This window comes from Megascapheus bottae, chromosome 38 (assembly GCF_031878675.1).
Source record: "Megascapheus bottae isolate mThoBot1 chromosome 38, mThoBot2.hap1, whole genome shotgun sequence".
NCBI classification, from domain to species: domain Eukaryota; kingdom Metazoa; phylum Chordata; class Mammalia; order Rodentia; family Geomyidae; genus Megascapheus; species Megascapheus bottae.
The window spans coordinates 3,953,644-4,202,105 of NC_143546.1; the positions used below are offsets into that span (position 1 = coordinate 3,953,644).

The 248,462-nt window shown below is 50.5% G+C and overlaps 14 protein-coding genes and 2 non-coding genes across 43 annotated transcripts in view; 7 read left to right on the forward strand and 9 right to left on the reverse strand.

Annotated features, from left to right (window-relative positions):
- Positions 1–5,911, reverse strand: part of Pcbd2 (pterin-4 alpha-carbinolamine dehydratase 2) — a 48,973-nt gene extending 43,062 nt beyond the window's left edge. Inside the window, exons 1-2 of the mRNA XM_090325451.1 lie at positions 5,796–5,911; positions 2,465–2,596 (exon numbers count right to left, since the gene is read on the reverse strand). Coding sequence (XP_090181577.1) covers positions 2,465–2,596; positions 5,796–5,888 — 225 coding nt within the window. The 5' untranslated portion in view covers positions 5,889–5,911. The remainder of the gene's footprint in view (positions 1–2,464; positions 2,597–5,795) is intronic.
- Positions 5,912–9,184: 3,273 nt separating this feature from the next.
- On the reverse strand, positions 9,185–19,155 carry Txndc15 (thioredoxin domain containing 15). Its single transcript, XM_090325429.1, has 5 exons — positions 19,024–19,155; positions 15,461–15,852; positions 13,007–13,170; positions 11,062–11,192; positions 9,185–9,518 (listed from the first exon to the last, which is right to left on the reverse strand). The coding sequence occupies exons 1-5, from the start codon at positions 19,088–19,090 to the stop codon at positions 9,322–9,324; spliced, it is 951 nt and encodes a 316-aa protein (XP_090181555.1). The 5' UTR covers positions 19,091–19,155; the 3' UTR covers positions 9,185–9,321.
- A 2,293-nt stretch (positions 19,156–21,448) lies between these two features.
- Positions 21,449–30,137, reverse strand: C38H5orf24 (chromosome 38 C5orf24 homolog). Of its 3 annotated transcripts, XM_090325376.1 has the most exons (3): positions 29,905–30,137; positions 25,466–25,895; positions 21,449–23,482 (listed from the first exon to the last, which is right to left on the reverse strand). In XM_090325376.1, the coding sequence occupies exons 2-3, from the start codon at positions 25,890–25,892 to the stop codon at positions 23,442–23,444; spliced, it is 468 nt and encodes a 155-aa protein (XP_090181502.1). In that variant the 5' UTR covers positions 25,893–25,895; positions 29,905–30,137; the 3' UTR covers positions 21,449–23,441. The 3 variants fall into 3 exon arrangements, with proteins under 3 accessions (XP_090181502.1, XP_090181500.1, XP_090181501.1); XM_090325374.1 differs by lacking the exon at positions 21,449–23,482 and having other exon boundaries at positions 23,950–25,895; XM_090325375.1 differs by lacking the exons at positions 21,449–23,482; positions 29,905–30,137 and adding an exon at positions 29,739–29,807 and having other exon boundaries at positions 23,950–25,895.
- A 6,504-nt stretch (positions 30,138–36,641) lies between these two features.
- On the reverse strand, positions 36,642–78,705 carry Ddx46 (DEAD-box helicase 46). Of its 2 annotated transcripts, none has more exons than XM_090325470.1 (23): positions 78,581–78,705; positions 72,981–73,169; positions 72,116–72,259; positions 70,588–70,684; positions 68,716–68,881; positions 64,504–64,655; positions 62,350–62,463; positions 61,355–61,520; positions 60,759–60,879; positions 58,766–58,941; positions 57,808–57,929; positions 56,117–56,195; positions 54,223–54,305; positions 51,875–52,039; positions 50,381–50,543; positions 48,313–48,506; positions 46,980–47,117; positions 45,958–46,107; positions 44,497–44,670; positions 42,455–42,673; positions 41,245–41,389; positions 37,897–37,970; positions 36,642–36,782 (listed from the first exon to the last, which is right to left on the reverse strand). In XM_090325470.1, exons 1-23 carry the CDS (start codon positions 78,595–78,597, stop codon positions 36,735–36,737), a joined length of 3,096 nt encoding a protein of 1,031 aa, XP_090181596.1. In that variant the 5' UTR covers positions 78,598–78,705; the 3' UTR covers positions 36,642–36,734. The 2 variants fall into 2 exon arrangements, with proteins under 2 accessions (XP_090181596.1, XP_090181595.1); XM_090325469.1 differs by having other exon boundaries at positions 44,494–44,670.
- Positions 78,706–80,401: 1,696 nt separating this feature from the next.
- Positions 80,402–89,074, reverse strand: Camlg (calcium modulating ligand). Its single transcript, XM_090325390.1, has 4 exons — positions 88,830–89,074; positions 87,063–87,523; positions 82,477–82,542; positions 80,402–81,047 (listed from the first exon to the last, which is right to left on the reverse strand). Exons 1-4 carry the CDS (start codon positions 89,002–89,004, stop codon positions 80,856–80,858), a joined length of 894 nt encoding a protein of 297 aa, XP_090181516.1. The 5' UTR covers positions 89,005–89,074; the 3' UTR covers positions 80,402–80,855.
- An 8,512-nt stretch (positions 89,075–97,586) lies between these two features.
- B4galt7 (beta-1,4-galactosyltransferase 7) lies at positions 97,587–107,123 on the reverse strand. 2 transcript variants are annotated; one of them, XM_090325400.1, is made up of 6 exons: positions 106,980–107,123; positions 101,441–101,803; positions 100,150–100,375; positions 99,120–99,203; positions 98,745–98,849; positions 97,587–98,274 (listed from the first exon to the last, which is right to left on the reverse strand). In XM_090325400.1, exons 1-6 carry the CDS (start codon positions 107,027–107,029, stop codon positions 98,119–98,121), a joined length of 984 nt encoding a protein of 327 aa, XP_090181526.1. In that variant the 5' UTR covers positions 107,030–107,123; the 3' UTR covers positions 97,587–98,118. The 2 variants fall into 2 exon arrangements, with proteins under 2 accessions (XP_090181526.1, XP_090181525.1); XM_090325399.1 differs by lacking the exon at positions 106,980–107,123 and adding an exon at positions 103,605–103,792.
- Positions 107,124–109,645: 2,522 nt separating this feature from the next.
- Tmed9 (transmembrane p24 trafficking protein 9) lies at positions 109,646–113,332 on the reverse strand. The gene is made up of 5 exons (XM_090325360.1): positions 113,096–113,332; positions 112,882–112,982; positions 111,879–112,004; positions 111,088–111,234; positions 109,646–110,509 (listed from the first exon to the last, which is right to left on the reverse strand). Exons 1-5 carry the CDS (start codon positions 113,277–113,279, stop codon positions 110,360–110,362), a joined length of 708 nt encoding a protein of 235 aa, XP_090181486.1. The 5' UTR covers positions 113,280–113,332; the 3' UTR covers positions 109,646–110,359.
- Positions 113,333–114,923: 1,591 nt separating this feature from the next.
- Positions 114,924–115,025, forward strand: LOC150041852 (U6 spliceosomal RNA). The gene has a single exon (XR_016533716.1). It is a non-coding gene; the product is annotated as a U6 spliceosomal RNA (small nuclear RNA).
- An 8,849-nt stretch (positions 115,026–123,874) lies between these two features.
- On the forward strand, positions 123,875–156,064 carry Fam193b (family with sequence similarity 193 member B). Of its 11 annotated transcripts, none has more exons than XM_090325512.1 (14): positions 124,090–124,174; positions 124,764–124,877; positions 125,004–125,196; positions 130,212–130,272; positions 136,933–137,041; positions 137,985–138,233; positions 139,450–139,681; positions 140,664–141,051; positions 144,826–145,027; positions 145,941–146,180; positions 152,088–153,111; positions 153,233–153,308; positions 153,984–154,081; positions 155,694–156,064. In XM_090325512.1, exons 6-13 carry the CDS (start codon positions 138,120–138,122, stop codon positions 154,078–154,080), a joined length of 2,373 nt encoding a protein of 790 aa, XP_090181638.1. In that variant the 5' UTR covers positions 124,090–124,174; positions 124,764–124,877; positions 125,004–125,196; positions 130,212–130,272; positions 136,933–137,041; positions 137,985–138,119; the 3' UTR covers position 154,081; positions 155,694–156,064. The 11 variants fall into 11 exon arrangements, with proteins under 11 accessions (XP_090181629.1, XP_090181630.1, XP_090181631.1 ...); XM_090325511.1 differs by having other exon boundaries at positions 125,013–125,196; XM_090325509.1 differs by having other exon boundaries at positions 124,764–125,196; positions 136,933–137,045.
- LOC150041854 (small nucleolar RNA SNORA23) lies at positions 151,154–151,325 on the forward strand. Its single transcript, XR_016533713.1, has one exon. It is a non-coding gene; the product is annotated as a small nucleolar RNA SNORA23 (small nucleolar RNA).
- A 1,151-nt stretch (positions 156,065–157,215) lies between the features above and the next one.
- Positions 157,216–163,241, forward strand: Ddx41 (DEAD-box helicase 41). The gene is made up of 17 exons (XM_090325398.1): positions 157,216–157,276; positions 157,358–157,468; positions 157,593–157,752; positions 157,853–157,927; positions 158,066–158,126; positions 158,248–158,384; positions 159,500–159,572; positions 159,697–159,850; positions 159,925–160,061; positions 160,966–161,128; positions 161,386–161,517; positions 161,857–161,928; positions 162,028–162,124; positions 162,261–162,410; positions 162,520–162,591; positions 162,684–162,794; positions 162,925–163,241. Exons 1-17 carry the CDS (start codon positions 157,229–157,231, stop codon positions 163,059–163,061), a joined length of 1,890 nt encoding a protein of 629 aa, XP_090181524.1. The 5' UTR covers positions 157,216–157,228; the 3' UTR covers positions 163,062–163,241.
- A 1,924-nt stretch (positions 163,242–165,165) lies between these two features.
- Dok3 (docking protein 3) lies at positions 165,166–172,511 on the forward strand. Its single transcript, XM_090325422.1, has 5 exons — positions 165,166–165,315; positions 167,422–167,727; positions 170,770–170,869; positions 170,973–171,145; positions 171,654–172,511. The coding sequence occupies exons 1-5, from the start codon at positions 165,250–165,252 to the stop codon at positions 172,344–172,346; spliced, it is 1,338 nt and encodes a 445-aa protein (XP_090181548.1). The 5' UTR covers positions 165,166–165,249; the 3' UTR covers positions 172,347–172,511.
- Positions 172,512–176,428: 3,917 nt separating this feature from the next.
- Pdlim7 (PDZ and LIM domain 7) lies at positions 176,429–191,088 on the forward strand. 7 transcript variants are annotated; one of them, XM_090325550.1, is made up of 13 exons: positions 176,452–176,535; positions 177,083–177,189; positions 182,152–182,303; positions 182,385–182,415; positions 182,726–182,844; positions 183,560–183,696; positions 183,802–183,838; positions 184,648–184,709; positions 184,839–185,061; positions 186,352–186,532; positions 190,326–190,446; positions 190,533–190,648; positions 190,748–191,088. In XM_090325550.1, exons 2-13 carry the CDS (start codon positions 177,094–177,096, stop codon positions 190,832–190,834), a joined length of 1,362 nt encoding a protein of 453 aa, XP_090181676.1. In that variant the 5' UTR covers positions 176,452–176,535; positions 177,083–177,093; the 3' UTR covers positions 190,835–191,088. The 7 variants fall into 7 exon arrangements, with proteins under 7 accessions (XP_090181671.1, XP_090181672.1, XP_090181674.1 ...); XM_090325545.1 differs by lacking the exon at positions 182,152–182,303 and having other exon boundaries at positions 176,429–176,535; XM_090325546.1 differs by lacking the exons at positions 182,152–182,303; positions 182,726–182,844 and adding an exon at positions 183,353–183,369 and having other exon boundaries at positions 176,429–176,535.
- Positions 191,089–198,492: 7,404 nt separating this feature from the next.
- Positions 198,493–210,501, forward strand: Dbn1 (drebrin 1). 7 transcript variants are annotated; one of them, XM_090325523.1, is made up of 15 exons: positions 198,493–198,748; positions 202,417–202,472; positions 202,998–203,110; positions 203,451–203,525; positions 203,632–203,778; positions 203,892–203,969; positions 204,342–204,493; positions 204,576–204,639; positions 206,772–206,831; positions 206,948–207,071; positions 207,851–207,988; positions 208,302–208,472; positions 208,821–209,491; positions 209,730–209,832; positions 209,964–210,501. In XM_090325523.1, the coding sequence occupies exons 1-15, from the start codon at positions 198,663–198,665 to the stop codon at positions 210,032–210,034; spliced, it is 2,109 nt and encodes a 702-aa protein (XP_090181649.1). In that variant the 5' UTR covers positions 198,493–198,662; the 3' UTR covers positions 210,035–210,501. The 7 variants fall into 7 exon arrangements, with proteins under 7 accessions (XP_090181649.1, XP_090181648.1, XP_090181652.1 ...); XM_090325522.1 differs by having other exon boundaries at positions 198,494–198,748; positions 209,727–209,832; XM_090325524.1 differs by lacking the exon at positions 198,493–198,748 and adding an exon at positions 199,487–199,556 and having other exon boundaries at positions 209,727–209,832.
- A 660-nt stretch (positions 210,502–211,161) lies between these two features.
- Prr7 (proline rich 7, synaptic) lies at positions 211,162–212,314 on the reverse strand. The gene is made up of 2 exons (XM_090325383.1): positions 211,724–212,314; positions 211,162–211,603 (listed from the first exon to the last, which is right to left on the reverse strand). Exons 1-2 carry the CDS (start codon positions 212,193–212,195, stop codon positions 211,203–211,205), a joined length of 873 nt encoding a protein of 290 aa, XP_090181509.1. The 5' UTR covers positions 212,196–212,314; the 3' UTR covers positions 211,162–211,202.
- A 10,482-nt stretch (positions 212,315–222,796) lies between these two features.
- On the reverse strand, positions 222,797–239,500 carry Grk6 (G protein-coupled receptor kinase 6). 2 transcript variants are annotated; one of them, XR_016533702.1, is made up of 17 exons: positions 239,311–239,500; positions 234,279–234,374; positions 233,377–233,489; positions 233,163–233,240; positions 232,902–233,002; positions 232,582–232,674; positions 231,828–231,891; positions 231,571–231,711; positions 231,108–231,298; positions 230,355–230,392; positions 230,183–230,272; positions 227,212–227,420; positions 226,970–227,107; positions 224,898–225,035; positions 224,687–224,821; positions 223,685–223,946; positions 222,797–223,581 (listed from the first exon to the last, which is right to left on the reverse strand). XR_016533702.1 is itself a non-coding variant. In XM_090325473.1 (16 exons), the coding sequence occupies exons 1-16, from the start codon at positions 239,360–239,362 to the stop codon at positions 223,891–223,893; spliced, it is 1,731 nt and encodes a 576-aa protein (XP_090181599.1). In that variant the 5' UTR covers positions 239,363–239,500; the 3' UTR covers positions 222,797–223,890. The 2 variants fall into 2 exon arrangements, 1 of the variants encoding a protein (XP_090181599.1); XM_090325473.1 differs by having other exon boundaries at positions 222,797–223,944.
- Positions 239,501–248,462: the final 8,962 nt, after the last annotated feature.

Sequence of the window (248,462 nt, forward strand, 5' to 3'; positions counted from 1 at the left end):
AGCCCTAGAACAAGCCGGGCACGGTGGATCACACCTATAATTCTAGCTACACAGGAGGCTGAGATTTGAAGAACTCAGTTCAAAGCCAGCCGAGGCACTAAAGGCCGTGAGACTCTTATCTCCAATTAACCACTAGAAAACTAGTGGGGTTGTGGCTCCAGCGGTAGGGCTGTAAACTTGAGCTGAAGAGCTCAGGGACAGGGCCTAGGCCCAGAGTTCAAGCCACAGGACCAAAAAAAAAGAAAGAAAAAAGAAAAAGCCCAAGGACAGTACTCAGGCTCTGAGTACTCAGCCCCAGGACTGGCAAAAAATAAAATACAATAATAAATAAATAAACAAACGTTACCAAGCATTGCCTAATTAATTCTTCCAGAAACGTTGGATCAAATGACACTCCCAGCTCCTTTTCACATCCTCCCCCTCCACAACCGCCTTCAGTGCACTCTCATAGGCTGCAGTTCACCCCTCCACCACACGCCCTACCTCCTCTGCTTTCTGCTTCCTCAGCAAAGCTGAGCTCTCCTTCAATCCTGTCCCAAAACTATGCCAAGCGCCGCCTGGGCAGCTGCACATGGCAGGACTACACAGACCAACATTGCAAACGTCCTAGCTGCAGGCACACTGCCTCAGTCCACTATCTCCATGTCTATCTCCCCAGACCCCCAAGGGCACGCCCTTCCACTCCCACCTGCACTCAGCTGATGACTTTACTAAAAAAAATAAACAGAAAGAAGCAGGCTGGGTGCTACCAGCTCATGTCTGTCGTCCTAACTACTCAGGAAGCTGAGATCTGAGGACTTCTGTTCAAAACCAGCCCAGACAGTTAAGTCTATGAGACTCTTATCTCCAGTGAACCACCAGAAAACTGGAAGTAGTACTGTGGTTCAAAGTAGCAAAGCGCCAGCCTTGAGCAACAGAGCTGAGACGGAGCCCAGGCCCTGAGTTCAAGCCCCAGGACCCATCCAAAAATAAAAGGAAAAGAAAATGGACTCAGTGTTGTCTCTCTGAGTTCTCCCCACTGCCAACTGACTTTCTTGGCAGCTGCCACTTTTTCCTAAAAGCTGGGTGCAAAAGGCAAGGGGGAAGGGTGGGAGGGTGAGAAAGACTGGGTCATGACATGTCCCAGGGAAGAAAGAACAGTACAAGCTCACCAAGGAAGCTCTCTCCAGCTTCCCCTGCTCCCATTTGCAAAGGTGCCCTGAGCACCGGGCTAGCTTGGTGCTGCAGGACTGACTCATGGGCAGAGCCTGAGGCAACACCACTCAAGTACTTTAAGCCACATGTTCAAGCCCAATAAATTAGCCCAGGCTTAAAGAAGTCAAGCTGTACACATGTAAGAATTTTAATAAGCTTGGAAAATGCTACCTAGAGCTATGCAAAAGCTTACTGTACCAAGGGGATCCCCTGCCACCGGCGGCAGAGTGCTAAGCCTCTGACAAGAGCTGTCGAGCAGTGTGGGGCAATGGGGATGGGGAGTCTGCGAGGTCCGGGTTTCCTTCGCAGTTGAGGAATGGCAGCAGATGGCTGGTAGCCAGATGGATGGAGAACAGAATGGGGCAGGCAGCACGGTGGAGCCAATGGCATTTGCTAGGAAAACAGGCCAAGGGATTCTGTAGTGGAAATCTGGTCCGCACACACCCTGTGGAAACTAGCAAACACTGTAATCAATGTCCGCATTTATCAAAAGCCTGTTTGGACCCAGAACTGTGCCAGGCACAATGGACAGTCATTTGAACAAACACGGTCTCCTTTCTGAAGGCTGACACCTACCATAAATAAAAACAATAAATCTGTCCAAAGGATTACTGAACTCACTGAACAAACATGAAATAGCCCAAAGCATTTACCTTACGTAAATGCCTGGAGTAATCATGGAAGGCTAAGTCATGGGAGATGACTCTGTAAGCGGGGCAGGGCCCAAATGCAAGTTGCTTAGTAAAGGCTGAGTCTCCAAAGGGAAGGTCAGGTTTTAAGAAAAGCTGCAAGGGCTGGCTACCAGGCTTCAGGAAAAGGAAGGGCACCAGGAAGAAGATAAAACTGAGGAGATGATTTATAAGCAAATATACAACTATAGGAAGACAATACTTAATAAAATGCCCAGGAGGAAAAAAACATAAGAGGAAATCAAATGTTTCTCAAATGGTTTCATTTATGTCCCCTTCTGATAGATTTAAAAAAAAAAAAAAAGCTCACACCTTTTTTCAGTGTTAGTTAAATATTCTAACCAACACCACATCAAAGCAGCAGCAGATGCAGAATCTGACAAGTAACCCAAACTTCCCCTCACCCAGAGCTGAGACTTGCCCAGTGGACAGGGGCAGCTCTCAGCAAGCCATGCTGGACACTTAAGAAGACGGGACATGTGAACCCTGCTCCAAATATAACCAGCCAACCATGAGAATCAGAAAGTTACAGCTTCCAGGGACAAAAACAGACCTAGGCACTAGCAGGGATCCAGAATTACCTGATTGAAATTTTTGAAGGAGAACTCCTTATAGATGGCATCTCTTTCACTTAACTCTGACCATCCTGCTGCTTTCAGATCCAGCATGACCTGGCTCCTCTCCTCAGCTGTCAGCCACTGGGCATCTGCAGACTATGAGAAGAACACAGTTCAGATCTGAAAATGGAGACGTTTAAACTCTTTTGAGGAATTTTTTGGGGGAGGGGAGTGCTCTCATTTTTTTGCTCAAGGCTGGTGCTTTACTACTTGAGCCATATCTTCACTCCTGATTTTTTTTTCTTTTTTTTTTGCCAGTCCTGGGCTTGAACTCAGGGCCTGGGCACTGTCCTTGAGCTTTCTCAAGGCTAGCACTCTACCATTTGAGCCACAGCACCACTTGCAGCTTTTTCTGTATATATGGTACCAAGGAATCAAACCCAGGGCTTCATGCATGCTTGGCAAGCACTCTACCTCTAGGCTACGCTCCTGGCCCACTCATGGTTTTTTTTGTTTTTGTTTTTGTGTTTTTTTGGTTATTGGGGTTTTTTTTTTTGGGGGGGAGAGGTCATGGGGCTTGAACTCTGCCTGGGCACTGTCTCTGAGCTCTTCAGCTTAAGGCTACCACCTTCCACGGGGCCTCAGTGTTGTCCCTGAGCTCTTTCAGCTCAAGGCTACCATCCTACCCTTGAGCCAAGCCCCACTACTCTGCTTCCCGTTTTTTAGAGGTTAACTGGAGATAAGAGTCTCAGGTCCTTTTTGTGCCCAGGCTGGCTTTGAACCTTGATCCTTAGATCTCAGCCTTCTGAGTAGCTAGGATAATAGGCATGAGCCACTGCACCCAGCCACTCCTGCTTTTTTTAACTGAAAAATTTTGGGAGACTTTTATGCCCAGACTGGCTTCAAACTTTGATCTTCAGATCCTCTGAGTAGCTAGGATTAAAGTTGTGAACCACTAGTGTCCAGCTACGGCTTAAACTCTATAAACAAATATATAGTTTTCATTTTAAGAGAAGATATAGACCCAGATGTGGACAGCTCACACTTTTAATCCTAACTATTCAGAAGGCCGAGATCTGAAGACTGAGGTTCAAAGCCAGCTTTGGTAGAAAAGTCCTTGAGGCCATTATCTCCAAGTGAATTCACAAAAGGACAATAGTAGAGATATGGCTCAAGTGGAAGAGGTAGGGCATCTGCTTTGAGCTTTAGGAAAAGGAAGCAAAAACATAAATTCAAACCCCAATATCAGCACCAAAAAAAAAAAAGAAAGAAAAACTGCTGTCAAGAACTAGTCATTAGAAAAATGTCACACAAAAGCTTGCTTCAGGAAATAATCTAAAATGTCTGCTAAAACTTCATGATTTATATAGATTTATATAAACATTATTGTATTTAGACATTTTATACTTAGATATACTTAAACACTTAATATTTTAGGTCAACTCAGGGGTTAGAGGCATGGCTCAGTTGATTGAGCAATCAATGAGTGAAAGCATCAGGTATTAAGTTCAAGTCCAGTCTCCGGACCAAAAACAAACAACAAGAAAAAGCCAACTGGAAACATTGTAGAAACAGAAAACTGTCTTTGTCCATACTATGTACCTACAAAGGCAAGCACTGAAGGCTCAGGATTTTCTGCAGCAGTCTCCTGAAGGCCAATGCAAGGCCTTTGGACCAATCTGTCTCCTGCTGGGCAACAAACATTCCCACTGAGATCAAGAACAGACAGGACTCCTCACATGTGCCAGCAGCAAGACCCATGTCCAAGAAGGAAACTGAGCCACACTGTCTACTTGGAAGTAATGGCCTACTTGAGGGCCCACCCTCAGCGGGAGCCTCCAGAGTCATCTGCTTGTAAAGGAACACACAGGATCTGCAGTGCAGGAACTTGTTTCAAGGACTAGCTTTGTGTCTGTCACTGTGGGATGAACGTAGCCTCTCGGAACCCCAGCCTTCATGTCTAGAGTGGGAAATATCACTGTGCCTATCTGCCAAGATTTTTCTAAAAGGTTTAAAGCTCTAAACTATAAAGACTCCCAGAGAGCCTAGCACATGGCAGCTCGCAAACCAAGTCTGTTTATTCATTCCTTCCCTGAGAGAATAATTTTACTTGTTCTCCAGCTCCTTGGGTCTTGAGACATGTCAAATGCGTGCCCACTTTCATGGACATCAAGCAAAAAGGCTTATCTCCTATCATTATCTTTTAATTTTTTTAAAGGAAATATAAGTGAGCTCCAGCCAGCACCATGTACGTGCCAGTCCTCCTGTTGCTTACACTCAGGGCCTGGGCACTGCCCTTGATATTTTGCCCTTAAGGGTGGAGCTCTACCACTTGACTCACAGCCTCAGCTTCTAGCTTTTTGGTAGGTAATTGGAGGTGAGAGTCTCATAGACTTTCCTATCCGGGGTTGGCTTTTGAACTGTGCCCTCAGATCTGTCTCCAGGGGGTAGCCAGGGTTACAGGTGTGACCAGCCAGCACCCCATACCACAGACATATTTTAAATTTCTTCTTGGAAATTCCAAAGGGATTCTATATAACCATCACCTTTGAGCGGACTGGCGAGTTCAACGCCGCATTTTCCCACTAGGTGGCTCTGCGCGCTAAAGCTTTTACATGACCAACTCCAAAAGGACCAAATTCATAAAACAGGAAAGCGGAGCACAGGGGAAGAGAGAAAAAAATGGAGGGGGGGGGGTTCTGTGTGTGTGTGTCACCCACCCAAAAGGGAGGTGATTTTCTCACTAGAGCCTGCAAGAGTTCAACAGCAGGACAAGCCGGTGAAGAGGAAAGAAAAGATGGTGTGTGTGTGTGTGTGTGTGTGTGTGTCACCCACCCAAAAGGGAGGTGATTTTCTCACTAGTGCCTGTGAAGAGTTCAACAGCAGGACAAGCCGGTGAAGAGGAAAGAAAAGATGGTGTAGATGGTGTGTATGTGTGTGTCACCCACCCAAAAGGGAGGTGATTTTCTCACTAGAGCCTGCAAGAGTTCAGCAGCAGGACAAGCCGGTCGAGTGACCACCGGGTCACAAGCAGTCTTCGTCCTCTTCGTTGGTTGTGGCGGTCCGGGGGCTTGAACTCGGGGCCTGAGCGCTGTGGCTGAGCTTTGTGTGCTCCGGGCTTGGCGCTCCACCACCTGAGCCACAGCTCCGCTTCCGTTTTGTTTTCTCTTTTACGCAGTACTTGGAGCTCGACGGTCCCGCAGACCTCCACGGCCCGGGACTGGTGCAGGGCCACCTCCTTGAGTGCCTTTTCTTTTCCCTTTCAAGCAAAACCCCGCCCAGTCCGCTCGCGTTAGCCAGTGCGCGTGCCGCGACCCCCCCCCCCGGCTCCGCCTCCGCGGGCGCTCGCACTCACCGCGGCCGCCCGGCGCGGGCTCCGTCCCCACAGCGCCGTCAGCCCCCGCCGTGTCAGCCCCCGTGCCCCGAGCGCCGCCGCCACCGCCGCCATGACCCCTCCACAGCCGCCCGCCCGCGAGGTCACCGCGGGGCACCACGCGCGCCGGAAGCGCTCCGCCGGGCACAGGCCCCGCCCCTCCCCAGGCCCCGCCCCCTCGGCTGCGGCTCCCCCCCCCCACCGGAGGCGGGTAAATGAGCACTGAGGAGCGGCGGGCCAGTGACCGCGGCCACGCCAAGCTGCGCTTCCGGGAGGAGTGCGTCATCAGCGTGCGCGGGCCGCGCGCATGCGCAGACGCCAGCGCGCCGCCCCGCAGGCCTTCCGCGTGGACTACACGTGCGCGCCTTTGCCCTCGACGGCGCCGACAGCCGTGGTCGCAGCCTGGCAGCAGGCGGTGCCCGCTGGTGCCGTGACCGTCAGGAGCTTCTGCACCGGCCGTGTCCCGATTGGTGGCCCCCGAACCCGAGACCGTCCCTGCTGGCTGGCCGCAGACCCTGGAGCTTCCCAAGCAGGTTTGTTCCCAGAGCCTCCACCTCCCGAGGAGACCGAGGCAGAATGGTGAATTCAGGGCCAACCTAGGCTACAGACACCTTATTTCCAAAAAAAAAAAAAAAAATGTTTTACGTTTTAAGATACATTTTGAAGCCGGACGCCCTGGCTCACGCCTGTCATCCTGGCTACTCAGGAGGCTGAGATCTGAGGATCCAGGTTCAATGCCAGCCCAGGCACAAAAGGACCTGAGACTCTTATCGCCAGTGAACCTCTAGAAGATGAGAAGTGGGGCTATGGCTCAAGGGGTGGGGTGGTAGCCTTGAGCTGAAGAGCTCAGGGACAGCATCCAGGCCTAGCTCAAGCCCCAAGACACACACACACACACACACAACTCAAGGTACTAAATCAGAAAAACTATGGGACTAGAGATAAATAAACTGGCACAGTCTGACGATATTACAAAGCAGTTCACACTGCGATTCCTCTGGGAAGTTCTGGAATAAAAATGCTTAGGTTAGCATGCTCACGCCTGTCATCCTACCTACTAAGGAGGCTGAGACCTGAGGACCTGGGTTCAGAGCCAGCCAGGGCAGAAAAAGTCCATGAGATTCACATCTCCAATTAACCATCAGAAAACCAGAAGTGGCTCTGTGCCTTGAGTGAAAGAGCCCACGGACAGCACCCAGTTGCTGAGTTCAAGCCCCACAACTGACAAAAATAGAAGTAAAAAATTGCATAGGTTTGCAGCTTGAGCCCACCACTCAAAGTTGCATGACCAAGAACACGTTATCTGGGCCTCAGTTCACCCATGAGGATATTTAATAGTATTGATCTCTCAGGGCTATGGTTTGGACAGGAGAAACAGTATAGGTAAAGCACTGAAAACAGTAGCTGGAACGCACAGGTAGATACTGAGAGATGGCATCACTGAGGTTTTTGTTCTTTCCTTTTCTTAAGACTTGCTGACCATGGTGGCTCATGCGTGTAATCCTAGCAACTCAGGAGGCTGAGATCTGAGAATCTCGATTCAAAGCTAGCCCAGGCATAAAAGACCCTGAGAGTCTTATCTCCAATTAATCACTAGAAAATGGGAAGTGAGGCTGTGGCTCCAGGGATAGGGTGGTACCCTTGAGCTAAAGAGATCAGGGACAGCACCCAGGCCCAGGGTTCAAGTCCCATGACCCCCCCACACACACACACAAAAAAAAGACTTGTTCTTGCAGATATGCATAATTGTGAAGGTTCCCAGCATCACCAGCTAACTAATGTGCCTGCGCAAGTCACTTAGATCCAGCTTACTCACCTGTAAAGTGGACATGGTGCCATTCTGAGCCACAGTCCCCTCCTGCCACACTATGCACAATCTGAGATAGAAAGCTGTAAACTCTCCCTCATGTAATACTGAGAGGAATCATCAGTAATATTCTATTTCTGTAAAACTTAGAGCATTGGGGGCCGGGAGTTTGGCCTAGTGGTAGCGTGCTTGCCTAGCATGCATGAAGACCCGGGTTCAATTCTTCGGTACCACATACATAGAAAAAAAAAAAAGCCAGAAATGGTGCCTTGAGAAAGTCCAAGGACAGTGCTCAGGCCCTGAGCTCAAGCCCAGGACTGGCAAAAAAAAAAAAAACTTAGAGCATCGGGCTGGGAGTGTGATCTAGTGGTAGGGTGCTTACCTAGTATGGATGAAGCCCTAGGTTCCATTTCTCGGTACCACATACACATTAAAAAAAAAAAAAAAAAAAAAATCCAGGGGCCAGGAGTTTGGCCTAGTGGCCTAACATGCACAAAGACCTGGGGTTCGATTCCTCGGTACCACGTACACAGAAAAGAAGCTGATAGTGGTGCTCTGGCTCAAGTGGTAAAGCCCTAGCCTCAACAAAAAGTCCAAGGATAGTGCTCAGACCCTGAGTTCATGCCCCACAACTGGAAAAAAAAATCCAGACATGGTACTGTGGCTTAAGTAGTAGAGCACTAGCCTTGAGAAAGCCCAAGGACAGTACCTAGACCCCAAGTTCAAGCCCCAGGACTGGCAAACAACAAAAACAAAAAAAATCATGTCACATGAAATAGAAAACAAAGTTTAGCCAGGTGCCAGTGGCTCACACCTGTAATCCTAGCTACTTAGGAAGCTGATATCTGAGGATGGAGGTTCAAAGCCAGACTAGGCAGGTAAGTCCGTGAGACTCTTATCTCCAATTAAACACCAGAAAACCAGAAGTAATGCTGTGGCTCAAGTGGCAGAGCACTAGCTTGAGCTGAAGAGCTCCAGAACAGCACCCAGGCCCAGAGTTCAAGCCCCATGACTAACAACAACAACAAAAATTGTATGGATTACATGTTGTCTTTACTAAATGTACTACATGAAGTACATTAGGCAGGAGCCAGGTTCTGACTTCTTAATCTAGCACAGGGCTATGAGTTTTAAGGTTCAACAAATTCCTACTTACCAGCTCTAAAAGAGAAACAGAAACCCGCCTTCTTAGATGTATAAGAGAAGGTAAGTCTTTCATAAAACTCTAATCTGGCCAGGCACTGGTGGCTCATACCTATAATCCTAGCTACTCACAAGGCTGAGATCTGAGGACTGTGAGTGATTCCACACCAGCCTAGGCAGGAAAATCCGTGAGATTCTTACCTCCACTTAACCACCGAAAAGCTGGAAGGGTGCCAGCCCTGAGCACAAAAGCTAAGGGTCAGATTTGTATCTAGAACCAGAGTGTCACCCTCCTCACTGTTCTACTTGTTCAAACTATCAAATCATGTTCAAGCGATATAAACAGGAACAGTAAATACTAATAGATATCTTCCTATTTCTTCTTGAAATACTAGTTAAAACACCAGTTGTCCATTCAGTATTAAGCGAATACATGATTCTTTTAATGTGACTCAAGTTGTGGAGTCAGCCGTTCACTGGAAAAAACCATAGCCGTAGTTTCTGAGACAAAGGATGGAAATCCCTCGAGGCTCCAGTTTCTCCCGTAGGTCCATCTCACTATTCCACGTGCTCCTGCTCTTGTCCTGGAATCAGCCATCGAATGCTCTCAGTTCGGATGGTAGCATACATAATAAAACTAATTAAAAAGAATAGGGAAAACACAAGCAACCAGTCCACAGTTTTTATCAACGTGCTGGGAAGAGGGCCTATTTGGTCAGCTTGAGTTACCACCACATTTTTCTTGGCTTCTATACCTGAAAGAAAAAAATCACTTTGTTTCCATTTAGAGAGAAAACACACCCACCTCAGATTTGTCAGAAGTTTGATGTGTGGTATGCAAAATGACATGCAATTTTAAAATAAATACCACGCTCATCTAACTAGGTTGGATCTCACCTGCTTGTCAGCATAATTGGTGACTTGCTTTCCCCCCACCACATCAAAGAATCAGGAATCCATTCGGCTGTTCAAAGCCACAACTAGAGAATCTCTGGGAGCTCATCGGAGCTTTCTTTCATGAATTTTTGTCTTTTGTTCTCTTGAGACCAGTGTTCAGCAAGATAACTCATACAGCCACTCTCAGGAGTAGTGGAGTAAATGGTGCTAAATTCTACAGTGCTCTTATAGTTGAGACAAGCAGCCACCCTTAGGAATGGTCGCCAAAGGTGCTGGGAGCTCCAAGATCCCATTCATGCTCTGGGTTTTTCTAGACCACTAAACTACAAGGGCTCTTCTTCTCCCCAAGGCCAATCAGGAATCCAAGTTCGGTAATCCCACCCACTTCAGGGGAGCCCTCTCGCCCCTGTGGTCTGACTTGGCTCTGTGACTGCACAGGGCTCAGTCTACAGGGGAAGCGTGTTCTGATAGGCCCAGCTTCCTGTGAGCACGCTTCAAGAAGAGCTGAGTTGTCACAGTGGAAGAAAGAAAGACTCCTCAGGAGAGGAGTGGAGGGCTCCAGACCCTCCAATTTTTATAAAGTCCTAGTGCTAACAAGCATGAAGGAATTAAAGTAGCATCTTCAAATGGGCTGACAGCGAAACGGAACAAAACAAGGCAGATGCATCCCGCCAGCACAGCAGATGAAATAAGCCAGGCCAATGCATACGTATTACATGCCTCTAGCTCAGGCAGCCCAGCTTGGGCAGTGCTAGGCCAAGAGTCAAGACGGGTCATCTTGAAGTTAGACTAGTCCTGCTGTATTGCTTGCTGAGTACTGGCTGTACAGTGTTCACCTTGAAGATTCACTGTATGATTTCATAACTCTCCACCAGTACATGAAAAGGTATCCACAGCTAGGTATCAGTGGCTCTGGCCAGTCATTCTAGCTACTCAAGGCTGAGGTCTGAGAAAAGGGAGCCAGCCTTGGAAGGAATGTACATGAGATTCTTACCAATAAACCACCAAAGCAGAAAATAAAGTATGGCTCAAATAGAGGCAGCCCCCAGGCCCTCAGTTCAAGTCCTAGGTCTGGTCAAAAAAAAAAAAAGGTAGCTATGAGCAAAGTGCATAATATGTGGCTTTTTTTTTTTTTTTTTGGCCAGTCCTAGGGCTTGAACAGTGGACCGGGGCATTGTCCCCAAGCTCTTCAGCTCAAGACTACCAGCCGGAAGTGATGCTGTGGCTTAAGTGGTAGAGCTCTAGCCTTGAGAAAGCGCTCAGGCCCTGAGTTCAAGCCCCGGAACTGGCAAAAAAAAAGGAGGGGGGGATGGGAGTATGACTCCAGGGTAGAGCTTCCCCAGTACTTTTTAAAAAGTCGCTCTGTAACGTCTTCTCGGCATATTATTTATTTATACATACCTGTCTGATTAAAGATGAATATTTTCAGTGTTTCCAGTGTGCGATCTGTATGATTAAATCTGGCCATTGGTTTAGCTCCTTGAAATAACAAAATGTTAGGGACGGCTACAGTGCCAAATCTGGTAGAAAGGCTGTAAAAGAAAGAAGTCAGTAAAAAATCCAAGTTGACCACAGATATCAGAGATACAATATACAGAAGATACAATTACCATGTCAGAATGGTCAAAAATGAGGAGAAAGGATCAGTTTCATGTGACCAAAGGAGGTTTCCGATAGTCAGACTTTTCAGCCTTTAGTTTTCCTGACCTTCGGTGTGAGTCAGGGTGAGAGGCATTCCTGTTCTGCAATGACTTGCTTTATTTTCTTACAGCTCCACTATTTTAAGTTCCTAACTGTCAGAACAGCTCAGACCAGAACATTCTAACTCATGAGCAAAGCACACTGTGTCTATTTTCATAACAGAAAAAACGTCAAAATTCAGAATGGCCATCCCTCAAAACGATCGACATATGGTAGCAATTCATTGGGTAAATGGAGGCAAGGGAGTATATGGCCTGACACGAGTTCATGGTTTGTGCAGGAGGATGTGGAACAGTCTTAGATCATAATTAGGGAAATACAAAACATATGAACTGGGCCTGGAGCGTGGAGCCCTGGATTCGATTCCTCTGTACCACATGCACAGAAAAAGTCGGAAGTGGTGCTGTGGCTCAAGAGGTAGAGCTGTAGCCTTGAGAAAGCTCAAGTACAGTGCTCAAGCCCCAGGACTGGCCAAAAAAAAAAATCTGAACCAAGTTTCCCATGACTTATGCCTTTTGACCCTGAACGAGCTAAGCCACAGCCAGGCACGGTGGCTCATCCTAGCTCCTCAGGAGGCTGAGATCTGAGGATCTTGGTTCAAAGCTAGCCCGGCACTAGAGACTCTTATCTCCAACTAACCACTAGAAAACCGGAAGTGGGGCTGTGGCTCATGTGGTAGAGCACTAGCCTTGAGATGAAGAGCTCAGGGACAATGCCCAGGCCCAGAGTTCAAGCCCCATGACAACAACAAAAGAAAAGAAAAGAAGAAAGGAAGGAAAGAAGAACTAAGTCAGGCCTGGTGTCATGGATGATGAGGTCCTGGAAACTTGGGGTGCTGAGGCAGGAGAAACACTTGAGCCTTAGGTCTGAACGCCAACCTGAGCAGCACAGCAAGACTTCCCATCTTACCCACCATCCAAAAGAGGAAGAGGAGGGATAAGATCCAGTGAACAATGCAAAACAACAAAACAACAGCGTATGTCACTTTTAGGGCCAAATCCTCTGCTAACTTACTAAATGTCTACATGAGACATGCAGACAAAAATAAATGTAAGTAGGAAGAAGGAAATGAATAGAAGAAAGAACTCCCACGAAAATACAGAACAATGGGCCAGGAGTGTGGCCTAGTGGTAGAGTGCTTGCCTAGCATGCACAAAACCCTGAGTTCTATTCCTCAGTACCACACATACAAAAAAGCTGAAAGCGGTGCTGTGGCTCAAGTGGTAGAGCTCTCGCCTTGAGCAAAAAGTACCCAAGGACAGTGCTCAGGCCCTGATGGAAGCCCCAGGACTGGCAAGAAAAAAAACAAAACAAGCAGAACAAGGGTGCTCAGAGGCTGACGGTGATAGGATAGGGGACTCAAACCACATGTTGAAGCCACAGCTGGGCTCAGTCAGGTTACAACCCTCCCCTGCCATCAGGTGCCATCAGCATCTGCTGCTTTCAAGAGCCCCACACAGAGAACAGGCCTACTTCACGAGGGGCTTCCGGGAGGTGATGCCACGGGCTCCTGAGGAGTCTCACAGTCGGCACGGCTCACATGTGCCTTTTCCACCCCCCTGCCCCGCTGCCAAGCTCCTGCCCACCACCTCCCTGGCTTCTAACTTCCCACCTCACGGCAGCCCTCGGACAAGAGAGAAGATACCTGCTGTGCCGAGATGCATCCAGTGCCAAAAAGTGAAGGGTGGGGAAGGCCCGGGGCAGAGAATTAAAATGAGGGGCCAGACTGGCAGAGAAGCGGCACCAGGGGGTGTAGAACAGGACCAGGGTGCAGTCACTACCATTTGGGTTCAGGAAATCCATAAGGTCCTGGGGTAGAAGGAAGAAACAAGCCTTAACGTGAACGTTAAGTGTGCACAGCCATGGAAAGCCACTCCCATGGGAAGAGGAACTGCAGCGGGCAGGGAGAGGAAGGATTGTGCAGGAAGGACTGAGGCTCAGAAGCTCTGGACATCAGCAGAAAAGCAGTTTGAAACCACAAGAACTTAGCTTCTGGGCCCGCCTAATCACACTATGGGACATAATTCACGGTGCGTCTCACCTGCCAGGACTGGGGTCTGAGAGCCCCCCAGGCACCCCTGTTGGGAATCTGGCATGAGCTCAGGCTGGGGAGAAGCCGGAAGTGGGGAAGCCTGTAGGAGCCCTTAGGTCACCAGTGTGTGCTATGGAAGGATTGCCACGCCCTCCCTTGGTTCCCGGGTCCCCAGGACATGAGGGTCTCATCTGTGTGACATGCCCCCACATCAATCTGGCCTCACCCCGGGCCCCAGAGGTGATGGGCCACCTGACCTGGCCTGAAGCCTCCAACTGAGACTTTTTTAAACAAAGTTGATTACCTCAGGCATTTTGTGACAGTAGCAAAAAAAAAAATCAGCGCTCTCAAATGGTGTTTGGAGCATTATGCTTCTCCAGAGATCACCAAGCTGCCAGCAGCCAGGCACCAAGCAGCCACATGAGTGTATGTCAATTCACTTCCAGGTGTACTCTCCCTATGACCAGCTAGTCACACTGTTACTGGCTTCCCCAGCTTGTGTGTGACATGGCAAAGCAGTCCTCCATGACCAAAGCCCATAGTCCCCAGCGGGCAACAGGGGTCTAGGCTGACCCCCTGCCCCTGAAGGAGCCTGGTGCAGTCAACATACCCCACCCTCTGTGGAAATTCCAGAACGTCCTGTGAAACCACTGTCTGGCTATCTAGAAACAGATGGCTGGGTGTGGGTCAGTGGTCTCAAATCTCACTCTAGAACAAGCCCTGGCTCTTTAGAGCAAACAGAAATTTGTCACCTACACAGCTTGTTTTCCAGAGGCACAGCTACTATTAGGAATGCTGAATTATGCTTTTAGTTACTCAGATACTTTTACTGGGGGTAGGGGAGGGAGCCAGGAAGCATGGAGGTCTCACTACGTGGCTGAGTCTGGTCTTGAAGGTCCTCTAGTCACAGGGGCCCAGGCTGAGGTCAGGGCTAACGCCGTAGCTCAGCTGGGTGACAAGGAGCTGGGATGACCCATGCCCACCACAGCTCTACTCCACGACGTTTGTGCTGCCTCTGTAATAACTACTACTTCCTTCCTCTGACACAAGAACTGGTTCATGTGTCGATTTCAGGGCTGCGTTCAACCCCAGAGCCTTGGGCATGCTATGCAGGTTGTCATTGGGAGTCCTAAGGAGGATTAGCTGCTAGCTTTTTGTCACCTAAAATCATTTTTTCTTTCTTTTTGTCCAGCAGCTCCTGAGTGGCCGAGGCAGGGCGGGACCTGGTTCCTCTGCCCAGCCTCCGGAGTGCGGGGATTGCAGGCATTCATGACCACACCCGGCTTCTCCAGGGTGAGGGGGACACTACGGGTATTGCCTTTTTCCTGAACGCATCTTGGGGAGCAGAGCCAGTTCTCATTGTGCACCCTGCAGGGCACCCCTGGCTTGGGATGTGGCAGTTGGCACCCGCACTGGATGAAAGAATTACTGGATTGCTAGAGGCGGATGAGAGTAGTAGTGTGCTAGAGGAGGGTGAGAGTATTATCGGGGTGCTGGAGGTGGACGAGGTTATTACCGGGGTGCTAAAGGAGGGTGAGAGTATTATCGGGGTGCTGGAGGTGGACGAGGTTATTACCGGGGTGCTAGAGGAGGGTGAGAGTATTATCGGGGTGCTGGAGGTGGACGAGGTTATTACCGGGGTGCTGGAGGAGGGTGAGAGTATTATCGGGGTGCTGGAGGTGGACGAGGTTATTACCGGGGTGCTGGAGGAGGGTGAGAGTATTATCGGGGTGCTGGAGGTGGGCGAGGTTATTACCGGGGTGCTGGAGGAGGGTGAGAGTATTATCGGGGTGCTGGAGGTAGATGAGAGTATTACCAGGTTCTGGAGGTGGATAAGGGTATTACCGGGGTGCTGGAGGTGGATGAGGGTATTACTGGGGTGCTGGAGGAGGGTGAGAGTATTATCGGGTGCTGGAGGTGGATAAGGGTATTACTGGGGTTCTGGAGGTGGATGAGGGTGTTACCGGGTTCTGGAGGTGGATGAGGGTATTACTGGGGTGCTGCAGGGGTTGAGAGTATTATGGGGGTGCTGGAGGACAGGAGCATATTGGGGCGCACGCCCCCTACCTGGGAGGCATTGAGGATCCTCAGGGTGGCATTCTCCAGGCCCGTCCCGCTGCTCTCCTCGCAGTTCACCTTCGGGGACTTGAGGCTGTCGGTGTTGTTGGAGTCCTCGGAGGCGGCCGGCTGGGGCTCGGGCTCCGAGGGCTCGGGGTCCTCCTCGTCCTCCCGGTTGGGGAGCATCACGCCAGCTGCACTCAGCGAGAAGAGCCGCTCCTGGGCACTGCATCTCGCGTCCTCGGCACCGGCGCCACAGGTGCCCACAACATCAACAGGGATGGGGTAGTCGCCGTCTGTGGCTCCGGCGGGGTCCGGGGCTTTGGGCTCGGCATCCTGATGCCAGGCCCCTACTCGGGCTGGCTGCTCCTCTGACCCTACGTGGCCTCGTTCCCCTGCAACTACAAGGCACCAACAGGTTCAAACACGTGTAACTGGAGGCCCAAGAACCCCCAAACTCTCCCTATAGGAAGAAGTAGGGTTCCCTAAACAACGCCCTCTGTTGCCTAGGCCCAGAAGACAGCTACAGGGTACAGGTGGGTAGGTTCCCCAAAAACATACAAACGCATGGCCTCACCCTGACCCCCGTGGCAGGTGGGGGCAGACACCCATTAGGTAATGAGCTCGTGCTCTTTATGAGAATACCCCAAGACATAACTGTATGGGAGGACAGACGTCAGGACAGCTCTGTGCGGGCAAGACGAAGATCACCACGCCACGTGATGGGTAGCCAAGGCCAGGCACAGAGCTGTTCTCTGCAGCCTGTGGCTGCTTCTCCACGGCTGGGTTCCATCTGCCTGCTGTCTGTGGAGGACCAGGAGATGTCTGCAGGCCTTGCCTCCCCCAGTGAAGCCACAGGTGGACCTTGGGCAAAATGCCCATTAGAGTAACAGGCACTTGAGTATGCCAAGCTAGCCGCCACCCAGACTCACACAGTGTGATACCTGCCCACCAGCCCTCTCTAAGGCAACACTGGTCCTGACCAGGGTGAAATAAACAGGAAGCTCACAGGAAGCGCACCAGCCTTGAATGCCAACAGAATAGTGTAAATTAAGAGGACTGAAGAACTAGAAGCCAAACACTAGCCATTCATAGAACCAAAAAGCTCAACAAACCCCATGCTAAGCAAAGCACATCATACTCAACTGCTCAAAACCAGTGACAAAAAGAAAATCTTCCAAGCAGCCAGGCAAAAAAATATATACATATTTATACATTGTGAACAGAGGAACAAAGAAAAGAGATTTCTCCCTGGACACAATGCAAGCAAACGCAGAATCTTTTATAAAGTCCTCAAAGGGGAAAAAACATTGTAAGAGCTATAAAATCCCAGCACCACAAAAATAATAACAATAATAAATCATACATCCAGAAATTTTATACCCAGAACAATTATCTTTTCAGAAATAAAGATGAAGGGCTGGGAGTGTGGCCTAGTGGTAGAGCACTCACCTTGTGAAAGCTCAAGGATAGTGCCCAGGCCCTGAGTTCAAGCTCTAGGACTGGCAGAGAGAGAGAGAGAGAGAAAGAAAGAAGAAAGGAAGGAAGGAAGGAAGCAGCCAGGTGCTGGTGGCTCAAACCTGTACTCCTAGCTACTCAGGAGGCTGAGATCTAAAGATCGAGTTTGAAGCCAGCCAGGGCAGGAAAGTCCCTATAAGACACAAATGAACCACTCAAAAACCAAAGGTGATGCTGCAGCTCTAAGTGGCCTTGAGCAAAAGAGTTCAGGGACAGCACACAGGCCCTGAGTTCAAGTCTAAGACCAACCGCCCCCCAATCCCCAAAGAAAGATGAAATAAATATTACTTCTTAAGACATTCAAAAATCAGGGCTGAGGCCCTGCATTCAATTCCTTAATACCACATGAACAAAAAAAAATAAATAAAATTGAAAAAATACAGACACATAAAATTGAAAGAATTCATCACTGATAACCCCACACAACAAAAATCATAAAAAGAACTCCTTTAGGCAAAAGAAAATGACACCAGGTACATCTAGGAATGAATAGTAACAGGAACTACACAGTAAATAAATACACACAGTTCTTTCCAGAAGTCTTGTGGATACAAGCAAAGAAAGCTCCCATGAAGATCAAGTGAGAGGGGAGGGAGTGGGAGAGGGAAATGGGGACAGAAGCATGAGAAGGGGGTAACAATGTGTGTGAAGTAATGCACCTAGCTGGCGAATATAACTGTAACCCCTCTATTAATTACAATAAAGAAAATAGCAAAAAAAAAAAATCAAGGGAGAAAAGTTGTGATGGTTCCTATGTGTTCCATACATGGCTGCACTGATGGGGGGATATTTACAAGTCAGAGATGGAAAGGCACCATAACTAATTCTAGGAACTCCCCAGCTAAACCCATTCAGAATCAAAGGGTTTTCTTGGATGTATTTTACTTAACAATTTACTTGTTTCACCAGGTGCCAGTGGCTCAGGCCTGTAATCCTAACTACTCAGGAGGCTGAGATCTGAAGATCACAGTTCACAGCCAGCCTGGGCACGAAGTCTGCCAGACTCTTATCTCCGATGACCCACCAAGAAACAGGAAGCAGTGCTGGTGGCTCAAGTGGTAGAGCTCTAGCCTTGAGCTGAAGAGCTCAGGGGCAGCGCCCAGGCCGTCGTTCAAGCCCCACAACTGGGTGGGAATTTTTTTTTCACTTATTTTACTTAATAATTTGTAGTCACTGAATGCCTGCCTTCTCCATCAGACTAGAGTTAGGACTAGAGTGTGGTCGGCTTTCTCACTGCACCCACAATGCCCAGCAGAGCCCGGCACTGGTGCACAGTGAGAACCCGAGCGCTGATTTCCTACTAAGACCCATGGAGGGTGCCCAGGCCAGGAGGTTCATGTTTCTACCAGGCACCTGGGAAGTACTGCCATGTGCCGGGGCTAGTCTGCCAGTACCTTCAAGGCAGAAAGAAAAAGAAAAGGCCTCGGATCTTCAGCCACTCTGAGAAGAAAGCAGCTAGTCAGGGTTCCCCTGTGGTCAACCTCCCCCTAGCCTATCTATGGTGACCAATGAGGAGGCTGGCGTTACCTGCAGGACCCGCCAAGGATGGGATCCTGAGTGCCAGGTGGACTGTGGCTCAGACGCCAACCCGGGCAGACAAACCATGAGACACAGACGATCACCAGTGAAAAAAGCCAGAAGTAGAGCCAAGGTCAGGGGCACAACAGCGCCCGGGGCCCTGGGTTCAAGCCCCACCTGGGCTCCGTTCCTAGCGCACTCAGCCCTCTGCCTTCCCAGGGAAACGGCGAGACCTCGCTTGTGGTAGAAGACCTGGGCGCCGCGCTGGGCCTCGGGGGGCCTGGACGGCCTCGGGGGGGGGGGCCTGGACGGCCTGGGCGCCGCGCTGGGCCTCGACGGCCTCGGTGGGGGGGCCTGGACGGCCTGGGCGCCGCGCTGGGCCTCGGGGGGCTTTCCCGGGCCGTCGGTCCCGTGAGGCCGGGCGGACGCTCGCTCCGCCCCGCCCCGCCCCGCCGCAGGACGCCCTCCCCCGGCCGCCCCGGGAGCCGAGCGGGACCCCACCCACCCCGCAATCCCCCACCCCCGTCCGCACTCACCCTCCAGGCCGCGGGCGGGAAGTCCCAGCACCCACAGCAACACCTGCCACCCGCAGAAAAGCCGCATGGCGCGGGACGCCCGGCGGCCCGGGCTCCCCGGCACCACCACCACCACCTCCACCACCCAGACAGCTGACGGAACCGCGCACTGCGACCGGGCCTCGCTCGCGACGCGGAGGAAGGGGCGGGGCCGGCGCGGGCCGAGTGCGCAGGCGCAGGCGGCGGCGCCATCTTGGAACCTGGCAGTCGCCGCCAGCGCCATGTTGGAGTCGGGCAGATGCCTGGCAGGCAAGCACTCTACCCCTAAGCTACATTCCCAGCCCACGGTTTGCTTTTTTATTCAATGCAGCCTCCACACTTGGGTCTCTCTTGCCCTTCCCACCCCTCAAGGCCAGTCATGAAAAGTAGAAACATCACCTCAACTCTCAGCTGCTCTTCTGCATCCACCCTAGACATGGACACCCCCAGACCTGCCCTGTGCAATGACAGGCCATACAGTGAGACAGATCAGAGGGACCCAACGCTCCCTTGGCATATGTGGCTAGGAGCTGAGCACTGGTAAGTGCCATTAAGAGCTATTAAGAATGTTAATTCTATGATGTCTTCATTATGAGAAGCTTTTGAATGAGGGAAGCTGTCCAGCCCTCTTGCCATTTGATGCAGACAGTGGTCAGGCAACATTCCCATTACCCCATGGGTCATTCTTATTGTGCAGTAAGTGGGTCTGAGACAAGGAAGGATATGGGCGAAAGAGTCTACGATCCTAAAGTTTATCATCCAGTCACTTAGTCCTGTAGTCCGCTACATTTCCCCCACACATGATTGGAATAGGCCTGAAAGGCCAATAAGGCAGGGCTGTAAGGGATTTTTTAAAAAAAAAAATCTATGAAAAGGTCAATTTGACCCATCTGGACATTCCAATCTAGACACTATGTGGTTACTATAACCTCCCCATGTTTGAGTTTTAGCAGTGTTTTCTTGTTTTGCCAGTCCTGGGCTTGAACTCAGGGCCTGAGCACCGTCCTTGGACTTTCTCAAGGCTAGCGCTCTACCACTTCAGCTACCATTTCCGGCTTTTTCCTATGTGTGTGGTACAGAGGAATAGAACCCAGGTCCTCATGCATGCTAGGCAAGCACTCTACCAATAGGCCAAAGTCCTGGCCCCTTAGCAGTGCGTTTTGACAGATACACTTACAGATATTTCAATTCTCATCTTTAACTCACTATATAAAACACTTCTAGTGACAATTGCATAAATGCGTATTTGATTGTCTGACCACTAGATGGCACACACATTTAGCTTTCAGGGAGATTTGCAGAGTTCAGGTTTTGACCCTGTCTATGACAGGTTTTTAAGAGGCAGGAGAAACAAAGTTGACATGATTCTTTATTTCTTCTTTTGACAGCGCTAGGGCTTCAACTCAGGGCCTATGGACTGTCCCTCAGCTTATTTGCTCAAGACTATCGCTCTACCACTTGAGCCACAGCTCCACTTCCAGCTTTTTCTGTGCATGTGGTATTGAGGAATGGAACCCCTGGGTTCCATGCATGCAAGGCAACCCTCTACCACTAAGCTACATTCTCAGCCTTAACATGATTCTTTTGCTGTAATTAACCTGTCAATAAGTATGTCCTGGGATTATTCATACAGGAGACTGATCATAACTGGAATTGTCAGGCACAGCCACACCCTTTCATTTCCTGGTATTAAATTTAATCGTGATAAATTAGCCTAGATGATTTTTGTTGTCAGTTGTACTGCTTGAACTCAGGGCCTGAGAACTGTCCCTAAGCTTTTTTTGTTCAAGGTTAGTGTACAATCCCTGAACCAGGTGGCTTTTCTGCCAGTGATATATATATATACTTAATTATTTTATTATCATTTATAGAGCTGGGCACGGATGGACACCAATAATCCCAGCTACTCAGGAGGCTGAGATCTGAGGATCAAGGTTCAAATACCAGCCCTGGAGGGAAACTCTTTGAGTCTCTTATCCCCAATAAACTACTCAGAAAAGGCCAGAACTGGCTCTGTGGCTCAAGTGGTAGAGTGCTAGCCTTGACCACAGAGAGACTTAGAGACAGTGCCCAGATCCTGACTTCAAGTCCCAGGACCAGCAAACAAACATACATTATATATATATAAGTGTGTGTGTGTGCACAATAAACAGGCGACTGGTTTAAAGTAATGACTTTATTAATAAATATACATCCATATGATGATGTAGATACAAATCATGAACACTACTCCATTCCCATACACATAATTGCACACGAGTAGCTCAGGTTCATGGACATTAAAACATACACAGTATCTATTCAGACTTTTTACAGCAGAGGACAACGTGCTTATTAGCAGTTAACTGGTAATTATTTTCTTTATAATTAGCTCTGGAAAAAGGAAACTGAAAACCAAACCAAGTAATTTGATTAAATCACACATTTGTTTTACTATAAGCATTGAAGTTTCCAAAAATGTAAATACATTGTGAGAACTGACAGACATGTCTACTTGGGTAGGAGAGGGGAAAGCAAAGATTTAGATACCTCCTACAGTGGAAGAGAAAAGTCTTTATGCTATAGTGAAAATAAAAATATAATAGCATCTAAACTTTTTATGTCCAAGAAAGAAAATTGTTTGAACTGCTGAGAATTTTTGTATTGGACCATAAAGGGACTGCAAAATTTCCCTGCATATAAACAGTGACTGACAGAGTAGCATAATATCATCAGTATCCCCTGAATTGTTCATTTAAAGCTTCTTACAATATAAAGAAGTTTACTTTTTAATCTCACACACTGTGATTATTCTTACACTGGATGAATCACCCTTTACCTAATAAATGGATTCAGATGTGGATTTTTTTTTTCTTCCTTAACTCAAACTACTGTCTCGTGGAAATACATATATAAATTCACACAAACATCAGCTTGGAATGAGGACATGTTATTTTGACAGACATTTCTTTTAAAAAGTAAATAAAAATCACAAATTTTTAGTCTAATTCAAACACTGATTTAAAAAAATCCCCAATATTAAAAGTTAAACCAGATACTGTTTTTGCCAATACACTGTGCCAGTAATTTTAGTATCCAGTGCAAAACTCCAAAGATAGTATCAAAATCACCCATATTAAAGATTACTCAAGGTTATATCTGTCAAAAACTGGAAATTTATCTGTATTATCTCCGTATTGGTTATGATAACAGTAATAAATAAGGCATGTCAAAGTATTTTCAAAAGAAAAAAAAATAAAGCAAACTTACTTGAGTAGAAGATCATTTCTGACTGACAGTTCTAATATATAATAGTGAAACCTATTTCGTGAAAAACAATTACACAGTATAAAATTAGCAATTTACCTTTTAAGGAAGAATGGGGAGGCCAGTTTTTCCCCACTGATTATATGTAAAGTATAGGCAACTGTTTAACATGCTATTTCAGTGTTTATCATGACAAGACACAGTGTTACAAAAGATGCACAATGTAGTCTTTAGATTATGCAGAAGAAGTATTTTATACTTTTAAGACTTCATGTAATCACTTAGAGGTCTTTCTCTTCAGCATGGCACCAGTAAACTGTTCACAGGGGAACAAGGAAGTGAAGTCAGGAGACGCTCAGCAGCGTAAGGGTCTAATAGTTCAGGTAACCGCTCACACGAACAGTAAATCCCAACTTTTAAATGATGCTATCCTTTCCCGGCTTTAGTCATTCGTTCCTTTTTCCTGGGACAGCTTCTGATAATAAACACTATTATGAACACGCCTCCTTTAGGTGACTTCACCATTCCATAAACAAGTAGACAAAATCCATCATACAACGGTACACCTGCGGTAACTTCTGACACACAGCAGAGCACCAGAGCAGATGTGCTGGAGGACAGGGGAGTGGAATGCACATGGGAAAGGATAGGACGTGTGTTTCATAGAATCAGGAATGAAAATACACTGGACTTACTGTAAGATACAATGTGTAGCCCAAATCCTGACAATGGTGCTTGTTTCTCTATGGAGAACATTCAGTTAAACACCTGTCTCAGAAAAGAGCTTGAAGGACCGTTGCTGAACAGACAAGTGCTGCATGTCAGCTTGAGAAACAGCTCAAGGACAGACACAGAAGGAAAGGGGACAGACAAATGCATGAGGAAAGATGCGACATTTGTATGTGCCAGAAGTTCTACTGTTCTGAGGAAGTTATTACAAGTGTTATATTCTAAGCTTCTGCAAGAAGAAATTCTTGTGTAGCCATTTAGCTGCCAGAGGGTTACAACTGATCATGGAGTCATCCCACACAGCTCTATGGTTTGTGCAAAGCTGTTTTGTTGAGGTCACTGTCTTTAAGACGCCAGTGCACAGTCCCCACACACAACACAACACCTCTTACTGTAAAAGGCAGCATAATGTCCAGCTCATTGTGTCAGGCATCGCTGGAACACCTGAAGGCTTGCTGCTTTTTTCCTGATAAGAAAGGTATGAAACATGACATCCATGTTCAATCAAGAGTTTACATGAACTAAGAGCAAGCCCAACCAACACAATAGGTGCCCTTTTCTCTTTCTCATTACTTTTTAAAGCTTTTGGATGCTGCATATCTACGGCTTAATCTCAAAGGCATTTAAAATGACAACCGATACAGAGAGTCTAAAAGTTCAGTGGAATTCTTTCAGATTGGAAGTTCAGAATTTCGATTTAGAACAAACTCAGAATAAATATTAAGTGTGTATTAACAAGGACTATGTGAAAAAGGAAGGAAGAGCCGGGCTCCAGTGGCTCATACTTTTAATCCTTACTATTCAGGAGGCTGAGATCTGAGGATTGCAGTTTATGCCAGGCAGGGCAGGAAAATCGATGAGACTCTTTATCTCCAATTAATCACCCAAAAAGCTGAAAGTGGAGCTATTATGACTCAAGTGATAGAATGCTAGCCTTGAGGGGGGAAAAAAAGATAACTCAGCACCCAGGCCCTGAGTTCAAGTCCCAGGAGTAGCACGCACACACGCACGTACGTGTGTACACGTATACACACACACACACACACGAAGGAAAGAAGGGAGACTTCCCTTTATCCTTAATTCTATCTGTATGCCCTCTCTTGCTTCTAAAGCAAACATTATTGGGGAAAAGAAATTGCTTTTGGATGGGGGTGGTCTCAATGGAGCCAGAACAGGATATTGAATGACACTAACCAGCACCGTTTTTACATGATTCCTGCATAGATGGGATTCCTATCCTTCTCAGGGGTCAGGAACTGCATTCTGTTATATTAGTTTTACAGTCTACCATTCAGTTTGTGTCCTTTGGTAGATAGAAACCTGAAAACACAGTTAAGTGCTAATGCGACAGGTCAATTCTCAGAAGAAAAAAAAAATAAAACAACATTCCAAAAAAGTGAGAAACACTAATACATGTTTTAAAATATAATACTTTAAAACCCACTAATTATATATGAAAGGCAAAATAGTGACTACATCTACGTGCAGACCTTAAGAATGTCTCATTTCCTATTAAATATGCTATTCTCAGAATGCACTGCATTTCACCAAGAAAAAATGTCATGTGCTGTTTTTATAAAATAGTTTAAAGTTTCTGTAAATATGAATTATTCGAAGTGTTTGGTATATGTGCTCTTAGGCAATTAAAAAATACAACCTATTACTGCTAACAGCAAATATGAAGTGTTCTTTTAGGAATAATGGTTAAATCAACTAATACCATGTAGATCAATAAATTAGAAGCTGCTTAAAATCAGAACACACACACATAGGTACACACACAAAAAAGTTTAAATTCCAAACCATATAAACAGCAATGTCCTGTCTCAGGAAAGTAAATGTTACAAAAAGCTACACAGCCATCACCCCCAGAAATCCAAAATCACTACTTTGCCTTTTTGCTCCATCAGCTAAGAAAGCCTTAGATGCTATGTTTACTATACTGCAGGCTGACTTCAAACCAGTAGGTGTAATGGTTTCGAGTGTTTAACACACAAAGCATCTACTCAGAATGGCCCAAGAGCTGTAAGGAAACCTAAGACACAACCCTAGCTCTGAAGAAGGAACAAACGATGGAGGGTTGTATTTGTTGAACCTATGTACAAATTCAACACCACGGTGCCTGTGCCTTAGAGTGCACCTGTCGGCAGTTTGTGGCGGCTTCTGAGCCAAAGCAGAGGGGAAACCAAATGGAAAAACAAAACTGTAAAGAAAGCCCAGGCCATGAAGGTATACGCATGTCAAAACGAAACCAAGAAGCTTTGGGATTGTTCACCCTCTCCTCCTGAGCCGAGCCCTCCTCTCCTCACTCACTCATTGGGCGGTTTGACCTCGCTGCCGGTTTCCTCTACCCCGTGAACTGCCCTGCCGTGCATCATAGGGTAAGGAAAAGCAGCAGTGCCACAGCCATAACCCAGATCGGCAAGACGGGACAGAGCTTTAATGCTACCTGGAGGTCTCCCTGGGCTGACTTTGTATCCTGCAGCTTTGGTTGTACCCAGAGGTCTGCCTGGACTTGTCTTAAATCCAGCTGCTTTGGTGGTTCCCAGGGGTCTGCCTGTGCTGGTCCGGTAGCCTGCCGATTTGGTGGTTCCTGAAGGCCGGCCTCGCTTACCGGATCGATTGAGGCTTTTCTTTTTCTTTAGTTCATCTTTTATCTCTATGCTTCTGCCACTCGTAGTCTGCAAATGTGTTTCATTTAATGGGTCTTGCCTCGGACAAACCATTGGTTTGTGGCTGACTGCGTGGCTGTATTTGCTTTGCTGGGAGGCATATAAGTCAAACTGATCAGCGGCTCTCATGGCATCTTCACTGAGACAGGAAGGTTTGCCAGGCCCACAGAAGACTGGATTACTGCTGGCAACCGGATGCATCATTTTCTGCCAAAAATAGACAAATATGCATAAATATACACGAATATCTATTTGTATGACAGCATTCATTAGGAAGAAGTCTTCTAACAACTATGCAGATTACCTAAAATTAGGCCAGTAGGTATGACTCCAGATTGTTTATAAACAAAACTACAAACCAAACCCCTCTGAACATCATTTTTATAAAAACAATTTTAAAAGTATATTTAAAAAAAAATCCAGCAGATTCAGGGGTCTATATTTTCTCAACTCAATTATGGGAAGAGACAAACATCATATTACTCAACTATAATGCTAATTTAGTGACCGTAAGCTTCTGTAATTAGAAAATAGTTTTAAGAAGCTGGGCACCAGTGGCTCATGCCTGTAAATACTACCTACTCGAGAGTCTGAGATCTGAGGATTGCAATTTGAAGCCAGCCCAGGCAGAAAACTCCAGGAGACTCTCATCTCCAATAAAACGGGAAAAGCTGGAAGTGGCTCAAGTGGTAGAGTACTCACCTTGAGCAAAACCAGCTCAGGGACAGTGTCATAGCCCAGAGTTCAAGCCCCAAGTGTGTGTGTGTGAAGATAATGATGACACAACAGTTTAAGTAGAGAATGAATGTTACACATTTTATAGGCAAACCAAGAACTCTCACTGCTAGGATTCTTTTTTTCCTGCTTACCTAGATTATCCTCCACTGGCCTTCTATATTTCTCACATACACTTCTAATCACTTGCCACAAAACAGACACTCTATCATTACTGCAATGCATTATTTACACAGAACTCCGAATTAATGTTACACTTTACAAAAGCCAGAAGACAATCTCTTCCTCCAGGATGCTGGCTCCCTTCACATACCTACCCAAACAGAAGGTGGTACCAGGGCCGGGAGTTTGGCTTAGTGGTAGACTGCTTGCCTAGCATGCACAAAGACCTGGGTTTGATTCCTTGGTAGCACATACATAGAAAAAAAGCCAGAAGTACTGCTGAGGCTCAAGTGGTAGAGCTCTAGCCTTGAGAAAGTCCAAGGACAGCGCTCAGACCCTGAGCTTAAGCCCAGGACTGGAAAAAAAAAAACAGAAGGTGGTACCAACATGGACAAATGTTGGACCTCAAATAAGTAAACACATAAAACAGTGAAGACATACTACAAAGCATGATAACAACCATACTAATTAATACACCTCTTTTTTCAGAGCTGTCCTGGAAGCTGTCCCTTAGGTTTTTCCTCAAAACTGGAATTCTACCATTTGAGGCACTGCTCTACCTCCATCCATTTGTCAGTTAACTGAAGACAGGGGTCTCATAGGCTTCCCTGCTTGGGCTGCTTTAACAGCAAACCTAAGATCTTACTTAGCTCTGCTTTTTGTTGTGTGTAAATGAGTTCATTAGATTTAAAAAATGGCCATAAATGTATATAAAGGTTTAGCTCCAGGCCATAAGGAAATGACTGCCTGAATTCTTCATATTCTTAAAAACTTCAAGAAGCTGGGCGCCTGTGGCTCAAGCTTGTAATCCCAGCTACTCAGGGGGCAGAGATCTGAGGATTATGTCTCAAAGCCAACCTAGGCTTTGAGACTCTTATCTCTAATAAATCACAGAAAAAGCAAGAAGTAGCACTATGGACCAAGAGCCAGCCTTAAGCAAAAAGGAGCTCAGGGACAATGCCCATGTCCAGATTTCAAGCCCCAGGAGGAACAAGGGAAAAAGAAAAACAAAAAAACAACAGCCTTCCAGTTATGGCAAGAGCTATTTACCACAGGCGTCACAAACAGGTTCACAACAAATGTCAGGCAAAACCAATGCAGACTTACTTCACTTCATAATGGCAATGGAAATCAGAACCAAACTCTGCTGACCTACTAAACATTTGATGAGAATTAACATCTATCTATACAGAGCTATTGGCCAGCTGAAGACTGAACCTTGGGAAGAGTTTTATAGTCTTAACAAGTAAGGCCAAATTAATAATTTTAAAAGGGACAATTTCTCCCTCCCAAAAGAACTAAGTTATGAATGATCATTTCGTTAACTCTAATTTCAGACACCTGCCCCATCCCCCGAAAAGACACTCAAATAGGGAGTGTGGCCTAGTGGTAGAATGCTCACCTAGCATGCACAAAGCCCTGGGTTTGATTCCTCAGAACTACAAACACAGAAAAAGCCAGAAGTGGTGCTTTGGCTCAAGGGTAGAGTTAGCCTTGAGAAAGCCCAAGGACAGTACCCTGAGTTCAAGTCCCAGGACAGGCCCAAAAAAAAAAGGGGGGCACAGCTGAGTGTGGTGTGGCTCATGCCTGAAACCTCAGCATTTACAGGGTTAAGGTAAGAAGACCAAGAGCTGGAAGCCAGCTGGGGCTACACAGCAAGATCAAGTATCAAAAAGTAAATAAAATAAAACAAACAAAGGCACCCATTTCCAAGAGTTACATAGAGCAAGCCCAGAGTGTGGTATTCTACAGGTTTCAGGTTTCCCCTCCCAAACAAGCAGAGTGTCCTGCTTATTCAATTGCTCATTAACAAGAGGGACAAGTAATTTTCTGTGACAGTTACTATGTACACAGGTGATACAAAGAAAGTAAAACCAAGCCTTTCTTACATTTGGCCTTTTTGTTGTGTGTGTGTGTGCCAGTACAGGGACTTGCACGCTTGCTTAGCTTTTTCATTTAAAGCTAGTGTTCTAGGCCTGAGCTACATCTGCACTTCAGACTTGTCTTCCAGGCTGGCTTCAAACCTCCATACTCACATCTAAGCGTTCTGAGTAACTGGGATTACAAGCAAGAGTCACCAACACTTGGCTTTACCTTTTTAAAACGGGAACGAGCACCACTGGACCCCCTAGGCACATTATCATCATATATGTTTACACGCGTTATATTTTTTTCAGTATTTGTATAATATATATATATAAGCATTAACATTGTAGTTCATAATGCTTCCCTCTTCTTCCTCTTCAGGTCTTGCCGGCTATTTATTTATTCATTTATTCGTAGCTCGGGGTTGGCTTCTAACACATCAGTCTCCCTAGCAGCTGGGCTTATAGCCACCACACTTAGAATGCAGCCGGACCCCCGTGGCTCACACTTCTAATCCTAGCTCCTCAGGAAGCTGAGGGCGGACTGTGCTTCAAAGCCAGGCCGGGCAGAAGAGTCCATGAGACTCTTCATCTCCAATCAATCACCGAAAAGCCTGAGGAAGAGTGGGTGCTCCAGTGAAAAAGATAACGCAGAGGGGCCCTGGTACCAACAACACGTGTGCGTGCGTGCGTGCGTTTCGGCTCTGGGACTTGAACTCGGGTCTTGGGTGCTGTCCCTCCGTTTGCTGCCGGTTCCTCGGAGGCTCTTCGGCCCAGGCTGGCTTCCGCAGTGATCCTCAGACCTGCTGCGCTCCCTGCAGGGAGGTGTGTGTATGTGTATGTGTGTGTGTATGTGTGTGTGTGTAACTCCCGGCGGTTTGTTTCCCTTTCCCCTCTACCTCTTCATTTTATTCCCCCCCCCCCCGCCTTTCCTGGCGCCCCGGCCCTCCCTGCCTTTGTCCCGACTCCAGCGAGCACCGTCACCCCTGCCAACTGCCAGGAACGAGTTTTAGTCCCTGTCCAGGGCATCCGGGAAGCTTCGAGAGCCCAGGGAAAGCAGCCCACCCACCCCCACCCCCCCCCGAGAACGCCCAGCCCCGCTCCCCCGCTCCGACCCGGGCGCGGCGGCGTCCTCGGCGCGTCCCTCGCGCTGCCTCTCCAGCCCGGGCCGGCTGGCCGGGGCCCGCGGGGCGCCCCTCCCACCCCACCCCCTCCAAGTTCCGACTGCAGGACAGGCCGGCTTTGTCTCGTCCCCCCCTCCCCCGCCCCCCCAGCTTCCCTTCCTCACCTCGGGGAGACCCGCGGGGCGGCCGGGAAGCCGCCGTCGGCCCACTGGCAACCCCAAGTTTGCAGACGCCGCGCGCCCACGCGCGCCCACCCGGCGCCGAGCCCCGGACCCCGCCGGGACCGCGCCGTCCCCCCCCGCGCCCCGCCCCGCGTGCGCGCGTGCCTACCTCGGCCGCTCGTCGCCCGGCCCCTCAGCGCGTCCAGCGGCGGCCCATCGGCTGGGCACCCCCCCCCCGCGCCGCCGCCTCCGCTCGAGGGGGAAGGGGGAACAGTTCGGAGCAGAGGGGCCGCGGAGGGCGAGGCCCACGCCGGTGTCCGGCTCCGGCCGCAGCCGCGGCGCGCCCGCCGGGCCTGGACGCAGGAGGAAGAAACCGGCGCGGCCCGGAGGAGCGAGGAGCGGCCTCGCGCGCGACCTCGCGAGGACTGCGCGCGCGCACGCGCACGCAAGCCTCACCCATCGCGAGATCGCGGCTCCCGCCCACGGGACCAGCGCCCGGGCCTTCGCAGGCGACTGCGCTTGCGCGGCCCCGCCCCGCCTCCTGCAGCCCCGCCCCCCAGGCCATCCTCGGATGGCAGTCGGGGAGGATTGTATGCAGGGGCCCAGCGCCCCGCTCTGGCTCCCAGTCGGGTCACACACCAAATCGAGAGAGTCAGCAATGGTGAAGGCAGCGAAAGGTGTTCTGAAGCGCAGACAGCACAGGGAGGGAAGGGCAGACGGGCGGCCCCAGAGGTCAGTGTGGAGGGAGGTAAGATGGTGCCCATGGATCCAATGATCACTCCGATCTGGGATGTAAACCGACTCGACTTGTCATGACGATAGGATTCAGTCCTATCCTCGCGGGAACCCCAGGGGGTCACTTTCCTGCCTGTGCTGGATTCAAATCGCAGTCTTCAGATGGCAGCTTCCTGAGTGGCTAGGATGACAAACATGAGCTACCACGGGTGCCAGGCGGGAAGCAGCAGCAATTTTTTTTTAAAGCATTTGTTATAATTAAGATTTTTCCACCTGCAAACAAAAGAGGATTACTCAAACCATAGTGGGTGCTGAGGACTCACGCCTAAGTTCATGTGATAACAATAAACAAAAGCCTTTTGCGATTTAACACCCAAGTTAAAACGTTTTACAACTCATGTCTTCCTTGGAAGCTTCATTTTTCTCAATTCTGTAAAATCCAGTCACAGGCCTAATTCCATTTTATCCCCCTGACCTTATTTTGCCTCTTGTTTTTTCTTCTAAGTCACTGTTCTGCAGTTATTCCAAGTTTTTTATGGCAAGGATTGAAACTACAACAAGCAATAATAGGGAGCCTCGGGTCAGATCACCCCATGACAAACTGAAGTCCACTGGCACCCAATAAGTGGTGATTTTTCACAGCTTCACTGAGCTTCCTAGCAACAATCCCGAAATAAAGATCCTGAGACCAAGGCTAGACCAAGATCACTTGCTGGTTGGGGCTTGAACTCAGGGCCTAGGCACTGTCCTTGAGTTTTCTCAAGGCTAACACTCTATGATTTGAGCCACACCACCACTTTCGGCTTTTTCTCTACATGCAGTACTGAGGAATGTAACCCAGGACTTCATGCATGCTAGGAAAGCACTCTACCACTAGGCCACACTCCCAGCCCAGACCCCCAACTATGTTTTGAATCAATTTAGCGGGGCAGACCCTACAAGCATGTTTTTTTCTTTTTCCTATTTTTTTTTTTTTTTTGCCAGTCCTGGGCTTGAGCTCAGGGCCTGAGCACTGTCCTTGGACGTTCTCAAGGCTAGAGCTCTACCACTTGAGCCTCAGCACCACTTCTGGCTTTTATCTATGTGTGTGGTACCGAGGAATCCAACCCAGGTCTTCATGCATGCTAGGCAAGCGCTCTACCAGTAGGCCAAACTCCCAGCCCTACTTGCTGTTTTATAAGGCCCTCTCCTTCTCTATGCATAAGTCCAACCCATTCCTTTGCTCCCCCACTTTCTGTAAAATCTCAAAAGGTTCCTATCAGCTCCTGGAAGACAGATCTAGGTTTGCCGAGAGTCTTCATCTGGTCTTTCCTTTCTTGTCTAAATTACTGCTCCTTTGATTGAAATATTGGGAAGAATGGCTACCCCTAGTCGTTTAAGCCTTAAACTCCATTAACAAACAACTCCACCATTAGGGAACCAAATGTGCAGAGCACCAGTTTATTTAAACTATTCATTTTAAGTATTACTAAGATTTCTGGTTCTGACTCACCAGATATAAATCCACTTAGCAGATGGGATTCACATCTGCAGTCCTTCCTCCCATAAATGTCAACAAGTCAAAGCAGGGGGTCCACAGAAAATGACTGAAGAGACACTTGAACGTGCAAGGGATGGCTAATCCAACCCTATGCAATGAAGATTCTAAGGAGAGACAACACAGGATTAAGCTCTCCTATGAACTTGACCTTCTGCCACAGTCCTGCCCTGCCAAGGAATATGAGGAACAACACATGAAACAGGCAAACTCATTCATCCACCTTCCTGATGACCTGAAAGTCAAGGTCAGCCATATGGCCTATCAATCAGCCACATGGTCTTCAATCTCATCTACATTCTACGTCCCCCAATGCTCACATGTGCATCCCTGGTTAGGATGGCAGGATTCTTTGACAGGGAGCATTTCATAATACCATTCTACACATTGTTTTTGTTATTTCTATAAAATACAAGGAGGGAAAAACCAGATTCTGCTGGGTGACCTTGGTGGTTCATGTCCATCTTCCTACCCACTCAGGAGGCTGAGATCTGAGCATCACATTGCAAAGACATCCCCAGTGGGAAAGACTGTGAGATTCTTATCTCTGATGAACCACCAGAAAATGGGAAGTGGTGCTGTGGCTCAAAGTGGGAGAATACTAGACTACAGCAAAAGAGCTCAGGGATAGCATTCAGGCCCTGAGTTCAAGCCTTACAACCGACTCTCCCTCAAACAACAACAACAAAAAAACCACTAATTATGCTAGTACTGTTCATATCTAAAAGGGAAATATCAAAGAAATTACCAGTGTCAGAAAGTAAAACTATAAATACCAATCTGAGAGGATAGTAACTCCACCCCCAAATTTTAATTATGTTCTAAAATCTAAGTGCCAGTTATTATATACAGAGATTCTCTTCTTGAATACTTGTTTGTTAGACAAGTCATTCGAAATATGAGGTAAAAATCAATGTTAGATTCTTTAATAAAGAGAGAGGGAGAGAGAGAAAAGAACTCTGATATAGCCGAGTACGTTTTGGAGGTTTGTTTTCTACTCTTCAATTCCCAAGATGCTGATAAGCTATTTTTTTTTTTTTTTTTTTTGGCCAGTCCTGGGCTTGGGCTCAGCGCTTGAGCACTGTCCCTGCATTTTTTCTCAAGGCTAGGGCTCTACCACTTGAGCCACAGCACCACTTCTGGCTTTTTGCTACATATGTGGTACCAAGGAATTGAACCGGGGTCTCTATTACAACTGACAGAACTAACTCTTAATACACTGGTACTACTGACAAAAGATCAGAAGTCACAGATGCATTGCAAGTACCAGCAAAACACCCATGTACAATATACCCACAAAGGCAGTAAGACATGGACATCACAAGGCAAAGATATAAGGAATCGGGGAGACCCACTGTCCTTCAATCCTAAGCCTCCACGCCCCCCAGCCATGGAGTTTGAACTCTGTGCCTAGGCACTGTTCCTGATCACCTCAAGAATAGAGCTCTACCATTTGAGCCACAGCACAACTTCCATTTTTTTCTATGTATGTGGTCCCGAGGAATCAAACCTGGGTCTTTGTGCATGCTAGGCAAGCACTCTAACACCAGGCCACATTCCCGGCCCTGCCTGATTTTTATTTTTGTTTCGTTTTTTTGGACATTCCCAGTGCTGTCCCTGTACTTTTTGTGCTCAAGGCTAGCACTCACCACTTGAGCTACAACTTCACCTCCAGCTTTTTGGCAGCTAATTGGAAATAAGTCTTAGAGACAGCCAGGAATGGTGGCTCACGCCTACAATCCTAGCTACTCAGGAGGCTGAGATCTGAGGATCACGGTTCAAAGTCAGCCCAGGCACTAAAAAGTCTTTCCAATTAATCACCAGAAAACTGGAAGTGGCACTGTGGCTCAAGGGATAGGATTAATTAGCCTTGAGCTGAAGAGCTCAGGGACAGTACCCAGGCCCATAGTTCAAGTCCCACGACCGATCCCCCTTGCCCCCCAAAAAAGTATCAGAGACTTTTCTGCCTGGAATCTTTGAACAAAAATCCTTAGATCTCAGCCTCCAGAGTACCTAGGATTACAGGTATGAGCCACCAGTACTCCGTTTCATTTTTTAGGGGGTTGGTTGTGGGGCTTGGAACTCAACTGGGTCTGGGCTTTTTCATTTCAGGCTAGTGTTCTACCACTTTGAGCCAATCACTTCCAGTTCTTTAGTGGTTCACTGGAGGTAAGAGTCTCATGGACTTTTCTGCCCAGGCTGGGTTCGAACCTCAATCCTCAGATCACAGCGTCCTGAGGAATTTAAGATTACTGGGATGAGGGCCAGGAGTTATGTCTAGTGGTAGAGCACTTGCCTAGAATGTAAGAAGACCTGGGTTCAATTCCTCAGTACTATATACATAGAAAAAGTCGGGGTAGCATGCTCGCTTAGCATGCATGAAGCCCTGGGTTCGATTCCCTGGAACCACATACTTAGAAAAATCCAAAAGTGACACTGTGGTTCAAGTGGCAGAGTGCTTTGAGCAAAAAGTGTCCAAGGACAGGGCCTGGGCCCTGAGATCAAGCCCCAGGACTGGGAAAGAAAAAAAATTACTGGCATGAGACACGAGCTCCCAGCAAAATTATTTTTAAAGATAGAGTGCGAATTTTTCTCTTAAGTGTGTGTGTATAAACAAAACAAACTCTAGAAAATAGTTGAGGAAAGATAAATTTAGAAAACTGTAGGTTGAATTAACTTTATTTTATGAGGAATTTAGAAAACATGAGCAAATAATTGATACTGCATTTTTAAAAAAAGTCTATACATCATTCAAATTTTAGAAACCAGTGTGATATTTTTAAAAAAATCTACTAACAGCAATGCTTCACCTTAGGACAACATATGACATACACATGAGGGAAATGCAAGAGTAATCTGAATCTCTGGATCTGGAAGTAATCCAGGGAGCTGGAAGCAGCACCCGCATCACACCAATGTGGGACTGCCACCCATCCTATCAAAGAGAACAGACTTAACTTTTGGTGATCGAGGTAAAGTTAAACAAACCAAGGTGAAAACAAAAGAGCACACTATCCCTGGAATTTTGGAGTAAGTGGTTTATTGTTCTGCTATTATACGTTTTGCCTGCTCCTGGTTAATTGGGTACATGGATGTGTTAGGGAGCTAAGGGCATGTGCCAGTTATAGCTAACTTTTCCACTATGGATAACTTTACATCGAAGAAACAATGACTGGCAGTCCCTTGTCACTTTTACTGCAACATTAAAATGATCATTTTGACAAGAGTATGTTTTCCTTCACTTTTACAAAACTGTAACTCAAGGATATTAGAGAATTTTTTTCCTCTTAATTAAGGAACATATCTAATCTAATCCCCCCACCAAAAGAAAGTTGCCTCATATGAAAACAATAAGAATTTCTAATATACCTGGAGTCTTGAAAAGAACATTTGATAATACTAGCCATTTAAACACTCAGGGATCAGGTCTAAGGGGCTCTGAGATATATAATTTGTGATTCTTTAGTATTAAAAGTACACTGAAAGTCAGTCTGAAAATTGGGTAATGATATTTCATTATTTTTTTTATAGTACTAGAGTTTGAACACAGGACTACTCCTGAGCCATTTATCTAGACCCCCTACAAACAAAAAAAATTTTTTTTTAATTTTTAAATTTGTTTTCCAGTAAAGAATCTCACTTTGTAGCCCAGGTAGGCCTGACTTTATGATCCTCCCGCAAAAGCTTCGTCATGCTGGTATTGCAGGCTTGCAGCACTATACCTCAGTTTGTGTACACAACAGTACTAGGGCTTGAACTCAGGGCCTGTGCTCTTGACTGGCTTGCTCACAGCTGGCTTTCTACAACTTGAGCCATGACTCTAGTCTGGCATTTCTCTGGCTACTTCAATACTAGGGCTTAAATCTAGGATATCAAGCTTGCTAGGCAAGTGCATTACTTGAACCTTGCCCTCAGTCAAAACAAATTAAGAGGGAAAAAATTCACAGCACAAACAATAACCCTGAAGGAAAATCAAATTAAATGTAGTAGAGTGTTTGTATAATATCACATATACAGATACCTAAACAACCACTTCCAGTGGGAAAAGGGAATTTAATACTTACAGGCTACAGTCACTTTTCTTTCAAAGAAGATGAAAAAATAGTACCTAAAGATAGAGCCAGATGTTGTAAGAACTTGAAAGCAGTTAAATACTAATACTCGTTGCAGTGTAAAGGAATGGAGAAGGGAAAAAAAAAAAATATGCTACAAATCTTTAATTTTACCCAAAACAAAAGTAGACCAACTATTTGTAATACAAAATTCTTAAATCCAGCCCATATGTTCTAGTAAAGTAAGATTTAAGCTCAAGGTTAAATGAACAGTATAGAACAAAGAATTTTACCTTTCCTTGGGAGATGGTCACAATTTCTTTGAAAGCAGATAATGGAGTAGCCCCTTAGTGACTCAGAGACTTTATTACCTTCAACACAAAATCTAAATGTATCCATTTTTAAACCACTGGGATATTATCCAGATATTTAAAATATTATTTAAGTTTTACATTAAAGGACATGATTGTACTCTGAAAACAGGCTGATTTAAATATAGTATAACTACTGGGGGTACTTACTGTCAGAAGATTTCTTTAGCAAATACTGGTTTCTTGTATTTAAAAAATCAGCAAGACAGAATTTTAAAAGTCTTAATTTACAATATATTGTAAACTTCAGACAATGGCCACATGAATCACAGAACAGCATGGGTAAAAAGTATTTACTAGACGTTCATAAGACTTTGTATCTTCCTTTATTTGTTGGTTGGTATGAATTTTGCTGTGACAGAAAACAAAATGTACATGGTCAGAAAACAAGAAAGCATTTAGATTATTTCCTTACTTTTGGAGTGTAGATAATGTCATCAACATTACGATAGCTAGGGTACTAGGAACTTTACAGTAGCTAACGTTTCTCTATTCCGTGCTCCTGACCAACTATGATTTTTTGTTTGTTTGGTTTTTTTTGTTTTGCCAGTCCTGGGGCTTGAACTCAGGGCCTAGGCACTGTCCTTGAGTTTTCTCAAGGCTAACACTCTATCATTTGAGCCACATCACCACTTTCGGCTTTTTCTCTACATGCAGTACTGAGGAATGTAACCCAGGACTTCATGCATGCTAGGAAAGCACTCTACCACTAGGCCACACTCCCAGCCCAGACCCCCAACTATGTTTTGAATCAATTTAGCGGGTAGACCCTACAAGCATGTTTTTTTCTTTTTCCTATTTTTAAAAGAGAAAATAGGTTTTATCTCCAGAGGAACTTCATTCCAATATACCTATTGTAGAGAGAATGCATATATAAACATCCACTAGTACAATAGATTCAAGGATATTTCTGGCCCCTTGGGACTTATCTCTTCAAAATAATGCTAAGATACAAAAGGAGTACATAACATGTAATTCAACTTATATGGAGTTCAAGAACAGGCAAAATTATTCTATGATTTTGAAAGTCACAATGCAGTTGCATTTGATAGACTAATAGTGACAAGGAGAAAGGTGGTGATGGTCTCTATTTTCTTCATTTGAGTAGTAATTATGCGGATGTATGTCTACTCAATGACTTATTTATTTATTCATTTAGTCGGTCATGGGGCTTCAACTTTGGGCCTGGGTGCTATCCCTGAGGTCTTCAGCTCAAGGCTGCCACCCTACCCTTGAGCCACAGCCCCACTTCCGGTTTTCTAATGGTTAATTGGAGAAAACAGCCTTTTGTTCTTTAGTGAGAGGGCTGGCTTTAAACTGTGATCCTCAGATCTCAGCCTCCTGAGTAGCTAGGATGACAGGCGTGAGCCACCGCACCTGACTCTTCTACTCAATGATTTATGCACTTATCTACGTTTAATTAAAGTTAAAAAAAAAAAATTTCAGTCCTTGAAGTTTGTACTCACCAGTCGGATCAGTTCTTCTTTTATGAGCCTGGTGATTTCTGCCTTTGCTTTCTGCACAGCCAGTTCATTGGCACCTGTGAACGAGTAGAAAATATTCAATTACTAGAATTACACTGGCTGTTTATCGATGTCATGGAGGTTTAGGAGGGGACACTGTATGTAACTTTCAGAAAACCACTGCCTGCCCCCCCACTCCCCAAAAAAAGCTTCACTGCCTGAAAACATTGCGCATATTAACAAAGGGCTGTTGATTATTGTGATTACTTTTTGAGTTTCAAATGTAACCACTGGAGGTTATATGACATGTCTTAAGAGTTCTGGTGATATCAGGCCAGAGGTATGGAGTCCGGAGGTATGAATCCAGTTCTTGCCTACCAAACACAAGGCCCTAAGTTCATAGCCAAATAGTTTTGGTTTGTTGATTGAAAAGAGCAAAGAAAAGATTAGCAACCTGTCCAGAAGGGAGTAGGAAAGGGCTAAATGAAATACAACTTCTTGATTGCATTTTGGGAAGCCTGAAAGTGTGCGAAAAGGACACCATGTGACTATCATAAAGATGAGCGGAAGACTGTCCACGTTTTGGAGGGAAGCTGTCAAGGAGCTGTTACGAAAAGGAACTGTTTGTGCAATGGTACAAGAAGAACAACGGTACAAGAAAGCTAAGCAAAGTGAAGTGTAGTGTTTCACACCTTAGCCCCACTGGCTAAGAGATCTTAATGTGTAAAAAGCTTGTACTCTTTAAGACTACAGAGACCAGGCAAATACTGGTGGCTCCTGCCCTGTCATCCTAGCTACTCAGGAGGCTGAGATCTGAGCATCAAGGTTCAGACTCAGTCCTGGCAGGAAAGTCCTTGTCTCTAAACTACTCAGAAAAAGCCAGAAGTGGTGCTGTGGCTCAAATGGTACAGTGCTAGCTTTGAGCACAAAGAGGTTTGGGGAACAGTGTCCAGGACCTGAGGTCAGCCCAAGGACCCGGGGGGGGGGGGGGGGGGGGGTGTGTGTGGAAGTGGGGGAGAGGGGGGCGGGGAAAGATTGCATAAACCACCAGGAAAGAAAAGAAAATTTGTAAAACTGTAACAATGAAACAGTTGGCCAGGTATCTAGCTAACTAGATGGGTCTTATTTATCTATCATCTTTCTGGGCAGGAAGAAACAGCTTAGCTGGAAAAAAAAGACCTAGGGCATGGATATGTAATCAAAGCAACATATTTAAACTCTAAACACCTAACCCCAACAATCAGAAAAATTTCAAGGTGGGTAGGGAAATTTGAGTGTTTGAAGAAAAGTGGATAAAAGAAAACAGAGGGCAAATGCCAGACCAGTCAGTCTGGAAATTACAAAGCAAGAAAACACAAATGAAAATTAACACTGTTAGGAAAATACACTGCTAGACAAGAGTTAGTGTGAAACTGCCAGGTGCAATAATATAAACCATAATCCTAGCTGCTTAGGAGGTGGGGAATTGGGAATCGCTACTCTAACAAAGCTAACCTATCACATTCCATCTCATACTTGACTGGTGCCTGTTACCTCAACTACAGAAGAGGCACAATGGCTGGGATCAGTGGCTAGCTACCATTACACCCAGTTGACCAGAAGCACAGGTAGCAAGATAAAAAGCCTTAGGTCTGACTTTTGTCAGATGGAGGCATAGAGCAAGATCTTTCCTAGAAAATAACGAAGGCAGATGGGGGCTGGAGATACTGCTCAAGTGGTAGAGTACCTACCTAAAGCATGAGACTCTGAGATCTGATCCTCAGTATCCCAAAAAGAAAAAACTGTCAAGCTCGTTGAAGAAAAATCACGTTCTGGGCCAGAAGCACAGCCTAGTGGCAAGAGTGCTTGGCTAGCATGCAGGAAGACCTGGGTTCAATTCCTTGGTACCACACACATAGAAAATAGCCAGAAGTGGTGGTGAGGCTCAAGTGGTAGAGCTCTAGCTTTGAGAAAGTCCAAGGACAGTGCTCAGGCCCTGAGCTCAAGCCTAGGATAGGCCAAAATAATAATAATAATAATAATAATAATAATAATAATAATAAATAATAATAATAAATAACAGTAATAATAAAAATAAAGCTAAAAAAATGTTCAAGGACAGCCCAGGCTCAGGCCCTGAGTTCAAGCCCCAGGACTGGGGGTGGGGAGTGGGGCGGGAGGTGGGGAGAAAGAAAGAAAAATCATTTTCTCACATTACCCTTCGTTAGCTAGAGCTTGACCATTTAAATCAGCTTAGTTGTTTGACTAATGTAATTTCCTTATATAATAGGTTACACATGTTTCTAGGTAGTCATGAAAAGGGGACATTTCCCTTTGCTGATCCTCAAGAAACTCTGGCTGTTTTTGGATTCTCCACTAGTAAAAAGAGGATCACCGAACAAGCTGCATAAATCACACAGTCCGCCTTAGGCATGGCAAGTAAGTCCTTCTGATACTCCGTGCCTGGTGGGAGGCCAGAGCGCCGAGCCACACAGATCCTTCAGGGAGCCAGGAGGCTGGGGTCCCTTCAATTACAGAACTAGAAACAGCCGACACTGGGCTCCCCCCACATTGGCAAGACCTTACCTTCATCCTACTAGTGTTCGGCTGAGAAGGTTGCAGGTCTAAAAACTAAACAATCCCTTCTCATCTCCTGAAATTCTACAGGCTTTCTCTCATTTCAGAGATCATCTCTAGCTCTTACAAGTGATATGTCTTCCAAAGATTCCTCCTTAAGCTCTATGTGTACCCAAACTTCCTATGAACTTTGAAATATGACTAAGTACTGTATGATACACTGTCTCTCATTTACCTCCGTACATATATTTTTAAAATACTGATTTTGCTTACTAGAATAGTCAAGCAGAGAATTAAAGTCTGGCTCTATGTGTACCCACAGTTTTATCAGCAGATTTCTTTGGTTTTGCAGGTAGTCCAGACAAAACAGTGAGATACTTATCTCTGAACAACCAAAAAATACCAGAAGTACAGGTATGTCTCAAGACATAATCACCAGCTAAGAACAACAACAAAAAAAAGCCAAGCGAGACAGTGAATACTTCAGTTTGTTCAAGTATTAGCATCAAAAGAAAAAAAAAAAATTGCAGATCCTTTAGGTTATGACAACTTATTATATTGTCACAGTGGGGTTGGGCCTTAAAATTCATATTTTTATTGATTTTCGAATGTGAGTCCCACAAACAGGTCATACCACTTTGCATATTTACTAAACCACTAAGTAAAGCACCTGTTTTTCTCATGGCACTGTCTGTTTTGGTCCTTCCCAGGACAGCCTCCACACTCACTCAGGATCTATTATATCCACCTCAACTCTGATCTGACTCCAGCCTGAGACAGAATAAGAGTGCGTACTTTCAATTGCCAGGTAAATCTTCCGCTCTCCTTCCTTGGGTTCCTTGCCAGGAGGGAAGTATGTGCCTCGGATTGTGATTGCAGCTTCGGAATATTCACTGATTCTCTGTAGAGCTTCCTTAGAGGTGACTTTCCACCGAGCCGTCTAAAAGAGAGGGTGAGGGGAAAAGAATCACTTCATAAAACAAACGAGCCTGCTGTCAAAGAAAAGAAGCTGGCTTACTGTTTTAAGTCAATATTAACAGCATGAACTGCCACATACCTACGTTGTCAATTCATGTAGATATTAACAATACAGAATATACTCAAGAGCTCTGGCCTTGAGAAAGCCCAAGGACAGTGCTCAGGCCCTGAGCTCAGGCTCAGGTCTGACCAAAAAAAAAAAAAAGCAGCAGCTGTACAGGCACCATTGGCTCATACCTATAATATTAGCTACTCAGGAGGCTAAGATCTGAGGATCACAGTTCAAAGCCAGCTAGAGTAGGCAAGAAAGTCTGTGAGACAATTACCTCCAATTAAAGATTAGGAAACAGGAAGTAGCACTGTGGCTCAGGAGTAGAGAGCTAGCCTTGAGCTCAAGAGCTCAGAGACAACTCCCAAGCCCAGAGCTCAAGTCCCAAGACCAACCAAAAAAAAAAAAAAAAAAAAAAAAAACCCAAAAAGACAATACAGCAGCAAAGCCTCATGTAGCCTAGGGTGTGTCATCTCAAGTGGAAGAAATTTTTGCCTGGCAAGCAAGCCTAAATTGAACCTACACTATTGCAAAAAATAAAATAAAAATAACATGTTTATGTGCTGATCCTCAGCATTGAAAAAGTAAATAAATAAGCACAACTAACTGTTCGTACGTATTAAAGAAAGGATTTTTGTTCTTAAGGAAACCACAGCTTTTAGCTGGGTGCCCAAGCCCCGAGTTCAAGCCCCAGGACTGGCAAAAAAATAAATAAAAAATAACCACCAAAAAGCCATAAGTGGAGCTGAGGCTCAAGTGTGCTAACCCTGAGCAAAACAAAATGCTCAAGAGTAGCACTCATGGAAGTCTGTGAGATTCTTATCTCCAATTAACCACCAGAAAACCTGAAGTGGCATTGTGGCTCAAAGTGGTAGGGCACTTAAGCAAAAGAGCTCAGAGACACAAGCCCTGAGTTCAAGCCGAACGATCTAACCCCTCCTCCCTCCCCCCCCAAAAAACGTTAAATCTGTTCCTTGCCTGTGGGAAGTCATTGATCTCTAATTCTTCCTCATATCTCTTAAAAGATTCATTCTGTCCTCCATCCTGCCGCTCTTCTTCTTGTTTCTCTAAAGGCACATAATTGAGCTTGGCATTGATCTTCTCAGCAAGCTGCTCTGCTATGGTCTTTGCGGACACAGTGGGAGCCAGGATGGTACCTCCTCTGAGGATAGCGTTGGTGGCCTGCTGCATCACGTCCTATAACGATTGACAGTGAAATCTCAAATGAGAGCAGAGATAGGGCCAAAGACCCCAACACAGATCATTCACACACTCTATTTACTTAATGCTGTTTAAATGAAAGGCTCTTTCCAATGTAGATATCACCACCTCCTACAATGTATAATTCGGCAGTGTGTGTTTGTAAATAACAGTTCAACAGATCTCCTTATTCTAATGAGAAAACTAAAGAACATTCAACTAACCTATTACATATTCTACCACAGTGATACATGCTTGACAATTATCTACCTCTTGATACAATATATGGTTCAGTACTTCTAAAGCCATTTATCTATTTTGTGACCCCAGAAATTTTCTCTGAATTAGAATCTCTGCACTGCTGACTTCACTTCCCAGCCCAACAATCAATAAAATATAGTAAATGACTTACTCAAAATCTTCAAATGACTGTTGAAATTACTAAGCCATTCTTTAAGGATGCTATGGAAATTCACTCTTAGGTAAAAGTTAATACAAAAGCTTTGACAAAAAAGATATGCCATGTTAGACAGTTAAAGAATATAATTGCTCCAATGTTTAAACACATTAAATGCGAACTGAGTGGTCGTGCATCTAGACTGGCTATGTGGTCGATAACCCACCAATGAGAGCAGATTAACAAAACTGAGGAAAATTTCTTCTTCAGATTTTGGTAAGATATATCGACTACAGTATGAGCTGAATTATCTCTTATTCATAAGTGAGGAACAGAAGTATTTCAGATTTTACTCTGCTTTGTTTTAGAGTATTTGCATAAACTTTAACGAGTGTATATTTGTAATCAAAAAAGACCAAATCCAAAATGCTACAAACCTTCTGAGTATCACACATGAATCAAAATGTTGCAACCTTTTACAGTATTTTAGATTAAAACTATCTATGAAGCTGGGCATGGTGGCTCACACCTGTAATCCTAGCTACTCAGGAGGCTGAGGATTAGGGTTCAAAGCCAGCCTAGGCACTAAGTAAGACTCTTATCTCCAATTACCCACTAGAAAACAGAAGTGGCTCTGTGGCTCAATGGATAGGGCAGTAGCCTTGAGCTGAAGAGCCCAGGGACAGCACCCAGGCCCAGAGTTCAAGTCCCACAACAGAGAGAAAAAAACTATCTATGAGGCCAGGGATTTGGCCTAGTGGTAGAGTACTTGCCTACCATGCATGAAGCCCTGGGTTCAATTCCTCAGTACCACATATACAGAAAAAGCTGGAAGTGGTGCTATGGCTCAAATCGTAAAGTACTAGCCTTGAGAAAGCTCAAGGACAGTGCCCAGGCCCTGAGTTCAAGCTCCAGGACTGGAACAAAAAAAAAAAACTATCTATGGCTATCTCCCCTACAAAGCTTTCTAGAAAAGGTATGCAGCCCTCAGCAAGCCATACTAGTGCAAGAATCACAGAATCCCTGCTAAGAATGCTGAAGTCTTGAGCCAGGCACAGTGGCTCATGCCTAGCTACTCAAGAGGCTGAGATCTGAGGATTGCGGTTCAAAGCCTGAGGGGGCACAAAAATCCATGAGACTCTAATCTCCAATTAACCTCTACAAAAACCAGAAGTGGCGATGTGGCTCAAGGTGTAGGGTAGTAGCCTTGAGCTGAAGAGCTCAGGGACAGGACCCAGGCCCAGAGTTTAAGCCCCAGGACCTACCAAAGGAGAGAGAGAAAGAGAGAAGGAAGGGAGGGAGAGAGAGAATAGTGAAGTCTTACAGACTTGTATTATAGGAAAATTAGTTAGGCACAATATAATTCCTGGAAAATATTTAAATTAAAAGTAATGACTGAGACATGGAACAAAATACTTACTACCTGAGACTCGATGCCCAAATTCTTCTGAGCATTGATTCTAAGAGCCAGTCTCTTAGCAATTTCCAACTTCTCAGCATTTCCTGCTGTTGGAGCAGGGACACTGGATGTACCAGGGGCAGCCATATCTTTCACTCTCTTCTTTGAATTAAACATGCTCTCAATTTGTTCATCAATCTAGAAAAAGCAAGGATTATTAAAACTGAAAAATAATTAGCTTATCGTCTACAAAAACAAATACTCCACCAAAAGACTAGAAATCAGCAGATAGTTAAATGTACATAAATTAAGCCATGTGCCAGTGGCTCATGACTGCATTCTTTGCTACTTAGGAGGCTAAGATCTGAGGATCACAGTTCAAAGCCATCCCATGCAGAAAAGTGACTCTTACCTCCAATTAAACACCAGAAAACTGGAAGTATGGGTATGGCTTAAAGTGGTAGACTACTATGCTTGAGCATAAGAAGCTTAGCAACAGGGGCGAGGAGTTTAGACTGGTGGTAAAGTGCTTGCCTAGCACGCACAAAGACCCGAGTTCTATTCCCTGATACCATATACATAGAAAAGCCAGAAGTAGCCCAGGCACCAATTTCAAGACAAATGACAAATTTAAAAAAAAAAAAAAAATGGGACTCAGTTCTCCAATTAACCACCAAAAAACTAGAAGTGGAGCAGTGGCTCGAATGGTAGAGTAGCCTTTAGCTAAAAAGTTCAGAGACAAGGGGGTAGGGGAAGGGAAATGGGGATAAAAACATGAGAAGGGTATCAATGTGTGAGAAGTAATGCACCTACTATCTGGCAAATATAACTGTACCCCCTCTATACATTACAATTAAAAAAAAAAAGTTCAGAGACAGCACCCAAGCCCTAAGTTCAAGCTCTGGTAGCAACTCAAGATAGACAGGCAAATAAAATAAAGCTCCCATAAAAGGGATCTGAGTAATAGTCTTAAAACATCTCAATGTGCTATAAGAACACGGGATCTCCGGGGCCGGGAGTTTGGCCTAGTGGTTAAAGTGCTTGCCTAGCATGCATGAAGACCTGGGTTCGATTCCTCGGTACCACATATATAGAAAAAAGCCGGAGTGGTGCTGAGGCTCAAGTGGTAGAGCTCTAGCCTTGAGAAAGTCCAAGGACAGTGCTCAGGCCCTGAGCTCAAGCCCAGGACTGGCAAAAAAAAAAAAAAGAACACGGGATCTGATAATACACTGATTACAATCAAAGTATCAGTTTGATCCTTCAACTGTAAAACAACTGCATAATAAAATATGTGGCCATACAGATAGTAGGAAAATGGAAAAACTTGTTATATACTGTGTATAAAGATTACACACACCTATGTGTGCATCAACCCAGAAAAATGTTGGAAGCAGTAAACAACAAGGCTTCCCATGAATGCCTAAACAAGCCTATGGCCAGCACCTGCAGTAGAGAAGAATGGAGGAAAGTCGGAGCTACACTTACGTCAACTGCTGCATCCTCATCATCTGAATCCTGCAGACCAAGAGCTGCTTTCTGCAACTTCTTCCTCTCATTTGCCAAAGCTTGTTCTGTTTCATCAAACTTGAATCCTTTACCAGAGAACCCACTGCTCTTTTTGATTATTTTTCCTTCCTTTCAAGGAAAAACAAACCAACATTAATTTCCTAGTAAAAACATAGTATTTTAAAGGGGGCACATGACAATGTAAATCAAATACTTCCTCTCAGAGCCAGGTGTGGTGGCTCACACCTGTAATCCTGGCTACACAGGAGGCTGAGATCTGAGGATCTTGGTTCAAGCCAGCTTGGGCAATAAAGACCTTGAGACTCTTATTTCTAATTGCTCACCAGAAACCGGAAGTGGCTCTGAGTCTCAAGGGGTAGGGCAGCAGAAAAACTTCCTCTCATGGGCCAGAAGTGGAGCCCAGTCATAGGACGCTCCCCTAGCACACACATGCACCAAGCCCTTGCTTCAATTCCTTGGTACCACATACACAGCACAAGCCAGAAGTGGCACTGTGGCTCAAGAAGCAGAGTGCTAGCCTTGAGGAAAAAGTGTCCTTGGACAGTGCCCAGGCCCTGAGTTCAAGCCGCAGGACTGGCAAAAGAAAAACAAAATACAAAACTCTTCCCTTTGCATGGAACAGAAATACATCTATATAATCTCACGAAGTAGTAAGTTGAAGAAAAGATGCTGTTTTCACTTATTTTCCTCCCTAAATAAATGAAAATAGTTCTCTATCAAGATGTCCAAGTACACAGGGGGCAGCGGCTCACGCCTGTAATCCTAGCTACTCAGGAGGTATCAACCTGAGGATCAAAGCAACCCTGGGCACTAAAATCCCTGACTCTTATATCCAATTGTGGCTCAAAGGGTAGGGGGAAGAGTTCAGGGACAGCGCCTTGGCCCAGAGTTCAAGCCCCATAACCGACCAAAAAAAAAAAAGTCCAAGTAAGAGTGACATCAGTGACTTGAGTTAACGTAGCAGGTATTTAAAAACTCACAGCTTTCTGTTGATCTTTGAAATCACTCCAAAGTTTCTCTAGATCAGGAGGCACTGCAGTCCCAGAGAGTTCAAGAGCTTTAATTATATCACCTGCATAGCGAGCTTGGTCTTCTGTGATAAAAGTATATGCATAACCCTAATGAATAAGGAAAATGCGGAACTGTTACACACAAAGATAAACTCAACATACGATCACATAGAACATAAAATATAAGCTAGGTAATAAAGCCCAAGATGAGTTCAAACCCCATGACACCCTCCGCCCCCCCCAAAAAAGACAAGGCTAGAAGTAGTGCTATGGCTCAGGCAATAGAGTGCTAGCCTTGAGCAAAAAAGCAGCTCAGAGAGTGACCAGGCTCTGAGCTCAATCCCAGGACTGGCAATTTAAAAGGAAAAAAAAAAAGGGGGGGGGGGAGGAGTGCGGGAGACCAGTGGTTCATGCCTGTAATCCAAGGCTCCTGAGATCTGAGGACTGGGGTTCAAAGCCAGCCCAGGCATGAGTGTCTGTGAGATTCTTATCTCCATTTAAAGCACCAGAAAACCAGAAATAGTGTTGTCACTCAAGTGGTAGAACACTATCCTTGAGCTGAAGTGCTCAGGGATAGCACCCAGGCCGCGAGTTCAAGACTCATGACGGACCAAGAGGTGGGGAGCGTGACCTAGTAGTAGAGTGCTTGCCTAGCATGCATCAAGTCCTGGGTTAGATTCCTCAGTACCACATAAACAGGAAAAGCCAGAAATGGCACTTGGCTCAAGTGGTAGAATGCTAGCCTTGAGCACAAAGGCTCAGGGACAGAGCCTAGGCCCTGAGTTCAAGCCCTAGGACTGGAAAAAAACAAACAAACAAACAAAAAAAAAACAAATGCCAATTGCAATACAAACTCCATAATCTGTTAAAATTCTACCAACAGTTCACAGTAAAGCCAAATTCAGTAACTCGTCAGTTACAAATTGAAAGCATGGGATGGGAGAGACATGGGGGGAGCAGTGAGGGAGAGAGATGGGGAGGAGAGAGAGATAGAGAGGGAAGGTGGAGAAGAGAGGGAAGAGAGGGAAAGAGGAAAGGAGGAGGGAATAGGGAGAGGGGGAAAGGGAGGGAAGGAGAGGGAGGGAGAGAGGGAAAGGAAGACAGAAAGAGGGGAAGGGGGAGAGGGAGGGGAGGGGAGAGAGGGGGAGCAAACACCATCCATTCCCTATACCTTGTTGGTTAAGAATTTTCAAAATACATCCTTAACTGTGTTAAAGCAGATCTAAAGAAACAGCTTCATTCCTAGAGAAACATCTGTATCAATCAATATAAAAGAAAGGAATTATTTTCAAGTTTCTCTTACTTTGTTGCCTGCTCTCCCAGTCCGTCCTGCTCTGTGCACATAATCCTCATAGTGGTTGGGGCAACTGTAATTAACCACAAGAATGAGATGTTTCACGTCCAGACCTCGGGCAGCCACAGAGGTGGCCACCAGAAGCTTGCAGGTTCCATTCTTAAAGTCATTTATGATGCTATCTCTGTCATACTGGTCAATCCCTATGAGTAAATTAGAGACACAGCTGTTAGAATGTTTCCTTTCCTCTGATAGAAAAAAAAAATCTAAACATGGAATAAAAACCAATCCGCAGATTCAACAACAAAATAAAAGACTAAAATGGCTAAGGCTCAATTTCAGAATCACCAATTTAAACCTTCTTCAGTAACAAAGAGGAGCAAAAAGGGAAAGAATATTCAGTCTACACTGAAAGGACTCAGCTCCTTCTTTCTCTTGTGGGTTAGAGCACTGTATTACTCACTTAGAAATGCAAAATGTTAGGTTCTAGCCAAATACAGTGGCTCACACCTATAATCCTTGCTACTCAGGAGGAAAACAGAAGTGGGGCCTGGCTCAAGGGTAGGGATGTAGCCTTGAGCTAAAGAGTTCAAGCCCCATGACCCACAAAAGAAAAAAATCAGGGGCCAGGAGTTTGGCCTAGTGGTAGAGTGCTTGCCTAGCATGCACGAAGATCTGAATTCGATTCCTTGGTACCACATACATAGAAAAAAGCTGGAAATGGTGCTGTGGCTCAAGTGGTAGAGCACTGGACTTGAGGAAAGCCCAAGGACAGTGCTCAGGCCCTGAGTTCAAGCCCCAGAGCTAGCAAAAAAAAACAAAAACAGATCCTCCTCAGATTACTGAATCAGAATCTACATTTAATAAGATCTTTAGGGGCTGCAAGTTTGGCCTAGTTGTAGAGTGCTGGCCTCACATGCATGAAGATCAGGGTCTGATTCCTGAGTACCACATACACAGAAACCCAGAAGTAGTGTTAGGCTCAAGTGGCAGAGCACAAGCCTTGTGCAAAAACTGTCCAAGGACCTGAGTTCAAGCCAGGTAAAAATAATAATAAAATAAAACAAAATACATGCAGAAGAACCATTGGCACCTCTTTCTTATGGTGCTTGAAAACAGACCCAGGGCCTTCAGCCCAGCCTCACCATTTTTTTCAAGGAGAGGGGGTGGTCATGGGCTTGAACTCTGGCCTGGGCACTATCCCTGAGCTCTTCAGCTCAAGGCTACCACCCTACCCTTGAGCCACAGCCCACTTCCCATTTCAAGTGATTAATTGGAGATAAGTCTCTCAGGCTTTTGTATTGGCTTTTGTATTGCCTGAGCTGGCTTTGAACCTTGATCCTCAAATCTCAGCCTCCTCAGTAGCTAGGATTAAAGGCGTGAGCCACTGGGCCTGGCCTGAACATCTAAATATTTATCAATAATCATCTGCTGTACCATCCCAAATTTCAAATGTACTCTTCACAGACTGATACCTAAATAATTTGAATCTTATCCCAAAGAAACTGGGACCTAATAGCACACCAAAATTTTTCATAGGAAAAAACTGATGGAACCAATATCAAAATGAATTCATATGTGGAAGTTAAAAAGAACCAAACTTAGCTAACTGCTGATGGTTCGTCCTGTAATCCTAGCCACTCAAGAGGCTAAGATCTGAAGATCTCAGTTCTAAGTTAGCCAAGGCAGAGAAGTCCATGAGATGCTTATCCAGATAACTAGCAAAAACCTGAATGTGGACATTTGGCTCAAGTGACCAAACACTAGCCTTAAACAAAAACAAGCTAAGGGTCTAGGCCCAAGCCCTGGGTTCAAACACCACTACCAAAAAAAAAAAATTATTTTGTACACACACACACAATTTTATATAGATGAATACATATCTCAAAGAACCTATACTAGCAATGACCAAGGACAAGTATATGTGTAAGAGTGCAGGCACATGTGTGCCAGGACTGAGGGTTTTGCACTCCCATTCCACTGAATGAAACAAAGAACAAAGCAATTATTTAGAACACAGGACAGTCCAAGTCAAGTCATGAGAGGCCTTTCATGTGAGAATGAGATTAAACCTTACCTCCATGAAGAGACATGCAAGGATAAGATGCTCTCATTAAATCCTTCAGAAGGCCATCAGCATGTTCCTGCTTATCCACAAATATAATAACAGACCCCGATTCTTGATAATGCCCTAGAAGTTCAAGTAACTTCAAGAATTTCTTTTCTTCTTCAATCACAATCTGAAAGTGCCAAATTGCATCAAGTTAATGAGTAAAAAATGCAAATGTGGCCTGGGAGTTTAGCCAGGTGCTTGCCTAGGATGCACAAAGACCCGGGTTTGATTCCTCAGTACCACTTACTTAGAAAAAAGCCAGAAGTGGTAATGAGGCTCAAGTGGTAGAGCTCTAGCCTTGAGAAAGTTCAAGGACAGTGCTCAGGCCCTGAGCTCAAGCCCAGGACTGTCCAAAAAAAAAAAAAAAAAAGCAAATGTATCCATTGACCAGAAATATTTAAATTGTAAATGAATAAGAGATAATGCCTTATACTTAAAGAAAAATATTGATGTTTATTTTATTTTGCTGGTCCTAGGGCTCAAACTCAGGGCCTGCGTGCTGTCCCTGAGCCTCTTTGTGCTCAAGGTTAGCATTCTACCACTTGAGCCACAGTGCCACTTCTGACTTTTCTGAGTGGTTTATTGGGCACTAGTGACTCAGGCCTGTAATCACAGCTGCTCAGGAGACTGAGACCTAAGGATCAAGGTTCAAAACAAACTCAGGGAGGAAAGGCCATGGGACTCATCTATAGTTAACCACCAGAAACCTGCAAGTGGTGCTGTATCTCATGTCTAGAGCAAAAGAACTCCAGCCAAGAGCTTCCAGACCCTGAGTTCAAAGACCACAGCCAATAACAATAAAAAGTGTCAGAGGGGGCCTGGAGTTTGGCCTAGTGGTAGAGTGCTTACCTACCATGCACCAAGACTGTTTGATTCCTCAGTACCACATATATAGGGGTGGGAGGGAAGCTAGAAGTGGTGCTGAGGCTCAAGTGGTGGAGCTCTGGCCTTGAGAAAGTCCAAGGACAGTGCTCAGGCCCTGAGCTCAAGCCCAGGACTGGCAAAAAAACAAAAGTGTCAGAGACTTCCTGGCCTGCGCTGACCTTCAGTCATGATCTTCAGGTCTCAGCTTCCTGAGTAATTAGGGTTACAGGCACGAGCCACCCACACCTAGCTGATTTTTTTTTTTTTAATGATAAACCAACGATCAGGGAAAAACTGCAAACTTCCAGAGAATGAAACAAATGTGGGCAAACGAACTTCAAATGAACTTCACTTCAAATGAGAATAAGATCATGACAGAGGTATACATTTTATGTCAGCCTCCCACTTGTGGTGGGAGCTGAACAGAAAGAACATTTTAAACCCTGTTAGTTCTACTGACAACACATGGAGTGCATCTGGCAACATTCTGAACACTGGTTGACGCACACTTAATTTTAGGAAGTATCTACCCAGCTCACAAACACTGATACCATAAGGATCACTCCACCACGGGAACACCCGTGAAGTACTCACCACTTGCTGCTCCACATCTGAGCAAACCACACTTCGACCCCCAACCTGCACTTCAATGGGTTTACTCAGGATTCTGCGGGCCAAAGCCTCCATAGCCCTGGGAAAAGTAGCTGAAAACATAACTGTCTGTCGATCAGGACGGACATTATCCACGATGCGCATGACCTAAACAAACAATTGAGATCTATGTAGTAGTGCTGTCTCTCCCAAACTTTTACCAGGTCACAATCAAGAAGGAACTTTGGAGAACAACTACTTTACTTACTTTAATCTTGCTACTTTATAATATCGGGATTTATTTTATATTCTTAGTTCACTATCAAGAAATGACAAATTAGCTGGGCGTGGTGGCTCACGCCTGTCATCCTACCAACTCAGGAGGCTGAGATCTGAGGACCAAGGTTCAAAGCCAGCCCGGACACACAAAAGGACCTGAAACTCTTATCTCCAATTAACCTCTAGAAAACAGGAAGTGTGGCTTGGCCATGCTCAAGCCCCATAACCCACCAAAAAAAAAGAAAAAAAGGAAGGCGGGAAGGAAGAAAAGACGTAAGGGAGGGAAGGAAGGAATGAGACAAATGGCCGGGTTATGGTGGCTCACGCCTGTCATCCTACTCAAGAGGCTGAGATCTGAGAATCAAGGTTCAAAGCCAGCCTTGTCACTAAAGTCTGTGAAACTCTTATCTCTAATTAACCACTAGAAAACCTGAAGTGGGGTTGTGCCTCCAGGGATAGGGCGGTAGCCATGAGCTGCAGAGCTCAGGAACAGCGCTCAGGCCCAGACTCCAAGCCCCACAACCAGAAAAAAAAAAAAAGACAAAATTGTTGGGCACCAGTGGCTCACGCCTGGAACCAAGAAGCTGTGATCTGAGGACCATGGCTCAAAGCCAGGCCAGGCAGAAAAATCTTCATGAGACTTTTATCTCCAATAAACCACTCAAAAACTGGAAGTGGCACTGTAACTCAGCGGTAAAGCACTATCCTTGAACAAAAAGAGGCTCTGGGCCAGTGCCCAGGCCCTAAGTTCAAGGCCCAAAACCAACAAACAAGAAAGAAAAGAAATGGCAACTCCACAAGTGTAGGCCCACAGCCTACTTAGGGCCTAGGCACTGTTTCTGAGCTCCTTTTGCACAAAGGTAGCAGTCTACCAACTTGAGCCACAGTGCCACTTCTGGCTTTTTCTGTTTATGTATTACTAAGGAATCGAACACAGGGCTTCTTGCATACTAGGCAAGCACTCTATCTCTAAGCCATACATCTACTCTAAACATACATCTTGAAAGACCATGCATCTGAGGACAACTTGGGATTTACTGTAAACCAAGGTTGAATTTTGCCCTGGTCATATATATAATGAGACCCAGATTAAAAAAAAAAAAAACTTAAAAAAAAAGCATCAAACAACCTAGATGCCCTAGAGCAGTGCAGATGACTGGATACAAAAAATCTGGTACATACACATACACACACACACACAGACACACACACTGGAATTTCACGTGGCCAATAGACAAGATAAAATGATGGCATTCTCTGGGAAGTGGATGAAGCTAGAGCAAGTCATGTCGAGTGAGATAAGTCAAGCCCAAAGGAACAAAAGGTACATGGTATCCTTAATACGTGCATATTAGATCCAAACAGTACAAGAGTGAGGACTCAATATTTGGGCAACCAAGGTTATAAACATCTTGGAGATATAGATTACATAAACATAACTACATAGACATAAAAATGTATGATATAACCTATATACTCTATAGATATTTTATTATAGATTAATATGTATCAATGACATACAAACCCTCAGCTTAATTTTAATTATGTTCTAAAACCTAAGTGCCAGTGATTGTATAGAGAGTCCCTTCTTGAATACTTGTTTAACATGACATTTGAAATATGATGTAAAAATCAATGTTAATCAATTCTTTAATAATAAAAAGTTCTATAGACACCAAAAAAAAATCACAACAGAGCAATTAAGCAAGCCTATGCTGGTCATTCTCACAAGACGGAGGATTTTAAATTATCAACAAAGAATGAGTGCAATAAAATAGTATGAATACTGTTGGAAGATGTTTACACTTCCAAAACTGCCAGGTGTATTGAAAAAAAGGTATTTAGTAATTTAGTAAGCTATGCTGCCTATAACTGCAACTACACACTAGTTGAAGCTTGGATACAAGTTAATGTTTAAAAAGGTAATGTCGTATGCACAATCAGCCTGTTTATAACTCCAAATCTGGAGGTAAGAGCAGGATTATCAAAAATTTCAAAGCAGCCTGGGATAGTAGGCTCCCCCAGGCGGGGGAGAGCGGGAAGGAAGCATCTTAAGAAAATGTAATGCATACCTGTGGTTCAAAGCCCATGTCAAACATTCTATCTGCTTCATCTAAAACAACATATGTCACTCTTCGAAGATTTGTGACTCGACCTAAGATGAGAAGAAAAAAAAAAAAAGACAAAAAGAAACCTAAAAATCAGACACAATTCATCTTACTACTACCAAGAACTTTAAAATACTGTAAGGGAACTAAAATGCCTGACTTAACCACAGGGGTAGGTTAGGTATTTTTAAACAGTGAAAAGAAATTGTGGTCTACAATGTCTTAATCTAGTGGCATTACTGACAATGGGTACATGAGGCCCTTTATTGTGTCAAACTCGTCTCTTGCATACCATCATAGGGCCTGAAGAACCTGTAAAATTCAGAAAACAGCCCTCTCCAAAACACATCATAAAACTAAGACTGAGATGAAGCATCGAGCCACATCAGCCATTATCTGACAGCATCACCTAGAAAAAAACATATTAGAGATTACAGCGTATGTGTGGAAAGCAGTTCCAGCGCTAAACTACTTCCGATGCAGAAAACGTCTCTTTCATATTACTTTCTACCCTACTTCCATAAAGTTCTTAGAAGTTCGTTAAATGGCATGTCAAACCACTCAACACATTAGGTAACTAATATAGTACATAAACACTTCACAATGCCAAATGCATTATAAATAAACACATTTTCTGTGCAAACATATATATTTATTTTAAGTGCTCCCATTGATTTAAGCATTTCCAGCTTCTTAACCAGTGAAAACTAAATACATAGAAACTCTTTCTGATGGATTAATATAAGCATTGGTACAAATGTTGAATCAATCACCTGGCAAAAATTTGTACAAATTAAGTTATTAAGCCAAAAAGATAAAGGAAAAAGGTAACATTAATTACGAATTTCAGAGACTTAATCAATGAAGCATTAAGAAAAAAAAAAACAAAAAACAAGGTATTATTTAAGCAGCATTCATCCCAAACTTCCTTTGTAACATCCAAGCACAATCATTTAGCAAACAACTTGAGTATTCTTGAAGAATTAGATTTCAGTCTATACAGAAGCTCAAGCACAATGCCATTAGGAACATGCATGACTGTACTTTTAATAGTCTGTAACTTATATATTGGATACTGCAATGAAAACTTTAAAAAAAAAAAAAGCATTTTTTTCTTTAAGAAAACAAACAAACAAACAGAAATGAGTCAAAATGAATGCTTCCTAACAGCTAAATATTCCACACTAACATCTGCAGCCCCCATTAGTTTTGCAAGATTGGGAACAGCATTAAATTGACCTACCTTTGGTGGTTTAAGTCTCGGAAGCCCAGTTCTATAAATCTTGAAGGGCCTTTCTCCACAGAAGTTAAATAATGTCAACAGTTTAGTAACAGTTTTGATAGGGAATCATTTAATAAAGCATAACATATGAGCTAAAAACATGCAGTAATTACCAAAGACAAATTTTCTTGAAGCTGCAATACCTTAATTTATCTAGTATTGTAAAATATTAGCTCATGAGGAGAAAAATTCTAAAAATTTACAATAAAGAAAAGAGTAGATAAGGGATATAGCTCAGTGGTAGAATGCTTACCTGGGCCTTGAATTCTATACCTAGCACCAAGGGGGGGAAAGGAAAGACTAGAAATACCACCCTTGAAAAGACAAAACTAAGCAAAAACAAACCAAAAACATGCTAAAAGGATCAAACAACATTAACTCTGAAAAAAAATTTTAAATTGGATTGCAAAGCAATCAATGCTTTTGATAATAAACTTATTACAATACAAATTTTAAGATATTACAGCTTTAAGAAGCAATGTTTGTTGGTTTCTTATATCTGCTTTAACAACAACAACAAAAAAGTGTGTAAGAGGACAAAATTAAAACAGGACAAAACAATTACCCCTAACTTACCACTATTAGCTGCTAGCATGTCAATCATTCGACCAGGTGTGCAAACAATAATTTCAGCACCTCTTTTCAGCTCAGCAATCTAAATTTAAAAAATGACAAGTTTAAGCCGGGTGCAGTGGCTCACACCTGTAATCCTAGCTACCCAGGAGGCTGAGATCTGAAGACGGTGGTTCAAAGCTACCCAGGCACTAAAGAACCTGAGTCCCATCTCCAGTTAACCACTAAAAAAACCGCAAATGGGGCTGGTGGCTCCAGTGACAGGGCACTAGCCTTGAGCAAAAGGTGTCTAAGGACAGTGCCTGGGCCCTGAGTTCAAGCCCCAGGACTAGAAAACAAAAAGAAAAAGACTCCATCAGACAAAATGAAGTCTAATTACAAGACGTCAGCCTCCTGCTCAATTCTGTGGAATGCTACAGCAACCACTACTGGAATAAGCAACAGCACAGCAACACCACAGGGTGTCATAGAAGAAACCAAAGAAACTGGCTACCAAAGTTTAACTGGCCACCATCCCTCAGAAGCAAAAAAGGAAGGTGAGAGTAGTTAAAAAATACAATAGTGCTCTAGAGAAAAAACTGTGATCTGACCTCTATATAAATAATATGTGGGTATGTAATCTGTAGATACATAGAAGATTACTCTGTAAACATATTTTAATTTTGAAAATTAATCGCTTGCCGAGTACTGGAAGCTCATGCGTGAAATCCTAGCTATCGAGGAGGCTGAGGTCTGACTGAGGTCTGACTACTGTTGTTCAAAGACAGCCCAAGCAGGAAAGCCCATGAGGCTGCCATCTCCAATTACACACCAAAAAAGCCAGAAGCTCCCTACTGAGTTTACTGAGCTAATTACACAGTATCTTTGAGAGATCAGAGTGTTTGCCTTCATGTGCAAGGCATTCAGTTTTGTTTTATTTTTGGGAGGGTTGAACTCAGGGCCTGAGCACTGTTCTTCGGCTTTCTCAAGGGTAGAGCTCTACCACTTGAGCCACAGCATCACTTCAGGCTTTCTCTATGTATGTGGTACTGAGGAATGGAGGACCTGATTCTTCATGCATGATACTCAAGCACTCTACCACTAGCCCAAACCAAACTCCCAACCCTATTCTTTTTTTTTTTTTTTGGGGGGGGGGAGCGTGGTGTCAGTCATAGGGCTTGAACTCTGGACCTGGGAGCTGTCTCTAAGCTCTCAGCTCAAGGCTAGAACTCTACCACTTTGAGCCATGGTGCCACTTCTGGTTTTCTGGTCATTAATTAAAGAGTCTCCCGGATTTTCATGCCAGGACTGGCTTTGCAATGCAATCCTCAGTTCTCATCCTTCCAAGTAGCTATGCTAGGCAATCACTCTACCACTAGGCCAAACTCCCAGAAGTCACTCTTTTTTTGTGGGTCATGGGCCTTAAACTCTGCCTGGGTGTTATCCCTGAGCATTTCAGCTTAAGGTCCTATCCTTGAGCCAAGCCCCACTTCCCAGTTTCTAGAGGTTGATTGGAGATAAAGAGTCTCGGGTAGTATTGTGCCTGGGCTGGTTTTGAATGAACCTTGATCCTCAGATCTCAGCCTCCTGAGTATTAGGATGACAGGCGTGAGCCACCTAATAGTCACTTTTTAAAGCAGGAAAATAAAAAAATAGTTCTGTACTGAATCAATTTGAGAAAGGCTAGAAAAATAAGATTTTTTTTCTGTAATTACCTGCTCACTGATTCCTGTTCCTCCATAAACACAGACCACTCTAAGTCCTAAAGTCTTGGAGAACTTCTTACATTCCTTGGTAATCTGTAAAGCCAGTTCTCGAGTTGGAGTCATGATGACAGCTGAAAAGATAAATATGTCAAAAGCCTAACCACCAAAATTCTCAAAAATCATTTCAATAATCTTTGCAATGGATATTTTTCTTACACACAGCCGAAAAATTCTATTTCAAAAGCTGTGTAGCAGCAGAGATTTTGGTGAGAGGCATGCTCCAGGATAATAAACCAGGGTATATTCTCAGAAGGACTATTTACCAGTGCTCCACTGCAAATCTCAGAACAGAGGAACCTAAGTGACTTACTGTGCTGCATAACACAGCTTCCCGATATAGCCTTGGGCTGAAGGACACAGACACATTGTGCCTTGCATTTCCAAGAAGGGCTGAGCAAAGTTCCAAAACCCTACTCAAATTCACAGAGGATCTCTGCTAACATGAATGGAGAAATCAGAGTCTGAACACCTAATCCTGCATGAAATGCTGGCATCATAGGTTTGTAAAGCCAACAACCAAAACAGCCTAGAGAAGAACTCATTTCCCTGCTCTTCTGTGTTGAGTTTATAAATCTATCCATATTGAACTAAGAACCACCTCAACATAAAAGATAATAAGAACAAAAAAAAGCCAGATAGATGCATGAGGGGGTCTACCTGCCAGGTCAGAGTATAAAACCTGAGCTGGGTCAGGAGAAGCTGTTTTTTTGTACTTCTGAGATGTCACTCCAGAGGTCTGATGATTGTCACTCCACCTGCTGGTAAGGGGAAATCAGCCCCAAAGTGCCAAATCGATAAAGGAAATGTAGACAAAGACATCTTTAATGTCAGATTTTAGTCTCAGATCTTTCTGGTTAACTGAGCCAAGTAGATCTTGAAAAGACAATGTAGTGAGAATATTCTTTACCTATTGGCCCCTCTCCTTCTTCTAATGACCTCTGATCCATGATGTGTCTGAACATGGGCAAGAGAAAAGCAATGGTCTTTCCACTTCCTGTCTTGGCAATGCCAATCAAATCTCGTCCAGACATGATAGCAGGAATTGCCTGGGTCTGAATCGGTGTTGGTTTTTCATAGCCATGCCTTAAAAGAAACAAAACAAAGAAAAGGTAAGAACTCAAATCTCAACCTCTCAAAGTACCATTAAAAACAAACACTTCCAAAATATGATCCAGCAACACTATAAAATAATGGCAATAAAAAGGAAGGAGGGGGCTGGGAGTTTGGCCTAGTGGTAGAGTGCTTGCCTAGCATGCACGAAGACCCGGGTTCAATTCCCTGGTTCCACATACTTAGAAAAAGCCAGAAGTGGTGCTGAGGCTCAAGTGGTAGAGTTCCAGCCTTGAGAAAAATCCAAGGACAGTCCTCAGGCCCTGAGCTCAAGCCCAGGACTGGCAAAAAAAAAAAAAAAAAAAGGAAGGAGGTAGGGGTTGGGAGTTTGGCCTAGTGGTAGAGTGCTTGCCTAGCAAGCACAAAGACCTGGGTTCGATTCCTCGGTACCACATACATAGAAAAAAGCTGGAAATGGCGCTGAGGGAAAGTTCAAGGACAGTGCTCAGGCCCTGAGCTCAAGCCCAGGACTGTCCTAAAAAAAAAAAAAAAAGCTGTTCTGTGGCTCAAGCAGTAGAGCTCTAGCCTTGAAAAAACCCAAGGACAGTGCACATGCCCTGAGTTCAAGACCAGGACTGGCAAAAAAGAAAGTGGTGCTGGAAGCCCTAAGTTCCAGTCTCCATACCAGCCCATGCGCACAGGTTCATATGCATGCACACACCGACACACATGCAGAGTCACAAAAAAATCTACATTATGTTACAATTGCACTCATATGATATGTCCAGTTTAGTGAAATCTGTACAGACATGGCTAACAGACATAAAATATGGCTAACAGACAAAAAAAATTCTTTATGGAATTCTGAAAATGTTCTAAAACCATATGGCTCCACAACATATCATTAAATTGTATACTCAATATGATAAACTATCTATTTAAATTACACCTAAATAAAGCCATTTAAGGGAAAAAATGAAAGACCAGGGATGGAAACTTAGCTCAATCACAGACTGTTTCCCTATTAAGGCCCTGGATTGGATCACCAACACCGTAAGAAAAAAAATTTTTAAAAGAAGAAAGTTGAGCTGGGAGTTTGGCCTAGAGGTAAAGTGCTTGCCTAACATGTACAAAGACTGGGGTTTGATTCCTCAGTACCAGATACATAGAAAAAGCCGGGAATGCTGCTGTTGGCTCAAAGGGTAGAGCCTTGAGAAAGCCCAAAGGACAGTGCTCAGCCCTGAGTTCAAGCCCCAAGATTGGCCAAAAAAATTAAAATAAATAAATAAATAAATAAAAAGAAGAAAGTTTTGGCCTGGAGTATGGCCTAGTGGTACAATGCTTGCCTAGCATGCACAAAGACCTGGATTCGATTCCTCAGTACCACATACACAGAAAAAGCTGTAAGTGGTACTGTGGCTCAAGTGGTAGAGCACTAGCCTTGACAGTGTCCAGGCTGAGTTCAAGCACCAGGACAGAGCCCCCCTACTCCCCATCCTCTACCCCCCCCCAAAAAAAGAGAAAGTTTTGTGGGTTTTTTGGAGGGTGTTTGTTTGTTTTTTGGTAGTCCTGGGGCCTGAACTTGGGGCCTGGGAATTGTCCCAGAGCTTCTTTAGCTCAAGGCTGGCTAGCACTCTATCACTTGAGCCACCATTCTACATCTAGCTTTTTCTGTTTATGTGATACTGAAGCAAGTACCACCACTAAGCAAATACTCTACCACTAAGCCACATTTCGTGCCCCCAGTTTTGTGGGGATTTTTGAAAGCAAAAAATGGAACCCAGAGAAATATCTGTGTTAAATGTGATTCTGAATAGGAAGACATGAAAAAAATATAGACAACCACTTACTTTTTCAGGGAATTTAAGATCTTCATGGAAATCCCACACTGGACCCAGGATTTAAATGGTTTGGGGCAACCTTTTCCTTTAACGGTAATGCCTTCCATTTCCAATCGAAATACATTCACCTCTACAAAACAAAACCTAGTTTAGAAACTCTTAAATAAGGTGACCTTTACCTTCTGGGTAAGCACCACATGACAAAGAATCTTTAACTATTTCCTATGATCCTATCAGAAATAATATCACAGGAAAACTCTAGGATGCAGCACCGAGTAGCTCAGTCTCCCACTTTTTTTCTTCATTACAGTAAGAGTAAAGATAATTCACAAATCATTACGAATTACTGACAAGTAATATGAGCACTTGTTAAGAGAATGAGATCTGCAAATTACCTAATTTCAACCAACAATATCCAGGACGACAATGGTTCCTAACTCTGAAATGGCAGTAAAGGGCTGACAAATGTTCCCTTGCCACTTCACACACAGCATGTTTTCAACCCTAAAAACCCCAACTCTTTCTAAGAGCTCAATTCCTGACTCAGAGGTTTCTCCATACTTCCCCTAGGCACTATTAGCAGTGAAGGAATAAGACAACTTTACCCTCTTGGGACATTTTTGCTAGTTCTGGAACTTCAACATAAAAGTTTTTCCTGAATGGTTCATATTCAATTTTTCCATGATCAACTGGTTCTAGAAGTTTTCTCTGTTTTGTCTGATATCCTGTAAGGGCTGTCTGAAGATCAACTTCTTCTTCTTCTGAAGAATACTTGAATAAGAAAAAGTGAAAAGATTTATTTCCACTATGGGAAGCAATAGTCCCACATGTTCAAATCCCTAGAAACTATTCTTTTAGCAGTTTTTTTTGTTTTGTCTTGTTTTGTTGCCAGTCCTGGGGCTTAAACTCAAGGCCTGAGCACTGTCCTTGGGCTTTTTTTCCTCAAGGCTAGAGCTCTACCACTTTAGCCACAGCACCACTTCCGGCTTTTTTTATATGTATATGGTACCAAGGAATCGGAACTTGTTCTGGTCTTCGTGCATGCTAGGCAAGCACTAGGCTAAATTCCCGGCTCCTAGCATTTTTTAAAAAACATTCTCAAATACATCATGACTCAAATTTTATGTGCTACTCAAGGATTTAAAATCCCAGAATTTCAAAATCCCCGGAAATGTTCATGATTAGGAACAGAAGAAACACATCAGCTCATAAGAACTTAATTTCTTTTCTCTGCCTTCATTAATAGAAAGTTAAGCTAAAATAACTGATACACTGATGAAATTTTGCTACTGTTCTCATTATATAAGTCTTCATAAAGCATGCTATAGGAAAAGAATGTAGTTCATTTTGACACATTTCCCCATGGGTCTTGAGAGGAGAAGGAAGAAGATGAGGATGAGGAGATGATGAAGAAAGCATGGGCCTAAGAGGCCAGAATGGTGGACTAGCAAGATACACAGCTCTAATACACAACTGCACTGACAGATGAAGCAAAGCCCTCCCAGCAGCAGTGTGCAGAACTGAAAGACTATCTCCATCAATGCTCTGTGACCCACACTCATGGGGGAGTATCATGAACAAAGTGAAGAGTAATAATTACCTCCATGGCATCCTGGTCATTCTCCATCAGTTCACCTTTCTTCTTATCTGAATCTGCAACTGCTTTTTTGGTTGTTACAACAGTGACTACCTTTGTCACTGTTGGCCCAGACTTCTGAAATTTTAAAAAAAGAAAAAGAATATAAAATATTTTGTAAAAGTGAAGCAAAAATTAGATGAGAGTCAGAGCAAGATATTTTCTCAATTTATAATTCAACCTATAAACAAAAACAGTCTTTTTTTTCTTTTTTATGCTTTTAGACAAAATGAGTTATTTTCTGTTTAAATCTTTCAGTGTCATATCCTCTTAACTCAAGATAACCTACTTTTTTTTTTAACACATAATCCAATACGTCACACTTAAATTTAGAATACATACGTCTATGAGTAATTCTTCAGAATTTTTGGAAAAATAACCTAAATCTCATTACGTTACAGATTAAATCATCCAAAATTTACATTGCATAACACATTCATATAAAGTTCATATTGCTAAGTGATACTTTTTATTCATTAGATATGATAGCCAACTTTTAGTTAATTAGACATACCAGCTATATTCTGGGAACTTGGATAAATTAGTTAATGAAAAAAAAAAGAGGAGGCTGGGAGTTTGGCCTAGTGGTAGAATGCTTGCCTATCATGCATGAATAGACCCAGGTTCGATTCCTTGATACCACACACATAAAAAAGTTTGAAGTGGTATTGTGGATCAAGTGGTAGAGCTCTACCCTTGAGAAAGCCTAAAGACAGTGCTCAGGTCCCGAGTTCAATCCCCACAACTGGCCAAAAACAAACAAACAAAAAAAATCATCCAATAAACTTACTTAAATACACTTTAAAAAAAAAAAAAAAGAGGCCAGGAATGTGGCCTAGTGGTAGAGTACTTGCACAGCATGCATAAAGCCCTTGTGTTTGAGTTTGCTTCCTTGGTACCACATACACAGAAAAAGCTGGAAGTAGTGCTGTAACTCAAGTGGTAGAGCGTTAACCTTGAGAAAGCTCAAGGACAGTGCCCAGGCCCTGAGTTCAAGCCCCAGGACTGGCAAAAAGAAAAAAAAAAAAAAGATAATGTCACTGACTTGATGTTTCTGGAGCTTATATTCTAGAGGAAGAGCAAATAACACCACAGTACACAATTTGTTAAAAAAAAAAAAAGTAGTAAATGCTGCAAAAAAAGAAAAACTAGAAAACAGTATGGTAGGTAATGAGAGGACTAGAGACAAGTGAGAATACAACTGATATATATATAAACAGAGATACTAAACAAAGATGATGAATGCAGATTAAAAAAAACTTAAGAGCTGGGGTTGAGAATGTGGCTTACTGGTAAGAGTTGCTTGCCTAGCATGCATGAAGCTCTGCATTTGATTCCTCAGTGCCACATAAACAGAAAAGGCAGGAAGTAGTGCTGATTCAAGTGGTAAAGCGTTAGCCTTGAGCACAAAGAAACTTAAGGAAAAGGTCCAGGCCCTGAGTTCAAGCCCAGGACTGGCAAAATAAAAGAAAAAAGAATTTATAGCTAAAAGTTTCCAGTTTCTCTGATACTTAGAAAGAAAAAGTCAGCCAGGAGTCAGTGACTTATGTCTATAACTAACTACTCAGGAGGCTAGGATCTGAGGATCGCAGTTTGAAGCCAGGCCAGGCAGGAAAGTCAAAGAGACTCTTATCACCAACTAACTACCAAAAGGCCAGAAGTAGTTGTGGCCCAAGTGGAAAAGTGCCAGCTTTCGGAGCTGGGAGTGTGGCCTAGTGGTAGAGTGCTTGCCTAGCATGCACGAAGACTCGGGTTCAATTCCTCGGTACTACATACATAGAAGAAAGCCAGAAGTGGTGCTGAGGCTCAAGTGGTTGGAGCTCTAGTCTTGAGAAAGTCCAAGGACAGTGCTCAGGCCCTGAGCTCAAGCCCAGGACTGGCAAAAAAAAAAAAAAAACAAAGTGCCAGCTTTGAGCTGAAAAAGTTAAGGGAGTACTCAGGACCTGAGTTCAAACCCCAGGACCAGCACTGAAAAAATAATGTCATCACTGAGATTAAGAGAAAACTAAAAGAAAATTAGCTTCACATAAATGCAAATCAATACAAACCAATAACAAGCCAAGACATAATCAAGCTGAAATGCAGAAGAAAACTGTGAAACAAAAGAAAATGCCCTACCTTTTCATTCCCCCCGCCACCTTTCACACTTCTCATGTTGAACTTCTTTACTTCCTCTTTCACTTCTTCCATGTAAGCGTCTAACGGATCTAACTCTTCATCCTCCATTTCAGTGCCTTCCTTTTCAGCTTCAGCAGGATCATCTTCATCATCTGAAACAGCAGAATGTATTTGCTCTGTACGGATGCTTAGAAAGGAAATACCCCAACCTGCCCAGACGACTCCCTTCCAATTTCTACAGGCTGGCTGGGCTACAGCTCAAGTGTCCCTATATGAAAGCTTTTATATTTTTAAACCACTGATGTTTGACTATGGAATAACAACGAAACAAGAAATCCTTAAAAAAAGAAAAAAAAAAGGTGGAAGGAGGGAGGGAATGGACAGAGGGGCCAAGCCATAGAGGTGAGGTTGATTGGAACTCAGGATAAACAGAAATCTTTCTCCACTCACTGCTTAACTAATATAGACTTAGGAAAAAAAAAGCCAGGGGGCCGGGAGTTTGGCCTAGTGGTAGAGTGCTTGCCTAGCATGCATGAAGACCCGGGTTTGATTCCTCAGTACCTCATATATAGCAAAAAGCCAGAAATGGTGCTGTGGCTCAAGTGGTTGAGCCCTAGCCTTGAGAAAGTCCAGGGACAGTGCTCAGGCCCTGAGCTCAAGCCCAGGACTGGCCAAATAAATAAATAAACAAATAAATAAATAAATAAATAAATAAATAAGCAAGCAAGCAAGCAAGCCAGGTACGGTGGCTCAAGCCTGTAATCCTAGCTACTCAGGAGGCTAAGATCTGAGGAATGTGGTTCATAAACAGCCCAACCATGAAAGTCTGTGAGACTCTTGTCTCCAATTAACCACCACTGGTCCTCAGGCTTTCTAAAGCTCTACAAGTTGAGCCTCAACACCACTTCTGGCTTCTTCTATGTGTGTGGTACCAAGGAATCAAACCTGGGTCTTAGTGCATGCTAGGCAAGCACTCTACCAACTAGGCCAAACTCCCAGCTATCTACTTTTTCTTTAAGTACCTAATACATATGCTGCCTGCATTTGGAATTCATGGATCTATTTAAATAATTCTTTTGAACTTTCACAAAAAGTGACCCATTTTTCTATAAAATCCCACTATCTGAGCATTTACTAAAAATTCACAAATCAAAATGAAATTAAGCCAGGCATAGGGGGCTCATGCCTATTATTCCAGCTTCATATCCTAGATATGAAGATCACAATCAGCTCAAAGACAGCCGAGGCAGAAAAAGTCTCCATGAAAGTCTTATCTCCAATTAACCACTCAAAAATGGGGGGAAATGGCACATTGTGGCTCCAGTGGTAGAGCACTACGAGCCTTGAGCACAGAGACACAGGGACAGCACTCACGCCCTTAGTTCAAGCCCTACAAGAAAAAAGAAAAAAGAAAAGAACAAAACAGTGAGCTGGGTGGGATTTGGCTCAGTGACTGCTAAGATGCCAGCTCTAAGCTGGCGCAGAGTGCCCAGGCCAAGTTCAAGCCCTGCAACCAACAACAACAACAATAAAAAGCTGGCACAGTGGCTCATGCCTATAATCCTAGCTATTCAGGAGGCTGAGATCTGAGGATCAGGGTTCAAAGACAACCCGGGCACAAAAAGACCTCTAGAAAATGGGCAGTGGGGCTTGGCTCAGGGGTAGGGAGGTAGCCTTGAGCTGAAGAACTAAAAGACAGTGCCTAGACGGAGAGCAAGCCCCATGATCCACCAAAAAAAAAAAAAAAAAAAAGATGCCAGCTCTGTGCAAAGATTTTGACTTGTGCCCCAGTACCATAATAAAGACATAAAAATTTTAAATTAGGGCCGGGAGTTTGGCCTAGCTGTAGAGTGCTTGCCTAGCATGCATGAATACCCGGGTTCGATTCCTCGGTACCACACACATAGATAAAAGCCAGAAGTGGTGCTGAGGCTCAAGTGGTAGAGCTCTAGCCTTGAGAAAGTCCAAGGACAGTGCTCAGACCCTAAGCCCAAGCCCGGCAAAAAATAAATAATTAATTAATTAAAGAAGGGGACAATACTTCTACGAAATTGGAAAAAATTAGAGGAGATTTAAAATCATGCCCTTCATCACTCCCCTTACCAGCACCAACACACTGGTGATAAAATGTGCAAGCTTCATAAGCACTTAACCAAAGGCTCACAAAGTAAAATCAGTGATTTTCACAAGTTTACAACTGTCACTTTACCAACACTAAAGGACAGGCTTCCTACCTACCTACTTCACGGCTGAGATACAGATGACCATCTTGATGCCAGCCCTTGCAAATGAGTTTTTAAGACCCCTTCTCACACAATGGCTGAACATGGTGGCACGCCTGTCATCCCCACAAACAGCAAGCAAAAAAAACAAGACCCTCTTTCAAAATAACTAACATGGGGCCAGAAGTTTGGCCTGGTGGTAGAGTGCTTGCCTAGCGTGCACAAAATCACAGGTTCAATTCCTCAGCACCACATACATAGAAAAAAGAAAAAGCTGGAAATGGTGCTGTGGCTCAAGGGTAGAGCTCTAGCCTTGAGAAAAGTCCAAGGACAGTGCTCAGGCCCTGAGTTCAAGCCCCACAAATAGCCAATGTAAAAAGGAGCAGGAGGCATGGCTTAAGTGGCAGAGTGCTTGCCTTGAATGTCCAATATCCTCAATTCAACAAAAACAAAACAAAACAAAATAGTGTGAAAAGGAAAACAAGCAAACAAACTAGAGGCATGGCTCAGTGCCAGAGGGTCTCATGGGCAAGTGTGAGACCGTGAGTTCAAAATCTACTATTACCCCCCCCAAAAAAACAAAAAAAACCATGAAATTCCATACAAGTCATGAGCCATAAATATTGACTCATACTTGTAGTCCCAGCTATTTAGGTGACTGAAATGAGAAAGTAACTAGAGCCCCCAAGTTTCTAGGCAAGCAACATAGAGGGATCCCATGACTATAAACCAAATATCTCAGTATGAATCCAGCAATTCTAATTCTACCCACAGAAGTATCCAAAAGAACTGAAATCAGGGGCTCATAGCTGTCTATCCCCATACTCAAATCAGCATTATCATCACAGGGCAGAAACAACCCAAATGTCTAATAACAGAGATAAAATGTGGCATGAGCTGGGCATGGTGGCAGAGCCTGTAATCCCAGCACTCATAGGTTGATGCAGGAGGACCTTAAATTTGATGGAAGACTGTCCTACATAATGATTCTCCGTTTCAGAAACAAGAACTGCAGCATGTACACACAATGGAAGATGTTCATACAAAGGAAACCAACACATGCTACACAATGTACACAAACTTTCAATACATCATGTAATCAAAATAAACCAGAATCCAAAGGACAAATGATGAGAGATTCCATTAACATGAAGATAACAGAGTAAAGATTATAGGGATCTGGAGGAAGCAGGGAGCTGGAGGAGGCATACTGGTAAGACTAGTTGGCCAGTTTCTGTCAAGAGACAATAAAGTCATTCCAGAAACACAGTGGTGTTGGATATATAACACTGTGAATACACCTGAACTTAAAGTAGTTAAAATGGAGCCGGGCGCAGGGGCTCATACCTGTAATCCTAGCTACTCAAGAGGCTGAGATCAGAGGATCATGGTTCAAAGCCAGCCTAGGCACTAAAGAACCTAAGACTCTTATTTCCAATTAAACGGGAAGAGGTGTAGCGGCTCAAGGAGTAGGGCGATAGCCTTGAACTAAAGAGCTCAAGGACAACACCCAATACCAGAGGTTCAAGCCCCATGACTGACAAAAAAAAAAAAAATTAAAATAAGGAAGTTAAAAAGGAGCTTAGGTAAATGCACCTCAGTGGGAGAGACAGTGTTTCTCCCTTGTAAGCTTAGGTACTCAGGAAGCTGAGATCTGAGAATCATGGTTCAAAGTCAGCCCAGGGAGAAAAGTCGAATAAAACTAAAAATAAAATACAAAATACCCTGGAACCATTTAATAGAGGGAAAAAAAAGCTTCGGGATAAAGACATTTCAGGATTTTCCTCTTATCAAATCTAATCATAGTCAGTCTCACCCAGGTCCAGTTCAAGCCGCATGACCCACCCCTCCCCCCCCCGCCAAAAAAAAAGGAAAAAAAGCTAACATAGGAAGTACTAAAAGTCCTCACCAAATCCTCATATGAAATAGTCCTAATAATTTCAGAATATTCTACATGAATGGTTATATATTGTCAGGCTAACAAAGATACCATCATCATCTTCTAAACTCCACTTTTTCCCTTGTTTCATCTCTTCAATCTCCTTTTTCAGTTCCCCTATGTTTTCCATGGCCTTTTTCCGCTGTTCTTCTCTCCATTTTTCAACTCTTTCCTTTCTCTTTCGCATTTCTTCTTCCAGCTTATTCTGGTCAAAGTTCTGAAGGAAGGAAGAGAAAGACATGAAAAAATAAATCTTGCCAATTTTGCTTCTAACATCCCAAATAAGTTCTCCAACACATAAAAAAGAATAAAAGAGGCCAGGTGCGGTAGCTTACTCCTGTAATCCTAGCTACTCAGAAGGCTGAGATCTGAGGATCAAGGTTCAAAGCCAACCTGGCACAAAAAGACCTGAGACTCATCTCCAATTAACCCCTACAAAACAGAAAGTGGGGCTTGGATCAAGGGTAGGGCAGTAGCCTTGACCTGAAGAGCTCAGGGACAGCACCCAGGCCCAGAGTTAAGCCCCATGAGCCAAAAAATAAAATAAAATAAAATAGGTGAAGAGGGGCAGGGAGCATGACGTACTGGTAAAGTGCTTACCTAGCATACATGAAGCTGTGGGTTCAATTCCTCAGTATCATATACACATAAAAGGTCGGAAGTGGCTGGGTCACTGCCAGTGGCTCACGCCCCTAATCTTAGCACTCAGTAGAGTGAGATATGAAGATTGTGGTTCAAAGCCAGCCAAGGCACAAGATTGTAGGACTCTTATCCCCAATTAACCACCAGAAAACTGGAAGTGGGGCTGTGACTCAAGTCATATAGCCTTGAGCTGAAGCTGTGAGCTCAGGGACAGCACCCAGGCCCACAGTTCAAACCCCGCCACGGACAAAAAAACAAACCAATAAATAAATAACAAAATATATGGGCCAGGAGTTTGGCCTAGTGCACCAAGACCAGGGTCGATTCCTCAGTACAAGCTGGGAGTAGTGCTGTGGCTCAAGTTGTAGCGCTCTAGCCTTAAGAAAGCACAAGGACAGAGGCAGGGAGTTTGGCTAAGTGGTAAGAGTCCTTGCCTAGTATACCTGAAGACCTAGGTTCGATTCCTCCATACGACATACATAGAAAAAGCCAGAAGTGGTGCTGTGGCTCAAGGGGTAAAGCTCTGGCCTTAAGAAAGCCCAAGGACAGTGCTCAGGCCCTGAGCTCAAGCCCCAGAACTCGGGAGAGGGATGGAGGGATGGAGAGAGGGAGGGATGGAGAGAGGGAGAGAGGGAGAGAGAGAGAGAGAGAGAGAGAGAGAGAGAGAGAGAGAGAGAGAAAGAAAGAGAGAGAGAAGGGAGGGAGGGAGGGAGGGAGGGATGGAAGGGAGGAGAGAGTACCCAAGGACAGTGCTCAGGCCCCAGGACTGGCAAAAATAAACAAACAAACTTTACACCACCATATTGGCAAGAATGTGAGGAAATAACTTAAAATATACACAGCTTTTTGTAGGTCAGTTTGATAATATCACAGTTTCATCACAATTTTTTTTTCTTGGTGGGGGGAGTCATGGGGCTTGAACTTGGCCTGGGAGCTGTCCCTGAGCTCTTCAGGTCAAGGCTACTGCCCTACCCTTGAGCTAAACCCCATTTCTTGTTTTCTAGAGGTTAACTGGAGATAAGAGTCTCAGGTCTTGTTGTGCCAGGCTGGCTTTGAACCTTGATCCTCAGATCTCAGCCTCCTGAGTGTGGGCCACCACACCCAACTTTTCCTTACGAGTGTAGAAATATACAATTGCTTTCAGTAAAAACTAACTTGTAAAGACTATTCCCATTTGCCATATATATGCTCTTGTTTACATAGCATATATCATTAAATAATTTACTACAATACAAACCAGACAGATATTAGAAAGCTATGTGTTTAGGTCAATAAACATACACCAGCATCCTTTTCCTTTTCATCCTCCTTGTCATCCTTGTCTTTTTTCTTCTCTTTTGAACTCTCTCCACCTTCTGTTTTCTCTTTAGATCTAGACCTACAAAAACAGAGAGACATAGAAATTACCTATTTGTGGGCCTGGGAGTTTGGCCTAGTGGTTAAAGTGCTTGCCTAGCATGCATGAAGACCCGGGTTCGATTCCCCAGTACCACATATAGAAAAAAAGCCCGAAGTGGTGCTGAGGCTCAAGTGGTAGAGCTCTAGCCTTGAGAAAGTCCAAGGACAGTGCTCAGGCCCTGAGCTCAAGCCCAGGACTGGTAAAAAAAAAAAAAAAAAAAAAAAAAAAAGAAATTACCTATTTGTGCATGAAAATATTCACTTAAAAACACTGTCATAGAGCCAGGAGTGTGGCCTAGTGATAGAGTACTTGCCTTGCATGCACAAAGATCCAGGTTTGATTCCTTGGTATCACATAACAGAAAAAAAAAAAAAAACCACAAAAAAATAAAAAACAAACAAACAAAAACAGAAATGGTGGGGCCGGGAGTTTGGCCTAGTGGTAGAGTGCTTGCCTAGCATGCATGAAGACCCGGGTTCAATTCCTTGGTACCACATACTTAGAAAAAGCCAGAAGTGGTGCTGAGGCTCGAGTGGTAGAGCTCTACCCTTGAGAAAAAATCCAAGGACAGTGCTCAGACCTTGAGCTCAAGCCCAGGACTGGCAAAAAAAAAAAAAAAAAAAAAAAAAAAAAGCCAGATATGGTGCTGTGGCTCAAATAGTAGAGCACTAGCATTGAGGAATGCCCAAAGACAAGTGCTCAGGCCCTGATTCCAAGCCCCAAGGTTGGGGGAAAAAAAAAAACCAAAAAACTTTCAGGGCCAGGAGTTTGGCCTAATGGTAGAGTGCTTGCCTAGCATGCAGAAAGCCCTGGGTTTGATTCCTTAGTACCACATACACAGAAAAAGCTAGAAGTGGTGCTGTTGCTCAAGAGGCAAAGCTGTAGCCTTGTAAAGCCCAAGGACTGAGTTCAAGCCCTAGGACTGGCCAAAAAGAGAGAGAGAAGGGAAAAAAACAAAAAGAACAAAATAAAATAGAGAAATAAAAATGGCAAAGGTGCCAGGTGTGGTGACTCACACCTGTAATCCTAGTGAAAAGTTATTTGTCAATACATACTAGAAATATAATTTAAAAACTCATCTTCAAAAGAAGAAACATTGGAAGCTGGAAATATAGCTCAGTGGTTGTATCCTTACTTAGTATGTATAAGGTCTTGGGTTCAATACCCAGCATTACCATAACAAGAAATAATTACCATAAAAGACATCTACAAAGCTGCTTAAGCACAGTGGTGCATATTAAATATGATGCAACTGCATTACAAACTTCATAACCTGTTAAAATTCCACCAACAGGTCACGGTAAAGCTGAATTCCCTAATCCTTTATATGGACAACTTTCGTGCATGGGATGGGGAAGACGGGGGCGGGGAGGAGCTCCCAATCTGCATCACGGCTGTCTATAACATTACCTGTTCTCAGCTTTCTTGCTTTTATTGCCAGGACTGGAGGAACGGGATCGCCGACCCCGGCTTCTGCTTCTTGACCGTCTCCTATCTCGGCTTCGAGATCTTCTTCTTTCCCGGCTTCTCTCTCTCTCTCTACTTCTGGAACGCCTGCAAGGGGAACATGTTTCATTCACTTTATGGCCAAAGGAATTGGTTAGGAGGCTAAGATCTGAGGATCGAGGCTTGAAGCCAGCCCAAGCAGAAGTCAGTGAGACTTCTCTCTCCAACTAACCCCCAAAAGTAAGAAATGGTAGTGTGGCTCAAAGTGGTAGAGTGCTAGCACTGAGCATAAAGCTCAGGGAGACCTTTTTCTGGCTCATAAGCATGACTGGGTTCTCACCTGTCTGACATGGCTGGGGAGACGGGGGGAGGGGGGGGGAAGAAGGGGGGGAGGGGGGAATGGGGGAAGAGGGCCACGAAGAATAGACAGACTCAGGGATGGTACCTAGGCCAAGTTCAAGCCCTAGCACCACCACAAAAATAAATAAGGCCAGGAGCATGGCCTAGTAGTAGAGTGCGTGCCTAGCCCGCTTGAAGCCTTGGGTTCAACTCCTCAGTACCACATCACAGAAAAAGCCAACAGTGGTGCTGTGGCTCAAATGGCAGAGCTTTAGCCTTGAGAAAATCCAAGGACAGTGCCCAGGTCGAGTTCATCAAATCCCAGGACTGGCAAAATAAGTAAGTTATATCTGCACAGCTTAAACATTCTGGAGCTGATTAAACAATGGGAATAAAGCAGAGGATCCAGGAGAAAACACACTTTTGGAGAAGTACAAATTAGCTGACAATATTCAATTTATCACTGGTTCTTCAGGGATTCCTCTCTTACCTTAGACGTTTCCTGTCCCTTGACCGAGATCGTCGTTTATCCCTGCTCCGAGATCTCTCTCTCCTTCTGTCTCTATCTCTGCTTCTAGAACGTCTGTCATCTCCACGTTTACTTCTTTTATCTGAGGGCGAACGACTTCTAGACCGACTTCCAGAGCGTCCCCGTGAGGCTGATCGTTTTCGATAGTGGCTAGAATGGTGTTAATACAAAGGTTAAATTTAGCCTACAGATGTAACTGGACTGAGTCACCTAGGTGAGCAAAACACATTGGTTCTATCCAAGAATGACAGTGTCTGCAAAGACAACTACGTCACAAGGGCCCAGATGCAATGAATGAATTCACTCCTTGATCAGATCCACAGTACGGGGCATTACCGGGGGTGTAACGTGTAGACGGTAGGGTCTAGGAAGTTGGTCACTGGGCCATCTTTTTGGAGGCTGCATCTTTCCTGGTCCCATCCTCTCACCGCTTTCTGGCTGAGACCATGTAAATGCCTTTGCTCCAGGGGCCCCCCAAATCATGTTTTCAATTGGTTCTGTCTGGCATTTCCGTCAGTGTAAAGTCAGAGCAAAGCCAACTAAGACATTTCAACCAACACAGTTTTGTTGTATTTTGTACAGTATAATTTCCTCCACCCTGGAGATGGGGAACTTAGCTGACAACAGTAGTTCACACCTATGACCCTATTAACTCAGGAGGCTGAGATCTGAAGATCACAGTTCAAAGTCAGCCCTGACAGCAAAGTCCATGAGCCTCTTACCTCCAACTAACTACCAGAAAGCTGGAAGTGGAGCTGTGTGGCTCAAGTGGTAGAGTGCTAGCCCTGAGCAAAAAGCACAAGGATATCACCCAATTCCTAAGTTCAAGCCCTAGGACTGGCATAAAAATACTTTTTAAAATAAAAGAAAACTACTGAAAGATTTTTAAGAGGCTGGGTACTGGTGGCTTATGTCTATAATCCTAGCTACTCAGGAGGCTGAGACCTGAGGATTGCAATTTAAAGCCAGCCTGGGCACAGAAGTCCATGAGACTCCTATCTCCAATTAACCGCCAGAAAGCTGGAAGTGGTACTGTGGCTCAAGTGGCAGAGCGCTAGAACCCAGGTAGGGCTTGCAATCTGGGGCCTAGGTGCTGACCCTGAGCTCTTCAACTCAAGGCTACCACCCTATCCTTTTTTTTCTTTCTTTTGCCAGTCCTAGGCCTTGAACTCAGGACCTGGGCACTGTCCCTGGGCTTTCTCAAGGCTAGAGCTCTACTACTTGAGCCAAAGCACCATTTCTGACTTTTTTTTCTATGTATGTGGTACCAAGGAATTGAACCCAGGTCTTCATGCATGCTAGGCAAGCACTCTACCACGAGGCCAAACTCCCGGCCCTAAAAAAAAAAAAAAAGATTTTTAAGCAGAGGAGTGACATAACTTCACACAATCTATAAAGTATTATTTTAGCTGCTGAGTGATAAACACACCAAATAAAGAGAGGGGAAGCAAGGGAAGAAGTAGGAAATGTTACTCTTATATCAATCAACCAATAAGCAACAGTGATGGCTTGGGTCAGAATGGTCCAATGGTGAAGAGATACTGGAAGTGTCCAAAACTAATGTGTGGGGGAGATAGTAACATGACTGGATTTAATGATAAACTAAATGTCAAACATGATGGCAAGAGATGAGTCTGTGTCGCCAAGGTATGTGATCAGGCCAAGCAGAAATAAAATGAGGGGCCGGGAGTTTGGCCTAGTGGTAGAGTGCTTGCCTAGCATGCTCGAAGACCCGGGTTTGATTCCTTGGTACCATATACACAGGAAAAAGCTAGAAGTGATGCTGTGGCTCAAGTGGTAGAGCTCTAGCCTTGAGAAAAGTCCAAGGACAGTGCTCAGACTCTGAGTTCAAGCACCACAACTGGGAAAAAAAAAAAAAAGAAAGAAAGAAAATGAAAGTGTGCTGGGGGAGTAAATTAGGGGAAGAGCATGATTCAGAATACATGAGGCCCACCTAGAGTTCAATCCCTGGTAAAGAGAAAAATGTTCTCATTTATGAAGATGAAAGGCAGATGGGTAGACTGAGGAGGGAGTAGGAAACCAGGGTGTCAGGGATCCAAGTGGAAACCACTAGTAGGTAACTGAAATGAGTATGGATCCAAGGAAGACAAGTGGTATGAAAACACACAGCTACCTCAAACCTGTAAACCTGGATATGACCACTAGAGAAGACCAGAAGTTGTCACCTTCCCTTCCCAAACCATTTATCGCCTCCTAAGAGGCCTGAAACAAATCATCAGTCCTGTTCTTTTCTCATTCCACACAACTAATAAAACACTTATCATCACCAACTGAATCTCTGTAGTTCCTTCCATATTATAACACCTCCAGGTTTCCACAGTCCACTTCAGACCTGGCTACTTGGGGGACATTTTTTTAAGACTCCCAGTCATCTTTTCCCTGCTAGGGTGACTTTCCCAAAGTAATTCTATTACATGTCCCTAATGCAATTATCTTCAAAGACAGTTAACTGAAAAATTAAGTCAACAATCCATTCACTTTCCGGTCCTTTCATGAAAACTACATGATGTAGGCAAACTGAACGCTAGCTGTTTCTCTACCACTTGCTTTTCTCCACCTCTGATACTTTTACTGTTTGCTTGTGGGGGGAAGGGGGGAGCACAAGCCAAGCATGGAATGAAGCCATGGCAGAAACTAAAGAACTGGAATGAACATTCTTGTGGAAGACCTTGAAGGCTGACTTGGAAGCAACAGGAATGAATGGAGACCAATGTCTAGGGAGACATGCAATCTTATCTTCATTTCAGAAATGTCATTCTGGCCCCAGGAGGAGGGACCTGAAGAACAGAAAGAGCAACATGATTTCAGAGAAAAAAAATCAAAATCTGAGAAAGGTGTAGTAGTTTGGACAATAAATGATAGGGGCCTCATTTAAGTCAGGAAGAGGGAGAATGAGGGCCGGGAATTTGGCCTAGTGGTTAAAGTGCTTGCCTAGCATGCACGAAGACATGGGTTCGATTCCTTGGTACCACATATATAGAAAAAGCCGGAAGTGGTGCTGAGGCTCAAGTGGTAGAGCTCTAGCCTTGAGAAAGTCCAAGGACAGTGCTCAGGCCCTGAGCTCAAGCCCAGGACTGGCCAAAAAAAAAAAAAAAAAAGAGGGAGAATGAGTGCAGAATCTGAGTGAAAGTCCACAGTAAAAGAGAACACTAAAATAGATCTTGTTTTCAGATTTCTGGTCTGATAGCGAGGTAAATGGTCACAGAAAATTTCAATAAAGATAAGAATTTTTACCCACATGATTATGTGATTTGTTTGATTTTTTTCTTTTTCTTTTTTCTTTTTTTTTGGTGGGCTTGAACTTTGGGCCTGGACGCTGTCCCTAGGCTCTTCAGCTCAAGTCCACTGCCCTACCCCTTAAGCCACAGCCCCACTTTGATTACGTGATTTATATGTTTGCTAAATTTCATCAGGGTCTACAGCAGGAAAAGTCCATTACCATTCTAAACAAAGGAAAAAGCTGGTTGCTGCTACTTCTGGCCTATAATCCTAACTACTCGAAGATCTGAGGCTAGAAATTCAAAGCCAGCCCCAAGACAAACCCTGGAGACACTTACCTTCACTTAACCAGTAAAAATCTAGACATGGGGGTTGGGGGGAAGGAGATGGTGGCTCAGGCCTGTAATCCTAGCTACACAGGAGGTTGAGATCTGAGGATTTTGTGCCCAGCCTGGGCACAAAAGGACCTGAGACTCTTATCTCCAATTAACCTCTAGAAAATGGGAAGAGGGGCTTGGCTCAAGGGTAGGGGGCAGTAGCCTTGAGCTGAAGAGCACAGGGACAATGCCCAGGCCAAGGGGTAGGGCAGTAGCCTTGAGCTGAAGAGCTCAGGGACAGAGCCCAAGCCAAGTTCAAGCCTCATGACCCACCAAAAAAAAAAAAAAACAAGGAAAAAGCATGTTGAAAATGAAACACACAACCTGTGGAAGGGGATGGGAAGAACAAGCTGGGGGAAAGAAAGGCTGTCACTGTCCAAAAAAAAAAAAAACGTACTCTTACCACACTTATATAACATCACTTTTATATTATTTTTTTTTCCAGTCCTGGGGCTTGAACTCAAGAGCCTGAGCACTGTCCTGGGACTTTCTCAAGGCTAGAGCTCTACCTTTTGAGCCTCTGCACCACTTTTGGCTTTTTGCTACGTATGTGGTACAGAGAAATGGAACCAGGTCTTCAAAGCATGCTAAACAAGCACTCTACCACTAGGCCAAACTCCCCACTCCCGATTAAAAAAAATTTTTTTTTTTAAGATAAAAAAACAACTAACCGGGCCGGGAGTTTGGCCTAGTGGTAGAGTGCTTGCCTAGCATGCACGAAGACCCACGTTGGACTCCTCGGTACCACATACCGTAGCAAAAAGCCAGAAGTGGTGCTGTGGCTCATGTGGTAAAGCGCTAGCCTTGAGAAAATCCAGGGACAGTGCTCAGGCCCTGAGCCCACGCCCAGTACTGGCAAAAATAAATAAATACATACATACATACAAGTAACCAAGAGATAGAACTATTTGTAAAGTAAATGACCACCCAACCAATATTGCGGTCCAGTAATGGCCAAATGGGTATAGGTGCTGTTTTGCTGAGGTTAAAAAAAAGGGGGGAGGCGGGGGAGTCCGGGTGTATGGCCTAGTAGTAGCCTGCCTAGCATGCACAAAGCCCTGAGTTTGATTCCTGGGTACCACATGCTCAGGAAAAGCGGGGAGTGGTGCTGAGGCTCAAGTGGTAGAGCTCTAGCCTTGAAAAAGCCCAAGGCCAGTGCTCAGGCCCTGAGTTCAAATCCCAAGTCTGCCCCCCCTCCCCAATAAAAGCCTGCGCACAACCGGGTTTAGTTGGGTCACGCCCGTTAACCGCAGCTACTCGGGAGGCTGAGATCTGAGGATCATGGTTCAAAGCCAGGAAAGCCTGTGTAAAAAAAAGACTCCTCTCGGACCCGGCTGCGTGGCCTAGTGGTAGAGTGCTCGCCTGGCATGAATGAAGCCCTAGCTAGGTTCGATTCCTCGGTACCACATACACAGGAAGGAAAAAAAGAAGAAAAAAAAAAAGGCAAAAAAGTGTTGCTGTGGCTCTGCGGCAGGGCGCTAGCTTCGAGCAAAATGTGTCCAGAGGCAGCTCAAGACACAGTACTGGCCAAGAAAAAAAATTAAAAAGAAAAAGAAGAAATACTCCTAACTCCAGCTGTGGTTCAAGGGAGTCTTGAGGGGAATGGAGGAGTCAGAGAGGGCAGCGCACAGAAGAGTACAAAGAAAGGAAAGAAGGGAAGGGAAAAGTCTGCCCACACGGTGCTCTGATCAACGACTCCAGAGAGACCACGGGAACCCCGGGAGCCGGGGAGCCCGGCCGCCGCCAGGCGGGGAGACGCGAGTCTGCGCACACGAATGGGGTCGGCGAGGGCGGGAAACCAGGGAGCGGATCCGGAGGCGGCGGCCCGCCATCCGCCTCGCTGAGGGGCGGCTCCCTCCCCGGCGGGCGGACGCGCCGCACGTGGGGCCGGGCCGGGCCTCCCCGCACCCCCCCCCCGCCCCGCCGCCTCCCCACCGGACTCACCGCGACTCCCGACCCATGCTGCCGGTGCCCGGGGAGGAGGGCGCGCCCCCGGCACGACGAAGGCGGACACAGCCGCGCTGCTGAGGACGCCTGAGCGACACCGGCCCTAAGCCGCCGTGGATGCCACAGCGGAGGCCGCCAGAGCGGAGACCGCCATCACAGCGCGGCCAACGAAAACAGGAAGTGGCGGTGCCGGCCGTCCGCTCGCCCACCGGAAGCCGGAAACAGGCGGCCGGAAGCGGCCTCCTCCTTGCGGTGTGGTCTGCCGGCCGGAGGCGGCGCCACCTATTGGTGGGAGGCCGCGTTGCTTCCCGACAGCGCTGTCTCTCCACAGCGCCCCCTTTCGGCTGGAGGCCGCGCAGGAAGGAGATGCCCTGTTGGCCAGGTCACCACCCAGTGTCCTGAAATGTCGCTGCGGTCCTAGGTGAGTCGAGTGCTCATGACTACTTCTTAATCTGCACTGTCCCTGGGCAGACTGCGTAGTTCAGCAGAGGACTGAAAACAGCACAGTGGACAGATGGCCGTGGCACGAGGAGAAGCCACACTGGACAGGGCCCAACGCCCAAGGAGGGAGGTGGCCTTGCAGCTTCTTTTTTTTTTTTTGGTGGGTCGTGGGGCTTGACCTGGGTCTGGGCGCTGTCCCTGAGCTCTTCAGCTCACGGCTACCACCCTACCCTTCAGCCAAGCCCCACTTCCCAGTTTCCTAAAGGTTAATTGACGATAAGAGTCTCAGGTCCTTTTGTGGCGGGGCTGGCTTTGAACCTTGATCCTCAGATCTCAGCCCCTTCATTAGCTAGGACAGGCCCCTGAGCCTTGCCGACTTAAAGCTGCAAGACCAAGTTGGGCACGTGGTTCACTCCTGTTATCCTGGCTACTCAGGGGGCTGAGGTCTGAGGAGCACCCATCAGGAAAGTCTATGAGATTCTTATCTCCATTCAACCACAAGAATATACCTTGTGCAAAAAAAGCTCAGGAAGGCCCTGAGTTCAAGCCCCCAGATTGGACACACAACACACACACACACACACACACACACACACAAGTGAAAAGTCATAGGAGTTAACCAGATAACAACTAAGAGCTAAAAAAAAACTAAAAGACTGTAACAGTTCTCAACTTTCCTGCACAGGGAAGGTTCACATGCTCTAATTTCTACAGGTCTCCTGTCAGCACTATGAAATTCTAAGCTTCCCAGGGATTATAAAATGCACTTGAGATTGACGGTGAGCATTCTGCAACACACACACACATAGTCTTTTGGTCTGGTGTGTGTGTGTGTGTGTGTGTGTGTGTGTGTGCAGGTACGTGTGTGTGTGTGTGTGTGTGTGTGTGTGTGTGTGTGTGTGTGTGTGTGCAGGTACCTGGACTTGACAGGACCAAGACACTGTCTTTTTTCAAAAATCAAGGCTAGGGCCAGGAGTGTGGCCTAGCATGCACGAAACCCAGGGTTTGATTCCCCAGAACGAAATACACAGAAAAAGCCAGAAGTGGCACTGTGGCTCAAGTGGCAGAGTGCTAGCCTTGAGCAAAAAGTGTCCCAGGACAGTGCCTACGCCCTGAGTTCAAGTCCCATGACTGGTTAAAAAAAAAAAATCAAGGATGGGGTTTGGAGTGTGGCCTAGTGGTAGAATGCTCACCTAGCATGCCCTGGGTTCAATTCCTCAGTACCACATACACAGAAGAAAGCAGAAGTGCTGCTATGGCTCGAGTGGCTGCTAGCCTTCATCTGAAGAGCTCAGGGACAGCAACCAGGCCCAGAGTTCAAGCCTCACCACCAAAAAAACACAAAAACAAAAACCCACTAAGTAATACATGTAGCCCTTATTTGAAAATGTGCAGGCTTACCATCAGGCAGTTCCATTTTTATTTTTAGAATGGTTTTCATTTCTCAAGACAGAATGACACAAGTACAAGAAGCAGTTCTCAGGGCTGGTTGACACCATGCGTATCTGCTCCCCTAATAATACTAGCTCAGTCTCCAGAGGAGGAATTACAAATCTGGGAAGTCAGGGGGAAAGTTTAGACTGGAGATCCTAATTAAACAAGAGAAATCAGTAATGACATTGTTAACTTAGTCTTCCTATCAGTACTAACACACACTCGCCCCTTTAAAATGAGGGAAATCTGTCATTCAGACCCTAATCAAATGGTTTTAAAACTCCTGGAAAGGAAAAAGAATTAAAGGTGTAAACCAATTTGCCTCCTTTAGGGGCACTGCAATAGGGACGTTCGTTGTATGTTGCTTTGCAAGCTTCTCATTGGAATTCATCGGGCCTCATGGTACTTCAGAGCCCCAGTAATCAAGCAGTTCATGACAAAAGATGAACATGAAGAAGTATACACAGAGATCAGTGAAGACCTCGCCCATTTTACTGTAGGTATCCATAGATCTATTTATAACTTCAGCAGGAATTCCAGACAACAGAAGGGCAGCGGTTAGTACTGTGGTCTTTATCTTCTTTTCACCCTGCAGAGAGAAAAAGCAAAACAGCTCTATTTAAAACATGATCAAAGCTTGATCTTATAATCCCTAGCTACTCAGAAGGCTTGAAATCTGAGGATCACGGTTCAAAGCATGCCCAGGCAGGAAACTCTGTGAGATTCTTATGCCCAATTAACTACCAGAAAACCAGAAGTGACCAGATTTGTAATTCCTCCTCTGGAGACTGAGCTAGTATTATTAGGGGAGCAGATATGCATGGTGTCAGGACAAAGTTCAAGCCCTAGAAGTGGCAAAAAAAAAAAACAAAAAACTCATCAAATCAGGCAACAGTGGCTCACATCTATAAAATCTAGCTACCCAGGAGACTGAGATCTATCCAAGATCAATGTTCAAAGGCAGTCTGGACAGGAAAGTCCATGAGACTCCTATCTCCAATTAACCACCAGAAAACCCATAGTGTGGCTGTGGCTCAAGGGGTAGGATGCTAGCCTTCAGCTGAAGAGCTCAGGGACAGCGCCCAGGCCCAGAGTTCAAGCCCCATGACTGACCCCCCCCCAAAAAAAAAAAAAAAAAAAAAAGGAAAAGCTGGAAGTGGAGCTGAGGCTCATGTGGTAATATCCTAGCTTTGAGCACAAAAGCTTAGCAACAGCTCACGGGCCCAGAGTTCAAGCCCAAGTACCTGCACAAGAACAAACATACATGATGGTCCCAGCACGTGTAGCGCCATATAGACACACACACAAAGTCATATACACATTTGACAAAGTAAACCCTGAGCCACTTTTTCAAGGAATACTTAAACAAAAACTTCACCCCACGCAGTGTACAGTAGTATACTCCCATAACACCAGCGTTCTGGAGAATGAGGAGGATCGCCAATTCCACACCAGGCAGGCTACCTACTCTCACTCAAACAAGTATCAATTCTTTGGTTTTTGACAGTATCTCACTAGACAACGAAGCCGGCCTTGAACTTCTAATCTTTCTGCTTCTGGGGCTTAAACTTAGATCCTGGGCACTGTCTGTATAGTTTCTCAAGGCTAGCGCTCTACCACTTGAGCCACAGCACCACTTCAGGCTTTTTCCGTGTATGTGGTATTGAGGAATCAAACTCACGGCTTCATGCATGCTAGGCAAGCACTCTACCACTAGGCCATGCTCCCAGCCCCTCATTTTTTTTTTAAATGTCTGTTCTTAGAATTAGCTAGTTAAAACAACCGAAATATAAAATAACTAGCCAGACCCAGTGACTCACGCCTGTACTCAGCCTCTCAGAAGGCTGAGATCTGAAGATCACAGTTCCAAGCCACCAGGCATCAAAGAACTTAAGACTCTTATGGCCAATTAAGCACTAGAAAATGGGAAGTCCAAGCCCCACAACCAACCCCAAAAAAATAATGATAATAAATAAATAAGGAAATATAAAATAACTTAGGAAAGAATTTTCATTTACCTTGGGAAAATATTTGTACAGTCCCATGTACGCAAGTTGCAAAGTCAGAAATGGAGCAAATATGGACTGTGGAGACAGAAGACAGGATTAAAATTTTTCAACGGAATCATTCAGGTCACAATGAGCCATAATACCAAAAGCTACAAGATTCCAAGGGTGACAATACAGTAAAAGGCTTCATTTATCAGCCTTGATAAATCAGTAATCTCGATTCTGCAGAAAGGTGAAAAGGAAGTTTGTAATTCTTAACCATAAAACATGTTCCTCAAGGGCCTGGAGTTTAGCCTAGTGGTAGAGTACTTGCCTAGCATGCACTCAGGCCCTGAGTTCAAGCTCCAGGACTGGCACAGGCATGCCTGCATGGATGCATGCATGCACATGCACACACACACACATGCACACACACACACATACATACGTCACAAAGTGGCATAAAACTATGCTGGGTGTTGGTGGGTCACACCTGTAATCCTAACTACTCAGGAAGCTGAGATCTGAGGATCAAAGTTGAAAGCTAACTCAGGCATCAAAGTCTGAGAGACTTTTAACTCTAATTAACCACCTAAAAACTGGAAGTAGATGCCAGGCTCAATGGCTGACAGCTATAATCCTAGCTACCCAGGAGGCTAAAATCTGAGGATCGCGGTTCAAAGCCAGCCTGGGCACTAAGGAACATGAGACTCTAACCTCCCATTAACCACTAGAAAATAGGAGTAAGGTGGCAGCCTTGAGCTGAATAACTCAAGAGCTCAGGGACAACGGACAGCGCCGAGGCCCAGACCCAAAAAAAAAAAAAAACAAAAAAAAAAAAAAACAACTGTCTCAAAGCAGTAGAAAATTAGCCTTCAGCACAAAAGCTACCAACCAACTTTTTTTTTTTTTTGCCAGTCCTGGGCTTGAGCTCAGGGCCTGAGCACTGTCCTTGGACTTTCTCAAGGCTAGAGCTCTACCACTTGAGCCTCAGCACCACTTCCCGGCTTTTTTCTATGTATATGTTACCGAGGAATCGAACCCGGGTCGTTATGCATGCTAGGCAAGCACTCTACCACTAGGCCAAACTCCCGGCCCCCGCTACCAACCAACTTTTAAAAAATAACTAAAAAATAGGACCAGAAGTATAGCCTAGTGGTAGTGTGCTCAGCTAGCATGCATAAAGCCCTGGGTTTGATTCCTTGGCACCACATACACAGAAAAAGCCAGTTGTGGGCTGGGAGTTTGGCCTAGTGATAGAGTGCTTGCCTAGCATGCTCGAAGACCCAGGTTCGATTCCTCAGTAACATATACATAGAAAATAGCCAGAAGGCGTGCCGAGGCTCAAGTGGTAGAGCTCTAGCCTTGAGAAAAAGTCCAAGGACAGTGCTCAGGCCCTGAGCTCAAGCCCTGGACTGGCCAAAAAAAGAAAAGAAAAAGCCAGTTGTGCTGCTGTGGCTCAGGTGGCAAAAGACAGTGCCCAGCCCCTGAGTTCAATCCACAGGACAGGTAAAAAAAAATAAAAATAAAAATAAGCATAGCTGGGCCAGGAGCATGGCCTAGTGACAAAGTGCTCACCTAGTATGCGGAAAGCCCTGGGTTCGATTCCTCAGTAACACATACACAGAAAAAGCTGGAAGTGGAGCTGTGGCTCCAGTGGTAGAACACTAGCCTTGAGACAGCTCAAGGACAGTGCTCAGACCCTGAGTTCAGGCCCCAGGACTGGCAAAAAAAAAGGGGGGGGGCATAGTTTCAAAAGTGTGAAAACACACCTGTAATCCTAGTAACTCAGGAGACTAACATCTGGAAAATCACAATTCAAAGCCATTAAATCAAAGCCATTAAATCAGGCACAAAAGTCAGAGACTCCCCTTCAATTAATCACTGTCTGACTGTGAGCAGAAAGCTCACAAGCCTTGCGTTCAAGCCAACAAGACTACATACACAAAAACAGCAAACAAGACAATACAGATGACTGGAAGCGTGGTTCAAATGGTATACCACTTCTGTGAGAAAAGTCAAGTGAGAAAGCAAGGCTCTGAGTTAAACCCAAGTACCAATAGACACAAAAGTAAGTGTCAATGACCTTTGCGAGGCTGACAATTTATCATCAAGGGGAAAAAAATGAAATTCTATTTAAGAAATTCCATTTAAGGGCCCAAAAGTTTGTCCTTGTGGGAGAGTGCTCGCCTAGTATGCACAAAGACCAGGGTTCTATTCCTCAGTACCACATACATAGAAAAAGTCGGAAATGGTGCTGTGGTTCAAGTGGTAGAGCTCTAGCCTTCAGCAAAAGAAGAAAAGAAAAAAACCCTCAGTGCCCAAGCCCAGAGTTCAATATCTAGGACTAGCACACAGGCACACACACACACCCCATACAGCATAAACATGAGGATTATAGTCCTGTCCAGTCCTGCTAAGATATAAACTCCAGACTATCTCAAAAATAAGTAAAGCAGAGCTGCGAGTTTGGCCTAGTAGTAGAGTGATTGCCTAGCATGCATGAAGTCTCGGGTTCGATTCCTTGGTACCACATACTTAGAAAAGGCCAGAAGTGGTGCTGAGGCTCAAGTGGTAGAGCTCTAGCCTTGAGAAAAATCCAAGGACAGTGCTCAGGCCCTGAGCTTAAGCCCAGGACTGGCAAAAAAAAAAAAAAAGAACCTGAGACTCTTATCTTTAATTAACCTCTAGAAAATGGGAAGTGGGGCTTGGCTCCAGGGTAAGGCGATAGCTTTGAGCTGAAGAGCTCAGGGACAACGTCCAGGCCAAGTTCAAGCCCCATGACCCACCAGAAAAATAAAAGTAAAGCAACAAATGCTGGGCATGTGACAAGAACCTGAATTCAAACATTCAAACATGACAGGAAACTTCAAACACCAGAAGTACCACAAACACAAACAAAACAAAACAAAACAAAAGATTTAAAGTCATTCTCTACTTAATATAAACATTAACTCTCTGGAAAATTTTGCATGCTTAGCACATGGTTGATATTCTTAAAAGGTCCACTACATAGAGCTAGACAGCAAATGATGAGCTACACTTTTTTGCATTCTTCCACGTACTGTGAAATAACAGGACCATGAACATGGCACTGCAAACAGATGATGCAGCCACATTGTAAAATGCTTCCTTATAAAACCTTTCAAATAGGCTTGGAGTTTGGCCTAGTGGTAGAGTGCTTGCCTAGCATGCACAAAGACCCAGGTTTGATTCCTCAGTACCATAGACATAGCCAGAAGTGGTGCTGAGGCTCAAGTGGTAGATCTCTGGCCTTGAGAAAAGTCCAAGGACAGTGCTCAGGCCCTGAGCTCAAGCCCCGGACTGGGCAAAAAAAAAAAAAAAAAAAAAAACAACTAAAACCTTTCAAACTACAGAAAACAACACCTTGATTCAAGACCCTACAAACTGTTTTCGGATTTCAAACTATCAAACTATGTGAAAAGCATATATTGACTAAGAGCTGATGCTTCAATCCTATTATCCTAGCTATTCAGAAGGCAAAGATCAGAGTTCAAAGCCAACCTGGGAAGAAAGTCTGTAAGACTTTTTTTTTTTTTTTTTTTGGCCACTCTTGGGTCTTGAAATCAAGGCCTGGGCATTGTTCCTGAGCTTCTTTTACTCAAGGCTAATGCTCTGCCACTTGAGCCACAGTGCCACTTCTGGCTTTTTCTTTGTATGTACGTGGTACTGAGGAATGGAACCCAGGGCTTTATGCATGATAGGCAAGTTTCTACCACTAGGCCACCTTCCTGGCTCTGTGAGACTCATATCTCCAATTGACCATCACAAAGCTAGAAGTGGCACTTAGGCTCAATCTGGTAGAGTGCTAGCCTTGAGCAGAAGAGCTTCCCCACTACAGGAGCATAAGGGGAGCATAAGTATTTATAAATGCATAAATATATAATGTCTCTTAGAAGCTGGGCATAGTACCTCACTCCTGTAATCCTAGCTACTTGGAAGGTTGAGATCTGAGGGCGGCAGCCTTGAGCAGTATAGCTCAGGGACAGTGCCCAGGACCATGACTACAAAAAAAAAAAAGTCAACTTAGTTGCTGGGTGACATTGGGCAAATGACTTAACCTCTGAGTCATCACTCCTTTAAGAATTCAAATGATACCTAGTTCTTAAAGATGGGAATTAAAAAAATATAAAGTGAAGCCCTTAAAACAGTAGCTACATATGCAGTAAGACTTCAGTAATTATTATTAATAGGATCTCATTCTATAACTACAATAAATCACCAAGTTGATAAACTGCCAAGGGATCTGGTAGATACTAATCTCCACAATAAATTCTATGGATTGAAAGTACGTGTTAGTAAACACAGCTTTCATTGCCCAAGTAAAAGTTTAACTGCTAAACCATCTTTTTTTGTTTAGTTTTGTTCTGTTTTTGGGGGGGCATGGGGCTTGAATCGGGCTGGGCGCTGTCCCTGAGCTCTTCAGCTCAAGGCTACCACCATACTCTTGAGCCAAGCCCCTCTTCCCATTTTCTAGAGGTTAACAGGAAATGAGTCTGGGGTCCTTTTGCGCCTGAGCTGGCTTTGAACCTCAATTCTCAGATCTCAGCCTACTGAGTAGTTAGCCACCACATCCTTAAGCCATCTTTTCTTACCAAATATTTGCAAACAAAAGCTCTGACCCCAAGGGCAAGAAGGGCACAGCCCACCAATCTAAATATTCGAAAAGAGTCAAATTCCTCTGTGGTGTTTCCATCATCTTGATGGGGCTTTTCACTGATCAGCTGTTTCCGAAGCTTCATGGCTTCTTCAAATCTGGACAGGTACTGTTCCAGGCTGTGCTGGGAAGCCCTTTGGACGGTGTCTCCTGTCACATCCCCTCTGTTCAACTTCGGGAGTTCAAGGTTGACATCATTACTGCACTCGGGTGATTTTATGAATGAGTCCAATTTTTCTCCCAGCGGGGTACCCTTAGCTTCCAAAATAACACCCTGCTCATCAGATGCTCCTGAACCAACTGAATCACCCAGCACTATTCGCTTTGAAACAGAAGGAAGGCTGAGGGAGTTCAGTTTGTCATTGTCCTGCTGCTTTGATTTGGCTTGACTGTCTTCGTCTAAGAAAAAAAAGAATTAATTAAATAAAAATGAAGCCCTTGTATACTTGTATATTACATACTAGCAAACATTCTTAGGGGTTTGTGTGTGTGTGTGTGTGTGTCAGTTCGGGGCTTGAACTCAGGGTCAATACTATCCCTGAGTTCTTTTGCTCAAGGCTAGTGCTCTACTACATAAGCCACAGCTTTATTATTATTATTTGATAATTAATTGGAGAGAAGAGTCTCACAGATTTTCCTGCCCGGGCTCGAAATCCTCAAATCTTAGCCATCCTTAGAATGACAGCCATGGGCTGTTTCATCTTATTAATATTTAAAAATCTGCATCTAGAACATGGCCGTATCCTGCATAAAATAACAATAACAACCACAAAAAGAAAACCTGGGACTATACCCTCAAAATGAAGCACCCCAAAAGAGTATTCGGGCAGAGGAAATAATCCAAACTGAATGAGTAGGAGCTACGACTTAGGAGCAGACTGGGAGAGACACTAGGGATATCAGGAAAATAACTTTTCATGAATATATCCCAGCTGTAGGACTTCACTTTTTGTTTTTTTTTTTGCACTAGGTTATTTAATAAGGTAAAAAAATATTAAAGTTTAAAAAAAATGGTATTTTAAAATTAAATTCCTGAGCTGGACCTCCCAGTGCACAGGGTGTGGCATAAGCTGCCACAGCTTTAAGTAGCCAGGCAGCCATTTAATAGGCACTTTGGCAGTTTGGGGATGTAGTAAGAGTTACAACGGATTGCCAGGCACCAGTGGCTCCCGCCTTCAATCCTAGCGACTCTGGAGGGTGAAGATTTGAGGATCATGATTCAAAGCTCGTCTGGGTAGGAAAGTGTGAGACTCCTAGCTTCCAATGAACCACCGCACCCCACCCCCAAAAAAAAAAGATCCAGAAGTGGAGGTGTGGCTCAAATGGTAAAGCACTAGCCTTGAGCAAACGAACTCGGGAACGGCACCCCGACCCTGAGTTCAAACCCCAAGACCCTTAGGCATGCGCATGCGCACACACCCCCACATGCACTCCTCCACTGCATCTGTCGCTACCCCTCTTCCGTCTCCCCAGGACCTTTCCCTTCTGGAAGATCCACAGGTGTGTCGGGGTTGGGGCTGCGTCGGGCACGCCCGGCTGGCTGTATTGGGGACCCCCCCCACACCCCGATCCTCCTGAGACGGGGGGCCCGGGAGAGGGGGGGTCAGCGAGGGCAGAGCTCAGGCCGGAGGAGCGGCGGAGGGAGAAGCGACCCCGGCCCGGGGCCGGGGGAAGCGGGGGAGGGGTGGGGGGGCGAAGCTCTCACCGGCGCCGCCGCACCCGGGCCTGTGGAAGCCCATGATGCGGTTGATGCGCTGCTCCGAGTTCAGGAGCAGCTTTCTCCGCCGCAGCTCCGCACGACGCTGGGAAGCCGACAGGCCCGAGCCCGCGGGGGTCCCGGGCCTGTCGCCGCCGTCCGAGGCCACGGTCACCGAGTCCATCCTCTCCACAGTCGGGAAAAGGCGGCGGCTGTGGCGGCGGCGGCGGCGGCGGCGGCGGCGGTGGTGGTGGTGGCGGCGACGCCGATGACGTCAGGCCCGGGCGCCCAGCGCGCGTCACCACGCCCACTGTAGCCACGCCCACCCAGGGCGCGTGGCCGAGACTGCGCGCGCGTGCGCCGGGCTCTAGCCGCCATGATTGATGAGGGCAGCGTTGCACGCCCAGTTTCCCTCCCTTCCTTCATTGGCTCTCGATGATCCTCTTTTCTGACGCAGCGTCTTCGCCTCTGTCCTCTTGGAGGTGAAAAAAAAAATCCGGGTCTTTTCCCTAATGATGGGTCAAAGGAGGCCGGTGGGAGGGTTCATCCTCGACTGGTGCCAGGAAGGAAGATGGAGATCTTGGCGTCAGGCGCTGGTTGCACGTCATTCCTGCGGCTTCTCTCATTGGTCGGGGGTGATGACGTCACTGAGCGGCGACGTCCCCGAGGGAGCGCGGCGCCGGAGTCTGGATGAAGCCGCTGGCTAAGGCGCCTTCCTGTAGAGTCTGTGCGCGTGGTTCCCAGGTTTTCCTTGCGTTCTTGTTCCTAGATTTTTATTGTCACTCGGTTAGAGGCAGGCTCCATGTAAAGCAATCCCTGGGCTTTGTTCTCGGCCGCCATTCCTAGAAGGCCTGGGAAGGAACATGGAGCGTCAAGGGCGCAGACCTTGAAATGGTGGCCCTGCCGCGCCATGACATTGCTCGGGGTAGAACTCTGCGTGACCGTTCCTCCGCTCCACTCTTTCCTCCACGCCCGAGCCCTGGGAATGCAGCGGAAGGGTTGATCCCTCGAGCACAGGGCTGAAGCACGGGGTCATGGCAGTCAAACAAACACACCAGTCGAGAGCACCAGGCTGGCCAGACGCCTGGCATTCTAGCTGCCCAGGAGGCTGAGATCTGAAGATCGCAGTTCGAGGATAGCCTGGTGGGGGGGGGGAAGCCCCCATTGAGACTCTCATCGCCAGTGAACCACCAGAAAATGAGAGGTGCAGCTGGGCCCCCAGTGGTAAAGCGCTAGCCTTGAGCACAGAGAGGCTCAGAGACGGTGCCCAAGCCCTGAGTTCAAACCCACATCTGACCAAGAAAAAAAAAAAAAAGCTGAGATCTGAGGATCCCTGTTCAAAACCAGCCTGCGAAACTCCATGGGGGGCCAGGAGTTTGGCCTAGTGGTTAAAGTGCTTGCCTAGCATGCACAAAGACCCAGGTTCGATTCCTCGGTGCCACATACACAGAAAAAGCTGGAAGTGGTTCTGTGGCTTAAGGGGTAGAGCTCTAGCCCTGAGAAAGCCCAAGAACAGTGCTTAGGCCCTGAGCTCAAACCCCAGGACTAGCAAAAACAAAAAAAAAGCTGGAAGTAGAGGTGTGGCCCCAGTGGTAGACCACTGGCCTTGAACAAGGAAATAGCCCAGGCCTTGAATTCAAGCCCCAGGACTAGCTTGAATTCAAGCCCCAGACAAGCAGAAAAGTCTGCACGTATTCAGTACAAATGAAAATGCTGGGCCAGGAGTGTGACCCAATAGTAGAGTGCTTGCCTAGCAGAATCCCTGAGTTCGATTCTTCAGTATCACATACACAGAAAAGGTTGGAAGTGGTGCTGTGGTTCAAGTGATAAAGTGCTAGCCTTGAGAAAGCTCAGGGACATTGCCCAGGCCCTGAGTTCAGCCCCCAGGACTGGCAAAAGAGAGAGAGAGAGAGAGAGAGAGAGAGAGAGAGAGAGAGAGAGAGAGAGAATGCCAGGCATGGTGGCTCACACCTCAGGAGGCTGAGATCTGAGGATGGTGGTTCAAAGTCAGCCCAGGCACTAAAGACAGGAAGTGGTGCAGTGACTCCAGGGGTAGGTAGCCTTGAGCTGAAGAGCTCAGAGACAACCTCCAGACCCAGAGTTCAAGCCCCATGATCCACAGAAAAAAGAGAGAGAGAGAGGTGGGGGAGGAGGGGAAGGGAAAGAAGGAAGAAAAGAAAATGTCTCCAAGGCTGGGGAAGGTGGCCTAGTGGTAGAGTGCTAGTCCTGAGCAGAAATTGCTCAGGAACAATGCCCAGGTCCTGAGTTCAAGCTCCAGGACTGGGGGAGTCGGGGAGGGGGAACGGGGAAAATGTCCCGAAATATCTTTCACTCAGGACTGAGATGCAGAGCAGATTGGGGAGAGATCTTAACTCATTTGAGCTCCTGCTATATGAATTAGGTACTTAAAGAGCTCAGTGAAGGGAAAGTGAGTTTGTTACCTAGTGAATACAGGGCCAGATCTCTCAGGCAGTTGAGTGTTTAACGTAATTTCTGGCCACAAGATGGCAGTAGCATCCTCTCTATTACAATACCAGAAATGTCCTCAACCAATGCAGCTGGACAGACAGACCTCCAATTAGAGAAGACACAGCCAGATCCCCAGCAGGTTGCTGAAGTGCTTTCCTGGGGCTGTAAGGAGAAGTCCTCTGAGGAAGGGCATGGTGGTGATCTGTCTTCTAGAAGGTGAAGGGGAAATACCTTCTTTCAGTAAACTGTAGGTATGTGGGTACACATGGGGTTTGAACTCAGGGCCTGGGCACTCTCTCTGAGCCTCTTTTGCTCAAGGCTACCACCTGAGCCACAACACCACTTCCAGTTTTTGAGTGGCTACTTGTCCATAAGAGTCTCAAAGGCAGCTGGTGGTGGCTCACGCCTGTCATCCTAGCTACTCAGGAGGCTGAGATCTGAGGATCAAGGTTCAAAGCCAGCCCAGGCATTCAAGTCCTTGTGAGATTCTTATCTCCAATTAACTACCAGCAAACCAGAAGTGGTGCTGTGGCTTAAGGGATAGGGCAGTAGCCTTGAGCTGAAGAGCTCAGGGACAACACCCAGGCCTAGAGTTCAAGCCCCACGAGTAACTGAAAAAAAAATATCTCAAGAGCTTTCCTGCCTGGGCTGGCTTCAAACCTCAGTCCTCAGATCTCAGACTCCTGAGTAGCTAGGATGAGAGGCATGAGTCTGGCCTGGGAGCCTAACGTTTAACACACCAAACCCCATCCATACCATACCCCAAAGATAGTAAGCACTTTCATCTTGATAACTGCTTGAAACTGAGTTTTCACCTCACCTCCTCCCCTATAGGTGATAAGCATTCCTGGCTTGTCCTGGCAAAGGGACAAGAACTGTCTACCGGGGCCGGGAGTTTGGCCTAGTGGTTAAAGTGCTTGCCTAGCATGCATGAAGACCTGGGTTCGATTCCTCGGTACCACATACATAGCAAAAAAAAAAAGCTGGGAGTGGTGCTGAGGCTCAAGTGGTAGAGCTCTAGCCTTGAGAAAGTCCAAGGACAGTGCTCAGGCCCTGAGCTCAAGCCCAGGACTGGCAAAAAAAAAAAAGAACTATCTACCATTGGACCTGTGATCTGGGATTTACTCCAAGTGGCTCCTGGCAGGGAGGAAATTGCCATTTGGAGAGCGGCTGACTCCTCTACTCTGCACTCCATTAATGAGGAAACTGGAACTGAGCTGCCCAGACCAGGTGCTGCATCCTCAGGGGTTCTTCCAACAAAGGGAACAGGCGCAAATGAGCTTAAATGAGGCAGATTAAAGGCTGGCAGCCGAGAGAACAGAGATGAATCTGGAGTTTTAGACTCCAGGTCCACACATCAAGTCCAGCCACATAACCCTATCCACCAAATAAAGAAAGACACGGGAAAGGGCAGAGAGACGAGACTCCTTACGTGGTTGGGACAGCCACAGAAAGACAGCAGTTGGGTAGATCAACAACCATCTTGAGAGTATCTCTAGAAGTTAGGTTTGGGTGTTTTAACTACTGGGTTTTTTTTGTGTTCATCCTAGTTGATATTCTAAGTTTACTAGGCTTAGTTTTGTATTTCCTATTAACCTTCCCCCCATCCCCCCGGTCCTGGGCCTTGAACTCAGAGACTGGAAGCTATCCCTGAGCTTCGTGCTCAAGGTTAGTGCTTTACAGCTTGCTCGAGCCACAGCACCACTTCCAGCTTTTTTTTATTGAAGAGTCTTGCAGGGGGTTTTCTGCCTGGGTTGGCTTCAAATCGCAATCCTCAATAATCAGCCTCCTGATTACAGGCATGAGCCACCAGTACTCAGCTTATTAACTCTGTGTGTGTGTGTGTGTGTGTGTGTGTGTGTGTGTGTGTGTGTGTGTGCAAGTGGTAGCACTCTGCCACTTGAGCCACAATTCTCTTCTCCTTTTGGGGAGGAGCTAGGTTTACTGATGTCAGCCACCAAAGCCTGGCTCTGTTTGTTCTTTCTTTACTGGCACTGGCGTTTGAACTCGGGGCCCTACCCTTGTTAAGCAGGTGCTCCACCACTTGGGCTATATAGCCCAGCATTTATTTCTAGCCTCTTCTGTGACTCTTAAAGAGTTTCCATCTGCTTTTTTTTTTACCCATATGTTCTTGTGTGCTTTCTACTTTTTCCATACCAGCACTTAGCATATTAGTCATAGTTATTTTAGATTTCTTGATAATTCCAAAATTGGTATCATAACTGAACTTAGTTCTGACGTTTGCTTTGCCTCTTCAATCTGTTTTTATCCCCCCTTTGCTTCTCAGTATTTTTTTTTTCAAGTGCCAGTCCTGGGTGTGAACTTGGGGCATGGACACTGTCCCTGACCTATTTTTCTTCAAGGCCAGTACTCTACCAATTGAGCCACAACCCCACTTCCAAGTTTTCTGGTGTGATTTTTTTTTTTTTTTGCCAGCCCTGGGGCTTGAACTCAGGGCCTGAGCACTGACCTTGCGCTTTCCCAAGGTTAGCACTTTTACCACTTGAGCCACAGCACTACTTCTGGCTTTTTCTGTCATGTGCTACTGAGGAATTGAATACAGAACTTCGTGCATGCTAGGCAAGCACTCAACTAGGCCACACTCCCGGGCCCTGTAACTTTTAAATTTTTCTTTCTTTCCTTTCTTTCTTTCTTTCGTGTATATGGTACTAAGGAATTGAACACAGGCTTTAAGCATGCCAGGCAAGCACTATACCACCAAGCACTATACCACTATCTCCACTAGTTGGAGATGTGTTTCACAAATGTTTCTGCTTGAGCTGGCTTCAAACTGAGATCCTCAGATCTCAGCCTCTTGAGTAGCTAAGATTCTTTTTTTTTTTTTTTCTTGCCAGTACTGGGCTTGAGCTCAGGGCCTAACCACTATCCTTGGGCTTTCCTCAAGGCAAGAATTCTACCCTAAGCCACAGCACCACTTCTGGCTTTTTCTATGTATGTGGTACCAAGGAATCAAACCCGGGTCTTCGTGCATGCTAGGCAGGTACTCTACCACCAGGCCAAAATCTTGGCCTGTAGCTGATTCTAAACACTGGCAAGTTCAGTGTGGGTTTTTTTGTTTGTTTGTTTTTGTTTTTTTGTGGGTCATAGGGCTTGAACTTGGCCTGGGCGTTGTCCCTGAGTTCTTCAGCTCAAGGCTACCACCCTTGAGCCAAGTCCCACTTCCCATTTTCTAGAGGTTAATTGGAGATAAGAGTCTCAGGTCTTTTTGTGCCCGGGCTGGCTTTGAACCTTGATCCTTAGAACTCAGCCTCCTGAGTAGCTAGGATTACAGGCATGAGCCACCTCGCCCAGCTTGTTTGTTTATTTGCTTTTCCTGGACAATTGGCTTTGAGACAGGGTCCTAAAGTCCTAGACTTTTGGGGCTTGGAGTTTGGCCTAGTGGTTAAAGTGCTTGCCTAGCATGCACAAAGACCTGGATTGGATTCCTTGGTACCACATACATAGAAAAAAGCTGGGAATGGTTCTGTGGCTCAAGTGGTAGAGCTCTGGCTTTGAGAAATCTCAAAGATAGTGCTCAGGTTCTGAGTTCAAGGCAAAAAAAAAGGGGGCTGGGAGTTTGGCCTAGTGGTTAAAGTGCTTGTCTAGCATGCACGAAGACCCGGGTTCGATTCCTCGGTACCACATACATAGCAAAAAGCCAGAAGTGGTGCTGTGGCTCAAGTGGTAGAGCCCTAGCCTTGAGAAAATCCAGGGACAGTGCTCAGGCCCTGAGCCCAAGCCCAGGACTGGCAAAAAAAAAAAACAAAAACCTCAACCATTATCGTTTGTCAAAACTCTCAGTTCAATGTGCTGACATGTGACTCCAGCAGCCCATGCTCTAGAGATACGAACCATGGCTATGAGTGAACTTGCCATCTTTCCACAGGTTAGGGATGGGGTTGGAGACAGTTTGCCCTTTGAGCACATTTTCCTGATGCATCTGAGTAAATTATTCCTTTGCAGTTTAGTTTCGCTTCTTGGCTTTTTTTCCCCTTCTGTTGTAAGCAAGGGAATGGTGACTTCCAGGCAGGTTTCAGATATTATCACCTAGACTGGACACTGCTCCCAACCCGCCTCGTAACGCTGTCTAGGCATGGAGGCTGGAATGGCAGAAGGCTGTGTGTGGCCTTTGGCAGGATGGTCTGCCGGAAAGCCAGCTCTCCGCAAGTCCACACGTGCAGTTGGTTTGGGCTCTTCCTGGCCAGAAACCAACATTTCTACAGGCTCTGGGGGTTCCACAATTCTCCCCCACTCCAATGCTTCACAGCTTCATTTTTGCACTAGGATCCCCCTTCACAGACTCCCCTCAACAGTGAACCCTGAGTCTGACCTTCAAAAATAAATGGTTCAGGGGCCAGGAGTTTGGCCTAGTGGTTAAAGTGCTTGCCTAGCATGCACGAAGACCCAGGTTCGATTCCTCGGTACCACATACATAGAAAAAAGCCGGAAGTGGTGCTGAGGCTCAAGTGGTAGAGCTCTAACCTTGCGAAAGTCCAAGGACAGTGCTCAGGCCCTGAGCTCAAGCCCAGGACTGGCAATAAATAAATAAATAAATAAATAGTTCATAGAATCCTAGCTAGATCTGAGAATTGTGATTCAAAGCCCAGACTGGGACAGGAAAGTATCTAAAAGTTCAATTAACTACCAAAAAAGAAAGAAAGAAAGAAAGAAAGAAAGAAAGAAAGAAAGAAAGAAAGAAAGAAAGAAACCAACCAACCTTAGGGACAGCACCTCGGCCCTGAGTTCAAGCCTGGCAAAAACAAAAAAGGATCCAGCTTTTGGACAAATGACTCTGAGTCCTGAAGCCCCAGCCTTTGCTGGGACACATACTCAGTAGTGGGAGTTATTCCAACACCATGGCAAATACCATAGTCTGGTGTCTTCTCCACACCCAAGTTAGCAAGGCAGGAAGTCCATAAAGCAAGCAACTGAGGTACTGTGTTTTCTTCCCCTGGCCTCCCATGGAGGAAAATGTAGGGTGCAGGGTTTTGTGTGTGCTTGGGTATGTGTGTGTGCTGGTCCCAGGGCTTGAGTAGCAGGCCCTGGGCACTGTCCCTAAGCTTTTGTATCCACGGCTGGCGCTCTACCACTTGAGCCACAGCTCTACTCCTGGCTTTCTGGTAGTTTACTGGAGTTAAGAGTCTCATGACTTTCTTGTCAGCCTTCTGGGTTGCTAGGATGACAGGTGTGAGCCACTGGTGCCCAGCTAGCTTCCCCCCCCCCCCCCCCAGGCAGTCCTGGGACTTAAACTCAAGGCCTGAGCACTGTCCTTGGGCTTTCTCAAGGCTAGAACTCTACCACTTGGGCCACAGCACCAATGGGGCTTTTTCTGTGTATGTGATACCAGGGAATTGAATCCGGGTCCTTGTGAATGCTAGGGAAGCACTCTACCACTCCTGGCCCCAACCCAGCTAGTTTTACTCTTCTTACCTCTGTCTGCATGCACTTCAGGTGTCCAAGTATCTCAATCACCTCTGGCTTCTGTCTCAAACCTGTGCCAGTAAAATACCCTGAAGGAGCACAGTGCCTTGCAGGCCCCTCACCTCTGCTCTCAGCCCAGACTTCGCTCCTCTCCACCAAGGTCTCTGGAGATAGCTGGAACCCTCCCCTCATGCTGTGAGAACAGGACAGGAATTCTCCTTTCCTCCCCATCTTCTTCTCCCACCTCAAGCCTCCTTCCTCAAGCCTCACCCTAAGGCGTGGTGGCCTGCCCTTCGCTACCCTAAGTCCAGGCTGTGTTTGGTCTTGGTGAATCACAGTTCCCAGCCAGAGTCCAACCCACCCGGCCTGAAGGCAGACTACCCAATGGGCCCCGAGGAAACTTCCCAGAAGCTTGCAATCTTGTGCCCACTCAGACCTGCCAAGTCCCATCTATTCCACCCCTCTGCTTGCCAGCTGTCACTGGGTTTCTCTCCCCGTTCCTCTCAGCCAAAGGTGAAAACCAATGGTTCACATAACATTTGTTAAGCCTGCCACAGTTTTTTTTTTTTCCCCAAAGTTTCCATGAGTTGATCATTAAAAATAATAATAATAATAAGCTGGTGCAGTAGTTCACAGGACTGTAATCCTATAGCTACTCAAGAGGCTGGGATCTAAGGATCATCACAACTTGAAGCCAGCCAGAGCAAGGAAAGTCCATGAGACAATTATCTCCAAAAAGCTAGCCAAAAAAAAAAAATTAAAAGAGGAGCTGTGGCTCATGGGGTAGAGTGCTAGCCTTGAGCAAAAGAAGCTCAGGGACTGCGCCTGAGTGCAAGTCCCAGGACGGGCACCAAAATAAATAAATGAATAAATCAGAACACTTCAAAATCCAGCATTCTTGTTTCTCTTGCACAATCAGAATACGTGGTGGTAGCCAGCCCACAGTCCTGCGTGGTGTCCAACAGGCCTGTGCCGGGCAGCTCAGCTGCTCCCTTCCGAGGGGCTTCTCCCACCGCCACCTCACAGCCGCATGTCTGAACCCTTACTGCATGAGCCTGTCCAGTGGGAGAGGACAAAAGTGAGTCTGACTGGAGGCTGTCCTGTTCAAGGCTCCCACTGCTGATGGGCCTGGATGTGAACGAAGGCGGGTGCACAATGTCACCCCCAAGTCCCTTTCCAGCCTCTCTTTGATCACGATCCACTTTCAGCAGCACCCTGGCACCTCAGGTGTCTTGACTGTGGCCTGCCTCTGCAGGCGGGCATGATGAGCGCCTGCCAATTCAGAGCTATTTCTTCAGGCCACTCCACATCCTAGTGGAGCCAGGCCCAAGGCCTGAGGTCTGCTGTTGAGCCCGAGCAGCAGTGTGGCCTCTGGGCGGCGCTTAAGCTTCTCTACTCTGTAGCCACCTCAGCCAAATGTACACCAAGGAGTGGCGGCTTTGTCACAGTCCAGCAGGATGTTGAGGACAGTGCAGGGGGCCCCGGCCACCAGCAGGCTGGTGCGGGACTCCACCCGGTACTTCACCGTGCTCAGGCCCCCTTCCCGGTCCACCTTGAATTGCTCCTGCAAAGGAAGCCAAGAGCACGGGCTCAGGACTCTCGGTGCGGCCTGCTGTCTCCTCACCCCCACGACTCTTGTCACTGGAGGCGCTGTGATTCCCCCACTGAGAAAGGTGGACTCCACAGCCCGGCAGACTCGACTCCTGCCAAGGCTGCAATCCCGTGGTGGGCAGGAAAGCGGGTGCTTCTGTGAACAGGTCTCAGCCAAGTGCCCCAGAGAAGGATGGGGGACCCCACACCAGGTCTCACCAGGGTTCTCCCCACCCCCACCCCGCAGCCTGCATGGACCCTGTGGCCTGCACTGACCCACGGTGCCCAGAGAGTGCATGGCAGCCACCCAGAGCAGGCAGTGCCCATCCACTGACCTGGGCCCAGCTGGGCAGCTGACTGGGGCCATGGGGCCCAAGGAGAAGTGGGTGACATGGCTCCCCACAGCACCACCTAAGCAGCCCTGGAGAGGAGAGCAGCCAGCACCTGTTTTTGAGCTGCGATGCGCTTCTGGTCCCTCTTCCGCCAGGCTGGGTCATGCAGATGGCGAAACGTCTTGTACCCAGTTGTGATTCCCGAGGGACGGAAGAGCTATGGAGACCAAAGGAAGTGGCAGTCAGGCTGGCCCCTTGAGGGGCCTTGGCCTTGCCACTAGGCTCCTCTCAGGTCCTTCTGCCTGCCTGGAGGCTGAAAGTGGACGCATAGAGGCAAATCCTGCGGAAGAGGAGCCTGAAGTCCAGGGGAGAAGACTGCAAATTGGGGCCAGGGGTGAGTTAGAACCAGAGAGGATCCTGCTAAAACCCCAAACTTTGCAGGTAGTACACTAGCTGAGGAGGTGGCAGGCCCTGGGGCAAGCTTTACCTGGAGCCCAGCTCCCTTGATGCGCCGATAGAATTCATCATCCTCACGGCCCCAGCCCCAGAAGCGGTTGGACATTCCATTGCACTGACAGAGAGAAATGGGGGGCAACAAATGTCACACACTCTCGCCTCCCACGGTTGCCCTGCACAAGAATGCAGCCTGAAGGGGACAAGCCAGGCTGCCCTTTCCTCCCTGGCTGTTCCCAGTGAACACGCTTGCAGGTCTGTGGGACCTTGAACCTGTGACTATTGGTAGCTCAAAAATGCCACTGGCTCACACCTGTCACCCTAGCTACTCGGGAGGCTGAGATCCAAGGTTCCTGGTTCAAAGCCAGCAAAGACAGGAAAATCTGTGACACTCTTAATCTCCAATGAACAACACAAAGCCAGAAGTAGAACTGTAGCTCAAGTAATAGAGCCTGAACCTGGAGCGCAAAAGCTCAAGGACAGGGCCAAGGCCCTGAGTTCAAGCCCTAGGAACAGTACAAGGGGGAAAAAAAAATAAGTGTGTGACTGGCTACAGGGTCTTCTTTGGGAGGCAGGGAGCAAAAGCACCCACGCGTGGATGCTAGTTTCTGCCTTCCCCTCTGTTCTCATTTGTGGCTCTGCCCTGGGCTCTCCTGGGAGAGAGAAGGGGAGAGGGAGGGATGGGGGAGGAAGGGGGAGAGCGGGCTGAGCTCTGGGACCATTTCTGCCTTTGCATGTGCCTCAATGGCACAAAGTCATTGGGAGCCCAGGGCCTGACTTAGAGTCATTGGAAGCCGGTGGGCCTGGGTGCTGTGTGTGTGTGAGCTTTTGCTCAAGACTAGTGCTCTACCAATTGAGCCTCAGCAGCTCCATTTCTAGCTTTTGGGGGGCTTAGGAGGAGATAGAGAGTCTCACAGATTTTTCCCGCCAGGACTGGCTTTGAACCTCGATCCCAGATCTGTCTCCTGAGTAACTGGGATGACAGGCATGAGTCACGTGTGGGGTGGGACTCCCTCTCCCAGGCAACCTTGCGGGGGGGGGGGGGGACAGGGGGAGGCCCTCACCAGTTGGTAGTGTTGCTTGGAAAGCAGCAGGATGCCCCCCACGTAGGTCTTGTAGTGGTAGAGCGGATGGAGCTCCGGAGAGGCCACGTGGAAGGGGCCAGACTCAGGGAAGCCATAGTCTAGCTCCTCGTTGAGAGGGAGCAGGTCCACGTCATGCATGGCGATGTAGTCCGTGCTGTTGCTGCTCTCCAGAAAGCCCACGTTGATGAGTGCTGCTCGGTTGAAGCTGTGTGTGTGTGGGGGGGGGGGGGAGGCTCAGAAGGGGGCAGCGAGTCTGCTTCCTCCCAGGGCGTGCCCACCCCACCGCCCGCCCACCATGGTTGCTTCTACACCGGGCAATGGTGGCACACGCTGGTAAGCGCAGCCACTCAGGAGGCTAAGATCTGAGGATCGCGGTTCAAAGCCAGCTGGAGCAGGAAAAGCCAATGAACCGCCCCCCAAAATGCTAAAGTGGAGCCACCTAGCCTTGAGTGAAAAATCGAAGGGACAGCACTCAGACCCCAAGTTCCAGCCACTGAGACAGACACACAGAAGTTGTGTTTTGCCCATTCTGGGGGATTTGGGTGACCCTCCCCCAACAGTGACTTTACTGTGTGGGGCCCTCCCCCCCCCACCTACCAAACAAAGGCCGCAAAGAGCTTACTACGTGCCAGAATCAGTACAAAGACGCACTAGATGACTGGGAGAAAATAAAGCCCTGCTCTCAGCCCCAAACCAACGGAGGGAGACAGGAAGGGAGCAGGCAGCGTGTGGAGATGCTGGAGCCAAGATGGCTGTTCTCTCAGCCAGCACTGTCAGAGTCTAGGGGAACACAGGAGTGTAGGAAACGGAAGACCCAGCTCTCCTGGCCATCACCAACAAGACCTTCCTCCATGACAACTCATCCGATCACCACGGTGACCACCCTGCCAGGATCCACGTTTCACCCCTTACGCTGGTACACCAGCCCTTGATCTGGGCACCTGGGCACTGTAAAATGAGCTGACTTTTCACTCAAGGTTGGCGCTCTACCACTTGAGCCACAGCTCCATTGCTGGCTTTTCTGGCTGTGAGTCTCACAGACTTCCGTCCCTGGTTGGCTTTGAACAGACTCGCTCAGAGCTCCGGGGTGAGCCACTGGCACCCGAGTATCCTGGTATGATTTTGTCTACACAGAGCAACCAAAGAGATCTTTCTAGAACGGACAAGTGGATCCGAGCTCACCCTCGAAGGCAGATTTCGCACGGTCCCTACCCACCTCCCCCTGGCTGCCCCGGGCCCCTGTGGGCCTGGCCTCAGGGACGGCGCGTACCGGAGGTGATCCACCTGGTTGAGCACGTAGATGTGGTGCCTGATCTTCTTCCTGCTCAGGAAGCGGTGCATGTGGGGTACAAATACCATCAGCTCCTCAAAGCGTTCGCGGAAGGGCACTAGCACGGCCAGGCGGTGGGGGGCCCAGGACGCATCTTCCTCCCAGTGTTCGGGGGGCGGCTCTGGGGGGCAGGCCCGGGGTGGCCCGGGGGTCTCCTGTCCTTGTCCTTTGCCTGGCTGGGCCATGTCACCGGAGCAGCTGAGCTGCAGCCAGAGCAGGGAGAAGAAGCCCAGGAAGAGACAGGCAACGAAGAGGTGGAAAACGGAGCATTTCCGGGGAAATCCACCAGGAAGCAACCTGGACCTGGGACAAGGGAAAAGATGGGGTCAGAAAGCCATGGCCAAACAGGGGCCTCCAAACAGACAGCCCCTCTGGTCTCCCCACACATAGGCCCCCCAAGCACCTAGCCATCAGCACACAGCAACTTTCCTCTCATGCTCCACCATCCCTCAGACTCCTGCTTGCACCCTCTCCTCTCTCCCCACCCTCCTAGTGCCATTCCTAGGGGCTTGAACTCAGGTTCTGGGCACTGTTGTGAGTTATTTGGGGCTCAAGACTAGCATTCTACCATTTGAATCATAACTCCACATCTGGTTCACTGGAGATCAAGAGTCTCACAGGCCTTCCTGCCCAAGTCTGGCTTTGAACTGCGATTCTCAGATCTCAGCCTCCTGAGTAGCTGAGGCTGTGTTACTTCTGTACTTGGTCTCATTCTCTTCTTTGGCTAATTAGAAAATGCCCTCAAGAGAGGGGTGTATGCTAGCATGAGCTCCAGGTAAAACAACCAATATTCCCTCGGGGAACTCAGATTTGCCCCCAAAGCAATGCCATATCCAAACAAACAGTGGCAGCTTACTGGGTCATCTCAAGGCTCAGTCCCAGAGATATCCCATGAGACCAGGGATAAGAGACAGAAGAGGAGAAAAAGAGACAAATACAGGGGGTAGCAGCCAGGCTCATTTCAGAAACTGGACAAACGACTGAATGAATGCCTTCTCAGCAATGCTGAGAGATGCGCTGTTCTTTAGGCAACCAAGTATGAGAAATAGGTTTAGAGCCAGGCTTGGAGGCTAAGCCAAGAGGATTTTGTTTGAAGGCAGCCTGAGCTACACAGAGGAAAGAAAGACAGACAGACAGACAGACAGACAGACAGACAGACAGACAGACAGAAAGAAAGAAAGAAAGAAAGAAAGAAAGGAAAAAGAAAGCCAGCCAGGTGCAGTAACTCACACCTGTAATCCTAATTACTCAGGAAGCTGGGATCTGAGGATCTCGGTTCAAAGCCAGCAGACACAGAAAAATCCTTGAGATTCTTATCTCCAACTAACTACCAGAAAACTAGAAGTGGAGCTGTGGTTCAACGTGCTGGAGCGCCTTGAGCAAAGGCCCTCAGGGACAGTGCCAGACCCCAAGTTCAAGCCCCCCGACAGACAATAATAAAAGAAAGGAACAAGTGGAATCCACCCTATTCTTTTTCTCCTTCTCTGGAAGTTCTAGGTTGAGCGGGAAAAGGATCTGAGAAATCTAAGAAAAGCTTCCTCTGTAATAACCTATGAAAAGTAAAAGTAGCAACTTCACAGCCTCTAAGAGTCACAGGTTTGCTCTCAGGTCTTAAAGACTCTTCTTCCTAAGAACCCAAGAGATCTTCACTCACCTGGGTCCTGACCCCACTCTGACCACTTCAGTATTATCAGAGGAGACTCCAGACACGCCCTGCCCTATTTTACCTGCCTGCAAGTCCCTGGTTCTTCGGAGCCAAATTCCAAAGCCACAGGTACATAATCCCCAATCTTCCCAGCAAGTTCTCAGAGCATCTTGCACTTACATAATGACTCACGTGACCCTGCCTGTCAGACCCTGTCCCAGCTCCTACCTGTGGCCCCAGCCCAGGTCACACAACACAAGGGCTTGTGAAGTCAGTGAAAGGAAGGGATAAAGCAGGCCAGGCATGCTTTGAGCCACACACGAAAGCCAGTCCAGAGCCTATACCTTGCTCTAGAGATACATCTGCCAGTTTAGAAGCCATCAGCCATCCATGAAGCCAGGCCCGGGTTTCCACACACAGAGGAGAGGTGGTGACACCTTCACAGACCTCCTGACTTACCCTCTAAGGTCCAGTGGTTTCCTCTGGGGAAGGGCAGAGCCCAGGTCTGCAAGTGGCCTGGGAAGGCTGGGACCTCTACAGATTCTCTCTCGAGCTCTGGGCACTTTCTGGGGGCAGGATGGAGACGAGGACAATGGCCTCAAAGTAACATCCATCCTTTGGGGGAAGAAGTAGGGACCATTACCTCGGCTATGAATAGACAAGGACTGTCCAGTCCACACTCTTCCTGGCACTGTTCCTTCTATCCCGCTTGCCCCACGTAAACTCTCCTCCTATGCCTTCTCTAAAGGCCCAAACTACTGAGCCTCCAATTCTTCTGCAGAGAGGACACTGAAAACAACTGCTCTTGGTGCCACCTGGTGGCAGGTTTCCAGACTGCAATCCCCGCTGCTCCTCAAATCCCTGGCTACTCCGGCTCAGTGTGGGCAATCTAGAGGCTTTCCGGGCCTTCACCCATCACTGTTCAACGCTAGCAGGCAGCAGCTCCAAACCCAAGCAGGCCACGCTCAATTACCACACAAGCCTGCACTTCCTGCAGTGGCTGTTTGTACTTCTAGGTGAAAAATACAGATGGACATCACGACACTTTCCTGAGAATCTAGTCATGGAAAGAATCAGGAAATGGGCCGGGAGTTTGGCCTAGTGGTTAAAGTGCTTGCCTAGCATGCATGAAGACCCGGGTTCGATTCCTCGGTACCACATACATAGAAAAAAAGCCAGAAGTGGTGCTGAGGCTCAAGTGGTAGAGCTCTAGCCTTGAGAAAGTCCAAGGACAGTGCTCAGGCCCTGAGCTCAAGCCCAGGACTGGCAAAAAAAAAAAAAAAGAATCAGGAAATGGCAATTTCCATTTCCTTTCAGCTCTTCTCTTATAAACACGTTAGGGGTATTAAGAAGGTACCACCCTTTTTTTTATTTCTAACCATGAGCCTTTCGACTTTAAGAGCAATAATTGACAAACATTTTATGGAAGCCATTATTTTAGAGTCTCTAAAGTGCCACTGTTATTTAAATAAATAAAGAAAGAAAGAAGGTACCACTCCTCAAAAGTGCAAAGGCAATGGCCGGGAGCTTGCTTGGCCTAGTGGAAAAGTACTTGCCTAGCATGTACGAAGATCCAGGTTCAATTCCTCGGTACCACATACATAGAAAAAAGCCGGAAGTGGTGCTGAAGCTCCAGTGGTAGAGCTCTAGCCTTGAGAAAGTTCAAGGACAGTGCTCAGGCCCTGAGCCCAAGCCCAAGCCCAGGACTGGCAAAAAAAAAAAAAAGTGCAAAGGTAAGCTGGGTGAGGTGCCTCATGCCTGTAATCCTAGCTACTCAGGAAGCTGAGATCTGAGGATTAAGGTTTAAAGCCAGCCCGGGCACAAAAGGACCTGAGATGCTTATCTCCAATTAACCTCTAGAAAACGGGAAGTGGGGCTTGGCTCAAGGGTAAGGCAGTAGCCTTGAGCTGAAGAGCTCAGGGACAGGACCCAGGCTGAGTTTAAGCCCCATGACCAAAAAAAAAAAAAAAAGTGCAAAGACAGAAGGTAACTGTTACCTTCTCTGAGGCAGACACAGTGCCAAAGGTCTTACATAGATGATCTCCAAATACCCCTAAAGGATAGTTGGAGCCTATTTCAGAGATGGAAAACTGAGGTCAGAAACATTAAGTGATCTGTTTCTGATCACCTAGCTACTGAACAGGATTCTTGTATAGTCCTGAATGTATAGACCAAGCATTCAATTGTATTTCTTTTTCTTTATCTTTTTTCTTTTCTTTTTCTTCCTTTTGTTTTTTTTCTTTTTTTTTCCAGCCCTGGGGCTTGAACTCATACCATGGATACAGTCCTTGGACAATTTTTTTTTTTCTGGTCAGTTGTGGGACTTGAACTCTGGGCCTGGGCATTGTCCCTGAGCTCTTCAGCTCAAGTATAACACCCTATCCCTTGAGCCATAATTCTACTGCAGTTTTCTGGTGGTTAATTGAAGATAACAGCCTCAGCCACTTTTTAGTGCCCCCGCTGGCTTTGAACTGTGATCCTCAGATCTAAGCCTTCTGAGTAGCTAGGATTAAGGCTAGCGCAATACTACCTAGGCCACAGTGCCACTTCCAGCCTTTTCTGTGTATGTAGTACTGAGGAATTGAACCCAGGGTTTCCTGCATGTTGGGCAAGCACTCTGCCACTAGGCTATGCTACTGGCCCCCTTCTATTGTATTTCTACCTTCCTCTTTTTTTTTTTTTTTTTGGCTCTACAACTTAAGCCACATCTCCACTTCCGGATTCTTGTAGGTTAACTGGAGATAGGCGCTTTTAGAATTTGTCAACTCCACCTGGCTCTAAACCAACCATCCTTAGATCTCAGCCTCCCAGAGAGCTAGGTTTGGGATAGCTACAATTGCAGGCATGAGCCACTAGAGATATTTGTCTTTGCATTTCCTCATCAAGTCTGAAAAACAATCAGCCCAGGACCGGCAAAAACAACAACAACAACAATGAAAACACTATCATATGACCTGTAGATAGTTTGGGGCCCTGCAAACCTCTCAAACCTGAAATGCGGGTGTCCCCATAAATCTTGGCATGAAAGTAACTGTGTGCGTGTCAGTACTGAGGACTTGAACCTTAGCTCTTTTGCTCAAGGCTGGTGCTCTAACTCTTGAACCACAGCTCCATTCCGGCTTTTTGCTGGTTAATTGGAGCTAAGTGTCTCCCTAGTTTTCCTGCCCGAGCTGGCTTTGAACCACAATCCTCAGATCTCAGCCTCCTGAGTAGCCAGGAGCCACCAGCACGCGGTTTGGGCCCATTCTCTAGCAAGAAACCTCCTTACCTCGGGGTTGGTTCACTCCAAACCCACGCAGCAGGCCTCAGGGAAAGGGCAGCTCCATAGGAAATGAACTAATGGGTGTTTATGGCGGGCGGGGTACAAGCTAGACCAAGCCGACTAGAGCACAGGAAAACTTGGGTTTGGTGTGTTTTTCTGAGTCACAGGCAAATGAAGGAAGGCAAATCGAAGACACCTAGTTGTGACGAGGGATCGGGAGAACCGAGATCCGAGAGGGGGAATGGAGACCCTTAGAGACTTGGAGATTACAAGGCTTGAGCTGCAGTGCAAGGAGTCCGAGGGACCCGCTGGAAAAACGAAAAGGAAAATAAAAAAAGAACCGACGCCAGCAGGTAAAGAAGAATGGAAAGACAGTCGTGAGAAGCTCAGAGCCCCAAAAGGAGGTCCAGAGGGAGAGGGGTGGGGTGACACCGGCGGAGACCCACGGCTGTCGTCCCCACTGAGCGCCAGGGACCCTCCGGGCCCGCAGCCTCGGCGCCGCGGCCGCCAGGGGCTCCCGCACTCGGCCGGGCGGCCCGGAGCGGACCCGGGCAGCCGCCGCCACCGCTCACCTGCCGTCCTCCCAGGGCAGCTGCGCCGCTTTCCTCCGCGACGGGAACATCGTGGGGGCCTCGGCGGCGGCGCATGGGCCCCGAGCTGCAGCCCGGCCGGCCCGGCCTGCGGGGCCTACGCGGCGGCCCCGCCCCCTGCCCCGCCCCCGGTCCGTTGGTCTTTGAGTCCGCCCCGCCCCCTCGGTCCACCACCTCTTCCGGTCCGGCCGCGCCGCGCAGCCACCGGCGCCAAGGTTCCGCCTGCGGAGGGACACGTGGGCGCTTCCGCCCCTGGGGAGCCGAGTTCCCACGGCCTCCGGGAGTCGGGCTGGGGCCGGATGTGGACTCGCAAGCCCGCCCTGACTGAGACAGCTTTCTCCTCTTGCCGAGGACCATCCTGGGAGTCGCCCAGGCGCTGTGTTCTTCCTCCACCCTAGATCTGGAGGCCCAGCCAGCTAGTGTTGGGATCCGTGGGCCTCTCCCAAGACGGAGTCAAGAGCCCGGTTCTTTAGACAGGCTGGGTTTGCAATCTGATTCTACAATTGGAATGGGGGCAATCATGAGCTGTAATCGGGTCCTCAGTGATTGTGGAGAGAAGGTCATTGGAGAAAATGCAAACTGCACCCAGCACAGTCAACGCTGTTGTGAATGATAGCTGGGCATATTTTTGGAATTGGGAGGTGAAAACCCTCTCACCTTGAAATCTGACCATTTCCCTGGTCCTGACCCTCTGGCCCCTCTTCCATACTCAGAGGCCAAATCATAGTTTGACGGCAGCCTATGATGACGTCATGTGTTCTTCCCCAGTAACTCTTTCCTCCTAAACTCTGAAACTTACCACCCATCCCTTCCCCATCCTGTCGACTCTTCTAGGTCACTCCAAAATTTAGCACATCCAGTGCTCATAGGCCTACCCAAGGTCAGTCAAGAAAAGCCAAGGATGGAAGCAGGAATGTGAGACCATATGACTTGGAGAGCAAAAAAGGGACAGTCCCACATAAGAAACAATATTCTAGTGGCCGGGAGCGGGTCGTAGTGGTAGAGTGCTTGCCTACCGTGCACAAAGCCCTGGGTTCGATTCCTTGGTACCACATACACAGAAAAAGCCAGAAGTGGCACTGTGGCTCAAGTTGCAGAGCTCTAGCCTTGAGGAAAGCCCAAGGTGCCCAGGCCCTGAGTTCAAGCCCCAGGACTGGCAAAAACAACAACTGTATTTTAGGGTGGGAATGTAATCTAGTGGTAGAGTGCTTGCCTAGCATGCATGAAGCCCTGGATGTAATTTCTCAGTACCACATAAACAGAAAAAGCCAGAGGTGGCACTGAGAGTGCTAGCCTTGAGCAGAGAGGTTTGGACAGAGCCCAATCCCAGAATTCAAGCCCCAGGACTGGCTAATAATAATAATAATAAATTATTTCACATAAATATCCAAAATCAAGAGGCTGGGAATTTGGCCTAGTGGTAGAGTGCTTGCCTAGCAAGACCTAGATTTGATTCCTTGGTACCACACAGAAAAAGCCAGAAGTGGTGCTGTGGCTCAAGTACTGGAGTGCTAGCCTTGAGAAAACCCAAGAGCAGTGCTCAGACCCTGAGTTCAAGCCCTGGAACTGACCAAGGGGGGAAAAAAAAATCAAAACCAACTCATTTTAAAATGTGGCATCTGACCAGGTGCCAGTGGCTCACACCTATTAATTTTAGCTAATCAGGAAGCTGAGATCTGAGGATCATGCTCAAAACCAACCCGGGCAGGAAAGTCTATGATACTTTATCTCCGAAAGATCACTAAAAAGCCAGAAGTAGAGCTGTGACTCAAGTGGTAAAGCATTAGTCTTGAGCACAAAAACACAGGGACACAGAGCCCAGGACTGGCAAATTCTATGATGGGCTATATACTCTACAGACATAATGTTTGATTACATACATTAATATGTACCTATGACATACGAACCCTCAGCTTAATTTTAATTATGTTCTAAAATCTAAGTGCTAGTGATTGTATATAGAGAATCCCTTCTTGAATACTTGTTAAACATGACATTTGAAATATGATGCAAAAATCAATGTTAATAAATTCTTTAATTTAAAAAAAATGAAAGAAAAAGTAAGTCAGAAGTGGAGCTGCGGCTCAAGTGGTAGAGCACTAGATGTGGGCAACAAAACTCAAAGACAGCACCCAGCCCCCGAGCACTCAAGCCCCAGAACAACAAAAAAGGTCTGTCCCTGTCCACAAAGTTTGCTTCCTCTCCCAACCATTTTGATCAGTCCTGGGGCTTGAACCTGCAGCCTTTTCTGTTTATGTGATACTTAAGAAGTGAATGCATGCTAGGCAAACACGTCGTGGTACTAAGCCACATGAACTCTGCTTTCCCTGTCTATGGCACTTCTCCTCTCTGAATGCTAACCAGACACTCTGGCAGCACCCATGAAAATTTTGCCCAACTATGCTGGAAAGAGAGAGTGTTCACAAGGAAATTAGCAGAGAAGACCAGGGTCAATCTGAGTCCTTGCTTCACCATTTGCTCATTGGATATCTGAGACAAATTCATTATCCCCTGCCATGAGAAGGCAGCGAGAAGATGCAGGGGCTGGAGTTCCTGGGAGGGGACCTGTGGTGGAATGTAAAGTACTTTGCCCACTGGGAAGTACCATTCAGTGTCAGGCCACTGAAAGTAACTTTACACTGGACAAATCAACTTTTTTCATTTTAATTGGGAAACCAATGTAACAAACTTAGACTCATTGAAAATTAAATCGGTAACTAAGACTTCAGGCCCCATCCCAGCCAGCACCAAGGCCTCTGTGTGGCCTGACACCTGTTCCTCAAGCCCCCCGAATCAAGCCTCCATATCAAGAAGCCAGGGCCAACCTTGGGGCCACTTCCCTGTGCTGCGACCCCCTTCACCCTCCCTCCCCTGACACACATATCAGCAAGCAGGGACTAGGCCAGAGGAGAGAAAAGCAAAGTCCCCAGGGCTTCTGGGAATCCTAGCCTCACGCCACCCTGCTTAAAATCCCATATTAGCAAAGGAAGACTGAAGGAAGATTGGCTTGCTCCCCAACCCGCTCCCCCATCCCACATATCCACCCCAAATGGCAAACAGCCTCATATTCCTTAATCAGTAACAGGGAGACGCTAAGGCCCAGTGGGGGTCCTAGTGGTGTCACCAGCCCAAGAGATTACTGCAAAAGGGTCAGAGGCCAGAGGGAGGGGAGGGATGATGCTTCCCCCTCCCCCACCTGTTCAGCCACTGCACTCAGCTTGTGCCTGGGGGTCCTTGATGCCCCTCTCCCCTTCAGATCGTCTATGGCCGAGAACCAGTGCCCTTCTGGAGAAGAATCAGTTCCAGGAGGTCCTTTTTCTCCCAAGCCTGGGAAGGAAGATGGTCTGTGCAGCCTGGGACGGCTACACCAGCTTCTTGGCTTCAAAGAAGCTCTTGAGGTGCCGCATCTGCCAGACGCCAATGGCCACGAGGATGAGGGTCTGCAGAATGGACCACCATAGCACCCGCTGGTTTGTGCTCTCGCTGGTTTGCCGGAAGCGCTCTTCTCGCCACTGTGGGGGAAGAATGGAAAGCAAGTATAAGCTGGTTGGGACTCAAGAGGCTGCTGGGCTCCCAGTCACAAACCCCCACCCCCCCAAGCCCTGGACAGGCTGTTCTGCTCAGACTCCAGCTGAGTGCCTGCAAGGACTACCTGGACACAGTCTTCCTCCACAGCAAGATAACTGCAGGCAACCTACTAATCTCTCCCCAGCCTGTTTCCTCATGTGTCAGGTAAAGCCTGGTAGGGATGAGGTAGCAGTGGTATCACCGCTGAACGGCACTGCTCTGAGACACTCAGGAGTGAGCTGATGTTAAGCCACGGGTCCATGTCTTGGAGTCTTAATTTGACCTCCAGCTTTGCTTGAAAAGAAAGGGGGGCCTGGGAGTGGGGCCTAGTGGTAGAGTGTTTGCCTAGCATGCATGAAGCCCTGGCATGTGTCAATCACCGTCCTGTCATTCTGTAACTGTGACCTGGTGGAATGACAGGTACCTCAAGAGCTTAGCAAACTCCCCCAACCTGCAATGCAAGCCACTGAGGACCTGACAAGTCTGCGATGCAACTCCTGGCTGACCTCACGGAAGCACTCACCCGCTGGTAGTTCTGCTCTTTTTGGATCTGCTCCACTTGCTCCACCAGCTGTCGCACTCGTAGCTGTAACTCACTCAGCTTGTCTTTAGCAGCAATTTCTGCGTAATCGTTGGCATGTTCACCCACCTGGATGTCCAGATGAACTCTCTGGGGACAGACAAAGCAATCATGAGAAACAGGTAGCCCTCCTGCTAGAGGCTGACAGATAATTTCTCCACTGTACTTCATGTGCTCATTTAGGCAATAGATGGAGGCCTCTTCAGTATCCAGCCCTATGAGGCAGACAAGCAAGGGCAAGAAGATGGGCTGGCATTCTGTTCTCTAGTCTGTGGGTTCCACACCTACCACACTCAACCAACTACAGACCAAACATATACACACACACATGTAGATATGTGTATAGTCACACATATGCATTTATATATAAAGTCCTTTGTATTTAACATATCCAGAAAAATTCTGGTTGTCAGTTCTGCGGTACAACTACTTACACAGCAGTTACATGTTCTTCGGGGTTATAAGTCATCCAGAGATAACTTGGAAAATACTTGGCAAGAATGCATAAACTATATGAAAATATTTACTCTATCATTGGACCTAAGGGACTCAGACATCCAGAGTGTGATGCTGGGGGGGAAGCAATCCTTGTTCCTGAAATATTCACTGGAAACCCAATGGTCTTAGAAAGCAGAACACCCAATATATTAACCGCACATCATAAGACCAACAGTCCCTAGTCCTGACCTGGAGAGAGAGGGCAAAGGCTTCAAGTTTCACAGGGGTCCACTTACCAGCATACCTCCAGCGAAGAGGGAGAACTTGGTGGAATTGGAGTGAAGACAGATCTGGTGCTCACCAGGGGTGTGAGAGGTGAAGGTGAACCTGCCCTCAGAGCCATATTGCCGGGCCAGAATGACCTGGAGACAGGAGAGAGGCATCACCCAGTGTGACTGTGGTATGCTGAAGGCTCTCTGTACGTGAAAGTTGACGGAAGTGCCACCACATTAGAGGACACAAAGTTACTCCACAAAAAATTGCCAATGCTTTGTGAAAACTATTGGGAGAAATGAGACTGACAAGTGACCACCCTGGGGTTTAAGTTTTATTTAAGAAATGAGATGGAGCCCAGCGCCGCTGGCTCATGCCTGTAACCCTACCTACTCAGGAAGGCTGAGACCTGCGGGTCGAGGTTCAAAGCCAGCTGGGGTAGAGAAATCAGTGACATTCTCATCTCTCCCCAGCAGGAAGCTGGAAACTGGAGTCTTGCCTGGAGGGGTAGAGCCCCCTTGATGAAAGATGACAAAAGGGGAAAGCAAAGGCAAGTTTTTTTTGTTTTGTTTTTTTTTCTCTTCAATGTGTCCAGATTAAAAAGCTGCTCATTTCGTTTCGGGAAAGTGGTCTGAGCTGACACACCGCAGCTTTGAAGTCGACTCTGACTGATCCCCCTTCTCAATTAATCCACCCCAATCGGATATGGCTGAGGGGAAAAAAAAAAAAGTGAAGCGCTCTGGAGGGAGTCGTCTCCTAGCCACGGATGGATGGATGGATGGATGGATGGATGGATGGATGGATGGATGGATGGATGGATGGATGGATGGATGGGTGGGTGGATGGATGGATGGATGGATGGATGGATGGGTGGGTGGGTGGGTGGGTGGGTGGGAGGCCGAGAGGAGGCAGCCACGCGGGACGTTCAGGCTGGCGCTGGCCATCAGGGGGGCGGGGCGGGGGGGGGGTGTCCGGCACTTCCGCAGTCAGGGCGGAAGTTGCGGGGTTCGCCCGCGGCGGGCTCACCTTGTCCTCGGGGTCCTTCACCTCCACGAACATGCCGAGCCCCGGGGTGGCCGGCTGGTACTCCTCGCGCTGCTTGTCGTACAGCTGCGTCCGGTAGTTCCCTGGGGGGCCAGGCGGGGAGATCCGGATCAGAGGTGGCTCCGTGCGGGGCTCCCCCACCCCCCGAGCCCCGGCCCTCGTCCCGGCCCACGCCCTGCCCTTCCCCCCTGCGCACCGATGACCATGGTCTCGTCCGGAATCTCCTCAATAAAGCACTTCTTCTCCGTCTCCCCGATGTGGAAGTACAGGGCGTTCCCGCGGCTCACACACCACAGCAGCAGCGTCAAGGTTCGCATCAGTTTCCCCAAGCCGGTACCCGGGCGGGTCTCGACGATTCGTACACCTTCCGCGGCAGCCATCTTGCTTCCCACCCGCCACTCTGCCCGCGCAAGCGCAAGACAGCCCGAGCCAGCCACGTAGCCCAGTCGTCGTCGGCGCCGCCGCTGTGGCTGCCGGGAACACGAGTTCTCCCGGGAAGACTACCATTCCCGGGATGCCCCGCGGCCACCGCGCGTCCGTACCTGATTGGGGCCCTGCTTGGATCTGGCACCAAATTGGAGACCTTGCAAATGGGGAAGCGTCTTTCTTTTGTCACCTAACGGGCAATCGAGCTGCCCGATTGGGAAACGGAGGCAGATTGTTTCAGGTAGCCAGCCCTGCGAGTAGGATCTCTCCCATTCGTAGATGGATAGATTTCCCCTTTGGCAGTGCCAGGGTTGGCGGAGGCAGGCGATCTGTCCCTGAGCCACTGTTTTATTTGTCTTTATATTTATTTCTGCGCTGCTTATTTGGGATTTAGAGTCTCCTTCTCTCTCTGGAATACCTGACAGCTCTTCTGTCTGCTTCCCAGTGTGACATCACACACCCAGATGCTATGGATGGAATGGAGTCTAGTGGATTTTTTTTTTTTTCTGGCCTCAAAACCAGATGCTTTCAATCTCAACTCTCCCAAGTAGCTAGGATTACATGTGTGCTACCAACACCGGGCAGCAGGCCGTTCAAACAGAACTGTGTGGCACAGATGAAATCAGCCAAGGCTTTTATTTACTACTTAATTGTTCCCCCAAACCCCAGGCACTTGTAAATCCCTATTCTCCCAGGTATGCCAGGACTATTTATTATCCTACACAGACATCCGCCTGCGCTCTTCTACCAGATCCCAGCCATAGTGGTTTGTTTCTGGTCCAGTGCCCCAGTGGCTACATCCAAAACATTTGGGATCCTGGAAGGTAGTCACTCAAGACTTGAACAACTCAACATTTGCATTGAATCAGCAGGAATCTGGGTCTGCCTCTCTTTTCCTTCCTGGATTTAATTCAAATTGCAGTGTGCTTTGGTAACTGGTCTAAGTTGATGCTGTATGGTTATGACCATAAAGAAAGGAAACTTAGGGAGTGGAGGTGTGGCTCAGTTTGTTAGAGTGCTAACTAATGAGCAAAAGCGGCCAGAACTGAGTTCAAGTCCTGGTCTTGGACCTTAAAAAAAAAGAAAGAAAAGAAGAAAGCAGATAGAAGTTTTGTCTTCTTCCTCTTCCTCCTCTTCTTCTTGTTCCTCTTCTTCTTCTTCTTTTTCTTCTTCTTCTTCTTCTTCTTCTTCTTCTTCTTCTTCTTCTCCTCCTCCTCCTCCTCCTCCTCCTCCTCCTCCTCCTCCTCCTTCATCTTCATTTTTGGTCCTCTTTGTTTTCATTTTTTTTCTAAGCTGGGAAGTTTAATGAAAATGTCTTATTTTGGGGGCCAGGAGTTTGGCCTAGTAGTAGAGTGCCTGCTTAGCCTGCACAAAGCCCTAGGTTGAATTCCTTGGTATTACATACAGAAAAAAAAAGCAAGAAGTGGTAATGTGGTTCAAGTGGTAGAGTACTAGCCTGGAGAAAGCCCAAGGGCAGTGCCCAGGCCCTCAGTTCAAGCCCCAGGACTGGCAAAAAAAAGAAGAAAAAGAAAAATGTCTTATTTTGGCCTTCAACAGAAAATTTTTGCTGCATTTTTTCTTTCCTTCTTTATTTTTTTTTATTTTGCACAGCACATAAACTAAAATCAGATATAGAGCTGATTAGCATGGCCCCTGCTCAAGGATGACATATATAAATTCGTGAAATGTTCCATATTTTCAGATGTTGGATTCTAAAATAAAAATTTCCAGTTTCTCATTCAAAAAAAGAAAAGAAAGAATACAGGAAAAAGAATTTTAAAAAGAATGCAGAAAGGCCAGGCATTGGTGGCTTAAACCTATCATCCTAGCTACTCAGAAATTTGAGACCTGGGGATTGAGTTTGAAATCATCCAAGTCCTGAGATTATTGTGGTTTTTATGTTTTGGGGTGTTTTTTTTTTGTTTTTTTGGGGTTTTTTTGCCAATCAGGGGGCTTGAACTCAGGGCCTGGGCACTGTCCTTGGGTTTTCTCAAGTCTAGCACTCTACCACTTGAGCCACAGCACCATTTCCAGCTTTTTCTGTATATGTAGTACCAAGGAATTGAACCCAAGGCTTAAGTACATATTAGATAAGCACTCTACAACTAAGCCAAATCTCCCAGTCCCCCAGACCTGAGCCTCAGCACCACTTCTGGCTTTTTTCTATGTATGTGGTACCGAGGAATCGAACCCGGGTCTTCATGCATGCTAGGCAGGCACTTTAACCACTAGGCCAAACTCCCAGCCCCAGACCTAAGCTTTTTATCTCCAGTAAACTACAAAAAGTCGAGCTGGAAATGGAGTTGTAGTTCAGGGTCAGGATTGGCAAGAAAAAAAGCAAAGAAAGAAAGAAACAAGGCAGAGATAATACAGGGGTCCCATTGCAGGTATTCCCTCATGATTAGATGCTCACATTGATACAATGTAGATCCATCCATACTGCTTCCATCCATCCACAATCCTCTAGTTGCTCTTCTGTAGCCCTACCCATGCCCCCACTCTCTTAACCTGTAGTGTTCTCTCTCCCTTGTGTTTTCCTTTCAGTAATGTTGCAAATGGCAAAGCTATACTATGTAACCTTAGGAATTAGCTTTTTTTTTTTTCTCCTCATTAAGCAGAATTTCAGATTTTTTTTCTGGCTGTTGCTTGCATAAATAGTTGCTTTATTGTTGTTTCTTTTTGACTGGTCCTAGAGTTTGAATTCAGGGTCTGGGCACTGTGTTGAGGTTTGCTTTTTTTTTTTTTTTTTTTCCCAATTGTATTTAATCGGCAGGGTAATATATAGGGGTTACAGTTACATTGTCAGGTAATGGGTACATTACTAGTTGAATATTGAACATTGCTACCCCTTCCCATGTTTTTCTCCCAGTTCCCCCTCCCTTGAGCTTTTCTTTTTTCTTGTTGTTCTTCTTTCTCTTTCATATTTGTTTGTTTTGTTTTGTTTTTTGACACTCCTGGGCTTGAGCTCAGGGCCTGAACACTGTCCTTGGGCTTTCTCAAAGGTAGAGCTCTACCACTTGAGCTTTAGCACCACTTCCAGCTTTTTTCTATGTATGTGGTACCAAGGAATCGAATCCAGGGCTTCATGCATGCTAGGCAAGCACTCTACTACTAAGCCAAATTCTCAGCACTGTTTTGTTCTGTTTTGCTCAAGGCTAACAGCTCCACTTCTGGCTTTTTTGGTACTTAATTGCAGATAAGACGCTCACAGACTTTCTTGCCCAGAATTATTTTGAACCATGATCCTCAGATCTCAGCCTTCTGGGTAGCTAGGATACAGGCATGAGCCAGCCTCCCTCCTAATAGTACCTTTTTTTTTTTTTTTCCACTTCTGGGGTTTGATCTCAGGACCTGAGCACTGTCCTTGGGCTTTTTCCTCAAGGCTGGAACTCTGACACTTGAGCCACAGCACCACTTCCAGTTTTTCTATGTATGTGGTACCAAGTAATCAAATTCAGTCTTCGTGCATGCTAGGAAAGCACTCTACCACTAGGCCAAACTAACCCCCTTTTTTGTGGGTTATGGGGCTTGAACTGTGGTCCTGGGCCCTGTCCCTGAGCTCCAGCTCAAAGCTACCAACCCTACCCCCTGAGCCTGGGTATTGTCCCAAGCTCTTCAGCTCAAGGCTACCACCTTTGAGCCAAGCCCCACTTCCCGTTTTCTAGAGGTTAATTGAAGATAAGAGTCTGAAGACCTTTTGTGTCCAGGCTGGCTTTGAACCTTGTTCCCTAGATCTCTGCCTCCTGAGTAACTAGGATTACAGGCATGAGCCACCTTGCCCAGCTCTTTTGTTTGTCTTTCCTGGACAATTGGCTTTGAGACAGGGTCCTAAAGTTTTGTTACCCAGGCTGACTCAAAAGTCTTAGGCTTTTGGGGCCAGGAGTTTGGGCTACTGATAGAGTGCTTGCCTAGCATGCAAGAAGACCTGGGTTCGAGTCCTCAGTACCACATACATAGAAAAAGCTGGAAATGGTGCTGTGTCTCAAGTGGTAAAACTCTGGCCTTGAGAAAGCCCAAGGACCATGCTCAGATCCTGAGTTCAAGGCAAAAACAACAACAACGACCATTATCTACCCCTTGAGCCTCTGCCTCACTAACTGTTTTTCTAATGGAGATGAGTCTCTCCTCCTTTAGTACCTGGGCTGGCTTTGAACCTCAATCCTCAGATCTCAGCCTCCTGAGTAGCGAGGATTACAGGTGTGAGCCACCGTACCCAGCAATTTTAATTTTTTGTCGGTCCTGGGACTTGAACTCAAGGCATGGGCACTGTCCTTGGTCTTTCTCAAGGCTAGCGCTCTACCACTTGAGCCACAGCACCACTTCTGGCTCTTTCTCTGTGCATGTGATACTAAGGAATAGAGCCCAAGGCTTTGTGCATGCTAGGCAAGCACTCTACCACTAGGCCACACTCGAAGTGTAATTTTTGTAGCAGCTACTACTGAAGTATTTGAGGACAGAGCTATTGAAAGAGCAGTGTTTTTCTTTGGTTGTTATTGGAGATATGAAGTGTTACAATTTCTAAATGCAGTGTGATAACTTCATAATGTGAGACATAATCTTCATGGTAACCACAAAGGTAATAGCTGATGAATGCACACAAAAGAAATGAAGAAGGAATTTAAAGATTTCACCAATTAAAAAAAAAAAGTCAGGCTTGGAATGTGGCTTTAGCAATAGAGTGTTTGCCTAGTATGTAGGAAGGCCTGGGTTTAATTCCTCAGTACCACATAAACAGAACAACTCAGAAGTTACTCTGTGGCTCTAGTGGTAAATTGCTAGCCTTGAGCAAAACAAGCTGAGGGACAGTGCCCAGGCCATGAGTTCAAGCCTCACAACTAACAAAATAAATAAACAAACCAAAAAAATAGAGGTCTGAGGTTCTGAGGTGGACGAGAAACCTTGTTGTTGCTGAATATAAAATACATAAGAATAGCTGGGTGCTAGTGGGTCACGCCTATAATCCTAGCTATTCAGCAGGCTGAGATCTGAGGATCACAGTTTGAAATCAGCGCAAGCAGGAAAATCTGTGAAACTTTTTTTTTTTTTTTTTGCCAGTCCTGGGCTTGAGCTCAGGGCCTGAGCACTGTCCTTGGACTTTCTCAAGGCTAGAGCTCTACCACTTGAGCCTCAGCACCATTTCCGGCTTTTGTCTATGTATGTGATACCAAGGAATCAAACCCAGGTCTTCATGCATGCTAGGCAAGCACTTTAACCACTAGGCCAAACTCCCGGCCCAATCTGTGAAACTCTTATCTCCAATTAACCACTAAAAACCCTGAAGTGGCTCAAAATGGTAGAGCTCTAACCTGGAGCAAAAAAGAGCTCAGGGACAGTGCCCAGACTCCAAGTTCAAGCCCCATGACTAAAAAAAATAAAATACATACAAAAAGTGTAAACATTATCATTTCTATGAATTTTCAAATACGGGCTATCCTTGTGTAATGGACACCAGATGTCAAAAGTTTGTTTAATAGAGTCATTACCTCAACATCTATTTTTAGATCTAATATTGGTTATTTGAAACCCAGTCCTATCTTGTTACCTTTGGCCTAATTAAAACATCCCCTCTCTGCATGGTTGCTGGTGATATAGTTTGCTTATTTCTCATTCCTCTGATCCAAACCGCCAACATATCCCACAATAAAACCTGCCAGTTAGGTCTCTCATAGCCTGCAGCTGTCTTGGTGGGAATAAACAGAACACAGGTCAAATAAGAGACAGGAGGGTGGCTGCCAGAATAAACAAGTTTCTGAGAAGGGACAAGTGGTAAGGACCTGTGAACTTGCTGTAAAGGCTTGTGCCAGGAAATGGCAGCATCCCATGAAAGACACACTGTAGATGCCTCTCCTAGACCTCTTTCAGGACAAGGCTAGAATTACTGCCACTCTGCAAAGGGCAACTGCCATAATCAAATTCGAGAAAAGACTGACTCCACATCAAAAGGTATGTGGTAGGATCTAAGTGCTGGTGGCTCAGGCCTGCAATCCTAGCTACTCAAAAGGGCTGAGATCTGCGGATTGTGGTTTGAAGTCCCCCTGGGCAGACAAAACTAAGAGAGTTGTATGTTTTATTGATCACCAAGAAGCTAGAAATGAAGCTCAAGTGGAAGAGTACCAACCTTGAATGACAAAGCTAAGGGAGAGCTTCCAGACCCTGAGTTTAAGTCCACGTAGTGGCACTAAGAAAAAAAAAAAGAATAGAAACTACATAGTTGGATAAAAGGCAGGAAAGCGAGCATTTTCCAGGAAGGACACAGCAAAACTGCCAATTCTCGACAGGCACTTGTATGGCCTCTAAGCTCCTTCTCCTTTTTTGCCAGTCCTGGGGCTTGAACTCAGGGCCTGAGCACTGTCCTTGGACTTTCTCAAGGCTAGTAGAGATCTACCACCTGAGCCTCAGCATCACTTCCAGCTTTTTTTCTATGTACCAAGGAATCGAACCCGGGTCTTCATGCATGCTAGACAGGCACTCTACCACTAGGCCAAACTCCAGGACACCCTAAGCTCAAGGCTGTGCTAGCCTTGAGCAAAAGTACAGCTACAGCATTACTTCCAGACTTTTCTGTTCTTTTTTTTGCCCGTCCTGGGCCTGAGCTCAGGGCCTGAGCATTGTCGTTGGGCTTTTCTCAAAGCTAGCACTCCACAGCACCACTTCTAGCCTTTTTCTATGTATGTGGTACCAAGGAATCGAACCTGGGTCTTTGATGCATGCTAGGCAGGCACTCTACCACTAGGCCAACTCCTGGCCCCTACTTTTCTGTTCTTTTTTTTTTTTGCCAGTCCTGGGCTTGAGCTCAGGGCCTGAGCACTGTCCTTGGGCTTTCTCAAAGCTAGAGCTCTACCACTTGAGCCTCAGCACCACTTCCGGCTTTTTTTTTTTTCTATGTATGTGGTACTGAGGAATCGAACCTGGGTCTTCATGCATGCTAGGCAAACACTTTAACCACTAGGCCAAACTTCCGGCCAACTTTTCTGTTCTTAATTGGAAATGAGTCCCACAGATTTTCCTGCCTGAGCTGGTGTTGAACTGCAATCTTCAGATCTCAGCCTCCTGAGTAGCTAAGATTACAGGCGTGAGCCACCCCCACCTGGCTGTACAATACAACTTGAGAAAACATTTCTTCAGGGCGTGGTGGCTCACACCTATAAACCTAGCTACTCAGGAAGCTGAGATCTGAGGATCCTAGTTCAAAGCCAGCCAGGCACTAAAGAATTTTGAGACTCTTATTGCCAATGAATCACTAGAAAACAAAGTGGGGCTGTGACTCAGAGTAGCCTTGAGCTGAAGAGCTCAGGGACAGTGCCCAGGCCCAGAGTTCAAGCCCCATGACCTAAATAAACAAACAAATAAATAAAACATATATAATTTCTGCCTAATGTCTGAGTTAATGCATATGGAAATGTTTCTGTGAAGTCATGGTCACACTAGCTCCCTGCATTACAGGCCCCACGCATTTGCTAATTTTGTCCATTTAGAGAATTCTTGTCAGAATCTGACTTCTGGCACATGGGAAAATATGGAATATAGTGAAGTGTGTGTTAATGTCTGAAATAAGATAAGTACAGAAATTGAAAGCAGTGGGCCAGGAGTTTGGCCTAGTGGTTAAAGTGCTTGCCTAGCATGCATGAAGACCCGGGTTCGATTCCTCGGTACCACATACATGGAAAAAAGCCGGAAGTGGTGCTGAGGCTCAAGTGGTAGAGCTCTAGCCTTGAGAAAGTCCAAGGACAGTGCTCAGGCCCTGAGCTCAAGCCCAGGACTGGCAAAAAAAAAAAAAGACCTGGGTTCAATTCTCTGGTACCACATATATAGAAAAAGCTGTCAGTGGTGCAGTGGCTTACGTGGTAGAGTTCTAGCCTTGAGAAAACCCAAGGACAGTGCTCTGATCCTGAGTTCAAGCCCAGGACTGGCAGAAAAAAAAGAAAAAGAAAAGAAATGAAAGCAAGAAGCTGGTGGCTTATGCTTATAATCCTAACTACTCAGGAAGCTGAAATGTAAGGACCTTGGTTCAAAGTCAGCTTCAGCAGGAAAATCTACAGGCCTCTTGTCTTCAATTAGCCAGAGAAAAGTGGGAAGTGGAGCTGTAGGTCAAGCAGTAAAGGGTCAGCCTTGAGTGGAAAAGCCCCCAGTACTAGCCCCCAAAAAGAATGAATGAAAGAAAAAAACATTTTGGCACTGTTGGCACACACCTGTAATCCTAGTTACTCAAGAGGCTGAAATCTGAAGAGCTTATGTCAAAGCCAGCTTGGACTGGAAAGTCCATGAAACTCCAACGAAACCACCAGAAACACAGAAGTGGTGTGTGGCTCAAAGTGGTAGAGCAAAATAGTTCAGGGACAGTGATCAGACTGAGTTCGAGCCTCATGATGAACAAAAAAAGAGAAAATGCAAAGAAAAAAAAAAAGAATCCTAGGGCCGGGAGTTTGGCCTAGTGGTTAAAGTGCTTGCCTAGCATGCATGAAGACCCGGGTTCGATTCCTCGGTACCACATATAGAAAAAAAAAAAAAGCTGGAAGTGGTGCTGAGGCTCAAGTGGTAGAGCTCTAGCCTTGAGAAAGTCCAAGGACAGTGCTCAGGGCCTGAGCTCAAGCCCAGGACTGGCAAAAAAAAAAAAAAGAATCCTAAAACAAAAAAAGAAGAATGAATGAATGAACAAAGAAATTAACATATGACACTCATGCTCAATTTCATTAGCGTGTGTTTCACAAAGAATTGTTTAGTTGATAGAAACTAAATTCAGGACCAAGGACAGCAACTTCCTCTCCACTCATGTCATGACTTCTGACTTTGGTCTGCAATCTTGGAAAGACCTTCCAGGTGAACTTCAACCCTCAAAAATGAATATTGCTTTAACTAACCATTCTAATGTCTTCTCTCTCTCTCTCTCTCTCTCTCTCTCTCTCTCTCTCTCTCTCTCTCTCTCTCCTCTCTCTCTCTCTCTCTCTCTCTCTCTCTCTCTCTCTCTCTCTCTCTCTCTCTCTCTTCTCTCGTGTAAGACTGTGACAGGGTCTGGCTATCTAGCTCAATCTTGCAATCCTCCTGCCTCACTCAGCCTTCTGAGTACTAGGATTATAGGCGTGTACACCAGCATTCCTGACCCCATGTCAGGGCAAAGCTTTTGACTTCCCTAACATATACATCTGTCATTATTGCTTTAGTAAAAATCCACTTCCAGGGCTGGAGATGTGGCTCAAGTGGTAGAGTCCTTGCTTAGCAAGTGTGAGGCCCTGAATTGAGACCTTTAAACCACCACCATTTTTTTTTCTTCCATTTCCAGGGATGGATTTTTTTTTCACAATTTTAATGGGCTCATTTTGCTATTTTTTTCATATACATGTATAATGTACATTTTTATTTCTTTGAGAAAGGGTCTGTCTGGGTGGCCTCTAAGTCCTGGAATCAAATAATCCTCTCAACTTCAGTCTCTTGAGTATCTGGGACTATGGGTATATGTTGTTGTATCCAGAACTAGGGCTGAACTATGGCTTCAAGGGGTAGAGCAGCCAGTCTTGAGTGAAACGACTAATGGCTTGTAAAATGTGTGTGTGTGTGTGTGTGTGTGTGTGTGTGTACATACTTGTGTACTAGGGCTTGAACTCAGTGCTTGGGCACTGTCCCTTAGCTTTTTCCACTTCAGGCTGCTGTTTTACTAGTTGGATCAAAGCTCTATTTCTAGCTTTCTGCTGGTTAATTGGAGATTAAGAGTGTCTTGTGCTTTTCCTACCTAGGCTGGCTTTGAACCTCGATCCTCAGATCTCTGCCTCCTAGGATGACAGGCGTGAGCCATCCGCCTCAGCTATTTATTATTATGATTATTTATGTATTTATTTATTTACTTTGCCAGTCCTGGGCTTGAGCTCAGGGCCTGAGCACTGTCCTTGGACTTTCTCAAAGCTAGAGCTCTACCACTTGAGCCTCAGCACCACTTCTGGCTTTTTTTCTATATATGTGGTGCTGGGGAATCGAACCCGGGTCTTCGTGCATGCTAGGCAAGCACCTTAACCACTAGGCCACACTCCCAGCCCTTCTTCTTATTTGCATGTTCCTTTGTGTACCTGTCAAAATCCCTCTGTCCTGCCCAGGAACCAGTGGATTGCATTCTGTCTGTGTCAGCCTGTCCCTGCTGGCTAGCCTCTTCTTCCAGGCTGCAGGATGTCTCTCCCGTGGGCTCCGCACCCTGGGATGGGCCCCTCCCTGCCTCCAGGTGGTTCCTGCCAGGTCCCACGACTCCAGGGGAAATGGATTCATCCACTCACCCGCTTCACGGGCTGTTCTTTCGCCTCTCAGTCCGCTGCCACAGCATTGCACACACTCCTCTGGGAGGTCGCAGCCCTTCCCGGGGCCCCGGGGTGTCGAGACGGGCGTCTCCCCTATATACACATACACACACACACACACTAGGAGGCTCAGGGCAAATGCCCTCAAGAAAGATGGCGCCGACCGCTTCCGGTCGCTAGTGCGCCTGCGCGGACTGCGCGTGCCCTTTGACCTGCTGGCAGCGGGCAGAGGGGGCGCCGGGCGCCGCCATATTGGCTGTTGTCCTGTGAGGGGAGCGGCGGCGGCGGCGGCGGCGGCGGCGCGGGGGAAGCGAGTGCAGCGGGAGCCGGAGCGGCGCTGAGCGGACGGACGGGCGGGCATGACTCGGAGGCGGAGCAGGCCGAGCGGCGGCGCGGGCCGACGCGAGAGGGCGCGGACCGCGGGGTTGCAAAAACCCCAGGCGCCCGAACCGCAGCCGCCGCCGCCGCCGCCGTCGAGCCTGGACGCGGGCGCGGGCTCGGGGCCCCCCGAGGCTCCCAGCCAGCCGGACCGCCACGACGGCCTCCGCGAGGACCACGCGCCCGGCCCGCAGGTAGGAGCGAGCGGCGGCTGCGCCGGCCCGGGGCGCGGGGCGGGGCCGGAGCCCCCCGAGGCCGGGGCCCGAGGCCTGGTCCACGCCCGGGCGGACGCCGGGTGCCAGGCCGTGGGGGGACCCGGCGCGCCCTCCCCTCCGAGCCTGCTCCACCATCTCCTCGACGCCAGGCTGGGGGACGTGTAGAGCGCCCTCCAAACCCAAGATGATCTCCCCCCACCCCACCACCACCACCCCACGATTAGAGGCCGGCCAGACACCCTCCGGGACTGGGCTGTGGCTCTGGGGCCACACGGTTCAGCTCCTTTCCCCCTGCCCACCCCCCCACCCTCTCGGGGGGGGGAGCCCCAGCCTCTGGTCATCCCCAGGGCAGCATCTGTCTCCTGGGATCTTGTCCTCACCCTGCCCAGCAGAACAGGCTTTCCAGCCAGGCAGCCCTCCCTCCCGCCCACCCACCCACCAAGAACCCACCCCTGTTTGTAAGGGGTTGTCCGCGGAGGGAGAATGAGACTCAGACCAACTTGCCCTATTTTCCACCCCCCCCATCCTGTCCACCCCGGACCTACAAGGCACCTCCCTTCCTCTCCAGATCCCTGGTTTGTCGAGTCCTGCTGTGAGCAAGCAGTAGGAGAATTCTATCTAGAAAGCTTCCAGCTTGCCACCTGGAAGAAGGTCACTTTTGAACTAAAGGCGATCTTAGGAGGTACCCCTGCCAGTGGGGGTGGCACGAGCCACAGTTGCTCTGGGTGGGTTGTGGCCCCCTGGGGTTGGGTGGCTCACCCTAAGCTTACTCTGACAAAAGAGTTTTTGAGTTGGTTTTTTGGCCGAGCCTGCCCAGGAAGGCAGGCCTCTGCAGGAGTCTTGGAGGGTCGGAGGCAGCGCCCGGATGAGGATGAGGCGTGGCGGAAGATGCATTTGGCTCTGCAGACACTGCAACGGGCAGCAGGGGACTCTGGGAGGCTGGTGCAGCCTGAAGGCATGGCTCTTGACAGCCTTCTAGTAGAATCTCTGGAATTGTGCATGTGAGTGGGGATGGTATTTGGGGTATCATTCCCGGAAAGCCTTTCCTGACCTCCCCAAGTTGGGCCCAGTGCCCCCTCTGTGCTTCCCTACAGTAGCTCCCCCTTCCCCTTTTTTGTGATGAAATGTGGTGTTGATCTGTCTGTTCCCCTGCACTGGACCGTGAACTGCACAGGGACCCAGACTGTGTTGTCTAGCTGATTCTCCACACCTAGCTGGACTGAGCAGAACTAGGTGAAAGAGAATGAGGCAGCTTATGGTAACCCAGTTTTGGTGCTAGTCTTCTTTGTGTTTCAGATGACAGTACTTTTTTTTTTTTGGAATCAGTAAAAATTAACCCCTTGTGTCAGCAGACCTACCTTCACCTCTGTCTCCTTCCCTGGGCTTTCTTCCTTCCTTCCCCAATCTACTCCAGTCTCTCGCAGGAGCACTGTTAATCTCACAGGGGAGAAATGGAATTGTCTGTTCTGCTCTCTCCTTCCCATTGTGACCATACAGTACTTGCAGGTTTCTGCCACATAGATAGATGTGCCAAAAAGTTTCCTTCAACTTTGAGAACACAACTTTCCCAATAGTGACAGCCTTCACTAATTCCTCTGCTCCACTGCTTGACCTACCAATTCATTTATTCATGCTAGGTGCTGTCTTTCTCCCCCCCCACCCCTCTGTCTCTCACTCTCTCTGTATCTATTTCTCAATACTGGGGGTTGAGCTCAGAGCTTCTGGCTTATTAGGTAGGAGCTCTGCCTCCTGAACCATGGTCCCAGTAGGCAAGGCCGTCTAATCTTTCCACTGTCCCTGTACTTCTCAGCATCTATCAGAATTGCAGTGAGTTAACTCTTAATGTAATTCCTTGTCTGCTTTTCTATCTAAACTCTTGAGTGCCCGCAGAAACATGGCAGTCACCATCATACCCCTATGCTTGGAGGTTAACAAATGTTCCTGAAAACCTAAAGGATATAAAGGTGGTCTCTCTGCTTTTTGAGACGAACAAACAGAAATACACATAAAACTTACAGTAATCAATATTTTCCCAAGTGATTCCCACTATAGGTTTGAAACAACAAAAAAAGTCACTCCTGTAGATAGTGGGAAGTTTGTAACGGCCAGAGAACTCTTCTAATTGTACCTCACTTGTTTGTTGGAGTAGTCTGGATTTGAGAAACAGGCTTTTGTGCCCTTATAAAAAGTACCTGGTGACAGAGTAGGGGTCAGTCATTTCTCTGCCCGTGGTGAGGTTCCCTTGTTCCCACTGCCAGTTAGTCCTTCTACAGAATAGATCAGATAAGAGAGGTGAAACTTTGTGTCATATGTCTACCTAAACCAAAGGAGGCGAATGAGACTTTCAGTCTACATGCTTGTTCTGAGATCCAGCCCCAGCATTGTTCTGTTTCTGTTTTTAATCTTAATGTGTGCCAATATTGAAGAAGAAGGAGAAAAGCTTTGCCACAGATCTTAAAACTCTGAAGAGCTGAGTAACAGCTGCTGCCGTTAGGTAGAGTATGCTCCTTAAGCGCTGAAGTTTGGAGCTTGTCCAGGCCCCTTCCATTGTTTGCATCATTTGTACACATTTAAATATAAGACTCTAAGGTTAATTAGGATACCGCCAAATCCTTCTAGTTCTAGGCCACTAAACCTGCTCTGTTTGCTAGAACTCCAACTGTCTTTTACTTCAAGAGGAGAAGCACATACAAAAGTTAATAGCTGTGGGAGGACACTATGGGAACAATATTGACTGACTTGAATTAAACACCCAGGGCTGCCTCCTGCTTTGACACTTAGTTTGTCTCTTCCAGCATCTCATACGTAACAGTCTTCTGAGGTGACCTGAGCTGTGCTGGGTGGCCAGACAAAGCCTGCCAGCCCTTACCTGCCAGTTCTTGCTGTCTTTAGAATCTCCTAGACAGCTCTGCTGGCAAGCCAGGTGTGCACTCTTGCCCCAGGAGATTGGCCAGAATGTAAAGATTGGGAAGAATGAGCTCATCCCATCCCTCCCCGGCTCCTGTTTCTCTCGCATCTCTACAGCATCCTCTGGGACTGCCCAGTTTAGTTTAAAGGGACTCTAGAGACCTGGTTCTTTCACTGCTCAGAATAAATCTGTTCCCTTAAGGAATAGGAGCAGATGATCAATCAGTATCTTTAGTAAAACCATTTTATTCTCTTTAGTTCACTTGAGCAAGCTTCAAGTGAAGGACTTGTTAGTCTGTTGTTAGGGATGCACAGAAGGACCAGGTGGTCCCTCCCCTCAGATCTCCTCTTAGCATCCCTGTCCACCCAAGTACCACCTCCTCAGGCACCATTCTTACACTCAGCAGGAGGATGTAATTCTGAGGGCAGCTCTGCCTCCTATAGTTCTTCCTGTGTAAAAAGGCCAAGAGCCCTTGAAAATGAAGACTTAGGCATTCAGGGTTTAAAATTTTTAACTTCCTTATGGGCCGGGAGTTTGGCCTAGCATGAACAAAGACTCAGGTTCAATTCCAGGGTAACACATACGTAGTAAAAGCCGGAAGTGGTGCTGTGGTTTAAGTGGTAGAGTGCTAGCCTTGAGAATGCCCAAGCCAGTGATCAGGCCCTGCGTTCAAGCTCCAGGACTGGCAAAAAAAAAATAATAATTTTCTTATAATGTCCCAGAGGGTAAGCTGAAAGTCTGATATCAGATGGATGAATTAGAATACTAATACTTTTGCCTACTGTACCAGGAGTTTTTGAAAGCAGGAAATGTTTTAATTAAGTTGTCTCTGGGTTATGTATTGTGTGTGGTCTGAACATGCTGCATGCATGGCTGTTAAGCAAAATGATCATTGAAAAGCTAATTTTCTACCACTTTGCTCCTACCTATTGCCCTCACTGGGTCAGATGCAGACATCATGTATTCATTTAGGCCAGCCATGGCCCACATACTATGATACCCAGTCATCTTCATGCCTGGTACTGACTCTGCAGACACTAACTGACCACTGTTGTGTCCAGGCCCTGGGCTAGCTGTATGGGCGGAAACGAGTGAGATGCCTTCCTGGCCACAAGGAATTCATGGTCCAGCAAATGTGTATGTGGTCATTGTAGTGGTGCCAGGAGAAAGCATAGCATCAAGTCTGAGTAAAGGTTCAAGTGATACATTGGTTTTTAAATTAGCACAGTTAGTTGTACAAGGAGAGTTTCATTGTGACATTTCCACATGTATACAGTATATTCTGAGCAACCTTCCCCTTCATTCTTTTACCCTCCCCTCTTTTTAAAGCAGTCTCAACAGGTTTCATTGGTCTATCCAATCCTACATTTTGATCAGTAGCCTTTAGAAGTGTTTCAGCTTCTTGCTTTGTTTTCTCATGTGTAAAATACCAGTACGTTCAAGCTGATAGCATTAGATCCCAGCAAATTCTGCCTGTTGAGCACTTAGCAAAAGTCGTGCTGTGCTTACTGCAGGAGCTTTAGTGCTGAGAATATTGCGCCAGCATATTGTAATTCAGAGAAGACTGGGTCAGAAAAGAGCTCTGGGAGCCTGTTCTTCAGAAATCAAGGTGAGAGGAAGGGGGCTGAGAAAGGAAGAGCTATACAAAGAACCAGAGACAAGCTAGACTCAATTGGAGAGCACTAGACATCAGACCGCAAAGGCTAGCTGGCTCTTGTGCCACCACACCCAGTGGTTTGGGTAGTGAGGAATCAATGAAAGACTTGAGGTAGGGAGGTGAACGTGAGGTGCTTTGATAAACCCTCTGATAGTGTGTAAGTAGGAAGTAGACTCGGTGGGAAAGGCAGCTGTGATTGCTTGCTCCCACAGCTCCCTCTCCCCACCTGTCTAATCATCTGATCCCCTGTGTTTTGCTGGACCGCATCCCAGACCTCTAGCACTATAGTCTCCAGGTCTGGGGCCCAGGAGTCCCCAGGTAACTGAGTGTGGTTGGGTCTGGGAACTGCTGAATTGAAGAGGCCTAGGGTTTTGTTCAAAGAAAGAATGACACTACTTAGGGAGGAATTTTTCCATAGGCAGGAATAGAAATTGTTTTTAAAAGTGAGGAGAGGTAGCTGGGACGATGGCTTAGTGCTAGAGTACCTCCTAGTATGTGTGGAGCCTAGGTTTTACCCAACTGTCTTCCTCCCCTAACCAAAAAATGAAGCCTTCCTCTCCTTCTCTGGTTGTTGCCTAGTTAGTAATATTCAACCACTAACTTTCTATTGCAAGGGTAAGGTACTTCCCGTGTGAGATCATTGGTATAGGACAGGACACACATGCTTATATGCTTCTCTGAGACCATTTGCTTAGAGTGCTAGTTTTGAATAGCCCTCGCATGTTTTAAATATCCAATGGCCAGGGCAGAATGATCATTCTCTATCCCTACGTGCTTGTCCATGTCTAGACTGGAATTCAGTGACTCTTGGGGACCTAGGCCTCTCCCTTGGAAAGAAGTATGTCATTTATTCTAGGGAAACAAAAAGCATCTGACATTTCAGAGCAAGCCCAGTTGATTCTGTCTGTGGACTTTAGGAGGATGTGAACCTCCAGAACCGAACCTCAAGAAGAGGAAGAAACAAACCAGCAGGAAAGGAATGTTTAGTGTACTTTCACAGCAGGATGTACAAAGGCAGAATAAGACCAAGGAGAGATATGTGTGTGTCCCGGCCAGGAGCCTAAGAGTGTGCCCACCCTTGGTTTCTGTACCCATGATGCCATCCTCATCCTTCAAACTCTAGGTGGCTTCCAGCTGAGCAGGGGAGGAAACATTCCCAGCTTTCCCCTCCATTCCCTCTTGGCTCCCTTTTGATTTCCCTTTTCTTGTGACACGAGGAGATTGCTGCTCTGAAAAAGTGATATGGGGAACCTCAGGCAGAAATAAGAAGCCAGAGAAATTGTCAGCCCTGAAGGTTCTTTTTAGGAAATGATAGCCACATTATGTAATGTAGACTTGGGGGTTCTAAGAGGCCTTGAAGGTCACTTGTCTGGTCCTCTGTCCTGTACTTCAATGAATAAATTTGGTTTGGGCAAGTCTCACTTAGTAAGTTTCCCTGTCATTTCTTCCAGGGCAGAAGAGGAAGGAAACTAACGGGTATTGAGCACCTACTGTGTGCCAGGCCCAGGCCAGGTACTTTATATAATTTATTTCCTTCTGTCCTCACAACTCTGTGAAGTATGGTGTTATTCCCATTTCAAAAATTGAGGAACCTGAAATTCAAAGACATTGACTGATAATTCCAAGATCATATTGAAAATGACAGAGTGAAAATTTGAGCTCACAACTGTTTCTCTGAAGTTCATGCTCCCCCGCCCCCAGCATGAGAAACCTGTGCTATGGTTATAACAGTAGGGCATAGTTAGCCCAGAGTTCTGAGTAAATGAGCAGCATGGGCCCTTTTCATGGCTACTTGCACCTAAGAAGCAGGTTCAATGGGTGGGTTAGCTTACACTGACAAGAGGGGTTACCCAGCTTCACAGCTTTGTACTTGACTAAGCTTGTACTGCCAGAGAAGATTTCCTGCCAACTGGTCTTAGGCCATGAAGCCACTGAGGTGTAATTGAGTCTTGAAGAATTCACTGTAGTTCTGAATGTCGGCATTGTTATGGTGTGAGCCTCTGTCCTGACTGCCTTCTTAACACAGTGACAGTGACACAGGCAGGCCTTCTGTAGAGCTTGTTGAGAAAGGGGCTACTGAGACATGAGCCCAAGGGCTTTAAATAACCATTTCCTTAGTGAATGCAGCTATGTGACAGGCCCAAGCCATGTCTGAGTTCCTGGGCATTTGTAAATGGCCAAGATCTACTCTTCAACTCCAAAGACCTCACATGGTAGCAGAGGCTTGAGGACAGACAAAGACTACATCTGCATACAGCTGTGACAGTCCAGCAAAAGCTTCCTTGACCTCTGACTATGGTCTTCAGTGATGATGGTTGGCATGAATGAAATCAGAGCTGGGAACATGTGTTGAATGAGGGAATGGCTAGATGAATGGAGGAGTGAATGGTGCTTCCTGGCCTGAGGATTACTTCTCTCAACTTCTCAAAGGGAATTTTAGTTTTCTGCTGTTATCCCCTGCCTGCCTGGTGTCAGGGAGGCTCTTGGAGTTCAGAGCCTTGAGAAGAGAGTGTTCTCGTGGGCATTTGAGAATAGAATTTGGAGCCTGTTGCAGGGCAGCTGGTTAGATACAGTGTGTGTCTTGGGGAAACCCACTGCAAACATATACAAGCTCCTGGGACTTGAATCCCCCAGGAGGAATGAGACTAGATATAAGTGTCAGCAATTCCATCCAAGGCAGTAGTCCTGGGCACCTGCCTGGTCTGGTGACCAGGGTTATTCCCTGATACTTGCCAAATTGTGGACAGAAAGGCCAAGGTGGAAAACTGAGTCATGCTCCAGGACTTGTCCAGATCTGGTGTGAACTATGTCGTTGTGAATAGCCGCTATGTTCCCATGGGCACTCCCTCCCTCCTCCCCATGTAGCTGCCACTCCTAGAGGCTCCACATCAGCAGTCTCCAAAGTGCTAGAGGCCCCAAACAGTCCCCAAATTATTAAGGTGTTTACCAGACTAAGCATTAACATTGAGCAAGTACAAAGATATTGAGTCACTGATTCACTTAAGATAACATAGACTAGAAGTTAATAGCGATAGAGCAATTGCTAATAGGCCCTGTCCTCAGGAAGGAAGGAAAGAAAAATGCAGCAAGTTTTATTTTTGTGTTGGTTCTTGGAATTGAACTCAGGGTCAAGGTCCCTGAGCTTTTGTGCTCAAAGCTAGTGCTCCAGCACTTTGAGTTGAGTCACAGAGCCATTTCCAACTTTTTCGGTAGCTACTTGGAAATGAGAGTCTCATGGACTTTCCTGCTCAGGCTGGCTTTAAACTGCAATCTTCAGATTTCAGCCTTCTTAGTAGTTAGGATTACAGATATGAGCCACCAATGCCTGACAAAAGTTTTATTAAATTTTTTCCCAAACAAAGCATTTTCTTAGTTATGCAAACTTATTTAATAAAATTAAGCTGAATTCTCATTTGTGCTTTTTTTTGGCCTGGGCATTGTCCCTGAGTTGCTTTTGCTCAAGGCTAGTATTCTACCATTTGAGCCACAGTACCACTTCCAGCTTTTTTTGTTAATCCAGGGCTTCATGCATGCTAGGCAAGTAGTCTACCACTAAGCCCAGTCCCTATCAGCCTTTGAGATGAATAAAAAAATGTGTGGGTGTTTTCATTTCTTTGATGAACATTTACTGACTGTTTTCTTTGTGTGAGAATACTCTGCCAGGTGATTAGAAATACAGCAGAGAACAACGAGTTGAAAGCTTGGGTTGACTAGCTCTGCAATGCGTGAGAGCCCATAATTATCAGAGTTTGGAAAATGACAAGACATTGCAGTCAGGGATTGGAGGTGGGAGATTCTGTTGGTAGAGCTACTAGCCAATGAATGAAAGTATCAGGTATTTGAAAAGAAAAGAGATTGCTGTAAAAGAGAACTCTGGGGTCGGGAGTTTGGTCTAGTGATAGAGTGCTTGCCCAGCATGCACAAAGACCCAGGTTCGATTCCTCAGCACCACACACATGGAAAAAAGCTGGAAGTGGTGCTTGGCTCAAGGGTTAGAGCTCTAGTCTAGAGAAAAGTCCAAGAACAGTGCTCAGACCCTGAGTTTAAGCCTTACAACTGGAAAAAAAAAACAGAGAGAGAGAGAGAGAGAACTCTGATCCTAGAATTTCTTTTCTTCCAAGTCACAAACCTGAAGGAATGGTGCTTTACTGACTAAATATAGCATCACCAGGGCTTAGTATTCTCTTCACTCTAGCAGTTAAGCAAAGATAAAAATGTCAGAGAGAAAATCAGGTGTGGTGTTGTGTACCAATAACCACAGCATTCAGGAGGCTGAGATAGAAGGATTGCACTATGTAGCTTGGGCTGCATAATGAGATTCAATGTCCAAAAAAAAAGGGGGAGGGGGTGGGAGTTTGGCCTAGTGGTAGAATGCTTGCCTAGCATGCACAAAGACTGAAGTTTGATTCCGATGTATCACATACATAAAGCCAGAAGTGGCTCTGTGCCTCAAGTGGTAGAGCTCTAGCCTTGAGAAAGCCTAAGGACAGTGTTCAGGCCCTGACCTCAAGCCCAGGACTGACTGACCAAAAAAAAAAAGAGGAGGAGGAGGAAGTGGAAAAGGATGGAGGATGGGCTATGGGGATACACACCTATAATCCCAGCTGCTTAGACGGCAGATAGAGAATCAAGATTTGAGGCCAGCCCAGCCAAAAATTAATGAGACCCGCCAAGTACTATTAGCTCATGCCTGTAAATCCTAGCTACTCAGACAGAAGGCTGAAATTTGAGGATTGTGGTGCAGAGCCACTGAAAAGCTGAAGTGGAGCTGTGGCTCAAGTGGTAGAGCACTACTTTTGAGCAAAAAAAAAACCCAAAACAAAACCCCAAACCCCACAACTCCAGGGGCTGGCATTCAAACCCTAAGACTAGCAGAAAGGAAGAGAAGAGGGTGGGGGCAAGGTAGATGAGGGAGAAGTTTCCTATTGCACAGTGTATTGACTCCAGAGGAAGCACCAGGATCTAGGGATCAAGACATAAGTTTTAGGGGTGCCCCCTGAATGAACATGAAAGAAGGACTTAAGCACTAAACTCCAAGAGGCTAGTGGATAAACCCATGTCCAGTGTCCATTTGTTAGGGTACAGCAACTCAGCGGGCCTAGATAACACATGGAACACCTTCCAGAAGGCATAAGCTTGAGAGCTTTGTCTGTTGTCATTAGACGTCTGGACAGCTCTGTGCAGTGCAGGTGGTATTACTGCTTCAGTTACAGCTTAAATTGCTTTCTAAGACCTGAGTTGCTCTCTTTACCCTGGAAAATAGGTGTCCTATAAAATGACTTCCATTGAGTAGCAAATCACTTATTTCCATTAACTGAAGGATATCGTGTCATCCCTAAAGAATGTAGTTGTCCACTTTTCCACAATAGAAATTGGAACAGTTTGGGCCAGGAGTTTTGGCCTAGTGGTAGAGTGCTTGCCTAGCATGCACAGAGACCGGGGTTCAAGCCCTCATTACCACATACATAGAAAAAAAAAAAAAAACCCAGAAGTGGTGCTGAGGCTCAAGTGTTAGAACTCTAGCCTTGAAAAATCCCAAGGACAGTGCTCAGGCCCTGAGCTCAAGCCCAGGACTGGCAAAAAAAGAAAAAAGAAAGAAAGAAAGAAAGAAAGAAAGGAAGAAAGAAAGAAAGAAAGAAAGAAAGAGAAAGAAAGAAAGAAAGAGGAACAATTTGTAAGTTCAGTGGGGAGATGAGGGTCTTTCTCCATAAGGAGCAGTAATTTCAAGCACACCAAGCTGTCTACCCTCTATATTGCCACGGGGACATCTCACATCTGCTGAGCCTGTACCCTGACTGAGCCAGGCTATGTGCTTCCTAAAGAAGGATCCAGACTGGAATCAGACCTGGTGCCTTTACCTAGTAGAAGGAACAGAAGAGCAGTTAAATATTGAGGTGGAGGACACAAATGCTATTGAGCAAGGCCTAGTGTACTTGGTGAATCTAGGAGAGGGGAGGTGAATTGGAGCAGAGTCGATAGGAATGCCTGGAGAAGTCTGCATTTGTGCTGGGCCTTTAGCTCCTTTCAGCTGAGGTATGAAAGTAATGGAGTATTTTGGAGAACTTAAGCATTTGGCTTCATGAAATTGAGGGCAGAGATTGGGAATCTAGCAAGCCACCTTGCATTCACTGCCTGTGAAAGATTATTGTGTTCTTATAAATACTGATTGTTTATTGTTTCCCTTTCTTTTTTATCATGCTAATTAATGTCCTGTCTAGCACTGGATTGATACTTTATTGAATTTAGCTCTTAGTTGGCCCTACAAATTAGTACTTGATCCATTTTATAGATGGGTAAACAGGGTAAGTAAAACTTGACTAGTTCCCTGCAGATGGTAAATTCCAGCAGCCTAGGATAAGCAGAATGTGACTGGAACCATTCAGTGTCAAATGGTGATGGCCCAGGATTACTGCTCAAGCAAGTGTGTCCACTGCACCCGTGTTTCCTAAGTACTGTCACACGACAACTGCATTGGTCACACACTTACCAGTTGTGTATTAGCATATATGTGCTGTACGTGTAGTGTATGCATATCCTGGGGCTTGAACTCAGGGCCTGAGCACTGTCACTGAGCTTTTGTGCTCAAGGCTGGTGCTCTACTACTATGAGCTACCGCACCACTTCCAGCTTCTTGATAGTTAATTAGAGGTAAGAGTTTCCTGCTCAGATTGGCTTTGAACCTGATCCTCAGGTCTCAGCCCCCTGAGTAAGTTAGGTGTGCGCCACTGGCCCCTGTCTTGTATCTTTTTTTTTTTTTTGGTAGGTCATGGGGCTTGAACTTTGGGCCTGAGCCTTGTCCCTGAGCTCTTCAGCTCAAAGCTACAGCCCTACCCCTTAAGCCACAGCCCCAATTCCTGTTTTCTAGTGGTTAATTGGAGATAAGAGTCTCAGGTTCTTTAGTGCCCTGCTGGCTTTGAACTGCCAGATCTCAGCCTCCTGAGTAGCTAGGATTACAGATGTGAGGTACCACTCCTAGTTTGTATGTTTACTTTTAAAAGAAATAAAGCATTTTTTGTAGTGCTTTATGCCCATTCTTGCCATACCTATAAAGCCATTGCATTATACTTTATACCATATGAAGAGGCCCTGTACCACCAAATAAATATATACACCGTCTATCTATATCTATATTATATATCTCAAATAATATTACTCATACAAGTTTTTTATCCCATGTAATGACTTTAGAGCCCAAGTGAAACAACTGCTGTGGTAAAATTCCTATCTTGGAACTTACCTTAATAGTGTTATCCTCATCATAGGGAAAGAGACTTGTAGTGGCTCTTCCCCACTAAGAGCCAGTATTGCACTGTATACCTATGGAAAGTTTCCTGAATACAATTCTGGAAAAGGCCTCCTTGGTTTTCATGTCTGTGAACACCATCCTTCTCCACCAGCCTCCTCCCCTTCTCTGAGACGCTCACCACACTGGCTTCCTTTTGCAGTTTACATGAACTGCCTTGCTTAATAAGACATTCCCTTGGCATGAGTTGTATCTCCGGGATTCGTGTTTAATATTGGGTTCCTTCCCCAAATGTTTCATTACGCTCCTAGTTACACTTTGGGTTTTTTTGTTTGTTTTAAGGAACTGGGGGGACCCAGGTCAATGTCATTGGAGATTCAAGGACAGCCAGATGCCAACTCCGTACAGAGTTGATTTCACAAAACAGATGATGGCACCTGCTGCAAACACGTATTACCCAGCAAGGATTAACTTGGGAAGATTACAGGAGTTGTCTATTGCAGAACAGACTATTGAAAGAACTGGTTGTTTAACCATTTACTATTCCTTGAGTCTGCTTCCTGATCTGGGCAGGCCTTTTTGAACTTAGTTGGACCCCCTCAGGTGTCTCTGATCAGTTGGCAAATGAGCTGGGAACCGGCCTAGACACACCTTCATGGCATGGCAAAGGCACAGAAGTGAGCTATGCAAGGAAACAGGGGCACTGTATACACTGTTTTCAAGCTTATGCTTACAGCACGTCTACTAACATTCTCTTGGCCAAAGAGTGATGAGACCATGTGCAGGGTCAATGGGAGGGGACTATAAAATTGCAGTAGAAGCCAGTGATTTAGGGACATTAAATACAAATACGATTAGTCTCCTAGTCAGGACCCCTCAGTCTAAAAGAAAGCCTTCAGACTTACATTTCTGGGTTTGATTTGTCCTAGGAGGGAAATAAACAGACCAAGTACTGACTGTGCTGGGCCTACGCTACAGCATGCACAGGGCTAGGCACTTCACCTGCTTTTGCAGCAACCCTCACAACAGCTCTGCAAGGTAGGTGGGTATCTCTGTCAAAGTTAAATAACTTGCTCAAGGTCATCTGGCTGATAGTGGTCCAGCAGAGGTTAGAACGTATGACTACACCATCCCTACTGCCTCCTCTGAGAGCAGCAGGGCCTGGTTTGTGTGTGTGTGTGTGTTGGGTGGTTCACACCTGTAACCCTAGCTACTCAGGAGGTGGAGCTCTGAAAATTGTGGTTCAAAGCTAGTGTGGACAGGATAGTCCATGAGACTCTTATCTCCAATAAACCACTTAGAGAAAACTGGAATTGGAGTTGTGGCACAAGTGGTAGAGTGCTAGTCTTGTGCAAAAGAAGTTCAGGGACAGTGCCAGGCCCTAAGTTCAAGCTCTACGATCAGGAGGGGAAAATACACACACGCACGCACGCACGCACACACGCACACAAACACGTATATATATATACACATATATATATCTATACATATATGCGTACATACACTATGTATTTAAATGTATATTTACTAGTTCTACAAACTCCTTCAAAACATTTCTGCTGTTCTAAAGGAATCGTGCAGCTCTCTAGAAAACTCAAATTCTATGTTGATTCAAGGCATCCTTTCATCCCACAGAGCATTTGACCTTTGCCAGACATGCCAAACAGGAGCCATCTTGTCTTTACCCTCTGAGACCTAGAGATATCTGGGCATGAGCTTTGGAGTCAGATTTAGTAAGGTTCAGCCGCTCACCAGCTCTGTAACCCTGAGCAACTTGATTTAACATCTTGAAATCTTTCTTCATCTAAAAATAAATAAAAATGGAAATAAGAACACCGTGTTTTGCAGAGCTGTTAAAAGGATTCAGACTGAATTGTGTTTATAAAGTGCCTGGCACATAGTAAGTGGTATTCCTAACCCCACTGGCATTTCTCTAAGAAGCTTCCCTCCCTGGGAAACCCCGTGTCTGTCTGTTGAACAGGTTCCCCCCACCTCCACCTCCAGCCAGTCTGTGCAGACTTGCTGCCTGCTGTGTCATCGAGAACGAAAAGGCTGGGAAGAAGGCCCTTCACAAAACGGACTGGTGTTGCAGGGTGAGAAGCTGCCCCCTGACTTCATGCCAAAGCTCGTTAAGAATCTCCTAGGCGAGATGCCGCTGTGGGTCTGTCAGAGTTGCCGAAAGAGCATGGAAGAAGACGAAAGGCAGACAGGTCGAGAACACGCAGTGGCGGTAAGTAGCCGCTGATGAAGGGTCCCTCCGTACACAGCTGCACGGACCCAGCCTTTGCAGCTGTGGTTCCACTCAGAGGAAGGAGAGACTCCTCAGCACAAGATGGGGCCCTCCACAGACTGCCATCCCTCCCCCCCCACCCCCCCCCCCCGTCCCGCCGTGATCCCACCACCTGCAAGTCTGTGACTGTTCCAAAAGCAACCAGCATCAGGCAGAGAACAAAGATTGTGAGTTGGAAATATGCCCTAGTCTGAGGGCATCTAATAGCTGGGAGCTATCCCATCAGTTATGGCAGACTCTTGCCAAGGACTATTTTATTTATTTCGTGCCTGTCAGGGCCTGTGCACTCTTTCTTTACTTTCTTGCTTAAGGCTGGCCCTCTTTTTTTTTTTTTTTTTTTGGTCAGTCCTAGGGCTTGAACTCGGCCTGGGCACTGTCCTTGAGCTCTTCAGCTCAAGGCTACCACTCTACCCTTGAGCCAAGCCCCACTTCCCATTTTCTAGTGATTAATTGAAAATAAGAGTCTCTCGGCTTTGTGGCTTTGTATTACCCAGGCTGGTTTTGAACCTTGATCCTCAGATTTCAGCCTCTTGTGTAGCTAGGATTACAGGCCAGAGCTGCCGTGCCCAGCTTGTCCTTGGACATTTTTTGCTCAAGGCTAGCTCTCTGCCACTTGAGCCACAGCACCATTTCCCACTTTTTCTGAGTATGTGGTACCAAGGAATGGAACCCAGGGCTTCATACAGGCTAGGTGAGCACTCTACCACTAGGCTACACTCCCAGGCCCCAGGCTGGCACTCTTTATTACTTGAATGACAGTGCCACTCTTTGCTTTTTAGAGGTTAATTAGAGAGAAGAGTCTCACTGATCTCAGCCTCCACAGTAGCCCGGATTAGAGGTGTGAGCCACCAGTGTCAACCCCAGGATCCTTTTACCTTCAAGACTCCTGCTTTAAAGACATTGTTCTTATTCTTCCTGCTCCCCAGAGGCCCATGGTACACAGGCAGACTCTGCCTCAGCAGGGGGCCTTCCTGAGCTCCCCACAACCCCTCCCTGCACAGGCCTACTCTCACTTGAACTTCACCTTCAGTTGTTCCATTTGTGTTTTGACAATGGCATGAAAGCCTGGAGGAGAGGGTGTACCAGAGGGGTCAACTGAGGCAGCAAAGGGTCAGCTTCACTATTTGACATGAGTCTTTTTCTTCCTCCTTTCCAGATCTCCTTGTCACATACATCTTGCAAGTCACAGTCTTGTGGGGGTGACTCTCATTCTTCCTCGTCCTCCTCTTCATCATCCTCATCTTCCTCCTCCTCCTCCTGCCATGGGAACTCAGGGGACTGGGATCCCAGCTCGTTCCTGTCGGCACATAAGCTCTCGGGGCTGTGGAACTCCCCACACTCAGCTGGGGCCATGCCAGGCAGCTCACTCGGGAGTCCCGCCATCCCTGGTGAGTCTCTAAGCTCAGGAGACAGGTGACTGACTGTTCAGCATAGGTGGCTGCACTTCTCTCTCCTTTTCCAAACAAATCAGGGATCAAAGAAAGCATGGAACTTTCTGATGTAGTAGGGAAAAAAACCTAGATTTTTAACTGTCTCTGTGAAACAACTTCCCTGCACTATGAAGGTAAATAGTGTTTATAGGGACAAGTTTTCCCGGAGCCCTTTGGGAAGGGAGCAGGACTTAGGTCGCCAACACTTGTTCTACAGTATGATGGACAGCTGAGGAGCCTTGGTCTCATTTTCTCCACCTGGCGGACAAGAAAGCACTAAATCTCTCCACAAGAGATTGGCAGTGCCAGCTGCCTTGCTTATTAGAGAGCTGGAAGCTATAGAAGCCTTTTTTGGACTCTAGGCTGTTCCTCAGATACCCAGAGAAAAATCTCTTGAGTTATCAATTTGTGACATGAATATAATTTACTGTCATAGCTCTAAATGGAGAGGCAGAGCTCTTCAAATGGGTTTGGCCCTAGAATTGGATGAGTTGAGCAGTCTAATTCCCACTAGTTCCAGTCCTTGAGCCGGAGCGTGATCAACCTTCTCCCTCTTCTCCTCTGAAATCTGAGGCTTTCTCAGGGCCAAGCATCTACTGGCTTCTGGTCTGTGTGTTCAGGAGCAGAGCCTTGCCCCATGTAGAACCCTGTCCTAGGTCTGAGAAGTGTCTGAACAATCAGGTCCTAGGCAGACCCAGAGAACAAAGACCATGTACATTTGCTATTGGCACTGTAGAAGAGGCCTTTGGCCCTCTTTAGCCACCAGCATTCCCAGTGCCTTCTCCCTCAGGCCTGGGCTCTTGAACCTGTCCAGCTAGGCTGCTGCCTGCACTGATTCCCGGGCTGAGGCTGTGTGCTCCGTTCACGCTAAGTGGAACCCTGTGTGAAGGAGCCTCTGGGCTTCTCAGGTCTGACATCTCTCTCTCCACTCCCCCCACAGGTGAGGCTTTCCCCATCTCGGAGCACCACCAGCATTCAGACCTCACTGCTCCCCCTAACAGCCCCACTGGCCACCCCCCACAACCAGCATCTCTGATCCCTTCTCATCCTGGCTCCTTTGGCTCACCGCCCCACCCACACCTGCTGCCCAACACCCCAACGACATCTTTCCCTGCCCAGGCTTCAGAGTGCCCTGTGTCTGCTGCCACTGCCCCCCATGCCCCAGGGCCATGTCAAAGCCCCCACTTGCCCTCCACCAGCATGCCCCTCCTGAAGATGCCTCCACCCTTCTCGGGGTGCAGCCACCCCTGCAGCGGGCACTGCAGCGGGCACTGCAGCGGGCCTCTCCTCCCACCGCCGAGTGCTCAGCCACTCCCTAGCACTCACGGGTAAGTAAAGGCTGCGCAGGGCACCAGGCCGCCACTATACCTCAAGAGTTCTGGAAAACTTTGACAAGGGTGCCCTTAAGGTAGAAGTTAAGAAATAGATTGGGATAGGGTGAAACTTAATGGTAGAGCAGAGATTTAGCATGTACAGAGACTAGAACCACAAATTAAGTAAAGGAGTACATATTTTTCTTTCTCAACCACATCTCCAGCTTTTCTTTTTAAATGATAGGAAAGGTTATTGGAAAATTTATTATTTTTTGTTGTTGTTGCTGCTATGGGAAATAAGAGTCTCATGGACTTTTCTGTCTAAGCTGTTCTTAAATGTCAATCCTCAGATCTTAGCTTCCTGAGTAGCTGGGGTTACAGGTGTGAGCCACCAGGGCTTGTATTATGGTCTGTTTCCGCTGTTGTTGATTTTAGGCATATTCTCTGTATAAATGTCATACTACATTTGATTGTGTGTGTGTGTGTGTATGTGTGTGTGTGTGTGTGTGTGTGTGTAGTAATTCTTTTTAGATGGTCTTGCTATAAAGCCTAAGCTGGCTGTGAACGATCCTCCTACCTTAGTCTCCTTGCCTCCCTTCTCATCCCTGCCAGCACCTGTCGCAATTATCTTTAAACACATTGTGATCATCTTCCAAGTTAAAACTCATCAAAGAACTTTTCTGTGGCCATGTAACATCTTACTACATAGCTCTGGTCTAATTTTTTTTTTTCCTTTTCTTTTTCTTTTTTTTACCCTCAGTTGTGGGGCTTGAAATCTTGGCCTGGGCGCTGTCCCTGAGCTCTTCCGCTCAAGGCTACTATCCTATCCCTTGAGGCACAGCACGACTTCCAGTTTTCTTGTGGTTAATTGGAGATAAGAATCTCTTGGTCTTAGCCCGGTGGCTTACATCCTAGCTACTTAAGTGGCTGAGATCTGAGGATCAAGGTTCAAAGCCAGCACGGGCACAAAAGAACCCGAGACTCTTATCTCCAGTTAACCCTTAGAAAACGGGAAATGAGGCTTGGCTCAAGGGTAGAGTGGTAGCCTTGAGCTCAAGAGTTCAGAGACAGCACCCAGGCCAAGTTCAAGTCCCAGGACTGGCCAAAAAAAAGAAAAAAAAAATCACTCTTTTTATTGCTGGGGGTTGGCTTTGAACCATGATCCTCAGATAGCCTCCTGAGTAGCTAGGATTACAGGCATGAGTCAACATGCCCAGCTTAAATATTTATTTTCTATCCCTGCACATTTAGTCACGTCCAGATTTTGTGCGTGCGTGTGTGCATGCATGCGTGTGTGTGTGTGCTCATGCACCTGCACGATCACATGCTTCCTGGGGCTTGAACTCAGGGCCTGGGCACTGTCCCTGAGTTTCTCTTTTCCCAGGTTAGTGCTCTACCACTAGAGCCGTAGCTTCACTTCCAGCTTTTGCTGAATAGTCTATTGGAAATAAGAGTCTCACAAAATTTCCTGCCCAGGTTGGCTTTGAACTGTGATCCTCAGATTTCAGCCTCCTGTGTAGTTGGGATTACAGGCCTGAGCCACCAGCACCTGGCATATGTCCACATTTTTAAACAAGAAAAATAGGGCTACAGTAAGAATTCTAAGTCTGTTTGTCCTTTGGGAGATGTCTAAAAGTACCTATGGGCTAAGAAAGGCTATATCAGTGTGTATTTGGAAGTAAATTTATTGGTGAAGATATGTACTTTTCTAAGTTGGATATAGGATTGTTAGGCATCTATTTTCCCCATCTGAAACCCCCTGCTCTGGGCAGTTTTCTCACCAGTCTTTCACATAGTGCTGATGGTATCTGCCCAACATGTGTCTTCTAGTTTTCACCTCACTTTTGCCTCATCAGCATGTTCCTGTATAGTGTTCTTAGGCCTCTGCATTCAAAACTGGAGATTATTAATCATACTTTTCCAATTGTAACACTGTAGTCTTTCAGTTGTAACATTATAATGTCCCTAGACATTATAGAAATGTCTTGGCCTGAAGCTTTTTTCTCTCTTTTGGAATTTTCTCCTTAAATAGACTCCTCAGAATGAAAACATTCTCAGTTGAAGAATGCTTGGGTTTTTTTGTTTTTGTTTTTGTTCTGTTTTATTTTCCAGTCCTTGGCCTTGAACTCAGGGCCTGAATACTGTCCTTGGACTTTCTCAAGGCCAGACCTCTACCACTTGAGCTACAACACCATTTCCAGCTTTTTTCTATGTATGTGGTACCAAGGGATTGAGCCTGGGTCCATCCTCAGATCTCAGCCTCCTGAGTAGCTACGATTATAGGCGAGAGCCACTGTGCCTCACTAAGAGGTGTTGGCTTTGAACCATGATCCTCAGATCTCAGCTTCCTGAGTAGCTAGGATTACAAATATGACCCACCAGCACCCATCTCATTTTCATTTTTTAAAATCTTGCCACATCCTTTCTGTGCTCCCTAGCAGAAGGGTGACATTGGCCTGCCTTGAGAATGCAGTCTATACATGGCTTTTTATGCCTGCCTCCTTCTACCTGTGCCTAAGCCCCATCTTGCAGCCTTTGAGTTGCTGCTGGCTCTTGGGACTTAGATCTTTTTTGCGGAGGAGGGGGAAGTCCTGGGCCCTGAACTCAGGGCCTGAGTATTGTCCTTGGGCTTTCTCAAGGCTAGAGCTCTACCACTGGAGCCATGGAATCATTTTTAGCTTTTTTCTATATATGTGGTACTGAGGAATTGAACCCGGCTTTTTGTGCATGCTGGGCAAGCACTCTTGCCACTAGGCCAAACTCCTGTCTCCAGGGCTTAGTTCTTAACAGCTCCAGTTCTGGGACCTGTTAGCCTGTGTCTCATACTGTGGGGGAATTTTGTTGTTGTTGTTGTTTTCTGTTTTGCCAGTTCTGGGGCTTGAACTCAGGGCCTGGACACTGTCTTCGAGCTTCTTTTGCTCAAAGCTAGCATTCAATCACTTGAGCCATAGCACCACTTGTTTATGCATTACTGAGGAATCGAACCCAGGACTTTATGCATGCTAGACAAGCACTCTAACACTAAACTACATTCCCACCCCTGGGAGAATGTTTTGTCTAATAGCCCCTAGTGCTTTCAAGAATCCAGAGGTAAGATGGTGAATGGAAGAGAGCCGGAGCTCTGCATACAGACACAGCTGCCATCCTACCACCTGTTGACCAGAGCGGTCAGCATTGGGAGTCTGGGTCTCTACCCTGCAAAACATGGAGAAAATACCTATTTTTGCAGGACCGGTACTTGCTAAGTAGAGAGCTGGCACAGGCAGTAGCTCTTACTGTCTGTGGTCCGTGAGATAAACTGGATCTGTTTATTTACAGGCAGGGTCAACCCAGGCTGGTATTGAATTCTCCGTTTTCCCATTAACTCCTAAGTCCTGGAATTACAGGCACCGTGCTGACACATACTTGCTTTTTTTCCTTCCATTTACAACCCTTGGTTAGGGACGTTCTACCTGCTGGTGCTGAAGCCACACTCAGATCATTAGGACCTTAGGAAGTAGAAACAAACACTGTCCTCATTAATATCGCCTGCATGTGTCTCAGGGGTGCCTGCAACGTGCTGATTTGTTTGGATACCTATTTACTAAGTAACTGCTATGTTCAAGATTCCTTCTATGTACAGTGACCCTAAATAGAAGTGGTATAGCCTCTGTCCTTGGAGGGTACAATGACAACAGACCATTAGAGTAATGCATGAGGCGTCCACACGAGGCCCTGAGCAGAAGAGACATAAGAAACCTTGTGTTTGGATGGTCACCTCACCTTTGGGCCTGTCTTCTTCCCTTACAGCAGGGACCCCGGATGCAAGGGGCACAAGTTTGCACATAGTGGCTTAGCCTGCCAGCTGCCCCAGCCCTGTGAGGCAGATGAGGGGCTGGGCGAGGAAGAGGATAGCAGCTCTGAGCGAAGCTCTTGCACGTCCTCCTCTACCCACCAGAGAGACGGGAAGTTCTGCGACTGCTGCTACTGTGAGTTCTTCGGCCATAATGCGGTGAGTGAATCTCCCCGGGCCAGTGAGGGCTGGGGGCCAGTCCAGGTGAGCCAAGGAGCCCATGCTCTCCCCAGAGACCCCTCACTTCTGCCGATCGTCACTGCCGGGGGCCCTGCGAGCCCTCCCACCTGCGTCCGCTTGCACACGCGTGTGCACACGCATGCCTCACGGCACCGTTGTGAGATCTGGAATTTTGAATGTTTTGCTGCCTTTGCTCTTCTTGTGGTTTCTCTTCAGATTGACTTCCTCCTTAGGCAAAAGGAAAGGAAGTGGCAGAGAGAAAGCTATGGTTCTGATGAGTATGTATACGTGTGTAATACCAGAGAAGTGAACACCTGTGCGTGATGAAGGCAGACTGGAAGTGCAGAGGCTCTCAGGTCCCCAAGTGTGACAGCCAGCCAAGGGACAGGCCTTGAGCACAGATGGCGCCAGGAAGGAGGCTCAGATCAGAGTACATACATGCTGCCTCTGGACAGGGGAAAGCAGTTCAGAAGTCTGAGGTGAAGAGAAAAGAAAGGGCTGCCAGTCAGGGCAGCGCAGTGGAGGATAGGAGAAATGGAAGTCGTTTGTTCCATGTCACCTTTGAGCTAGGCATTAATGATCCTCATTTTAGAGATGACAAAATGGAGGCTCCCAAAGCCTCAGTGACTCGCCCAAGGTCATACAGCTTCTGAGTGATGAAAGCCAGACTCAAACCAGCCTCCCTGGCTCCCTGGTCCGTGTTCATCCCACCATGCCCTGTCTCCCCCCCGATTCCTTTCACCTGAGCCTGCCAAGGGTGAGGTCATTGGCCTGGGCTGATGGCAAAGAGAACTGCTGCCCGGCTCCTAGCCACATCCGTGGTGCCAGCGGGTGGGAGAGCTGTGGGCTTCCCAGGCCCGGGGTGTAATGTCAGCGCCTCCCCCTCCCCCAGCCACCCGCTGCCCCGACGAGTCGGAATTATACCGAGATCCGGGAGAAGCTCCGCTCGAGGCTGACCAGGCGGAAAGAGGAGCTGCCAGTGAAGGGGGGCGCCCTGGGCGGGATCCCTGGGGAGCCCGCCGTGGACCACCGAGATGTGGATGAGCTGCTGGAATTCATCAACAGCACGGAGCCCAAAGTCCCCAACAGCGCCAGGGCCGCCAAGCGGGCCCGGCACAAGCTGAAAAAGAAGGTGGGTGTGGGGGGGAGCTCAGCTCTACCGCCTCTTCTCCCCGAGGAACCCCGAGCCCTCTGGGGCATGGATGGCACTGGCTGCCAGAGGCCTCGGTGTGGCTCACGGCTGTGGGAAGGTCTGGACAAGTTTGGGAGGCAGCAGGGGCAGGGAACCTGGGCAAGTCATTGGAGGAAAAGTCTCTGAGCTTCAAGCTACTTGCTGGACCCCTCCAAACCCAGGACTTGGGTCGGCAAATTCTTCTACAGATACTGGGAGCCAAAGTAAGATACCCCGAAGTCCTCACCTGGGAGAAGCTGAGTCCGTGAGGAGACTGGCACAAATCCAGGCAGGCCCGTTAGCAGGAGGGAGCGCCAGGCTGAGGGGAGCCACCTTGAGCTGGCTTTACCAGAGGCCGACCTGAACCGAGGGGTGGGGCGTGAGGACAGATTGATCAAGAGGGCGCTGTTGGCAGGCACAGCCAGCCCCACAGCAGAGATGCAAACAGCACAGGCAAGACAGACAGTGGGAGCAAGGGACAGATGGCACGAGGTGAGGGGAGCTCAAGTTCAATTCCTTCAGCAGTTCAAGATGAGCCATGGGAGAGCTGCCTGGGGCGGGGCTACGGCAGAAGAGTGCAGGGAACACAAGTGACAGGCATGGGGGAGCTGGTGGTGAGACAGGGGATGGAAGGAGGGCTGTCTCCCAGGTGAGGGCAAGGAAGATGGTGGTACCTTTGACTGCGCGGAAGACTGGATGCAGTCGGGGCATGGTGACTCGGAGGTTCCCATGAGACGAGCAAGTGGAGATGGAGGTGCAGGACTAGGAGATATAATTGAAGCCATGGGAATGAAGCAGACCTCAGCACTGAGGATTGAACCCAGGGAGCTGTTCCCAGGCAGCCCTGCTAGATGGGCCCCAGGGCTAAACACTCATGCCTGCGGCTTCGTTACCTCTTCGCCTGCCTTCCCCCACCTATTTCTGCACAAGGCCACACTCAGGAGCCCAGCATCAGAAGAGATTTGGGGTTGACAGCCAGCTAGTTCCCATTTCTGGATGGTCAAATGGCCCTAGTGATCTGGAAGGCAGAAGTGATTCTCCATCTCTTTCCGGCCCAGAGGACAACCAAGATCTTTCTGCTCTCACCCAGAGTTCTCATCTGGAGGTGTTCGTTCACTGGGCTTGGTGGTCTCTGCCCTCTTGGGATAGTGTTGCTTAGCTAAGTCCCCAGAGAGCACCCTGAGCACGTCCCAGGCCTGGTGTGCACCCACACAGCCCTATTGCTTCACCTAAGGTACTGTCCTCTTGCCTCCGTGACAAGCTGTCACCCCAAGCTTAGTTCATACATTTCCAGCAACACATTCTCAGGCCACTCTGCTATACTCCAGCCATACTCTGCATATCTTTCCAGATTTTTCTTTCTCATTCCAAAACTCTCAGCCACTGTGTGCCAGGCCCAGTCTAGGTGCTCAGACTAACCAAGCAGACCTACATGCAGGGACAGATGCACAAGAGCAGTCACAGTGTCAGGTCAGGCACAGTTGGTGTCATTATCTTTTTCTTTTTTTTTTTTTTAAGTCGGTCATGGAACTTGAACTCAGGGCCTCAGCTCTTTTGCTCACTTTCAGCCATAGTGCTACTTCTGGTTTCTGAGTGGTTAATGGGAGCTAAGCATCTCACTAGGACTTTTCTGCTCAGGCTGGCTTTGAAGCACAATCTCCAGATCTCAGCCTCTTGAGTAGCTAGGATGACAAGCGTTCGCCATTGGCTCCTGCCTTCATCTATTTAGACAGTACCCTCTTGTACCTTCTGAACTTACCTGGAGTTGCCTGTCCACCCAGACCCCAACCCGGGAGAGGGGAACGGGGTAAGGCATAAGGGCGCTCCTGCTCCTGCTGTTGCTTCCAGATGTCACCTCTTGCCTTCGTGTCCTAACCTCATCCATTGAGGCTAGACCCTGGCCAGTCTTCCCTATATGTGCCCTTCTCACTTCCCAGGGCAATCCAGCACTCACTTAAACTGAGTATTGACAAAAGAGCAAGCAGAAGTGGGCCCATCACTCAGTTACCTTCTCACCAGCTCTCAGTTCCTTGCCCTGTGCCCTTCTCTCACACCCATGCAGCAAAACAAACACTCAAAGGAGCCTCTCCCCTTCTGCAGCTGGAGGCTATCATGGCTCAATCAGGCTGAGAACCCTCCCCCGCTGGGCGATCCCACTTTCCTGAGCATCTCCCCACCCCTCCGGCCATGTTCCTTGGGTGGTTCCTCATCACACCCATTCGCATGGCCCTTTGGTTGGACCTCCATTCTCCAATGTCAAGGCCTTTCCCAGTACCCCTCACTTGGATTTTCCTGCTTCAGTGAGGAAAAGGCCATCTCTGGACAGACCTTACCCTAAGCAGCCCTCCTGGAAATCATTTCCCCATCTTGTCATGCAAAAAGGAGAAAGGAGCAGGGCGGTGGCTCATGCCTATAATCCTAGCCACTCGGAGGCTAAGATCTGAGGATCAAGGTTCATAGCCAGCCCAGGCACAAAAGGACTTGAGACTCTTATCTCCAGTTAACCTCTACAAAAGGAAGTGGGGCTCATCTCAAGGTTGGCTCTAGGGTAGGGTGGAAGCCTTGAGCTGGAGAGCTCTGGGACAGCGCCCAGGCCGAGTTCAAGCCCCATGACTCACTCCAAAAAAATTTTAAAAAGGTGAGAAAGGGCCCAGGAAGCTGAGGTCTCCAGGACAGTGCTCGTCACATACCAGCTGTTTCCTCTGCAGCCTGTCCTGCCCACAGCCCATTTGTTCTCATCATAACCATCTTCCCTGCCATCTCAGCTTTCCGCACTCTTTTCTCCCTCCCAACCAGAGGATGCTCTCCTGTTCTCACTTAGTAAATGACCTGTGACGTTACTGCACCCTCAGCCAGGCAGAGCCAGAGGGAAAAAAGTACGGTGGGACCACCGTCTTCTCCAGACTTCCCGACTGTCTCTAACCTCTTTCTGTCTCCTTTGTGGCCCCTGGCCCTCCTTGCACACCTTTCTCTGAGGAAGAGAAGATGTGGGGAGTGTTTCCTTCCTGTACTTCACCCCAATGTCTACCTCTTCCGCTGGGCTCCTCTTCAGGCACTCCTTCGGGTACCTCTCACTCATCATAGCCAAAACTAAGCTCATTGTCTTCCTCTGAAGAGGCCTGCCTTTTCTTCTCCCTTGGTTGTCTAGCCAGGGCGCCGCCGTCGGCCCTACTGCCTGCCCCGAGCCCCCGGCCCTGTCCTGGGGGGGTGCATCATGGTGACCCAGAACAGCGGGCCTGGGAATCGGACCTCCGTTTGAAGCTTGGCTCTGCCACACTTGCTGTATGACCTTCGGCAAATCACTTCACCTCCAAGCCTCAGTTTCTCATCCAAAAAATGAGGACTTAACAGGAAGTAATGTCCTAGATGGTTGTGAAAATGAAGTAACACATGGGAAGCTTGGCAGAGCGCCTGGCTGGCACCTAGGAACGCTCGATCCATGGAGACTGCTAAAGCAGCCATAGTGGTTGGCAGTATTCTCAGGACGGGCTCCATTCTCTTCCCACCCAAAACAAAGTCCCAACTATTGTACTTCCCTAGGGGAGCAGCACAAGCCAGGCCACCTCTCCACCCACTGCCCATACTTTGAAAGCCTTCAGTGGCTCAGCATCCCCTCAGGCCTGAACCTACACTCTTCAATATCCATCTCCTGTTAGCTTGCCAGCTTCCTCTCTCCACCTCTCACCCCCCCCTTTCCTACCTGCCTTTCCATCCCCAAGTGTCCCCTGCTTTCCCTACCCCAGCCAGGCCTCCTCCCTTCCCAGCCTTCACACCACTTCCTGTGCGAGTGCTCCTCCTTCCTGGATGTCCAGTCTGGGATAATCGGGCCCCGTGATTTCTTCCTCGGTAGCACTGTCTCTGTTACTCTGAATTAAATAGCCCATATCCATGGCTGCCTCCTCCACAGACTAAAGTCAGGGAGACAGAGATGGTGTCTCGTGCCCAGTGGTACTGCATTCCCAGGGCCCAGCCCCCAGCTCACAGTCACCAAATAGGCATTAAAAGGTTGGCAAATGAGATTGAACACAACAGGTACTTCTACTCCTGGTGGGTTGTCCTGACTTTGCCAATTAGCAGCCTGGTACCCTTGAGCCCATTCCATACTTCCCTCTGTCGTACAGCAAGGAGAGCAGTAAGAACTGACAAATTACAGAGGGAGCCAGGCTCAGTGTGAAGCAGATGTGGTTTTTATGCATTCTCCTCTTGCTCCTACTGTATATGGTGTGGTGGTTCTCGTGTGTGTGTGTGTGTGCACACGAAGGGGGGGGAGGGAGATCCTGATTGCTGTCCTTGAAGTTTTGAGCTCAAAGCCTGTACTCTACCACTTGAGCCACAACTCCACTTCCAGCTTTTTTAGTGGTCAGTTGGAAATAAGTCTTGCAGATTTTCCTGCTGGGGTTGGTTTTGAACTATGATCCTCGGATCTCAGCCTCCTGAGAAGCTAGGATTATAGGTGTGAGCCACCGGCACCCAGCTTCCCTTAGACTTTTTGCTTGAGCAGCAAACCTTGTTTCCTGTGAGTGAACTCGTGAATAGAACCATGTGTAACGGGCACAAAGCTGGGCCCCCACCCTGCCATCTCCAGCTGGAGATGCTCACCTGAGCCCCTGCCAGTCAAGCACAGCCTTGGCCCTTGGAAAGGAGCTCGAAACAACCTCCTGGCTGTCCTCAGTAAGTGACATGTCCAAAGTCCCCTGAAGACAGTCCAGGAACAAGTGTTCCAAAGAGATGAGGGCCTGCCCCCTGCAGAAGAGCGTGCCCTTCTCAAGCGGACTTGGAAGTGGGGGCAAGCTGCCCACGTCTTTTCTCAGCCACATTGTTCACTTTTCTACCTCCATTGCCAAGCAGATCTGAAATAGGTGAGCTGGTGCTGTTCTGACACCAAGGTTTCTGGCATTTGTCTGCTGTTACTATTCCAGAATACGGTGATTGATGGCTGCTCGTGTGCAGTTTCCGTCTGTGTCTGGTAGCATGGTCTGTCTGTGTTTTGCATTCAGTTCTTGCTACCCACTCAAAATCATGTAGCCAAAAAATAACATGGGATCATAGTACTCGTCTAATGTCCATTTGCACACCACTGGCCAGCCTCCAAGTTCCTGCACAGAATTCCTGAAAGAGCTTGAGTTGGGAGGTAATTAATGGAAGATAATTATAGCCAAACAGGAAAAAAAAAAAAGAAAATAATAACAGTGCCTTGTCTCCTGCTGCCATGGTGGGGTGACCCAGCCATAGGCTGATTTGCATTCTCCTGCGTGTCAGTGCTGTTTGCCAAGCATGGTCGGGCCTTAGAGCCTCCTAATCCTTCCCTGAGCTCGGAGGCTTGGGAGGGCATACTTTTCGTGTGGACTTGATTGCCTGAGGCCAGCTGAGAAGCAAGGGCCTTTCTAAGGGGAGGGGACCCTCAGTACCCAACACCACCACAGGTGGTGGTGTGTATTTATGTGTATCTTACATGCTGTGAGAGTCCTTTCTAGAAGACAGCCTTCTCCAGCAGCCAGATTCCTTTAGGTATCCCCATTTTGTAGATGAGTCTGCTGGGTCCCAGCAGGAACCCAGTTAATTGCTCAAGCTTTTACTCATTCAACGTCTATCTGCAAGGCGAATCCTTTGAGTCCTGACCCCAGCCCTTAGACCATGGTACTCACACAGGCTCAGGACAAGCAAGATGGAAAAATCTTACCCACTGGGGGCATTCTTGTACTCTCTGTCCCCAGATTGCTACTTATTTGATTGCAGTTTATTTACCCAGCCAAGGGGGGTGAAGCTCTGCCACCAGCAAATGATGGCCCAGGCCCTGGGCCCATGGGTCAGGCGACACACACAGCCCAGCAGTTGGCAGGCCTCTGCTGACATTGCCTCTTGTATTAGCAGGAAAAAGAGAAGGCTCGGTTGGCAGCAGAAAGTCTGAAGCAGGCAAATCGTGTTTCTGGAAGCCAGGAGCTCAGGCCTGCCAAAGAGAGGCTCTTAGAGTGGCCTGACCGGGAGCTGGACCGGGTCAACAGCTTCTTGAGCAGCCGTCTGCAGGAGATGAAGAGCACTGTGAAGGACTCCCTCCGAGCCAGCTTCAGCGTGTGTGAGCTCAACATGGACAGCAGTGGCTTCGTCAAGGAGGGGGCGGAGGAGTCCCAGCCCCCAAATCCAGTCCCCTCAGATCTCAACGGCTCCTCAGACCAGCAGCCTGACATCAACCTTGACCTGTCCCCCTTGACTCTGGGGTCCTCCCAGAACCACACGTTACAAGCTCCAGGCGAGCCAGCCCCACCATGGGCAGAAATGAGAGGCCCCCACCCACCGTGGACCGAGGTGAGGGGCCCCCCACCTGGTATTGTCCCTGAGAATGGCCTGGTGAGGAGACTCAACACCGTGCCCAACCTGTCCCGGGTGATCTGGGTCAAGACGCCCAAGCCAGGCCACCCCAGCTCTGAAGAGCCTGGTTCACAGGAGACCCCCAGTTGCAAACAGGAACTGTCCGAGCCCGTAGCCACTGTGGGGAAGCCAAAGAAGGGCAAGAGACAGGGCAGCCAGGCCAAGAAGAGTGAGGCGAGCCCAGCCCCCCCTCCTCCAGCCAGCCTAGAGGCTCTTAGTGCCAAGAGCCAAGTGCCTGGCCCCAAGCAGCCGGCCAGGGCCCCAGAGCCTCCCAAAGGGGGCAGCTGTGTGGAGGCCACAGAGGGCAGCCGGGGGAGCCGGCCAGGACCAGGTCGGGCAGACAGCCCCAAAACTGCCAAGGAGAAAGGCAGCTCCTGGCAGAACTGGCCAGGCGAGGCCAAGGCACGGCCTCCAGAGCAGGAGTCTGTGCTGCCCTCAGGCCCCGCAAGGCCTCAGAGTTTGCCCCAGGGCAAGGGCCGCAGCCGGAGGAGCCGCCACAAACAGGAGAAGTCAGCTTCCTCGCTGGGTGAGTGCACGAGGAGCCCCTCACCCCAGCCCGGCCACAGGGTGGAGGGCAGCGCTGCCCCAGAGCATGACCCCAGAGGCCTGGCTGCGGGCACTGAGCCCTCCTGGCTGTGTCTCCCTAGACGACGTGTTCCTGCCCAAGGACATGGACGGGGCGGAGATGGATGAGACTGACCGGGAGGTGGAGTATTTCAAGAGGTAGGTGTGGCCGCCTGCCCTCCACGCCAGGGCCTTGGGCCTCAGAAGAGCCTGCTCCTTTGCCCTGACCCCTTGGCAAGAGCCTCTCCATCCCTCCAGACCCTGTCATCTGGCCCTTCTGCTGGAGCCCCTGGAGCCACTGAGCAGATGGTGCCATGTATAGGGAGAAGGAAACATGTCAGGGCCCAAGAGCCAGGCCTCTCCTGGTTTGGTCCACTTGTACGTTATCCGCTCTGCGTGGTCCGGGCTCTGGGAACAGTGGAGTCTGGGAGAGATCCTGAAGTCCACCGCGCAGTGGCCAATGCCACTGGAGTGTGCAGACATGATGGGGCGGGGTGATGGGAGATGGAGAGGAAGCCTGAAGACTCCGTCCAAGCTGGCCAGACAAAGAAGGGTTAAGGGAAAAGGAAGCACAGCAGGTTTAGGAAAAGAGAAACCAGTCCAATGCAAGGAGGTGTAGGGAGCTCGGAGCCCAGGGCGGCCTCCCTGTCTTCCTGCACTCTTCCTGATGCCAAGCCAGCAAAGCCACCGTGCCTGCTGGACCCAGGCACCTGGAGTCACTGGCTGTGCAGAGCCAGCTGGCTTCTCCACAGCATACACCATATCTACCCGGGTCCAGCGAGGAAGGAGGGCATCCCTTCACTGTGCTTCTCCCGTGGCTCTCAAACCCTACAGGTTCTGTCTGGATTCTGCAAAGCAAACCCGTCAGAAAGTTGCTGTGAACTGGACCAACTTCAGCCTCAAGAAGACCACTCCCAGCACAGCTCAGTGAGGTAGTGACCTCGAGCAACCCCTGCACCTCCTCCCCACAGCTGCGCTGCCCCTTGGCTTGCCCCACCACACCTGGCCGAGGAGGAGCACTTTTGGTGTGGCAGCTACCTGCAGTGCCTGAAGGTCTAGGTTCCAGGGACTTCTGTCTGTCCTTCCTCCCTGGCCAGGCCTTGCCCACGCCCTGTTGCCTGTGCTCCTGGAGGGATCTTCCTGGAATGCCATCACGGGTGGTCACCACCAGCCCAGCTGCCCTACCAGTTGCTCCCTAAGGGCCCAGTGATTGGCCTCGGGCCTAGCAGGGTTCCCCTCAAGGGGCCTCATGGAAGCAGCATGAGAAACGAGCCCTGAGGGAGCCAGGAGGAAGCAGAGAAGCTAGAGCAGGGCCTCGGGAGGCCATCTGAGCCTGGAGGTGCTGGGGATGGGGAGGCTCGCCCCACATGGGACTCCCCTCAGTGAACTGGGAGCCGCACAGCCTCATGGGCCAGCAGACCTGGTATCCACAGGACTCTGGTCTCCGTCCAACCACCTACAAGGGTCCTTTTGTTAGGCGTACTAACAGACTGGAAGATGTTTCTGGGCTGGAAACCTTGGTACAGAAGGGAAGGGCCAGAGGCAAGCAGGTCTGCAGCTGGGTGCATGTCAGTCCTGGGCTATATTCCTGGGACAGGCCTGTTCAGGCCAGCAACTGCACAGCTCCTGCAGGCACAGAGAGGCTGGGACAGGTGGGCCTGGGAGGTCCCCTCATGCCACCTTCTCCTCCTGGGAGAGCTTCTCTGGACTAAGGTGAACTTGTACAGCTTGGTGCTCCCATCCTACCCCTCCCCCGAGTTGGGGCTGTCTTCAGACTCCCCCAGCTATCCTCTGCTCAGCAGCAGGACTCTCTGATCTCTGTCAGACCAGAATGTCCATACCCTAGGGGCATCCTCCAGCACCCAGATGCCCGGCTACCTCTCATCTACGTCACAGAAATCAGAAGTAGCTGAGACTTCACGCACCTCACATTCTCTCTCTACTGAGAGAGCCACAGCCCAGTGCCACTGCAACCTGGGAAACCAAGTCTAGCCTCTTGACTGATACCTTCCTCCCTTACAAGTGCTGTCCTTTGACCCTTCTCACTGTCCACCAGGGTGGGACGGGCTGGACCAGGAGACCAATGCTGAGTCCCTAGAGCCTGGGGCAGGGGTTCGAGTACAGGGTCTGCTACCTCCTGTAGCCACCAGTGGGAATGTGGACATCAGCACCAGGCTTACTCTCAGCCCTGATCTAGAAGGCTAGGCTGCTGCACAAGGACGGCAGCCTCTTCAAGCACTGTCCCAGGTTTCTCTAGAACCTCAGGATTGAGCTCTGTTCCCTAGCAGGGCCTTTACTTACACATGCCTGGCGGTTGAGCCCGGGCCCTTGCACTTTCTCCGCAAACACTGTTCCCTGAGCCACACCCCCAGTGCCGTCCACAGACGTCACCTTTGCTTCCACTAGATTTACCTTAGTGAATCCACTTAGTGTTTCTGGACAGGAAGCTGCCTGAACTCACCTCCCCAGGGACCCATGGGGAGGCTGGACCACGGGCCTCCTCTCACTGTGATCCTGCTTTTGTGCTCTCTCTACCCTGCCCAGGCCCCCAGCTTCTTCAAGTCATCCTGAAGCCTCACTCAGCTGCAAGCGGAAAGTCTCCAGTTCCTCCCTCCTGGTGCCCTGCCCACCTGCCTTGACTCTCCCTGCCCTCACTGTCCTGGACCAACCAAAAGCTGAATGGATGCCACGCTGTGCTGGGTCCCCTGGACCTCAGCAGAGCTGCTTCCTGGTGCTACGCAGCCTCCACACTCAGATCCCAGGGCCAGGGCCGGCCTGAGGGCCAGGGCGAGGGTACTGCTGGCCCAACACTGCTCTCTCTGTGTTTGGTTTTTTGTTTTTGTTTTTCAATTCTTTACTTTTGATACTGTGAACATCTTTCATGCTGAAAGATAAAAGCAACATTTGGACACAGAGTTGGAGTGGTGGTGATTTGCTACCTGGGTAGGGAGTAGAAGGGATGTGTTGGAGCACAAGCTCCACCAGAATCATGAGCCTCAGGTACTGTATGTCATCACAGCTTCCGCCCAAGACCTAGGCTCTCAAAGCAGTCTTTAGTGGGACTGTAAACCCATTTTACAGATGCGAACCTAGGAATGCGTGAAGTGACCAGCACACTCAAGTCTCCTCAAGAAGGGCTTAATACAGGCCCATAGGACTGACATGTTTCTTCTCTTGCTGGCAGAACTCTGGTGAAGGAGCCTAAAGCAGGTTTTAACCAGCCTTGTATCTGTTTCCCCTTTGCCAGATGGATGAGGGATGGTTTGCCTGTCACCCCTGGGCGTGTCTGTGTGTGAAGGGCTCTAGAAGGCCTACGGCCTTACACCGGCATCCTGCCAATGGACAATGTAGTGAGGGCAGCTGGCAGAGAATTCTTCTTGTGTACCCGTTTGTTGTGGGGCTTCAAGTCGGGAGGACCTGGCCACTGTCCTTGAGCTGCTTTGTGCCACTCGGTTGAGTGGCTAACTGGAAATGAAAGCCTCCGTCCAGGCTGGCCTTGAGCCAGGATCCTTGAGTGACTCGAATGACAGGCGTGAGCCGCTGGTGCCCAGCACTGTGAGGGGCTTTGTTGTTTTTCCTTCATTACTAGACTTGAAACTGAACCACTTGACTTACGCTCCCCAGCCCTGTGGGCTCCCATTGTTCCCCGCCAGCCTCCCTTTCCAGCCTCTCGCTCCTCGTCCTCCTCCTCCACCTCTTCCCCACACCGGCTGGGGGCGGCAATCCCTTTGTTCCCTGTGTGCACACAGACCCCAACGGCCATTTGTCCCTGCCTCCCTCCCTCGGGAAGCCCCTGGCCCCGTCCCCGCGCGGCGGTCCCCGCGCCGCCCCCGAGCCCTCCGTGCTGCGTCGGCCAGCCGCTCCGAGTGGCACAGCTTGGCAGGTGCCATTACACCTGGGCCGGGCCCCTTCGGCAGGCGCCTCCCGTCTTCCAGCGTCCCGCCTGACGCTTCCGCGGCAGCCACACGGGAAGTTTGTCCCTCGCCGCCACCCGGCGCTCCGCGCTGTTGCTAGGCGCCGACGCCCGTGTCCTCTCTTCTGATTGGCTCTCATGTAAGGGAAAGGGCGGGCCCTCCGCAATGCGCATGCGCGCGCCAAGGATGGAGGGGTCGGAACCGGAGCGGAAGGTGGGCGAGGGGCCGGGGCCCGCGCGTGTCGGGGAGCGGGGGAGGAGGGAGTGGCGGGCCTGACTTGGTGAGTCTCCGCAGCGGGCCCGCCCTGACGAGGCCACCCCCGCGGGGAGCCGCTCCGAGGACGAGGACGGGGACGACGAAGAGTACGTGCCCTACGTGCCGCTGCGACAGCGCCGGCAGCTCCTGGTGAGGCCTCGGCGCGGGGCGGGGGCCGCGGGGCGCGGGGCGGGCGGGCCGGGGACGCCCCCTCCCGGGATGCCCCCTCTTCCCGTCTGCGGCTCTGCTCTGAGGGCCCCCGGTGGCACCCCAGCTTCAGAAGCTGCTGCAGCGCCGACGCAAGGGAGCTGCGGAGGAGGAGCAGCAGGACAGCGGCAGCGAGCCGCGGGGCGATGAAGACGACATCCCGCTGGGCCCCCAGTCCAATGTCAGCCTCCTGGATCAACACCAGCACCTCAAGGAGAAGGCTGAAGGTGGGGGCTGGGGCCGCCGCTGCCTGGCGAGCCCAGGGGAGAGCAGCCCAGCCTGGCCCCGGGTGTCCGTATCTCTGACAGCCTTGACTTTCTTTCTCAGCCCGCAAGGAGTCCGCAAAGGAGAAGCAGCTCAAGGAAGAAGAGAAAATTCTGGAGAGCGTCGCCGAAGGCCGAGGTACTGTGCCAGCCAGGGCAGAGGGGAGGCGGGCTGAGCCACCTCTCCTCCACCCCCAGGCAGGCATGCTGTGTCTGGAGGGGTCCTGCCCTCTGGGAAGCAAGAGCCCGCGCTGAGGCAAAGGTCTTGTCTCCTCAGCCTTGATGTCAGTGAAGGAGATGGCCAAGGGCATCACGTATGACGACCCCATCAAAACCAGGTATGTCTTCTCCCCTGTGCGGCCGCCCTTCGCTGGGGTGGTGTGTGGTGGCAGACCCTGGTGGTGACGCCCGAGGCTGCTGTGCTCAGACCCCCTACTGACCCCGGCTGTTGATCCTCAGTTGGACCCCTCCCCGTTATGTCCTGAGCATGTCTGAGGAGAGGCATGAGCGAGTCCGGAAGAAGTATCACATCCTGGTGGAGGGAGATGGCATCCCACCACCCATCAAGAGCTTCAAGGAAATGAAGTTTCCTGCAGGTAGGGACCTAAAAACAGAGACAGTCATGCTGTGTGTATGTGTGTGTACACCCACCTGCACGCACCACAAATGGGGCTTGAACTCAGAGCCACGGCATTCTCCTTTACCTTTTCACTCAAGGCTCCCCCACTTGAGCCACTTCTCGCTTTGCGCCATTTAATTGGAGATTTAAAAAAAAAAAGTCTCAGCCAAATGTGGTGGCTCAGGAGGCTGAGATCTGAGGATTGAGTTTCAAAGCCAGCCCAGGCTAAAGACTCTTATCTGTCCTAGAAAACTAGAAGTGGCGCTGTGGCTCAAAGGGTAAGGTGGTAGTCTTGAGCTGAATTGCTCAGCACCCAGGCCTGGGCTGTCCTCAACCTTTTTTTTTTTTTTGTCTTTGTTGTGGGACTTGAACTCTGGGCCTGGGCGCTGTCCCTGAGCTCTTTAGCTGAAAGCTACCACCTTACCTTTCTTTTTTTTTATTATTGGGATAATGTATAGAGGGGTTACATTTACATTCACCAGGTAGTAAGTGCATTACTTCTCACGCATTGATACCTCTTCTCATGTTTTTGCCTCAATTTCCCTCACCCCCTCCCCACCCTTCATCTTAAGCCACAGAGCCACTTTGTATTTTCTGGTGGCTCATTGAAGATAAAAAGTGTCACAGACTTTAGTGCTAGGACTGACCCTGAACCGTGACCCTCAGATCTCAGCCTCCTGAGTAGCTAGAGTTACAGGTGTAAGCCACTGGCGCCTGGCTCTGGCTTCAAACTTTGATTCTCAGATCCTGGCCTTCTAAGTGGCTGGGATTACAGGCATGAGCACCAGGGTCCAGCTAATACCTCTGCTTTTAAAAACAAGCCTCTCTGTGAGTCTGCGCCACTGCCCTGCTGAGCCCAACAATGGGGATGGGGGGATTTGAGAAAGCATTTCTTTCAAGTTATAGCTTAGATATGTCGCTCTTCTCCACTTTCAAGTTTTGCTGAAAAAGTGGTATTGGGCTGAGACCTGGGTGGGAATCCTGGCTGCAGGAAGCCAGTGGACATTTGACTCTTCTTGAGCCTGTGAGCAGTGAGGAAGGCCTCGTGTTACCTGCTCGGGACCCCCGTAAAGCCCCCGTTATTTTTCACAGCAATCCTCCGAGGCCTAAAGAAGAAAGGCATCCTTCACCCAACACCCATTCAGATCCAGGGTATACCCACCATGTGAGTGCCCACCACGGACCCGGGGCCCCGTAGGAGGGTGGAGGCGCGGGGGCAGTTTTAGACTGGAGAAGTAGCCACTGTCTCCCACCCGGCCCGGCTGCAGTCTGTCCTCTCTCCTACACAGTCTGTCAGGCCGGGACATGATCGGCATTGCCTTCACCGGGTCAGGCAAGACACTGGTGTTTACCCTGCCTGTCATCATGTTCTGCCTGGAACAAGAGAAGCGGTTGCCTTTCTCCAAGCGCGAGGGGCCCTACGGCCTGATCATCTGCCCCTCGGTAAGATGGACCCAGGGGTGGGAGGCAGGTGAAGAGACTGCAGATACCAGCCTCATCCGTCCCTGTGCCCGCAGAGAGAGCTGGCTCGACAAACACATGGAATCCTGGAGTATTACTGTCGCCTGCTGCAAGAGGACAGCTCGCCGCTCCTGCGCTGTGCGCTCTGCATCGGAGGCATGTCTGTCAAAGAGCAAATGGAGACCATCCGACAGTGAGTCCAGGCAGCCCCATCCCCCAAGCTTCCTCAGAGCCCAGAGCAGCAAGAAGACCCTTCAGCTCCTGCCCATGCCCTCCCAGAGGCCTCCGGTGGAGCCATACTGGGAGGGGAGGTGGCTGGGAGTGGGGCAGGGGTGTCTGCAAGGAAAGAGGACAGGGGCGGCTTTACAGGGAAGTACAGGTGAGAGCCTGTGATGTCGAGAAAAGCCAGACGTGCGCAGTGTGGTTAGCCCAGTAATGCTGAGGCACCGGGACGGACCAGATTCCAGCAGCACCCGTGTCCTTGCCTCACAGTGCAGTCCCCAGCAGACCTCGCCAGATCCCCTAGGTTGGATCCTAGGCTCTGAGATGGGCATTCCCAGCTCAGGGAAGATGAAATCAGTGTACCAGGGCAGGGAAGGGACCGAGAAGCTGGGTGTAGCTTCTGCAGAGGCTCAGACAGCAGACCCCCTTCTTGGGGGCAGGGGGACCAGCCTGAGTGCTGCCCAGAAGGGTGCAGCCCTCCTTAGAGAGAGGCATGCCATACCTAGGGCAGAATGAGCAGAGCATTGAGGAGGAGACAAGAAAGAATTAGTCAGGCACCCTCTCGCCTGTCATCTTAACTACTGAGGAGGCTGAGATCTGAGGATCACAGTTCAAAGCCAGCCCGGGCCCTAAAGTCTGTGAGACTCTCATCTCCAATTAACCACTAGAAAACCGGAAGTGGTGCTGTGGCTCAAGGGATGAGGGCAGTAGCATTGAGAGCATTGGAGAGCTCAGGGATAGCACCAGGCCCAGAGTTCAAGTCCCAAGCTGACCAAAAAGAAAAAGGAGACAAAAACAACCAAGAATTCCTAGAGCAGAAGGCAGAGAGCGGCAAGGGGAGCAGCTCCAACTTCCCGCCTTCCCTTGTCCCCCAGCGGTGTCCACATGATGGTGGCCACCCCAGGGCGACTCATGGATTTGCTGCAGAAGAAAATGGTCAGCCTGGACATCTGCCGCTACCTGGCCCTGGATGAGGCCGACCGCATGATTGACATGGGCTTCGAGGGGGACATCCGCACCATCTTCTCCTACTTCAAGGTGCCCTTGACCAGGCTGAGAGCATCCCATCCAACCCCAGAGTGCCCTGCGCCCCTGGGCCACCCCTCTCCACTACGCCCCTCCTCCTCCCCTCTATCCCCTCCTCCCCTCCTCCCCCTCCATCCCCTCCATCCCCCAGTCCCCTCCATCCTTCCCCTATCCCCCCCCATCTCTTCATCTCCTGCAGCTCCTCAATCCCCCCCATCCCCTCTGCCAGCCCTTCATACCCTCCGTCCTTTGACCCACCATGCCCCCAGGGCCAGCGGCAGACTCTGCTCTTCAGTGCCACCATGCCGAAGAAGATTCAGAACTTCGCCAAGAGCGCCCTGGTAAAACCTGTCACCATCAACGTGGGGCGCGCCGGCGCCGCCAGCCTGGATGTCATCCAGGTAGGCAGTGCTGTCACCTGCGATGCTTCCTGGAAACTAACTAGAGTAGAAGAGCCAACTCAGGCTTGGAATGTGGCGTAGAGATAGTGCTTACCTAGCATGCTTGAAATCCCGGGTTTGATCCCTCGATTCCAGGAAAAGCAGTAAGTGGCTCAAGTGGTAGAGCACTAGCCTTGAGCACAGAGAGGCTCAGAGACAGTGCCTAGGCCCAGTTCAAGCCCCAGAACCGGCAAAAAAGAGAGAGAGAGACCTCTGGTCATCGAGGCACAGCCTCTGCGGTAGGTCCATGGCTGGGTTGCCTAATGCCAGGATCACCTGATCTGGTTCCTTTGGTGGCAGGAGGTAGAATATGTGAAGGAAGAGGCCAAGATGGTGTACCTGCTCGAGTGCCTGCAGAAGACACCCCCGCCCGTGAGTACAGCCGGCCCGGCAGGTGCCAGCCTGAGGAAGAGGGTGGTGAGGAGAGGCGGGCAGGACGCCCTCTGACCGGACTGATGTCTTGCTGGGCAGGTGCTCATCTTTGCGGAGAAGAAAGCAGATGTGGATGCCATCCATGAATACCTGCTGCTCAAGGGGGTCGAGGCTGTGGCCATCCATGGGGGCAAAGGTCAGGGGTGCTCACATTGGCATGGCCCCGCTGCCATGGCTTCTCCTTGCCATCCTTCCCCCCCCCCCTCAGCCTGCCCATCACTTCTTCCCAAGCTCCTGCCCTCATTGTGACAACTTCTGCCTGACCTCCCCAGACCAGGAGGAACGGACCAAGGCCATCGAGGCATTCCGGGAGGGCAAGAAAGATGTCCTGGTGGCCACCGACGTGGCTTCCAAGGGCCTGGACTTCCCTGCCATCCAGCACGTCATTAATTACGACATGCCTGAGGAAATCGAGAACTACGGTGGGGGCCTTGGGGTCTGGGTTGGGGGGCAGGGGGGCGGCAGAAGCAGCAGGCGAGCCCTGCCAGTGCCTGGGCAGTGAGCTGGAGCTGCTTCCCCCCCTCTCCACAGTGCACCGGATCGGCCGCACAGGGCGCTCAGGAAACACAGGCATCGCGACTACCTTCATCAACAAGGCCTGTGGTGAGTCGGTCACCAGAGCCCCCTGCTGTCCCCAGTCCTGCACCCGCGGCCTCCCGGGGTGGGGCCTGACCTTCTTCCTTCCTCCCCTGCAGACGAGTCGGTGCTCATGGACTTAAAGGCCTTGCTGCTGGAGGCCAAGCAGAAGGTGCCGCCTGTGTTGCAAGTCCTGCACTGCGGGGACGAGTCCATGCTGGACATTGGAGGTGACGGGCGGGCTGGAGTGCCAGTCCCCAGGGCGGGTGGCGAGGGGGACGGGGTGACACTGGTGCACTTCACCACGGAGGGCCTTGATCTCGCCCCGTGACCCTGCTGACCCTGGTCCTGTCCCCACAGGAGAGCGGGGCTGTGCCTTCTGTGGGGGCCTAGGCCACCGCATCACCGACTGCCCCAAGCTGGAAGCCATGCAGACCAAGCAGGTCAGCAACATTGGCCGCAAGGACTACCTGGCCCACAGCTCCATGGACTTCTGAGCCAGCCGTCTCCTCTCTGCTCTCGAGGCTGCCTCCACCCCCACGCACACGCCAGCCCGCTGGACAGGAAGCCGGCGTCCCTGGCCCAGCTGGCCTGGGCCTCCCCTGCGCCCCCAGATTCACTATTTTTGTTTCCCCTCCATGTCCTCTAGCTACTATTAAAGTGCAAGCCCCACCCTGCCTCTGTGTGTTACCTTCTGCCCTGAATTCCAGGCTCGGCGGCTTGGTGAGCCAGCCTGCTGGTACGTGGCTGTGGAAAGGGCTGCCTGCCCGTGCCCTCTTATCCAGGGGCTCAGGGCACTTCCTCACATGCCCTGCTGCAGGTGTAGGGGGGCATGACTTAAGGAGGTACCACAGTGGAGGGCCTTGGAAGAGGTGGCAGATGCCACAAGACCACTGTCCCTCGGGCCCTCTCTGTGCCCAGCTCAGGCTAAACAGGGTTGCCAAGGCCCAGAAGAGCTCAGTGGATCCCTGCCTGAGAAGCCCCCAGGTAAGCGGGAGGTTCGTGTACGAATCTGGGTGACCATCACAAGACTGCCAGAAGGTCAAGCTCTCAGCCCCGGGCCAGGCACTCGTGACTCACACCTGTAATCCCTGCTCCTCTGGAGGCTGAGATTGGAGGTCCCGCATTCATTTGCCAGGCGGGAAAGCACGAGACTCTCCTATGATTCATCACCAAAAAGCCAGAAGTGGAACTCGCCCAGAAATCAAGCCACTAGCCTTGAGCACAAAAGCCCAGGGACTGGGCCTGGAGTTTGGCCTAGTGGTAGAGTACTTGCCTAGCATGCATGAAGACCAGGGTTTGATTCCTCGGTACCACATACACAGAAAAAGCTGTAAGTGGTGCTGTGGCTCAAGTAGTAGAACTATAACCTTGAGAAAGCCCAAGGACAGTGCACAGGCTCTGAGTTCAGTCCCCAGGATTGGCCAAAAAAAAAAGCTCAGGGACAATGCCAGGTCCCACGGCTCCATTCTTCACACGCCCGTCTCAGGAAGACACCAGTTGCTCAAGCCATGGGGGTCGTGGCGTGGCGGTGTGGCCGCAGGCAGCTTGCTTAACTTCTCTGAGTCTGATTTCCTCATCATCAAACGCAAGGAGGATGCGGAACACATGGGGGAAGGAGGGAGGGTGGTCAGGACATTGGGGCCACCTGGCCCCCGGTGGGCACAAAGCCAGGGTCAGAGGCCCCTCACTGGTGGCCCTCCCGGGGTGCTCCTCCAGCAGCTGCACAGAGATGGCAGCAATGAGTGACAGGATTCCCCAGGATCCATAGAGTGGCCCCCAATACTGGCCTCTAGCAGAGCAAAGGGGGAAAAAAGCCTTCAGCAGGAAGCAAAACTTTATAAGCGCATGTGACCTCTCTGGGGGGCCCACTGGGGACCTGCCACCCACACTCACGTGGTGGAGACAGTTGGTGGCCCGTGGATCTCAGGCGAACCGCAGCCTGCTGTGCTGACACTCCAGCCTCTAGGAATAGTCAGGGAAGGCTTCTTGGAGGAAGTGACAGCCTCCCCCACCCCCATCCTCGCCCCTGGCTGAGCAACACTGAGGTAAGGGGGCCCCAAGAGAGGCTGATATGTGGAGACACACAGGCCAAGAGACCCACACTCCACTCTCAGACAAAAACAACACAAACTGAGACAGGACTGGGGGGAAAGATGGAATTGGGGGCCACGTACATATCCTACATGATACTTAGTATTCACAAGACCCTGAGTTCAATCCCCCAGGACTGCTACCAAACCTAATGGCATGAACCAGAGTCTCAAGAGTTTGAAGGGCCAGGAGATGGCTAGAAGAGGGTCCGGGTGGAGGCAGGGCAGCACAGTGACCCAGGGAAAGGGGTGGGGTGGGGACAGCGGGGACCTTGTGACTCAAGACAACCATCTGTGGTCAGATGCTCACATCCAGCTGACTCGGTACAGACGCAGAGATCCTCTGACCTCGGAGACAAACCAGGCAGGTATGTGGGTGCTAGGAGTTAGCGAGGACCCCCCAAGGAGGAGATATGTCTAATGCCCCCTGATCCCTTACAAGCCTGCCCTGCGCTCCCCTCCCTCCCCTCCCCCTTCTCCCCCTCTCCCCCCCCATGGAAGAAAGGAGGGGGAAGTGAGCAGAAGAGGAAGTGGGAGAAGTTCCCGCCTGACCTGCCACCACGATCCTCGGGTCTTCAGAATCGCCCATGCCATGGAATCAGTGGAGATCCCCGTCAAAGATGGCATCCTGTACCAGCAGCAGGTCAAGTTTGGCAAGGTGGGATTTCCTGGCTGCCAGACAGCCACCAAGGGCCAGAGGTAGGCAGAGAAAGCAGCCTCTGAGTCCTGGCTTACCCAGTCTCCCCACCAGGACTCTGGGAGGACTGTAAAGGAGTCTGGGTGGAAGTCTAGGAATCCAGGAGCAGAAGAGCTCCGGTTCTAGGCCTGAGCTTTCCTAAGACGTTGTGGCATTTTAGAGAAGCTCAGATGGAGGGAGGGTCCAAGAGTGACAACCTCTGCTGAGCGGGACTGGTGACTCATGCTTGTAATGGTTACCTACTCAGGAGACTGAGGCCTGGAGAATCGTGGCTTGAGGCCCGCAGAAAAGTCCATGATTCCTATTTCCAATGAGCCAGCAATAATGCCGGACTGGAGGCCTGGCTTACGTGGTGGAACGACAGCCTTGAACAAGCAAGGAGAGAGCGCTCCGTGCAGGACAGAGCTTTTTGCCTTCTGCCCCATGTGATAGGGGCACAGAGACCCCTTAGAGGTCCAGAGGTGGCACTGGAAGAGTGCCCAGAGATAGACAAAACTGTCAAGGCACTCAGGGCCCCTAGCTCTATCATGGTACAGCTACAGCCGCTGCTCAGGCGAATAAACAGCCTGTTTCCTTTATTAGAAGTTATTTGCATGTTTCCTTCCTTGCCTGTAAGACAGAGCCTCCTTCCTACCCGCTCTACTAGGTGTCCTTTTGGGTGGGTGAGGGGTAGTCAACATAGTAGTGTCAGATGGGTCACTCCATCCCTAGAGATCTAGACTGGCACTGGGAACTGTAACCCAAGCTACTCAGGATTGAGGTTCGAAGCCAGCCTGGGCAGGAAAGTGCCTGACACTTATCTAAAGATGAGAAGTACAACTCTGATTCAAAGTGGTTGAATGCAAACCTTTCACACACACAAAAAAAATGCTCAGGGACAGCAACTAGGCCCTGGGTTCAAGCCCCATGACTGCCCAAACAAAAAAGAGGCTAAGATCTGAGCATCATGATTTGAAGCCAGCCAGCCTGGGCAAGAAAGTCCATGAGACTTTTTGTTGTTGGTCATGGGGCTTGAACTCTGGGTCTGGGCACTGTCCCTGCACTCTTTGGCTCAAGGCTAGAGCTCTACCACTTGAGCCACAGCGCTACTTCTGGTTTTCTAGTGGTTAATTAAAGGTAAGCGTCTCACAGGCTTTTGTGTCCAGGCTGGCTTTGAACCTTGAACCTCAGATCTCAGCCTCCTGAGTAGTTAGGATGACAGGCGTGAGTCATTGGTGCCCCAGTGTCCTTGAGACTCTTATCTCCAATAAACTACCAAGAAATAGAGGTCTGGCTCAAGGGCTAGAGTATCAGCCTTGAGCAAAATGAGCCAATCAAGAGGCCAGGAGCATGGCCTACTGGTAGAGTGCTTGCCTAGCATGCACAAAACCCTGGGTTCGATTCCTCAGTACCACATACACAGAAAAAGCTGGAAGTGGTGCTGTGGCTCAAGTGATTGAGCTCTAGAGTTGAGAAAGCCCAAGGATAGTGTGCGGGCCCTGAGTTCAAGCCCCAGGATTGGCATCAAGAAAAAGAAAAAAAGGATATATACATAGATGCATAGACTTCAGAAGATATCTTCATGGCCCTTGGAAAAACTAGGATACTGGCTTTATTGAGATCGTAAGACACAGCATTGTGATTGCTGGGCTTGGTGGCTCAACTCCTGTCATCCTACCTACTCGGGAGGCTAAGATCTGAGGATCACAGTTCAAAGCCAGTCTGGCACTAAAGTCCATGAGACACATCTCCAATGAACCATTAGAAAACCAGAAGTGGCACTGTGGCTCAAGGGGTAGGGTGGTAGCCTTGAGCTGAAGAGCTGGGACAGCGCCCAGGCCCAGAGTTCAAGCCCCACAACTGAAGGAGAAAAAAGAAAAGAAAAAGAAAGTGCAGTGTAGGATTTGAATCCAGAGCTTACTGGCCCCAAACACAGACATTTTGTTCCCTGTCTGCCCTAGCCCTGCTCTCCTTGGCACCAGGATTTGTACAGTCAATCAGCTGCTTGGCAGCTTGTGCCAACATAAGTGCCAGGGACAATGTGCCACCCATGCCATGAGTCACCCTGTCTCCCCTCATCCCCCACAGAAATCCTGGCGAAAGGTGTGGGCTCAGCTGTTTGCAGGCAGCGCCTCCGGTGTGGCCAGGCTGGAGAGCTGGGACATGCGAGATGGTGGCCTGGGGCCAGCGAGCAACAGACCCACGGGCCCCGGGCAGCGAGGGGAACGCAGGGTCATCCGCCTGTCTGACTGCGTGTCCGTGCTGCCAGCTGACCACGAAAGCTGTCCACGGGACACCGGGGCCTTCCTGCTCACCACCACGGAGAGAAGCCACCTGCTGGCCTCGCAGCATCGCCAGTCTTGGATGGAGCCCATTTGCCAGCTGGCTTTCCCGGTGAGTGCAGGGAGTGGGGAGAGGAGGGGGACGGGGAAAGGGGGGGGGCGGGTTTGGGGTGACATCATCTCATGCATGTTCACTCGCATCCTGTCACTTGCTAAATGTTGCCAACCACCTGCGAGCCTGGGAAATCGCCCAGAAAGTCACAGGACAAATCCCAAGAGGGGTTGTGCATGCTAGGGAGGAAATGAGATGGAATTGGAGTGAAAAGGCAGACATTAGGCAAAAGGAGGCCTCTGCAGAGCGGACAGTGAGTCCTGAGCACACACACACACACACACACACACACGCAGAATCCATCAGGAAAATGGCTGGGGAAAACAGATCCCAGACACAGAAGGAGCCACAAAATGTCCTGAGCAAAGGACCAGGGCGAGAGAGACATGAGGGTGTTCAAACAAGCAGAAAAGCCAGCCCGGTGCAGTGGCTCACATCTGTAATCTTAGCTGTTCAGAAGGATCTTTGCATTACGGTATGAAGCCAGCCCAAGGCGGAAAAGTCAGTGAAAAGATGCTGAAAGTAGAAGTGTGGCTTACGTGGTAGACAGCCAGCCTGGAGTGGAAAAAAGCTCAGGGAGAATGTGAGGCCCTGAGTTCAAGCCCCAGTACCAAGAAAAAAGAGAGAGGGAAGGGAAGGGAGGGAGATATCTTGGCCAAAGAGCAAGAAACCAGTGCAGGAGAGGAATGTGCAGGTCTTCAAGTTAAGGAATCTGGTAGAAGCTGGCTGAGACCGCCCGGGGCTTGTGGGTGGAGTGGGGAATTTTATTCTGAGTCAGAGGAGAAGCCTTTAGGGTGTTCACAGTTAAATGCTGATAGTTATTAAATTAAAAAAAAAATCTCCCAGGGTCTGCGATGGATCAAAACAGAACAAGTTTGGGGGTTCCTCAAAACCATCAGCATGGATGACCCCGGGTTATGCCCAAGAGAATCCAAACACATGTTCAGGGGCTGGGAATGTGGCTTCGTGGTAGAGGGCTTGTCTAGCATGCATGAAGCCCTGGGTTTGACTCCTCAGTACCACATACACAGAAAAAGCCAGAAGTGGGGCTGGAGTTTGCCCTAGCATGCAAAGACACCGGGTTCTATTCTTTGGTACCACATACATAGAAAAGGCTGGAAGTGGTGCTGTGGCTCAAGTGGTAGAGTGCTAGCTTAGAACAACAAGAAGCCTAGGGCTAGTACCCCGGCCCTGAGTTTGAGCCCCAGGACTGACACACGAAAAAACCTCAAAAACCCACATGTTCACTAGCTACAGTGGCTCATGCCTGAAATCCTAGATACTTAGGAGGCTGAGATCTGAGGATCAAGGTTCAAAGCCAGCCTGGACACAAAAGAACCTGAGACTCTTCTTATCTCCAATTAACCTCTAAAAAGTGGGAAGTGGGGCTTGGCTCAAGGGTAGGGTGGTAGCCAGGAGCTGAAGAGCTCAAGGGCAACACCCAGGCCAAGTTCAAGGCCCTGACCCCCCCCCACACACACACAAACAAAAACCCACATGTTCACATGGTACCTGGACATAAATTGCTACCCCTGATGAGAGAAAAACAAAACACAGTCAGCCCAGATCATGGAGTGCTATTCAGCTGTAAAAAAGCAAGGCGCCATGGATACACGTTACCCGGATGAACCTTGAACATGTGTCATGGGAGAAGCCACACACATGAACGTTCTGACCTTGTGTGAGTCCATTTGTACGAGACAAAGTCAGAGAGAAACAGATTCGTTGTGGCCATAGCTGCAAGAGAGGGTTAAAAATGGGAAGTGAGGGCCCGGGAATTTGGCCTAGTGGTTAAAGTGCTTGCCTAGCATGCATGAAGACCCGGGTTCGATTCCTCGGTACCACGTACATAGAAAAAAGCTGGAAGTGGTGCTGAGGCTCAAGTGGTAGAGCTCTAGCCTTGAGAAAGTCCAAGGACAGTGCTCAGGCCCTGAGCTCAAGCCCAGGACTGGCAAAAAAAAAGAAAAAAAAGGAAGTGAATGCTGATGAACACAGAGTTTCCATTTCCGGTGATAATCAAGTTCTGAAATTAGGTATCCATATCATCTCATCAATTCCGTCCCCCCCCCCACCCCGACTTGTATATTTTGGTGGTCATGGGGTTTGAACTCAGGGCCTGGATGCTGCCCCTGAGCTCTTCAGTTCAAGGCTAGCACTCTACTGCTTGAGCCACAATACCACTTCGTTTTCTGGTGGTTTATTGGATATGAAAGTCTCATGGACTAAGCCAGGTGCAGTGGCTCACGCCTGTAATCCTAGCCGCTCAGGAGGCTGAGATCTGAGGATCAAGGTTCAAAGCCAGCTTGGACACCTGTAGAAAATCAGAAGTGAGGCTTGGCTCAGGGGGAGGATGGTAGCCTTGAGCTGAAGAGCTCAGGGACAGCGCCCAGGCCGAGTTCAAGCCCCGTGACCTACTAAAAAAAAAAAAAAAAATCTCATGGACTTTCATGCCCGAGCTGGCTTTGAACCATGATCCTCAGATCTCAACTTCCTGAGTAGCTAGGATTACAGACTTGAACCACCTCACCCGGCTTAATTCTGGGTTTTATAATGGCTCCAAATGGTAAATTGTATTTTATCACATCCCTATAATCCTAACTACTCAGGAGTCCAGATCTGAGGGTTGCAGTTCAAAGCCTTTGAGACTCTTAACTCCACTCAAGCCCAAAGTGGCACTGTGGGGGTGAGAATGTGGCTTAACGGTATTCACAAAGGCCCTGGTTCCATTCCTTGGTACCACATACATAGAAAAGGCTAGAAGTGGTGCCATGGCTCAAGTGGCAGAGTGCCAGCCTTGAGGAAAGCCCAAGGACAATGCACAGATCCTGAGTTCAAGGCCAAGGACAGGCAAAAAAAAAAAAAGTGGAACTGGGGCTCAAATGATAGAATGCCAACATGGCGCAAGAAACACCCTTGGAGACAGCACCCAAGGCAGACCTAGGGTGCCTGGAGTGCCAGCCTCATGGGAAGGGTCTGGAACAGGAGCCAGTGTATTTAATCCCCGACTCGAGCTTGACTTCTGACCACCGGACTATTCTTTAGGGCACAGGGGAGTATTTACCCAGGCCAGCAGAGACTCAGTCTCCCCAGAAAGGTCTTATCCCCATGGAAGACAACTCCATTTACTCTTCCTGGAAGGAAGGTAAGTCGGGGGGATAAGAGGTAGGACTGGACAGCCTTAGCCCATTACCCCCAGAATCAAGAGCTTTGGGGGCTCACGGGCTTCTCTCTCTGCCTGCCTTCAGGGGACGAGTTTCCTGTGGTTGTACAAAGAAACGAGGCTGCTGTCCGCTGCCAGCTGAAGGGACCCTACCTTCTGGTGCTGGGCTCCGAAGCCATTTGGCTGAGAGACACATCCAGCCTGCAGACCCTCTACACCTGGCCCTACCACTTCCTGCGGAAGTTTGGCTCTGACAAGGTGGGGTGTGGGATCAGCCCTCTGCCCTCCTGCAATCCTGACACTCAGCCAGGCACTGGGTGGGTCCCATTTGCCATTTTAACTACTCAGGAGGCTGAGATCTGAAGATCACAGTTCAAAGCCAGCCAGGCCAGGAAAGCCCAGGACGTTATCTCTAATTAACCAGGAAAAAGAAAGGAAGGAAGGAAGGAAGGAAGGAAGGAAGGAAGGAAGGAAGGAAGGAAGAGAGAAAGAGAGAAAACCAAAGTGGCACTGTGGCTCAAAAAGAGACAGTGTGCCCAGGCCCTGAGTTCAAGCCACAGGACACACACACACACACACACACACACACACACACACACACACACACACAGAAAAAGCCAGAAATGGTGCTGTGGCTCAAGTGGTAGAGTGCTAACTTAAGCAGTACAAAGAGGCTCAGGGACAGAGCTCAGGTCCTGAGTTCAAGCCCCAGAACTGGCCAAAAAAAAAAAAAATAGTGAACCTGGCCTGTATTACCTGTCCACAGGGCGTGTTCTCCTTTGAAGCTGGCCGGCGCTGTGACTCAGGCGAGGGTCTCTTTGCCTTCTGCAGCCCACGAGCCCCTGACATGTGTGGGGCTGTAGCTGCAGCCATTGCCCGACAGCGGGAGCGCCTGCGAGAGCTGGCACTGCCCTGTCCGCCATGCCCTCTGAGTCGGGCCATCTCCCTGCCCTCCCTGGACCCCCCTGGAGAGCTGCAAGACCTACCCCCCTGTGGGCCCAAACACCCCACATCCAGGAAGCTGCATATGGCTGACCCTGGGCCCCAGAGCCTGCCACTCGTGCTGGTCCCTCCTCCCGACGACCCAGCCTCCTGCCTCTATGCCTCGGTGTGTAAGCAGAGCAGTCGGCCTCCAGCCTCTACTGAGCACCTCTATGAAAACCTGGGCATGCCAGAAGCTGGCCCCGGGCTGCCCACAGGGCCTCCCAAGCCTCCAGAAGGTTCTCCCACCAGACACAGCCCCTCAATCACCCCCATCTACCATAATGAGGCTCTCAGCTGGCCTGGCCAGGCCCAGGACAGCAGCCTGGAAGCCCAATATCGGCGGCTGCTAGAACTGGACCTGCAGGAGGCAGGGAGTGGCAACCCTTCTGGGGCTCAGGTGGGTTTCCGGGCCAAGTTGGTGACTCTGCTGAGCCGGGAAAGGAAAAAGGGCCCTGTGCCCTGTGATCGGCCCTGAAAGCAAGGCCCCTGTCATGTGACAGACCACCAGTGTGACTGAGGTGCTGTCCCCTGGGATGAGAAGGTGAGCCCCCCCGCCTCGTCTTCCTCGCCTCCCCCACTCAAGTGCCCGGGTGTACAGTGTATACATGTGCTCATAATAAAGCCTGTTCGCTCCCTCTTGCAGGTGCCTGCAGTCAATTTAGCTCCTGGCAGTGCCATTCAGAATGACCTGGTGGCTCCCATCCACAGAATCAGGGGAGCAGGATGTGGACAGTCTGGTCACCATATTGGGTCTCTCTACAGCACGTAGGGATGACACGCAGGCAGAGAGAGGCAGGAAGCTTGCTGCTATGAGAGGGGTCCAAGCAGGTGGTGGTCCCAGTCAGGAAAAGACCACTGGAAGACCAAAATTGTGGCGTAGGGCTGGGAGTTTGGCCTAGTGGTAGAATGCTTGCCTAGCATGTAATTCTAGCTACTCAGGAGGCTGAGATCTGAGGATCGTGGTTCAAAGCCAGCCCTGAGTCCATGAGACTCTTTATCTCCAAAACTAGAACTGGGGCTGTGGCTCAAGGAGTAGGGGGGGTAGCCTTGAACTGAAGAGCTCAGGGACAGCATCCAGGTCCAGAGTTCAAGCCCCACAACTCAGGGGAAAAAAAAAAAAAAAGAAAAAAGCTGGAAGTAGTGCCTTGAGAAAGCCCAAGGACAGTGCTCAGGGCCTGAGTTCAAGCCCCAGGACTGGCAAAAAAAATTGAATTTGTGGGGCAAGAGACCCAAGCTGGGGTCACAGAGACTCTTATATTCACACCAACTCCCTTACTCATCGAAACAGAAGTATCCTGGACTCCCTCAGCTTCTTCCTCTCCCCCCTTCCCTCCCTCCCTTCCTTCTTTCCTTTTATTTTCTCCCTGTTTTTCCCCTGGATGCAATTTTAATTCACAGTAAAAAAAAAATGTTTTTTTTTTTAAATGTGATGAGATGTCAATAGATCACACCTATAATCCTTAGCTACTCAAGAGAATCTGTGAGGCTCTGATCTTCAATTAACTGCCAGAAAATAAAGCCGGAAGTACAACTGTAGCTCAAGTGGTATCCTTGAGAAAAACAAAAAACAACCTCAGGGCAAACACCTAGGCCATGAGTTCAAGCCCCAGGACCAACCAAAAAAAAAAAAAAAGAAGGGAAAAAGAAAGAAAAAGGAGTAAATGAAGCCTCCTTGTTTCCTGGTGACTTTTGTGATAGTCTGTAGCCAGAAGAAGAAAAGAGCAAGGCAAGTCCTTGGAAATCTCCAGGAACCTGGAGCTCACCCAGGAGCTGCGGGAGCCCTGACCACAAGGAGGCGCTGTGCCCCAGTCCAGGCCCTGTTTTCCCCAAGGATTATCTGGCTGGGACCCCTGGCTGCTGGCTCCTTCAGGCTTTAGCCTTTCACTGGCCCAGCCAAGGGATCCCATTGGAGGCTCTGAGGCTCCCTTGTTACCTCTGCGGAAGAGAGCCAGGATCCCTGGCTGCCACTTCTTCTTTCGTTCACTGGCTATGTAATTTTGCAATTCTTCCTTCCTCTGTTCATTTGCACACAGCATGTGCAGGTCCCGTGTGGATCAGACAGACAATCCTCTGCACTTAATGGAAGGAATCCCAGCCACTTGGGAAGATTGTAATTTGAGGTCAACCCAAGCAGAAAAGGAGCTCTCATCTCCACAAAAGTTAAAACTGGGCCTGGTGGCATATACCTATATCATTCCAGCTCCACTGGGAAGCAGCTCTAGGAAAATGATGGTACAAGACTAGGGCAGGGAGTTTGGCCTACTGGTAGAGTGCTTGCCTAGCATGCACAAAGACCCAGGTTCGATTCCTCAGCACCAAAAAAGCTGGAAGTGGTACTGAGGCTCAAGTGGTAGAGCTCTAGCCTTGAGACAGTCCAAAGACAGTGCTCAGGCCCTGAGCTCAATAATAAACAAAGAATATGAGACTATATGAATACTAAGTGAAGCAGAAAGAGCTTAGACAGGGAGAGAGAAGAGGAGATTGTGTTGTTTGAGGGAATGAGGGGAAGAGGACAAAAAGAAAATAAATAATTTCAGCCAGGTGCTAATGGTTCATACGTGTAATCGTAGCTACTCAGGAAGCTGAGATTTGAGGATCTTGGTTGAAAGTATCACCATCAAAAGCCAGATCTGGAGATGGAGTTTAAATGGTAGAGTGCCAGCTTTCAGAAAAAAAGCACCCAGGCCCTGAGATTAAGCCCCCAAGACTGGCACCAAAAACAAATAAGATACATTATAATGTCAGTGGGTGCTACAGAGAAAACAATGAAATTGGTTCAGGAACTGGTGTGAGACACAGATTTCAGGGAAGGCCCTTGGAAGAGGCAGTGCCTGAGCAGAGAGAAATTAGAAAGCCTGTTCTGAGGCACATTAAGGCCAGTTGAGCCACAGCACCACTTCAGTCTTTTTCAGAGTAGTTTATTGGCGATAAGAATCTCACAGACTTTCCTGTCCAGGCTTGATTTGAACAGTGATCCTCAGATTTCAGCCATCAGGCATGAGCCATCAGTGCCTCGAGAAGTGTATTTTAAGCAAAGGAACAGCAAGCAAGTGCAGAGGCCCTGGGGTCACATTGGAGGATGAGCGAGGTGGCTGGAGTTAGTCAAGTGAAGTGTGCAAGTAGTGGGAGGTTGACCTACTTTCTTAAATGTTGTGTCGTCTTAAGGAATTTAGTTTTATTTTAAGGGCTGTGTGAGCCCACTGGAATGCTAAACTTGAAGTGTGATTTCTACTTTAAAAATATCACGTTGGAAGCCGGGTGCTGGTAGCTCATGCCTATAAATCTAATCTATTCAGGAGGTTGAGATCTGAGGATCATGATTTGAAGCCAGGCAGCACCTCCAAGAAACCACTAAAAGGCCAGAAGGGAGATATGGCTCAAATGGTCAAGTGCCAGCCTTGAGTGAAAAAGCTAAGTGATAGTACCCAGGCCCTGAGTTCAAGCCCTAGTACTAGTACACACACACACATGAACACACACATGAATATCAACTCAAGGCTGGCACTTCACCACTTGAGCCATATCTAACTTCTGTGTGATGGAAGTGGACAGAAGAGAGTATCAGAGCTGGAAGGATGGAAGCACCCAGTGAAAGAATCACTCCCCTGCACAAATGAACTCATTGTTACCCTCTGCCATAGCACCTTAGCAGAGGTTGGAGATGAAAATGAGACTCTTAGTATATTCCCTACACAGGAAGGGTGAAAAAGCTCAGGGATGGCATTCAGGCCCTGAGTTCAAGTCCAACAAAAACACAAAGAGTGTTTTGCAATCCTAGCTTTGTTTTTTGTTCTGGTACTTAGGTTGAACTCAGGGCCTTGTGCTTTCTCTTGACTTTTTTTTTTTTCTTTTGCCAGTCCTGGGGCCTGAACTCAGGGCCTGGGCTCTGTCCTTGGACACTTTTTGCTTAAGGCTAGGGCCCTGTCACCTGAGCTAAAGCACCACTTCCAGCTTTCTGTCAGAAACTTTCCTATCCAGGCTGGCTTTGAAACCTCTCTGAAATCCTAGCCACCTGAGTAGCTAGTTTTATAGGTGTGAACCACCCAGTGTCCCCACCTTTTTTTTTTTTTTTTAACATTTTCTTGGTTGGTTTGGGTGCTGGAGATGGAACCTGGGGCCTGGCTCTTTCCCACTGAGCTACATGCCTAGATCCTGGAAACCATCCTGTCACTCATAACTTTGCCACTCACTGCAGTTCCTGGAGCCAGAATGGCTCCTGTTAAACTCGACCCTTAAAGACGAGTATTATTGTCCCATGTGCCCAAGTCTGGGTACCTGCTTTTCCAAAAGCTGTTTTCTTCCAGTCGGCCAGTGGGAGTCCCAAGCAGGGTGCTATCAGCGCGAGTCCCAGCCTAAGCCCCGCCCCGGCCCCGCCCCGGCCCCGCCCTCCGCCGGAGGACGAGCCGGGGGCGGAGTCTAACAACTCAAAAGACATATGGGGCCTCGTGATTGGTTGCAACGGGAACCTGGGCGTGGCTTCCCAGCATCCAAGCAGCCGATGGAGGGCGTGGCCACGGCTGGGCGTGGTCATGCCTCGGCCACGCCCCCTCCCGCGGACTCAAAGCGGGCGGCGCCGGCGGAGGCGGGGCCAGAGCTCGGGCGGAGGATCTCAGCGCGGCGCCTCGGACCCCGCCGCGGAACGGCGGCCCGGCGGGGCTCAGCAGGTACCGGCGAGGGCGCGGGGGTGTCGGGCTGGCCTGTGATCGGGGCCACGGACGAAGCCGAGGGCCGGGGGTGGGGGCCGCCCTTCCTCCCGCCTGCGCCTTCCCGCCGCGAAGCCGCTTCCTGTGGCCACGCTGGGCCCCCCCCCCCGAGCCTGGGGACCGGGGGGGGGGGGGAAACGGAGGCACGCCGGGGTGGCGCCGCGCCCGCGGGGTCCCCCCGCCCCGGGCCCCCCTTCCCGGCCGCCTCCCTCCCTCCCTCCCTCCCCCGCCCGAGCCCCCGGAGCTCCCGGCGCCGGCTCGCGGCCGTGTCAGCTTACACGCCTTATATAGTCCGAGCCGCTCCAGCCGCGGCCCGCCGGGACCTGGGGGCCCCTGACTCACCCCGCCGGCCTCCAGGCTGACTGGAGGGGCGGCTCCCGGCCGGCCGCCCTCGGAGCCGGGGGGAGCCTGGAGCGGAGCGGGTCCGAACGACTGACCGAGCAGAGCTGGACACGCCTGCCTGCCTGCCTGGCTGCCCTAGCGGCCGCCTTCTCCTCTCTCTCCTCAGGAGCGGACACCATGGATTCCTTCAAGGTGGTCCTGGAAGGACCCGCACCCTGGGGCTTCCGGCTACAAGGGGGCAAAGACTTCAACGTGCCCCTCTCCATCTCTCGGGTGAGCCTGGTTGAGCACCGGACTCTGCCAGGGGTCATGGGGTGCTCAGGTTTCTAGTAGGGGGGGTGGGGTGGTGGGGGAGAGCAGAGCAGGAACCATTAGAGGTCAGAAAGGCAGAAACGCCTGCCTGCCGGCCTAGCTACAGCAGAGGCTGAATCACAGCCAGAAGCCAGCCTTGGTGGGCAAGTCCACAAGACTGCGCCCTCAATACACTTCCAGATACACTGGAAGGGAAGCTTTGACTCCACGGGCAGTCTTAAGGAAAAGAAAGCTCAGGACTGGCACCCAGTCCCTGAGCCCAAGCTCCAGGACTGGCACCAAAAAGCCAGAAGGGGTCCACATTCAATACTGGAGGGAGGACTCCCCAAACTTCTCTATAGTCACTGTACTCAGTGCTCTTCCAAGCCCTTTCGGAGGGATGGGAACTGTGGTCCCTGGGCAGTGCCTGACCCTATGGGAATAATGTGCAGAGCCAGGTCCCAGGAAGGGCACTTTGACACATGATCTTACTCTAACTTCACCAACCTAAGGAGTAGCAGTTGTCATGATTTTCCAAGTGAGGCAGTAACTCCATGGCAGAGTGGCGGTCTGGACTGAGCCACAGAACAGCTTTCTGTGTTTAAGAAAGAAAGGGGTCTCGGGCCAGGGAGTTTGGCCTAGTGGTACAGTGCTTGCCTAGCATGCACGAAGACCCGGGTTCGATTCCTCGGTACCACATACATCGAAAAAAGCTGGAAGTGGTGCTGAGGCACAAGTGGTAGAGCTCTAGCCTTGAGAAAGTCCAAGGACAGTGCTCAGGCCCTGAGCTCAAGCCCAGGAGTGGAAAAAAGAAAAGAAAAGAAAGGGGTCTCAAGCACGAGGCCCTAACCCAGTGCTCATATGGTTCACACCCGTAATCCTAGCTTACTCAGGAGACTGAGACCTGGTGGGTTCCAGTTCAGAGCCAATCTGGGCAGGAAAGTCTTTAAGACCTATCACCAGTTAACCAGCAAAATGCTGGCCTGGAGGTACGGTTGAAGCGGTGGAGTGTACCAGCCGTGAGCAAGAAAGCCGAGCGAGAGTGTTAGGTCCTGAATTCAAGCTCTACTACAGGTGCAAGAACAGAAGGAAGGAAAGAAAGAACCCCTACCTACCTATCCCTATTCACTGGTCCCATTCACAGTGTAATGGCATAGTAAGTCTGGACTATATGTTTGGCAGTCTGATTCCTGAGTAACCCTGGTGTTTGGGAGGGGGGGGTGAGGGGGAGGTGGGGTTAGAACTGGCCCCTCCCTGTGGTTGGGGGGGATTGCCTTATAAGCCCAAGAATGCAGCCTGTGGAAGAGCCAAGAGTGGCTAGCTAGAGTCTACAGTGCCCAAAAGGTTTGGCCCAGGCCTGGGCCCTGGAGCCCTTCCCGTGGACCTCCTACCTGCTCATTAGCAGTAGGGTCCAGTCATGGGACTCGGAGCAAACTGCATGCCCACAGTGGGTGAGGCCAGCTTGGGCTTGGTGTCTCCCACTGTGACCTGGGGGGTCAGAAAGGGGTGGGAACTTCCTGCCCTTATGTCTGCCTGCCCAGAAGGGCCCACCCAGCTTCCCTGTGGGCAGGCAGCTCTTGGCAGGAAGCCCAGAGGGGACCGAGGGGTGTCCAGGCACTCTGCTCTGCCTGAATGCCATTCCAGAGGCAGAGGCAGTCTATGGGAGTCCTGGTGCCAGGGCAGGCAGGGGGCACTTTTCCCAGGAGTTCTTCTCGAGGGTTCTCCTAGAAACCTGCCCTATCAGCAGGATAACTAAAGATAGTGGTCCTCTTCTCCCCACATAGACGCCTCCCCCTCCCCAAACGCAGTCTGTCCTCCCGTCTTAAGTCCTAATGACCTGTGCTGGGTCTCCGCCTCTTGTTCCCGAAGGACAATGATCTCTCAGGTGTGGCCTCTCGGGGGCACTCTGGGCCTGGGCTCCCTTGTCAGCAGTCCTCGAGCGGGCAGGTCCATAGTCTCCCTCTTCTCCTCCCCCCCCCCACCCCACACCCGGCCCTGGTGTTGGATCTGGGCCCTGTTGGGTGGGTGGATGGGGTGGTCTTTCTTAGCTAGGCCTGCCCACTACCCCTCCCCTGACCCCACAGTGGAGAGGAGAAGGGAGGGGTTAGGGCTGGCTGTAGGCCCAGGCCTGGGAGATGAGGTAACGTCTGGGACTGGGGGGTTGGGCTGCTCTGTGGAGCCCTGAGACTGACTCACCCCCACCCCTACGCCGTCCAGCCCCCTGACTTCTCCCCTCCTTAATCTGAGAGTTTCCTCTGGCCTCTGTTCCTCCTCGCACTCATCTTTACTAGAAGCTCTTTCTTCACTTCTGTTCTCTGCCCTTCCCCTTGACTGTTTCCTGCCTTCCTTACTCCAGGAAAAAATAACCCTCCCCCCATATTGGTGTTCTAGAAGCCAGCTTCCCCACCCAAGCCCCCACCAGGGGCGCAGCCCACACCCCTCAGGACCTGGCCCCTAAGGTTCTCCTCCCGAGTCTCTGTGACACTAAGCAAGTCACTTTACTCCAGAGTGTCCCTGCCCTGTGCCAATGTGTAGGGGTTAAATCACAGGTGAGGCAGGAGATCCAGACCCCCAGACCCAACCAGGGGCCAGGAAGTAATTCTTTCTTCCAGACAGGCTCTTGCTGTGTTAGCCTCAGCCTTCTTAGTAGCTGGGCTTGCAAATGTGTATCTCCACACCTGGCTTGAAGGGGTCTTTCTAAGTGTGCTGGCTCTCACACACTCAGTAAGGTGATGTAAAGTGGCAGAGCCTTGCATTCGGGGTCAAATCTGGCCCTGGCTCTTGAGGCAGAATGTGTGTGTAAGAACTAAATCTTCAAAAGTCAGGCCCAGGTGGCTCACACCTGTCATTCTAACTGCTCAGGAGGCTGAGATCTGAGGATCATGCTGTGAAGCAAGTCTGGGCAGAAGAGTCTGTGAGACTTACCCACAGTGAACCACCAAAAATGTAAAAGAGGAGCTTGCCTATAGTGGCAAAATGGGTGGCCTTGAGCAGGAAAGGCTAAAGGACAGCAATTCAAGCCTCAGTACTGACAACAGAACAAAAAAAGAATTCTGGCTAGGTGTTAGTGGCTCTCATAGCTGTACTCCTAGCTGTTTAGGAGGCTGAGATTTAAAGATCACAGTTCAAAACCAGCCCGGGCAGGAAAAGTCCCTGATACTCTTATCTCCAATGAACTTACCAGAAAACTGGGAGTGAAGCTGTGGCTTAAAGTGGTAGAGCACTAGATTTGAGCAAAAAAAAAAAAAAAAAAACTCAGAGACAGTGTCCAGGCCTTGAATTCAAGCTCCACAACTAACCAAAACAAAAGTGTCTTTCTGTGTATAAAAGGGTGTGATCCCAGACTCCTCCACAGACTTGTTATAGAAGTAACTGCATAGTAGTAGTCAGATAACAATTCTTACCATTTGTTATGTATCAGGTGAGGGGCTTCAACCCCCTAGTTCTGCTTTTTTCTTAGCTCACTGAGCCTGAAACAGAGCCTTCAAAACCACCTCTCCCTTTTCTGCTAATGCTGTCTTCTGTTCCCCGATCCCTGCCTCAAAGCTCTCACCTCCCTCTCTTCTCCCTGTCTCAGTAGTCCATTACATCTGCCAACCTCAGGCATCTATCTCCTGGGGTCTTGGGCAGCCCCAAGTGCCACTAGTAAAGTGTAAAGTGTAAATCAGACCTGTTCAATGCAGTGCCAGACCCCTTACCAGAAAGGTGGGTTAGCCCTGGACCGCCAGCTGCCTACACTGGGCCTTCTCCTAGACTTGGCCACTAGAAAAGATAGCCAGACCGAGGTGGCAGGTGTCTTTGACCAGGGCCCACCTCTCCTGTTGGTGGTCACACTGTCCCCTTCTTTGTCACACAAACCAAGGATTCCCAACCCAGCCCAAAAGATGGGGGCTGGGGTCATGTGGATGACACCTGTTTTTTGTTTTTTGTTTTGTTTTGTGCTGGTATTGGGACTTAGGACTTGGTTGGCTTTTTTGTTCAAGCATGGTTGGTGTTCTACCACTTGAGCCATGCCTCTACCTTGGGCTTTTTTTTTTTTTTTTTTTTTGCCAGTCCTGGGCTTGAGCTCAGATCCTGAGCACTCTCTTTGGACTTTCTCAAGGCACTTGAGCTTCAGCACCACTTCTGGCTTTTTTTCTTTATATGTGGTGCAAAAGACTCGAACCTGGTGTTAGTGCATGCTAGGCAAGCACTCTACCGCTAGACCACACTCCTGGCTGCATTTTTGGCTTTTTGCTGGTTAACTGGAGATTACAGTGTCTTGGATTTGTCTGCCTGGCCTGGCTTTGAACCATGATCTTCAAGTCTCAGCACCCGAGAGTAGCTAAGAATGGCAGGCATAAGCCACCAGTGCTCAGCTACCCCGTGTGTACCTCGGAGATGCCAGGGCCTGTTCCTGGCTCTGAGTGCAGGCAGACCCTTGGGGAGGTCCCAGGGCACTCTCAGTGTGAAGTCATGTGCTTGCCAGTATGGCTAGAGAACTGCTAGTGCACAGGCCAGAGGGTGGAATGGCCTGGGCAGGTGGCCAACAGGACCTCGGAAGGCCGTGGTCATAGCCCAGAGGTCAGGTCACACGGGTCGTGCAGGTGACAGTCAGTACCACCGAGAGTGAGCGCTCTCCCCTCCAAGGCCACTCCAAGGTCATTTGTGCTGGTCCTGGGCTTTGAACTCAGGGCTTAGGTGCTATCCCTAAGCGTTTTTGCTCAAGTAGCACTCTTATCACATGAGCCCTACTTCTGGCCTTTTGATGCTTCATTGGAGATCAGAGGCTGGAGAACTTTCCTGTCTGAACCACGATCCAGCCTCAGATCTCAGCCTCCTGGGTACTGCTGATATCCAGGAAAATGCTGATTGAAGGGAGCCTGAGATCCCAAGACCGGGCAGACAGGCAGTCCCAGGCCAGGCCTCTGTGACCTCTTCCCTTCCCCCCCTATCTGTCCACAGCTCACCCCTGGGGGCAAAGCTGCCCAAGCTGGCGTGGCCGTGGGAGACTGGGTTCTGAGCATCGGTGGGGAAAGTGCGGGAAGCCTCACGCACATTGAAGCCCAGAACAAGATCCGTGCCTGTGGGGAGCACCTCAGCCTGGGTCTCAGCAGGTGGGGGTGCCAGCCAGGTGGGTGGGGGTGGGTGCCTGTGCCCCTGCCAGCCGACGATACCTCCTGTCCCTTCTCTTCTAGGGCTCAGCCAGTTCAGGGCAAGCCGCAGAAGGTAGGCCATGGCGGGGCATTGAGCCCGGGGGACAGTCTGATACCTGGCTTCACCGTGGGGCAGCGGGGGGTGGAGGGCAGGAGCATGCAGGGAAGAGGCCTGCAGATGTGTGGAAGGCAGGGCAGATGCCAGGAGGACAGGCCTGCCGCACGGTCCAGACGCCCCGCACGCCTGCCTTGTGTTCGTCCACGGCCTGTGCTGAGCTCCTGCCACGCCCGGCTTCCCCATGGCATTCCCCACAGCCCTCTGCTGGCCCCTCCCACGGGCGCCCCACCTCCTCAGCCCCCTGCCCGGCTCTGTCTCTGCCCAGGCCCCGGCCCCTGCCACAGAACCCCCGCGGTACACGTTTGCGCCCACCGCCTCCCTCAACAAGACGGCCCGGCCCTTCGGGGCGCCCCTGTCCGCTGACAGCATCCCACAGCAGAATGGGTACGTCAGCCTGGAGCCCCCTCCCCCATGAACTGACATCCCTGTCCCCCCACCACCCCCTCATGTCCCCACCGCCACCCCTCATGTCCCCCTGGCCCAACCGCTGCCCCTCATGTCCCCACCGGCACCCTTCATGTCCCCCTGGCCCAACCACTGCCCCTCATGTCCCCACCGCCACCCCTCATGTCCCCCTGGCCCAACCGCTGCCCCTCATGTCCCCACCGCCCCTCCTCATGTCCCCCCCCCCGGCCCCTCCGCTGCAGCTGGCTGTGCTGGACTGTGCGGCAGCGCCCCCTGCAGGCCAGGGCGGGCTGCAGGCACGGGGAGGGGGCCCCCCTTTGTGATTGGACCTCCCCCGGGGGTAGGGGAGGGGTGGAGTGGGGTGTTGGGTCAGCCAACCTCTGTCCGTGCTGCCTCACCCCCAGCTGCTCTGACCCCTCCCATCTCTCTTCCTCTCCCTGTGTCTGTCTGTCCCTTTATCTGTCCGTCTGTCTTATCTCCTCCACAGGTGCAGACCCCTGACAAGTCAGTGAGCCCCCTCTGCCTGTCCCCTCTCTTTATTCCTTTGGGCAGTCTGGGTGGTGGCCCCTCCCGCCCGCCCACCCACTAGGCCTTTTGGTCTCACGTCCCCGTCCAGCCCGTACACACCCAATTGTGGGGGGGACCCTTCCACCCCTCCAGGGCAGACGGTTCTGAACCACCCCCCTCCCCACAGACAGCCACTCCGACCACTGGCCCCCAATGCCAGCAAGCAGCGGCTGATGGAGAACACGGAGGACTGGCAGCCCCTGCCCGGGACAGGCCAGTCTCGATCTTTCCGCATCCTTGCCCACCTCACGGGCACCGAGTTCAGTAAGTGCCCACCCGAGGCTGGGCGGGCTCGTCCTGGCCCCTCTGCCCGGGTCAAGGGTCAGGTACCCTCGTTCCTCTTGGCCAGTACTTCTTTTGCCCTCCTAGTGCAAGACCCGGATGAAGAATACCAGAAGAAATCGAGGTAAGGAGCGGGGGGGCCCTGGCCTCCTCCGCCTCCCGCCTCTTCCGCTCAGCCGCCACCCTGTGTCTCCCCTAGCCAGGCTTCTCTGTTTGCCTGCCTTCCCTTTTTTTTCCTTCCATCTGTCCATCTTCCCTCCCCGCCTCCCTTCCGTCTCTGCCTTCCACTTTCTCCTCCTCTCTCTCTGCCCCTCAGGGAAAAGTATGTTCTGGAACTACAGAGCCCACGCTATACTCGCCTCCGGGACTGGCACCACCAGCGCTCTGCCCACGTGCTCAATGTGCAGTCGTAGCCAGTCCTCTCCGGCCAGCTGCCTTCTCTGCCTGTCTCTCTTCTTCCGGGCCCCGGGCACCCCCTCGGTGCCTCCAGCTTCCACCTCCCTTACCCACCCTTTCCTTTCCCAGCCCAGCACCCCAAGCTGGCACGGGGCCTCCTGGCTCCATCTGATATTGCCTTCCCTCTTTGCCCCGTGGGCATTGCCGTCTGCCAGGTCTGCACTGCCGCTTTGGGCATGGAAATAAATATTCTCTGCTCTGCTTTCTCTGCCTGTGGCTTCTAAGTCTTTGCGGGCCTGGTTTTGGGTGGTTTGGGGGTATTTGATGAGGTGTGGGCCCTGCCAAGCCTGTAAAGGAGGGGGGGACCCCAAGAGTTACTTGACAGTTTTACACCATAGACCAGTGTGTGAGAACCTGGCTAGAAGCAGCCGCCCTTCTAACCCTACACTGGAGGGACCCCGGGTCTGGCCAGCAGAACCAAGGCTGGGGGGGAGGGGGACAGGGCCATGCCAGGGCCTTGAATGGCAGATCTTGCAGCCAGGTACCCAGGACAGAAGCCCCAGCCCCAACCTCAGCTACACCCCAGGAACCCTGGCCTGGTAAGAGTGTGGGCTCGGACCTGGGGAGGGTGGGAAGCAGCCAGAGACTCAGCCTTTCCCCTCTGTCCTCCGGGGTCCCCTGGGCACCCTCGGGAGCCACTCGGGAGCCACTGTTCTCGGCCCTGGCAGGCCCGCCTGCCCCAAATCCCACCAGCCGCCCACCCTGGGCAGTGGACCCAGCATTTGCTGAGCGATACGCCCCGGACAAGTCAAGCACAGTGTTGACCCAGCACAGCCAGCCAGCCACACCCACGCCGCTCCAGAACCGCACCTCCATCGTGCAGGCCGCCGCCGGAGGGGGCGCCACCAACGGCAAGACTCCCGTGTGCCACCAGTGCCACAAGGTCATCCGGTGCGTGGCCCTGTTCCCTTCCTGGGCCTTTCCTGTCCCCGAGCCTGACTCTGCCCTGTCTGGCCACCCTCCAGTCATCTGCTACCGATGAAGGATTTGGTTTGAAGCTAGCCTGCAGGAGGGGCCCAGTCTGGATTTTCAGATTCCTGTACTACTTCCATCCCCTCCAGTGCCTGTCCGGGCCCACTGCTCTTTGGGCCTCTCCACCTACCCTGCAGTGGTCTCCTAGGACTCATAGCTCCTCCACTGTGGTGTCAGAATCTAGAATTTTCTCCTATTTCTGAGTCCTGGCCCTGCTTTGTTCTTGTTTGCCATGGGCTCTTACTTTGTTTTGTTGGTTTGCTTTATGTGCAAGTCCTGGGGCTTGAACTGAGGGCCTGGGCACTCACTGTCCCTGAGCTTTTCAGCTTTACCCTTGAGCCACAGCCCCACTTCCCGTTTTCTAGTGATTAACTGAAGAGTCTCTTGGCTCTGAGTGCCTGGGCTGGCTTTGAACCGCGATCCTCAGATCTCAGCCTCCTGTGTATCTAGGATTACAAGTGTGAGCCACTGCACCCAAGCCACTTGCAGTTGTTTGTGATATGTGTGCATGCTAGGCGAGCACTCTTACTACTAGACTACACTCCAACATAAGAGTTTTATGGAGGGGGCTGGGAGTTTGGCCTAGTGGTTAAAGTGCTTGCCTAGCATGCATGAAGACCCGGGTTCGATTCCTCGCTACCACATACGTAGGAAAAAGCCGGAAGTGGTGCTGAGGCTCAAGTGGTAGAGCGCTAGCCTTGAGAAAGTCCAAGGACAGTGCTCAGGCCCTGAGCTCAAGCCCAGGACTGGCAAAAAAAAAAAAAAAAGTTTTATGGAATTTCCTGCCCTGCTGGCTTTGAACTTAGATCCTCAGATCACAGCTTCCTGAGTAGATGGGAGCTACCAGACATGTTTGTGTGTTTGTTTGTTTTCCGCTTAAGTACTGTGGTTTGAACTTGGCCTGAGTCCTGTCCCTGAGGTTTTTCTTTTTGCTCTACCACTGGAGCCATATCTCCACTTTCAACTTTTTGCTGGTGAGTTGGAAATAAGAATCTTACAGAATTTCTTGCTTAATTCCTTGTCTATTCTCACTGTGTGACTCTGAACAAGTCACTTCCCAAGCCTATCTTCTACTCTGTTTAGACAAAAAAAAAAAGAGTATGAACTCACCCCCTGAGGCCCCTACTTCATTTGCATACCTCCCCCACATATTTGCATACGTCCCCCCTATTTCCTTTGCACTTGTTCACTCATCCCACCTCCCTGCAGGGGTCGATACTTGGTGGCACTTGGCCACGCCTACCACCCAGAGGAATTCGTGTGCAGCCAATGTGGGAAGGTCCTGGAAGAAGGTGGCTTCTTTGAAGAGAAGGGGGCTATCTTTTGTCCCCCCTGCTACGATGTACGCTACGCGCCCAGCTGTGCCAAATGCAAGAAGAAGATCACAGGCGTGAGTGGAGCCCACGGGTGGGCAGGGGAGATGTATTCCCACGCGGAGGGGAGCAGTGTTACCCAGGGATTGCTTGATTGTACACTAGCAGTCTAGGAAGGCTGAGAATGTGGGAAAGCGCTTGCCTGGTCTGCACAGGCCTTGGGTTCCATCCCCAGGACAGAGGGAAGGAAGGGAAAGGGAGGGAAGACGAGGAGAGAGAAAGGAACCAGGCCAGCATGGTGGCTCACATCTGTCATCCTAGCTATTAAGGAGGCTGAGATCTGAGGAGGGAGGATCAAAGCCAGCCCAGACACTAAAGTCCCTGAGACTCTCATCTCCAATTAACCACCAGAACCAGCAGTGGTGCTGTGGCTCAAGGGATAAGGGCGGTAGCCTTGAGCTGCAGAGCTCAGGGACAGTGCCCAGGCCTAGAGTTCAAGCCCCACCACAGGAAAAAAATTCCGTATGTACGTATATCTCCTCGTATGTACGTATGTCTAGCTCCTCCTCCTCCCTCAGAGGCTGAACACAGAGTAGATTGACCGGGGTTATCCAGACCTGGGTTTCAGGGTTCATCAAGAGTTTAGAGCAGGATGGGGGTGTAGCTCAGAACACCTGCTTCTAAGCACTAAGCCCTGACTTCAAACCCCAGTATTGCCAAAAAAAGAAGCTTAGAGCATCCTCACCCACTCATTCCACTAACGTGGATGGGACACCAGGTGATGTGTTTCATGCCTGATGACACAGAACAAGACAGTTGTGGGCCCCGCCGCCCAGGGGCTCACCCCAGAGGAGGGGACCTTGTAAGGTGTCATGGGCTGGTGGCTCTTTCTTTCTTTCCTTCCTTCCTTCCTTCCTTCCTTCCTTCCTTCCTTCCTTCCCTCCCTCTTTCTTTCTTTCTTTCTTTCTTTCTTTCTCTCTTTCTTTCTCTCTCTTTCTTTCTTTCTTTCTTTCTTTCTTTCTTTTTCTTTCTTTCTTTCTTTTTCTTTCTTTCTCCAGTCCAGGGCTTGAGCTCAGGGCCTGAGCACTGTCCTTGGACTTTCTCAAGGCTAGAGCTCTACCACTTGAGCCTCAACACCACTTCTAGCTTTTTTCTATGTATGTGGTACCAAGGAATCAAACCGGGGTGTTTATGCATGCTAGGCAGGCATTCTACCACTATGCCAAACTCCCGGCCCTCTTTTTTTCTTTTTCTTTCTCCTCCTCCTCCTCTTCCTCCTCCTCTTTTTTTTTTTTTACCAATCTTAGGGCTTGAACTCAGGGCCTGGCCACTGTTCTTGGGCTTTCTCAAGGCTAGCACTCTGCCACTTGAGTCACAGCACCACTTCAAGCCTTTTCTGTGTATGTGGTACCTAGGAATCCAACCCAGGGCTTTGTGCATGCTAGGCGAGCACTCTACCACTAGGCCATACTCCTGGCTACAAGGCTGGCACTCTACCACTTGAGTCACCCCTCCATGTCCAGCTTTTTCCGTGGTTAATTGGAGATAAGAGTCTCCCAGACTTACCTTCCTGCAGCTGGCTTCGAACCAAAACCCTCAGCTCTCCACCTCCTCCTAATTAGCTAGTATTACAAGCACGAGTCACTGGTGCCTGGCTTAGAAATCTTTTTACCTCACTTCTTCCATACCAGGGACTCACCTATCATTTTCCAAGAATATCTTCCCTGACATCTCCCCCTGCCAGCCCCACCACATCTCCATAGTTTACTTGTAACACAGCAGTTGTTTTTTATTTTTGATTTTTGATCTCAGGGCCTAGAAATTGCCCTTGATCTCTTTAGCTCAAGGCTACCCTACCACTTGAGCCTCAGCACCACTTCCAGCTTTTTTCTATGTATGCGGTACTGAGAAATTGAACCTGGGTCTTGGTGCATGCTAGGCAAGCACTCTACCACTAGGCCAAACTCCACGCCCCACTTCTGGCTTTTTGATATCTAATGAGAATCTCACAGACTTTGTTGCCCCGGCTGGCTTGGAACCCGAGTCCCTAGAACTCAGGCTCCTGAGTAGTACAGGATTACGAGTGCCTGGCTTGCCCCTGCCCTGTCCCATCTCACTTCCTGAACTGCATGGTCTGAGAATAGGCCCATTGTGTTTAATGTATGTAGAAAGTGATCAGTAAACACTTGCTGAGTAGCTGGAAGTGGTTTCTAAGTCCAAATTAAACACGGCAGGCACTTGGCTGGAGAAGGTCTGGGCGGAGGGAGTGGCTCTGCTACAAATCGCAGGTGAGGGGTCTGGATCTGGGGATGGTCAGTCCAGCCCCAGGGACAGAATAACACAGCTGGAGCCAGGACACTGGAGGCTTCTGGGATTCAGGCTGGGCCAGTGGAGATGCCAGAGGCACACAGACGTAACACATCCTGGGAAGAAATAGCAACTGACCACTTTGACAAGTGCCAGCTTATCCTGGCTGCTCAGGAGGCTGAGATCTGAGGATCAAGGTTCAAAGCCAGCCTGGACAGGGGAAGTCCATTAGACTCTTTATCTCTTTATCTTTAACCAAAAAGGACTGAGTTCAAGTCCCAGTCCCAACACACACACACACACACACACACACACACACAGATTACTAATCCATCCACATATCCCTGCCAAGAGCCCCTTCTCCCACCAGCTAAGAGCCCTGTTTTATTCTCTACCTTAGGCTCCCTTAAAACAAGGCTGTAACAGACTGTGGGAGGAGCCAGAAAAAAACCAGACACAAATTCATTTCTTCCCTCTACAGGGCAGAAATGTGCCAAGTCCCTTGCCCAGGGATTCTCAAGGGGAAGTCCTGGCCCCTGAGAAATACTATACAGCTAAGCTCATGCCTGATATCTCAGCTACTCAGAGGGCTGAGATGTGAGGATCACAGTTCCAAGCCAGCCTGGGCAGGAAATTCTGTGAGACATTTATTTCCAGTGAACTGACCATGGTGGGCTTGAGGGTTGCCAAGGAAACTGCATGCCAGCTCATCCATGAGCCTTTGCTCCACACGGAAGCTAAGTGAGGTCGACACACAGGGCTGAGAGCCTGCACACTGCAGACCTGTGATGGGCGCTGATGGGACAGCAATAGATGGTTGCTGTCTAAGATTTTTTTTTTCTTTTTGGGGGGGTGGAGAGAAAGATAGCAAACAGCAGATACAATGAGTAAATTACCTGAGAACATAGATTTTGGTGAGATGGGCATTATTGTACAAGATGCTGGGAGCCCGCCTGAGAGAAGACAGTTTGAAATAATCACTGGTGTCAGAGAAAGCAAGATTTGTGGGGGACAAGGAGAGTACAGTCGGGGGGGCGGTGTCAGAAATATCCGTTGCAGGCCGGAAGCCTGTGTAACAAGGTGGATCGAGGTGAGACAGAGCAGGAGAGGGAAAGGAGGCAGAGCTACTGGGTGCCACTGGGCTTGACTTTTGTGTGTGTGTGTCAGTTGTGCAGCTTGAATTCAGGAACTGGGAGCTAGCCCTGAGCTCTTTTGTTCAAAGCTAATGCTTTACCGCGTTGAGCCACAGCACCACTCCCTGTTTTCTGATGTTTCATTGGAGATAAGAGTCTCACAGACTTTGGTGCCCGAGCTGGCTTTGAACCATGATCCTCAGATCTCAGCCCTCTGAGTAGCTAGGATGACAGGCGTGAGCCAATGGCACCTGGCCTAAGCCACAGCTTTTTTTAATGGTTCCTTGGAGAGAAAAAAAAAATCACAGGGGCCACCAGCCTCCAGCTTGTGGGTGTCATTTTTGCCATGAGAAGGACCAGGGCCCAGAGCCAGCCTTCCTGGGTCCTGGGGGAAAGGAACAGAGGCTGAGTCGGTGGCTGTGGCTCTCAGGAGATCATGCATGCCCTGAAAATGACCTGGCACGTGCACTGCTTCACCTGTGCCGCCTGCAAGACTCCCATCCGCAACAGGGCCTTCTACATGGAAGAGGGGGCGCCCTATTGTGAGAGAGGTACGGGACAGCCTGGCGTGGGCAGGGAGGTGTGGGCTATGGGTCTCACCCTCCTAAGCCCTGTCGTCTGCTTCTGTCATCCCCAGACTACGAGAAGATGTTTGGCACCAAATGCCGAGGCTGTGACTTCAAGATCGACGCAGGAGATCGCTTCTTGGAGGCCTTGGGCTTCAGCTGGCATGACACATGCTTTGTGTGTGCGGTGAGGACCCCGTTCCAGGGAGACCTGTGTGTGTGTGTGTGTGTGTCCCAGTCTCCTGGCGTTGCCATCCCCATGTGACTAGCCCTTTGCTGTCCCCAGATATGTCAGATCAACCTGGAAGGAAAAACCTTCTACTCCAAGAAGGATAAGCCCCTGTGCAAGAGCCACGCCTTCTCTCATGTGTGAACCCCGCCCACTACGTGAGCCCCGCCCACCACGTGAGCCCCGCCCACTGTGGCCGCCCTGCCTGAAGGAGGAGGAACGTGTGGGGGGACCATCGGCTCTCTCCCGCCCCCCAGCATTGGTGGGTAGGGCTGGCCACAGTGGGGCCCCATCCCCTTCACCTCCCCACACACGTCCTCCCCACCAGCACACATACAGGGTGCTGCCACGCCAGTCCCGTACACTCCAGTGCCACAATAAACCTGTATCCAGCTGTGTGCCCTGGGTCTTCTGTCGCATGCCAGGAGTGAGGAGCAGTGGGTATTCAAGTGTTAGGGGGATTTTTTTTTCTTTCTTTTTTTGGTCTATCATGGAGCTTGAACTCAGGGCTTGGGCTCTTTGGCTCAAGGCTCTATCACTTTGAACCACAGTGCCACTTCCGATTTTCCAGTGGTTCATTGGAGATAGGGGGTCCCGTGGACTTAACTGCCCAGGTTGGATTTGAACCAAGATCCTCAGATCTCAAGCCTCCTGAGTAGTTAGGATGACAGGCATGAGCCACTAGCACCCAGCTCGGGTAGTTTTCTTATAGCTGGCTGTCTGTGACAGCCGGTGTGACAGACCCCGGGTACGGTCTGCCATTTTTCACCAGTATGCTGGAGAGCCAGAATAGATGGTGGTGCTGGTGAGGACAGCCTGGGGTCCTGGGAGGTATGGCCACTGGCTTCTCCACAGATCTTGAGCTTAATCACTTTAGGAAAAGAACCAGGTCTTGTCGTGTGACACCTTGAACCCTGGAGAGAGAATGATGGTCGTATTGGGATTTGAATTCAGGGCCTCACACTCCCACTTGGCTTTTTCACTCAAGCCTGACCTACCACTCTGAGCCACAGCTCCACTTCTGCCCTTTTTGCTGGTTAATTGGAGCTAAGAGTCTCCTTCCTGGCTTCGAATATCCATCCTCAGACCTCAGCTTCCTGAAAGTAGCTGAGATTATAGGAGCGAACCATCACACCCAGCTTAGCATATGAGTCTTCGTTGAACTGTGCCTGGCATATGAAATGAGTGAGGGTACTATAAATTCTCCATGAAGAAGGTGCCTGTGGGATATTTTATGGAAACAAACCAGGGACGCAGTTGAAGATTGAAGTCTAGATTCTCTCAGCCTGAATTTTAAGAGTGGATTTGGGACAGTCCCAGCACTGCACACGGATGCTTGTAATTGATGTCTGGGGAAGTCATGATGGTACCTCCAGAGGAAAGCAGGGCCACGCAGCCGTCTCAACCCCAGCACACTGGGCACATTATGTACAGCGTACCCCACTTCACAAGGAAATGTACTCTCTCCTGCCGCTCTTGAACCATAAACCTTCTCGTTCCTCTCTCGGTTTCCATGGATACAAGTGAGCGAGAGCATTGGACAGATTGGGGAGCAGTCTGGGGAGCGGTCCCTGGACTCATGGCCCCAACCAAAGGCTGCTGGATGGGAAAGCCAGGCAGTGTGGATGGAACACGTCTTCTGCCCGTGTGAGAGGCTCAGGGTTTTGTTTTTTGTTTGTTTGTTTTTTTGCCAGTCCTGGGCTTGAGCTCAGGGCGTGAGCACTGTCCTTGGACTTTCTCAAGGAGCCAGGCATGGTGGCTCACACCTGTAATCCTAGCTACTCAGGAGGCTGAGATCTGAGGATCACGGCTCAAAACCAACCCGTGTGACTCTTATCTCCAATTAACCACTAGAAAACTGGAAGTGGTGCTGTAGCTCCAGGAGTAGGACTGTATCCCTGAACTGAAGAGCTCTGGAATAACTCACAGGCCCAGAGGTAGTGCAGTAGCCTTGAGCTGAGGAGTTCAGGGACAGTGCCCAGGCTCAGAGTTCAAGCCCCATGATGGACAAAAACACAAAAAAAGGAACCAGTGACTCATGCTTGTAATTCTAGCTACTCAGGAGGCAGAGATCTCAGGGTCACATTTGAAAGCCAGACAAGGCAGGAATGTTCATAAAATTCTTTTCTCCAATTAACTACCCCCCCAAAAAAAATGAGGTGCAAGAAGTGTCTCCTACTGGTAGAATGCTTGCTTAGCATACACAAAGCCCTGGGTTCAATTTCTTGGTGCCACAAAAGCCAGAAGTGGTCCTGTGGCTCAAGTGGTTGAGCACTAGCCTTGAGCAAAGAAAGCTCAAGGACAGTGCTCAGGTCCTGAGTTTAAGCCCCAATACTGTCATGTGTGTAAGTACACACACACACTCCTATTTTTAGAAAAGTAATAAATACAGGCCATATTCCCTGTGAGGACAGCTAAGGGCCTTTCATAAAGCACTGACCAGAAACCTGGAACATGAACATTGCGGCACTGGGCAGAGAAAGTAGAGGCCGCAGCCAGAGATGGAGGATTACACTCTCCAGGGAGCCACTGGCAGGAAGCCAGCCCAGGGCTAGAGTGTTTCCAGAACTTGCCAACAATGTCAACTAGACAGATAAGGCTGGGGATGTCCCCATGGTATTTCGCAACAAGGTGACATTGCCAGATCAGTTTAGCTGAGTGCCAGGGTTAAAGAGGAACAAGCTGGGGAGAGGGTGAGGACGTGGAAGGAGTGAGTGAGGACAGCTCTCATGAGAGCCTGGGCTGGGCCCTGGACCAGGGGGAGGGAGGGGAAGGCAGTGTCACTGGGGCTCAAGCAGTAGAGTGGTAGTCGTGCACACAGAGACCAAGCCCTGAGTTCAAGTCTCGCGACCAGCATACATAAAAAAGCTGGAAGTGGAGCTGTGGTTCAAGTGGTAGAGTACTAGCCTTGAGTGATAAGGGTAAAGGATAATGCCAGGCTCTGAGTTCAAGCCCTGGGACCAACACACACACACACACACACACACACACACACACACACACACACACTTGCTTCAGATGGTGAACTGGGGGACAGAAATGGCAGTCCACTCACCCAGATGCTGTGACCAAGGGCTGTGGGACTAAAGTCCTGACCTCCCCAGCCCTTCCTGCGCCTTCCTCTCTCCCCTCCTTCCCTGCAGCCTTGCAAGCATCACGATGTTCTAAAGCTGAAGTGGAGGCCGTGGGGACACAGTGAATGAATGTCCTTAGGCTTGGCAGGGGAGGCCATTAGCCTCCTTGGAGAGTGCAGGGTCCCCAGGTGAGGGGGCTGAGCCCCTGGCAGGGGGCAGAGTGGGCAACTAGAGAGGCAGCAGGCAAGGGAAGGTTTGATTTTTTTTTTCCTTCCAGTTTCTGGAGGCTCCTGCTTCTTGGAGAATCAGCAGGAAAAAGGGGGGACAGGGGTGAGGAACTATTTCTCCAGAACTGCCGATTCTGTGGCTGCCTCCTCCTGCTGGCCTTGGCACACACAGAATGACAATGCTGCCATTGGAGGGAGGGAGTGGCTGGCTGGGAACTAAAGGGCCTGATGGCAGCCACTACCCCACCACACACACACACACACACACACACACACACACACACACACACACACACACACTCCCCACCCCAGATGGGCTGGCACTTGAACTTGAGCTTGGCCTGAAATCAAAGCCAACCCTGGAAAGAGAAAAACAGCCCCTCTCAGTGGGAAGAGGAAGAGGACAGGGACTCTGATTTTGGGGGTTCATCATTCCAATGGGAGCTTGGAGAATATTCAGGAAGCTGTATACATGTTTGACAGTCGGGGCGGGGGACTTACTTAAGGAGCATCCCAAAGCCACGCTGAATCCCTTTTCTCAGGGATGAGGGAACAAGAAGGTTAACTTAAGTTTCATCCATGTCCCTTTGCCAATGACCAAAAAAAAAAAAAAAACCAAAAAACCAGTATTTGTAGACAAAGATGGACTGTCACTGCAGTTCCCACCAGCTTAGACAAAACATGGGGGATAATTTACCTGGAACAATTGGTGGCTTCAGGCATGGTTGGATCCAGGTAACTACTAGGTCTGTCTCTTGTCTCCATTCCTGAGCTCTGCTGGCCCCAGGCTGGCATTCTCCTCAGAAGGTACTTCCCCTACTGTGGGTGGACTCAGCCTCCCAGGTCCAGGCCGCATGTCCTGCCTGCTCCAGCAGTCCAGTGGCCAGCTGGAGTCTTTCTTAAGGGTTCCAGGGAAAGCTCTAGAGGGAACGCCCATTGAGCTCATTGGGTTCCGTGGTCACTCATGAGAAGAACCAGCCAAAAGACTGGCAGGTGTGGTCTGCAAGCCTGATTGTTAATTCCTCCCCTCGCCACTCCATTTCCCCTCCAGGCTGGGTTGTGTGCATGCGTGGGGTGTGTGTGTGTGTGTGTGTGTGTGTGTGTGTGTGTAAGTCAGAGCCCAGTTGCTGTCGCTGAGCTTTTGTTGTTTTTTTTTCTTCCTCAAGATTTGCACTCTACCACTGGAGCCACAGTGCCACTTTCAGTTTTTTCTAAGTTTTCTGGAGATAAGAGGCTTACAGGGCTGGGAGTTTGACCTTGTGGTAGAATGCTTGCCTAGCATGCATGAAGACTGGGGTTTGATTCCTCGGTACCACATACATAAAAAAGGAGGGTCAAGCGGTAGAGCAGTAGTCTTGAGAAAGCCCAAGGATAATATTCAGGCCCTGAGTTCAATTCCCAGGACTGGCTTTGAACTGCAATCCTCAGATCTCTGCCTCTGGCACCCAGCTCAACTGCCCTTTTCAGAACCTCAGTTTCTCCATCTGTAATACCATAACAGAGCCAAGACGTCCAAAGTACCTACTATCTACTGGTATTGCTTTAAGTATGTCTAGGTACTCTTATGTGTGAGTGCCAATCTGGGGATTTGAACCCAGGGCCTGGGTGCTGTCTCTTAGCTTTTTCACTGGAGGCTGGCATTCTGCCATTTGAGCCCCAGCTCTACTTCCAACTTTTGGGTAGTTCACTTCAGATAAAGAGGGTCGGGAACTTCCGGCCAGGGGCTGGCTTGGAACCGGGATCTTCAGCTCTCAGCCTCCTTAGTAGCGAGGGTGACAGACGTGAGCCACCCGTGCCTGGCTTTAGATACTCTTAAGTCATCAAACTAGTCTGAGTTCATAGTATGAGCGGGGCATTGCAGGAAGCTGGGCTTGTTGGGAGCAGAGCTGACATGAAGGGGAGTGGTTGGCACCATGCCACAGGCATGCCACATGCCCAGGAAGTGCAGCCAGCTTCATAATGATGAGGTCGCACTTTTGAAGGTGTGCTTTGTAGAATCTTGCAGAGGCAGGATGAGGCCAGAGAAGGCTCTGCCAGCAGAGGCTGTGGCCCCCTCCCTGCCCAGGCTGGAAGGGGTGGGGGAAGGGCACACAGCCAGAAGTGGGAGTGGGTAGAGGGCAAGACTGCCAGGAGGAAGAGAGAGGGCTCCCCTCTTCAAAGCCTCTATCTAGTTCATTTTTGTCCTCACCCCAGGTTCTCAAAAGGAAACAGAGCCAGGCGTTAGTGGCTCACATCTGTCTGTCACCCTAGCTACTGAGATCTGAGGATTGAAGGTTTGAAGCCAGGCCAGCTGAAAAGTCCATGTGATGCTCTCAATCGCCGGTGACTCATCAGAGGCGCTGTGGCTCAAGTGGTAGAGCACTGGCCTTGAGCTGTAGAGCTCTGGGACAGCGTCCAGGCCCAGAGTTCAAGCCCCATGATCAGCCAAAAAAAAAAAAAGAGGAAACTCAGAAGAGATATATGTTAGCCTAAATCGCAGGGAACCCAGGGTTCTGGATGCAAATCCTACCTGTTTTCTCTCTCTCTCTTTTGTGTTGGTCATGGGACTTGAACTCTGGGCCTGGACGTTGTTCCTGAGCTGTTCAGCTCAAGGCTACCGCCCTACTGCAGCACCAATTCTGGTTTTCTAGAGGTTCATTGGAGATAAGAGTCTCACAGTCTTTAATGCCCAGGCTGGCTTTGAACCTTGATCCTCAGATCTCAGCCTCCTGAGTAGCTAGGAATACAGGCCTGAGGTAGGGAGAAGGCCTGGCAGAAGGCACCTACTCACCACCCACCTTGACTGGGCCTGGGCTCTGGGTACCTAGTGGTGGCATGGAGGCAGGTTCCCAGAGCATGCGTATTAGAGGCCAGCCACTCTTACAAGTCCAGGAAACCATAGGAAAAAGTGAACATGGACGCTCTCCGTTCTAGTTTTGCAACTTTGCCCAACACGAACTGTTGGTGTGTGTGTGCGTGTGTGGTATGTGCACACGCGCGTGCAAACTCAGAAGTGTGCGCACGATAATCCTGGGGCTTGAACTCAGCACCTGAGCACTGTCCCTTAGCTTTTCTACCACTTGGCCCAGAGCTCTATGTCCTGTTTTCTAGTAGTTAATTGGAGCTAAGCGTCTCATAAACTTTCCTGCCCAGGCTGGCTTTAGAACCATGATCCTCCAGTGGGTGGGTGAATCCTGACAGTGCCTGAGGATGAGCAGGAGGGGGCGGAGAGACTGCTGGGGCGGGGGGGACAGGGGTCTGTGGCAAGGCTGGGCACGAGGTCCCTGAGGCTGGTAAAAGAGCTTTGAGGTGTTTGCATGTGTGTGCTGGTATTGGAATTTGAACTCGGGGCCTTGTATTCTTGCTTAGCTGGGGTTCTGGTCACCTCCCGGGAAAGCTGGGTTCTGGGTCTCTCCCTCCACTTCCCTCTAGGGGACTTTTCTGAGTTCCTCCTTCTGAGGCCGACCTTTGGGAAGGGAAGGTGACAGGAAGCCGGGCCCAAGGCCTGGGGGAGGAGCTGTGCCCCCAGGGGTACCCTGAGAGCTCCTCTGGGAGGAAAGAGAGGAGGAAGAATTTACTAGCCAGAGGCTGGGGGCTCAGGCCTGTGACTCCTAGCTGTTCCCCAGGTTGAGATCTGGAGGACCCCAGTTCAAAGCCAGCCTGGGCAGGAGAGTCTGTGGGAATAAAGGAAGTGGTGCTGTGGCTCGAGGGAAAGAGGGTTGAGCACAAGGGCGGCGGAGGGACAGGGCCTGGGACCTGAGTTCAAGCCCTAGGACTGGAAAGAAAAAAGAACCTCCAGGCTGTGTAGAGGGTGTGGGAGGGGGGAGGATAAAGAGAATGGCAGGGTGGCCTGCAGGGTGGGGCAGAGCTGGCCTGCGGGTGGGGTGGGGGGTTCTGGAGAATCAGGAGCTGAGGAAGGGGTGTGGGGAAGGGAGTGGGGTGGGTGGGGGCTGCAGGCCCAGCTGGGCGGCGATGGGGGGGCAGGGGCAGAGGGGGGGCAGAGGGGGGACAGGGGAGCAGTTTACCCCCAGTGTGTGTATGGGGGGGTCCTAGGCCGTGGGGAGGGGATCAGAGGGGGGGCCGGGGAGCAGTTTACCCCCAGTGTGTGTGTATGGGGGGGTCCTAGGCCATGGGGAGGGGATCAGAGGCAGAGGGGGGGCAGAGGGGGGGCAGGGGAGCAGTTTACCCCCAGTGTGTGTGTATGGGGGGGTCCTAGGCCGTGGGGAGGGGATCAGAGGGGGGGCAGGGGAGCAGTTTACCCCCAGTGTGTGTGTATGGGGGGGTCCTAGGCCGTGGGGAGGGGAGCAGAGGGGGGGCCGGGGAGGGGGGGCGCCCCAGGGCAGGCTGGGAAGGGGGGGCGGGGGCGGCGCTAGGACCGAGCGGCGGGAGGAGGGGGAGGGAGGGAGCCGGGCGGAGCCTGCGCCCCCCGCCCCCCGCCGGCCGGCGCCCTCCCTCCGCCCTCCTCCCTCCGCCCTCCTCCCTCCCCTCCCTCCCCTCCCCCGGCCGCGGCGCTCGGCTCGCGGCGCTGCAGAGGCTCCGGGGCGGCGGCGAAGGCGAAGGCGGTGGCGAAGGCGGCGGCTCCGTCCTCCCTCCCCGTCGGTCTGTCCGCCCTCCCTCCCTCCCTCCCTCCCGTCCGCCCGTCCGTCCGTCCGTCCGTCCGCGCGCGCGCGCGGCCACCGCCCGGCCCCGAGCATGGCCGGCGTCAGCTTCAGCGGACACCGCCTGGAGCTGCTGGCGGCGTACGAGGAGGTGATCCGGGAGGAGAGCGCGGCCGACTGGTGAGCGCCGGGGTCCCGGGACCCCCGCCCGGCCCCCCCGGACCCCGCCCGGCCCCCCGGACCCCGCCCGGACCCCCGGACCCCGCCCGGCCCCGCCCGGCCCCTTTGTCCCCGCGCCGCCGCCGCCTTTGTCTCCATCCCGCCGGGGGGGGGGTGGGGACCCCGACGTGAGCCCCGGGGCCGCGGCCGGGGGGGGCCGCCTTTGTGCGCGGGGAGGGGCGGGGGAGCCCCGGGTCCGCGTGGCCGCCGGCCCATCCCCCCCGCCGCCTCCCCGCGCCCCGGCTCCGCGCAGCGCCGGCCAAGGGCACCTTCGCCACCTCGGGGCGGGCGGGGCGGGGGCCGGGGTCCCGGGCGGGACGGGGAGGGGGGGCGGAGGAGGGGGGGAGCCCCGGCCCGGCCCGGCCGCCGCCGCCGCACAAAGGAAAGCCGGGGCGGGGGAGGAGCGGCGGGCCCGCCCACTGCGCCCCCGACCCGGGACCGGGGGGACGGGGGGGGGAGTGGGGACCCGGCGGGAGGAGCCCCCCCCCACACCCTCCCCTTCCCCAGGTCCCCGTCCACCCTGGCAAGCGAGATCAGTGGGGCTCTTCTTGGGGGAGGGGAAACTGAGGCAGAGTGCGTGCCAGGTCTGAGGGACCCCCAGATCGGGCTGGTCTCACCCTCACCCCCCCCACACACCCAGATGACACTGATCTGCCACCCCCCCCAGGCTGGGACAAGATAACGGGGTGTCCATGCCCTGGTCCTGCAGTACTGGACAGCAGCCAGGCCCAGAGGGATGGACTCTGAGGCAGGCTCCTGTGCGCTGCAGGTCAGTGGCAGGAGGGAGGTAGCCCAGCCTGCCGGCAGTTAGCCCACCATTGTCCCAGCCAGCCCTGCCCCTGGCGGTGGGGTGGATGCCGAGAGCCCCAGGCCCTGCCTGAGGACAGGCCCGGCCCACCCCTGAACAGCAGCTTCCTTGCGTGCCAGCCTGGGGGGACATCCACTGTCTACCCCCCTCCCCCTGTGGCCCTGTCCTCCCCCAAGCAGAGCTTTGGCAGCCCAGAGCTGGGCCCATCCAATCCCTGCCACCCCAGCAGCTCTGCCCAGCCCAGGCCTGGGTCCCAGCACCTGAGAAAGGGCCACGTGGCCAAAGGCCACTCCTGACATGCTGTCAGCCCCCATCTGGGGACACAGGCGGATGCATGCCTGCACCCTCCAAGGGCCCAGATTGCATTTGGTTAACAAGGTGTGGTAACCATGTCTTGGAAAAGAGTGTTCTCCCCCCCCAACTCCCACTCCAGTGCTTAGCCTAGTGTGGGGTGAGATCTCCAGACTCAGGACAGAACCCAGCCGCTCACACCCGTCCTAGCTACTCAGGAGACTCTCAGATCTGAGGATTGTAGTTCAAAGCCAGTCTGCTGTTCTTGAGAAGAGACTGGGCACAACCACCACTTCCAGGGTGCTTGGGGCCTTTCTGCCTTGGCAGAGTGGTTAATCTCCCACTCCCAGCTGACCCCTGAGAGTCTAGAGCTCCCAGTCAGTCGCCTTAGTCCAGTTTCTGTGGTCTGGATGGTTTGGGTCACCAGGTACTTGGTGGCTCATGCTTCTAGCAGGCTGAGATCTGAGGATCACAGTTCAAAGCCAGCCCAGGCAGGCAGACAAATCCAAGAGACTCTTACCTCCAGTTAAACTGCCTGAAGGCAGAAGTGGAGCTGTGGCTCAAGTGGTTAGAGTGCCAGCCTTAAGTGAGAAAGCTAAGGGTAGTGTCCAGACCCTGAGTTTAGTACACACACACACACACACACACACACACACACACACACAGAGTTCAGGTTGACATCACATTCACATATGCTTTGGTACTGCTCTGGGCTGGAGCCAGTACCCAGAGTGTGTGTTTTGCTGTACAGTTCCTGACATCAGAGATACCGCCCCCCCCCAAGTCTTGGGGTAGTGATTGTGTGCCAGGCTAGAAGCTGGGGAGATGTGTAGATTTCAGGTTCCCTCGTTCACCTCCCTCCAGCCTAAGCCCCGGGTGAATTCAAGATCACTTCCCTGTGGGAGCCCGGGCTGAGTGCCTCTTCCAGCCAGCCAGGTTCCAGGGAGGGATGATTCCAGAACCCTGTTTGGGATTCCGGAGCCCTTACCAGTATGGCCTCAGTGGCTGGCTGGTGTGACCACGGACTGGTCAGGGTGGGATTGCGGGCTGGGCGGAGCTGGGAGGTGAAGTCTGGCTGAAGGGAAGTTATCAAGTGGGATGGGGCTGAGACAGGGACCCCTGGGTGTCTAGAGGGAGCCAGGATACCTGTGCCTTGCCTCAGTTTCTCATCAGGAGGGGTACACTCTACTCCTCTGAGGCCTCTTTGTTCCCAGCCATAGGTTCGGGGCAGCCGGACAGGTGGTGAGACAGCTGTGCTGACAGAGCAGCTGCCAGGGCAGAGGCTGGGGCAACAGTTGGATCAAGAGCTCCCCTCCCCCGCCCCTTGTCCCCTCCTCGCAGCCCACCTGTGCCCCCTTTTTTTGGAGGGAGGGGCTAGAAGCCATTTGGCTCTGGCAACAACTTCTGCCAACCTCTTGGGGCTGGGGCCGGACCCTCCCTCTTTCCTTCCCAGCTCTTCTTCCCCTGCTCACCATTCTTTTCCAGCCCTTTCAGTGTCTCCTCCTCATCTCCCCCTCTCTTCCCTTCCTCCACGTCCTCCTGCTTCCCCCACCCCTCCTCCTTTCCTGGCCACCCCCAGCCGCCTGCCTGCCTGCCTGCCTTCCATGTGGGAGAATAGGAGTCTGAGCCTTTGGGAATCTCACAGAGAGGGGAGGCCTCTTTCTCTCTGCATTTCCTTCCGTGAAATGGATGCTGTGTGACCTAAGGGAGAAAGATGGGGGCGGGGAGGGCGGAAAGACTGAGGGGGGTGGAGAGGAGGAAGAGGATGAGGAAGGCTGCAGGGTCAGCTTTCTGGCCAGCTTGAAAGGCCAGCAAGTCCCTGGAGACCTCAGCTAGGGCAGTCACTGCCTAAGGGCTGAAAGGCTAGAAGTGAAGCCATCTGGGGGCCCCCTCCCTCCCCGGAACCTGGGAGGTGGTGGGGGTGACCGAAGGAGTGACCTCATCCCCATTTCAGAGAGGTGGAGATTGAGTCTGAGGGCGGGTCTCTAGGGTCCTTTGTGTTCCAGGAGACTGCAGCTCTGGTGGGCCGGCGCCTGTGCCAATTGCTGGGTTGCTATGGTTACCCAGGGATGCCCAGCACTGAGCATCAGCTTCTCCTCCTCCTCCCTCCCCACAGGGGGAGGGGCCGCGGGTACCCAGGCACGGGCCAGGTAGATTTCCTGGCACGGGCCAATGAGGGATGAGAATTCGTGGTCGCCAGGAAACGGTAACCAAGGAATGGTTGCCTTGGAATCGCCATGGCACACCCGCTTTGCTGGATTGCGGGCTGCCAGGGCCCTGGCCGGCCGGGGCCCAGCCAACCCAGCTGACTAGGCAGTGATTTCTTTCTCCCTTTCCCTGCTGGCTGACCCAGGCTTCCCCAAGCTTGCAGGATGGATGCCCCCTGCTGGGCTGCAGTTAGAAATGATGCCAGGCTCTTTTCCTTCAGACCCTCCTGGGATTCTTCTCTCTTCCTCAACTTCAGCCCCACCCAAAATTGGCTGCCTGGGCCCTGACTGTTTCGCTCCCCCTCACCCCTCCTTCTCCCCAGGGCTCTGTACACTTACGAAGATGGCTCCGATGACCTCAAGCTCGCCGCCTCCGGAGGTAAGAATTCCAGCCATTCCTTCCCTTTCGCCCCCGCCCCCTGCCCCCAGTGGTTTCCTTCCCCACCCCCCTGGCTCTTAGCCACCCTTCCGCCTGCCTGTAGAACGTGTTGGTCATTCCTTCTTGTCACCCCTGCTTCTGGGGTGAGGAGGGCGGGGTCCTCTGAGAAGGCTCAGAAGGGGCCTTCGCTGGGTGACCCAGATCTGGCCCCTTTTCTCCAGTGCGGGAAGACTTTATTAAGGAAAGCTTCTTTTTAAACCTTGCGGGGCACCTGGAGAAAAATGTGCAAAAGAGTCAAATGAGGATGTGTGAAAACACCTGCTCAGTCTTTTCCCAGACTGGGGCCTGCGGCATTGAAAGGCACTGCTGGGATCCAGCTTTCCCAACCCCTCCCTCCCCCACCCGTGCCCAGTGGCATAAAACATGGGACCTGCATATTGCACAGGGCAGGAAGATCCTGGGGTCGGGTTGAGATCCCAAATCCTGATACCCTTTCTGATCTCCCCTGGGGCCTTTCTTCTCCAGAAGGGGGCTTGCAAGAACTCTCCGGACACTTCGAGAACCAGAAAGTGATGTATGGCTTTTGTAGCGTCAAGGACTGCAAGGCTGCCCTGCCAAAATATGTGCTCATCAACTGGGTACGTGGCTGTGCCCTGGGGACTTTCCAGCCCTCGGGCTCCCATCCCCTCTTGCGTTTGGTTTTTGGTTGGTTGTGGGGCTTGAACTTAGGGCCTGATGCTGTCCCTGAACTTTGTCCCCCCCCCCTGCTCAAGGCCAGCGCTCTACCACATTGAGCCACAGAGCCACTTCCGGTTTTCTGGGGGTTCACTGGAGATAAAGAGTCTCATGGAGATAAGAGTCGCAGGTCCTTTTGTGCCCGGGCTGGCTTTGCACGACGGTCCTCAGATCTCCTGAGTCGCTAGGCTGACAGGCACGAGCTTGGGTCCTTTGTAAATCCCTTTTCTGGATGCTTTGCAGGTTGGTGAAGACGTGCCTGATGCCCGGAAGTGTGCTTGTGCCAGCCATGTGGCTAAGGTGGCTGAGTTCTTTCAGGTGTGTGTGTGTGGGGGGGTACCCAGGCTCCCCTTTATGCGACTGTCCTGGAGGTAATAGCAAGAGGCAGCATAGATGCCCCCTGAACGCTGCTTTCTTGTGGAAGGGCGTTGACGTGATCGTGAATGCCAGCAGCGTGGAAGACATTGACGCAGGTGCCATCGGACAGCGGCTCTCCAATGGGCTGGCCCGGCTCTCCAGCCCTGTGCTACACCGACTGAGGCTTCGGGAGGACGAGAACGCTGAGCCAGTGGTCAGTGTGTGTGCCTGGGGCCCTGGAGACGGGGGCCATCTGCACGTCCTCTGCACGTCGAGCCTGATGGGGCTCACTTGCCAATGTTGGGGGGGGGGCATTGGCGTCTGCAGGGCACCACCTACCAGAAGACGGATGCTGCTGTGGAAATGAAACGCATTAACCGGGAGCAGTTCTGGGAGCAAGCCAAGGTGCGCACCCCACCTCGCCTTGGAGTTGAGTTCCCACTGGGTGTACTTCTCAGTCCCCGACAGCCTGTGTCCCATCCCCACTCGCTCCCCCAAACAGAAGAGGGAGTCCTCTACACTGCAAAACCACTCCTCCCGGCTGAGGATCCAGGTTCAAAGCCAGCCCGGGCACAAAAGGACCTGAGACTCTTATGTCCAATGAACCTCTAGAAAATGAGAAATGGGGTTGTGGCTCAAGGGTAGGGTGGTAGCCTTGAAAAAAAAAAAGGCTCCTCTCTCTACCCCACATTTCCAAAAAGGGCCCCCCCCTCCATTTCCCAGTCCCGGGCAAGGGGGCTCAGGGGTGCACTTGTCCTCCTGCCGAGGGCTTTGCAGAAGGAGGAGGAGCTGAGGAAGGAGGAAGAACGGAAGAAGGCCTTAGATGCCAGGCTCAGGTTCGAGCAGGAGCGGATGGAGCAGGAGCGACAGGAGCAGGAAGAACGGGAGCGGCGCTATCGGGAGAGGGAGCAGCAAATCGAGGAGCACAGGTGAGGCCCGGGCTACAGGAGGGACCCACACCCCCCACCTTCCACCCACCCTGAAGGGGGTACCTGCCGCATGTCCTTCCAGGAGGAAGCAGCAGACTCTGGAAGCGGAAGAAGCCAAGCGGCGGTTGAAGGAGCAGTCCATCTTTGTAAGTTCTTCCCCAGGGCTTCCTGACCTCGGTGGCTCAGAGACAGTGCTGGATATTCTGGGGACCGGAATACCAGTTGTCGTGTGGAAAAAGACGTCCCCAGAGCTGGGAGCCAGAGGCTCACACCTGTCATCCTAGCTACTCAGGAGGCTGAGATCTGAGGATCCAGGTTCAAAGCCAGCCCGGGCAATAAAGGACCTGAGACTCTTAGGTCCAATGAACCTCTAGAAAATGGGAAGTGGGGCTTGGTTCAAGGGTAGGGCGGTAGCCTTGAGCTGGAGAGCTCAGGGACAACGCCCAGACCTAGAGTTCAAGTCTCATGACCCCTTCCCCCCCCACCCCCCAAATGAACATTTGCAGGGCTATGTTAATGAATGTGGGCTGGAATGGCCCATGACTACAGATGACACCTGACAATCACAGCCGATTCCCATCTTTCCCCGGTGTGTGTGTGTGTGTGTGTGTGTGTGTGTGTGTGTGTGTGTGTGTGTGCACGCGTGCGTGCGTGCGTGCATAGCAGTACTGGGGCTTGTACTAAAGAGCCTGGGTGTTGTCCTTTAGCTTTTTGTTGTTGTTGTTCAAGGCTAGCTCTATCACTTGAGCCCTAGCTCCGCTTCTGGCTTTTTGCTGGTTGGTTAGAGATAATTTCATGGACCTTCCTTCCTGGTCTGGCTTTGAACCACCATCCTCAGATCTCAGCCCCCTGAGTAGCTGGGATGACAGTTATGAGGCATTCCCGTTCAGCCAGACATCCCGTTTCTCTTCAGGCTCCATTTTCCCTGTGAACAGCAGGGGGTTACAACAGAGCCTTTTGGTCTAGTTAGTTCACGAGTAAACTGGAGCACAGCCTGTGCTGGCATGTAAGGACCTGAGTCTTCATCCTGTGTGGCTCACGGGGTGGGGAGGTGACCCCAGGAACAGGAAATGATGGCCCAGTGTCCTCTGTGGTGAATGCTAGGAGCTCCAAGTAGAAACCGCGGAAGGAAATGGTCTGCATGGACTGAGAACTGGTTTTTTTTCTTTTTCTTTTCTTTCTTTTATTATTATTAGGCCTTTTGTTAGTTCATTGGAGATCAGAATCTCATAGACTTTCCTGCCTGGGCTGTGTTTGAACCCTGATCCTCAGGTCTCAGCCTCCTGAGTAGCAAGGATGACAGGCTTGCCTGAGGAACTTTCTCCTGGGCGGTAATACTCAAGCTGAGGCTGGGACTTGCGATGTTTGTGTGGAGGAGTTTATGTCAATACCTCAGACTGGCATAGGTGGCTCATACCTTTAATCCTAGCTACTCAGGAGGCTGAGATCTGAGGATCATGGTTCAAAGCCAGCCTGGCCAGGGAAGTCCTTGAAACTCCTGTCTCCAGTGAACCACCAGAAAACCGGAAGTGGCGCTGTGGCTCAGAGTGGTAGAGTGCTTTTTTTGAGCACAGAGTCTTACAGACAGGGTTCAGGCCCTGAGTTCAAACCCTACCACTTGAGTGGTGCTCAAGTACCAGCTGTAAGCAAAAAAAGCTCAGGGATGGCACTCAGATCCTGATTTTGAGCCCCAGGACCAGGGCAAGTAAATAAATTCGAATAAAATAAAAATCTCAGGCTGGGAGTTTGGCCTAGTGGTAGAGTGCTTGCCTAGCATGCACAAAGACCCGGGTTTGATTCCTCAGTACCATAGACATAGAAAAAAAGCCAGAAGTGGTGCTGAGGCTCAAGTGGTAGAGCTCTAGCCTTGAGAAAACCCAAGGACAGAGCTCAGGCCCTTGAGCCCAAGTCCAGGACTGGCAAAATAACCAGTGGCTGGGTGCAGTGTTAACCCACTGTAGTACCTCACAAGTAGGGAGGATGGGAGTCTAGACTGGCCTGGCAAAATACAACCCTTAGCTTGAAAGGAACTAATGAGTTTTAGACATGGCCAAGAGGCTGAGATGGAAGATTTCTCAATCAGGAAAGTCCATGAGACGATTACCTGCCAATAAATAAATAAATAAATAAATAAATAAATAAATAAATGTGACTCAAGTGGTAGTCTTGAGTCTCAGGGACAGTGCCCAGGCCCTGAGTTCGAGTCCCAGGACTAAAACACAGCCAAGAGAAAATAGCAGAGAGGCACGTGCCCCAGGACACTTACTTTGCTTTCCAGGGTGACCAGCGAGACGAGGAGGAAGAGACCCAGATGAAGAAGTCCGAGTCGGAGGTAGAGGTGAGAGTGGGGAGGAGGGAGAGTCGGAGGTGGGGGAAGAGATAGTAGGTGAGATGGGCAGGGGCTGCCCACTGGGGCCCCGTGCAGCCCAACTCAACCCCTCCTTGTGCTGTTAGGAGGCGGCTGCCATCATTGCCCAGCGTCCCGACAACCCACGGGAGTTCTTTAAACAGCAAGAACGAGTGGCATCAACCTCAGGCAGCAGCTGTGATGGACCCACACCCTTCAACCACCGACCAGGTAACCCCCAGCCCCCGTCCCTACCTCACCTCCTAACTCCTCAGGTTATGGCCCTGAGCCTCTCTGGGACTCTTTTCTTGGAAGAGAAGCCTTGCCCAAGGATCTCTTGGAAAAGGCAAGATCTCCTCCCCGCCACCCCCCATTGTGCCTCCACCTGTGGCTTTCCGGGTGGCAGCGCCCCCCATGGGTGGAGGTGGTACTGTACCGTGTGTCCTCGTGTGGGCTCTTGGCTGGACACTGGGCAGTGCTTGAGGCCCACTGGGCAGCTCAGGTGTGGGTTCGGGTGCCAGGAGCAGCCCGGCTGGGTTGCCAGGTCTGGCTGGAAGTGGCTGTGGGGTGCATGTGGGCCCTGCTCTTGCCCTGACCTTGAACTTGAGCACTCTGGAGCCCAGGGTCTTCCCGTTTGGCTTTTCCCCTCGCAGTTTCCAGCTCCCTCTGAAGTGCCTCTGCACACCCTGTCTGCTTGGTCCTGTGTTGCTTTCCCCCCACCCTGGGGTGGGCCAGGCTGTGTCGGTTGCGCTGTGGCTCTGAGCCGGCTGGGCTGGCCCGGTGTGTGGCGGGCTTCGTGGCTGTGTGTGTGTGTCCAGTGCTAAGAGCCAGCATCAGATGGCTTCAACCTGTGGCCCCGCTTGGCTGAATGTGTTGTCCTGGCTGGAGATGGCTTTGGATGTCTAGGGCTGCCACAGGGAGGGGTGGGTGAGGCCTTGGGGCAGGGAGGGGTAGGGGAGACTGACCCTCTCTTGTCCTCTGTCTCTTTCTCTGTCTGTCTCTCTCGGCAGGTCGTCCGTACTGCCCTTTCATAAAGGCATCGGACAGTGGGCCTTCCTCCTCCTCCTCTTCCTCCTCTTCCCCTCCACGGACTCCCTTTCCCTATATCACCTGTCACCGCACCCCAAACCTCTCTTCCTCCCTCCCATGTAGGTAGCAGCCCCAGGCCTCCGTGGGGGGTAAGGAGGGCCCCCGCTTCCCAGTAGCCCCCTGGCCCTTGCTCCCCCCAAGCCTGACTGCTGACCTCTGCTGTTTGTCCCCAGAGCAGGTACTGCCTGCCTCTTGCCCCTGATCCTGTGGGCCCTGGTTTCCAGGGTCTGAAGCTGTGGTCCGGCCCCTGGGTGGGGAGACCTGGGGTGCTCCCAGCCCCCACCCAGACTCCAGAGATGAGGTGCTGAACAGTCCTGCTCCCGGCTGGCTCCCCAATCCACGCTGACCCGGCCTGGGCCTTTTGTTCTTCAGGCAGTCACCTGGACAGTCACCGCAGGATGGCCCCCACCCCCATCCCCAGCCGGAGCCCCTCCGACTCCAGCGCCGCCTCCACCCCAGTCACTGAGCAGATCGAGCGCGCCCTGGATGAGGTCACATCTTCTCAGCCTCCGCCACTGCCTCCACCGCCCCCACCAGCTCAGGGTGAGTGGTGGTTGGGGGGAGTCATGCTTAGGCTGGAAAGTCGAGGTTGCCATAGTAACAACTCCCCAGGTACCTGGACCCACCCTGGAAGTAGACCTGGCTGGGCAGCACAGCCTTGGCTCTGCCCTTTCTGCATCTCAGGCTCATCTCTGACGTGGGTATTAGGATTTTTCTGGGTCTGCCCAGTGGCTTGAAGACATCAGATAAAGGGAAGCCCCCAGTGCATTTCCAGAAGCCATTTCTTACTGCGAGGGTGGGCAGGGTCCTGGAGAGCGGTTGGTTGCCCAGGGTCTCCCTGCTTCCCCGAGGGGCCTGACGGCCTTGCTTCCTTCATTTGTGCCCTGACAGATACCCAGGAGCCCAGCCCTAGCTTGGACCACGAAGAGACTAGCAAGGAGGCCAGAGCAGCAGCAGACGCCGCAGCCCCCCAGGCCTGGGCCGGCCCCGTGGAGGAGCCATCTCAGGCCCAGGAGCCTCCCCCAGGGCCACGCAGCCCCTCGGAGGACGCCGTGTTCTCGGGGTCTCCCGAGTCCGCGGCCCTGGCTGCCCGGGAGGAAGCTGTCCCCGCTGACACCACCGTGGCCGACACCGATGACACCGCTGAAACCGCCGCCACCACCACCGTTGCCAACAACATCACCCCCGCCAGCGCCAGCCTCATTGACCTATGGCCTGGCAATGGGGAGGAGGCTTCGGCGGCCCTGGCCGAGCCTCGGGCCCCCACACCACCCTCGGGTGCTAAGGTGGCTCTGGCCGAGGTGGCTCAGGAGCCGGTGCCACCGGCCGGCGAAGGCTGTGCCAACCTCCTCAGTTTTGACGAGCTGCCCGAGCCTCCAGCCACGTTCTGTGACCCCGAGGAAGAAGTAGAAGGGGAGCCCCTGGCTGCCCCCGGGGCCCCCGCTCTGCCCTCGGCTCTGCAAGAGGAGGGGCAGCAGGCTGGGCAGGAGGAGGAGCAGGAGCTGGAGACGGAACCCCACCTGCTGACCAATGGCGAGACCACCCAGAAGGAGGGGACACAGGTGGGGGGGGCAGGGGCAGCCTGGTGGGAGGGTGGTCGTTGGGGTTCCAGGCTGGGGGAACCCTCGGGTTCCGCTCCCCCCCGCCCCTCCCCGACGGCTCAGCTTCGGTTCCCAAGGCATCCGTGTTTCCCTGGCAACCACGGGGCGCTAGGCAACAGCCTCGGGTCCGGATTGGCCAGCGCCAGCCCCGGTGGGCGGAGCCTACTGACGCTGCCTCCCTTCTCCCCTCCTCCAGCAGGCCAGTGAAGGGTACTTCAGCCAATCACAGGAGGAGGAGTTTGCCCAATCGGAAGAGCCGTGTGCCAAGGCCCCACCCCCTGTGTTCTACAACAAGCCTCCAGGTAGCGCGCGGCGGGAGGGCGGCGGGGCGGGGCGCTGGGCCGGGCCGGGTGGGGTTCGGACGATCCGAGGCCTGGGGGGCCGTGGTCGTGGGCCTGCCCGGGGCTCATCTTCATCACTCCCACCCCGGTAGAAATCGACATCACCTGCTGGGATGCAGACCCGGTTCCGGAAGAGGAGGAGGCCTTCGAGGGTGGCGATTAGAGGCGGCGCCCCCCGGGGGAGGCCGCCCACCCGGACGCCGGGGACCCCGGGCCGGCCGGCCCGTCCGCAGCGCCTGCGCTCGCAGCAGCAGCTCCGCCTGGCTCCCGGGCCGGGGACTTGTCCGCCCCCCCACCCGCAGGGCCTGACTCTTGACAGCTTTCCTCTCTCTTTTTTTTAAGAAGTTGATAGCAGACTTGTACAGTGGACTGGTTTTCCTCCCGTTGGTAGTTGAAGCGCCGTGGCCAGTTCCACCCCTTCCCCTCCCCCCGCCCGGTCCAGATCGTAGCTTAGCCCTCCCCGCCCCTGCTCAGCCGGCGGGGAGGGGGTGGAGGCCTCGCCCTGTCGGGGGCCTGGGATTGCGGGGGGGGGGGGGGGGCCGTGTGTGTGGAGAGCTCTGGTGGGAAAATGTCCCCCCACCTCTTTTCTTAGTTTTATGTTTCTTGGAAAAAAAAAATTATCACTTTGTATTCTCTGTCCAGGGCTTCAGAAAATTTTGCACGAATTTTAAAACATGGCAATAAATGGCTCGTGGCTCTGGCTTCCCTGGGACCCTCCCCGCCCTTCTCTCCAGCCCTCCCGGCCTGGCCCCGCTGGGGCTCCCGGGGCTCCCTCCTCCCCCCTCCCGCCGGGCAGGTCCCAGGCTGGAGGCCCTCGGCGTGAAGCAGGTCGGGGGCTGTGGGTGGGGCGGGGTGCGCGCGGGGCGGGGGGGGGGGGCTCTCCGACTCATCTCTCTTTGCTTGGGCTTTTTATCTTTTTTTTTTTTTTGAAAGCACAAACTTCTGTAACGGGTCGTGCTCGTGTCTGTTAATAAAGAAATCCAGATCCCTTCGGGCCTGCTGCTGGGGGCCTCCAGGCGCTGATCTGGTCCCGAGTCCGAGGCCGCCGAGGGTGGGCAGCTCTGCCGCCTGGGTGCCCTCGCCGACCTCAAGAGCGGGCGGGGTGGGGCGGGGTGGGGTGCGAGGACCCGGGAGAGGAGCGGCCCGCGGGTCCTGGGGCTGGGCGAGCAGCGGGGACTCCCTCCGCTGTACCAAAGCAGATCACACACCTTTATTGTCCTCAAAATGTAACAAACGGGGTAAGAAATCCCGCCCGCCCCCCGCCCCCCCGCCCTTCCCCGCCGTCCGAGGGAAGCGCTTTAAAAAGCCGGGGGGTCCGCGGGGCGCCCCCTCTACACGGCTGTAGTCCTCCCGAACAAGGGGATGGAGACGGGCAGGCGCCAGGCCCCGTGCTCCAGGGGCTCGCGGCCGCCGCCGAGCTCCGAGTCGGTCCAGCTGGGGAAGACGCGGCGGGCGCGCTCGGCGGGCAGGCAGAGCGCGGGGCAGGGCGCGGCGGGCCGCGGCGCGCTGGGCAGGTGCAGCGCCGAGCTGTAGCCCCGGTCCAGGAACAGCGGCTTGTAGCTGGGCGGCGGCTGCTCCTGCTTCTCGGCGCTGTCGCGGCGGCTCAGGAAGGGCGTGACGATCTTGCGGTAGAGGCCGCGCGTGTCGGTGAGCACCTCGCTGTAGGGCGGCGGCGGCTCGGCCATCAGCACCGCCTCTTCGTAGCACGGCGGCTTCGACGTGTCCGACTCGGCTGCGGGGCGGGAGGCGGCCCGGCGCGGTGAGGCCGCGGCGCCCGCGGACGCCCGCTCCCGCCGCCCCGCCGCCGCCCCGCATCGGCCCCCGATCGGCCCCCGGCCCGGCGCGCGCTTACCTTGGCGCGGGTAGCTCCAGGGCCGGGGCGGCACGGAGAGGTGGGGCGGCAGCAGCGGCGGCGGCGGCGGCGGCGGGGCCGGCGGGTGCGGCAGCGCGTGCGCGTGGTGGTGCGCGTGCCCGTGGTGCAGCAGCGCGTGCGCGTGCGGCGGCGCCTCCAGGCGGCCGCGGTGGTGGTGGTGGTGGTGGTGGTGGTGGTGCGGCGGCGGCGGCGGCGGCGGCGGCGGGGGCGGCGGCGGCGGCGCCGGCGGCGGCGCCAGGCCCGGGGGGCTCCCGGCCAGGCTGCCCTCCAGCTCCAGGGGCTCCAGCTCCAGCGCGCGCAGGTGCTGCTCGCGCAGCCGCTCCTCCTGGCGCCGCTTGAGGCGGCGGCGCAGGAAGCTGCAGAAGCAGCAGAGCAGGACGATGAGCCCCCAGATGAGCCAGAAGCCGGCGAAGCACGTGAGGAACGTGTAGGTGCCCTGGGACATCACCATGGCGGCGGCGGCTTCACGGGGCGCTGGGCGGCCCCTCGGCGTGGCCCCGGGCCCGCGCCCCGCTCCCGGGCGCCGCCGGCGTGGTGGCTCGGGGACCCGCGGCCGGGGGCTGCCTGCGGCGGCGGCGGCGGCGGGGATCCGGACGCGCGCGTGCTGGCGGGGCGCGGCTGCCGAGCCCGCTCCTTCCCATGGCGCCGGCCGGCGGGCCGGGCGGGCCGCCTCACCCGGGGCCGCGGGCCACCTGCGGGGCGCACACCGTGAGGGCGGGGCGCGGGGCTCCCCCGCCGCGCGCGTCACGCCCGAGGTTCCCCGGGGCCGGGCTTCCCCGCCGCCAGCCTCCCCGGCTCCACCCCGCCCCCCACGCCCGCCCCTCCGCAGAGGGGAGGGCACTAGATGCCCGGTCGCCGGCTCCTCCTCCTCCTCCTCCTCCTCTCACCTCCTGGGAGGCGGCGGCGGAGAGGGGGCGGGTCACCCCCACGGGGCACGAGGGCGCCCTCTTGGGATGCCCTCCACCGGGAGCCCTGACCCCCCCCCCCGTAGGCTGTGCGTCTCGACCTGCTGCTTGGACTTGAACTTGAACGTCCCTTGGGGCCTCTCCCGGGAGCCCCAGGCTGCCGGGACACCAGGCCACAGCCACCCCGGCTTCTCCCCGGATGGCTTCTGTCTGACTCCCATGCCTGCCTTCGGCCATGGGCCACTTGGTGCCCGTGCCAGTCCTTTTTTTTTTTTCAGAACAGACAATGGCAGGAACAATGGCTCTCTGCCCGCCCCCTCCACAACCCCACCATGAGGCTGCCATGGCGACGAAACCCAGATAAAAACACGATGCTGCCAGTCACTGGAGTTAATTAAATCTGTTCTCCTTTGCCCGAGCCGGCAGGAACAGGGATGTTTGGAGGAAGCTGCTGCTAACCAGGGTCCCCCCAGTTCACAGAGCAGAAGAGGTACTTCTGAGGAGTCGCTGAATTACAAATGCCTGTGGGGGGCCAGGCATGGTGGCACACACCAGCTGGCTGTCCCCGCTGACTCAGGAGGCCAGGCAGGACTCTGGAGCCAGCCTGAGCAACACGAGGAGACCTCACCTCTAAGGATTAAAAAAGCAATCCATAAACATGCCATGTGCTGGTGGCTCACCCCCACTCAGCTACTCAGGAGGCAATCAGGGCATGCGCAGTCGTCTAGATTGGCAGTGCCACTTTATCTGTGATGGTTGTGCATATTTGGCAAATGAAGCTCAGAGAGGGAAATGATTTGCTCCTGGACACACCGTTTCACAATCGAAAGAGCCATGAGTAAGCTTGCGCACAGACAGTAGGCCCCATCCCTTTCTTCTATGACTGACTGGATGGTGGTTGAAGAGCCTGGCGTTTGTGGGCACTTGGTATATGACTTGGCAGCCCTGCAGCCACTGGGCAGTCTGGCCAGCTAGCAGCCAAAGTACACACTCCTTTTCCTTCCTGTTCCTTCCCATTAAGACTCCAGGGTGCCTGGCCACCAGCCCACAGCTGTTGTGGGATAGTTGAAGGGCCACAAGATGTTGGGGACAACACGGCAGCTCCTGGCTAAGAGTGAGGTCTGTGCCCTGTGGGTGCCCAGCTCAGCCAGGTGCCCGGCCCAGCAGGCTGAGACTAGGGTAAGCCACACTGGCAAGTCTGCTGGCTCCCACTCAGCCCTCAGCCAGTAGGTAAGAATGGTCACTGTCACCAAACTAGGCCACCGGGTGGGAGGTACTAAGCAGCTGGCCTCGGACCCAAGCCTGGCTCTGACACCCAGTTTGAGGGTTCAGTGATCTGACGCTAGGCAGATCCAGAGGCCTACGGCAGGTCCAGAGGGCTGGAGTCTCATCTGGGACAGGTTTTGGGCTACTCAGTGTATTCAGCTCACAACAGACGCTCAATACCTAAGCCTGGAGATTCAGACCTTTCAAGATGCCCCAACATCTCCGAGCCACCCCAGAGCCCGGGCTTTCATGGCCCCTAGCTGCTGAACACATACTCCTCCTGCCCCAGCCTTCCAGACTTGGCATCAAGCACCCTGCCTGTCCAGCTCCACTGCCAGGAGCGCTACCCTCCAAAGAGACTTGTCCTTAGGTCTACCACCTTGATTTATGTGTAATGCTCTTAGCTTATGGCTTTCCATTTATGTCTCAGGGCATGCAAGGCAGGGAGTGGAAGTGACACACCCCGGGCTGCCTCAGTTTCCTCCTCTGACCATGTGAAGACTGAGCTAGCCCGTGCACAGGGTGTGGTGGAGCCTGCTATCCACCCCACAGCCACCAAACTCTGTTGTCCCATCCTCAGCACACAGCCGGAACATCTTCCATGACCGGGCTTCCTCTGAGTGCCTTGCCCTGGCTGCGGGGTCCCCCCTGGCCTCCCTGCTTTTCATCCCCACATCTAAAGAACCCACAGCACCTCTCCTGCCTCACAGATAGTCAGTCCTGACCTTACTGAGGTGAAGGCAGGCGCCTCTCACGTTTGTGGGAGCACTTAAGTCACAGAGCTCCACATCGAGCATGTGGGTCCCTAGACACGGGGCGAGGACCTGAGTTTACATTTCTAATGCATTTCTGGCAGAGCTGGGCAGGATGAACTAGGATAATACCCAGACGCTAGGTAGCATCCTACATTGTGGCCTTTGGCAGGAGCTCCTGCCAGGACCTCCCAGACCATTTCCGGGCTAAGTGAGCCCTCAGCTAGCCCAGGACTGCTGAAGAACAAAGCCCGGTGATTTCAGAGTGTTTGGCCCTGTGTCCAAACACTCCGCCTCAGTCAACTGGCACACAGCAGCTCCAAAGCCACTTGGAGGAGTGGTGAGAGGTGACCAGTTACCTGTTTGCCTTTTAGCTGTAGGAGAGAGGATACCTGTGGAGCTGGCTCTGCTGCCAGTCCATTCCTGGCATTTCATCAAAATGTCACTGAGAAAAAAGCCATCACCCAATTCTCAACCCTGGCAGGGTGAATGATAATCATACCAAGAGCCCACATATCTATGAATAAAAGGAAAAAGACCCGGAGGTACCCACGAGGGGCCCTGGAGTGGAGGAAGGCAATCCCAGGTCTGGGACAGCAGGGGCTCTGAATGACAAAAGGCCAGAGCTGCCAGTTCTCTGCACAAGGGAGGGACAGAGGCTGGTGTAGCATGGTGTATAGGGAGAGGGCAGGGAAGAGGAAGATGGTTCTGGCACCTGTCCTGTGTGCCTGGCACGTGTCTCTGGTTTCTGCAGTCAGCTCTCCCAGGAGATGGATGCTGTCATCCACTCTAGGGTCCAGGATGCAGGCTTGCCAGGGAGCTGGACCGAAGTCTGGAGACTGCAAAGTCCACTGTGTTGGCAGCAGAGGCACTTTAGGGACGTGCTGGTGGTACTTCTATACCTGTCCCACACAGAGACAGGCCCAGGCTCACAGGGAGGTGACAGGACTTGTTCCTAAAACCACCCAGTAGCTACAGCCTCACTGCCAGCAAGGCCAAGGTTGTGGTTGGTCCCTGGCCTCTTGGGGGCATGTCCTGACCTGACCCCCACCCCCGCCTGGTAATCGCGCCAGGGATCTGGGGGGGGGGGTGCGCGTGGTTACAGCAGCAAAGCCTTACAAGCTGCCCTTGGCTCTCAGCTCTGTCCTAGGGGAAGATATTCAAAACCAACCTCTTCCACTAAAACCACTTTCCTGGGCTTCTGATGCTCCCCACACGTGAAAATAATTACGGGTCCACTCTGCCAGGTGGCACCCATTTGCTGAGGACCAAGTGTAACAACAGAATATGGAGGAGAGGTTTGGGTTCAAATCCCAATTAAGTTTCTCCACCTGGAGGATTAGACCTGCCGGCTGTGCCGAGGGGGACAGTACAACCACTGGGCATGCTGTACAAAGCTGCATGCGACCAGCCAAATGCCAGCTCCCTGCAGCCAGCCCCCCCCCCCCCCCCCCCCCCCCCCCCCCCCCGCCAGTGTGCAACGCTGTCCATGGGGCTCCAGCAATCCATATCAGAGTCCACCGGCCTCAGATTTGGGGCCCTCTGCCTACACGTAGCTTGTGAATACGTTTTGTTGGCCCAGTAATCTATTTCTCCCCTCCCCATCAATATTCTGATCAGTTGCCAAAATGTGAGACAAGCCAAATTTTACATAAAGGTCTGGCTCATCTCACTTCAAAAACAAAAATCGGACAATCTGGTTGTACCAAGTCTCACACAGTGGCATCCATTAGGCCCCCCAGAAACATTTCAGTAGTCAACCTCTGAGCTATACGGGGACCCCCAGAGCCCATCGCTGTCTAGATCTATCTTCCCTGCCTTCCCCCACAGCTAAGACCACGGACTGAAAAATCCACCAAACTGGTGCACTAGGGGTTCTCGGAGGGGCTGCAGCAGCCCCCACTGCTCAGAGTCAGCCAGAGAGAGAGAAAATGGAGGGAGGAAGTCTGCCAGCACAGCAGGAACACAGTCATATATATATATACACACACACACACACACATGTATATGCATGCATGCCCACACGCACACGGGTCTGAGACTGCAAGAATCTGGCTGGCTTGGATGGAAGAAGGAAAGCCTTACAAAGGTTTAAAAAGCTGAATGGAAGGTGGAAGTAGGGCTGGGCAAGGTGTCTCATGCCTGTCATCCTAGCTACTCAGGAGGTTGAGATGTGAGGATCCAGGTTCAAAGCCAGCCTAGGCGCAAAAGGACCTGAGACTCTTATCTCCAATTAACCTCTAGAAAACTGGGAAGTGGGGCTTGGCTCTAGGGTAGGGTGCTAGCCTTGAGCTGAAGAGCTCAGGGACAGCGCCCAGCCTGAGTTCAAGCCCCAGGACCCACCAAAATAAAAGAAAAGAAGTTCAGAAAGGACCTCTTGGAGGCTCCAGGATTTTTTCCTGCCTGGGTCACACGAAGAAGGGGCAGCGGGCTGAGGGGCTTTGCCAGCCACTTGTGGTGGTTTGACCTTGGGCACGTCACTGAGCCCCTGAGCATGTCCCCCTCTAGGATGGGCACAATCAACTTACCTGACACAACCGCCCGAATGAATTAGGAGGTGACAATGAACCCAGAACGCTCAGTACAGGTTCTGCACATAGCAGGAAGGACTGAAAAGGGGGCCCGTGAGCAGGTCTCCATCCCCCCCATCCCCCCCATGTCACCCAGCACCCATCTCGGGACACCCGGAAGGAGAAGGAACCCCAGCGGGGCGGTGGCGGTGGGGAGGCTGGCATCTGCTGAGTCAGGCTCTGGAGAGGGGACCGGGGGGCCATTTCTCCCTCCAGCACACGGTCCCCTGCGGGGAGGCCGGGTGTGGGGGGGACCCGCACCTCCCTGTGGCACTGGACTGCCGGCCAAGCCTGGGCACAGTCGGGGCACTGTGCGCGGAGCGAGAAAGGGGGCGCTCGTGGTGCGGACGATGGGCCGGGGGTCCAGCCCGCCGCGCGTCCGCCCCTCCAGGTGGCCGGGGAGGCGGAGCGCGGGGCGCGCGGGGAGGGGCGCACGACCTCCCGAGCCGCGCCTGCCCGGGATCGTGGCCGGGGTGGGGTGGGGGGGACCCCGGGCTCCGGGGAGCCCCCGCTGCGCGGCCGGGCGCGGCCACGTGGGAGCCGCCTGGCGCCCCCGGAGCCGCCCGTCCCCGCCCCCACCCGCGGCGCCCCGGCCCCCGCGTTGCCGGGGAGCGCAACCCCGTTGCCGTGGCAACCGTTTCCAAGCGAACCGGCGGCGGCTCGCGCCCGGCTCGGCGGATCCCGGGCGCCCGCTCGTCCCTCCCTCCCTCCTCCTCCTCCTCCTCCCCCCCCCCGGGGCGGGCTGGGGAGGGGGTCCGTTCCCCGGGGAGGGGGGCCCGCGCGGCGACCCCGGCCCGGCCGCCCGCGCCCGCTGCCACCCGCGCCCCGGACCCGCCCGCGCGGCCCCCGCCCCGGTACTCACGGGCCCCGGCATCCTCCTCCTCCTCCGCGAGCTCGGCTTCCGGCCTGGGGGCGAGCGGCCCGGCGGACGGAAGCCCCGGCCGGGCCGGAGGGAGGCGGCGGCGGCGGCGGCGGCCCCGGGAGCAGACGGCGGCGGCGGCGGCGGCGAGAGCCGCTCGGAGCGCTGGGCTGGAGGCGCGGGGCGCGCGCACGGGCGCGTTCACGGCGCGTGCCGGGGCGGCGTGCGCGCGCGCGGACGCCCATCCCCCGCCCGCCACGCGCCGCGGGGAGGAGGAGGGGCGGAGGGGGCGGCAGGCTCGGGGCCCCCCGCCGTCCGGGCCCCCCACCGTCAGGTCCCCGGCCCGGCGGGGTCACCCGTCCTCCTCCCGGAGGGCACGCGGGCCTCGGGGCCTCCGCCACGCCCGGCGGGCGCCGCGGGCACGGTGGGCGGGGAGGGGGGCCCCAGCCGTGGGGAGCCCCAGTGCACCTCCCTCCCCCCCACTGAAGAGGGCCCCCACCCCGAGATCCCCCCACCCTGAGACGCCCCACCCCGAGATGTCCCCCCACCGAAGAGGGCCCCCACCCCGAGACCCCCCCACCCCGAGACGCCCCACCCCGAGATCCCCCCACCCCGAGACGCCCCACCCCGAGATCCCCCCACCCCGAGATCCCCCCACCCCGAGACGCCCCACCCCGAGATCCCCCCACCCTGAGATCCCCCCACCCTGAGACGCCCCACCCCGAGATGTCCCCCCACCGAAGAGGGCCCCCACCCCGAGACACCCCACCCCGAGACACCCCCCACCCCGAGACGCCCCACCCCGAGATCGCCCCACCCCGAGATCGCCCCACCCTGAGATCCCCCCACCCTGAGACGCCCCACCCCGAGATGTCCCCCCACCCCGAGACACCCCCCACCCCGAGACGCCCCACCCGAGACACCCCCCACCCCGAGACGCCCCACCCCGAGATCCCCCCACCCCGAGACACCCCACCCCGAGATCCCCCCACCCCGAGATCCCCCCACCCCGAGATCCGCCCACCCCGAGACGCCCCACCCCGAGATCCCCCCACCCCGAGATCCCCCCACCCCGAGACGCCCCACCCCGAGATCCCCCCACCCCGAGACGCCCCACCCCGAGATCCCCCCACCCCGAGACGCCCCCCCACTGAAGAGGGCCCCCACCCCGAGATCCCCCCACCCCGAGACGCCCCACCCCGAGATCCCCCCACCCCGAGATCCCCCCACCCCGAGATCCCCCCACCCCGAGACGCCCCCCCACTGAAGAGGGCCCCCACCCCGAGATCCCCCCACCCCGAGACACCCCACCCCGAGATCCCCCCACCCTGACGCCCCACCCCGAGATGTCCCCCCACCCCGAGACACCCCCCACCCCGAGATGTCCCCCCACCCCGAGACACCCCCCACCCAGAGACGCCCCACCCCGAGATCCCCCCACCCCGAGACACCCCACCCCGAGATCCCCCCACCCCGAGACACCCCACCCCGAGATCCCCCCACCCTGAGACACCCCCCACCCCGAGACACCCCACCCCGAGATCCCCCCACCCCGAGACGCCCCACCCCGAGATCCCCCCACCCCGAGACGCCCCCCCACTGAAGAGGGCCCCCACCCCGAGATCCCCCCACCCCGAGATCCCCCCACCCCGAGATGCCCCACCCCGAGACGCCCCACCCCAAGATGCCCCCCACTGAAGAGGGCCCCCACCCTGAGATGCTCTTAGGGGGCCATGGCCTTTGATCTGAGTTCTGTTTCCATACCAGACCCCACGATGGCACTTTAGGGGTGATGTTCCCTCCACCAGCATGGCAGCGGGGATATTTTGGCTTGCCAGACACAGAACCCTAAAATAAATAAGCTGGAGCCCACGGGGGTCTGGCTGAGTGAGCCTGTAGCTTTGGTCACAGTTGGAGTCGGGTGTCTGGGAAACAGCACCAGGCCTGTAAACCTGCTTCTTTCCATGCTTCTATTCTTCATACGCAGGGAAGGGGGTCCCCAAAAGGTCGCACAGCCCTCTCCCTTCTCCCCCCCCCCCCACCCCGCTCTACAGAGAGCAACCTCTCCTTCCCAGGCATTCTAGCAAAATCCCAAGCCAACCAAGAAAGCCTCAGCCTTGAGTGAAAAAGCTAAGGGTCAATGCCCAGGCTCTGAGCTCAAACCCCAGTGACAGCCTGAGACAGAAAGAGTGAGTGCCAAGACACACATGGCTACAGAAGCTTGTTTACCACCTCTGGGCCCTTTCTGTCTAGACCTCTTCTTACTGCCATGCTGGGGTCAAGGTTAGGGCCTCATACATTCTGGGCAAGCCTGGAACTACATTTTTTTTTTTTATTTGCCAAGCCTTTGCTATCCCTTTCACACCAATTTAGGTAGCAGATGGTACAATCACAGCATGGGTACCTGGGTGTGTGTGGTGTCGTGTATAGAAATGGGGTGTAAACCTAGCACCATCTAAATCATATGGAGAGGGATGAAGGGGTCCCCAAAGGAAACTGGGGAGGCTTTTGTAGATGCTGAGAAAGAAACCAAACAACCAGTCAGGGCTCCCCCATCTCCAGATGTAGCCTTGTACTCGAACCATGACTCTTAAAGCACATCCTACATATCTCACTAACTCCAGCTACTGCACCACATTCCTTTGTACCTCCAACCCTCCCCCACGGCGGATGGGGGATGGGGTGGGCCGGCTTAAGGAGATAGAATTCTGGAATTTCATCTGCTAAGGATTTAAGCGAGCTTAATTCTGACCAAGAAGGTCCCCAGAGGTCACTGCACTCCCCCAAACAGAAAGCTCAACAACAGGGTTTGGGTCCAGTGGCAGGCAAAGTAATTTTTTTTTTTTTTGCAAGTTCTGGGGCTTGAACTCGGATCCTAGGCACTGTCCCTGAGCCTCTCTGTGCCTGAGGCTAGCACTGGATCACTAAGACAGAGCACTGCTTCCAGCTTTTTCTGTGCATGCGGTAGTGAGAAATCCAACCCAGGACTTGGTGCATGCCAGGCAAGTATTCTACCACTAGGCCATACTCCCGGCCCCAGCAGAGCCATTCTGTAGCACGCATTCTCCTGGTACCCACACGGCCCTGGATACTTGCCCATGGCTAAGGCTCTGGATTCTGCAAAGCAACACCTAGCCAGGCCATCTCCAGCCCTGAGCAGGGAGGACAGGCTCCTCTCCCTGCGTCCCTTTCTACCCTGCAATGGCTACTTGCCCCTGGACGTCTCTGTGTGGCCCCTCCCACCCCTCCTTCCTGCCTTCAAAGTTGATGGAAGATGCAAGAGGCCCCTTCGCTGGGTACCTTCTGGCTGTGCTTAAAATAGCTGCTCAGCTTGGCATCCAACACCCACTCCCCCAGCAGACGTGTCCTGATGGTCACCTTGGGACTTCTTCAGTAGATCCTCATACAGCTCCCAGGCCCATCTTCCCAGACAAAGGGAAGAGCCTGTACACGACCAGTTTGACAAGCCACCAGGCTGGGACTTGTACCCTCACCTGCGAAGTTTTTCTTTTCTTTTTGCCAGTCCTGGGGACTGAACTCAGGGCCTGAGCACTGTCCTGGGGCTTTCTCAAGGCTAGAGCTCTTACCACTTGAGCCACAGCATCACTTCTGGCTTTTTCTGTGTATGTGGTACTGAGGAATTGAACCTGGGTCTTCATGCATGCTAGGCAAGCGCTCTACCATTAGGCCAAACTCCCAGTCTTCAACTGCAAAGTTTCTATTCTGCATTCCTGGCACATAGGCAAGAACAAATATGCATAGTGGCTACAGGGCATACTTTTTTGTATGCACTGGTCTGGGGCTTGAACTCAGGGCCTGAGCACTGTCTTTAACATTTTCTTTTGCTCCATACCAGAACTAAGCTCTACTTCTGGCTTAGTGGTGGTTAATTGGAGATAAGTCTCACGGACTTTCCTGACCAGGTTGGGTTTGAACTGTGATCCTCAAATCTCAGCCTCCTGGGTAATTAGGATTACAGGCGTGAGCCAGCATGTCCAGCTAAGAGCATTCTCGGGTAGCTGGAGATACTGGGAGACGCTCAGGAACGAGTTTACCAAGTCTGAGACAAAGTTATGGTCAAACAACTCTTCTCTCCCAATATTTGCTAAGTGGTTCTCTGGGATATACTCCCATTTCCTATCTTTCAGAGATGATTGTTGTCTCCTTCAATTTCAGCCAGTAAAAGCCAAGTGTATAGCTGTCATCCAGCTGTACAGGAAACATAAATACTAGGATCGAGGGTCCATGCTGGCCCAACCATAAATGCAAGGCACTAATTAGAAAAAACAATGAAAGCACAGAGGATCAGTGGTGTGATTCAAGTGGTAGAATGTCTGCCTGGCAAGTACAAAATCATGAGTTCAAACCCCGGGCTGTTGGCAACACAAAACACATGTAGAAAGAACCTGACTTCTTTGATTGTCGGGTGCAGCAGTCACACCAAGGTTTGCTTCCACAGTCAGATCCTATTTAGGAAGTGGTGAAATGCACACTGGGTAAAGCCCACAGGACACCCCAAGCTGGCTGCCTGGCAAGTGTACCCCAGGATTCACACCTCAGGTCCTGGGCCTCCACCCGCCACGGGCTCCACCTTTAATCCTTTCCCCCTTCCTGCTGGACCAGAGAAAAAGGAAGACCCCCCACCCACCCACCCACCCAGAACACCACAACTAAGAAATAGGCAAGCAGGGGCATCTGGCCAGGTTTGTGCTCGGCCTGTATTCACACAGAGACACGTGGCAGCTCACATTGAACAGAATGAGTAATAAAAATTGGCTTTAAATATGGAAAATCCAGGGCCCGGTCACCCCATGCTACCCTAACACTGGGACCAGGATGGTATCACAGTCTGAAAAGGATTAGGACGGGGGCCTGGGGCACAGGCACGGATGGCCTTACCCTACCCCCTTCACACACACACACACACACACACACACGCACGCACGCACGCACGCACTCGCACACACAGCGGGGGAAAGATTATTGCTGGGCACATGTGTCTACTGTTACGGGGGAATATTCTGGAATGTTGGAGCATGGGCCCCCTGTACCCCCTTCTGATGGCCTGGACTGGAACATTACTGAACCAATGTCTTCAGGATGAGGCTCATACTAAGGGACAAGGTGTCCTGGGAGTTGAAAGGCAAGGGGACAGCTTGGGCAGTGGTCCAGTGGCTCCTACGATCCATCCGGACATCTTAAACTCCAGCTCTCACAAGGGCAGAGCACTGGGCCCCACGAGGTGGCCTGAGCCCCAAGGCAGCCAGGGCAGGTGCGAGTCTCGAGGTCAGTCCTGGCCAGAGCCAGCCAGTGCCATGGCTGGAACTCAGGGGTGTGTCTTGGCTAAAGCCTCAGTTCATCCAGGCTGGATCTGAGCAGCCTCAAGTTTGGCAGTGACTCTTCCCCTACCCCCAGCTCTCCCAGCGAAGGCTGGCTGCCCCCGGGTGGGGGGTGAGGGGGGAGCTGAGACCAGGGTGCCAACTTCCTGTTGGGAGTTCAGAATGTTCTGGTTGTTGCTATATACATTCGTACAAATACATAAATACAGAAAGCCCCGCGCTCCGCAGAGGAGAGCTGAAGGGACGCACCTTTGTCCCAGGGTTGGCCCCACAGCTCGCCACACTCAGCCAGGCCATGAGGGGCGGAAGGGGCAGAGGCTGCAGGACAGCTCCGGCTACCTTCCCCAGCCACGACTGCAGTGGGCGATGGGGGAGATCACTGTGCGAAACCGTCAACAGCACGGGAGAGAGGCTGCTACCGCCAACCACCGGTGGGGGGGGCCTCGGCCTGGGGGCTAGAGGCGGGTGGGGAGCTCTTCCTCACTGTCGCTGCAGTTCCCACAGCAATCCTAGAGGGGCAGGGAAGACATGGAGAGAGAGAGAGAGAGAGAGAGAGGCAGAGGCAGATGCCATTAGCCATGGGCGAGGCGACGTCACCACCCGAGGCATGACGTCACCACCGAGGCATGACGTCACACCCGCCGTGGATGCCACGGCCTGGCGATGACATCATATAGCACGCCATCACCGGGCGACGGTGTCACTCCCCGTGACGTCACTGCTCTGCCAGCAGCAAGGCTGGGCACCAGCCAGCGTCACGCCCACGAGGGCCTGGAGCAGCAGCTCAGGCCGTACATGGGTGGCCACAGGGCATCGGTGCCTGCTTTTGGCAACAACATGGTGTAGAGGAAGAGGGAGCTCCCAGGGCGAGGCTTCGGTCCAGTCCTTGGACAGAGGCCGGGCACAGGGAGACAGATGGCTCTGCAATGCCAGCAGCCTGAGGGCCGGGACGCAGGGAAACTCCACAGCCAGGAGGGAAGAGGGCACCAGACTTGTTTCTCCTACATCTCTCCTCTGCCATGGAAGGACTGCCCGGGGCTCCCCGGGGCCAGACAGCAAGGCCAACCCACGGGGAAGCCCACACTGCTCACCTCTGGAAAGAGAAAAGAGGCCATGAGCCGGGGCAGGGGTGGGGGCAGGAGGGAATGAGGCCAGAGACGCTGGGCACCGCAGGCAGGGCCTCTCCCCAGCTCCTCCCCGCCAGCCCCACAGAGCCAAGCTGGGGTCCAGATGGGACCCTGCTGGGCTCACCTGGCGACTGAAGAGTCTCTGTAGCAGTCCCTTCTTGGGGGGTGCAGGCGGTTGGCCCTTCCAGTCCAGGTCGGGGGGAACCGAACCATCCAGTCCAAAGACGTTCAGCTCCTGGAAGCACTCGGTCTCCACCATCTACCAAGAACACTGACTTAGCCCTGACAGCCATGCCTGGCGTGCCCCCCGGGCCCACCTGCCACACAGCCCTCACCTCATTCTGCCAAGGAATGGGCACACTGCCAGTGGCAAACTTCTGGTAGAAATCCTGATCGGTGGGTTCCAGCTCCACCCCTTTCACTGTGGAGAACTGTTCAATGTCCAAAACGTCCTTGCAATAAATAGCTTGAGGCTGGAAGACGGAAGCAGCGGTCAGACAGGAGCTCTGCGTGTGCACGCACACGCACACAGGAAATACGTGTGTGTGTGCCTGCGAGCACGCACGCATGTGCATGTGCCAGTTCTGGTGCCCTACCATTTGAACCACAGCAAGGCTCTTTGATGGTTAACTGGAGAGGAGTCTCACAGGGACTTTTTGCCCGGGCTGTTTTTTTTTTCCCCCCCGTGGGTCATGGCACTTGAACTCGGCCTGGGTGCTGTCCCTGAGCTCTTCAGCTTCAAGGCTACCACCCTACCCTTGAGCCAAGCCCCACTTCCTGTTTTCTAGAGGTTCATTGGAGATAAGAATCTCAGGTCCTTTTGTGCCCAGGCTGGCTTCGAACCTTCAGCCCCAGATCTCCGCCTCCTGAATAGCTAGGATGACAGGCGTGAGCCACCGTGCCCAGCTCCGGGCTGATTTTGAACCATGATCCTCAGATCTCAGCCTCCTGAGTAGCTGTGATCATAGCTGTGAGCTGCGGTCAGCTGGCAAGCACTCCTAATTCTATGCTTTGATAGATCTCAAGAGAAAGTATATCTGTCCACACTAAAACTTGAACTAAACTGTTCACACAAGTCAGGTATGTTATTGGGCACTGGTGGCACAGTTCAAAGCCAACTCATGCAGGAAAGTCCACGAGACGCTTATTTCCAATGAACCAGCAGAAAACTGGAAGTGGTGCTGTGACTCAAGGGCAGGGTGATACCTTGAAGCTGAAGAGCTCAGGGACAGCGCCCCAGGCCCTGAGTTCCAGCCCCAGGCCCGATTTAAAAAAAAACAAAAAACAAAAACATCTTGTAGGGACAATTGAACAACTGTGGGCACTCAAAGATTTGTCAAGTGAATAAACAAACTCATGTGGATGACAACCATCCACCAGGCCCACCTGAGGTCTCCTCAGTGACAATTCAAGTGGGACTCAACCCCCCAGACCCAAGAAGGAAGCAAGCACATGACCTGCTCCTGGCCAATCAGAACTTCCCTGTGGCATGACACAGAGGGGGGCCTAGATTTGGGAAGAGACATATTGGCGCCAGAAGATTGAGGATATCTAGGCATCAGATGCAATGAGCATCAATATTAAGACTTTTGTTTTCCTCCTTGTTTAGAATGTCCCCCCGTCCCCTTCTTTCAGGTACTAGTGTTCAAATTCAGAATCTTGCACTCCTGCTCAGCTGGCACTCTACCCCTTAAGCCATGTCTCCAGTCAAGTTTTTTGCTGGTTCTTTTGGAGATGCAGGGGAGGGGGGGGTGTCTCCTGGAATCTTTTTTTTTTTTTTTTTTTGGTGGATTATGGGGCTTAAACTCAGGCTAGGCGCTGTCCCTGTGCTCTTCAGCTCAAGGCTACTACCCTACCCTTGAGCCAAGTCCCACTTCCCTGATTTCTAGAAGTTACTTGGAGATAAAGAGTCTCAGGTCTTTTTGTGCCCGGGCTGGCTTTGAACCTTGATCCTCAGATCTCAGCCTCCTGAGTAGCTAGGATTACAGGCCTGAGCCACCAGCGCCTGGCGCCAGTTGGACTTTATTTTGAAACTTGTCATGAGTTATTCTGTCTCCAGGGCTGGCTGAACAGTAAAAGACTATATAATCAATAACGCGGTGCAGAGGAGTAGGGAGAAAAAGAAAATTCCTTCTACACTACTGGAGTAGCCTCACCTCTTCCTGGCCTCATTTTATCCTTGAATGCCAAACCCCAGACCAACCTTCGGCTTTCCAAACTTCATATACCCAGTGCATTCATCTGTAGATACTATACATACTCCTTTTCGTAAAGCATGAGATGGAACTTTGCAAAACTTGCAATTAAAAGCACAAATACAACTACTCCAAGAGCCGGCCATACCAATCAGGCCCCACCCCATTCACACAGGACCCACCCCAACCGCCATTGAAGTGGTAGCACTCACATCTGGCTTAAAGGGAGGTTCCAGCATGCCAGCTCCCAGCCGCTTGAAGTTGAGTTTCTTGAAAAGGGGGTGCTCCTTCACTTCCCGTGCGCCACCCCCACGGCACCCCAGGCGCTCGGCAGGGTCCTTGCTGAGGAGCTGCAGCAGGGTGGGGATGGTCAGGGTACTGTCAGGTTGGACAGGTGGGTGGAATGTTCCCAGCCCCAGCTCAGGCCGGCCGGTCCTCCTGTTTATCACACTACCTGGGAACAGAGTGATCGGGCCTGTGGGGAAAAGCGCTCGGAATATTCCTCAGGCACTTCCTTGACCATCCTCTCCACCTCCTCCCGCTTGATCTTCTTCTTCCTCTGCTGGAAGGGCGACTGGCCGGCAATCATCTCGTACAGGAGGCAGCCCAGGGCCCACCAGTCAGGGCTGAATGTGTAACGCTCGTTCTTCACGACCTCTGGAGCTGGGCAGAAGGCACAGGAGGCAGAGCTGAGGAGAAACCTCAGACCCCCGGGTGGGGGGGACTCAGTACAGGAAATCAGAAGCCTGACTCCAACAACCATTGGCCGAACAGTCAAGTCATGGGTTGGTTTTTGTTTGTCCTGGGGCTTGGATGCTGTCCCTGAGCTCTTTTGCTCAAGGCTAAATCTCGACCCCTTGAGCCACAAATCCGCTTCTAGATTTCTGGTGGTTCACTGGAGATAAGAGCCTCAAAGACTTGTGCCTGGACTGGCTTCAAACCATGGTCCTCACATCTCAGCCTCCTGAATAGCTAGGATGAGCCAGCCTACCTCTATTCCTCCTTTTTTTTTTTTTGGCCAATCTTGGGGCTTGAACTCAGAGCCTGAGCACTGTCTTTGGGCTTTCTCAAAGAGCTCTACCACTTGAGTCAGAGCACCATATTTGGGTTTTATTCTATGTATGCGGTACCGAAGAATCCAATCTCGGTCTTTGTGTTTACTATGCAAGCACTCTACCACTAAGCCAAACCCCGGCCCCTCCCCTCTCTTTTGAAACCCCAAGAATGAATACATGCTAGGCAATTACTCTACCAATGAGCAACAACTCCAGCGCAGAAACCTGCTTTGTATTTTCACCTGATACTATCTGTATTTCTGTATTATTACATACTGCCAACCAACACAAATTATTTTTTTTTGCCTGTTTTTTTTTCTTTTTCTTTCTTTTTTTTATTGTAATTAGTAAAAGGGTTACATGATATTTGCCAGATTGAAGGTACATTAATTCACATACATTGATACCCTTTCACATGTCTTGGCCAACACAAATTATTTAAAAAAAAATAGTTTGACTTCAATACAAATTATAGCTCAAACTGAGCCCATGTAGCTACTAGCTAGGTGATTTAAAGATTTCATAAAGGTGCTGAGAGCTCATGCCTGGAATCCTAGCTACCCCAGGAGGCTCAGATCTGAGGATCATGATTCAAAGCTAGTCTACCCAGAAAAGTCCAATTGTATCTCCAATTACCCAGCCAAAAAAAAAGGGGGGTGGGGGGGCTGAGAACATGGCCTAATAGTAGACTGCTTGCCTAGCATGCATGAATCCATGGATTTGATTCCTCAGTATCACTTGCAGAAAAAGCTGGAAGTGGCTCTATGGTTCCAGTTAGAGTGCTAGTCTTGAGCAAAAGAAGCTCAGGGACAGCGCTCAGGCCTTGAGTTCAGAACTCAAGTTTACGAATGATTGTTGTCCTTAATGTACTATGTTGTCTCTCATCTCCTTTGCTGTCCCTTGGTTATCTCATATTGTTACAGTATCTCATTTTGTTATCTGATATATTGAATTTATTTGTATTTGGTTATTTGAAATCTGATAGGGAAGGGGGGAAAACCAGACGGGTGGGAGGTGTGGGGGGGAAGGGTAATGGGTACCAAGACATGTGAAAGGGTATCAATGTATGTGAATTAACGCACCTTCTATCTGGCAAATTACAATTAAAAAAAAAAAAAAGAACTCAAGTTTACTCTGCCCTTGGCAGAATAAAGGTTCCTCATCCTTGCTAGAGCTGAGATTACTATGTCACAAGGTCATACCTCAGCCTTTCCACCTGCCTGCACTTCAAATGGGCCCACCTACTCTGAGAATGGGCAGCTTAGAGGAAGACCTGCTTAGAACTGGAAAAGGTTCCCCACATCTATAATCCTAGCTACTCAGGACTTGAGATTTGAGGACTGAGGTTCAAAGCCACCTCAGGCAAGGAAGTCAGCCACTCATCTCCAATTAGCCAACAAAAAAACTGGAAGTAGAGCTGATGCTCAAGTGCTAGTGTGCTATATATATATTTTTTTTTATTTTTTTATTTTTTATTTTTTTTGCCAGTCTTGGGCTTAAGCTCAGGGCCTGAGCCCTATCCTTGGATTTTTCTCAAGGCTAGAACTCTACCACTTGAGCCTCAGCACCACTTCTGGCTTTTTCTAAGTATGTGGTACCAAGGAATTGAACCCAGGTCTTTGTGCATGCTAGGCAAGCACTCTACCACTAGGCCAAACTCCCAGCCCACAAAATAATTATTATAATAATAATGTAATCCTAGCTACTCGGGAGGCTGAAATCTGAGGATCATGGTTCAAAGCCAGCCCAGGTACAAAAGTCCAGGAGACTTTTATCTCCAACAAACCACCAGAAAACCAGAAGTGGTGTTATGGCTCAAAGTGGTAGAGCACTAGCCTTGAGCTGAAGAGCTCAGGGACAGAGCCCAAGCCCCACTAGTGACTTTAAAAAAAAAAAAAAAAGGGGGGGGGCCGGGAGTTTGGCCTAGTGGTAGAGTGCCTGCCTAGCATGCACAAAGACCAGGGTTTGATTCCTTGGTACCCCACATACATAGCAAAAAGCCGGAAGTGGTGCTGAGGCTCAAGTGGTAGAGCTCTAGCCTTGAGAAAGTCCAAGGACAGTGCTCAGGCCCTGAGCTCAAGCCCAGGACTGGCGGGGAAAAAAAAGAAAAAAAAAAAAAAGGTTTCAATTCCCTTCTCCAATCCCTGGTGGCTACCTGCTGGCCTAGCCAATCGCAGGTCTTCATTTAGTGAATGAATACTGTTGTAGATCCAGCTGAGTGCCAGTTTCTTAAAGTCCAACAACTGTACCTGCACCCATATGAGCCCTGGCTACTCTTAGGACAGGAGATCCCCATACAGTAGTAGGTGCATTGGGCCCAGATCAGTGAGAGGGGAGAGGGGTGGCCTGGCCCGCAGGAAGACAACTTACCCATGTAACCCACAGTACCCACCCGACCCTTGATGGTCTGGCCCTCGGGCACGTGCACGGCCAGTCCCAGGTCGGAGATGCGAATATGGCCTGAAGGGAGATGAAGCAGACGCATGTTAAGGGGCTCAGAATCCCTTTCGCATCTGCCCCCACCCTGGGCCTCTCCACCCACCGTGGTCATCCAACAGAATGTTCTCCGGCTTCAGGTCCCTGGAGGAGAGAAGAGCAGGGTCAGACATCACTCAGAGTGCCAGGAAGCCAGACCGGCCAACCCCCGCCTGGCCCATGGACCTCCAACATGGCGGAGGGCCCACGGACTACCAGCAAGACAGACAGCTCTGCAGATGAAGGATCTATGAGAGGAAGATTTCTGGGAACTTTCTAGGCAAGTAAAAAGGGGACTTCGACACCGAGGGTCTCGGGACATCACAAGGGGCCTTGCTCAGCTGATACCATGGAGCCCCTCCTGTTTTGTATCTGACTTCTGTAGGTGCATGTGACTCACGCCTGTCACCCTAGCTACTCAGGATGCTGAGATCTGAGGATCAAGGTTCAAAGCCAGCCAGGGAAGGAAAGTATATGAGACCATCTCTAATGAACTACAAGAAAACCAGAAGGGAAGCTATAGCTCAAAGTAGTTTACCACCCTGGTCATGAATGAAAAGGCTCAGGGACAGCGCCCAGGCCCTGAGTCAAAGCCCCAGGACCAGCCTCAAAGCAAACAAACAAATACACAAATTCACACCCGGATGAACCTGATTCCCCCATGGCCTAGGTCGGAGGCTCTCAGATCTGGCTACTGTAGGGGACTGCTGGGCCTGAACCCGCTTCGTGGCTGGACACAATATCCTTAGAGAGTACTCTTACCATGGTACCCGGATGCTGCCCTAGTGGAAGGGACCCAGCGCAAGCCAATCCTCCATACCTGTACACGATGCGTTCCCGGTGCAGGTCCTCCAGGCCACAGCAGATCTCAGCAGCGTAAAAGACGGCCCGTGCTTCAGGGAAGCCAGCCTGGCCCATGTGATAGATGTGGAACTTGAGATCGCCTCCATTCATCAGCGTCAGTACGAGACACAGTGCGTCCTTGGTCTCATAGGCGTAGGCTAAGCTCACCTGTGGTCAGGGGACCGACCCCAGCCCTCAGGCCAGGGGCCTTGGGGCTGCGGCCTATGCCAGCTGCAGAAATACCCTTCTAGGTTGCCGCCCTTCCCGAGCCTGGCATCCACACCCCCATCCCAGCCTTTCTGGCCATTGTCCTAGGTACAGAGTGGGCAGGGCAGGGAAAGGCTGTGGTTCTGATGGTGGGCAGAGACTTCAGCTTGGCAGGGAGGAAAGCAGAAGCCAGCATTGGCCCAAGGGGAAAGGAGAGATCGTTCTGTACTTACTACGAATCTACTGTTCACTTTTTCCAGGATCTGTTTCTCATTAAGCGCCATGGCCTCCCCTTTACGCTTCTTGATCCGTTTCTTCTCCAGCTTCTTGCAGGCATACATCTTGCCAGTAGCCCGCACCTGGCAGGCGCACACCTGCAGCCGGGGTAGATGGGACCAATGGAAGCCAGTCTTTCTCTGGGGGTGGATATGCCGGACCAAGACTACCCAACACCCCTCTGGGCATGCCGCCAAGGGCACTGGCCACTCACCTCTCCAAAGCCACCTTTGCCCAGGACTCGGTACTGCCTGAAGGTGTTTTTGGTCACTGGCTGCCTATAGACAAAAAGGAACAAATATTAGGGCTGAGCTGGGGTTCAAGACCCATGAGGAAAGTCAGGCCTGTAATTCTAGTAGCTCAGCCAGGTTGAGATCTGAAGATCATGGTTCAAAGTCAGCCTGGGTAGATAAACCCAAAAAGACTTTTATCTCCAACTAATCAACAAAAAGCCAGACGTGGTCCAGGCCTCTGGTGGCTCGTGCGATTCAGGAAGCTGAGATCTGGATATCGTGAGGTTGAAAGCCAGACTAGGCAAGAAAGCTGTAGCACTTTTTTTTTCTTTTTGCTGCCAGTCCTGGGGGCTTAAACTCAGGGCCTGAGCACTGTCCTTGGGCTTTTTCCTCCTGGCTTGTGCTCTGCCACCTGAGCCACAGCACCACTTCTGGCTTTTCTATATATGTGGTACCGCGAGGAGTTGAACTCAGGTCTTTAAGCACGCTAGGCAAGCACTATACCACTAGGCCAAACTCCCAGTCCCAAGTCTGGGACATTCTTATCTCCCAGTAACCACCAAGAAGCCAGAAGTAGAGATGTTGCTCAAGTAGCAGAGCTCCAGCCTTGAGTAAACAAGCTAAGAGACAGTACCCAGGCCCTGAATTCAAGTCCTAGTACTGGTACACACACACACACACACACGAGAAGCCCCAGTGGCCTGGCTTCCCCTAGCCAGCCTGGAAGAAGCTCACCTTTCCAGCCATTTCCACTGCAGAAAACGATTGAAGTAGATGCTATCGAGGTAGTCAGCGAAAGGGGCCACGCTTAGGTACTCGTGGGTCAGCCTGGGGGAGAAGGACTGGCTGCAGGTCAGCCGCCCGCCGGCTCTGGATTCCCAGCCTGGTGGGTCAGGCCTCCCTGACACGCATAGACCCTTATCCTTGGCCAACCCTCCCACTGAGCCTTGGGGTGGAGTCGCAGGCATCCCAGGCTATAGCTGAGGATGTCTGGGACCAATGTCATTGTCAAGGTCAAGCACATAGCTCCGAGCTCTTGGGCAGGAGGGGCTTACCGGGTTAGCTCCTGGAAGAGGTCTTTACAGGGCCCCTGCTCCAGCCGCTGGGCACAGTTCGCGACCAGCTGCCGAGGGACCTCGGGGATGAGGTCAGGACCCTGGGGACAAATCACAGACAGGTCAATGCTTGGACTGGGCTCCCTTCCTGTCACCTCTCTCTAAGGCAGGGGGAGGCAGAGCTGGCCTCCCTCCATACACACCCTGGGCTGTGGGCCTATAGCCCTGCCTGTAGCTAGCCATCCATCATTGCTTTCTCACCGTGTGGCTCAGAAAATTCTGCATGAGCCGCCGCCCACATGCCTTCCTCTTCTCATCAGGGGTCACTTCATACTCAGCCTGCAGGAGAGGAGGCAGAGAAGCTGGAAGACCAGGCGAAGCCACAGGTGTGTGTTGGTGGGGGGGGGGGACATGGGGTCTGGGATCTTTGTCTGGCCTCCTTGCTGGCCTGGATTACAGGACGGGTTACACTCACCACCCCATCCAAAAAGGCAGTGCAGCGGGTAAGCTCGGGCCTTGTGGCACAGAACTCTCGGAAAAGCAGGCGCCCGATGGGCTGCCGTTCACACAAGCTGTGGTAGTCTCGCTCTGCAAGTAGAGATGGGGTCACAGACCTGCCCACACCCCCAGCCTCCCACACCTTCTAGCCCAGTAGCCCCCTACAAGTGGGCCCTATGATTATTATTTCCAACGAAGCTCGTGAGAATAAGGCCCGAGAGGTTAACAAATAAGGCCGACGTCACGCAGCCTTCTTCCCCTTGTTGTCTCCTGGTTCTCAGTACTCGCATAGGTCACAGATCTGGGGTTTGGGTGTGGTCTGCAAGGTTCCGGCCCAGCCTGGGCCAGGCCCACCCACACCTGCTGCCTGCCTGGCGAAAGTGTAAGAGGAAGCTGTGGCTTCCGCTGCTGGTGGCTGGGCCATGGACTCGACCCTGGGTACACTGCCCCTAGGCTGGCCATATCAGAGGAGACTGGGGCACCCCGCTTAGTGCCCAGACCCGGGGGGGGGGGGAGGCCTGGGCCATGATAACAAGAACTGGGGTCTGGAGCCCATCTGTCCCCACCGCGACGTTACCCTGTCACACTGCCTGGCTTGGCTGGCTGCCCCCCAAATGTGGGCTTCTCCTCCTGGCCCATGGGTCCCCCTGGCCTGGCTTCCTCAGCTTCTCTCAGACCCGCTGACTCCCAACAATCCCTGCTGGGATCCCCTGCTTGTCCCAGGCCTAGGAAGTGAAACTGAGCCGCGTGGAGTGGCTTCCATCTCCCAAGCACCAGAGGAAGGTCACGGAGGGAAAAGGGTTCCCCCCCCTCCCCAGCATCACGAGATCCTCTCCCCCTCCCCACTTCAGCAGCCCCCAGATCTTCACCCGAGCTCACCAAGGCTGAGGCGCAGCTCCTCACACTGGCTGATGTGCGGGAACTGAAGCATCTGCCTCCATTTCTTGCTCTTGCCTTTGCGATTGCCACCACCACCTGCAGAAACAACCAGGTGGCCCAGGGCCTCCAGCGCATGCGCATGCGCACTTCCACCATGCCCCTGCTGAACGACGCCTGGGGTGGTCCAGAGGGCCTGATCCAGACACAGCCTGCTGGGCGCCGGGGCATCCCAGGCCCCTTCCTATGGTGCCCACAGGACTTCCCTAGCTCTGATGCCAGCCTTGGTTTACCCGGCTGACACCCATCTGTAGCTACGGTTCCATGTAGATCAGAGGAAAGACAACAGGAGAGGTGGGGAAGGAGGGTAGCAAAGTAGACTAAGGAAGGCCTCATCCAATAACAGAAGCACAACTCCACTTCCCAGCGGCTGAACCACAGGATCGTTGGCTCTGTGGGCCAGCTTTTCTGAGTTTTCAAAAGTCAGCTGGAAATTTGATTAAGAAATAAATCTACGGCAGGCAAATTCAGAAAGCACGTCAGAGAGGTGACTGGTGCGTAGGCCATGAAGAAGAGAAGGAACCAAAAGCCTGGGCTGCATAGACCCCGGGCTCATTGCCGACTTTCTATAGCCCTCAACTTTTCCATGTGTCCTCAGATCCACAGCCATCACCACAGGCCTTATGATGGGGCCAGCAGGGGCTGAAGCCAGCAATCGGCGGCTCACACCTCTGATCTCTGGCAACTCGGGAGGGGGAGATCAGATCTCAGATCTGGGAAGGTTAGTCTGCCCATAAGAAAGTTGGGGTTTTTTTTGGGCCAGTCCTGGGGCTTGAACTTATAGCCTGGATGCTGTCCCTAGGCTCTTTTGCTCAAAGCTAGTGTGCTAGCATTTGAGCTGTAGCTCTACTTCTGGCTTTTCCATGATTAATTGGAGATACGAATCTCCATTCATTTTTTTTTTTCTGCCTGGGCTGGCTTTGAACCATGATCCTCAAATCTCCGCCTCCTGACTATCTAGGGTTACAGGTGTGAGCCACTGGGGCGCGTCTATCAGACTCTTAATTGGAGATTCTTATTTCCAAATGAGGCAAAGGTCAGAAGTGGAGGTGTCTGCAGTGAAAAGGCCAAGTGAAACCAAGAGGCGCTTTTTTTTTTTGCCAGTCTTGGGCTTGAGCTCAGGGCCTGAGCACTGTCCTTGGACTTTCTCAAGGCTAGAGCTCTACCACTTGAGCCTCAGCACCACTTCCGGCTTTTTTCTATGTATGTGGTACCAAGGAATCGAACCCGGGTCTTCATGCATGCTAGTCAAGCAGTTTAACTACTAGGCCAAACTCCCGGCCCCACCAAGAGGCTTCTGAGTTCAAGTCCCAGTACTGGTACACACACACCAAAGAACTCAGTTACAAAGCTCGGCCCTGGTGGCTCACGCCTGTAATCCTAATCACTCAGGAGACTGAGATGTAAGGATCACAACGAGAAGCCAGCCCCAGACAGAGAAGTCCATGCCACTGTTTTTCTTTCTTTCTTTCAGTCTTTTTTTTTTTTTTTTTTGCCAGTCCTGGGGCTAGAACTTACGGCCTGGCACTGTAGCTGAGCTTCTTTTGCTCAAGGCACCACAGCACCACAGCACCACTTCCGGCTTTTTTTTTTTTTATGGCACTGAGGAATTGAACCCAGGACTCTACCCCTAAGTCCTCCAAGGGACTCTTTTCTTGTTTTTGTTTTTGTGGGTAGGAGGCTTGAATGCGGCCTGGGCGCTGTCCCTGAGCTCTTCAGCTCAAGGCTACCGCCCTACCCTTGAGCCAAGCCCCACTTCCCAGTTTTCTAGAGGTTAATTGGAGATAAAGAGTCTCAGGTTCAGCCAGGAGTTTCGCCTAGTGGTAGAATGCTTGCCTAGCATGCACAAAGACCTGAGTTCTATTCCTTGGGACCACATACGTAGAAAAAAGCTGGAATTGGTGCTGAGGCTCAAGTGGTAGAGCTCTAGTCTTGAGAAAATCCAAGGACAATGCTCGGGCCCTGAGCTCAAGCCTAGGACTGGCAAAAAGAAAAAAGAAAAGTCTCAGGTTCTTTTGTGCCCAAGCTGGTTTTGAACCTTGATCCTCAGATCTCAGCCTCCTGAGATTACAGGCGTGAGCCACTGTACCCCACTGTGGCTCCAGTGGTAGCTTTGAGCCAAAGAAGCTGAGGGACAGAATCCAGGCCCTGAGTTTAAGCCCAGGACTAGAGAAAAAAAAAAAAAAAAGAACTCAGTTATAGCCTTAGAGAACCACTTTTCCTTGCCTGGCCTCAGTTTCCATGTAGCCTGGGTGCAAGTAGACAACAGGAAAGAAGGCTCTATCTGCCTTTTAGGGAGGGAGCGTGTCGGGGGTCCTTCAGTGGGTGCCCCAAAGAAGTTGTCCAGGGGAGGAAGTGTTGCATTGTTCCCTTGAGAAACTTGCTGGCTGCTGAGGCACCCTGTACCCCCTGTGCACTGGTCATTGCTTCACTGACAGGAACAGATTTCCACCGCCTAACCCCGGGGCAAGGGCTCCCCAGAAGGGGAACTCCTCCCATTCTCTACCCCAGCCCTCCCCAGCTCTCACCCAGCCTTCTATCCACCTCCCCCACCCCAGTTACTTCCTCCCCCCAACACCCCTCCTCCTGGCCACATCAAGGCAAAAGCAAAGTCACATGCAAATATCCTGTCCTGTCCTGGAACTGGCTGCCCATCTGTGGGGCTCCCCTTCCCCCTCCCCCTCCCCCCCAGCCCCCCTTCCTCAGCCCCTAGATAAAGAAGGAAAACCAAGTGAAGGCCCACTCCCCTACTCAGCTATCACAGTGACTACTAGAGTGGGTTTGACTTCATGAGGAACCTGAGGTTCTGATCATGGAGTCACTTCCCCGGAAAGATCACAGAGCCCTAGCAGAATTCGAACCTAGCTCTCACAACTCAAGCTCCTCTCAGACTTCAAACACACTTAGCGGGCCAGGAGTTTGGCCTAGTGATGGAGTGCTTGCCTAGCATGCACAAAGACCAGGGTTCCATTCCTCGGTACTACATACATAGATGGAAAAAAAAAAAAAAAGCTGCAAGTGGTAGAGCACTGTAGAGCCTTGAGGAAAGCCCCAAGAACAGTGCTTAGGACCTGCACTCAAGCCCCAGGACTGGCAAAAACAAAACAAAACCCACCTAGCCTTTACCAAGAGCTAAATCAAACCAAGGTTTACATGATTTTGACACAGCCAATTCATGAGTCTGGGCAAAACTGGGCACCGATGGCTTCTGGTTACTCAAGAGTTTGAGAATCTCAATTCAAAGCCAGCCTGCGCAGGAAAGTCCATCACAATCTTATTTCCAATTACCTACGAAAAAAAAAAGCTGGATGGAGAGCTGTGGCTCAAGTGGTAGAGCACCAACCTTGAGTGAAAAAGCTGACATAGAGCCCAGGCCTTGAGTTCAAGTCCCATTACAGAAACACACACACACACACCGATCAAAGGGCAGAGCCAGCTGGGGTAAGAGTGTTCTAGTGGGGGCACCAGTCCTCAGTCTAGCCACACCATCCGGGCACTTGACCACAACCCAACAAAGCTTGTTCAAAGAGAACCCTATGGTCTGGCAAGGTAAAGCAGTGCCCTCAGCAGGCCTGAGGCCCCAACTGGCTGTAGCCTTAAGAATGGAGGCCTGGGCGGCCAGGCTGTCCCCACCCCTCCTCCCTGGCTAGCTGGATGACGAGGCAGAACAGAATCAGCAGATGCCCCCAGAGGCTGAGAGGAAGGCCCAACCCCTGGGCTTGATAAGGGACAGGAGATAAGACAGCTTTCCCTGGGCACTAGAGGACCCAGCCTGCCATGCTTGTTTCCAGGCAGCCCCTCCCTGAGGTGACAAGCACTGGGTGGGCAGAGGGCACCAGGTGCTGTACCATGAAGTGGGGGGGAGGTCTCCTTTGGGCTGCCTACAGACTGGCCACAACTCCAAGGCCTGGCTCTATCCCCATCTCACTAGGTAACCCGGGATTGGTCTCTGGTTGGAGCCTGCTTCCGGTCTGCACACACAGGTGAAGCAGATGAGTTAGGCTGAGTTTCAGCACAAAAAGTGGAACATTCTCTGCATCTCTCTGCTCTGCAGTCCTCCCCCCCACCCCACCCCCAAAAAAAGAAGGGTGGCATTGGTGTCTCCCCAGCACCCTGGACAGAGTGGGCACAGCGTGGGTGTCCAGTGATTCCTGTTATTGAGGTGAAGGGTGCAGGGATCACAAGGCAGTAAGGAGGGGGTCTGGTCCCCTGTCCCCTGGGCTACTGTGGCTCCCCAGATGCTCGTCACCAGGCACCTTGTCCAGGAGGAGCCCCGCACACCAGCGCACATGTGTACGCTGTGCACACCAATTCACACACACACACACACACACACACACTCAGGGTCTGCCACACACGGTTGTCCAAACAAGCTTCTCACCGCCAAGCCCTCACCACAGCCCCGCATGGCACCTGCCTGAGAGCCAGAATCCTGACCCACCCCATGCAGCCCCGCGTCTTCCACGTCCCCGGGGCACATCCGCTGGGAGCAGAGGCTGCGACCACAAGCTGCGGGGTGGATGAGGCTGGCAAAAGCATTCATTCATTCATCGATTCATTCATTCATTCTCCAGCCCTTCCCCCATCACCAACTTCTGTGCTGGCCACAGGCTGCGGGCCCAGGCCGGGCACGTGGGGCATCTCCTCTCCCCGCCCCTGGGGAGGCCTCCGGGGGTCTCTCCCGGGTTCGGGGCGCGCTCTCCTCCCCCCCCCCAGCCCGCGCCCCCTCCCCGGCGTCAGGGCGGCGGCCTCACCCCCGCCCCTTCCCGGGCCCCGCTCCGGCGGCCGGCGGGCAGGTGCGGAGCGGGAGGCCGGAAGGGCTGATGTCGGCGTGGGGTCCGGGCGGCGGAGCCCGCGCTCCCAGGGCGTCGGGAGGCTGGGGTGGCCCGCGGCGCTCGGGGGGCCGCGAGCCCCCCCGGGGGTCCCCACACCCCCCCCACCCCGGGCCCGGCCGCCGTGTCCGGCTCTGCCTCACCTTCCCGGGCCTTGAGTAGCACCGTATTCGCTACGATGTTCTCGAGCTCCATGAGCTGCAGCGCCCGCCGGGCCCCGCCGGGCCGCGCCCCCGGCCGGAATTGCTCTGCGAGAGCCGGGGGAACCGACGGCGATCGGCGCGGCTCGGCTCGCAGTGACCGCGCCGCGGCCTCCGGGCCTCCCCGGCCGCCGCCGCCGCCGCCGCCCGCCGCGCACTCTCCGCCCTCTCCGGGGGCCACCGGGGCGCTGGCCCGCCCCGCCCCGCCCTCTGTTTACTTTACCGGACCAATAACAGCGCGGATGCTCCCCGCGCCGCCTCTCTATTAGTCGGCCTCTCCATCTTTCCCCGCCCACCGAGACACCGATTGGCCTAAAGGAACAAAGGGCGGGACTAATAACGTAAGCTCGTCCGGATTGGTCTGGGGGCGGGGTTAAGCCGCTAGGTTCGAATTCCGGGGCCTTCGTAGGATACCGAACTGCCAATTAGGGCCGAGCCTTCCTTGGGGGGGAGACGGAGGCGGGAGACCTTCGGGACACGCCCATGAGGCGGGAGGTGTGATTGGACGAAGGAGACGTCTGTCATTCCCGCTTCTGCAACCCGATTGGGTTACATCCGAGGGGCGTGTTAGCCCGAACGACGCGCCCACGGGTGGCTTTTCCAGGGTTTTGTGGGGGCCACGCTGGGGCTCCGGGACTTCTCCGTGGTAGACTGGAGGTGGCTGGGGACTTGTGTCCCGTCGTAACGCCTTGGCTCGGCTGGTCCTGGACGGGGCACCGGGGAAGCTGAGGGAGGTGGACGTGGGGGGGCGGGGTGCTGGTCCCGCGGGGACCCCCGACGCCTCCAGTCCCGCGGCGGCCGGCACCCGCGCCCCGCCCCGCTCCTGCAGCCGGATGTTGTGATTTCTCCCCACCCCACCCGCCGGGCCTCCGCCCTCCCTGGGCCTCTGCTGCCTTATAAGGCAGCGCTACCCCTCCTGGAGGTTGGGGTGCAGGTGTGGGGCCTTCGAGGGCCAGGACTGGGGACGGGCGTGGGAGGGGGGGCGAGGCCCGGATGACATCCCACTTCCTCCACCCCACCCCCCCGGGGCTCCTCATCCACTCCAGACACCCGCACTCCGCCAGATGGCTGAAGAGCCCTGGGGTGCCCCCACCAGAGCCCAGCTCGGGGCTTGCAGGACAGGAGGCCGGGGGAAGGGTCACCGTGCTGCATGGAGGCTGCAGGGAGCGTGGATGCTGTCTAGACGAGGAACTAACGTCGGGGTGTGGCGCCCACGGCTCCCTGGGGCGGGGCCGGGCTGGAGGAAATACTGGAGGGTGTGCACCCCTGTGTGGGGGGGGTGGGGAGGGGTGGGGGGTGGGGGGTGTATGTGTGTGAGGGGTGGGGGGGTGGTACTGGGCTTAAGCTTGGGGCCTGGCACTGTTGCTTAGCTTTTGTTCACTGAACTTTTTTTTTTTTTCCCCACACTAAAACCACATAGCATTTTGCTGGTTCACTGGAGATAAAAAAGCCTCATGGACTTTCCTGCCCCAGGCAAATGATCCCCAAGATCGCAGCCTCCTGAGTTGGCTAGGATGACAGGCTGGAGCCACATCCAGCTCAAGATCTCGCTGTGGAGAAGACTTAGCGGAGTTCTCAAGGGGTGCAAAGGCTCTTGAGTCTAGAGGAAGCACACAGCTTCCAAGGGCCAGGCAGTCTGGGATGATGGTGGGAAGTTTGTGGACTCTAGGGAGAGATTTTTTTTGTTTTTCTTTTTGTCTGTCATGGGGCTTGAACTCTGGGCCTGGACGCTGTCTCTGAGCTCTTCCCCTTGAGCTACAGCACCACTTTCAGTTTTCTGGTGGTTCATTGAAGATAAGAGTCTCACAGACTTATCTTCCCCAGGCTGGCTTTGAACTTTGATCCTCAGATCCCAGCCTCCTGAAGTAGCTAGGACTACAGGCATGAGCCACTGGTCCCCATCTGCTTTATTTTCTTTTTTTTTTTTAAATTTAATTAATTAATGTATTTATTTTGCCAGTCCTGGGCTTGAGCTCAGGACCTGAGCACTGTCCTTGGACTTTCTCAAGGCTAGAGCTCCACCACTTGAGCCTCAGCACCACTTCTGGCTTTTTTCTATGTGTGTGGTACTGAGGAATCGAACCCGGGTCTTCATGCTAGGCAAGCACTTTAACGACTAGGCCAAACTCCCAGCCCCTGCTTTGTTTTCTTAAGTGAAATGTGAAATCAACAAAGGATGATTTATACTTGAAAATAATCACTAAAATCCTGCTACCAAAAGTTTAAGCCAGATTAGTACTGACTTGAACTAGGATGGTAGCAGTGGAGATGGTGCAAGTGGGTATGGCTAGGATGCATTTAGGAGTTAAGAGAAGCCTCTTAATGGGCTGCAGGTACAAAGGCTGCTGGGTTAAGTGAGAATGGACTGATTTCAGGATTAACAGCTCTTCCCAGAGCCTTCTGGGTAGAGAGCTGGATGTTCAATGGTGTGTAGAAAACTAGGTGTCAGTGGCTCATACCTGTAATCCTAGCCATTCAGGAGGCTGAGGTCTGAGGATCATGGTTCAAAGTCAACTCTGGAAGGAAAATCCTTGAGACTCATAATCACCAAAAAGCCAAAAGTAGATCTGTGGCTCAAGTGGTAGAGTACCAGTCTTGAGGAGAAAAGAATCTAAGGGACAGTACTTAGGCCCTGAGATCAAGCTCTAGTACCAGCACACATGCACGCTTGCACACACACACACACACACACACACACACACACACGCACCCTAAAAAGAAAATATAGAGGAGGAGGAGAAAGGTTTCTGCATTCAATATCCTACTAAAGCCTCCCACTGGCATTTAAAGCAACACTTTAGGGTGGGGAAGGGAAAAGATACAAGGCCCAGATTTTAGGGAGGCCTGGATGGTGGAGACCCTAGAATTTCATCATGAGGGTATTTTAAACACACAAGGCTTGTGATCAGATTTCTTTCCCTAAGGCGGGGGTGGGGGGGTGGGGGGGTGGGGGATAGGGGAGGAGGGCGCTGGATTGACGGCTCACCTGTTGTTTTGGAGCTCAGCCTCAGCATTTCCTCCCCATTTGGCATCCTATGAGGTGTAGAGACCCAACCCACTGCATTTCCGACGAAGGACATGAAAGGGTGATGCGGTGTTTTCTCAGAACTCTGGGAACTTCTTAGCACATTTTCCATATTTCCACCCAGATCTTTGAAGCCAAGCAAGCAATCAACACTTGGCATCGGGGGGATCCTGTAGAATTCATCTAGACATGAGGAGGAGGAAGGAGAAGGAAAAGGCAGAGAAGGAGGTGTTAAGCCGCCCTACGCTGGGGAAAAAAAAATCAGCTAAGTCTTCAGAATTGGCTTGGGGGTTGACAGCCAAATATTTCAGCAAAGCCAGGAGGTAGATCTTTCAGGAGGAACCATGAGAGAGAGAAGGAATTGGTTTTGGTTTTGGTTTTTTGCCAGTCCTGGGGTTTGAACTCAGGGCCTGAGCACTGTCCTTAGGCTTTCTCAAGGCTCGAGTTCTACCACGTGAGCCACAGCTCCACGTCTGGCTTTTTCTGAGTACAGAGGAATCAAACCTGGGTCTTCATGCATGCTAGGCAAGCACTCGGCAAGCACTCTACCACTAGGCCAAATTCCCAGCTTGGGTAGTGTTTTACCACTTCAGCCACAGAGCTACTTCTGGCTTTTTCTATGATTTAATTGGAGATAAGAGTCTCAGTCTTTCCTGCCTTGGCTGGCTTTGAACCGTGATCCTCAGATCTCAGCCTCCTGAGTAGCTAAGATTATTGTGTAAGCATAACCCACCAGCACCTGGTAGAATGGTTGCATTTTCACACTAGGGGATGCACGGAGAGCATTCCTGGAGCTGGTGTGAACAGAACTTTGGCAAATCACAGTAGTGAAGAGAAGACTTCACTATATATATATATATATATATATATGTACATGAATATAATCACACATATATGTACATATTATATTTTTAACTGGACCAGGGGCTTGAACTGAGGGCTTGAGTTCTTGCTTGGCTTTTTCACTCATGGCTCGTGCTCTCTCTCTCTCTTGAGTCAATCCTTCTATGTGGCATTTTGCACTAGCTTTGAACTAAAGACAAAAGGGGAGGCGGGTTTGGTGGGGCACGCCTGTAATCTTAGCACTCTGGAGATAGAAGCAGGAGAGTGTCCAGTTTGAAGCTCTGTTGCCTGAGCTACATAGCAAGCAAAATCTGTCCCAAAAAAGAGAAGAAGCTGGGTTCTGGTGACTCATAACTGTCATCTGAGCTCCCCAAGAGGCTGAGATCTAAGGGTCACAGTTCAAAGCCAACCCATGCAGGAAAGTCACAGTGACACTCTCTCTCTCTCTCTCTCTCTCTCTCTCTCTCTCTCTCTCTCTCTCTCTCTCTCTCTCTCTCTCTCTCTCTCTCTTTCTCTCTCTCTCTCTTTCATCCTGGGGCATGAGCTCAGAGTCTAGACACTGTCCATGAGCTTTCTTAAGACTAGTGCTTTACCTTGAGCCACAGCAGCACTTCTGGCTTTTTCTGTGTATGTGGTACTAAGGAATCGAACCCAGGGTTTTGTGCATGCTCAGCTAGGTGAGCACTCTACCACTGGGCCACACTCTTGGCCCCCTGAAAAAGCTCCAGGACAGTACTCAGGTCCTGAGTTCAAGCCCTAGGACTAGCATGTGCCTGAATGCACAGGTACACACAGACACACACACAGACACAAAGGATGGAGAGAAGGAGGAAGAGGAAAAAGAGGTGGAGGAGAAAGGGCAGTGGAAGGACAAATGGTGTCTTTGCCAGATAAAGGCAAGAGTCAGGGCAAGATGCCCTCCTACTCTTGTCCAAATCACTTGCTTAGAATCAAGCGAGTGGACAAGAAGCCTGGTGCAGGTGAGGCCCACATGCAAAAGTGTCTGTGTAAATTCCTATGAGCAGAGTTGCAGCCGTCTCTGCCTTCTGCCCATTCCCATTGCAACTTCTAAGCAAGGCCCCGCTCCCCCTCTCACCTGGGGGCCAGTGGTCAAGCAGGAGTCAAAGGCTTCCTGCCTCAGCTCTTCCCTTAGACTTACAGCTCCTAAGGGAGCTGTTATTTTCTTTTCCTTAAAGCCACTGCCAAGAACCAGTGGTTCACACCAGTCAAAGTAACTGTAGAAGAAGCTGAGATCTGAGGATGACGGTTCAAAGCCCACTAGGGCAGGAAAGTTCACGAAGACCCAGCCAAAGTCAGAAGTGGAAGTAAGGCTCAAGTGGGAGTTTGTGTTCTTGAATTTTACAAAGCTCAGGGACAACGCCCAGGCCCAGAGTTCAAGCCCTAGTACCAGAACAAAAAAAATAAATAAATAAAGTTTACTGACTTGCACAACTGATTGTGAAGAGGTTTGTTTTGTTTTGTTTTTGTTTCAGAAACTTCCTGGTAACGACATTTGAACTCTTGTATCAGTTAGGACTTTCGGTTTTAACTAAAATTGGCCTGGGCAGAAAAGGCTGATTTTTTTTTTTTTTTTTGCCAGTTCTGGGGCTTGAACTCAAGGCCTGAGTGCTGTCCTTGGGCTTTCTCAAGGCTAGCAGGCTAGAGCTCTACCACTTGAGCCACAGCACCACTTCCAGCGTTTTCTAAGAAATTGAACCTGGGTTTACTCTACTACCAGGCCAAATTCGCAACCCAGAAAAGGAAGTTTATTTTATTTGGAGCAACTGCAAATTGGTAGAGACAGGGTGTAGGAGGAGGTGGCTCTCTCTGGGGTGTGTGTGTGTGTGTGTGTGTGTGTGTGTGTGTGTGTGATGTTGGGGCTTAAACTCACAGTCTCACCACCCTTTTTTGCTCTCCTCAGCATTCTACTTGAGCCACAGATCCACACCTGGCTTTTTCTGTGATTTAACTGGAGAGAAGATTCTCACAGACTTTCCTGCCCAGGCTATCCTTGAACCTCGATCCTCAGATCTCAGCCTCCTGAGTAGCTGAGATTACACAGAGGATTCTGTCCAGTTGATCTTTACTCTGCCTGGACCCTCCTTGCCAAGATGGAGACCTATTCAATTTTGAGGAAAGAAGCCTTCTGGTGCCCCTCTGGGTAGAAGGCACCTATGTGGCTTGGTCCTGGGGCCAAGGTATCATACTCAGGTATAGAAAAGAAGTAAAAGGAAACAGGGTGTGATGGCTCACGCCTGTCATCCTAGTTACCCAAAAGGCTGAGATCTGAGGATGGCGGTTCAAAGCCAGCCCAGAGTCTGTGAGACTCATACCTCCAATGAATCATCAGACAGAAAGCAGGCATTGAAAGCTATTTCATTTCAGCATCTTCTTGTTCCAAGAAGTCTTCTGCTACCTGCCTCTGCCAGCAGAATTGGTAAACTGTTTTTTATTTCTCATAAATTGCCTTGTCAGGGAGGAGTCCTTTAATTCTGTGTTAGAAGTCCATTAAAATTGGTTTTATTAGCTGGGTGTGTCGTTACACACCTGTAACTCCAGCCACTTGGGGTCGGAAGAAGGCAGAAGGGTCTCTAGTTCTAGACAGGGTAATTTTACCTGGGTAAAATTAATGAGAATGTGTCTCAAAAATAAAATACGGGTGCAGGTGAAGTGATAGGAAGAAGGCTGTCTAATCCCTTGCAGTGAAGGGGAAGACAGTTACTTTTTTTTTTTTTTGCCAGTCCTGGGGCTTGAACTCAGGGCCTAGGCATTGTCCTTGGACACTTTTTGCTCAAGGCTAGCGCTCTGCCACTTGAACCACAGCACCACTTCTGGCTTTTTCTTTGTATGTGGCATTAAGGAATTGAACCCAGGGCTTCATGCATGCTAGGCAAGCTGCCTCTAGACTATGCTCCTGGCCCTGGAAGATAGCTGTTTTGTTGTTTATTTGCCAACGCTGTCCCTGAGCTTTTGTGCTCAAGGCTAGTGCCTTGAGACATGGCTTCATGTCTGGCTGTAGTTCATTGGAAATAAAACATGGACTTTTTTGTCCGGGCTGACTTTGAACTACTATCCCTAGATCTCAATTAGCCTCCTGAGTAGCTAGGACTACAGGATTAAGTCACAGGCACATGATTGTCTTGGGAAGATATATTTATTGCTTCATAAAACTGGGAAGTCAGGCTGGAAGCATGGCCTAGTGGTATAAGAGTGCTCGAATGGTAGAGTTCTCGCCTTGAGAAAGCTCAAGGACAGTGCTCAGGCCCTGAGTTCAGGCCCCAGGACTTGCCAGAAAAAAAATAGTAAAACTGGGGAGTCATTTGGGTACTTATTTATTCACTTTTTTTTTTTTTTTTGCCAGTCCTGGGCTTGAGCTCAGGGCCTGAGCACTGTCCTTGGACTTTCTCAAGGCTAGAGCTCTACCACTTGAGCCTCAGCACCACTTCTGGCTTTTTTCTATGTATGTGGTACCAAGGAATCGAACCTGGGTCTTCATGCATGCTAGGCAAGCACTTTAACCACTAGGCAACACTCCCGGCCCTTTCTTCACCTTTTTACATCTTCGGTGCTGGAGATGGATGCTAAGCAAGGATCTATGTGCTGGGCAAGTGCTCTATTTTTCCATGTCCTGTCACAGACCCATCTTAAGAAAACTTCTAATCACACCTCTAATCCTTGCTAATCAGGAGACTGAGATCTGAGGATCGCAGATTGAAACCAGCCTGGACAAGCAAGTCTGTAAGACTCTTATCTCCAACTAATCAGTAAAATGTCTCAAACAGGAATGGTGGCTCAAGTCATAGTGTACCAGCCTTGAGAGGAAAAAAACAAAGCTAAGGGATAGCACCCAGGCCCCAAGTTCAAGCCCCAGTATGGGCACCACGGGAGAGAAAAGATTAAGAAGATACTTAGCTAGCTGCAAGATGTGGAATCCCAATGTCGCCACAACTGGGTAAGGAACGCAGGTGCTGGTGGCTCACGCCTGTAATCCTAGCATGGCCTGTAAGGGATCCTGGTTGGTTCTCTCAGGAAAGCTTGCAGGGGTGATCCTGGCTCTGTCCTTCCCACTGGCTGGTCCACAGGGTGATGATAAGAAGCGTGGTCACCCTGGCTTCTGCGCATGCTCCTGCCATTGCAATCTGCTGCGGGAGGATTCCCAAACTGTAAACTAAATAAATCTCAACTTACGGGTTAGCCTGTCTTGGCTGTTTCATTACACTAATGAAAAGCTGTCTAATAAAACTCTCTCATGAGATTTGCAAGCCAGATGTCAGTCAGGGCTGCAGTATTCACTTGTGAGGTGGCACACACACACACACACACACACACACACACACACACCTCAAATTGACCCTAGTTGTCAGCAGAGGCTCTACTTTTTGTCCCAGGCCTGGGTGCTGTCCTTGAGCTCTTCATCTCGGGATAGCTTTCTACCACCTAGAGCCATGACACTATTTCAAGTTTCCTGGTGATTAATTGGAGATAAGAGTCTCATAGTCTTTTATGCCCTGGCTGGCTTTGAACCAACATCCTCAGATCTCCGCCTCCTGAGTAGGTAGGATTACAGGCATGAGCAACCAGCTGCAATACCTTGTGTGACCTGGGCTTGGAAGCCTCTTGCTCTTCTCTGTTTAAGACAGGTTTTTGTCCTTAAAGAGAGACAGAGCCAGGCATGGTGGCTCTGTCACACCTGTCATCCTAGCTATTCAGGAGGCTGAGATCTGAGGATCAAGGTTCAAAACCAACCCCGGGTACAAAAGGACCTGAGACTCTTATCTCCAATGATCCTCTAGAAAATGGGAAGTGGGGCTTGGCTCAAGGGTAGAGTGGTAGCCTGAAGCTGAAGAGTGCCCAGGCCCTGGAGTAGGGCAGAAGCCTGGAGCTGAAGAGCTCAGGGATAGCACCCTGGCTGAGTTCAAACTGAACCCCATGACCCACAAACAAACAAACAAACAAACAAACAACGCGTGACAGATGGTCTTCAACATCTCCAAGCTCACCAGTCTATCTGCTTAATGACTCCAGGATAAAGAAAGTATGGTTTCTTCAAAGTCCCAGCCAAAGTCCCAAGGCAGATCTGATTGGTCTAGCTTGTGCATCTGCTTATTGCCTCAGCCAATCACTGTGATCCAGAGATGCTGCGCTCTGATTGGCCAGACACACGCCCCACCTCCCAACCCTAGCCTAGCACTAAGGCCCACCTCATCTTCTGGATGCTATGGCTTCA

What these genes read in the sequence shown, in the direction of transcription:
- Txndc15 (XM_090325429.1), bottom strand. Translation starts at nt 19,090, where the DNA reads ATGCGGCTTTTCTGCGGGTGGCAGGTGTTGCTGTGGGTGCTGGGACTT. An exon ending in GATGCATCTCGGCACAGCAG is followed by an intron (nt 11,193 to 13,006) that starts GTATCTTCTCTC and finishes TTTCTTTTACAG; the next exon opens with CCTTTCTACCAGATTTGGCA. An exon ending in ATTCATCTTTAATCAGACAG is followed by an intron (nt 9,519 to 11,061) that starts GTATGTATAAAT and finishes TTTTTCTTTCAG; the next exon opens with GTATAGAAGCCAAGAAAAAT.
- Prr7 (XM_090325383.1), bottom strand. Translation starts at nt 212,195, where the DNA reads ATGGTGATGTCCCAGGGCACCTACACGTTCCTCACGTGCTTCGCCGGC. An exon ending in CTGGAGCTACCCGCGCCAAG is followed by an intron (nt 211,604 to 211,723) that starts GTAAGCGCGCGC and finishes CCCGCCCCGCAG; the next exon opens with CCGAGTCGGACACGTCGAAG.
- Dbn1 (XM_090325522.1), top strand. Translation starts at nt 198,663, where the DNA reads ATGGCCGGCGTCAGCTTCAGCGGACACCGCCTGGAGCTGCTGGCGGCG. An exon ending in CAAGCTCGCCGCCTCCGGAG is followed by an intron (nt 202,473 to 202,997) that starts GTAAGAATTCCA and finishes TTTCTTCTCCAG; the next exon opens with AAGGGGGCTTGCAAGAACTC. An exon ending in AGGTGGCTGAGTTCTTTCAG is followed by an intron (nt 203,526 to 203,631) that starts GTGTGTGTGTGT and finishes TTCTTGTGGAAG; the next exon opens with GGCGTTGACGTGATCGTGAA.
- Dok3 (XM_090325422.1), top strand. Translation starts at nt 165,250, where the DNA reads ATGGAATCAGTGGAGATCCCCGTCAAAGATGGCATCCTGTACCAGCAG. An exon ending in TTTGCCAGCTGGCTTTCCCG is followed by an intron (nt 167,728 to 170,769) that starts GTGAGTGCAGGG and finishes ACTATTCTTTAG; the next exon opens with GGCACAGGGGAGTATTTACC. An exon ending in GGAAGTTTGGCTCTGACAAG is followed by an intron (nt 171,146 to 171,653) that starts GTGGGGTGTGGG and finishes ACCTGTCCACAG; the next exon opens with GGCGTGTTCTCCTTTGAAGC.
- Pdlim7 (XM_090325550.1), top strand. Translation starts at nt 177,094, where the DNA reads ATGGATTCCTTCAAGGTGGTCCTGGAAGGACCCGCACCCTGGGGCTTC. An exon ending in GCAAGAAGAAGATCACAGGC is followed by an intron (nt 186,533 to 190,325) that starts GTGAGTGGAGCC and finishes TGTGGCTCTCAG; the next exon opens with GAGATCATGCATGCCCTGAA. An exon ending in ACACATGCTTTGTGTGTGCG is followed by an intron (nt 190,649 to 190,747) that starts GTGAGGACCCCG and finishes TGCTGTCCCCAG; the next exon opens with ATATGTCAGATCAACCTGGA.
- B4galt7 (XM_090325399.1), bottom strand. Translation starts at nt 103,759, where the DNA reads ATGGATGTTACTTTGAGGCCATTGTCCTCGTCTCCATCCTGCCCCCAG. An exon ending in AAACCACTGGACCTTAGAGG is followed by an intron (nt 101,804 to 103,604) that starts GTAAGTCAGGAG and finishes CCCTTGTCCCAG; the next exon opens with GTCCAGGTTGCTTCCTGGTG. An exon ending in CCAAGCAACACTACCAACTG is followed by an intron (nt 99,204 to 100,149) that starts GTGAGGGCCTCC and finishes TCTCTCTGTCAG; the next exon opens with TGCAATGGAATGTCCAACCG.
- Ddx41 (XM_090325398.1), top strand. Translation starts at nt 157,229, where the DNA reads ATGCGCATGCGCGCGCCAAGGATGGAGGGGTCGGAACCGGAGCGGAAG. An exon ending in GCCTGATCATCTGCCCCTCG is followed by an intron (nt 159,851 to 159,924) that starts GTAAGATGGACC and finishes CTGTGCCCGCAG; the next exon opens with AGAGAGCTGGCTCGACAAAC. An exon ending in GTCCATGCTGGACATTGGAG is followed by an intron (nt 162,795 to 162,924) that starts GTGACGGGCGGG and finishes CTGTCCCCACAG; the next exon opens with GAGAGCGGGGCTGTGCCTTC.
- Tmed9 (XM_090325360.1), bottom strand. Translation starts at nt 113,279, where the DNA reads ATGGCTGCCGCGGAAGGTGTACGAATCGTCGAGACCCGCCCGGGTACC. An exon ending in GGACGAGACCATGGTCATCG is followed by an intron (nt 112,983 to 113,095) that starts GTGCGCAGGGGG and finishes CTGGCCCCCCAG; the next exon opens with GGAACTACCGGACGCAGCTG. An exon ending in TGAAGGACCCCGAGGACAAG is followed by an intron (nt 112,005 to 112,881) that starts GTGAGCCCGCCG and finishes TCCTGTCTCCAG; the next exon opens with GTCATTCTGGCCCGGCAATA.
- Camlg (XM_090325390.1), bottom strand. Translation starts at nt 89,004, where the DNA reads ATGGACTCGGTGACCGTGGCCTCGGACGGCGGCGACAGGCCCGGGACC. An exon ending in GCCCGGGTGCGGCGGCGCCG is followed by an intron (nt 87,524 to 88,829) that starts GTGAGAGCTTCG and finishes TTTTTTTCTTAG; the next exon opens with ACGAAGACAGTCAAGCCAAA. An exon ending in CTTTTGTTTGCAAATATTTG is followed by an intron (nt 82,543 to 87,062) that starts GTAAGAAAAGAT and finishes CTGTCTCCACAG; the next exon opens with TCCATATTTGCTCCATTTCT.
- Fam193b (XM_090325503.1), top strand. Translation starts at nt 123,962, where the DNA reads ATGACTCGGAGGCGGAGCAGGCCGAGCGGCGGCGCGGGCCGACGCGAG. An exon ending in ACCACGCGCCCGGCCCGCAG is followed by an intron (nt 124,175 to 137,984) that starts GTAGGAGCGAGC and finishes TCTGTTGAACAG; the next exon opens with GTTCCCCCCACCTCCACCTC. An exon ending in CCACTCCCTAGCACTCACGG is followed by an intron (nt 141,052 to 144,825) that starts GTAAGTAAAGGC and finishes CTTCCCTTACAG; the next exon opens with CAGGGACCCCGGATGCAAGG.
- Grk6 (XM_090325473.1), bottom strand. Translation starts at nt 239,362, where the DNA reads ATGGAGCTCGAGAACATCGTAGCGAATACGGTGCTACTCAAGGCCCGG. An exon ending in GGAGCTGCGCCTCAGCCTTG is followed by an intron (nt 233,490 to 234,278) that starts GTGAGCTCGGGT and finishes CTCTACTTGCAG; the next exon opens with AGCGAGACTACCACAGCTTG. An exon ending in CGGGAACGCATCGTGTACAG is followed by an intron (nt 230,393 to 231,107) that starts GTATGGAGGATT and finishes TCTCTCCTCCAG; the next exon opens with GGACCTGAAGCCGGAGAACA.
- Ddx46 (XM_090325469.1), bottom strand. An exon ending in AGCAAAAATGTCCCAAGAGG is followed by an intron (nt 60,880 to 61,354) that starts GTAAAGTTGTCT and finishes TTTGTTTTGTAG; the next exon opens with AGGTGAATGTATTTCGATTG. An exon ending in GAACAGGAATCAGTGAGCAG is followed by an intron (nt 56,196 to 57,807) that starts GTAATTACAGAA and finishes TTTTAAATTTAG; the next exon opens with ATTGCTGAGCTGAAAAGAGG.
- C38H5orf24 (XM_090325374.1), bottom strand. Translation starts at nt 25,892, where the DNA reads ATGATGCATCCGGTTGCCAGCAGTAATCCAGTCTTCTGTGGGCCTGGC.